The sequence below is a fragment of the Melitaea cinxia genome, chromosome 27, assembly GCF_905220565.1.
Source record: "Melitaea cinxia chromosome 27, ilMelCinx1.1, whole genome shotgun sequence".
NCBI lineage: Eukaryota > Metazoa > Arthropoda > Insecta > Lepidoptera > Nymphalidae > Melitaea > Melitaea cinxia.
In genome coordinates this window covers 1,041,337-1,268,579 of record NC_059420.1, presented here as the reverse complement: position 1 = coordinate 1,268,579, position 227,243 = coordinate 1,041,337, and the positions used below count along the sequence as shown (strand labels likewise).

General features: G+C 39.9%; 12 protein-coding genes and 1 long non-coding RNA gene across 15 annotated transcripts; 7 read left to right on the top strand and 6 right to left on the bottom strand.

Annotated features, from left to right (window-relative positions):
• Positions 1–29,038: 29,038 nt before the first annotated feature.
• On the bottom strand, positions 29,039–42,101 carry LOC123666870 (segment polarity protein dishevelled homolog DVL-3). The gene is made up of 9 exons (XM_045600894.1): positions 41,130–42,101; positions 37,420–37,591; positions 36,885–37,067; positions 36,427–36,572; positions 34,658–34,815; positions 33,632–33,733; positions 32,921–33,003; positions 32,306–32,456; positions 29,039–29,322 (listed from the first exon to the last, which is right to left on the bottom strand). Exons 1-8 carry the CDS (start codon positions 42,012–42,014, stop codon positions 32,308–32,310), a joined length of 1,878 nt encoding a protein of 625 aa, XP_045456850.1. The 5' UTR covers positions 42,015–42,101; the 3' UTR covers positions 29,039–29,322; positions 32,306–32,307.
• Positions 42,102–53,505: 11,404 nt separating this feature from the next.
• On the top strand, positions 53,506–58,161 carry LOC123667209. Its single transcript, XM_045601167.1, has 5 exons — positions 53,506–53,604; positions 53,688–53,776; positions 54,325–54,449; positions 55,701–55,777; positions 57,888–58,161. The coding sequence occupies exons 1-5, from the start codon at positions 53,529–53,531 to the stop codon at positions 58,016–58,018; spliced, it is 498 nt and encodes a 165-aa protein (XP_045457123.1). The 5' UTR covers positions 53,506–53,528; the 3' UTR covers positions 58,019–58,161.
• A 2,384-nt stretch (positions 58,162–60,545) lies between these two features.
• LOC123666860 lies at positions 60,546–61,500 on the top strand. The gene is made up of 2 exons (XM_045600884.1): positions 60,546–60,795; positions 60,916–61,500. Exons 1-2 carry the CDS (start codon positions 60,555–60,557, stop codon positions 61,464–61,466), a joined length of 792 nt encoding a protein of 263 aa, XP_045456840.1. The 5' UTR covers positions 60,546–60,554; the 3' UTR covers positions 61,467–61,500.
• A 1,786-nt stretch (positions 61,501–63,286) lies between these two features.
• Positions 63,287–73,069, bottom strand: LOC123666748 (WD repeat-containing protein 74). Its single transcript, XM_045600801.1, has 8 exons — positions 72,892–73,069; positions 72,338–72,492; positions 68,321–68,543; positions 67,333–67,504; positions 66,787–66,879; positions 65,907–66,099; positions 64,951–65,114; positions 63,287–63,517 (listed from the first exon to the last, which is right to left on the bottom strand). Exons 1-8 carry the CDS (start codon positions 72,953–72,955, stop codon positions 63,307–63,309), a joined length of 1,275 nt encoding a protein of 424 aa, XP_045456757.1. The 5' UTR covers positions 72,956–73,069; the 3' UTR covers positions 63,287–63,306.
• LOC123666749 (aldo-keto reductase family 1 member B1-like) lies at positions 67,258–106,624 on the bottom strand. 3 transcript variants are annotated; one of them, XM_045600803.1, is made up of 9 exons: positions 106,503–106,624; positions 98,799–98,941; positions 96,186–96,327; positions 93,822–94,016; positions 93,171–93,370; positions 90,411–90,566; positions 89,147–89,213; positions 79,149–79,154; positions 67,258–67,286 (listed from the first exon to the last, which is right to left on the bottom strand). In XM_045600803.1, the coding sequence occupies exons 1-7, from the start codon at positions 106,572–106,574 to the stop codon at positions 89,174–89,176; spliced, it is 948 nt and encodes a 315-aa protein (XP_045456759.1). In that variant the 5' UTR covers positions 106,575–106,624; the 3' UTR covers positions 67,258–67,286; positions 79,149–79,154; positions 89,147–89,173. The 3 variants fall into 3 exon arrangements, with proteins under 3 accessions (XP_045456759.1, XP_045456760.1, XP_045456758.1); XM_045600804.1 differs by lacking the exon at positions 79,149–79,154 and having other exon boundaries at positions 67,270–67,288; XM_045600802.1 differs by lacking the exons at positions 67,258–67,286; positions 79,149–79,154 and having other exon boundaries at positions 89,034–89,213.
• Positions 73,610–81,118, top strand: LOC123667254 (zinc finger protein 771-like). Its single transcript, XM_045601211.1, has 7 exons — positions 73,610–73,775; positions 74,848–75,417; positions 76,259–76,348; positions 76,737–76,841; positions 77,862–77,984; positions 78,585–78,707; positions 80,891–81,118. Exons 1-7 carry the CDS (start codon positions 73,656–73,658, stop codon positions 81,083–81,085), a joined length of 1,326 nt encoding a protein of 441 aa, XP_045457167.1. The 5' UTR covers positions 73,610–73,655; the 3' UTR covers positions 81,086–81,118.
• LOC123667253 (extensin-like) lies at positions 81,389–82,911 on the top strand. The gene is made up of 12 exons (XM_045601210.1): positions 81,389–81,432; positions 81,500–81,565; positions 81,633–81,698; positions 81,766–81,831; positions 81,899–81,964; positions 82,032–82,097; positions 82,165–82,230; positions 82,298–82,363; positions 82,431–82,496; positions 82,564–82,629; positions 82,697–82,762; positions 82,830–82,911. Exons 1-12 carry the CDS (start codon positions 81,389–81,391, stop codon positions 82,909–82,911), a joined length of 786 nt encoding a protein of 261 aa, XP_045457166.1.
• Positions 83,808–87,192, top strand: LOC123667251 (basic proline-rich protein-like). The gene is made up of 26 exons (XM_045601209.1): positions 83,808–83,851; positions 83,919–83,984; positions 84,052–84,117; positions 84,185–84,250; positions 84,318–84,383; positions 84,451–84,516; positions 84,584–84,649; positions 84,717–84,782; positions 84,850–84,915; positions 84,983–85,048; positions 85,116–85,181; positions 85,249–85,314; positions 85,382–85,447; positions 85,515–85,580; positions 85,648–85,713; positions 85,781–85,846; positions 85,914–85,979; positions 86,047–86,112; positions 86,180–86,245; positions 86,313–86,378; positions 86,446–86,511; positions 86,579–86,644; positions 86,712–86,777; positions 86,845–86,910; positions 86,978–87,043; positions 87,111–87,192. Exons 1-26 carry the CDS (start codon positions 83,808–83,810, stop codon positions 87,190–87,192), a joined length of 1,710 nt encoding a protein of 569 aa, XP_045457165.1.
• A 10,459-nt stretch (positions 106,625–117,083) lies between the features above and the next one.
• Positions 117,084–118,721, top strand: LOC123667250 (cysteine-rich and transmembrane domain-containing protein B-like). Its single transcript, XM_045601208.1, has 4 exons — positions 117,084–117,212; positions 117,739–117,892; positions 118,221–118,312; positions 118,614–118,721. The coding sequence occupies exons 1-4, from the start codon at positions 117,084–117,086 to the stop codon at positions 118,719–118,721; spliced, it is 483 nt and encodes a 160-aa protein (XP_045457164.1).
• A 13,435-nt stretch (positions 118,722–132,156) lies between these two features.
• On the top strand, positions 132,157–189,288 carry LOC123667249 (transcription elongation regulator 1-like). The gene is made up of 23 exons (XM_045601207.1): positions 132,157–132,347; positions 137,667–138,000; positions 139,077–139,230; positions 141,643–141,825; positions 143,350–143,586; positions 144,228–144,322; positions 144,797–144,926; positions 146,305–146,391; positions 147,098–147,320; positions 147,633–147,791; positions 148,785–148,849; positions 149,327–149,592; positions 154,293–154,411; positions 154,739–154,889; positions 161,009–161,207; positions 161,563–161,669; positions 164,400–164,806; positions 171,368–171,593; positions 173,229–173,351; positions 173,593–173,757; positions 174,737–174,906; positions 188,710–188,842; positions 189,198–189,288. The coding sequence occupies exons 1-22, from the start codon at positions 132,157–132,159 to the stop codon at positions 188,837–188,839; spliced, it is 3,921 nt and encodes a 1,306-aa protein (XP_045457163.1). The 3' UTR covers positions 188,840–188,842; positions 189,198–189,288.
• Positions 189,289–190,759: 1,471 nt separating this feature from the next.
• Positions 190,760–194,187, bottom strand: LOC123666723 (cytoplasmic dynein 2 intermediate chain 2-like). The gene is made up of 4 exons (XM_045600787.1): positions 193,528–194,187; positions 192,556–192,954; positions 191,316–191,497; positions 190,760–190,859 (listed from the first exon to the last, which is right to left on the bottom strand). Exons 1-4 carry the CDS (start codon positions 194,185–194,187, stop codon positions 190,760–190,762), a joined length of 1,341 nt encoding a protein of 446 aa, XP_045456743.1.
• A 10,598-nt stretch (positions 194,188–204,785) lies between these two features.
• LOC123666737 lies at positions 204,786–205,492 on the bottom strand. The gene is made up of 2 exons (XR_006745314.1): positions 205,414–205,492; positions 204,786–205,018 (listed from the first exon to the last, which is right to left on the bottom strand). It is a non-coding gene; the product is annotated as an uncharacterized LOC123666737 (long non-coding RNA).
• Positions 205,493–209,397: 3,905 nt separating this feature from the next.
• LOC123666732 (galectin-4-like) lies at positions 209,398–222,299 on the bottom strand. Its single transcript, XM_045600797.1, has 7 exons — positions 222,273–222,299; positions 219,167–219,255; positions 218,375–218,585; positions 217,514–217,642; positions 213,931–214,003; positions 210,705–210,751; positions 209,398–210,543 (listed from the first exon to the last, which is right to left on the bottom strand). The coding sequence occupies exons 1-6, from the start codon at positions 222,297–222,299 to the stop codon at positions 210,741–210,743; spliced, it is 540 nt and encodes a 179-aa protein (XP_045456753.1). The 3' UTR covers positions 209,398–210,543; positions 210,705–210,740.
• Positions 222,300–227,243: the final 4,944 nt, after the last annotated feature.

Sequence of the window (227,243 nt, the reverse complement as noted above, 5' to 3'; positions counted from 1 at the left end):
TTAATGTAATGAGCAACGTAGACAAAGCCGTGGTATCCTCTAGTTTCTTTTTAGAATAACGAACTTATATATATATTTTTTTAATGTTGATCACGATTTTTGAGTCATATTTGAATCTTTACTGAGTTCGTTTTAAATGTAATGTTGTTATGAAACACGATTTAATGAAATTTATCTTCCGTTCGGTTCTCAACTTTATAATCTTAGTATGAATTAATGTAATAAGCAACGTAGACAAAGCCGTGGTATCCTCTAGTTTCTTTTTAGAATAACGAACTTGTATATATTTTTTTAATGTTGGTCACGATTTTTGAGTCATATTTGAATCTTTACTGAGTTCGTTTTAAATGTAATGGTTGTTATGAAACACGATTTAATGAAATTTATCTTCCGTTCGGTTTTAATGGCTTCTTAGTATTTTTATTTTTTATTCGTTGATGTCAAAATAAAGTTGTGCGAAAGAAATGAAAAATCGATACGTTATGTAAAAAATATGTTGTTGCCATTCGTACACGGTAGAAGTGAAACTTTTGAAAAGTCGTAGGAAGGTAGGCCGTTTAGTGTAACTCATTCTCTCCTATACATTTGTGTTTGTCTCTTTATCGTGACGCATTTCCGTTTCAAATCAAAACGATTCTAAAAATTCACTTCAAAAAGTTTCACTCCAATGTAGCATTAGGTACGAATTTCACCGGAGCAAGTGGTTTATAGAAAAGCCTTAGTTTCAGTAGAATTCTTCCGAGACCATTGACGTATAATGTCCTAGAACCCGAATAATTGTAAATATAATAAAAATAATTACTATATAAAAAAAAACGCAATATGTAGAATAGCCTTGATCAGTGGATTCGCGTTGAGTTTTAGAAATTTTAAGACTAGTTATTAAGGTTTCTAGGATTCTAAAGTTGCGGTGATTATACCGATGTATGTTAAAAAAAAAAACGATATACCTATATGTATGGAATAACAAAAGCACGGGCATTAAAAGCCTGTGGATATATCACTTAAATAAAAATAAAATAAAAAATGTCCGTGAACCGCTGATCATCTTCGAAAACTAGCACGAAATGAATTTACTAATTTATATGCATCCATTCATCGTAAACCCCGATGGATGGAGTAGTTTTTGCTTCATGAGTACAAAAATCATCTTCGCAATCTTCGCATTTATAATATCAGTAGTAAGATGGAAATAGTACAAAAAGGTCGGCGAGAAAAAAGGCGGGTACAACCACAGACGTCACATCCGTTGTGGTTTTTGTCCGTCCTTACATGTGTTATGCATGTGTCCGTAAAAGTTTAACGTCTAAAATGGTATTTAAATTTAAAACAATACACCGACTCATCATCAATGTTCGAATTAAATTCGAATTGTTGGTTATAACTCAAAAATTTCATCAGATCTCCCTCAAAACTCATTTACTTTACTAACTACAAGGCAAGCATCAGCTTTCCAATAAAAAAAAAGAAACATCTAAGTAGGTAAACCTAGTAAAAAGGTATGAGGTAACACACATAAAAAAGTCGAATTGGGAATCCCCTTTTTTAGAGAGACAGCTGATGAATATTTTTTGGGTTGTCTTTAATAATACCTTCGTGTTTAACCGACTTCGACTACGGTGGTATTCTCGTTATACTTACTGGTCGATTTAAATTGTTTGAAAGCTAACACAGTTATGACGCCGCGGTGGCGCAACGGTCATAGCACTGGTTTGTGGGTGTTGCGCTGGCGGTTATTGGTTTGATCCCCGCACATGACAAATATTCGAATTGGCCATACAGACGTTTGCCGTGGCCTGGGTGTTTCTGCAGTCCTTGTGGGTCTTCCCATCGTTTTAGGCTCTGATCCTTCTCCTACATGGGGAAAGAGGCCTATGTCTAGCATACATTACAGCAGATTATTAGCAGATATTACAGGCTGAAGCGTGTCACAGTTATGGGTAAACGTTTTTTTAAATGATATACCCTTGTCGATCCCAAATAACTTTCAAACCAAGGTTCTTATAATAATATAGCAATGATTGCGATCAATTAATCAAACTTAGACGCATCGGACGATCACGGCAAGGTGATCCGTCGGCCTTCGGTGTCATTGTTTCCTGCGCGTGCGCAACGTGCTGTTAGGGTGCGTTCAGATTTGCAGCATTTTATACTCATTTATATATTTTTTTTAAATATAGATGAAGATTAATTTCAATGTACAGATTAAGTAATACTAGCTGTGCCCGCGGTTTCACCCGCGTTATTTTGAGGGAAAAAATATACTAAAATATTTTATAGCCTCATATAAGCCTACCTTGGTAAATAACCTGTGCAACTCAAATGCAATTTTTCAATTCGAACCAGTGATTAATTAGTAGTCAATTAATAATTACTAATATTAGCGCGTTCAAACTCTTTACATTTTTAATATGAGTATCTATACATATATTTGTAAACAGTCGATGTCTTAATATGAGATATTTCGGAGTAACTAAGTATCGTATTATTTACTAGCTGTTCCCACGACTTCGTCCGCGGGGAATAGTGACTTTGGACAGCATTTTTTGTGATATATCTTTTAGTTTATTTTGGATTATAAACACCGTCGTTTGGGTATTTACAAGTTCAATGTGATTCTTTAAATTGACATAACTTTTTTATTTATGAACCGATTGACATGAAACAACAACTAAATTTTAAGCCAAAAATATATAGTGAAAACCACATCTAAATCGGATAAGCCGTTTCTGAGATTAGCGTGCACAAACTCCCAGACTAACAGACAAAAATTCTAACAATCATTGTCTTGAATGCTATTTGCGTTGATAAAGGTCCCAATAATATTTTTTCTCATGTTTTTCTCATGTACAAACAGCGATCCGTTACATTTTTATTATCGCTTCAGCCTGTAATATATCCCATTACTGGGCATAGGCTTCTTTCCCCATGTAGGAGAAGGATCAGAGCTTAACCCACCACGCTGCTCCAATGCGGGTTGGCGGATACATTTTTATTATATGTATTGATAATATTTTATAAATTAAATAATAATAATTACATAGTATAAAACAAAATCGCTTCCCGCTGTCTGTATGCTTAGATCTTTAAAACTTTTTTTCTTAGGTTTTCCTTAGTAAATAGAGAGTGATTCTACCACCGATGTGAGTAAAGCTACCACCGATTCGGAATGTAAATTCTGCAAAGAAGAATAGGCAAATAAATTCCGCAGCTACTCTTTTGAAAATAATATATAAATTATGATTTAGTACAAAATTGGCAATATCTTGCATGAAATACAGCTCATTACATACGTCATACATAATTATATACATAAATCATTATGGAGTTCCAAAAATACGATTTCCAAAAAAATATTTTTTTATTGGGTATAGCTGAGTTTCATGGGTCTTCAAATCTAACTTTAAGTCTACTAATTCCATCCAAAAGTACCATCAAAAGGAAACCAAGAGCTGATGATGGAATCCCAGAGAAATCGAGGGAAACCCTCGAAAATCGTAGTGACGACTAGTGCGTTTGTTAATTTATTTTTTTCGTCCTCTTACGTTGTATTACTTGTCGATGTAATTGAAGTCGGTTTTTTGTTTCGTTAGCTAACAAACACAATTATTCTAGTATATAGTAAAGATATTCACCGTAACATGTACATAAAACACAATTATTTGATGTTGTTTAAAAAGAAAATCTTGTGAAACAAACCTAATGTCGGATATATAAAATTTGACACGCTTTTGTGTCGCGGTCACGCGTCATTTAACATAGGTCTAATTGGTCGACCTAGGTTTTTTGTTTTATCTTTACTACGCAAATATTGCACTTTAAAAAGTAAATAAACGCTTCATAATACGACTCCCACTAGATATTCAATTCCTTGTTGGGAGTCAGAACTTAGCCCACCACGCTGCTCCACTGCGGGTTTGCGCGTATACTCCATAGTAGGAGTAACGATTGCTATCAGCTGTCTGTGATGACAACCGGGTCCGACAGCTTCACGTACTCCCCGAGGGATAGCAATTAGACTCACAAAGACATACACCCGGACTTAAAACAATTTTTTTCTATATATAAACGAATGTTTGTCTGTATGTCCTGAATCGTAAACTATGCATTTGATCATGTAACGATCTTCAGCAGTGCTGTGCATAAGCCCACGAAAGTTTCTGAGTTGGTACGACCAAAAAAATAAAAAAAAAGCGTAGCAACGCGCGCAGGGTATAAAAATATGGCGGCACGAAATTTGGCGGGCTCAGCTTGTCAATACTTAATGTTACAAAGAATATATCTGTGTTTTCGTTTCTTTTGTGGGAGGATAAACTCAAAACAAAAAAACTTGTGATACAATGACTGAGTGACGTAGACTATATTTTGACGGAAGAAAATGGAACAGCTACGATTGTGTTTGCTTGTAAACAAAAAAATCAACTTCAATTACATCGGCATCGTAGACAACGTAATACAACGTAGGGTGATGAAAAAAAAGTGAAGAAAATACGCGTTATTAAAGATTACTCAATAGTAGTCATCTCGACCAAAAAGAGGGACTACATGATAAGCACCAGATTTCGATTATAAAAATAATTATCAAAATCTGTATACCCAGTAAAAAGTTATGCGCTATAATACAACGTAGATTGACGAAAAAATAGTCGAGTAAATACGAATTATTAGATGTAACTTGAAAAGTACATGTCAAATCTCGCTCAAATTTAAATGGGACCTTACGACAAGCACCAGCTTTCGATTAACAAAAGAATCATCAAAATCTGTATACCCAGTAAAAAGTTATGTATTAGCACAGATAAAAATTACACCGTCCAAGTTAACGAAAATGATCGTAAAATAAAAACGAATGAGCCATATTTTTATGGGACCAAATGGCAACTGTTCCACATCGAACGAAAAAAAAAAAAAAGAATTACGTAAATCGTATCAGAAATCTCGGCCTAATCGGTGAACATACTTTAAAAAGAGGTAGGGCACAGCAGAAAATTTCCGGTTCAAAATATGAAGTAGCCCGACTGGGGAAGTACCTCGACCTTACAGAAGATCACAGCTAAATAATACTGCTTTCAAGCAGTGTTGTGTTCCCGTTGGTGAGTAAGATGACCAGAGCTCTTAGGGGGATTTGTGGTAGGTTCAGCAACGCGCTTGCGATGCTTCTGGTGTTACAGACATCTATAGGCTACGGTAATCGCTTACCATCAGGTGAGCCTTACGCTTGTTTGTCGATCTAGTTACATATTTAAAACAAAATATCAATCGAATTTAGAACTTCGTTTGTAATGTCGTTTAAAAATCGTCTAGTCCAAGCAAAGTCGCGAGCGGAAATCTAGTATGTAGACTATAAAAGAACAAAACAATGTTCTATTCCATATTATATTCTAATTACAATAAAAATCGTTATTTCAAACGTTCATATCGGTACAGCGTTGCGTTTCCCGCTGATAACGATTTCGATATTATCACAAATGTGCGTTTAACGGAAATAATTTTTTAAGCGATTCATTAGAAATTTATATGTTTTTGTGACGTAAATGTTGATTAAGATTATGTTGAAACTAGAGCTGTGTCCGCGACGTCGTCCGCGTGGAATTTAACAAAAAATTATTCTTTTTAAATTTTCTAAAATAAAAGTAGCCTAAGTTACTCCTTACTGTATCAGCTATCTGCCAGTGAAAGTCCCATCAAAATCGTTTTATATTTTAGTCGGTATATTCAGATACCGAAGTCTTCTGTCGACTGATCCACCTCTTTCCACCACTCCTACCAATACTGATATATACATTTACAATATCTACTCAACTTTTGCATGGGTGCGTAACAAAAGCAAAAAATTTTAAATTTCAACAAAACATTTATTTTTTTATTTTTTATTTTTCACATTATTATCAAAACAGGAAGTAATATTTTACCTTTAATTTAATGATGTTATGTGTATTGTATAAATTATCAATATAGATCATTTTATTTAAATATTTATTACTATAATGTATTTATTGTGTTTTGGTAATAAATTTATATTCAAATATGATTTCAAATAACATTAATCTATACAGATAAATAAAATTGGAGAGTCTGTTTGTAATATCAAAATAACTGCTTTTTACCAAATGCATATAGATACATTACATGAACACGGTACATATACCAAAATAACATTTTTTACAATTTTTGTCTGTCTGTCTGTCTGTTCCGGCTAATTTCCGAAACGGTCACACCGATTTTGACGGGACTTTCACTGGCAGATAGCTGATGTAGTAAAGAGTAACTTAGGCCGCTTTTATTTTAGAAATTTATTTATTTTATAACTCTGCGAACTGAAGAATAACTTTTTTGTTACAAAACTTTTTTTGTTCAACGCGGACGAAGTCGCGGGCATAGCTAGTAAATAAATAAGTGTAAAAAAGGTCTCCAAAAGTATATCTAAATCTTTATTATGTAAATTATGCATTAATTAATAAAACATAGTTAATTGAAGATACATAAGGGATAACACAGTTCCACTACCACCTTGGAACTTAAAAAGCCGACCGATGGCGGGATAACCATCCAACTACTGGCAATGAAATACACAGGCCGTAGACGGCAAGCAGCGTCTTCGGTGCGACAAAGCCAGTCCTGCGGTCACCAACCCGCCTGCCCAGCGTGGTGACTATGGGTAACACACATGACTTCACACCATTTTTGGTGTGAATTTGTGGAGGTCTATGTCCAGCAGTGGACTGCAATAGGCTGGAATGATGAATTGAAGATACCATTGATTCGGAGTGTAGATTTAATTGAGAAGAATGGGCAAGAAACTGAATAATGGCAAACAAGCGTACGGCTCACCTGATGGTAAGCTATTACCGTAGCTTATAGACGCCCACAATACCAGAAGCATCGCAAGCGCGATGTCGACCCTAACACCAATACCCCCAAGAGCTCTCGTTACCTTACTCACCACAGGAACAGTGCTGCTTGAAAGCAGTATTATTTCGCTGTGATCTTCTGTAAGGTCGAGGTGCTACAATAGACGGTCTGCTCTAGATTTTGAGCAGGAATATCCAGCTGTGCCCTACCTTCATAAACTGTATTAGAACTTAAAGACGGTATCTTTAAAGTAGTTTCACATGTTTTACAAAACGAACGCAATAAAAACATAATCGATAAAATCTCATATTCAAAGAGATCATAAAAACATGAAATAAATTGTTATCGGTACATTTGTTATTTTTATTATCGATAATAAATCGAATCGTTTCATTGTCCTAATCGGACATTAAATCTCTACATCAAAGAAATATGGTGTATTTGATTATTGCCGACTCTGAAAGGCATTTCTTTTTATTGGGGCTGTTATGGGAAATGTATTAACATATACTTTCCTATTGGAAGTGTGTGGTATACCAAATCAGTGCCAGGACGTCAGCTTGGCTGGCTGTAGTAACCGCTAAGACCAATAAACACTGTCATTGTTATGATGAGACGTCATGAGATTACTAACGCTTAAAACCACTAGGCCCCGGCGCTGTATGTTAGGGCTTCTCGCAAGATATGCTCGACCAGTCTTCTACTGATAGGCATCTCAGGCTGGTCCTTTCGATTACTTTCTCTCGTAAAACAAAGTCGGTTCCATGCTGGGGATCCATGTAATCGCTCACACATTAAACCACGAAGCCCCCGAAGCCTACCCTTGTATCCCATCCCGAGAGGTATGACCAGTTTTTCTACTGGCAAAGGAATTGTGCCAGCTGCCCTCACCCACCAGGCCTAGCGTTTTACCATCTCTCTTCCGTAACGCAAAATATTTCCACTATTGAGCAACCCAAACGTTTACCTTCGGATTGCACTATCATCATCCATCATTTAAAAAAAAACTACAAGGAGCCATGCTCGATACAAACTACCTGCGCACTACTCGCTCCCTTAAAACATTGGACGAGTATACCCTGGGTTGGTTTTTATTACCCATGGGAGCGGAAAATTTCCCGCTCAATTCTGTTCCCCTTCGTGCTCCCATATATAAAAATAGACAGGCAGTCGGAGAAAAATATATAGATGCAGTTACAGACTTTATTGGAGCCCTACAAAAGAGAAATAATGCTACTGTAGCGACATCTATCTTGCAAGTTACGAACTCAGAACTGACGTATCCTACATCGCGATATTAAAGTTATCCGAAGATCGAAAATATATACAAGAACCCGACAATAACCGGGGGGCAGTCGCCCACCAGACACAACACCCGTCTAGTTTGAGGATCCTCCCTTTTCATTAGTGGATGAGGAACTTTACAACCTCACCGCTTAATCTTATGCAAAAAAATTTAAATGCAGTTTTTCTTAACATAGACATAGACATAGACATCTTTGCAGATTCATTAAGCCAATTTAAGGGAAAAATAATTAAAATGTTGATGGACTTTGATATATAATTGTAATAGTTTTGTTTTGTTTTTTTCTCTCTCTATTTTTTTATTGTAACAAATGTCATTTTTTCGGTAAATTACACAATTAAGATTTATATCTGATTACAGTAGCGTTCTAAGAATGTTGTGCAAACCTTTAATTTAAGTGCATATTGTACAACTTTTTGGTATTGTTTTAATGTAGAAAGCTTTTTTATGTACTTAGTTGGTATGCCTTTATTAAATAAATAAATAAATAAACCTATTCCTCATTCCCCCAAAACTACTATAACATCATTATTTTATAACTAGCGACCCGCCCCGGCTTCGCACGGGTGCAATGCTGATACTAAATATACTACAGAATGTCCTTATTTATAGTGTGAAGGTAGCTTATGACATGGTTATTAACATAATATGTGGCTTATATGTTGATCCGACTTCTTAATAATATTCGTGCTAAATTTGAAGTAAATCCATGCAGTACTTTTTGAGTTTATCCCGGACATACATACAGACAAAGAAAAATTCCAAAAACCATATTTTTGGCTTCGGTATCGATTGTACGAGTAGATCACACCCAAGTATTCTTTTAAAAAAATATTCAATGTACAGTTTTGACTTTCCTACCATTTTATTATATGTATAGATAGATGAAACAAGTTTTTCTGATATTATCGCGGTTTATCAAATTTTTATAGATACCCGACGTTTCAAAAACTTTACAGCAACCATAGTCACGGGAGTACTGTGCTCTTTGTTTCATTATAATGAGTGAGATTCGAGTAAACATAGGAAAACAAATTTTTTTTTGTTATATCTCAAAGGTTGAAATCTAAAGGCAGCGTTTTAGTAGAGCTCCCAGACGGCTTAATTTATTTCTACCTATCTAACAACGATCGTCATATTTCAATCAATCCCTTTCTTCAAACCTTACCAAATTATACACCTATCCCTTCTTCATGAGTTAGTGTCAGTGTCATGTTAGTGGTTTTTGAATTTATCGCGAATAGACAAACAGACGCGGCGTAAAACGTTTTTTTAATATCACTCACTCACTCACTTCAGCCTAATATAGTCCACTGCTGGACATAGGCCTCCACAAGTCCGCGCCGAAAATGGAGTGAACTCATGTGTTTTGTCCATAGTCACCACGCTGGGCAGGCGGGTTGTTGACCGCAGTACTGGCTTTGTCGCACCGAAGACGCTGCTGCCCGTCTTCGCCCTGTGTATTTCAAACCAACAGTTAGATGGTTATTCCGCCATCAGTCGGTTTTTTTAATATCATCATTACAGCCTATACAGTCCACTGCTGGACATAGGCCTCCACAAGTTTACGCCAAAAATAACGTGAACTCATGTGTGTTGCCCATAGTCACCACGCTGGGCAAGCGGGTTGGTGACCGCAGTACTGGCTTTGTCGCATCGAAGACGCTGCTGCCCGTCTTCGGCCTGTGTATTTCAAAGCCAGCAGTTGGATGGTTATCCCGCCACCGGTCGGCTTTTTAAGTTCCAAGGTGGTAGTGGAACTGTGTTATCCCTTAGTCGCCTCTTACGACACCCACGGAAAGAGAGGGGGTGGCTATATTCTTTAGTACCGTAGCCACACAGTACAGTTTTTTAATATGTAGTCTCGTAATTACTTGTAATTTTATCGTGATATTTATCGATTTTAGTTAATTGAATTATTTTATCATTACAAAATATTTTTATATTTAATGAAATATTGACTGTGCTTCGATAAGTAAAGTAGATAATTAATGGCAGTTTGTAGTTTCCTGTATTTGGTGAACCTGCTTTCTGCTCCACTATGTGGACGCGATTCCCGCCCCAAATCTGGGAGGAATATATGAATTTGTTTATGTATGTTTATCTAGAAGAAGAAAAAACATTTATGTCAGTCGGCCGTTACGTATAATGATGGCATTAATTTGTCTTTTTCTTAGGCCTTTCTATGTTAGAAAGAGACGACCGTCTGTTTATGTTAAACATAATTACTTAATGGTTTGGTTATTAGTGATTCTCGTAATTTTAATGGAAGTGTTAATGTTCATATGTGACAATCTTTTTATCGGCAAAAGACGGATATTTCTAGACGTAAATATAATAATAGTTTTGTTTAAATATAGTTTCGCTATTATATAATAACTGAGGTAGGGCACAGCAGGAATTTCCTGCTCAAAATATGGAGCAGCCCGACTGGGGTAGTACCTCGACCTTACAGAAGATCACAGCTAAATAATACTGTTTTCAAGCAGTATTGTGTTGCTGTTGGTGAGTAAGCTCACCCAGAGCTCCTGGGGGGATTGGGGATTGGGTCGGCAACGCGCTTGCGATGCTTCTGGTGTTGCAGGCGTCTATTAGCTACGGTAATCGCTTACCATCAGGTGAGCCGTACGCTTGTTTGCCGACATAGTGACATTAAAAAAATACCACTATGCTGGCAAACAAGCGTACGGCTCACCTGATGGTAAGCGATTACCGTAGCTTATAGACACCTGCAACACCAGAAGCAACACCAGCAACAACTCGTGCGAGTTTTATTCACAGAAACATGGCAGAAATGCGTTTTTACGTGAAGATTATTTTGCATGGGAATTTAAACAGTGCAGCTTAGACGATAAAGAATAGTATACAATACAATCGATACAGAGTCATCTAGCGGCAAACGCGAGTACTAGGTTGAAATCCCGAATTTCCCATACAAAATGAAGTTGAGATTTATGCCCGTTATTGCGAGACGGATTAAACAAAACTCGCACTAGGTACTCTGGTTACGTTACACAGGAACACAACACTGCTTGAGAGGAGTATTATAAAGATCAATTAAAAAAGCGTCAAGTAAAAACGCATTATTAGATATAACTCAAAAAGTAGTTGTTAGATCTCAAATAAATTTAAATGGGACCAATTGGCACACACCACCTTTCGATTAAAACAAAATTTGTCGAAATCGGTCTACCCGGTCAAAAGTTCTGATGTAACATACATAAAAAAAAAAAAAAAAAAAAAAAAAAAATACAGTCGAATTGAGAACCTCCTCCTTTTTTGGAAGTCGGTTAAAAACGTATAATAATAAACTTCAGCTTAACTAATTTATATATTTTTTGTTACAGATAATAAATACACATCAACGAGGTTCTACTACGTCGACTGAACCGTGGATCATTGGTATTATAAGTTTAAAAAGTAATACATTAATGTTGTTATAATTGTGACACCAGAAATCATAAGGAAACGGTTTGTGTGTCATTCCAACGAATTTATTTAGTAGCTGTTAATGATGACTTAGTGTCATCTCGTACTAATATGTCACCCATAGGGTTACACCGGTTGTGGATAACGCTATCTGTTGGATACGGTATCCAACAGATAAAAGTATATTATATTATTATTATTAAATTATTCTTTAACGCCATCGTTTTCATTTTATTTATGAGATTAGCTAATGTGAATTTAAAAGTTGTAATTTAATAATAGCGAAGAAATAGGTCCTTATGGCCTATTCTACTTCCTGGTGTTAAAATTTATTCGTAACTTATTTGCACGATAAATTTAATCCACAAGCGGTGAAACGGTCTTTTAAAATCTTTTATTTTATGATTTAATAGTGATAATGTCGCAAATATAGTATCAATGGATTAGTAGAATACGGAAGCTGTCAAAATCTAGAGTTATAGTGTTAATCTACTGAATCAAATGTAATGAGATTTGGAGCATGGGGCGCGGTGGATTCCAAAAATGCCCATATATTTTTGCTTTAAATTTTCCATAGTATAAATAGATTTTCATGATAATAGTTGATTGGATTATTTCTGGTTGCGCTACTGGTTGAGTCGCCCGCCATACTTAAAAATTACTTAAAAGTAACTTTTTATTTATAGGTTAAATATTAATTTCATAGATTTTTTCTCCGCTTGCCACAAATTGAATTTAAAAAAGCAATATTTTTTTAATTAGTTTTAATTATTCTATATTTTTTAATGTTAAGGCTCTAAACTCTTGACCGGTTTTTAATGTTAAAAAAAATGTATATTTTTATTTAATTTTGTATAAATTAAGAATACATGCTATATCTAGAAAAATATAATTTCTAAAATCATTGTAGCAGCTCTTGAAGTAAGTCATAATAAAATTAACAGCTCTATACATATCCAAAGAGGGTAAAATAAATTTTAAAAAATGGCAGTTATAGACACTGCTGATAGAAGTGAAAATCTAGAACTTTTAGTATTGAAATTTGAAATTTCATAATGTTCGAAATAAAATTATGTGTATAATGTTACACAGTATATCTTGTTTTTTTGGAATTGTCCTAATTGGTAAACAAACCGCTGTCAATCGTAATTCACGTTTTTTCCGCATTTATCACTCACTTTCACAAAATATTAGCTTACGGACATTTGTAAAACTCCATTTACTATTTATTTCACTAAAAACAAATATCAATTTATCATTTTAAACACATAAAAACTACAAAATACGAATTCCGAGAGTACAGATAACTAATATTTTCGAATATGACATTTCAATATCTTTTTTTATAAGGCAAATAGGGATGTGGTCATAATATTTTTAGAAGTGAATGAGTATAAGTAAATGAACAGCATGAGCGATAAAATAGGCCATGTTCTTTAACTATATTTTAAAATTTCACGAATTATAACTTGTTAAATAATATTACAGTAAAGCGATTTGTTATTTATTTGTATTTTGTTATTAATTGTTTTTTTTTTCTTCTTTTTTTTATGTTGAGCGCACAAAAAAAAATGCTTACAAAATATTGCAAATGTCAATCATTTATGGTAAAGTGTTCATTGTAAAGGTTTTATTTTATATTATGAATATTTCTGAATATCAATTTCATCCTGAACATTTTTAATGCTATCCCATATAATATTAAAGTATACCACATAGCAACGGCATAAACGTTTACTGTAGTTCACAGGAAAAAATTTTGAGACTTTAGGATGAGACTTAAGATTACCCAATGAGAGCTTCGTGGAGTACAATGTTATTAGTCCTTTTTTTAGATGTTAGAGAGAGTGTGCCGCCGGCGCAAGGTTTTTTATTCATAGTAAATACAAATAATGTGACAATAATATTAATAGGGTCGACTTTTTTTAGACACAGGCGGCCCCTTTATTTTGTTGTAAATTTTATTTTTGGTTTTTTTTTTTACCGACCATATCACATAAACGAAATATATAGGGGACTGTCCACTTTGTATGGGGGTTTCGGCCCCGAGTGGACAGTCACTGAGAATAATAATTATATATTAAGTTAGTAGTACTAACAAGTATGAATTAGAAAAATGATATAGTTTTGTATCCAGGTGTTTCATTTTTTGTTTTTTTGTGGATAATTACAAGAAGATTTCTGAAATAAAAAATCATTGTTTTGTTATTTTTGTTTTACTAATCGGATTCGTACGTTAACAGAATGTTATCTAAAAACTAGGCAGGTAGATTTATAAAATCTTGAAACCTTTTTCAGCCCAAAAACCAAATAATTTCATGACATGGCCACAACAACCTACTGTCCGTCGACCAACCATGCAGTTGCAATAATATTTTTTTATGGCTTCTCTGCCTGACCTTTATTGTTTACATATAAAATAAATACAAAATATATTTTCCTACTTATGAATATGCCTACTGTGTATTTTACGTCGCAGTAGTGATGAATTCTCGGTTGACGGAAAACCTTACAGTAGGTTGCTATATCACCATGAAAGCAACATCGAAGTCAAATGAATGTATGAAGCAAAAGTCTGTAGTTTAGGGTTGCCATAATAAATAATATTTTCAATAAACAAATAAATCGATTAAATCGATAATCGAATTTAATATAATTAATTGCTTGCTTTTTATTTAGTCAATAACAATGTTTCTAAAATAGTTTATTTTTCACCAAAGTTAAATGTTTTTTTACTAAATACACTTTTATAGACTTTTTTTAGACTTTTTTCTTATTAATTCGATTTAACAATACTTTTAATCGATTTTAACAAATAATTGATTTAAAAATATTTTAAAATCGATTGTTCGTTAATAATAATTGTTTTTTTAAGACTGGCAACGTGTTGTAATCAAATCACCAACCGAAAATAAACTAGAAGTATATAATTAATGAATTAAAATACTTATTAAATAAACTTTTCATCAGTTTATATTGATAAAACTGCAATTCACGAATAAACATGATTTAATTTATGAAAATTATTGGTATATTTGTTTTTTTGTATGAATTCTGTTCACCTTGGGCCAAAATGGACAGTCCCCTTTGTTGCCTTTTATGCTCGATGCTCGATTAATATTTTTTTTCGTAATTCTGTACCTCTACTAATTCTTAGCAAAAATATTCAATATATTATTAGGTTTTGAAATAATTTTAGCAATATGGTATCATTAAATATTTCGATGTAAAATTAATTTTACTTTGTCTATGGCTTATTGATATTGTTCATTCATTTGCTCTTTGTGTCACTTCACTAAGCTACACTATACTCTAATTGTCTGTGGTCATAAGTACGCCATATTTGTTTACCAATTAGGACAATTCCAAAAAAACAGACCTTACGTCAGCTATCTACAGATATATTGCTATAAGCATGTCGGTGATGCGAATGCACGAGATTTCACCCATCCAAAAAGCGTCCTAACGCGCACCGAACACGACCGCCGATAAAATTTTCCCCAACCAAAAAAGTTTGTTTGAGGGCAATGCCTTATTGTAATTCTTTCGATGAATGTGGTACTGTGACCATCACTGCCGTAAAACTGTTACCATATCAAATTTAAAGCGAGCGACGCCGTGTATCAAGTCTAGTATATCGAAATTAAATATTAGCACTTCAAAAGCACTTGAAATTAAATTTATATTTTTATAAATTATCTTCTTCTAATATATAAAATTCTCGTGTCATGGTGTTAAACATTGAACTCCTCCGAAACGGCTCGACCGATTTTAATAAAATTTTGTGGGCATATCGGGTAGGTCTGAGAATCGGCCAACATCTATTTTTCATACCCCTAAGTTATAAGGGGGGGGGGGGTGGATTAAGCGGGTTAATAACATATATGGCAAAGAAACGTTTGCGGGGTCAGCTAGTTTCTTGATAAAAAGTGAAGCTACCAACGCCATCGATTCGTAATGTGGACTCCGAGAAGAACACGCAAAAACTACATATATCTAATGTCATTGACATTTATATGTCATATTAACATATTAATAATTTTATTAAACTTTTAAACTATTCATTGATTCAAAATAAAAAGTGATTTAAATATATTTCGGACATCAAAAGAATAATAATTGATGTTTCGATTATTGGGTGATGGACGATGATAAAAAAAATCGCTAAAATAATATAATTTATGGTAGTTAACTCCTTGAGATTTAACGATATAAAGCTTGTGGAGTGGAAGCAATATGGGTACTTAAATCGCTTGAAACAGTAACGACTAAAAAAAATAAAAATAAATAACGATTGTGCTTTAGACCACACGACTGAAGTAAAACTTCCTATTTTTAACTCCAATCGCCCTCTCCAACTTCCGTTCGCATCGCCCGATCTCATTTTTCGTAACGCCCTCGTCACGCATTCACCAGCTCACTCCCGAAATCGAGTGTGTGTGTAAACACCAGTCGTTTCGAAGCTGACACATTCCCTTTTATGTTCGTTTTTATGGAACAATAATAGCTTTAAAAGGGCTCGAAATTGTATTTACTTTAAGTTAAGACATCTTTGAATGAATGTACGAATAATGAAACCCAATGTTCTTGTGGCCTAGCATTGTTGGAAATATTTGTACCATGTACGGTACCATATTCTACGGTACTTGTACAATTCTAAATTGTCATGGTACTAGTCTAATTGACTAAAAAAATGTTACATACGATTTGTTTTAAGTTAAAATCTTATTAAAAAAAAAACTATCATTAAAGACTGGTCGACTTGTTCTATACTTATTTTATTTAATCAAAAGTAATATCTACGGGTTACTACCTATGTCACCGCGGACACTAATCGGACTTCAATATTACAAGCTTTGATTCATCATCATCGTCATCATCATCATCATCATCATCTGTTTCTGTAGTAAATTGTAATTAAAATTGTGTTATAGTTAAATCTTTATTATTAGTTATTTTGCTTTCGCTTTTAATTTCGATTGATGGATAGTGATAACAGAACCGTAGACGAAACTGAGGTCGACGGTTCTGCCGTTTTTAAAAATGTTAGTGACCCAGCTAATCTGATATAATATGATAAAAGCGATAACGATTTAAAATGCAGTTTGCAACATCCCACTGCTGGGCAACGCTTCCTCCATGTAACATCTATGTGTATACACATGAAAAAATTACAATCGAATTGAAAATCTTTTTTTGAATTCAGTTAAATCTATCTTGTGCTTAAATGACGATGAGAACAGCTGTTTAGTAGGACTTATCCCGATGAGCAAATCTGGGTATAAAGTAGGACTTATCATAATGAGCAAGTGTAGTTATACCCTTACAGTGTAGGTAGTAATGTGTAGGTAGTCTATTGGCCTATTTTTTTTTTTTTTTTTCGTAAATGACAACTCTATACAATGTTGCCAACTTAAATTTTTATTTTATAAGTTACTTTAGAGATTACTCATTCATATTTTAGTTTGTAAGAAAAAATATATTTTCCTTTAAAAGTATTATTATTTTTTAAATTTATATTTTGCATTTAGTCGTCTGTTTGTGTATTGAATCTGACGGTACTCGAAAATTGTATTTTATTTTTAATAATAAACCTTTTTTTAATAATTATGCAATAATGATCAACAGATTATAAATATTTTATTAATGTAATATTACCAGTGTAAATTATTTGCATGTATATATTAAAATAAATATAAAATTATTCTATTGTTTTATTTCAATTCCAATACGTAATAAAGATTAGAAAGAATTGTGATTGTTTACTAAGTATAATTGATTTCAAAGTTTAATCACAACCAAAAATATCACACTGCTCCGTCCCATGTCAGGGAAATAGCCTTAAGAATGGGGGCCGCTATGAAGAAGGTTAAAACCACTAAACGGCACAAATGTTTGTCACCGATTTCAAATTACATCTTTATGCCGTTTGCCGTCGAAACATTAAACCTTGGAGTAGCAGTGCTAAATTTTTTAAAACGTTTTACTACTCATCTTTGATGTAAACACATTCAAGTACGAATACACTTTCAAAACATTTTTAAATCGTGATTTTACAAAATATCATAATTTTATTTATTTATTTATTGCCATATATATACTAACATTACAGGTTTATTACCTGATGCGATAGCACATTCTAAAATATTTTAAAAAAACAACCGCTAAACATAATATATAATAAAACAAGCAGCCCTTGTGAATTCATTCAGAGTACAACAGAATATGTCCACCTGATCTGACAGCTGATTCACAAGTTAGTGCGCGCGCTAGCATTCGAGGCCGCAGCCTCTCCGCGTAGTGGTCTGACACACTGAAGAATATCCTTCCGAGCATGTCTGGCTGAATTTATCTTGCCACTCATCAGGCGAAACATATATACAGCTAGGGCAATTTTTCTTCTAACCCGCAGTTCGTTATATCCCACCATACCCAGAATAAACAATGTGGGATACTTTTACGGGTAGAATGGGTACATTCCATACTGTTTAAGCTACAAATATGTAGTAGGTAAATTAATTTTGTATCCGTTCCAAAGTGAGGTTGTACTTGATCTCATGCGGTGCCCATACGCCTGCCTGCATTGTTTTCGAAGTGACTGCTTGCTAAAGTATTACACAATGCTTATGTTCTTTGATAAATTAATTATGGCTAAGCCAAGCTATCACCAATTCGGAATGTGGATTCTCCTGAGGCGAAACTCCGCAGTTACTCGTCTAAATAAAAACTCAATTTTCAATTCATGATGAATTTAGACATGCGAATGCGTTAAGCGGTCACGATAATTGCGGAATAGTTGCTTCGAAATTTCATTTATAAACAGGCATAAAGTATTGGCCATATAGATGTTTGTCGTGATATTTGCTGAACCCCGACAAAGCTAGTATATATATATACTAGCTGCTGCCCGCGACGTCGTCTGCGTGAACGCTATACAGTACCAAAAATACCTACGATTATACCTTTTAAAATAACATTCATTTACCCGTTTCTTCTTTACATTTCATATCTACAAAAAAATCTCATAGATGGTGCTGCTTTAAAATTGTCTTGTCTACTTATATTCATTTAATTATGTTTATCGGCGTAAGCCGATAAACATTGTATACACAAATTGTATGAAATTCTTGTGATTAAATTAGTTTAATCTCTACTTAAATTTTAATTTTGTTTCGTGCAACTCGGCGTATGTTTCTTATATTGCGTGATTTTTATAGTATGAAGCTAGCTTATACAGCATGGTTATTAACATAATAACAACAACATTCAAATATGCGTCGTTAGATTACACGTTGTTACAGAATGCGTTATGGAAATAAAGGTTCACTGCTCGTTCCCGGTAGGTGATAGCATGATAATATGTAGCCTATATATTGACCCGACTTCTTAATAATATTCGTGCCAAATTTGAAGTAAAGCCATGCAGTACTTTTTGAGTTTATCCCGGACATACATACAGACAAACAGACAAAAATTCTAAAAACTATATTATAGACTTCGGTATCGATTGTAGATCACACCCCAAGTATTCTTTTAAAAAAATATTCAATGTGCAGTTTTAACTTTCCTACCATTTTATTATATGTATAGATATAGTATTGCCCTAAATATTGTTACAAAGAAAAAAACATTTATTATTTCTTTTATTTCTGGTCACCTGTCGCTGGTGCAGACGTGTCCTGAAGTGTAGACCGCGTGTTGCAAAACGCAGTGTGGGACATCCTCGGGCCCGCTGGGCCGACAATCTAAGTAAAATGCCGGTGGAGGCTAGATGAGGATTGCGGAAAATCCCATGCTCGACAGTGAGCGATCGTGGCAAGCGACAGTCTCCTTCTGTTAGAGGTTATGACGCAGAAGGAGGTCGCGGAACGGGCCAGGGAGAATGACGTCTCCGCTGACCCACTTCGGCGCAGACGTACGGGGGCAAGGAGGAGACGGTTTTCCCACCTCCTCCCCCACTCGTAATAGTGGGGTCGCCGGCCGATAGTCGGGGGACTTCGGCCGCCTGAACGACATGACCCCACATGTTTGAGAGGTGGCCTTGTTGTGAGCGAGGCCATCCCCACCATTATGCCGGGGCCCAGAAGTTTCGCCCGGGCCTACCGCCGAGGCAAGATGGCGAATGCTAGCGCGACCCATTCCGCCCCACCCAGGCGGACGACTACTCACACGTGGTGGTTTTTTAGTCAGTAGGAGTCTGACATAACCCTCTGGCGCCCCCGCGCTGGAGGTTATCCATGACGGATTTTCCCCGGGTAAAAAAAAAAAAAAAGGATTGCAGAAAACCGGGATGTTTGGTGTGAACTTGGGGAGGTCTATGTCTTGACTGCAACAGGCTGAAGTGATGATACATATGTTTTGTGAAATTTGCACATTCACTATCTATCACTAGGTACGTACATACTCACTTTTGAAGATTTTCATTCTAAATTAATTGATAGAATAAAAAGTAATTAATAATAATAATACTTTTATAGTAGGCGAAAGAATTAAGATTCTGAGCAAAAAAGAATCCAAGCGGTCATAATTAAAGAGATATATTAGGTATGTATATAAGTACACAGTTCTAGATTACATTACACTAATCCCCCATATCAAGAATTAATTGATAAAAATAGTTATATTTAAAATCTAACTATTGTTATATTTATTTAAACTTTATATACCAAATTGTAAGCGCACATCGTGTGTTACCCGTGTTTACGTTACTCATCACTACTACGCTTACATCATTTATAGCGTGATCTTTTATAGCCTATTGTATGGCCAAATATAATATATCGACGGGTGCAAAGTAAAAAGAGTTATATACAAAACAGCTATTTTTCAGGAGAGCGCATATTAGGAAAAAGTGCTCCCATTTTGTCAATTTCAAAGCAAATTTTTTGAAATTTTTTTTTACTTTGCACCCGTCGATATGCTTAATTAGGTTACTTTTTGAGAAAAGCGTTTTTGTATACTATTTTGTTACAAATCAGTGTCAAAGAAAACCTATAGATGTTAAATTAAAACTGTTTTTTCTAGTAGCATTGTTTACAGCACAATGTGTAATAATCAGATGATCTAATGCGAAAATAAATGATCTAATCCTAGTCCTCAGAAAATAAGCATTTCCGATATTTTATACTAAACTTTATATTAAAGAGTAAATTTCAATAAGTCATTATTTAGATTTAATGGTTTTCACGGGTGCATTGTCAAATATATCTAGTAATCGTACAATTAATTGAGGTACGGCAAAGATTTAAAGAAGGATAACTCTAAATCTGGATCTCCTGCTCAAAATCTGGATCTCCTGCTCAAAATCTGGATCTCCTGCTCAAAATCTGGATCTCCTGCTCAAAATCTGGATCTCCTGCTCAAAATCTGGATCTCCTGCTCAAAATCTGGATCTCCTGCTCAAAATCTGGAGCAACCCGTACCTGAACCTTACAAAAGGTCACAGCTAAATAACGCTGCTTTCAAGTAGTATGGTAATGTGGTCAGAGATCCTGGGGAAGGTCGCCAATAAAACATTGTATGCATTGCAATGCTTCTGTGGTTGCAGGTGTCCGTCCATAAGCGACGATAACCGCCTACCATTTGGTGAGACATAACACTTATGTCCTGACCTAGTCAAATAGTCAGTATAAAAAAATATCTTGCTAGTTGCTCATTGAGTCCGTCTACTATTTTTTTAATGGAACTAGATTGGCAAACAATCGTACGGTTCACCTGATGATAAGCGATTACCGTAGCTTATAGATGTCTGCAACACCAGAAACACTTCAAGCACGTTGTCGACCCTATTCCCAATCCCCCCCAGGAGCTCTTCTCATTTCTGCTGAACAACAAAATTCATAGTTTGCATAAAATCATTGCAAGCTACGCGTATTAGCATAAAACTATCGTATCTTCCTAGGGATTTTTATTTTAGTATCTTTTTTTATGAAAGTTTACAGCAACAAAGTTCTGGTCACTTTTATAAGTTTCTAGTTAAAATTCATTTATATTTTTTTTTTGTCATTATTGTGCAAAACAACACGTCTTTTCGTTACATAATTAGCTACAAATTCTCATGCAGTTTAATTTTTTTTCTCTGGCAACCTTACGCTGCTAGCCTTATGGAGCCCACCAAGTAAATCTTTATATGTTGACCCGACATCTGTGTCGGGATCCAAATAGCCAAGATCCAATGTGTGTGTGGCTTTATGCTGTTGGACCAAACACTATGTATTTTCCAAAAGTAATCAAATCCACTTTCTGTTAACCCTACTTTTATGATAACATTTAAAAGTAATCTCATTTGTAAAAAGTGTATTTTTTAAATTCGGGATAAACCCTTTTTTATTTGTAATTTACATTGTTAATTTAAATTAGGTTTAGTTAAATTAATTAACTTGGTTTCAATACCCAGTAACAGTATCTGGTAAATTTAGTTAAAAAATATACTTGGATATTACGATTCTTGAAAATTACTTACAATTATAATATTAGTATATAATGGTTTTAGGGAAATAATAAAACAACAAAATAAATTACAAATTGCTATTTGTTTATTAAAAATTACACGTCATAAACATCGCCCATCGTAATTAGCGAAACTAATAACGATTATTATTAATAATATACATAAAAAATACACAACTTAGGCTGCCACTATCACAACAATATTCCCGCCCTTTCAAAACGTCAATGTCGAATATTTTCCAAAAAATGACGGCTTACAAATGATAATAAATGCATTCAGTGTGACCGTATGAGTATTACAAAATAAAATCATTGAAATAATTATCTATTTACAATATAAAATAATAAAATATGTTTTAAAAATACACTATTTCTTAATACAAAATCTAAAAATATTTGTTATAAAGGGCCGAAGTGTCATTATTTAACGAGTATGCAATTCAATAATAAAATATAAATTACAAAGCAATTTATTTAAAATAATATTCTTTAGCTGTTAACCAATTCTCTATAAATTTATGTTCATAATTTTTAGATTATGTATGTTTTTTTTTTATATTCTATATTAGCTGTCAGTCAATTATTTATATATTTATTATTCATAGTTTTGGCGAAGCTTATGATTTTTTTCCAATAAACGTTATTTAAAATTACATACACATTCATTTATATTTTTTAAACTAAGCATTATATACCAAATACACTGGGCAGGCGGGTGGTGCCTGTGGTCACCAACCCGCATAACTAGTGTGGTGACTATGGGCAAAACACATGACTTCAAGCCGCTTTTGGCGCGAACTTGTGGAGGCCTATGTCTAGCAGTGGACTGTATTAGGCTGAAGTGATGATGATGATGCATAATAAAGAACTGGCCGACGTTTATACATGACATATGTTTAGATAACCTGGTGTAGGTTTCATCTTGATACATCGTCTAGAAATTTAGTTATTACTGTATAAACTATTGTAGTCGTAACAATCGTTTTATACATACATATAAGCATAGTTAGTTTTAAATATGTCAAAATTATTATATTTTGAATTGCATACCCCATAATGACAATAAAAAAATCGTTGCAATTCGGGGACTAGAAAATAAAAATAAAGAAATAGATTTTGTATACATACAAATATTAAATATGGCGCTTACAATGATATTAAGAAAAATGTTTACGGTTTTTCTTACCATTTTGTGCTTACAATATATTACTTAAAATAAAGTTAATTTTATATTTAACGTTGGTAGCAATGTATTCAGCAAAATTAAATAAACATATTTTAAATTTTGGTAGTATTGTATATATTAAAAAAAATTAATGACACATTTGATGTTGGTAGCAATGTAATATATATATTTTTTTTATTTCACATTGATGGGCACATGATCGTAGTTATAATTATGTAGACGTTTTGATTATTGAAAATATTTTAGTTTTTTATGCAAAATCTACGGAACCGATTGTGATGAAACTCGGTACGTAGATAGCAGGAGATACAGAATTCCATCTAGAACTTTTTATCCCAATAATCCCACGGGATCAGTGTATTTACATACAAAGTTCTCTCTTTATCTTAAGATATATTTTCAAAATTAATAAAAACGTAAACATAATTATTAAAATCAAATAACAAAATAAGTCTACTGTTAGCATTTTGATATGTTCCAACTAATTATTTATTTTTTAAATAACATAAATACTTTTCATAATCTACAGATAACACTAGGCTGTCGGGCGTAATACCGAGTACTAAAACCGAAAATAAAATCATAAATATTTTTTTATAACTACGTTTTCTTATTTCTAAATACATATTTAATACAATTTTATATTATTACCCTCATACTTTAATTCCGATTCAAATCTACGTATACATTCTTTTTTTTTTTAACGTGTGCCCTGTTTTTTTTTTTTTTTTTGATAAAGCTGCCCACTCATTAATATTTACGGTTTTTTTTTAATTATTTTAAATTATTGCCATATCCAAACAATTTAAATATTATTTTTAATATCACAAAAATAAAATGTTTAAGTTGTAATATAATAAGATTTTATTTTGAAAATTAATATAAAAAAATATGAAAATTATCAAATATCATATATGAAAATCTTCCAAAAGAAATGCTTTCATAAAAATCTAAGAAAATTTTTTTAAAATGAATAGGTTTTCATACTTTAAAAAATGCAAAAATCAGTTCAAAACCAAAACATAAAGGTTAAAGTTAAGGACGTAATCATAACTGCAGCTATAAAATTATGATATGAAAAGGACAATTCTTTACTGACCCCCTGAAGATACATATTGCGGGAGTCGAAATAAATATTGCCCCCACAGGGCGACTTTCCAAACGTTTTTAATCGATTACTATTTGTATGACAAAATATATTCCCGCTAATATTTAAAATCCGACTGTTTGATTCTTTTTTCTGACGTTAATTTGAATTTAAAAAAAAAAAAACTTTATTTTTTAAATCATAGAATAATTAATTTTAATTTTTTATCCGTCACTATTATTTTTTCTTAAATAAGAAAAATAATTTTACATGTTATAAATTATTTTTATCAGACATTACAAGCACTAATTTCAAGAACCACTACACAAAGAGTAATATTGTAAAGAAAATCAAATTGAGTGCAATTTATAAATATTCATTCCTAATTTTCTCACCACAAGCAAGCTATTTGTTTCTTCGAATAATAATCCCTACATAATATAATTACGCCAAACAAAATTAAAAAGGTATAAACACAACCTCAACCTTTTTCGAAATTTACAAAAAAGAAATTAAACTACCGTCAGAAAAAAAAAACATTTCCAAAAATTGTTAAAAATCATACCGTTTCATAAATAACTATAAACTAGAGCACCTACCTAGCTTCCATTATTAGGTTCACTATATTTCACATTAAACACTAAATACCTATTCACATACAAAATATATTGTACAAAGACTAAAAAATATGGCGACGCTAAATAATTACTAATAATATGCGCGATAATCGTGCGATTATCGCAATCGCGATTTCGTCATGTCATTGTTTACTCGACCGCCCGGAAACGTTAGTAATGTATTTTGGTACAATACAGTACATTTTAGTGTACAGTTAGAGCACATTTTGACCGGTTGTGGATAATATTTATCCTGCACATAAGTTACAAATAGATTTTTACTGTCAAAACAGTTAGATGTACAGGTAGGATGGGTCATTAGGACCTGCTTCGCCTCAATTGAGAAACTACAACTTCATTAATTTGTTAATTACATTGAAATAATTTTATTTTCATATGGGAAAAAGTTACCTCAGTAGGGGGTTGACTTTAATTTTTTTTTGTATATTAGTTTCTAAGGTTGCTAGAGCTTAAACCCTCATCTCTAACTCAACTCATACAATTACATTGACCATGTATATCTCATTTCAAGGAAACCTAGGCAGCCGAGAATTTATTCATTTCCTTTAAACATCGTTAAAAAAAATTTAAATAATTAACGGTACACTAAAATAATCTCCATTTACGTAATATTTTGGTTTACTATTGAACCGGCTAATCTTGATTTTAGCAAGTATCAAAACTAATTGAAGTCGTTACACGCTAACTAGAAGTATCAATTTTGGTTAGTTAAGTATCTTGTCAAAATCGGAGTTATCGTTGGGTATATATTCCGTACAGAACAACAAATGGCATGAAAGTCTTAAAATTGTCCAAATTATGGGTGTTTTTTCTAATGTCACATGGGATAGAGTATACACACGGGAGATTATTGGTAACGGTCGAGATTACAGCGTTCATTAAAAAAAATTTAACCAAAAAGATTACATTTCAAACTTCAACGCCACAATGATGCGATAGTGAGGCAATCTTCGACTATGAAGACAAGAAATGGTAGTCGATTGGTGCAGTTTTTGAAAATTTTCAGACAGTAAATATTTTGCTAATGTCATGTTGGGATGAGGGCGCAATAAAGATTGTTCGGTGCACTTGAGAATCCAATGAGAATGGCTTCCAAGTGACAAAAATACCTTCAATTTACATTGACAGCTAATACAACATCTCATCTCTCGTCTCGATCAAATTTTAAATGGGACAACATGACAAGCACTAGCTTTCGATTATAAAATAACCCAACCTCACTAAAATCGGTACACCCCGTAAAAAAATATGGAGGTATTATATATATGATATGAATTGTGATGGAGAAGACATGGAGGAGAGGAGAATGATCAGAAGACAACGAGTTCGCAAAATACCATAAACGAGATTTTTACATACAAAATGTTCTAAAAGGCTATCAGGCTATTCACTAAGATTAACCGGTTAACTTGCTACATACATAAAGAATTTTAGTAAGAGTAATTCTAATTTTGCTCCTGACCCGGTGAACTTTGTACGGCCATATTTATTTTTTTGTATTTATATCGATTTTTATTTTCGTTTCTTGTACCGACAATAATGAAACAATAAGAAATTATCCGATTCGGTGCAGACGTTAAGTTACGCGCGTACATATATTTCGGCTGTTAATTTTTGTTTATATTAATTAGTATAGTTCGCGTCAAGTAAAAAGAACGCTGGCCTTGAAGCTGCGCAGAAGCGATTTATCGGTCTATTTGGTGGTATGGGGTGGCGGGCGGTCGTGTTTATCACGTGTCGCATGCTTGCCGGTGTGCTATTGGTTGGACAGTTCGACGTCAACTCAAAATATTATCGCGCACAAAAGTTTTAAATTACAAAATTCTCCATTTACTATTTATTTCACTAAAAAACAAATATCAATTTATCATTTTAAACACATAAAAACTAGGTATTAAGTACGAATATCGAGAGTACAGATAATTAATATTTTTGAATACGACATTTCAATAAATAAAAAATTTGTTATTTTTTTTGTTTAAAAAAAATTTGTGATTTTGTAAAGTGATAATTATTATACTTATTTAGTCCGAATTATTCGCACTTGTATTTCTAGTATTTTTTAATGTATCTACCAATAACCATACGAAGCCGCGAGTGAAAGCCTAATTAAAAAATAAAACAGTAGTACTTGTGCGCGAGTATACCCATGCGCAAACGCACCCCCTCCAGTTTCTTTCAGCGTTCTTTTTACATGACGCGAACTATACATCATGTAACCATCCCATTCTCAAATTGTACATAATTCTATTAGCAATATTTATTTGTTCTATATATTTTTTATTTTTTATAAATAAACGCTTAACACACAACGGCTCCCCACTAAGATTTACTCCTGTGTCGGGGGTCCGGGAATACATACAATACACAAGCACAAATGCCCAGACCACGGCAAACATCTGTATGGCTAATGCAAATGTTTGCCATGTGCGGGTATCGAACCCGCAACCGCCAGCGCAACAGTCGCAAACCAGTGCGGTCACACCGTTGCACCAACGCGTCGTCATCTAATTTGCATGTATGTCTCAAGAAATTTTCATAAATGTATTTTTTTTAAATGGATCCCTAAAACGGTATTAGGTTCCGTATGGACTAGTACATATATATTATGTTAGCTTTGATTCAAATCAGTACAAAAAAACAGATAAGAGCCAAATGACTATAGAAGTTTGTCAAACCCATTTGACAAACGCGTCATATTCATCAAACAGCTCAGAAATAAATTTGACAAAGCCGATTGATTGAAAATGAAAATGACATTCGCTAATAAGAGACGCTCTCATTTAACAAACACAAAAATCAGACTTCATCGAACACGTAAACGATTTGATAAACATTTGAACAAACAAGTATAGTTTGACAAACGTTTGAAAGGTTTGACAAACTTTTTTATCTTTCATATCGCTTCTAATACCAGAAGGACTTGGGTTTTCGAACGTGATTTATTTCAAAGGAACGTCACTATAAACACTTTGACGTGTATGTACTTTTGTCATATCCAGCAATTTAAAAAAAAATAATCACTGGTAACGAAACTATAGATAATCTATATTCTGTTAGTCATATTTATAATAAGATTACATATTGCCCGACATGATAATTTTTCAGAAGCCATAAAGGGGAGATGGGTGGATTTTTTTTCTACAAACACAAAAAAAAAGTTTCCGTATTCTTATTAACTCAAATATAAAAGGAAAAAACTTGGAAAAGTAGACTTTTCTTTAAAAAGTACAAATCTTGTACGAAAAATACGAAAAAGATTAATGAAAATTAATTTTCAAAAGATTTTAGAGCTATTACGACCTTTGATAAATATTTCAAGCTAAGTTCCTATATTCAAAAAACGACCCGTAATGATAACGAACCGTTCTACTTTGTACACACGTTCATAATTGAACTTTAAGAAAACGGAACAGTTTTTTAAATATATGAAACCAGGTTCTAGCCGACGATAAGGATATTACGTTTACAAATAAATGTAAAAAAAAATCAATATACGATACATATCATGGCACATAAATCCCACCACATTTAAAAACTTAATTATTAAATCGCAAAAATATGTAAAAAACGGATTTAAGGTAATTATAACAATAAAGGTAAGTCCAGACTAGGTCATAATAAAACTTGTGTATATGTTATATAAGATGTTATTGATGTGTAAAACATTTCGTAACTTTGTTACGAAACGTTTTTACTAGATAAGTCGAGTTGCTATATTCAGAAAACAATTCGTTTTGTATCACGAAAAATTAGAACAAATTTTGTTCGATTTTTAAATTTTTTTTTTTTTTTTTATTTAAATATTTTTTAAATATTTTGGTTTTTAAACCGAACAAGACGAAAAATGAATTAGATCTTTTTTAATTAAAAATTAATTAAATTTAAAAATCGAACAACAAATTTTTCCACGATTTCATTTATAATTGAACAATTCGTTATTTACCGATTAATAAGTTAAATTTTTAACTTAATGAGATGTTAATTTGACTGTTTTTTATTTTAAATTTCGAACAAATTTTTTATTTTATTTTGAATCTTCGTATGCAAAACGAATCACGCTATAAACATAAGAACCATGACACACACACTGATTTTTTACTTTACTGTTATTAGATTTTAGAATATTACCGAACAGTAACAAAAAAAAATGGAGTACAAAATTTAATAATTAAATTTTTGATGGAAATGTCTTGCATAACGCCGTCTATCCTATGGTATCCGTTGGTCCACGGTTGAAACCACGGACAGTATGGTCGTGTACGGTGATTCCATTAATAATAATTATTACACAGTGTAATTGTTCATAACACATAATACGTACGAAAAAATCCTATAAATTATTTGGCAGTGGCGGACGCTTCAGAACCTTGTCCTGGAAACGAAAAAAATATAAGTTTAAAATAAGGTAAAACAATTTACAGAAAATTTATTTGTTTTGGATTCACACAATATCGTCAAGTTACTGTAAACTCTCTGGTGTAGTAGTGCGTATACCATGTATACGTCTAAAGCAGTTTTGCGAATTCGATTCCCGCTCGGGATGGATATGTGTGGGTCTCCCACCATGCCTCGGAGAGCACGTTAAGCCGACGGTCCCGGTTGTTATCATACACACTTGATAGCGAGCGTCGTGCGGTGTCGTGTAGTGTGTCGTGTGGTGTGTCGTGTGGTGTGTCGTGTGGTGTGTCGTGTGGTGTGTCGTGTGGTGTGTCGTGTGGTGTGTCGTGTGATGTGTCGTGTGGTGTGGTGTGTCGTGTGGTGTCGTGTCGTGTGTCGTGTGGTGCGGCGTCACGGACCGTTACAGGAACAGCACGGGGCGGTCGGCGGCGCGGTCGGAGCCGCTGGAGTGCGAGTGCGAGCGGTGTCGTGTGGTGTCGTGTCGTGTGTCGTGTGGTGCGGCGTCACGGACCGTTACAGGAACAGCACGGGGCGGTCGGCGGCGCGGTCGGAGCCGCTGGAGTGCGAGTGCGAGCGGTGTCGTGTGGTGTCGTGTCGTGTGTCGTGTGGTGCGGCGTCACGGACCGTTACAGGAACAGCACGGGGCGGTCGGCGGCGCGGTCGGAGCCGCTGGAGTGGGAGTGCGTGCGGTGTCGTGTCGTGTGTCGTGTGGTGCGGCGTCACGGACCGTTACAGGAACAGCACGGGGCGGTCGGCGGCGCGGTCGGAGCCGCTGGAGTGCGAGTGCGAGCGGTGTCGTGTGGTGTCGTGTCGTGTGTCGTGTGGTGCGGCGTCACGGACCGTTACAGGAACAGCACGGGGCGGTCGGCGGCGCGGTCGGAGCCGCTGGAGTGCGGGTGCGAGCGGTGTCGTGTGGTGTCGTGTCGTGTGTCGTGTGGTGCGGCGTCACGGACCGTTACAGGAACAGCACGGGGCGGTCGGCGGCGCGGTCGGAGCCGCTGGAGTGCGAGTGCGAGCGGTGTCGTGTGGTGTCGTGTCGTGTGTCGTGTGGTGCGGCGTCACGGACCGTTACAGGAACAGCACGGGGCGGTCGGCGGCGCGGTCGGAGCCGCTGGAGTGCGAGTGCGAGCGGTGTCGTGTGGTGTCGTGTCGTGTGTCGTGTGGTGCGGCGTCACGGACCGTTACAGGAACAGCACGGGGCGGTCGGCGGCGCGGTCGGAGCCGCTGGAGTGCGAGTGCGAGCGGTGTCGTGTGGTGTCGTGTCGTGTGTCGTGTGGTGCGGCGTCACGGACCGTTACAGGAACAGCACGGGGCGGTCGGCGGCGCGGTCGGAGCCGCTGGAGTGCGAGTGCGAGCGGTGTCGTGTGGTGTGTCGTGTGGTGCGGCGTCACGGACCGTTACAGGAACAGCACGGGGCGGTCGGCGGCGCGGTCGGAGCCGCTGGAGTGCGAGTGCGAGCGGTGTCGTGTGGTGTCGTGTCGTGTGTCGTGTGGTGCGGCGTCACGGACCGTTACAGGAACAGCACGGGGCGGTCGGCGGCGCGGTCGGAGCCGCTGGAGTGCGAGTGCGAGCGGTGTCGTGTGGTGTCGTGTCGTGTGTCGTGTGGTGCGGCGTCACGGACCGTTACAGGAACAGCACGGGGCGGTCGGCGGCGCGGTCGGAGCCGCTGGAGTGCGAGTGCGAGCGGTGTCGTGTGGTGTCGTGTCGTGTGTCGTGTGGTGCGGCGTCACGGACCGTTACAGGAACAGCACGGGGCGGTCGGCGGCGCGGTCGGAGCCGCTGGAGTGCGAGTGCGAGCGGTGTCGTGTCGTGTGTCGTGTGGTGCGGCGTCACGGACCGTTACAGGAACAGCACGGGGCGGTCGGCGGCGCGGTCGGAGCCGCTGGAGTGCGAGTGCGAGCGGTGTCGTGTCGTGTGTCGTGTGGTGCGGCGTCACGGACCGTTACAGGAACAGCACGGGGCGGTCGGCGGCGCGGTCGGAGCCGCTGGAGTGCGAGTGCGAGCGGTGTCGTGTGGTGTCGTGTCGTGTGTCGTGTGGTGCGGCGTCACGGACCGTTACAGGAACAGCACGGGGCGGTCGGCGGCGCGGTCGGAGCCGCTGGAGTGCGAGTGCGAGCGGTGTCGTGTGGTGTCGTGTCGTGTGTCGTGTGGTGCGGCGTCACGGACCGTTACAGGAACAGCACGGGGCGGTCGGCGGCGCGGTCGGAGCCGCTGGAGTGCGAGTGCGAGCGGTGTCGTGTGGTGTCGTGTCGTGTGTCGTGTGGTGCGGCGTCACGGACCGTTACAGGAACAGCACGGGGCGGTCGGCGGCGCGGTCGGAGCCGCTGGAGTGCGAGTGCGAGCGGTGTCGTGTGGTGTCGTGTCGTGTGTCGTGTGGTGCGGCGTCACGGACCGTTACAGGAACAGCACGGGGCGGTCGGCGGCGCGGTCGGAGCCGCTGGAGTGCGAGTGCGAGCGGTGTCGTGTGGTGTCGTGTCGTGTGTCGTGTGGTGCGGCGTCACGGACCGTTACAGGAACAGCACGGGGCGGTCGGCGGCGCGGTCGGAGCCGCTGGAGTGCGAGTGCGAGCGGTGTCGTGTGGTGTCGTGTCGTGTGTCGTGTGGTGCGGCGTCACGGACCGTTACAGGAACAGCACGGGGCGGTCGGCGGCGCGGTCGGAGCCGCTGGAGTGCGAGTGCGAGCGGTGTCGTGTGGTGTCGTGTCGTGTGTCGTGTGGTGCGGCGTCACGGACCGTTACAGGAACAGCACGGGGCGGTCGGCGGCGCGGTCGGAGCCGCTGGAGTGCGAGTGCGAGCGGTGTCGTGTGGTGTCGTGTCGTGTGTCGTGTGGTGCGGCGTCACGGACCGTTACAGGAACAGCACGGGGCGGTCGGCGGCGCGGTCGGAGCCGCTGGAGTGCGAGTGCGAGCGGTGTCGTGTGGTGTCGTGTCGTGTGTCGTGTGGTGCGGCGTCACGGACCGTTACAGGAACAGCACGGGGCGGTCGGCGGCGCGGTCGGAGCCGCTGGAGTGCGAGTGCGAGCGGCGCGTGCCGCCCCCGCCCCCGTCCGCGCCCACACTGGCGCCCGACCCGCTCGAAGTCGACTTCACCTCGTTCTCGCGGGTCGCAGCTACGGACAACGTAAAGTACATATAGAGTACAGTCAAGTGCGAATGGAACTTAAATGAAAAAAAAAACGAGTGCTTTAGACCAAACAACTGAAGTAAAACTTCCTTAGTTTCTACAGTAATATATGAAACGTAACTCTCTCTTTCTTTCTGTCATCACTGACTTATATTTCGCTCTCAACTTCCGTTCGCCTCGCTCGATCACACTTTTCGTAACGCTCTCGCATTCACAAGCTTACTCCCCAAGTCAAGCGTGCGTAAGAAGCTTTACTTTAAAAATCAAAAAACCCGTTACATTTCCAGTGCCCCTAATTCACCACAGGAACACAAAACCGCTTGAGCGCAGTATTATTTAGCTGTGATCTTCTGTCAGGTCAAGGTACTTCCCCAGTCAGGTTGCTCCATATTGTAAGCAAGATGTATCCCCCTCTATGTCAGAGTTACGGTTAAACACTGTCAGACTTACCGACTGGTTCCTTAGCAGTGAGGTGGTCTGATCCGGCGCTGGAGCCGCCACTCCCAGACAGAACGCTCTCCTCTCGATTGTATCTGAAAAAGCATTTAATAAATAACTTTAGTCTAAGATCCGGCATAAGAAATTTACACCCTCGTGTGTTTAATAAAAATGATCCAGTACCAGTAAAGTCCTTTCGTCAATTGTAACAGTGGACAGTGGCTCATTGTACGGTTTATGCAGAACTAACTTACCTTCTAATTATTAATTAATGTTGTCTACACAATTTCCTTAGCCAACCTATCAGATATATGTCGATATTATCTTGTATGCACACTGGATCATTTTCATTAAAAACACGAGGGTATATATATTCCTTATGCCGGATCTTAGACCGTACAGACCACTGGAGTTTCCATTACAATTTTGGTTTCGTAACCCTTAAGGTGAGTCAATGATTTCATACATGTATTTCAATCTTTCAACTAGTGAATTGTATCATTATTTTGGTGTCATGAATGATGTATATTACTTAAGCTGAAACCATTACGGTAACCTGTACCGAATAAGTGGCAGCTTTACTATTCAAAATAATTAAAAGTTTAATTTGTAAAGATAACGGATGTGAAGGTGCTTTTGGGGCCTATTGAATAAGTTTTTTTTTTTATTTTGATTTGATTTTATGCCAAACAAAGATGTCATTGATAGTATTTCTAATCTTACCCATAGATAGTGTGTTCGCTGGTCACACACGAGGAGTACTTGAAGGGTATGGGCTGGTAGCCGTATGAGCCTGCGTAGGGCATGTAGCCCGGGCCCATCATGCTGCAACAGAAAAAGACAATTCAAAGTCAGTAGTGATGGAATGGAGTCTGTGTAATAAAATTTGTGAAGGGTGTACGAACCTTTGTGGCATATCTAGCCGCCGCCATCTTGGTTTTTTTTTTTTAATTTCCGAGCACGATAAAAGTGATATATTTGGATAGAGGACACTTATACAAACAAAAAATGTTATATAACATGGTATCTTAAAGTGTCACGTTTCCGAGATATTTAGAAGTAAAGATTCCCATATGCAATCATTGAAAATCGAGTAATTACGCGTGTACGTGCATTCCATTGTCTTCAAATTTTAGTTTGTACCTACCTATGTACAAAAGGAGGTATCGGTAAACATCTGCAAACTACATACTATGGATATTTAAATAATAAATAAGTAATAAATCAAGATAGCGGCGGCTAGATATGCCAGGCTCCATACAAAAATGTTCGAACCCATTTCAATTCTCAAATAAGATATATTGAAATATAAAGAGGCTTGTAAATTTGTCATTATTATGTCAACTTTTGGATTTCGGTTGTGGTACATTTGTCAATGCCCAGATATACGAAAATGCACGTAATGTTACGTACTTGCGTATAAACCTATGTGAACGTGCTATTGTCTAAGTGAACATTTGTGCGCGCTTGTATAAACATGCGACTGTGTATGAGTCTGTGTGCGTCTGAGTTAGTGTGAATCTGTGTGCGTGTGAGACGTGTAGCCATACAGTTGTGTGTGGGATTGAGCAGTTCAAGCATTGGTGTCAGTTATACAACAATTATTTTTTATTGTGTTGAAATAATGTGCGGAGCTGAGTGTGCTGTTATAAGTGTATGTGTGGGTGATTGCGTATGCACGTCTGGTTGGTATCTGCGTGTGTGTATGTGCCAGTATCTGTGTATGTGTACGTGCGTGTGCTCCCGTACTTGGGGTTGGGCAGCGGCGCGAGCGTGTCGGAGGCGAGGCTGTCCTGGTCGGCGCTGCGCAGGCGCAGGGCGGCGAGGTCGGCGCACAGCTCGCCCGCCACGTAGTAGCACTGCTCGCTGAAGGTTATCTTGTTCACCGTGTGTCGGATGAAGCCAGCCTGGACATTTCGTTTTATTACCACCTGACTGGCCAGATTTTAGACCCGTCTAGGGAACTGTCAATAGCGTGTAATTGACACAATGATTATATTTTCTGAAATTTTCCAATTTTCTTACATTATAAAGAACTTAAAAAATAGTATTTAACAGTCATAGAGTCGAGTTTTGCTCTTAGCGGCATCTTTAGCAATTAATTTATACTAGCAATAATGATGCGAATAATACGAACTAAATAATTTTAATAATTAATTAATTTACAAAAACAAATGCGATAGTAAATTTTTTAGTTGTTGATGCCAGTATAGCAAGCTATAATCTATAAAACGATAAATAATTTATGTGGAGTTATCGTGAGTTTGTTTCTAAAAAGGGAGGCAAACATCCAAACATCCTTAGCCTTAGTGTATGAATTAATTTACATTAAGATCGTGTTTCAAATATAACTGATAAGTACTACCAGCATTTTAATTTCTTTTTTCCACAGACTAGCTTTATTTTTACCACAGACTAGCTGACAAGCCCAAAGGAGATGGATACGATTCCATACATTCTTAGGCCAAAATGTAATGAAATGAAAATGGTATCAATTAATGCATTTAGACTTATTGGTCCCTCGCTGAAAATTATCTATATTTTGGCTATCTGAGAGTGGAGTTATTAGACTTTTTGTAAAAGTGAGGTTATGTTACAATGTCTATTAAAAAAAAAACCCAATCACATGTTTGTTATATTTAGTGAAGAATGTTTGAAAACTCATTACAAATGTTGATTACACTTGAAACCATAAATAAATATCCGGAATCCCAGCTCCGACTAGTGGTCGGGGCTTTTACCGGACATGCCTTGCTTAACAAACACTTACACAATTTAGGTGTTACAGACAGCCCCCTATGCAGAGCATGCATGGAAGCAGAAGAAACAGCCTCACACATCCTGCTGGAATGCGGTAGTGTGGCGAACTACAGGGCGATACACCTCGGGACACCGAGGTCGCTCCGGGAAGTCGTCGGCAACACAAGGGGTCTGCTAGGCTTCCTCAAGGAGCTAGGCTGGCATGAATAAGGCCCCCAGCCAACCACGCAAAATAGGCGCAATGAGACGTCGAGTTGCGGAGAATAGCCCATGAAGAAACAACAGAAATATCAGGAATGGACTTAGAATGCATCGGAAAACAGTAAACACGAAACGAGTGACGGACACAGTATTACTGTCAGTCAGCTGTCAAAGCTATCATTAAAAATATGATTAATTTTAAATCAATACGAAATTGATAATCATTTTGGTTTATCAGATATTAATTGATATTTTCGCTATTAATGTAACTTTATTTAAATGCACCTTATAGTTCACAGGTTTAATTGTGCATCTAAATACCTTGAGTTAATTAACTAGTACAAACATTTTCTTTTTGAATTCTGTAATCGATTATAGTTGAATCGATACCCAAATAATTTGACAAAAACTATCTTTCTCAATTTTCTACGCTTCCAGATTCAGAATTTTTTAAACAATATCTCTACTCATTACATTTTGGCCCAAAAGTCCCCATCTCCTTTGTAGTCCTCAAGAGATTAATTTTAGATAAAGTAAAATAATCAAGTTTTAATTACCTTAAGCATATGCGAAGCGTACTTCCTAGCGTCGCGTCTGTCAGCGATGCCGGCCACGTGCTGGAGTATCCAGTCCACCACATCCGCTCCGATGAAAGCGTTGGGTATCGTTATCTTCAGCCACATGCGGTCGCGTATTTCTAGACCTGGAATATTTATTATTTTTTTAATTAATTAATACTATTAATGTAGCAAACAAGCATAGGGCTCACTCGATGATAAGGGGTCACCGTAATCTATAAACCCTAGCAACACCAGAAACGTCGGAAGGGCGTTGTTAATTTTACCCCTGACCCTCCCCAAGTACTCTCTACCTTACTCAAACAGGAACACAACACTGTTTGAAAGCAGTATTATTTAGCTGTGATCTTCTGTAAAGTCGTGGTACTTCCCCAGATGACGATACTTAAATGAAAAATGTGTTAAAGTAATAGTATTAATGTAATAAATTAGCTCACCCGAATCAGGCCTTAGCATGGCCCTAACAACGAGGGCCATATCCATCCCTACAGACAGCTGGGGCTCCGGTGGCAACGAGCCAGCGTCTGAGGCCCTCTCTGGTATGGAGGCAGCGGGGAGCGTTGATAGGGGCGGTGGAGGGTAGGCATCGCGGAGGGCCTGTGTGTGGGCTACCCAGGCACCTGAAAATTGAAAAAAATATTTTAATTAATTTACTGAAAAAGTTTGTCTTAGCGAATGGAGTTTTCTCCTTATGAATTTTTTTTTTTATATTATACAAGCGTACGGTTCAGCTGATGGTAAGTGGTTACCATAGCTTATAGACGCTTGCAAAACCAAGAGCATCGCAAGCGCGTTGCCGACCCTATCGTCAATCCCCGCAGGAGCTCCGGTCACCTTACTCACCAACAGGAACACAACACAGCTTGAAAGCAGTGTTATTTAGCTGTGATCTTCTGTAAGGTCTGTTATTTATCGATTCCTCAAAGAATATTAATCATATAATAATGACAACTAAAAATCACGAAAACTCACCAGGATCGATAGGTCTGACGGGCTCCGTCCTCGGTATAGTGAAGTAGCCTTTAGGGTTCGGGTCCCAGCACTTTGCCACCACCAGCTTTATCGGTCCAGGCTTCTGGACCACCTCGCGCAATACCCTCACCGCCTCGTCGTTGGTCATGTCCTCAAAGTTAACATCGTTCACCTGGAATATTTTAAAAATCGATTTTTTGATCAATTTGAACATAATAAGGCCTACATTATACTCCAGATTTCGGGCACGATGTTTACTGCTATTTCCCAACTCAAAATCTCTTGAAGGAATATCGTCCTGCAATTTATTGTAGCAAAGCAGTAAGCTGGTAAAACTAAGACAACCCTCTGGTGTTGGTATAAACGGAGGCGGTTGCGGTCTTAATTCTCACTCTGGGTGGATATGGATATATATTTATAGAAATATTTTTTTGATAAATACTCGCTTCAAACTCAACGGCCCCAGTAGCATTTACTCCTGTGTCGGGGGTCCGGAAACAAATACAATACACAAACACAAACGCCCAGACCGCTACAAATATATCGAGTTGGCCAAAACAGTATAGCCATCATCATATTCCTTAAGCGACCTAGGATTCAAGGCTTAGACAGACAGAGTCTAGACCGATCGCTGAGAAAACGGTAAACCAACATTTCCATCCTGGACGAGTTACCGACCCAGTTGGTGTTCGAATCCCTTCTGCCTGCACCATTGACACTCTCCAAGGCGACTCTCGTCGATAAGTAATCACGCGGTCGTCTATTAATCACGCGAGGTTCAAAGGCGGGGAGAAGGGGAGGTCGGAAAAACATCAAGAAATATCACAAAGAGGGAGAGGAGTTACATTGAGATATTACGTGTATTTAGTTTTCGTTGAAGGCGTTATTTCTAAACCAATAAAACAACCAACAACCTTGATGCTCTTGTCTAGAAATTTGTACCACAATGCTTAATTTTTCAAAATTTAATCAGATTATACATGTAAAGACAATATTCCGAGAATTACAATACTGTGCAGAAAAAAATAGGGAGGGGGTGGGGGGGTCGTTTAAAAGTTCACCGAATATTGGGGCCCTCCCTTAGGGGTTAAAAATTTGTTAATAAACATCATGTGATTAATGGATGACCCCGTCATATTATTATATAAATCGCAAAATCAATGTGCCACTCTTACAATAACAATCACCTTCATTTTATTAACAGTGCTAGGGTGTTAATCCAACTAGGTCGGCATCAAGCGTACGGCTCGCCTGATGGTAAGCGATTACCGTAACTTAAAGACATCTGCAACACAATGCAAGCACGTTGCCCACCCTATTCCCAATTCCCTCAGGAGCTCTGGTCACCTTACTCACCAACAGGAACACAACACTGCTTGAAAGCAGTATTATTTAACAATGATCTTCTGTAAGGTCGAGGTACTACCCCAGTCGAGCTGCTCTATATTTTGAGCACACACATATACATATAAGTACATCTACCTATAGATATGTATTTGTATGTATTTCTATGTGCATATTTGAGTATACACGTTTTAGTCACATTTTAAATTTTTGTATTACAATTTGTACACATACATTGACACAATACCATCTCCCCTGACCCTAGGTTGCTTGGAAGAGATCACTTTTCAGCTTATAGCTTTTTTTTTTTTTTTGATATCGCAGGGTAACCCATTTACGGGTGATATCCAGGATGCCCGGGTAGGCATTCCTAGACCGTATGTCGGGTTAGCACTTGGGGGTGCACTACCGACCAAAACCCCTGCGGGAGCCTTCAGCCGCTTTAATTGGAGGGTCCCGGATCTGCAGGCAACAGGATCCTTTCAGCTTATAGCTGCCCTAGCCTATGATTGCCCTTTTTCTCTGTCTATTTTGCTATGTAATATTTCTATTTTTGATGCACAATAATGTGTATTATTATTAAAAATATATCTTTTATACATATTATATAATAACAAATGTGTGTATTTTAAAGACATTAATGTACTCGTAAACAAGACACACCTGCAGTATATTTTCAAGCCCCGCACTAATTATCAAAACAATTACTCTATGATTTATGCACGCTATTATAGGACTGCCTATAGCTATTAAAACATTTACATAACTACTGCTGACCTGGCAAACTACATACTGACATTTTTATTTTGTAAATATATTAATTGTATATATGTATATGGAATAGTCTTGGGTAGCACATGTACGATGTACTAAAAGGTTGCATTACTTAGTAAGGTACAAAATGTAATAGTACCAAACATCAATCGCTATTTGGACCTAATCGGACTAATCGTACACTGTAACAGTACTATAAGCTATCACAGTTCACTGTGATCCGACGAGTTTGTATTGTACGTCTATGGGTTCGAGTATCACACTGTCCGACTGTCCAACTGTCTGAGATGATGTTATTCATACAGCGTTCGTTAGCTCTAAAATGAAACAGAGCTATACAGCAGAACGGTATGAACAAACGAATAATGTTGAATTTGTTAAGACCGTAAGAGTTACATCACATAACGTATTCTATTCATTTCGCGTTTTAATGTCCCCTTTTTAATCAAAGTTTAATGAACATACATAAACAAATTCCTTTTAAGTAAAAGTAATTTTTTTTTTTGTTATAGTTTTTGTTTAGCGTAGGTAAGTAAGAATTGAGAATTTTAGTTATTTAAAAAAACCTTTTATTTTAAATAAACTTTTACGTAAAAGGAATTTGTTTATGTTATATTTATGGAAATCAAATAATGTGTATAATGAGGTTTGTTATTTCACAATCGTATCTTTGGTGCTAGAAGATAAAAAAAATATCAAAAGAATGAAAAAAAAATTACAAAATTTCATTAAAATCTATACAGTAGGTTCGGATATTAGATTGGACAAACATCATGATAAAAGTTTTTTATATAATTATAAATAAATAAATAAAAAAAAATCCTGGTTTAGCTGTGACCCTGGTTTCACCTGCATTTTCAGAAACAAAAGATACTACAATATTATATAAGCTTCCTCAGAAAATGAACAATCCAATACAAAATTAAATTTTTCCATCTGGACCAGTTGTTGCTGAAATTAGCCCATCCAAACAAACAAACGAATTCGTCAGCTTTGTAATATTAGTATAGATATTATATTTATTTTAATTAAAAAATTGTTTGACAATATACTGGGACGTCAATTACTTTAACTTGTTTCCACAAGTTTACCGTTTTAGATTAAATATAAAATTATAAAAATAATATAATACTTGCTATCAACCAACAATGGATTAATATTGTAGCTTAAATAATAATCGGATATTATGTACAATCGAGGAGTGTATGGATAGGTTAGGGTTATTTTTTTTTGTATAACGAAACTGTCGTTAAACGTTGTACTTTTTAAGTTAGATAGGTTAGGGTTATTTTTTTTTTTTTTTTTTTGTTAAACGAAACTCGTTAAACGTTGTACTTCTTAAGTTAGATAGGTTAGGGTTAAATTACACTCCTTGATTGTACATAATTACCTAATAATCTAAAAGAAATTAAATAGAGTCACAGATCTATAAACATTAAACAAACACAGTCGTCTGTTCCTAGGTAGGCAACCGAATCGAACCCACAACCACAGCAGAAAGCTAAAAAGACTAGTCAGTAAAAAACACAATACCAATAAGAATAATTATAAACATTGTCTAACTCTTTAATCTATTAAAATTATAGCCCCACCTGTAAGATCATGTCACCGGGCTCGATACGTCCGTCCAAAGCCACTGCACCACCTTTCATAATACTCCCCACATAGATCCCACCATCCCCACCTTTATTTGACTGTCCCACAATGGATATACCCAGGAAATTGACAGTATCCATGTTCAAAGTCACCGTGATTATGTGCATTGACATCGTCGAGTCAGTAATTGAGGAGTAGGAAGACGTTCGTGACATTACTTGGGGCCTCTTCCGTCGTCTCTGTGGTCTCTTTCTAGAACTTACTTGGAGATGGGACACGCTACTGCACTCTGTGAGCGCTCGGTCAACAGAAGCGTTTGTGTGTCTACCTGTAGTGGTTGTAATTTCTGATTGACTGTCGAACAAGCTTGTAGAGTCCAAATCTGAGCTAAGGACCGACGCTGTTTCGTACTCCAGGCCATGGTTCCCGTATTTCGAATGTCCGTTTATTCTTAGGCCTCTATATTTGTATTTGTCGCACGAAGCCCTGTGACCCGGTCGGGAGCTGATCGTGCTATCCGTGTCAGTGCAGGTTTCCCTTGTGAGTGGCACAGTGGGTGCTCCGTGGATGTTTGGTTTCGTTTTACCAGCGTTACTGTCGGTGCACTGCGAGGCACCATCCGAAGGGTTGGAGCCCTCCGCAGACACTAGCCACGACACTACACGACCGTTAAAACACGGCAAATGAGCGTTATCGTCGACGATCTCCTCTTTAACAACACCGAAATCATCGTCCATCGATTTGAAAAAAAACTTGTAATTTGGTCTGTTCAATTGATTTTTAAAGTCCAACAGAGTCACTTTTTCGGGCGATATCGGTATTTTAACGAGATACGGCGTCTCCTCGTCGTCTATGTAATAAATAACTTTAGTCTCCTCCATTTTAAAACATTTATTATTGAAAACTAACAACACCCTTACGATCTATAAATATCGGCCGCCATCACAAAAATGGCCACAGGATTACTCCGTTCGATGACTATATGCAGCGCCACTGTCAACTAGTTATATGAAATTATCATGCTTTTCCTATTCCTGTTGTACATCAACTAGAGTTTTGGAAATTGGAAGATAAAAGTAATCGTAGATTTTAACGATTAATATTTAACATAACTTGTATATTCTTCATGTTAAGTAATATGTAATTAATTTTTCTTATCATTTTGTCAGTGATAATTTTAATCTATCTTATTAGACAATAATAAATATAAAATACTGAACGTCATAAATCATTAATATTATCAAGATTAACACTTTCTTTAGACATGAATTTAATGATAAATATTACTTAAATGTTTTTAAGCTCTCTAAAAATTACAGATAAGATTTTCTGACTCAACACCGATTTTTATAGATGTAACATCATTAGTGTTATTTTTTAAGATTGGTGGTTGGTGCAAATGAATACAGAGAATAAATCGAAAATGAATAATGAAATTGGAAAAAGAATATAATATAAAAATCTAAAAACATATATAAAAAGGACATATTATCAGCATTGAAATAATTTGGGAACATTGTCACTTGAATTAAATTAATGTTTAACAAAATAAACCGAGGAATATTATTTTACTGGTAACATTATTTTATTTGAATTACTGTCAGTCACGTCAGTTACATCCTTTTACGAATTCAAGCAAAAACCAGTACGTCGAGAGCTTTGAAGTTTGCGAAAGCGCGGGAACTTTGAAGTGAAAAGGCGGTCTTTTTTTTTTCAAAAATATTTTATTAATTTTATAATTCATTCACTGGAGTTTTTTATAAATAAATACTTATAAATTAATCAAGAGATGGGGAGAAGTAAGAAAAGGAAAAAGAAGGAGGAAGGTAACGCTGAGGACGACTCGTTGAGCTCCGACTCCGAGTCCATAAAATCTGTTGAGCTAACAGACGCCGAAAGGTATGCCCCGTTTCGGGTAGCCGATTACGTGCGGCACTACCCTGAGAACGGGGGTAATTTTGACTATATTGTATTCCTGGAGAGTACAGAGGCTGACAAGCCAATCGGAACAAGAGACATGATGACACTCGCTAATAGCATAAAAAAATATAATAAAGGCGTGAAACAACTAAAACGCATTAATAAAAGTAAAGTTGGAGTTATCTTTGATAGACCTGCTTTTGCTAACGCGGTCTTAGGCAACAAAAAATATCTTGATGGGTACAAACTTAAAGCTTCCCTTCCGGCTGCCGCTACAGAGGTCACTGGGGTAATTTCTCATGTGCCTATAGAATTATCCAATAAAGAAATATATTCAGCTCTAACTAGCACGAAAAATATTATATCTATACGTAGATTTATGCGACGTGTAAGAGAAAATGGAGAAATAAAATTAATCCCCACAAAAACAATTTCTATAACCTTTTCCTGTCCCAATTTACCAGATAGTGTGGACCTCAACAGCTGGCGGTTCGAAGTACGGCAGTACATCCCGCCAGTAAAGCAGTGTCTAAAGTGTTTAAGATATGGTCATATTGCAAAATTCTGTAAAAATTCACAAAGATGCAGCATTTGTGGCGAAGGTCACAATTTTAAAGATTGTCAGACTCCTTATACTGCAGCCAGTTGCTGTCACTGCTCTGGCAATCACATTGCCATATCCCCTGCATGCCCTGTTAAAAAAGAAAAAATCCAGCTTAACAGAGATAAATTTCAGAAAAAAAGCTTTGTTGATGTTTTAAACAGCTCTCACTTTCCATCATTAAACAAAACTGATCAGTTCTTATCTCTTTTAAATTCCGAAATAATACTCAAATCTATTACAGAAGCTTTAGTAAAACTTATAACACTAAACAAAAATAATGAAATACCTATCTCTTCCCAAAATATTAAAAATGTCCTGCAAGATACATTAAAAAAGGTTACTAATAAATAATTTGTACTTTATGGATACTTTAAATATTGTGCAATGGAATGCTCAGAGTATTCTACACAATCAACATATTTTTAATTATTTCCTTTTGGACAAAAATATTCACATTGCGTTAATTTGTGAGACTTGGTTAAAGCCTTGTCAAAAATTTAAAATACGTCATTACAATGTAATTCGTCTTGATTCAGGAAACACCCACAATGGCGTAGCCATATTAATACATAGCTCTATTTCTTATTCTAAAATTGATACTTTTTATGATGACTCCATTCAAAATGTTGTTGTTCGTATAAAATACTCTAGCAACAAAGAACTTACTATCATAAGCTTTTACAGTCCAACTAATTGCAATCCTGCTTTTTCTAAATCTAAACTAGACAGGTTAATTAAAAGTTTACCAGAACCAATCTTCCTAGCAGGAGATTTTAATGGCCTAAACTCAGCCTGGGGCTGTTCTACTTCTAATTGTCGAGGCAAAGACATTTTAGAGTCTATCAATAACAATAATTTGGTTATACTTAATGACGGAAGTATGACCACTGTTGGTTCGCACATATGGAGACAGAATGCTCTTGACTTAACCATAGTATCACCTTCATTGGCTCTAGAGTGTGACTGGTCAGTACATGACGATCCCTTAGGCAGCTACCACTTTCCTGTAATCACAAAAATTTTACTTAATAACAATCATTACAATGCCACTCCTATTCCCAATAGTAGCTCACTACCCTGCTTCCCTAACCTGAACAACGTTGATTGGAACATTTATAATTTAAATGTCCAACTATTGCTCACTGAATTTTCTCTTGATACACAAGACCCCCTTCATAACTACACAAAATTTACAGATATTTTACACTCAGCACTGTGGAAATCATCTTCTATTTCTAAGCACTCTTTGGTTAATACAGCTTTATCTTCATGCTCTCCTTCTAACTTAAATAAAAAAAAAAAACTTCTTCCTTGGTGGAATTTCAATTGCACCAAAGCCGTATTAAATAGCAAAAACGCTTATTTGACTTTTAAATCTGATCCCACTGAGGCTAATTACATTAATTTTAAAAGACTACAAGCCACCAAAAAATATATTATCAGAAATGAGAGAAGAAACAGTTGGATAAAACTTTGTGAACAATTTAACAGATCGACTCCTATATCAGTCATTTGGACGTATATGCGAAAATTTAACAAAAGCTATTTTCCACCTTCCCATAACAACTCTGACTATTCTTGGATCTTTGATTTTCTCAAAAAATATACTCCAGATACTGTAGAGCCAGCCTTTAATCTTAATTCTTTCTGCCATATTCTTCCTAATCAAAATTTTATTATAAAATCTTTTACCATTGTCGAATTAAATTCTGCTATTTCATCCAGAAAAGACTCTACACCTGGCCTTGACTACATTTCATATAAAATGCTTAAACACCTGTCTTCTCAATCTAAACTAATTTTATTAAATATCCTGAATCTTCTTTGGGAGCATAATCTTATTCCTATGGATTGGAAGGTTGATTGTTTAGTACCTATCTTAAAACCCAACAAGGACAAGTTTAACTTTGATTCATATAGACCTATAGCATTGACTTCTTGCATGGGAAAAATATTTGAACAACTTTTAAAACAAAGATTGGAACATTTCATAGAGTCTAATCATATTTTACCTTCTAATCAGTTTGGTTTTAGAAGAGGCAGGTCTTCAAGGGAGAGCATTGCTCACTTACATCTTGATATTTATAATGCTATACAATCAAAGCAAGCTCTCGCTGGAGTTTTCTTCGATGTAGTTGGAGCCTTTAATAATGTTAACCATCATATTCTATCCACGGAATTAGCTGCGATTGGTTTACCTGTAAAAGTTATACAATGGATTTTTAATTTTTTGCACAGTAGGAAGGTATTTGTTAAGTATAATAATAGACTTATTGGTCCAAGGCTTTCTCATAAAGGTACATGTCAAGGTAGCATTTTGAGTCCATTGATTTTCACACTTTATATACATAGATTAAACTTAATTCTAGGCTCTCATATATACAATTTACAGTTTGCTGATGATTTGGTAGTCTATTGTTCTAGTAATAATATAACTACCCTAAATCTTAAGTTAAACGAAGCTTTAGTTAAATTAAATTCTTATTTTAATTATCTTGCATTGGACATTAGCTTTGAAAAGTCTAAAGTCATAGTTTTTAATAAAGTAGGGTCTGAAAGAATTAAAATAAACTATAATAATATATCTCTTCTTATCACAAATGAAGTTAAATTTTTAGGTGTTATATTCATGAATAACTTATCATGGAACAAATATGTAGACCACATAGTTGATAGAGCTCTTAAGGCTCTTAATATTTTAAAGTCTCTTGCAAAAACATATTGGGGTTCTGATCCAAAAATCCTTCTTACCCTATATAAATCTCTTGTACGCAGTCATTTTGAATATGGATTTCTATGTTTTTCTGCTAATGACAAGTTGGTTAACAAATTAAATATTATTCAAAATCACAGTCTGAGACTTATCACTGGCGCCATGAAAACAACCCCAATTAATTCGTTACAGGTCGAGTGCAACATTTCCCCTTTACACCTTAGATTTAAATATTTGAAATACTGTTTTTTGCTAAAACTGTTTTCCATTAGTAATCATCCTCTAATTAAAAAGCTTAATTACTTACATAGTAAATATCCTGTAAATGCTCCATTAACTTCTAATAACCCATTTATTCTCTTCGAATATTCATTCATGTTAAATCTAAATAACCAACACAAAATACACAGTTCTAGCAATTGGATGTGTTACGAAAAGGAGTTTGACTGTCTTATTAATCAAATCGATATTATTATTGACCATAAGCTAAAAGAGCGCCAGGAAGTTTACAACCTCATAGCACAATACTCTGATAAGTTCAAACAAGTTTACACAGATGGATCAAAAAATGATATAAATGTTTCCATGGCCTATTATGTACCTCATCTGAAGTTTGGCCAAGGCGTCAGATTGAAAAAGGAGATATCAATATTTACAGCTGAAGCTCTAGCAATTACTGCTGCCCTAGAATTCATTAAAAAACAAACTAATCAATATTGGCTGATCATTACTGACAGTATGAGCGTTCTAAAGGCTTTAGATAATTATCAATTCAGTGCTAATACAAACTTCATCATTTTAGAAATAAGACATCTCCTTTATCAACTATCCAGAAGAAACTACAACATCAAATTATTGTGGACACCTTCACATATAGGAGTAAGGGGAAATGAACATGTGGACTTTCTGGCACGTTCAATTGTTGACAGTGACAGCGGCAGCCCTGTTGATGAGAATGTTGCCGTACCATACACTGATCTATTAGTTGCTATTAAATCAAAAATCCTATCTGATTGGCGTGATCTTTGGCGACAAACCTTGTTAAGAAAAGGATCTTGGTATGCTCAGATAAATCAAGATATTGGAAAAAGTCCTTGGTTTATTAAATCGCATCAACATAGAAGCAGAAAATATTATACAATACTATGCCGCTTGAGATTTGGACATTGCAGATTTAATGCACATTTGAATCGTATGCGTATCATCTCATCGCCCGTTTGCCCACATTGCACCAACAACTCTACACAGTCTTTAGATCACATATTTTTTGAATGCTCCGCTTTTAATCTGGAACGCCTCTTATTTATAGCCAACTTGTTATCAACTTCTGGACCAAAAAATGTCCCGCGCAATACACAAGATTTATTGACTAATTTGGATAACTATACTAGTATATTTGAATTTATTTGCAATACTATCAATGATATTTGAAACAGGATCAGGACCTTCATTCATCGGATGTGAAATTTTATTTTGATATTTCAGGCTTCGGCCTATTACAGACTTGGTTTCGACCTCGCCTATCACTTATAGACAAAGAAGAGTAGACGAAAATATGAAATTTCAGACTTGGTTTCGGCCTTACTCTACCAGTCATCGAATCAGAAGAACAATAAAGTTACTTCAGACTTGGCTCCGGCCTTTTGATATATCAGAACGAAACTTACAAATTCAGACTAGGCTGTATGGATTATAGTCCTTTGCCTTTCCCTATTGGGGATAAATTTTAAAACAACAACAACAACAGTACGTCGAGAAAAAAGCGCGGGAACTTTGAAGTGAAAAGGCGGTCTTTTTTTTTCAAAAATATTTTATTAATTTTATAATTCATTCACTGGAGTTTTTTATAAATAAATACTTATAAATTAATCAAGAGATGGGGAGAAGTAAGAAAAGGAAAAAGAAGGAGGAAGGTAACGCTGAGGACGACTCGTTGAGCTCCGACTCCGAGTCCATAAAATCTGTTGAGCTAACAGACGCCGAAAGGTATGCCCCGTTTCGGGTAGCCGATTACGTGCGGCACTACCCTGAGAACGGGGGTAATTTTGACTATATTGTATTCCTGGAGAGTACAGAGGCTGACAAGCCAATCGGAACAAGAGACATGATGACACTCGCTAATAGCATAAAAAAATATAATAAAGGCGTGAAACAACTAAAACGCATTAATAAAAGTAAAGTTGGAGTTATCTTTGATAGACCTGCTTTTGCTAACGCGGTCTTAGGCAACAAAAAATATCTTGATGGGTACAAACTTAAAGCTTCCCTTCCGGCTGCCGCTACAGAGGTCACTGGGGTAATTTCTCATGTGCCTATAGAATTATCCAATAAAGAAATATATTCAGCTCTAACTAGCACGAAAAATATTATATCTATACGTAGATTTATGCGACGTGTAAGAGAAAATGGAGAAATAAAATTAATCCCCACAAAAACAATTTCTATAACCTTTTCCTGTCCCAATTTACCAGATAGTGTGGACCTCAACAGCTGGCGGTTCGAAGTACGGCAGTACATCCCGCCAGTAAAGCAGTGTCTAAAGTGTTTAAGATATGGTCATATTGCAAAATTCTGTAAAAATTCACAAAGATGCAGCATTTGTGGCGAAGGTCACAATTTTAAAGATTGTCAGACTCCTTATACTGCAGCCAGTTGCTGTCACTGCTCTGGCAATCACATTGCCATATCCCCTGCATGCCCTGTTAAAAAAGAAAAAATCCAGCTTAACAGAGATAAATTTCAGAAAAAAAGCTTTGTTGATGTTTTAAACAGCTCTCACTTTCCATCATTAAACAAAACTGATCAGTTCTTATCTCTTTTAAATTCCGAAATAATACTCAAATCTATTACAGAAGCTTTAGTAAAACTTATAACACTAAACAAAAATAATGAAATACCTATCTCTTCCCAAAATATTAAAAATGTCCTGCAAGATACATTAAAAAAGGTTACTAATAAATAATTTGTACTTTATGGATACTTTAAATATTGTGCAATGGAATGCTCAGAGTATTCTACACAATCAACATATTTTTAATTATTTCCTTTTGGACAAAAATATTCACATTGCGTTAATTTGTGAGACTTGGTTAAAGCCTTGTCAAAAATTTAAGATACGTCATTACAATGTAATTCGTCTTGATTCAGGAAACACCCACAATGGCGTAGCCATATTAATACATAGCTCTATTTCTTATTCTAAAATTGATACTTTTTATGATGACTCCATTCAAAATGTTGTTGTTCGTATAAAATACTCTAGCAACAAAGAACTTACTATCATAAGCTTTTACAGTCCAACTAATTGCAATCCTGCTTTTTCTAAATCTAAACTAGACAGGTTAATTAAAAGTTTACCAGAACCAATCTTCCTAGCAGGAGATTTTAATGGCCTAAACTCAGCCTGGGGCTGTTCTACTTCTAATTGTCGAGGCAAAGACATTTTAGAGTCTATCAATAACAATAATTTGGTTATACTTAATGACGGAAGTATGACCACTGTTGGTTCGCACATATGGAGACAGAATGCTCTTGACTTAACCATAGTATCACCTTCATTGGCTCTAGAGTGTGACTGGTCAGTACATGACGATCCCTTAGGCAGCTACCACTTTCCTGTAATCACAAAAATTTTACTTAATAACAATCATTACAATGCCACTCCTATTCCCAATAGTAGCTCACTACCCTGCTTCCCTAACCTGAACAACGTTGATTGGAACATTTATAATTTAAATGTCCAACTATTGCTCACTGAATTTTCTCTTGATACACAAGACCCCCTTCATAACTACACAAAATTTACAGATATTTTACACTCAGCACTGTGGAAATCATCTTCTATTTCTAAGCACTCTTTGGTTAATACAGCTTTATCTTCATGCTCTCCTTCTAACTTAAATAAAAAAAAAAAACTTCTTCCTTGGTGGAATTTCAATTGCACCAAAGCCGTATTAAATAGCAAAAACGCTTATTTGACTTTTAAATCTGATCCCACTGAGGCTAATTACATTAATTTTAAAAGACTACAAGCCACCAAAAAATATATTATCAGAAATGAGAGAAGAAACAGTTGGATAAAACTTTGTGAACAATTTAACAGATCGACTCCTATATTAGTCATTTGGACGTATATGCGAAAATTTAACAAAAGCTATTCTCCACCTTCCCATAACAACTCTGACTATTCTTGGATCTTTGATTTTCTCAAAAAATATACTCCAGATACTGTAGAGCCAGCCTTTAATCTTAATTCTTTCTGCCATATTCTTCCTAATCAAAATTTTATTATAAAATCTTTTACCATTGTCGAATTAAATTCTGCTATTTCATCCAGAAAAGACTCTACACCTGGCCTTGACTACATTTCATATAAAATGCTTAAACACCTGTCTTCTCAATCTAAACTAATTTTATTAAATATCCTGAATCTTCTTTGGGAGCATAATCTTATTCCTATGGATTGGAAGGTTGATTGTTTAGTACCTATCTTAAAACCCAACAAGGACAAGTTTAACTTTGATTCATATAGACCTATAGCATTGACTTCTTGCATGGGAAAAATATTTGAACAACTTTTAAAACAAAGATTGGAACATTTCATAGAGTCTAATCATATTTTACCTTCTAATCAGTTTGGTTTTAGAAGAGGCAGGTCTTCAAGGGAGAGCATTGCTCACTTACATCTTGATATTTATAATGCTATACAATCAAAGCAAGCTCTCGCTGGAGTTTTCTTCGATGTAGTTGGAGCCTTTAATAATGTTAACCATCATATTCTATCCACGGAATTAGCTGCGATTGGTTTACCTGTAAAAGTTATACAATGGATTTTTAATTTTTTGCACAGTAGGAAGGTATTTGTTAAGTATAATAATAGACTTATTGGTCCAAGGCTTTCTCATAAAGGTACATGTCAAGGTAGCATTTTGAGTCCATTGATTTTCACACTTTATATACATAGATTAAACTTAATTCTAGGCTCTCATATATACAATTTACAGTTTGCTGATGATTTGGTAGTCTATTGTTCTAGTAATAATATAACTACCCTAAATCTTAAGTTAAACGAAGCTTTAGTTAAATTAAATTCTTATTTTAATTATCTTGCATTGGACATTAGCTTTGAAAAGTCTAAAGTCATAGTTTTTAATAAAGTAGGGTCTGAAAGAATTAAAATAAACTATAATAATATATCTCTTCTTACCACAAATGAAGTTAAATTTTTAGGTGTTATATTCATGAATAACTTATCATGGAACAAATATGTAGACCACATAGTTGATAGAGCTCTTAAGGCTCTTAATATTTTAAAGTCTCTTGCAAAAACATATTGGGGTTCTGATCCAAAAATCCTTCTTACCCTATATAAATCTCTTGTACGCAGTCATTTTGAATATGGATTTCTATGTTTTTCTGCTAATGACAAGTTGGTTAACAAATTAAATATTATTCAAAATCACAGCCTGAGACTTATCACTGGCGCCATGAAAACAACCCCAATTAATTCGTTACAGGTCGAGTGCAACATTTCCCCTTTACACCTTAGATTTAAATATTTGAAATACTGTTTTTTGCTAAAACTGTTTTCCATTAGTAATCATCCTCTAATTAAAAAGCTTAATTACTTACATAGTAAATATCCTGTAAATGCTCCATTAACTTCTAATAACCCATTTATTCTCTTCGAATATTCATTCATGTTAAATCTAAATAACCAACACAAAATACACAGTTCTAGCAATTGGATGTGTTACGAAAAGGAGTTTGACTGTCTTATTAATCAAATCGATATTATTATTGACCATAAGCTAAAAGAGCGCCAGGAAGTTTACAACCTCATAGCACAATACTCTGATAAGTTCAAACAAGTTTACACAGATGGATCAAAAAATGATATAAATGTCTCCATGGCCTATTATGTACCTCATCTGAAGTTTGGCCAAGGCGTCAGATTGAAAAAGGAGATATCAATATTTACAGCTGAAGCTCTAGCAATTACTGCTGCCCTAGAATTCATTAAAAAACAAACTAATCAATATTGGCTGATCATTACTGACAGTATGAGCGTTCTAAAGGCTTTAGATAATTATCAATTCAGTGCTAATACAAACTTCATCATTTTAGAAATAAGACATCTCCTTCATCAACTATCCAGAAGAAACTACAACATCAAATTATTGTGGACACCTTCACATATAGGAGTAAGGGGAAATGAACATGTGGACTTTCTGGCACGTTCAATTGTTGACAGTGACAGCGGCAGCCCTGTTGATGAGAATGTTGCCGTACCATACACTGATCTATTAGTTGCTATTAAATCAAAAATCCTATCTGATTGGCGTGATCTTTGGCGACAAACCTTGTTAAGAAAAGGATCTTGGTATGCTCAGATAAATCAAGATATTGGAAAAAGTCCTTGGTTTACTAAATCGCATCAACATAGAAGCAGAAAATATTATACAATACTATGCCGCTTGAGATTTGGACATTGCAGATTTAATGCACATTTGAATCGTATGCGTATCATCTCATCGCCCGTTTGCCCACATTGCACCAACAACTCTACACAGTCTTTAGATCACATATTTTTTGAATGCTCCGCTTTTAATCTGGAACGCCTCTTATTTATAGCCAACTTGTTATCAACTTCTGGACCAAAAAATGTCCCGCGCAATACACAAGATTTATTGACTAATTTGGATAACTATACTAGTATATTTGAATTTATTTGCAATACTATCAATGATATTTGAAACAGGATCAGGACCTTCATTCATCGGATGTGAAATTTTATTTTGATATTTCAGGCTTCGGCCTATTACAGACTTGGTTTCGACCTCGCCTATCACTTATAGACAAAGAAGAGTAGACGAAAATATGAAATTTCAGACTTGGTTTCGGCCTTACTCTACCAGTCATCGAATCAGAAGAACAATAAAGTTACTTCAGACTTGGCTCCGGCCTTTTGATATATCAGAACGAAACTTACAAATTCAGACTAGGCTGTATGGATTATAGTCCTTTGCCTTTCCCTATTGGGGATAAATTTTAAAACAACAACAACCAGTACGTCGAGAAAACTTTTAGAAGTTTTATTTAAAATATAAATAGGAATTAACTGTTTATCGCCATAATACTTTAACAAACATTGAAATTATGACTGTGGATGTAACTGACCCTTGGTACCTGCGACTCAGTGAAGAATTCGACGCGTTCTGTAAAAAAGTCGATGGTAAACAATTTTTTTTAAATATAAATGTTTCATTCGACTATTTTTTGATAAACACAACTGACGAGCATTTTTATATTTTTAAGATAAAATAGACAAACAGCAGCAACAGTTAAAGGCTTGCAAGAAAAGAAATGAACTAGAAAACAAACTCGCACAGGAATTAAAGATTAAAGTGAGTTTATTATTCTTTATATTTTTACTTTAGGGTAAGAAATAGAAAAAAAAAAAAAAAAAAAAACAACTAATGTATTTTTTAATACAATTTTTTTGAAATTAAATATGATTGTATTAATAAATAAAAATTCTTCAGGGTTGCATCAAGCTATCACAATCCACCGCAAAAGCTTGCAACAAATTACCAAATGATGTTTTTTTATATGACTGGGTTGGCAATCAAACATGGTCAACCTAAGACTAATCGGTTACCATTAGTCTAATGAACCCCTGCAACACCAGAAGCATCACAAGTGTATCGCCGACCCTACCCCTACCCCTGACCCTCCTCAGGGACTCCCTACCTTATTCACCTCAGGAACACAACACTTCTTGAGAGTTGTGTTATTTAGCTATGAACTCCTGTAAGATTGAAACTTTCTCAAATCGGCTGGTCCAGATTTTAAACTGTATATTTTCTGCTAAGCCCTAAGTCAATAAAATCATGCTGACCGTCATCCATCTTCAATCTACACCGTTTTTTTATCTTGAATTTAATATTTCCAGGATGAACTAACACAGCAGCTGTCGGAGCTATCTCGTCGGGATAGCGAGTTGGACAGGGTGTGTGCTGCCTTTGAGGCTAGACTCACGATCGCAGACAGTGATCAAAATAGGCTAGACAATGCTAAGTAAGTTTTATCATATACACAGGTTGTCAACGAGCTTAAGGTATTAAGAATATTCTATATATTATGTCTAAATACTGCTCATAAAATAACAATGAACTTTAAAAAAAAATTAAAGAACCCTATGCCAAAAGGAAAAACTAATTTGGGTTCCTTTCAGACCATTAAGGTGTATCATTAAAACTAGCTTAGTGAATCCAAACACACAAAATATGCCTTATATCATTTTGAAAAAAGACATATACTTTTAAACTGCTGAATTGCTTTTTCCCAAACATTACGTTAAAACATAAATATAACCGTAAGAAAAAGTTCAATTAAAATAACCACACTGAAATCAGTCAACTCTGACGTGAGCTACAATGCCGAAGTGAGGTTGGGCACATCAGGAAATATCGTGCTCAAAATCTGGAGGCGCCCGACTGTCCAAGTATCTCGGTCTTATAAAAGTCTCTTCAGCCTGTAATATCCCACTTTTAGGTATAGGCCTCTTTCCCCATGTAAGAGAAGGATCAGAGCTTAATTCGCCAAGCTCCAATGCGGGTTGGCGGATATATTCCATACCATGAGTAACAATCGCTATCAGGTGTACATGATAACAACCGGTACCGACGGCTTAACGTGCTCTCCGAGTCAGTGAAAAGACTCACAAGGACTGCACGAACACCCAGACCACGAAAAACATCTGTATGGCCAATACAAATGTTTGTCATGTGCATGAATCGAACCCACAACCACCAGCGCGATAGCCACTAACCAGTGCTGTGATCATTGCGCTAACGCGTCGTCCAGGGTCGTCTTAAAGAATATCATCACTCATCATCATCATCACTTCAACCTATGGCAGTCCACTGCTGGACATAGGCCTCCCCAAGTTCCCGCCAGACATCCCGGTTTTCCGCAATCCTTATCCAGCCTACACCGGCAATCTTACGTAGATCGTCGGTCCAACGAGCCGGAGGACGTCCCACACTGCGTTTGCCCAGACTATCACAAATAAATAAGAAAATAAAGAATATCACAGCTAAATAATTCTGTTTTCAAGCAGTGTTGTGTTAATGTGGTGAGTAAGGTGACCATAGCGCTAGCGATGAGGCGTCTATAAGCTACGGTAATCACTTACCATCAAGTGCCATCCTAGTTATATAAAAACAAAAAATATATTTAAAAAAATCAATCGAAATTACACTATATACTGCTGAATAGATGCCCCCAAATAATTATGTTAATTAATACATAACATACATGTTTCAGAGAGAGCTATCAACTGGCGAAAGAATTGACAGGAATCAGGCTCGACTTCAGCGCACCACCTAACATCGCTAAAGGATGTATCCTTTTAAATGAAATTACGCTATTAATTTGATGATCATCTGTCTGTGCGTAGCATTAATTTTATATGTATGATGGGCTATGGGATAAAGGTTGTATTATTATTTGGGGCCATCGATAAATTACGTCAAAAGTTAGGGGGGGGGGGGGGTGGTTCAGGTCGACGAAGTGTGACAAGGGGTCCAAAATTTTGTAAGTTCACGTTTTAAAATATAATATCCAATTATTAGTTGAATGGAAATAAAAAAAGGTAACCGATGTTTTAATTTAATATAATTAGTACCCGGGTGACCGAGCTAAGCTCGGTATTTTTAGTAAATCGTGTTTTTTGGAAATCATAAAGTATAAATACGAATTACATATTGATAAAATATGAATAATATTTTTCGATTTTACCGACATAATAATAAAAAATAATAACAGTCTATTTAAATTAAAAATAACGAGTGCAATTAGAAAAAGAAAAAGAAAAAATAATTGATCAGGGACATGTGGATTTGAACCATGATCTTAACGGTTGATCCCGAGCGGCCGATTTCCCACCGAGCTATTTCAACTACATTAACTTATGCGAAATTTACCTTCGTATTCTAACGATATTTTTTTCAATTCCTAAAAACAGGGATAAAACGACATTTCCTGAAAATGAAACCTAGCTAGATAGATTTATCTCCCCCGAAACCCCCTAAATACTAAATTTTATGAAAATCGTTGGAGCCGTTTCCGAGATTCAGATTCTATATATATATATATATATATATATATATATATATATATATATACAAGAATTGCTCGTTTAATAGTATAAGATAATATTATATATTTTTATAATTTTTTAAATTTGTAGTCTTTAGACTATTTGGAAGCTCCTTTTCTATATTTTCAGGACGCGGGCGTAGGTTATACTCGCACTCTTTACAATATTATGTAGGTAGTACTTAAAAAGATTATAACGAAATTGTAACGTCCACCAAACACGTGTCTATCGTGTGGCGGAGGGAGTAACTCAGAGCAGTGCCTAGGACTTGCGACCCAGGTGTAGGTTTAAGGAGGCCCCCTTTGAGATACGTATCAACGCTCACCTTCACTGCTCGAGTTATACGTCCCTCCTAGCCAAATTAATCGTAATAGATAACAATTAATTCGACAATAAATTAGTATGACGGCGCTAGTGTTGACAAATTTATATAGGTATATATTGTTTTTATTTATGAACTAGCTGACCCGGCGAACTTCGTATCGCCTAACACAAACTTTATCGTATGGTATTAAAGTTCAAATTGACTTTTAAGTATTATCACAAATCTTTTGTATGGGAGTATAGAAAAGTGTTGTTTTTAGACTTTTTCAGGAAATTTAAATTTTTTTTTTTGAATGTTTCTCTCCGTAAGAACCATTCTCGTACTTCAAGGAATATTTTAAAAAAAGAATTAGCGAAATCGGTCCAACCGTTCTCGAGTTTTGCGCTTAGCAACACATTCAGCGACTCATTTTTATATTATAGATAAAATAAATAAATAAATAATTAATTCAATAAATTTAGTGAGTAAGAATTTCATAATCAGCCTTTTACAGTCCACAGCCGGACGTAAGCCTCCCCTAGGTATAAGAATTAGAGGTGTGAAATTGCAAAATATGTGTATGGAGGGTCTCATAAATGTTACCATCTGTGACAAGGACAGGGGATGGGTCCAAAAATCGTGAAATTCGTGTGACGCAATTTGTGGATGGCCTCTTTTTACCATTAAATTCCTCTGTATTTATGAGATATTTCTATTGGCAAGTATGAATCCAAAAGTTATAATTTATTAATTGAGGCGATACAGGTCCTAATGGCCTATTCTACCTCCTGCTGTTAAATTCTATTTGTAACTTATTTGCAAGATAAAATTTGCCCACATCCGGTGAGACAGGCTATCAATATGACAGGATGCGAATGCTAGCGCGACCCCATCTCGCCCCTTCCACACGGACGACTGCTCACACGTGGTGGTTTTTTAGTCAGTAGGAGTCTGACATAACCCATCCGTGATGGATTTTCCCACGTAAAAAAAGGTCCTCAATATGATTATTATTGAACGATAAAATATCCTTAACAAATGTACCCAGATGTGAAGAACGAAGCCCGAAAACTTCTATTACCGTTTGAAATGCAAGTAAACAGCGACGCCCTCTGGGAGCTCGTGAAGACAGCGTCCGATCCCTCGTGGCCGGACAAGGAGAACCACGCGCCTAATTAAATATGTATTTAATTATCTTATTATTGAAGTAAAACTTGTTTACGCACGCTGGACTGGGGGAGTACGCTGGTGTATGGGTGACGAGAGCGTTACGAAAAGTGTGATCGGGCGAAGCGAACGGAGCAAGAGAGGTGCGAGCACACATTTTCTTTCTCTCACAGCCAGTTTCGTATATCTAAGACACGGTGCAGGTCTATTGCTATAGAAGTTTTACTTCAGTCGTGTGGTCTAAAGCAACTCGTTTTTTTATTATTATTATTAAATAAAGTATATTTAACTTATCAAAAAGCTTTATCATTTTACAGCAGATACGCTTCAGCCTGTAATATCCCACTACTGGGCATAGGCCTCTTTCCCCATGTAGGAGAAGGATCAGAGCTTAATCCACCACGCTGCTCCAATGCGGGTTGGCGGATATAGCAGATATTCTACCATAATTATATTGGTATTTGTAAAAAAAACTTCTTTCCAGTCTGGGTAACCTTGTGGGTCTCCCCACCGTGTCTCAGAGAGCACGTAAAGGCCGGCGCCCACTGACGGCGTGGCACGGCATGGCACGGCAGGTTGTGCAGAGGCAACCCGCGGCGTGCTGTAACATCCCGCGGCGTGCTGCGGCATCCCGTGGCGTTCCGTGGCATGCCGTGGCATCCTTCTGAAAGCCCAGTCACTCTGGCATCCATCAGTTTTGCTCCGCGCGTGTTCGATTTTGGTTGTGTCGTTATGGTTGACTGGGATTTAGTTTTAATAGCACTTCTAGCTGAAGATGAAGAGAGACAAATAAGAAGTGCTAATTTGACGAAAAGACAATTCTGGGTGCATAATTTATGGAGAACAAGATCTACAAATGGTGAATTCAGCAACTTGTTTAATGATTTGAGATACGACATGCGAAAATTCTATGATTATTACAGAATGGACTATGAAAAATTTGAAAAGTTAAGTCATTTGCTAAAATCGCATATAAAGAAAAACAAAACTAATTTTCGATCGCCTATACCTGTTACCGAGAGATTGTCTGTATGTTTAAGGTAAGTATATATTACATTACAATGATTCATATACCAACGCGTAATACATACAGCTTCCCAGCTAACTTGTTCTAGCTATTATATATTACAATCTAAGTTATGGTATGTGGATAGCTGTTTGTCATTAAGGTAATTGTATAAGGGTATTCTGTGTTCGCGCTCATGGAAGCAAGACATGCGCTCATGAGCGGCAGGTGACACCACGGAGCATTTACTAATATTAAATTAAAAGTCTTGATATATTTAGTAATTATTTATTTTTATAATCAGCTATCTACCACAACTGCTACATGGTGGCACTTGACCATCAATCCAGTTGTGTACCTACAGTACATTATGACAAAAATGAAAGTATTATAAAATTTTATGAATTTTCATAGTCCGCCAATTCACTATTGGAGTTATTGTCATGTATATCATTATTATTATGACGTCTGGATATAGCAGTAGGTATGTATTCTATATGTGTAGCACCATAGTTTGGTTCGGTGTTATATTGTTGTTCGGCCTTACTAAATGAACAAAAATTGTGTAAAGGATTTGATCTTTCGATTATTGTATTATGGGTTCTGGCAACAGAAGTTGGTACGTATTGCTGAGATGAATGTAATTCATTTGAAATATCGAATCCTGAACTTGATGTTGAAGGACGACTTGGCTGCACAACTGAAGTTAACTCCACATTTTCCAAATGCTTTATTTCTGCATCAGTAACAATATGTAAAACATCGCGTTTTATTTCAGCTTGTAATTTTGGTGACAAAGTCTTCGCTGTTGCCGCCATTGCCTGAAAAAATATCTCCATAGGATGTTGTTCCTTTTTTTGGTTTTCAATGTATTTTTTTAATATTTCTGCTGTTGTTTCCGTATGCTGTGCTTCCGATGACATGTATGATCGCTGACGATCATGTCTAACTGGTCTAGAATCTGATGCCTGTGATAAAAACGACATTGGAGATATAGGTGATTGTGCTCCAGGAAAAGGAACAGTTGATGCTGTTTCGGGAGGTTGTGTATTTTCAATATGCTGCGTATCTTCGGAAAGCTGTGTATCTTCGGAAGAAGAGTCTAAATTTGAGAGCTGAGGTCTATCTTGAAAAAACTTTTGCAGAAATTCAAGTTCCTTTTCAAATTTAATTGGTCGTCTCTTTTTGGCAGCGTCACCGCTTTTGTACACCCTGTTTTTTAAGGCTTTTCTATAATTGTTACGAAGGCAGCTCCACGCCTTCTGGCATTCTTCATCTGTAACAAGAATGAAGTATTTCAAATAACACACGCTTTTAAGTCGTTTACTAAAGCCGGGTCCAGACATGTATCATTTGCACGATCCGATCACCGTATTCGTATCCTCGATGCGTATCATGATCGCATATGTATGTATGTAATGATCATGATCATGATCGCATATGTGGACGGGTAATGACGCGTTTACCCGTCCACATATGCGATCATGATACGCGGATACGGTGATCGGATCGTGCAAATAATACATGTCTAGACCCGGCTTAATGATTTTTTTTTTGTTTTGTTACAGGTATTTAATTACAGGAGCTTCTTTTAAGTCTTTAGCTTTTAGCTATCGTATGGGATTCACTACCGTGCGTAATATAGTCCACGAAACCTGTAAAGCAATATTTACTGTATTAAGGTCGACTGCATTGCCGAAACCCACGAGCCAACAATGGCAGTCAATTGCAACCGACTTTGATAAATTTTGGAATTTTCCTAACTGCATTGGGGCAATAGATGGTAAGCATTTCAAGATTAGAGCTCCTAATAACAGTGGAAGTATGTATATCAACTACAAGAAGTTTTTTAGCATCGTTTTATTAGCTGTCGTGGATGCAAAATACAAATTTGTGATTGTAGATGTCGGAGCATATGGTCGAAATAGCGATGGCGGTATACTCCAAAGCTCTAAATTTGGTTCGAAACTACGTAATGGGTTTTTATGCATACCACCGGAAAAGGCTTTACCACATTCAACTCAAAAATTACCCCACGTATTTGTCGCCGATGAAGCCTTTCCACTAACAGAAAATATTATGAGACCATACCCCTCACATCTTTTAAATGATGAAAAAAAAAGGATATTCAATTATCGCTTAAGTAGAGCACGGCGTATTGTAGAAAATGCTTTTGGGATGTTACAAGAAAGATTTGAATTATTTCAAAAAGGTATAAAAGTTCAACCAAAGTACATTAACAACATCATACTAGCAAGCACGTGTTTGCATAACTTTATCATTGATGGTCATTCTATGGAGGCGCTTAGCTCTAATACTAATAATGCAATCGATAGAACCAATGATACAGTGTTCAACAATCTCGAAGGGATGGTTGTAAGAGATTGTTTCACGGAATATTTTTCTAATGTTGGTAACGTGTACTGGCAAAATAAAATTGTTAATAGATGTTAGCTTCTGTTTTTGACAATAAATAAGTAAAAAATAACTTACGGGTTTTATTCATTTCTTCTGCAATTTTCAGCCATGCGTTCCTTTTCATATGTTGATCCATGTAGAAACGGGAGGACACATTGTAGATACACTCATGCGAACGAACCAGATTAATAAGCTTTTCTTCATCCATTTTTCCGTATTTTACGTGAAAGTAATATTATTATATCGCGTACGCACGTGCTAATCACTTTTCATGCGCAGTCAGTGTTGTGAGAGACAGACATAAAATGGCGCGCGCCAGTGTGTTTTCTCCCTCCCTTGCCCCCGCGCACAGACCGGACTGCGCCCCACCGAAATGCTGCACAAGTTTCAACCTTATTTCAACTATCTAGCAATCATAATTCCTCGACCCCAAAGTGACCCACACGTCTCGCGGGATGCAATGGCGCGCCGCGTCATCCCGTGGAATGAAAAAGCAAGACACGTCATGCCGCCGCATTCTGTGGCGTGTCGTGTCATGCCGCAGCATCCTGCGGCACGTTGCGGCATCGTGGTACCAAAATAAAGTAACATAAATTCTAAACTCATTGAAATAAGGTTCAAAATAACTTAATTAGTGTTAAAATCCTTTGCTATGACGCACCGTGCCGTGCCGGCAATGGGCGCCGGCCTTTAAGCAGTCTGTTCCGGTTGCTGTCATAAACACCTGGTAGCGATCGTTACTAATAATATGGAATATATCCGCCAGTTCGCAGTGGAGTTCAGTCATGTGCCCTGTATGAAAATACTAGCTTCTGTCACAACAACTACACACGACGATTAATGTTACGATATATTAGATAGGATTTAAGGTTACGTTTCAGCCTGTAATGTCCCACTACTGGGCATAGGCCTCTTTCCCCATGTAGGAGAAGGATCAGAGCTTAATCCACCACGCTGCTCCAATGCGGGATTTAAGGTTGTTGCTTTGTTATTATGGGCTATACTCTGCTTTATAGCTTATTACTAGCTGACCCCGCAAACGCTGTTTAGCCATATATGTTTTTAAACCCCCACCCCCTTATAACTGAGCTGTATAAAAAATTGATGTTGGCGGATTCTCACACCGACCCGATATGCACACAAGATTTCATATAAAATCAGTCCAGCCGCGTCGGAGGAGTATTGTAACTGTGGCGACATCTATCGCGCGACATACGACTATGTAACTTATAACTGACCTATCCTACATCGCAATATCAAAGTTATCAGAGCGATTAAGTATAATATATACAAGAATCCGACAACAACCTTTGGGGCGTTAGCCCACCAGACAACACCCAACTGGTTGGAGGATCATCCCTTTGCGAGGGTGGATGAAGAACTTTACACTCTGTTCCTCACACCCCCAAATCACTATCATCGTTACACGAGAATTTTGTATATAAGATTTTTCACTGAGTTTTTTGTCACAATCACAATAAAATATAGCCTATGTCACTCCTGAATTGTTTAGCTTTCTATTAGTTAAAGAATTTCGTTATTGGATCAGTATTTGCGAAGATTACCCCCTAAAAAGAAACGAATTTGAAAACTTTCACTTTTTATAATATTAACTAGCTGCCCCGCAAACGTTGTTTTGCCATATATGTTATTAACTTTCTCAACCCCCCTCCCCGTTATCTTAATTGGATGAAAAATAGATGTTGTTCGATTCTCAGACCTACCCAATATGTACACAAAATTTCATGAGAATCGGTCAAGCCGTTTCGGAGGAGTTTAACTACAAACACCGCGACCCGAGAATTTTATATATTAGATATAGATTTAAAAAAAAAAGGTATAATTAAAAAAACTTATTTCATAAACATAATTTATTTTAAGCATTATGAAAAACGCTCTTCGCCTTCTTCTCCCGCTTCTTCTTCTCCATTTTCTTCTTTTGCTTCTCCGTGCTCTTGAGAAGTTTCACGATCTTCTCTTCTGGGTCTTCGTTTTCTATTTCAACGGTGCTGCCCTCTGTGGACGGCTTCATCTTCTTAGCTTCTGTCGCTTCTGCATCTTCTTTACGTTTCTTTCGTGGTTTATCACTGTAATTAAATTTAAAGTTAGTTATAAAAAAAATAAAAAATGATTTCCATATGGGGCCATCCAAATATTACGTCACACGTTAAAGGAGTGTGAAAAGGCGGCCAAAATTTTGTGACATCGCATTTCAAAATATATCCAATTGTTAGTTAAATGACAATAAATACGAGTATAATTTCGAAACTGATGTTTCAATTTAATAATAATACGTCTCATCATCATCATCATTACAGCCTATACAGTCCACTGCTGGACATAGGCCTCCACAAGTTCACGCCAAAAATAACGTGAACTCATGTGTTTTGCCCATAGTCACCACGCTGGGCAGGCGGGTTGGTGACCGCAGGGCTGGCTTTGTCGCACCGAAGACGCTGCTGCCCGTCTTCGGCCTGTGTATTTCAAAGCCAGAAGTTGGATGGTTATCCCGCCTTCGGTCGGTTTCTTAAGTTCCAAGGCGGTTGTGGAACCTTGTTATCCCTTAGTCGCCTCTTACGACACCCACAGGAAGAGAGGGGGTGGCTAAATTCTTTAGTGCCGTAGCCACACAGCACACACAATAATACGTCTAAAAGTGGAATATTTGTGACGTTACACTAGTAGTTAGAGGTCTCATAAATATGACCATCTGTGACACTAGACTTGGGTCTCATAAATATGACCATCTGTGACAAGAACGAAGGAGCGCGCGAGCGGTCAAAAAATCGTGAAATTCGTGTGACGCAAAATATTTTTTTACTTTGCCCATTTTGGTGATTTTTCCGATACTCATAAAAATCAATTTAAGAAAAAAAAAACGTAAACAAAGTTGGGAGTACAGGCTAGTCAATCAGTGAGAATCTTGCGTGTTATTAATATATACGAATATTATAAAGCTGAAGAGTTTGTTTGAACGCACTAATCTCAGGAACTACTACTCCGATTTGAAAAATTCTTTGAGTGTTAGATAGGTCATTTATCGAGGAAGGCTATAGGCTATATGTCATCACGCTAAGACTAATAGAAGCGGAGTATCAATGAAGAATGTTTCAAAATCGAGGTTTTCTTGTTCCTTTTGAGAGGTTCCCCTGCTTGCGTAGTGCGCTGCGTAAACAGTTAAGTCGTGTATGACAGAATTGTTCCTATTCCACGCGGGCAGAAGCTAGTGAGTTATATGAGCAAAAGTTTCTGAGAATGGATGTCTGTTAGTTACACTTTCACGCAAAAACTACTGGATTTTTTTTTCAATGAAACTCGGAATATAGGTAGTTGGCGATCCAGAATAAAACATAGGCCACTTTTTATCCCAGCATTCGCTTGGATTAGGAAATGACGTCGGCTGACCTCATAACTTTATACTAGCTGTAACGATTTTAATGATTCTTTTTGTATTCGTAAACAACACAATTATTATAATTCACGTAAAATATATATTAAAAAAAAACATTCCTTTACTCACCCAACAGTTTCCATATTATCAAAGAGGTCATCCATATCCTCTTCTTTGACCTCGACCTCCTCGACCACCTCGTCCTCTTCCTTGACCTCTGGGTCACCTCTCTTAAGAGGCGTAGAGGTCGCGGTCTGGACTAGCACTCCTGTCAGCTTTGATGTTAAATATTGCTGAAAAACAGAAATTATTATATAAATTAAATATCTGATTTTTGTGATAATTAATTTATAACTCGTTAAAGTCACAGATGGAAGTATTATAGCCTACATTTTTTATCATTTAGAATGTCGACTATCGCAAAACATTAGTACTGTATAATGTGTTTAATAATATACTAAGGGTCTGTTAGACCAGTTTTGGATAACACTTATTTAATGTGTATAGCCTTTTAGTAAAAGCCTATTCGTAACTTAAGTGTAGGATAAACTTCATCCACAACCAGTGACACGAGCCCTAAATAAATCTAATATATAAAATTCTCGTGTCACAATGTTAGTTACAATACTCCTCCGAAACGGCTTGACCGTTTCTCATGAAATTTTGTGTGCATATTGGGTAGCTCTGAGAATCGAACAACGTCTATTTTTCATCCTCCTAAATGTTAAGAGTAGTCCACCCCTAAATTATTTTTATTTAATTTTTATATAAATTATTTTTTTTATTTATTTATTTTGTGATACAACAATAAAAAATACATACAACCCTAAATTTTTAACCCTCTACGATCAACCCCTATTTTTTAATAGTGTTTAGCGGGTCAGCTAGTTAAAATCTAAATTTTTTTTGTCTTTAAACATTTTTAATATCATATCAAAAATCTATCGTTCCAGCGGGAATCGAACCTGCATCTCTGAAAGACCGTTTCAGTCTCTAGCCAATTAAGCTACGGAAGGTTTTTTGTTTTGACTGTATACAGTTTACAGATAAATCTAATTTCAAGAATGTGGATAAAATTCTCTAACCTTGTATATCATCTCCTTGCTATCAGCCCTGTGGACCCTGAGATGCCGGTCGAGGCTAACGCTGACCACTTTACCCCCCACCCCCACAACACTGGTAACCGCACCTACTGCCCCCTTGTATCCCTTGTCCGGTTTTCCTCTCCGAAGGTCTACTTGCTGGAGCTGACCACGACCGAAGCCTACCAGAACGTGACTGAGGAAGAAAATATTATTTTACATACCACTAGGTAAAAAGAGTCCGGCATAGCTGATGGTAAGTGGTAGGGACCGCAACGCAATTGCGATGCTTGTGGTGTTGCAGGCGTCTATAGGCGACGGTAACCACTTACCATCAGGTGAGACGTATGCTTCTTACACTTTACACGAGATTATCTTTTAAGTTGTGTGGCGAGATTATCTATTAAGAATATAGCCACCCCCTCTCTTCCCGTGGGTGTCGTAAGGGGCGACTAAGGGATAACACAGTTCCACTACTGCCTTGGAACTTAAAAAGCCAACCGATGGAGGGATAATTATCCAACTGCTAGCTTTAAAATACACAGGCTGAAGACAGACAGCAGCGTCTTCGGTGCGACAAAGCCAGCCCTGCGGTCACCAACCCGCCTGCCCAGCGTGGTGACTATGGGCAAAAAACATGAATTCACGCCATTTTTGGCGCGAACTTGTGGAGGCCTATGTCCAGCAGTGGACTGTATAGGCTGAAATGCTCACCTCACTCACCACAGGAACACAACACTACATAAGGGCGTGATTTTAATGAATTAATTTAAATAGAGTAAATTTTGTCATCTCCGTTCAACGTAAACTGTAATCTAAGTCTGTGACTTTTTATTAAAATAGGTACATTTGGTTGGTTATATACATTGGAAAGGTAACTCACTGATCATCGAACCCAGGTGCCATGCAAGTCGCAGCCATCGACTCAAACTCCACATTGCACACGGGTCGTCTTTGTGCTCTTGTATCGTACAGTCTAAAATAATATTAGGTGTAAATTAAGTAAAGTAAATAGTAGTAGTGTTGTGATGAAAAAAAAATTATATCACACCAAAACTAGCAATTCCGGGTTCGATTCCGCTTGGGATGGATATTTGTATTTATGTACATATTTTTTCAGGTTGAGTATTCTTGTGGGTTCCGTAGAGTGCCTTGTAGACCACATTAATCTGTCGGTCTCTGTTATTATCATAGAAAACTGATTGTTACTCCGAGTAGGGAATATATCCACCATCCTACAGTGAAGCAGCGTGGTGGATTAAGCTTTGACCCTTCTGCTACATGGAGAAAGGCACATATTTGCCTAGCAGTGTAACAGGCTGAATCGATTAAAAATCAATCTATTGGATGCCGTTATACATCAAATAACTTTACTAGTAACAAGTTTTAAAGACTGCTTATCGACTATTTATCAAGTTTTTAGGCTCACCTGACGTAACCGTGTCTCGAGCAGACAGCCAACAACTCTGGAGCCAAGAATGTGAGATCGGACACCCACACTGGTTTCCTGAGCTGGAGCCAGTCATGTGGCAAGTTCTTAGCTGTAAATATGGGCGCCGGTTCACCAATACGCCACACTTTTAACTCGTTCTCTTCACCACCTGAAACATAACTAACTGAGGTAGGGCACAGTAGGAATTTCCTGCTCAAAATATGGAGCAGCCCAACTGAGGTAGTACCTCGACCTTACAGAAGATCACAGCCAAATAATACAACTTTCAAGCAATGATGTGTCTTGCAGTGGAGTTTGTTAGCCAGAGTTCTTAGAAAGGTATCCATTTAGACTCAGAAACATGAAGGCAATGTTCACAGTAAGAATCTTTTGTCTCGATGCTAGGAAATCCCTTTAAGCACCACGCCGCCAACGACGAAGTGAGTGTCAGGCTACCGACACGTCTGAACATGCCAGACTACCCACTAAAACCCAGCGGTGCCTTCGTCATCATAGTGTGGCACTCGGAATCGCTGACGCGTAAGCCTCCACAGACTACGATAACAGCTTACCATCAGCTTGACCACAAGGAAACTGCCGCCTTTATAGTATATTAGAAAAACAAAACTAAGGTACCCATCATCCAGATATGCACCTAATTTACTCGACCGCTCTGGTGTAATAGTGCGTGTGAAGTGTTAGCGGCGCTTAAACACCGACGGTCGCTGGTCCTATTCCCGCTCGGAATGATATTTGTGTTCATACAAATATTTATTTCTGGTCTGGTTGTTAGTCCTCATGGGTCTCCCCACCGTGCCTCGGAGAGCACGTTAAGCCATCGGTCCCGGTTGTAATCATGTACACCTGATAGCGATCGTTAAGTCGGGAATATATCCGCCAACCGGCATTGGAGCAGCGTGGTGGATTAAGCTCTGATCCTTCTCCTACATGGGATATTACAGGCTGAAGCAAATGTATTACTAACCGGTAGCAAACAGAGTAGTGTCCTGTTCATAAACTTTCATTTTATCCAACTTGCCGCCAGTATTCACAACCACATTCTCCTTCTTGCTCCATATTTGCACTGTGCCACTGGACAGCGCTGCCAGCAGTCGCCTCTTGTGTTTACCGAGACCAACTATATCGCCCGTACCGAAATCGGCTGTGTACGTTTTCGTGAAACCTTGGAGCGTGTTGTAGACTTGAATCTGTGGATTTTATTAAATATGTGTGAAGTATTATAATATTAAAAAAAAAAAAAAAAAAAAGTTTGCTTTAGACCACACGACTGAAGTAAACCTGCTACGCAATAGGCCTGCACTGTCTTAGATATATAAAACGTAACTGGCTGTGAGAGAATAAGAGAAAGAAAATGTGTCCTCTCTCTTGCTCAGTTCGCCTTGCCCGATCACACTTTTCGTAACGCTCTCGTCACGCATTCAGCAGTTTACTCCCCAAGTCAAGCGTACGTAAAGAATATAAGGTTATAATAATCTAGAGATAGAATTTTGATGTAGGCTTCATACAAATAGTGTCAATAACCTATGCCAAACCAGAGATATGTATGTTATCGAAACTGGCCATAAATAATTATAAGCTCATAACTTACGAACAACAATACTAAATAAGAATTATTTCTTTACTGTCTTGTATTGTATTGTATTGTATTGTATTGGGCTCGGTTTTCCGCATTTAGACGCAAAGGTGGTCTATTATGCGTGAAAAGGGGGCTTTCACAGGCTTCTCGGAGCGTCCTTTTTTTAGCCGACTTTAAAAAAGGAGGAGGTTACTCAATTCGACCGTAAATATTTATTTTTATGTATGTTCGGGGATAACTTCGTCGTTTATGAACCGATTTCGATAATTCTTTTTTTGTTGGGAAGGAGATATCCCAAGTGTTGATAAGGAAACTAGGATCTGATGATGGAATCCCAGAGAAATCGAGGGAAACCCTCGAAAATCGTAGTAACGACTGGTTCGTTTGTTAGTTTTTTTCGTTTGCGAGCAAACACAATTATAACATTTCTTTTTATACAAACTTAGCAGGGATAATAATTATAAATAAATATAAATATAAATAAATATTTACACAATACACACACGGTCGTCTGTTCCTAAAGTAAGCAACTTAATGCTTGTGTTATAGGTAACAGCCGACTGGTCTATAGCTACATTTTTTTTTTTTTTTTCGATAAACATACTTATAAATAATACATATATAAATAAGTATTTATATTAGACCCAGACTCGGGGTGGGAATAGAACCCACAACCCTCGGAGCAGAAAGCAGGGTCACTACAAACTGCGCCAACGGGCTAGTCAATCAAAATAACCAATTATCCAATTTGTTGTTGTCATTTAGAAGTTATGCAAGTACATGCATTTCTGTGATTCATTTTTATACAGTTATACACTAGCTGATGTGGCGAACTTCGTACTGCCATATTTTATTTTCGTGAATATAATAATTATCATTACATAGTATAAAACAAAGTCGCTTTCCGCTGTCTGTATGCTTAGATCTTTAAAACTACATGATGGATTTTGATGCGCTTTTCTTGAGTATAGAGTGATTCCAGAGGACGGTTAATATGTATAATACAAGTAGAATATAGTAGAGGAACACTGATAGTTTTTTCAGCCGTACAAAGCCGGGGAGGATCGCTAGTATGTATATATATCTAAATAAAATATAAGTTATATTTTAAGTTGTGAACAAAGTTCTATATCTGTCCAAAATTTCATTAAAATCGGTGTTAGCAGTTTGGATATTAGCACAGAAACATAGTTAACACATAATTCTTATCTATATACTAGCTGAACCAGCAAACATTGTTTTGTCGCTTAACATATTAAAAAATAGGGCTCGGTGGTAGAAGGGTGAAAATTTAAGTTTGTATGTATTTTTAAATGCTTAATCATAATAAAATAAAACCAAAAAATCAATTCCTTAAAATAAAAAAATATTTTGGAGTGGGCCACCCTTATAATTTAGGGGTTTAAAAAATAGTTTACGACCGATTCTCAGAACTACCAAATATGCACAAAAATTTTCTTAAGAATCGGTCAAACCGTTTCCGAGAAGTTTGATAACTAACATTGTGACACGAGAATTTTATATATTAAGAATAGATATATATCTATATACATTAATCCCCCTATATGCATTAAGAATACCGTGTTATAGGGGGGGATTACTGTATAGATTTAGAAGTCAAACACCATACCATTTCATCATCTTCCTGCCCTTATCCCACTTATGTAGGGACGGCACAACATGTTTTCCTCTTCCATTCCTCTCTATTATTCGTCACTCCAGCGCTTACTCCTTTCTTTCTCATATCCTCACTCACACAATCCATCCATCGCTTTTTCGGTCTGCCGATCGCTCTTCGTCCTTCGACATTCATCCCTAACATTCTTTTACCGACATAGCGGTCATCCCTCCTCATTACATGCCCATACCACGCTAACCTATTGTTCCTCATTTTCTCTGTCACGGGTGCTACTTTCAAACTTCCCCTTATATACTCATTTCTAATCCGATCTTTCCTCGTTACTCCACACATCCATCTTAGCATTCTCATCTCGGCTGCGTGCACTCTTCTTTCATCCGTCACTTTTGTTGCCCAACATTCCGATCCATACATTACGACAGGTCTTATGATCGTTTTATAGATTTTCCCCTTAAGTTTAAGGGGCATTCGTGGATCACAAGCTGTTCCAGAGACCTGTCGCCATTTCATCCATCCCGCATTTATTCTATTTTTCACGTCACGGTCTATGTTGCCGTCATTTTGTATTAATGACCCAAGGTAGCGGAAGTCGGAGCAGACTGGTAGGGATACACCATCCAAGGCAATATGGGAAAAACCGGACGAACCGCTGAAATCGCAGAACAAGTGCTCGGTTTTAGACCTACTTATCCTCAATCCCGCGCCCTCCAGTCTTTCCTGCCATTTTCCCAGTCTGCTCTGTACCTCAAGGACATTATCTCCGACAAGAACAACGTCGTCAGCAAACAGCATACACCAGGGTGCTTCCTCCTGTATGTCTGATGTTAGAACATCCATTACCAGGAGGAATAGATACGGGCTTAAAGCCGACCCCTGGTGCAAACTTACAGCCACACTGAACTTGTCAGTTACCCCGGCTTCGGACCGGACGTGGGTGCTAGCTCTATCATACATCGCCTGAACAAGTCGTACATACTTCTCTGGCACTCCTTTCCCTTTCATAGCCCACCACAGAACCTTACGGGGGACCCTATCGTAAGCCTTTTCCAGATCTACGAACACCATATGTAGGTCTTTTTGTGCGAGTCGATATTTTTCGCAGAGTTGGCGGAGTGCAAATATGGCGTCCGTAGTTCCCCGGCCCGGCATAAATCCAAATTGGTTCTGTGTGACCTCACATTCTTCTCTCATTCGTCGCGCTATCACTTTCTCCCATATCTTCATACTATGTGACATGAGCTTTATTCCCCGATAGCTGCTGCAGTCTTGTATGTCACCTTTATTTTTAAAAATGGGCACCAGTGAACTGTAGCACCATTCCTCGGGTATGACCTCTTCTTGCAGCAACTTATTGAAAAATAAAGTCAGCCACTTCCATCCATCCGCCTTCAAAAACTTCCATACTTCCGCTGGTATACCATCTGGCCCAACTGCTTTCCCATTCTTCATACTCTGCACTGCCATCTTCACTTCCTCTATACTTACCTCTTTCACCATTCCTTCATTACTTCGTACATTTTCTAACACTCCGCTCCATTCAATTTCTTCATTCATCAAGTTATTAAAGTATCTCTTCCAGCGTTCTTTTATTTCCTCATCATCCGTCAAAATCTTCCCCGCTTCGTCTTTTATACATTTCATATGGTTTACATCTCTTGCATTCATCTCTCTCTCTCTTGATACACACCTTACCATTTATTAAAGGTTAATTTTTATCAAATAGTCAAATAACAATCTAAGAAAATAATCAATAATTCAACAATTACCTGCTGATTTTTCTTGCCTATTAATATTTCAGTTTGTTCCTCATTCCCCCACACCATAGACGTTATGGCGTCATCTTTCTGTAAACTCTTTATTTCAACTAGATTTTCTATACATTTTTTACTATTTTTTGACACATCTGTGTAGTATTTAATATCTGAAATCCAATAATAAATAATTTTATTTGAATAATAGTGTTTTATGACAGTGGAACAGTTGTTTTATGTGAGATTTATAGAATTATTAATGTATTTAAATGTTAGTAGAGTTATAATTTCTTGTTTATTAGTGAAAAGCAAATTTTGAATTTAAGCAATAATAAACAGACACAAATTTTGCTAAATTAACATAAATATAACCTCGTAATTTAAGAAGTAACACGAACATGAAGAGAAATATTGTCGTGTTTAGAAATTGTTAGTAGAGATATAAATTGATGCCGAAACTAAAGTCAGAAACCTTATACATCTCTATACTTTTGCTTTTCTAGTAGAAGATTGCAATTTTAATAAAAATAAATATACTAAAATGAATTACCATTTTTTATTTTACTTACGTTTAAAAGAACCTATCTTACTAGCTACGAATATATCAAATGTTTTATCCTCTGTGACTACCATTTTGCCGTGCAACAATCACACATCCTTTGAAAACAACTTAGTAATGAAATATACAATAATTGTTAGTTTATACACGTGAAAATCATGTTTTTTTTAGAAAGTCACTTTCGAACAGCTAATGTCAATTTGTCAATGTGTCTTTGACGTCTTAAAAATAATTTTACGCATAGTATTAACTACATATTTTTATGTTTTCAGTATTTTCAGATTATGTTAAGCATTTATTAAAGGTTTAATCGTGTCAATTAAAGATTATAGATTAAAAGATGTTGTGCACAACTTACATTTTGAAGCTCTAAAACTTTTTTATGTTATTGATTATGATACAAGATCCGAAACCATGTCGATCTTCAACGAGCTGATAACAGAATGATTAAAATTCTTGTAAACATTACAAAACAAGATAAAAATATAAAATAAAGACAAGCTGGCCTTTTGTACAAATTGTATTATTTCAAATTACATACAATATTAAAGTTTATGTTGAATTTCTGATCAAAATTTTAATCAAATGCACTTTAGAATTTAGATTACTTAATCAAATCGATCAAATAATACTTGACTTGAACTTGAATCGATTTATCGTGAGTATCGAATATCGAGTCGTATGGTTACTAATATTTACGTCTCGATGACAAATGTCAAAACGGGCCTCTTATATACTCGTTGACGGGTATAATATTTTTAAAAATATTATAGAATGGATTTCAATAATATTTGCAGGACATGCTTATCACGAAATAATCTAAATCCTATATTTACAAATGTAATAAACAATGTAATTAATTTAGATATAATATACGTAGCTACTGGTGTAATGGTGAGTATACAATTTAAAAAAAAAAACTAGTCCTTAATTTTTATTTACATTTGTAGTAAAATACTTTAAGAAATAAATAGTCTTTTTATTTAATTTTTTTGAAATGTAATAGTAGACAACATTCACAATGTTATTAAAAATAATCATTAATATTGCATAGAACTCTTTTTTAAGCGAAAGAAAACATTTATGCGTCTTTACAAAAGTTTAGTGCGCTCACAACTTGAGTATTTATCCTCCATTTGGAACCCATACTACGATACATACAAAAATCGCCTAGAACTTGTACAAAAAAAGTTTTTCCGTATTCTCAACTACCGTATTCATTCCCCAAGGTGCTCTTATAATGAATTATTAGATAGATACAGCATGATTTCTCTTAACGATAGACGTTCGATGGCTGATGCACACCACAACTTCTTGCAGAACTGTATTTTCGAGCTCCAGTTAAACCAACTCGGTCTAAAAACCTTTTCCATACAGAAGTAACTAGAACAAATATAGATCAATGCCACTTTACAGAATGTGTGTCCTACACAATAGTTTATTTAATGAAATAGATATGTTTTCGTGCTCCCAGCATCTTTTTAAAACTAAAGTTAGGAATTTATTTACTTAGATAAATTAGTTACCTTGGTGTTTTCATTAGCTCTAGACTATTAATAGTAATAACTAATCATCATTACTGTCCTTGCTGTAAATCTTATCCCTATGTTCTTAGTGAGACATAGACGGGACAATTTGTATCTATTTTTTCTGTTTTATGCTATGCTGTTATTCTGTAATTGTTTCTGTACCATTCTCCAAATAAATAAATAAATAACTCAATACAAATAATTATTAATTCTTAATTCAAATAATATAATTTTAATTTGTGAAATGACTACTTGGATGAAATAATTATTGATTTTGATTTTTATAAAAAATAAATAAGTTAACTTACTAAATAAATTAATTAATATGAAATGTTTATTAAACTACATACATTTCAGTGGCTCATATTTAGATAAAGCTTCCAAGTTTTGCTTACTGGTTGAGTCAATTATTAACAGATATTCAATTATTTTTACAGATTAAATTAAACGATGGGCTTCCTCAAAACATATGTTCATATTGTATTAAAACCGTTCAACATATATTAGAATTCAGAAAGAAATGCAAAGAGGCTGAAACTGAGCTGATATCAATTAAAAAAGACGACAAAAATTCTCATACAAGTGATTTTGACATACAAACAAAACACAATGACATACAAAGTACAACATTGAAAGATTTCCACAATAAAAATCATAACATAAAAGTAAAGACTGAAAATCAGATAGAAATCAAAATCAAATTAGAAGCAGATGTCAACGATGATGACGACAAACCATTGATATTTCTAAAAGAAAATCCACACAAATCGAACCAAATCAGAGTCACGAATGTATTGTTTGATATTAACGACAACGGTTCTAGAATTACATGCAAGTTGTGTCAAAAAAACTTGTCTAAGCGTAGTTTCAACATGCACATGGCGAGACGCCATCCCGGTGCAGACGACACTAGAATGAAATGTGAATTGTGCGATGATTACATTTTGAAAGACAATTTGAACCGTCATTTAGCAACTATACACGGTACTGATAGTTTTGTGTGCAGAGTAAGTTATTAATTTGATTAATATATCAATTCACCTATACAAATTAATAAAATTGGAGTCTCTGTTTGTAATAATAAAATATCCACTTTTCACTAAATTCATATGTATGTATACACAGTACCTAGATATACCAATATAACATTTCTTATAATTTTTGTCTGTCTGGCTGTTTGTTTGTTCTCTAAATTATTAAAGACTAGCTGCTGACCGCGACGTCGTCTGCGTGAACGCTATACAGCACCAAAAATACCTACGATTATACCTTTTAAAATAACATTCATTTACCTGTTTCTTCTTTACATTTCATATCTACAGAAAATCTCATAGATGGCGCTGCTTTAAAATTATCTTGTCTACTTATATTCATTTACTAATGTTTATGGGCTTAGTTACTTATATTGCGTGATTTTTATAGTGTGAAGCTAGCTTATATAGCATGGTTATTAACATAATAACAACAACATTCAAATATGCGTCGTTAGATTACACGTTGTTACAGAATGCGTTGAGGAAATAAAGGTTCACTGCTCGTTCCCGGTAGGTGATAGCATAATAATATGTAGCCTATATGTTGACCCGACTTCTTAATTGTATTCGTGCCAAGTTTGAAGTAAATCCATGCGGGACTTTTTGAGTTTATCCCGGATATACATACAGACAAACAGACAAAAATTCTAAAAACTATATTTTTGACTTCGGTATCGGTTGTAGACCACACTCCAAGTATTCTTTTTAAAAAATATTCAATGTACAGTTTTGACTTTTCTATAATTTTATTATATGACCAGCAGCCCGGATTGACATTGTTCTGTCAAAAGTTTATTTTCTTTTTTAATTTCAGTATTGTAAAAAGGAGCATAAAAATAAGGAGTCACTCGCTGAGCATGTTACAAACTGTACAGTCAAGAAGAGAAGAAGAAGTTGCAAGTCAGTGAGTATACATTAATTTTCTTATTTTTTTTTAAACGTTAGACATCATATACCTTTTAAGGTTTTTTTTGGTTTAGCTTCACTCGATTCAGCCTGTAATATCCCACTGCTGGGCATAGGCCTCTTTCCACAAGCAGGAGAAGGATCAGAGCTTAATCCACCACGCTGCTCCAATACGGGTTGGTGGATATATTCCGTACTACGAGTAACGATGGCTATCAGGTGTACATGATAACAACCGGGACCGACGGCTTAACGTGCTCTCCGAGGCACTTTTTTTTTACTTTGTATACATTACTGCTTGCTTCTACTGCATGAAGCGGTCCCAAGACAAATAAAGAATGTGTCGGTAAGTATTAAGTAAAATGTGTTTTTTGTTAACATCATAGAGTCGTGAAGTAACGGAGTGTGATGTATGTAATAAAAAGATGCAAAAGGCAAGCCTTAGAATGCACAAAGCGATCAAACACGCCGGCTTGGGGCCCGTTTGCGAGGTAAGTAGACACAACTTTTTTTATGACACGTAATTTCTTTATCAATAAAAGTTTAAGCAAAGTTGTTTTGGTTGTGTGTTAGTTTTTTAAGTTATACTTAACGATACGCGCGCACACCGTAACACAAAACCGATACCCTGAAGCTAGCTAGGCAACGAAGAAGAAGTCAGCAGCGTGAAGTTAGTTAGCCAATGAAGTATAACTTCTTACGAGCGTACATAAGAACATAATTATACACTTCTTTTTTTTTTGAAAGTCAAACAAAGGAAGTCCAAAGAGGCTAGTCTATATAATTTATTAAAATTTCTTAGTAACCGTTTTTTTAACGGTAAATTAAAGGTTTCATAACATTTCGTTGATAAAAAAAAAATACTGAAAAAAAATCATTTAATATTTTAATCTTTATCCTTAAAGCTACACCATGGTAAAGTGCAAAAAAAGTCAAATTTCATTTATGATACGAAAGAAAGTTTGAGAACCGTTGCTCTTTAGTCTTTATGGTTTATTTATACTTTTAGCAATTTAAACATCATAAAAAAAAAAATTAAATGTTTCTCTTTCTTGGTGTACAATAAAAAAGTCTTTATTATTGGGTTGGCAAGAATGTAATTTCGGTTTTTAATGTCAAATGAAATTCGATTTTCTACATACAAAAAAAAATACTTGGATCTGTCAAATGTCCTTTAAATATCTTCCATTCTGTTCGATGACCTTTTTCCACCTTTCTGGTAGCTTAACGATCGGTCATAGAATTTCTCGTGCTCAACAGAAAAAAATTCAACCAATGCAATCAATATAAGATCGCTGTAGACATTAACAAAAGAATGATGCAACGAACGTAGACGTGACGAGAGCGTTACGAAAAGTGTGACCGAGCGAGGTGAACGGAAGTTGAGAGGGAGATATAAGTTAAATGGAGCTAAAGAAGTTTGACTTCAGTCGTGTGATCTAAAGTACACTCGTTTTTTTTACTTGTAAACCTATTCTAATTTTATATCTTAAAATATATTATTACCACAGTACTGCGGCAAACGCTTCGGTAATAAGTTTCGTCTGAATGAACACTATCGCGCTAAGCACGGCCATGAGAAGTTTAAGTGCAGCTACTGTGACTTCCAGAGCGCAGCCGTGTTGGCGATGAGGGTGAGACCAACTGTGTGTTGTACAACACAACAATACAAAACAATGACACAACAATACGACACAACACAACAACACTTACTAACACTTCAGCCCATAGTTCACTGGACTGGACATAGGACTCCCCAAGCTCCCGCCAAATCCTCGATCGATTCAATCTGTAACGTCCCACTGCTGGGTATAGGCCTCTTTTTCCATGTAGAAGTCGGAACTTTGTCTACCACGCTGGTCCTCTGTATATCGGCGATTGTATTCCCTACTATAACTACTATGATAACAATTGGGACTTAACGTGCCCTCCGAGGCACAGTGGGGAGAACCAAAAGAATAGACAACCAGCGGATAACTAAGCGGAACTCGAATCCGCAATCGCTGGTCTGTAACTCACGGTGTTCGGTAACCTCACGGTGCACCAGAGCGATGCCAAGCACCAATCTTTTTTTTTTTTAATTTTAGACTTTAAAACATTATTTGAAACTTTTTCTTTAACAAGTGCGAAGCTACCACCGATTCGGAATGTAGATTCTTCAAGGAACTCAATAGAATGGTCAGGAAGACCCGTATTGATGTTTTTTTATTGTTTTTTTTTAATGGCGGTGTTAGAATCACGAGAGGCGCCACCGAGGCGAGAAGCCGTTCGTGTGTGAGGCGTGCGGCGCCAAGTTCCACGCCGCCTACTTGCTCGCCCAGCACAAACACTCGCACCGCACCGATAAAATCTTCAAAGTATTATTATTATTATTATACCTTCATATTGAGGCACATTTATTTGTAATAACTGATTATTCTCAAAACAAAAAAAAAGTGTGCTTTAGACCACACGATTGAAGTAAAACTTCTGCACAATAGGCCTGCACTGTCTTGGATATACGAAACGTAATTGGCTATGAGAGAAAGAGAGAAAGAAAAAGTTTGCTCGCACCTCTCTTACTTCGTTTGCCTCGGTCGATCACACTTTTCGTAACGCACTCGTGACGCATTCACCAGCTTCCTCCTCAAGTCAAATGTGTTTAAAGAAGTTTTACTTCAAAAACCAATTCAATTTACATCGCCGAGTAATGAAATGGGAACACCGTCAAAGTTGTCCAATTTAAAAATATCCATTATTTAAGATAGCTCAAAAATTACTGTTCACAATCTCGACCTTACAGAAGATCACAGCTAGATAATACTGTTTTCAAGCAGTATTGTGTTCCTGTTGGTGAGTAAGGTGACCAGAGCTCCTGCGGGGATTGCGGATTGGGTCGGCAACGCGTTTGCGATGCTTCTGGTGTTGCAGATGTCTATAAGCTACGGTAATCGCTTACCATCAGGTGAGCCGTACGCTTGTTTGCCCACCTAGTGACATTGAAAAAAAAAATTTATTGATAAATCGAACGTTAGGGCAAGTAACAGCTTTCGAATGTATAGAGCAAGAACCTGAATGGGTCACCCCTTAGACATTTTTATAAAGGTTGAAAGTTCCTCAACGCATGCTCCCAACAAAGGTAGAAGCAATGGCCAAATATGAAGTTTGACTCTTAGTGACTAGGTGGAAAAGTTGGTTCATAGAGCTTAATTTTTTTTTTATATTTTGTTTGAAGTAATAAATTGTCCGATATATGGTATTCTGTGCTGGTACTTCCCTATGTGTTTGTAATTTAACTGAGGTAGGACAGGGCACACTAGGAATTTCCTGATATTCCTTTGTTCCAATCTTCCAGGACTATGCGCATAATGTACTCTGTGTAGGTGTTAAAAAGTAATGGCGATAAGATGCATCCTTGTCGTACACCGGCCTCAGTTTTAAATTACTTGAAAGAGTATCATCCACTTTTACCGCTGCAGTACCGTCTTCATACAGCCTCCCAGAACTATTGGATGTTGCGGTACACCCATTTCTGCTAGTATTGTCCAGAGGTGTGTCCATATGACCGTATCAAATGTTTTGCGAAAGTCCACAAAGCAGATGTAAAGGGTTGTATTGAATTTTCTGGCCTTCTCAATAATCTGACGCAATATGAGAATTCGTTCGCGAGTGCCTCTTCCTTTAACGAGAATGTAGGCCAACAGCCTTGTATTCATTATGTGGAGCATCACCTTACTTACAAGCGATATCAAGGATATGAGTCGGTAGTTGTTGCATTTTTTGGTGGACCCTTTTTTGTGCAGTGGAATAAAAATGTATTTCGACTAGTTGTCGGGCCATATTCCGGTCTCCCATGTTTTACTGCAGATGGTATATAAGACATCTACTCCAGATTCTCCCATCACTTTGAGGACCTCAATTGCGATTTCGTCACAACCTATAGCTTTATTGCATTGAGGTGTTTAGTTGCTGCTCGTACTTCATCATGCATTATGTCGGGTTCACGGTCATGTATATCGTAGGGAGAGTACGTGATGCTTGATGCCAAATTGTTGGAAAATAGTGATTGGCAATATTCCTTCCACACATTCGCTATATTCTTTATCTCCGTAACCGTTGTCCCAGCGGAGTCCTCAATAGCTCACGTCTCAGGCTTAAATTGGTGTGTTATGTATCACACCTTATTATGCAGATCTTTGGTCTGATATTTGTCAGAGTGTTGTTCCAGTTCATCACATATCCTACCCACATGATTATTGCGGTCACGTCGATAAGCAGCTTGTATGATAGCTGACTTAGCATTCAACTCTGTAATGCTAGCACCACTGGCTTTAAGTTTTCGGCTCTCTTCAACCATATGCCAGGTGTCTTCCGTCATCCAATGCTGTCATTTTGGTAAGACGGTTTTCGGCTGTGACTGTGTATTACGTAAGCAGAATTTAAGTAATTTTTAACCGTCTTCCACCCTTGTCAGTGAAAGTCAACAAAACCCTCCTCTCCCACCTATGCTGCCGTAACCATTGGTATATTATATTTAATCTATTCATACCCCCCCCCCCAGTGCCCGCAGTGCCCCGCCGCCTTCAAGGCCGGCAACAGCCTGCGCACGCACCGGCGCGCCTGCCACGGCGCGGCGCGCGTGCGCTGTGCGGTGTGCGCACGCGCCTGCCGCAGCCGGCCCGCCGCCGTGCGCCACATGCGGGCCGTGCACCGCCACCGCGGGCCCGTGCCGCCGCTGCCGTACATCGACACATAACACGGCCTGCCGCAGCTGCTGTATATCGACACATAACACCGCCTGCCGCAGCCGGCCCGCCGCCGTGCGCCACATGCGGGCCGTGCACCGCCACCGCGGGCCCGTGCCGCCGCTGCCGTACATCGACACATAACACGGCCTGCCGCAGCTGCTGTATATCGACACATAACACCGCCTGCCGCAGCCGGCCCGCCGCCGTGCGCCACATGCGGGCCGTGCACCGCCACCGCGGGCCCGTGCCGCCGCTGCCGTACATCGACACATAACACCGCCTGCCGCAGCCGGCCCGCCGCCGTGCGCCACATGCGGGCCGTGCACCGCCACCGCGGGCCCGTGCCGCCGCTGCCGTACATCGACACATAACACGGCCTGCCGCAGCTGCTGTATATCGACACATAACACCGCCTGCCGCAGCCGGCCCGCCGCCGTGCGCCACATGCGGGCCGTGCACCGCCACCGCGGGCCCGTGCCGCCGCTGCCGTACATCGACACATAACACGGCCTGCCGCAGCTGCTGTATATCGACACATAACACCGCCTGCCGCAGCCGGCCCGCCGCCGTGCGCCACATGCGGGCCGTGCACCGCCACCGCGGGCCCGTGCCGCCGCTGCCGTACATCGACACATAACACGGCCTGCCGCAGCTGCTGTATATCGACACATAACACCGCCTGCCGCAGCCGGCCCGCCGCCGTGCGCCACATGCGGGCCGTGCACCGCCACCGCGGGCCCGTGCCGCCGCTGCCGTACATCGACACATAACACGGCCTGCCGCAGCTGCTGTATATCGACACATAACACCGCCTGCCGCAGCCGGCCCGCCGCCGTGCGCCACATGCGGGCCGTGCACCGCCACCGCGGGCCCGTGCCGCCGCTGCCGTACATCGACACATAACACGGCCTGCCGCAGCTGCTGTATATCGACACATAACACCGCCTGCCGCAGCCGGCCCGCCGCCGTGCGCCACATGCGGGCCGTGCACCGCCACCGCGGGCCCGTGCCGCCGCTGCCGTACATCGACACATAACACGGCCTGCCGCAGCTGCTGTATATCGACACATAACACCGCCTGCCGCAGCCGGCCCGCCGCCGTGCGCCACATGCGGGCCGTGCACCGCCACCGCGGGCCCGTGCCGCCGCTGCCGTACATCGACACATAACACGGCCTGCCGCAGCTGCTGTATATCGACACATAACACCGCCTGCCGCAGCCGGCCCGCCGCCGTGCGCCACATGCGGGCCGTGCACCGCCACCGCGGGCCCGTGCCGCCGCTGCCGTACATCGACACATAACACGGCCTGCCGCAGCTGCTGTATATCGACACATAACACCGCCTGCCGCAGCCGGCCCGCCGCCGTGCGCCACATGCGGGCCGTGCACCGCCACCGCGGGCCCGTGCCGCCGCTGCCGTACATCGACACATAACACGGCCTGCCGCAGCTGCTGTATATCGACACATAACACCGCCTGCCGCAGCCGGCCCGCCGCCGTGCGCCACATGCGGGCCGTGCACCGCCACCGCGGGCCCGTGCCGCCGCTGCCGTACATCGACACATAACACGGCCTGCCGCAGCTGCTGTATATCGACACATAACACCGCCTGCCGCAGCCGGCCCGCCGCCGTGCGCCACATGCGGGCCGTGCACCGCCACCGCGGGCCCGTGCCGCCGCTGCCGTACATCGACACATAACACGGCCTGCCGCAGCTGCTGTATATCGACACATAACACCGCCTGCCGCAGCCGGCCCGCCGCCGTGCGCCACATGCGGGCCGTGCACCGCCACCGCGGGCCCGTGCCGCCGCTGCCGTACATCGACACATAACACGGCCTGCCGCAGCCGGCCCGCCGCCGTGCGCCACATGCGGGCCGTGCACCGCCACCGCGGGCCCGTGCCGCCGCTGCCGTACATCGACACATAACACGGCCTGCCGCAGCTGCTGTATATCGACACATAACACCGCCTGCCGCAGCCGGCCCGCCGCCGTGCGCCACATGCGGGCCGTGCACCGCCACCGCGGGCCCGTGCCGCCGCTGCCGTACATCGACACATAACACGGCCTGCCGCAGCTGCTGTATATCGACACATAACACCGCCTGCCGCAGCCGGCCCGCCGCCGTGCGCCACATGCGGGCCGTGCACCGCCACCGCGGGCCCGTGCCGCCGCTGCCGTACATCGACACATAACACGGCCTGCCGCAGCCGGCCCGCCGCCGTGCGCCACATGCGGGCCGTGCACCGCCACCGCGGGCCCGTGCCGCCGCTGCCGTACATCGACACATAACACGGCCTGCCGCAGCTGCTGTATATCGACACATAACACCGCCTGCCGCAGCCGGCCCGCCGCCGTGCGCCACATGCGGGCCGTGCACCGCCACCGCGGGCCCGTGCCGCCGCTGCCGTACATCGACACATAACACGGCCTGCCGCAGCTGCTGTATATCGACACATAACACCGCCTGCCGCAGCCGGCCCGCCGCCGTGCGCCACATGCGGGCCGTGCACCGCCACCGCGGGCCCGTGCCGCCGCTGCCGTACATCGACACATAACACGGCCTGCCGCAGCTGCTGTATATCGACACATAACACCGCCTGCCGCAGCCGGCCCGCCGCCGTGCGCCACATGCGGGCCGTGCACCGCCACCGCGGGCCCGTGCCGCCGCTGCCGTACATCGACACATAACACGGCCTGCCGCAGCCGGCCCGCCGCCGTGCGCCACATGCGGGCCGTGCACCGCCACCGCGGGCCCGTGCCGCCGCTGCCGTACATCGACACATAACACGGCCTGCCGCAGCTGCTGTATATCGACACATAACACCGCCTGCCGCAGCCGGCCCGCCGCCGTGCGCCACATGCGGGCCGTGCACCGCCACCGCGGGCCCGTGCCGCCGCTGCCGTACATCGACACATAACACGGCCTGCCGCAGCTGCTGTATATCGACACATAACACCGCCTGCCGCAGCCGGCCCGCCGCCGTGCGCCACATGCGGGCCGTGCACCGCCACCGCGGGCCCGTGCCGCCGCTGCCGTACATCGACACATAACACGGCCTGCCGCAGCTGCTGTATATCGACACATAACACCGCCTGCCGCAGCCGGCCCGCCGCCGTGCGCCACATGCGGGCCGTGCACCGCCACCGCGGGCCCGTGCCGCCGCTGCCGTACATCGACACATAACACGGCCTGCCGCAGCTGCTGTATATCGACACATAACACCGCCTGCCGCAGCCGGCCCGCCGCCGTGCGCCACATGCGGGCCGTGCACCGCCACCGCGGGCCCGTGCCGCCGCTGCCGTACATCGACACATAACACGGCCTGCCGCAGCTGCTGTATATCGACACATAACACCGCCTGCCGCAGCCGGCCCGCCGCCGTGCGCCACATGCGGGCCGTGCACCGCCACCGCGGGCCCGTGCCGCCGCTGCCGTACATCGACACATAACACGGCCTGCCGCAGCTGCTGTATATCGACACATAACACCGCCTGCCGCAGCCGGCCCGCCGCCGTGCGCCACATGCGGGCCGTGCACCGCCACCGCGGGCCCGTGCCGCCGCTGCCGTACATCGACACATAACACGGCCTGCCGCAGCTGCTGTATATCGACACATAACACCGCCTGCCGCAGCCGGCCCGCCGCCGTGCGCCACATGCGGGCCGTGCACCGCCACCGCGGGCCCGTGCCGCCGCTGCCGTACATCGACACATAACACGGCCTGCCGCAGCTGCTGTATATCGACACATAACACCGCCTGCCGCAGCCGGCCCGCCGCCGTGCGCCACATGCGGGCCGTGCACCGCCACCGCGGGCCCGTGCCGCCGCTGCCGTACATCGACACATAACACGGCCTGCCGCAGCTGCTGTATATCGACACATAACACCGCCTGCCGCAGCCGGCCCGCCGCCGTGCGCCACATGCGGGCCGTGCACCGCCACCGCGGGCCCGTGCCGCCGCTGCCGTACATCGACACATAACACGGCCTGCCGCAGCTGCTGTATATCGACACATAACACCGCCTGCCGCAGCCGGCCCGCCGCCGTGCGCCACATGCGGGCCGTGCACCGCCACCGCGGGCCCGTGCCGCCGCTGCCGTACATCGACACATAACACGGCCTGCCGCAGCTGCTGTATATCGACACATAACACCGCCTGCCGCAGCCGGCCCGCCGCCGTGCGCCACATGCGGGCCGTGCACCGCCACCGCGGGCCCGTGCCGCCGCTGCCGTACATCGACACATAACACGGCCTGCCGCAGCTGCTGTATATCGACACATAACACCGCCTGCCGCAGCCGGCCCGCCGCCGTGCGCCACATGCGGGCCGTGCACCGCCACCGCGGGCCCGTGCCGCCGCTGCCGTACATCGACACATAACACGGCCTGCCGCAGCTGCTGTATATCGACACATAACACCGCCTGCCGCAGCCGGCCCGCCGCCGTGCGCCACATGCGGGCCGTGCACCGCCACCGCGGGCCCGTGCCGCCGCTGCCGTACATCGACACATAACACGGCCTGCCGCAGCTGCTGTATATCGACACATAACACCGCCTGCCGCAGCCGGCCCGCCGCCGTGCGCCACATGCGGGCCGTGCACCGCCACCGCGGGCCCGTGCCGCCGCTGCCGTACATCGACACATAACACGGCCTGCCGCAGCTGCTGTATATCGACACATAACACCGCCTGCCGCAGCCGGCCCGCCGCCGTGCGCCACATGCGGGCCGTGCACCGCCACCGCGGGCCCGTGCCGCCGCTGCCGTACATCGACACATAACACGGCCTGCCGCAGCTGCTGTATATCGACACATAACACCGCCTGCCGCAGCCGGCCCGCCGCCGTGCGCCACATGCGGGCCGTGCACCGCCACCGCGGGCCCGTGCCGCCGCTGCCGTACATCGACACATAACACGGCCTGCCGCAGCTGCTGTATATCGACACATAACACCGCCTGCCGCAGCCGGCCCGCCGCCGTGCGCCACATGCGGGCCGTGCACCGCCACCGCGGGCCCGTGCCGCCGCTGCCGTACATCGACACATAACACGGCCTGCCGCAGCTGCTGTATATCGACACATAACACCGCCTGCCGCAGCCGGCCCGCCGCCGTGCGCCACATGCGGGCCGTGCACCGCCACCGCGGGCCCGTGCCGCCGCTGCCGTACATCGACACATAACACGGCCTGCCGCAGCTGCTGTATATCGACACATAACACCGCCTGCCGCAGCCGGCCCGCCGCCGTGCGCCACATGCGGGCCGTGCACCGCCACCGCGGGCCCGTGCCGCCGCTGCCGTACATCGACACATAACACGGCCTGCCGCAGCTGCTGTATATCGACACATAACACCGCCTGCCGCAGCCGGCCCGCCGCCGTGCGCCACATGCGGGCCGTGCACCGCCACCGCGGGCCCGTGCCGCCGCTGCCGTACATCGACACATAACACGGCCTGCCGCAGCTGCTGTATATCGACACATAACACCGCCTGCCGCAGCCGGCCCGCCGCCGTGCGCCACATGCGGGCCGTGCACCGCCACCGCGGGCCCGTGCCGCCGCTGCCGTACATCGACACATAACACGGCCTGCCGCAGCTGCTGTATATCGACACATAACACCGCCTGCCGCAGCCGGCCCGCCGCCGTGCGCCACATGCGGGCCGTGCACCGCCACCGCGGGCCCGTGCCGCCGCTGCCGTACATCGACACATAACACGGCCTGCCGCAGCTGCTGTATATCGACACATAACACCGCCTGCCGCAGCCGGCCCGCCGCCGTGCGCCACATGCGGGCCGTGCACCGCCACCGCGGGCCCGTGCCGCCGCTGCCGTACATCGACACATAACACGGCCTGCCGCAGCTGCTGTATATCGACACATAACACCGCCTGCCGCAGCCGGCCCGCCGCCGTGCGCCACATGCGGGCCGTGCACCGCCACCGCGGGCCCGTGCCGCCGCTGCCGTACATCGACACATAACACGGCCTGCCGCAGCTGCTGTATATCGACACATAACACCGCCTGCCGCAGCCGGCCCGCCGCCGTGCGCCACATGCGGGCCGTGCACCGCCACCGCGGGCCCGTGCCGCCGCTGCCGTACATCGACACATAACACGGCCTGCCGCAGCTGCTGTATATCGACACATAACACCGCCTGCCGCAGCCGGCCCGCCGCCGTGCGCCACATGCGGGCCGTGCACCGCCACCGCGGGCCCGCTGGCCCTCGCTTGACGCCGCAGCTGGTGTATATCGATACATCACGCATAACACTTCAAAGACTTTTATTTACCTGATGCCACAGCTTATAAATATATTAATATATCACGCATAACACTTCAGTCTTTTATTTACCTCATGCCTATCTCGCCACATACAAACTAGAAAAAACCGACATCCTACACCGCGATATGAAAGTTATCAGAGCGATTGAGTATATATATAAGGACCCGACAACAACAATTGCCTCCAGTAGCCCACCAGACACAACATCCGTCTGGTCGAAGGATCTTCACTTTTCGAAGGCGGGCGAGGACCTTCACACCCTGCTCCTCCCACACACCCCCAAACTGAATCAGAAGTAAATTACATAATCAGAAACTACATCACTATTAACTATTATATAACTATTATATGATAGAAATAACGGGCGTAAATTTTAATTTCATTTTGTATGGGATATTTGGAATAAGGAATGAAGGAATAAGCATTACAATCTGGTTCTCGCGTTTGCCGCTAAATGACTCTGTATCTATTGTATCGTATTCTATTATTTATCGTCTAGGCTGTATTGTTCATACAGAATAATCTTTACGTATAAACGCGTTTCTGTAAACAAAACTCGCACTAGGCACTGTCATGGCCCTGACGCGAGTTTAACATTTTTTACTCATCTTTTTTTTATGTCACAAGGTCGGCAAACAAGCGTACGGCTCACCTGATGGTAAGCGATTACCGTAGCTTATAGACGCCTGCAACACCAGAAGCATCGCAAGCGCGTTGCCGACCCAATCCCCAATCCCCCCAGGAGCTCTGGTCACCTTACTCACTAACAGGAACACAATACTGCTTGAAAACAGTATAAAAATCATCACAAAAAAGTGCCGCTAAAGAAGTTTTCATTTCCAAAATATATATTCTTTTTAACCGACTTCCAAAAAAGGAGAAGGTTCTCAATTCGACTTTATTTTTTTTATGTATGTTACATCAGAACTTTTGACTGGGTGGAGTGATTTCGACAAATTTTCTTATAGTCGAAAGGTGGTGTGTGCCAATTGGTCCCATTTAAATTTATTTGAGATCCAATAACTACTTTTCGAGCTATATCTAATAATGCGTTTTTACTTGACGCTTTTTTCGTCGACCTACGTTGTATTATACCATATAACTTTCTACTGGATGTACCGATTTTGATAATTCTTTTTTTGTTGGAAAGGAGATATCTCAAGTTTAGTACCATAATAAGAAAACCAGGATCTGATGATGGGATCCCAGAGAAATTGATGGAAATTCTTGAAAATCCGCAATAACTTTTTACTGGGTATACCGATTTTGATAATTCTTTTTTTGTTGGAAAGGGGATATCCCTAGTTTGGTACCATGATAAGGAAACCAGGATCTGATGATGGGATCTTAGAGAAATCGAGGGAACTTCTTGAAAATCTGCAATAACTTTTTACTGGGTGTACCGATTTTAATAATTTTTAATTTATTCGAAAGCTGATGTTTGTCATGTGGTCACATATAAATTTTATTGAGATCTGATAACTACTTTTTGAGTAATCTTTGATAACGCGCAGTTACTTGACTATTTTTTCGTCGATCTACGTTGTACTACTCGTCGATGTAATTGAAGTCGGTTTTTTTTCGTTTGCGAGCAAACACAATTATTGTCTTTAATTTAGAAATTAATTAAATTCAAATATTTAATAAGGGAATGTAATAAAACAAAAGATATGTTTTTAAACAATTTTATTTCAATTATACGAATGTTTGACATGTTTTCCTTATCTGTGTACAAAGCTGTGATTATCAGCTAGGAGAAACAAAAGAGAAAAAAAAGTGCGAATTTTTTTTTCACTTAATTCCAGCTTACATTAAAACTCATCGTGGAACGGAAAATCGGGATGATGGTCACTGAAACAAAAATAATAATTACATATATCAATTTAGATCAGGTTCTACGCGAGAAAAAGATCTTAACCCTAATTTTTAAGTTTTAATTTGTGTTAAAATATGAGCTTGATATGATGATTGATCGTTTGTTTGTTTGTTTGTAATACTTTGGTCGAGTTGTATCCATGCTGATAATTCCAAATAAAAAACGATGATTTTTATGGGAAATTATTGTAAATTGGATTGATTCTGGATTTCAGATAGATCTATTTGGATTCAGATAGCCCAGATAATAACGGATAAAAATTATATGAAAATTGTATGAAATTTTTTTAATCCCTGTTTCAAACACACAATAGTTTACAATAACTTCCCATATGTATCTACAAATTATCGTTTTTATTTGGAATTTTCAGCAGGGTGTGCATGAATTGTCCAATGAGCAGAAAAACATGGTCTTAAATTCTAATGAATATCATTCAAGGAGAAAAAGCATGAATTTTAATACGCTGTTCTTTAGTTGCATTCGGGAGTACCTATATATGGTTCCACTCATTATTGTCTCGACTTTTAAAACTTCGAAAACGTGGAGGTTAATTCGGTTGGTATTTTTATGTATGTACACCGATCACGCGGAGATTTCCGATTACGAGAACGAGATCTGATTATGTGATTATTTTTTTGTTCGATGGGGAATAGCTGCTATTTAGTCGCACAAAAATTTGATTGAGTTTGGCTTAGTAGTTTTAATTTTTGTTAACTCAAATGATATAGTTTTTATATGTGAACTTGGATTTTTTTCGTTTTCGAGCAAAATGTTTTTATAAATTACGACATGTAACATATTTACTTATTTATTTCATTAAATAATATAATATTGTTCAATTTTTTTTGATTAACACGGGTTAGACAACTTTGCAGCAGAAAAAAGTCAAAACCAACTACGTCAAATGTCAATACCAACTACGTCAAATTGCGTTTGACACGAGACAGTCAGAAATCATGAATAAGAAGTAGCGGAAGGTTTGATAATGGCAAATGTACTATGTACGAGAATTGCCAATTGAAAAAAAAAAAACAAAAAAAAGTAGCGAAAGCGCATTCGGGTATTCGATGTCACTCACGCATGATAGATTTGATGCTGCATATGCTCACTGGTCGTGGTGATCGCAAATCATGCGATCATTGTTAGTTGATTATTACTATAAATATACTCACTCTCCCATGGAACACAGTCTTCCATTACATTCCAAGCTTCCAATAGTCTTGATATCGTCAACTGTCAGCTGAAAATCGAAGACGTTGAAGTTGTGTATGATTCGACTCTTGGTCACCGATTTAGGGATGACGATGAGGCCGCGATCAATGGCGTATCTGGAATATTCAAAAGTGAAAGTCGACAAGTTAAGCTCTATAGCTTAGTAGTAAGTAGCAACTACTTAACCTCGCTCTCTACTGAAGACTGCTCTGATGTAATGGTGCGTCAGATGTGCAGGCGCCTAAGTACCAGCGGTCGCGGGTTCAATTCCCGCTCGACATGGATATTTATGTTTATACAAATATTCATATCCAGTCTGGTTATCTGCTGCAGTTTGTGCATCTGTATGGTCTATACAAACATTGTGACCCATTACTACTACTGTAAACTGTCGGGGGGGGGTAAATAATATAGGTATAATAATATAATACGTATAATATATATTTATTTAAGTAGGTTGGGGGTTGGCAACGCGCTTGTGATGGTGCTGGCAACACCAGCATCTATAGACTACGGTGGTCGGTGACCATTTACCGTCAGGTATACGGCGCACGTTTGTCTAACGTTGTAGTAGTAAAATAGTGTTTGTTAGCAAACGAAAAAAATTTATTTATTTATTTTATTTACTCTTTATTGTACACCACAATATGCAAATACAAAATAATATTAATACAGACAACTTAAGAATGTGTAGTACAAGAGGCGGTCTTATGCCTAGTTAGCCATTTCTTCCAGACAACCCGAAATAGGATTGAATACTGTTTATTTGAGGATCGGGTAGGTGGTGCAGTTATATTGTAATAAACTTACATATCTACTACTACACATTAATACTTACAAGCAATACATATATATACATTTGATTAATATAATATAATAAACTAATAAATATAACAACAGTATCTCATAGCAGTTACAATCAATTTCGCCATAAATAAAAAAATAAAATAAAAATTAATAAATAAATAAATTTAATTGGAATCGCTCTCAGTATTAAGGTAATGTATTTTAACCAAATTTAAAAAAAAATTAAAAAATAGGCTTCAATTACGTCGACATGTAATATAACGTAGTTAAGTAGACGAAAAAAATTAACAAACGCACTAGTCGCGACAACGATTTTCGAAGGTTACCCTCAATTTCTCTGGGATGTCATCATTCACACATCACCATTGAGATATCTCCTTTCCAACAAAAAAAGAATTATCAAAATCGGATCATAAACGACAAAGTTATTCGCGGACATACATAAATACGTATATATATACTAGCTGACCCCGCAAACGTTCTTTTGCCATATATGTTATTAACCCCTTTAATCCCCCCCCATTATAACTAAGGGGTATGATAAATAAATATTAGCCGATTCTCAGACCTACCCGATATACACACAAAATTTCATAAAAATTGGTCCAGCCGTTTCGGAGGAGTATTTTAACTAACATTGTGACACGAGAATTTGATACCGTATATATATACATATATATATATATATATATATATACGACCGAATTGAGAAACTTCCTCATTTTTTGAAGTCGGTTAGTAAAAAAAGGTACATCTATATTTTATGAAGTCGGCTTAATAATTTATATTTACTGTGAGAAAGTAACCAAATGGTCATTTTTAATTATGCGATAACATTGAAGTTTTTAATGGCATCATAAAACCGTTATAATGAAAAACTTGAAGTAGTGTTGACTGATAGTGGTATCATATTTGTATGTATTGATAGTGTTCATACAATGAGATTATTACGAACTTGAATATTTATTTATTATATTTCGATCCATAAATCCCATCACATATCCCAATTCATATTCAAGAACAGACATTCCATACAAAAACAGATAGCTGAGATTCTTGCCTTTGTGCCTTTGCAATGTTACGATCGCTATTAGGAGTCTACCATGACAATCGGGATTTACGTTACGAGAGTTTTACGTTATGTCTAAAGCAAGGTACACCGGAAACAAATAGTTCGCTTCAGCCTGTAATATCTCATTGCTTAGGCCTCTTTCCATGTGTAGGAGAAGGATCAAAGCTTAATCCACCACGCTGCTCCAATGCCGGTTGGCGGATATATTCCCTACTATGAGTAACGATCGCTATCACGTGTACATGATAACAACCGGGACCGACGGCTTAACGTGCTCTCCGAGGCACGGCGGGGAGACCCACAATGACTGCACAAACACCCAGATCACGGCAAACATCTGTATGGCCAATACAAATGTTTGTGAATAAAACCACAACGCGTCATATACAACAGATGTTTGTACAAACAAAAATATCTGCCCCAAGTGGGAATCGAAACCATTTTGGGTGTTACACGCACCACTATACCGTTAAGGTTGTCAACAGCCAGCATTAACATCATTAGATTCTTATTAATCTATAATATAAAAATGAGTCGCTGAATGTGTTGCTAAGCGCAAAACTCGAGAACGGTTGGACCGATTTCGTTAATTCTTTTTTTAAAATATTCCTTGAAGTACGAGGATGGTTCTTACGGAGAGAAAAATTCTAAAAAAAAAAAAAATTTATATTTCCTGAAAAAGTCTAAAAACAACACTTTTCTATACTCCCATACAAAAGATTTGTGATAATACTTAAAAGTCAATTTGAACTTTAATACCATACGATAAAGTTTGCGTTAGGCGATACGAAGTTCGCCGGGTTAGCTAGTAATTTCATAAAAATAAAAAATGTAACTGTACCTGATGAGAATTTGCGCTGGAGTCTTATTGTATTTTTCAGCTATGGTCTTCAGCAGGGGGTCCTCGAGCAGCTGAGGGTCGCCCGGCTTTGCCCAGGGTCTGTCAGGAGAACCGAGGGGGGAGTATGCGGTGACCGTGATACCCAGGGAACGAGCGTAGTCGATCAGCTTCTCTTGGTTCAAGTAGGGGTGTACTTCGATCTGAAGATTTTATTTAAAAAGTAACAGAGGAGTACATTAATAAATATAAAATTGTCTTTTTTTTGTGTAAAAAGCGTATGCGCTTTAGATATTCATTTTAATTATATGATGTAAAGGATATATCATACATATTAATACGCTAAGGCTAAAATTATATATCATTTTATTGATAATTGCGTGCTCTAGCGGCATCCACAATTAAAAATTTATCATAGCTTTTGTTTTTGTAAATTAATTAATCGACGGCTTTAATTTTGAAACAACGTCATCATGATTGACGGTCGGTAAATTTTCTGTTCAATTTCAAATCGACTCACGTATAAATACTTTTTTGTAATTATGTAAAGTGATAATTATTATACTTATTTGGTGCGAATTATTAATTATTATTAGCTTATTAATAATATATGATGTAGTGATATACTTATATTTTATGTGTCAATAAACTGACCTGTAAAGAGGCAGGCTTTATCCTCGCGATTTCCATCACTCTGTCGATCTGCTTCTTATTAAAGTTAGACAAGCCGATGCTCTTGCTAAGGCCGAGGTCAACGAGCTTCTCCATAGCCTTCCACGTATCTACATAGTCCACGGCAGACGGTATCGCCTTACTTTCACTATCAACTGGAAAAAGTTCACTTCCTTCCTGTGAAGGATAATAGTTAATTTAAATTAAAAAAAAAAAAAAAAAAAAAAAACAGCTTTATAACATTCGAGTAGATTTAATAAGATTTTTATTTATTTTTTAACTGACTTCAAATTTTTTTTATGTATGTTCGGGGATAACTTCGTCGTTTATGAACCGATTTTAATAATTATTTTTTTGTTGGAAAGGAGATATTCCAAGGGTGGTTCCAAGGGTGGTGATAAGGAATCCAGGATCTGATTATAGAATTCTCATTTTTGAAGTCGGTTAAAAAAATTGGCTGTCTATAAAGTTGGTTTACGGACGATAACGCTCGGACGCATTGGCCAATCGAGTGGAAGAGAGATAGATGCTGCGCAAGCGTACAATGAGCGTAACGCGACACTGAGTCATGCTTTATCGTGCATTCAGCCGGCGCGGCGTTCATCGATTTATTAAACGTTGTCACGATAAAAACTGTCTTTGAACATTGTCGAAATTTGAAAGTTCAACACAATAGGTCCATCCATTTTCAGTATGATCAATACATGTTAATAATTCAAATAATGCATCAGTATTGATTATTATGAAGGTTGGTTTCGAAGCCTGTAATAACTTCGACCTTGATTTTCTATCGGTTACTGTAATGTCAACAATGGATTACGATCAATGGTGTATTTTGTGTACATACTGAAATATTATTGATTAGTTGGTACTAGAAATACTTTCTGTCTTTTTTATATTGATAATATTTTATACTAGCTGTTGTCGCGACTTCGTCCGCGTGGAATTTAACAAAAAACTTATTGTTATAAAATAAAATTTCTAAAACAAAAGTAACCTAAGTTACTCCTTATTACATCAGCTATCTGCTAGTGAAATTCCCGCCAAAATCAGTCCAGCCGTTTCAGAGATTAGCCGGAACAAACAGAACAGACAGACAGACATGTACCGTGTATACATCCATATGCATTTAGTAAACAGTTATTCCAATTTTATTTATTTGTATAGATGCAGAAAAGAAAACATCAAAATAAGTTTAACAGAAAATACACAATCACGTAACGCTTTTAATCGACTTAAAAAAGGAGACTAGGTTCTCGATTCCGCTGTACTGGATGTACCGATTTTGATGATTCTTTTTTTTATACGAAAGTTGCTTTATTTTAATTTGAGCGAGCTCTGAAGAGTTTGTCAGTTACCCTTAATAATGTTTGATTGACTATTTTTTCAACTTTCTACGTTAATTAGACTAGCCCGTTGGCGCAGTTTGTAGTGGCCCTGCTTTCTATTCCGCGGGTTGCTGGTTCGATTTCCACCTGACCTATGGATATCTATCAAAACAAATTAGTTATATCGGTCGGCTGTTACACAAGTATTAAGTTGCTTACTTTAGGAACAGGCGATCGTGTTAAAAAAATCTCTTTTAATGTACTTAATTGCTGTACTTAATTACTTTACTGCTAATTTACTTTACTGCTAATTTACTTAATTACTTTACTGCTAATTTGCTTTACTTACTACTAATATAGCCACTCCCTCTCTTCCCGTAGGTATCGTAAGAGGCGACTAAGGGATAACACAGTTCCACTACCACCTTGAAACTTAAAAGCCGACCGATGGCGGGATAACTATCCACCTGCTGACTTTGAAATACACAGGTCGAGAACGGGCAGCAGCGTTTTCGGTTTGACAAAGCCAGCCCTGCGCTCACCATCCCGCCTGCCCAGTGTGGTGACTATGGGCAAAACACATGAGTTCACGCTATTTTTGGCGTGAACATGTGGAGGCCTACGTTCAGCAGTGGACTGCGATAGGCTGAAGTGATGTACTTAATTGAAGTCGGGTTTTCTAAGTTATACTTACTTTTTGGCGCGTTAGGGGAACATTATGAGTGTAAAATTTTACCATGCGTGCGCACACAGTCGTGAAAAAACCGACACCCTGAAGTTAGCTAGTCAACGATAAAAAAGTTAGAAACGTGAAGTTAGCTACCCAATGACGTATAACTTTTTACGTATTAGAATAAATATATTTGGCTGCTATTCTTTATTCAACAGATTAGTTGAACATCTCAACAATACTGCTAATCGACCCCCCCCCACAACTTTAGTGTGTCTCATTTATATTACCTACCCTCTACTGGGCCACATGTCACGCACACAACTATACTATTTCGTCCGTCGTTACCTTGTAAGCTTGTGGCCAATGAATCAGATACAAGTCGACGTAGTTCACGCCGAGGTCGCTCAGTGTGGTCCTCAGCGCACCCTCCACGAGATCGGGGCGATGGTGGGTGCACCATAACTTGGAGGTGATGAAAATGTCTTCCCTGGGAAACGGTATTCAGACAATTTTTTTATAACACTAGAAAGCAAACAAGCGTACTATCCGCATAATGGCAAGACGCTGCTACGACTTAAATAAATTTGGACCAGCAACATCAGAACACTGCTCTGTCCATATTTGGGCATCCTCAGGTATGGGCTCAGCTTTGGGCATTCTTATGAAAAAAGTTTCATAAGCCATCATAAGCACAAAACATGGACAAATCTAGACCAAATTCTCATACCATGTCATGAGAGGCTATGAGATTTATGAGAATTTGGTCTGTGAAATGAAAGGTTGTTCATGTTGTATGAGGTTTAGTAGGTGGATTTTTTAATAGGGTAATACTATACATTTCTAAGCTAAATACAATGAAATTGTCAAATAGAAGCAGACAGTTTGGGCACATGATTAATAATAATAATAATAATAATGCTTTATTTATAAAAATACTAGCTGTGCCCGCGGCTTCGCCCGCGTTTAAATCAGTGAGTCAAAAAGTTTTCCCGGCAAACTTGCCACGATGTCCTTAGATGACGAGGTGGCTTCTTCCGGACCGGGACAGATATAATATCATAAATAACGGTTCGTTATTTTAAACAGGTTTGTTATTTTTGTTGGCGTCCTGTCGTGTTGGCGCATTGGCGCGTTAGCACGTTGGCGCATTGGCGTGTTGGCGTGTTGGCGTGTTGGCGTATTGGCACATTGGCGTGTTGGCGTGTTGGCGTGTTGGCGCATTGGCGTATTGGCGTATTGGCGTGTTGGCGTGTTGGCGTATTGGCACATTGGCGTGTTGGTGCATTGGCGTATTGGCATGTTGGCGTATTGGCGTATTGGCGTGTTGACATGTTGGCATGTTGGAGTGTTGGCATGTTGGCGTGTTGGAGTTTTGGCATGTTGGCGTGTTGGCGTATTGGCGTGTTTAAGTTAAGCGGACAATAAAAAAAATGTCGATGTTTCCGATTTTAGTAATATTCCAATATGCAATGAATCAAAACTAATGAATGAAAACTATTGCTAACGTGCGTCAGATGTAGCCCGGACGATGACCACTGACTACTGCGCTCAGTCAGGCGTTATACACATTATATAATTTATATGTAGAAAGCCGGTAGCGATAACTCTAGAAGAAGTCTCTTCCAGCTAATCTGCGGTAGTTGTTTTATTTATTTTTTATTTTTTATTTTATTACTGGACTTTTATTTGGACAAAATATCTGTGTTGTTACGGCAATAAAATATATAGCCGCCCCCTATCTTCCCGTGGGTATCGTAAGAGGCGACTAAGAGATAACACAGTTCCGCTACCACCTTGGAACTTAAAAAGCCGACCGGTGGCGGGATAACCATCCAACTGCTGTCAAACGCCCTTAGCAGTGGAATATCAAAAAATCCGTTCTTAGCGGACGTTTTCTAACTATAATCTACCTCCCTGCTAAATTTCATCTTTGTCCATCCTGGATGGATGGACCATCCAGAGGTTTTTGAGTTCTCGTGATGAGTGAGTCAGTGACCTTTCTCTTTTATATATATAGATTACGATGCATTATTTAGACTCCTTTTCACCATCTATAGAGCATACATTTTAAATTTCGTCTCTTACTTTAAAAACATAGGCCTTTCATACAAACTTCCGACCCCCGTTTTATCTTTTACGTCCTATACAAAACCTACTTGCCAAATTTCAAGTTTATAGCTGTTATAGTATCGGATATTTCGTGATGAGTGGGTCAACCTACCATCCCCCGTTTTAGCCCCAAAAGGGAGTTGATTTCTAAAGATACATTATTTGGACACCTTCTCACCATCTATAGAGCATACATTTTAAATTTCAAGTCTCTTACTTCAAAAACATAGGACTTTCATACAAACTTCCAACCCCCGTTTTATCCCCTTAGGGGTCGAGTTTCGTAAAATCAGTTCTTAGCAAATGTCTACGCCCTATATGGAACCTACCTGCCAAATTTCAAGTTTATAGCTGTTATAGTTTCGGAGGTTTCGTGATGAGTGGGTCAACCTACCATCCCCCGTTTAAACCCCAAAAGGGAGTTGATTTCTAAAGATATATTATTTGGACACCTTTCCATCATCTATAGAGCTCACATTTTAAATTTCAAGTCTCTTACTTCAAAAACATAGGACTTTCATACAAACTTCCAACCCCCGTTTTACGCCCTTAGGGGTCGAGTTTCGTAAAATCCGTTCTTAGCGGATGCCTACGTCTTATAAGGAGCCTACCTGCCAAATTTCAAGTTTGTAGGTGTTATAGTTTCAGAGATTTCGTGATGAGTGAGTGACCTTTCGCTTTTATATATATTATTATATTATAGATTTACATATACAGTAATGAGTTCCCTGGTTCTTGTGATAGGCAAGTCCTGTGCCACAAGGAACCAGCGTGCTCTTCCATTATTGATTTCCAAAGCAAACTTTACACAAGAAATATACAGGATAACTGGTAGGAACAACTATTTACCTTTTAACAACTCCTTCGGCGAATTTCTCTTTCAATGCGAGGCCAACTTCTTTCTCATTGCCGTAAATATGAGCGCAGTCGAGGTGACGATAGCCGGCGTCAATAGCATCTTTCACCGCTTGGGTAACTTCACCGGGTTTCGACTGTAAAGATAGATAATATTAAGGAATGAATTAAAAAATGCTTCATAATAACAGACTTTAGTAGTGAGAGATTTTATATCAGATGGTTCCGTTCATACAAAATTATTTAAAATATTTTTATTATATGATATAACTAAAAAAATTATAATTTTCGCAATTTTTTCTTTATCTGTGCTATAAGACGTTGTTTCGTACTAAATTTCAAGATTCTGAGTTCACAGGAAGTATCCTGTAGGTTTTGATTTCCTTGCGAGTGTCGAAAATTTGCAGCATAAGTGGCTGTATCTTTTGATTGCGTTGGCTTAGGAGTTCGATTTTTTCACAGCTCCAAGGGACAGTAGACAGTTCGGGCACAGCTAGTTTATAGATATATTGTGATGTGTCATGTGATCCCATTTTTTTTTTATGTCACTAGGTCGGTAAACAAGCGTACGGCTCACCTGATGGTAAGCGATTACCGTAGCTTATAGACATCTGCAACACCAGAAGCATCGCAAGCGCGTTGCCGACCCAATCTCCAGTCCCCCCAGGAGCTCTGGTCACGTTACTCACCAACAGGAACACAATACTGCTTGAAAACAGTATTATTTTGCTGTGATCTTCTGTAAGGTCGAGGTACCCCAGTCGGGCTGCTCCATATTTTGAGCAGGAAATTCCTGCTGTGCCCTACCTCAGTTGATTTGAAAATGATTGAATGAATGATTTAGAGTTTTCCTTAATAATTCATTTTTAACTGACTACTATTGAACTATGTTGTTATTACTTGTCAATTGAAGTAGATTTTTTTTGTTTGTGAGCATAGGTAATTAATAATTCACAATTGTGGTAAACAATTTTTTTTACGGCTCACCTGATGGTAAGCGGTTACCGTAGCCTATCGACATCAGAAGTCATCGTTTGCCTGCAACACCAGAAGCATCGCGAGCGACCCTCCCCAGGAGCCCTGGCTACCTTCCTTCTTTAGTTGCATAATTGTTGTACAAAATATCATATAGTTTTATTGATTTTGTCATCGCACTAAATGCAATTTTTTATAATTAGTTTTTATTTTATTATATAACTAGCTTTGCCCGCGACTTCATTCGCGTGGAATTTAACAATAAATTTATTATCCAGTTCGCAGAGTTATAAAATAAATAAATTTCTAAAATAAAAGTAACCTAAGTTACTCCTTATTACATCAGCTATCTGACAGTTAGAGTCCCGTCAAAATAGGTCCAGCCGTTTCAGAGATTACCCGGAATAAACAGACAGACAGACAACAATTGTAAAAAATGTTATTTTGTTATATGTACCGTGTATACATATCTACACATGAATTTGGTTAAAAGCGATTATTTTAATATTACAAACAGATACTCCAATTTTATTTATTTGGATAGATATATGTATAACAGAACCCGACTAATGTTATGTACGCGAAAGTTTTGATATACTTGACTTTGGGGAGTAAGCTGGTGAATGCGTGACGAGAGCGTTATGAAAAGTGTGATCGGGCGATGCGAACGAAGTTGAGAAAAAAAACCGACTTCAATTACATCGACGAGTAAATACAACGTAGATCGACGAAAAAATAGTCAAGTAACTACGCGTTATTAAAGATTACTCAAAAATTAGTTATCAAATCTCGATAAAATTTATATGTGACCACACGATAAAAATCAGCTTTCGATTAAATTAAAAATTATCAAAATCGATACACCCAGTAAAAAGTTATAGCGGATTTTCGAGAGTTTCCCTCGATTTCTCTGGGATCCCATCATCATATCCTGGTTTCGTTATCATGGTACTAAACTAGGGATATCTCCTTTCCAACAAAAAAGAATTATCAAAATCGGTACATCCAGTAGAAAGTTATGCGTTATAATACAACGTAGGTCGACGAAAAAAGCGTCAAGTAAAAACGCATTATTAGATATAACTCGAAAAGTAGTTGTTAGATCTCAAATAAATTTAAATGGGACTAAATGACACACACCACCTTTCGATTAAATAAAATATTTGTCGAAATCGGTCCAACCGGTCAAAAGTTCTGATGTAACATACATAAAAAAAATAAAGTCGAATTGAGAACCTCCTCCTTTTTTGGAAGTCGGTTAAAAAGAGATGTAAGTTGATGGAGCTAAAGTAGTTTTACTTCAGTCGTTTAGTATAAAGCATACTCGTTTATTTACGTTTATTACTTCTGAACTTTTTACTGGTTGTACCAAACATTTTTTTTTTTTTTTTGAATATCATATCAAAAATTGACCGCTCCAGCGGGATTCGAACCCGCGTCTTCGACATACCGTGTCGACGCTCTAGCCAATTAAGCTATGGAACGATATACTCGCTAGAGCGAAACTTTTGATATGATGATTTTTACTTTCGGTTTAAGCGAACCGTGGCGCCGTCTATAGTGAGTTCTTTACAGAGACTCGTAACTATTCAAAGTTTCATATTACAATGAAAATCTTTGACAGGAGACGACACCATGCTATTTTTAATATGTACGATTTTTATTTTTGTGTTACCCACAATTAGGAATTCTAAACATTTTTGAATATCATATCAAAAATTGACCGCTCCAACCGCTCGCTGGTTGTACCAATTTTGATGACTCTTGTTTTAATCAAAACATGATTTATGTTTGTAGTTCCATTTAAATTTGGTTGAGATCTGATTTATATTTTGTGAGTAATAGTATTTGATAATGCATATTACGCGTCTACCTATGTTATATTACTTATCGATATAATTGAAGTCGGTTTTCTTTCGTTTGCGGGCATTACTTCATATCAAATTATTATCCCGGATTCCCGCGAAATCCAGATTTACGCGGGAAAACCCGTGCTTACAGCGCCTTCTAAACACATGGTTACAACTGCGATCGCCAACCCGCCTGGCAAGCGTGGCGATTACGTCAAATCCCCTAAATTGCAGACACCAAGCGCCCAGATAGATTAAATTTAAAAAAAAAATCAACAATTTTTGCGAGCATATCTATTTCTCTATACTTAAACGCGCTAATCTCAGGAAATACTGGTTCGAATTTTTCCTTAAACTAACGTGGGTGAAACAGCTACACAGCTAGTTTTCTTATTGACGTGACAACGTCTAATGAATCGATGAACGCCGGCGACATGCACGAAAAAGGATGTTAAAGTTATCCATCGTCCGTAAACAAACTTTACAGACATCCGATTTTTTTTTAATACAACTAGATCGGCAAACTAGCGTACAGATCATCTGATGGTAAGTAATTACTGTAGCTTATAGGCGTCTGCCACACCAGAAGCATTACAACCGCGTTGCCGACCTTACTCTCAATCCCCCCCAGGAGCCCTGTTCACCTTACTCACCAACAGGAACACAACACTGCTTGAAAACAATATTATTTAGCTAGTGCACAAACATACACTAAAAATTGTCCGAGTCATACGGAAGGACGGTCGCTGAAGTATTAATAGAATGATATTGACAATAACACTGCACACTGCCAGTATATTTAACGCCAGACTAAACTAGACATCTAACGGTATTATATGTTATTTAACCGAGTTCAAAAAAAGGAGGAGGTTACTCAATTCGACCGTATATATATATATATATATATATATTTTAATGTATGTTCCGGGATAACTCCGTCGTTTATGAACTGATTCTGATAATTCTTTTTTTGTTGGAAATGAGATATCCCTAGTTTGGTACCACGATAAGGAAACCAGGATCTAATGATGGGATCCCAGAGAAATCGAGGGAAACTCTCGAAAATCCACATATCTTTTTACTGGGTGAACCGATTTTGATAATTTTTAATTTAATCGAATGTTTATCATGTGGTCACATTTAAATTTCATCGAGATCTGATTACAACTTTTTGAGTAATCTTTGATAACGCGTATTTACTTGACTATTTTTTCGTCTACCTACGTTGTATTACTTGTCGATATAATTGATGTCGGTTTTCGTTCGTTTTTCTTCGCAAACGCAAAATACAACATCCACGGCTTCATGCATCTTTTTTGCATATCGGCGTGTTTCTATTTTTTTTTTTTGAAGTTATTCTTACTTCTTTTGGCCCGTTAGGGACGAATTATGAGAGTTTACGATGCGCGCGCACACCGTCACGAAAAAACCCGACACCCTGAAGTTAGTCAACGAAGAAGTTAGCAACGTGAAATCAGCTAGCCAATGAAGTATAACTTCTTAGTGCGTACATAAGTACACGGACTTTTTTTTAATTTACTCCTTATGAGGCATGTGGTATGAAAATAAATCGGGAATGAAATCGTGTGAAATGACTAAACAGCAACGATGTTAAGAGTCATGCTTTACAGCGCTGTTAGCTATAGGATTAAGATCTAGGTATAACAATATATCAGCATTTACTGTACCGACACGGACAGCAAGCGTCAGTGTATGTTAATTTTAAAGTTTTAGGAGAGATTTAGAGACATTCATCATTACAGCCTATACAGTCCACTGCTGGACATAGGCCTCCACAAGTTTACGCCAAAAATAGCGTGAACTCATGTGTTTTGCCCATAGTCACCACGCTGGGCAGGCGGGTTGGTGACCGCAGGGCTGGCTTTGTCGCACCGAAGACGCTGCTGCCCGTCTTCGGCCTGTGTATTTCAAAGCCAGCAGTTGGATGGTTATCCCGCCATCGGTCGGCTTTTTAAGTTCTAAGGTAGTAGCGGAACTGTGTTATCCCTTAGTCGCCTCTTACGACACCCACGGGAAGAGAGGGGGTGGCTATATTCTTTAGTACCGTAGCCACACAGTACAGTTAGAGACATTATGACTTGAAATATTTTCAGAAAAAAAGAACGAAGGAAACACATTTGTTCGGGGGATATCACACAAATCAACATACAAAGATAAATAATAAATACAATTCAATAAAAAAATATGTGTGTTTGTTGTAATTGTCACTCACGACAGAAGTGAAACTTCTCAAAAGTAGTCTTCGTGTGATTTTTTTCGCGGAGTATATAAAATACAGTGTAATGTACATTTTCGTTATACCAGGTTCAACCACGATCTAAATAAAATTCCACTTTAAAAAAAACGAAGTAAAAAACGACAAATAATAAAAACACAAAAACATCATAAAAAATTTAAAATCTAAAATTTCCAATTAGTCATAAAAAATTTAGTAAACAAGACGTGTCAGTAATCATACACATAAAAATTCCGTCTGCAACTGAATGTTATGTTTATTATTGGAAACTTTTATGTTCATTGAAAAATGAAACTTCCACGCCTCCATGATGGCTGTGCTTTACTCTTTTGAAAAAAAAATCGTGTGGTATCTTGAGACACCAGATAGGAATGAAGATCCTTATCATAAAATATTAATTTCAAGTTCTATTCGAGGTGTAAAGAAAATAATTCGGGTATACATTTTTTATTATGATCTTTTATCGATAAAAATAAAAATAAGCTCCTTTACAATATTATCTTAATATATTTATTTTATTTACAATGATTTATAATATATAATAATAATAGCAAACTGCAATAATACTCGTAATAACAGTCATTACGTAGACTATACATTAGACACCGTATAACCATCATACATACACTATATAATAAAATCTTACGCTTTTTTTTTAATGTTACGAACGTTTTCTGCCGGCTGGGGTACCCCTCCGCAACGCCCTATAAGGAACTTCGTTCAAAATTCGGGTAGCGCTTTTGATAAAATCAAAATCAAAAACAGCTTTATTCAAATAGGCCCCAAGAGCACTTTCGAATCGTCATTTTATGTTATATAATTAAAACTTTATAAATAAATTATTATTTTTTAAAAGTAATAAAACTACCACTAAATCGGAATGTAGATTCTGCAGAGAAGAATCGGCAAGAAACTCCGCAGTTACTCTTTTGAAAAATAATATATAAACTGTGTTTTAGTTCAAAATTAGTAATACGTTGCATAAAATACAGCGTCACTAAGTCCACATATTTTTATCGACTATGTAATCCTGCACCGAATAATACGCCTCATCTATTAATTTTTTTTCAAAATAAAAATTCCAAAATTGTTTACGTTTATATACGTATGTATTAGCTGTTTCAATTTTTAATTGTGTTACAAATTTACAATACAGTATAATCTTATATATAAAATTCTTGTGTCTCAATGTTAGTTACCATACTCGTTCGAAACGACTGGACCGATTTTTTATTAAATTTTGTGTGCATATCGTGTAGATCTGAGAATCGGCCAACATTTATTTTTCATAACCCTAAGTTATAAAGGAGTGGTATTAAGGGGATTAATAATATATATGGCAAAACAACGTTTACGGGTCAGCTAGTTATAAAATAACAGTAGAAAACTAACACAACTTCGTATTGAAAGAACTTAAAACCTTAACATTTGATTTCTTAAAACTGTGTTACATCGTTGAGTGATACAACATAGTCGAAAATATAATTAAGTAAATACGCTTTTTTAGGGACAACTCAAAAACTAAGTCGCCACATCACGATCTTTATTAGAACGAAGTTCCTTACGGCAGGCTGGACAATTGGCTGGGCGACCGAACTAAGAAAAATGTGAGACTAAAACCGTAAGAAAAATACATAACGGAAGTGACGTAATATCAGTCACACGACTGTATAATATGACGTTTGTAAAACTAAAATATTACTAGCAAACTTTTTTTAAATTATTTATGTAATTTTATACTCTCAACAAAAATAAATAGACGTTTTTTTATATCACTTAATAGTTTGAATTATTATTGTTATTATTATTATTATTTTCTTTGATTTATTTCATTTTACGGTATTTGTTATTTTCTAAAATACTAAATTTCCTAAATACTTTTATGTACTTAATTAAAAACCATCAAAATTAAAAAAAATCAATAACGAAAATATATATAAAATTCAACATTATTTTTTTTCAAATATCGTAAAATGAATTTAAGAATTTTTTTTTGTTATATAATTACCAGTTTAATGTATAAATTAATTAAATTTACAATATTATTTCCTTCATGTGAAATATTATTATAAAATTATGTCTCTTATTAGCAACTTATAATATAATAATAATAATTAGATAAATAACATTAAACTAAAAAACCTTAAGTATATATATATATATATATATATACATATATATATATTTTTTTTTTCAAATTATGTTGCTTGGTGTCCCATGTATAAGCCCAAAACTGCCCTGCTAAAAGTTCCAGATAGATCCAAATAAAAAACGATGATTGATGGTAAGTTATTGACAATAACTTACCATCAATCATCGTTTTTTATTGTAAATAAACTATTGTGTTTGGAACAGGGATTCCGAATACTTCATTCAAATGTGATACGTTAAAATACAATTTTATTGGGCATTATCCGATCCAGATAGATCTATCAGGATCCCCAATGGAACTTAACATTTTATATCGGAGTTTTTCCACAGGGCGACAAGCCCGAGATTTCTAAAATAAAAATAAATATCATCAAAATCTGTACACCTAGCTCAAGTTAAAACGTACACATTCGAATTGAGAATCTTCTTTTTTGAAGTCGGTTAAAATATACAATATAATCTCACCTTCCAAGTCCCGAGTCCTATGACTGGGCACGTGTGTCCGTTGTTGAACACTATCTGAGGAACATTAGCCATCGCGAAGTTGTTAACGGTTGCACTGTCAATATTACACTGAGCGAACTGTGAGTACTGTGACCTTCTCACTCGTTTTATTAACGATACGGGTTAAGGTTTAGTTTCTATAATGCGATAAGATTAAAATAACCTTCCTATTTTATTATGTGCCGCACTGTAATACTCTTTTCACGGCAAGACCACGTTTCGTTCATTTTTGAAGCTATAATTATTTGGGTCGTTAGGGAAAAATGATGAGAGTAAATTTTTACGATGCGCGCGCACACCGTTACAAAAAAACCGACACCTTGAAGTTAGCTAGTCAACAAAAAAGAAGTTAGCAACGTGAAGAAAGCTAGCAAATGATTGCAAAAAGCGTGGGGTGCTTGATATATAAAATGTAGCAATTATTCTACTTGCAACTATCTATGCGGAGAGTTATATGTACATATAATAAAATGGTAGGAAAGTCAAAACTGTACATTGAATATTTTTTTTAAACAATGCTTGTGGTGTGATTTACAATCGATACCGAAGCCAAAAATATAGTTTTTAGAATTTTTATCTGTTTGTCTGTATGTATGTCCGGGATAAACTCAAAAAGTACGCATGGAGTTACTTCAAATTTGGCACGAATATTATTAAAAAGTCGGGTCAACATATAGGCTACATATTATCACGCTATCACCTACGGGGAACGAGCAGTGAACCTTTATTTGTTCAATGCATTCTGTAACAACGTGTAATCTAAAGACGCATATTCGAATGTTGTTCTAACCTAACCTAACCTAACCATGCTATAAGCTAGCTTCATACTATCAAAAAAGACATTTTTTAGTATATTTAGTATCAGCATTGCAGCCGTGCGAAGCCGGGGCGGGTCGCTAATAAAAACATATACCTAAAAGTAAAAAGTTATGAAAATATAAAAAAATGCACTCTACGTTTTTTACTCTGAATTGAATTATTCTCTTAATAACTTAAATTTTATTATAATTTTATTTTGAAGTAATTAATTACGATTGATTGTTCAATCTTCTACTAATGTAATATAAACTCTTTGTTATTGAAAATTATTTTTTACTTTTTAGTTCGATTAGCTATAAAAGTATGTTTTTTTTTTAGTTTTTTAAAACTATAATTTATTTTTTTTGTTTCTCAACCTAATAGAGGTATAATTATATACAAGTGGTATATACAACACAACAATTAAACAGTCTTACTACGGTGCCACTGATACCATAAAAAATGAGTGAATGAACAATACACATTTTATACAGTATATTTAATGTTTCGTAAATATATATTGATTTCGAAAACACATAACAAATAAAACTTTTAGAACAAAATATTATATACATTAAACATTTCCTCAGACAGTTGCGTCGCAATAACGAAACTCAAGTTTAAATTATTTATTTAACGATAGTGGAAACTTTGCAAATTAATAACGACCTTGATTGTCAAATGACGAAGCGCGGAAGTAGCCGTAGTAGATTTTTAAGAAGTTGATTGACAAAATATTCTAGACTTACATATAGGTCTTGTATACCACGGTTCAGCCTGTAAGATCCCACTGCTGGGCATAGACCTCTTTCTCCATGTAGGAGAACGATTGGAAGGGTCTTGTATATATGTAACTTACATATCTACTTATGTATTATAGCAATTTTTTAACCTGCTACCCCCATCTATGTGTGGTGAGGTTTTAGGCTATCTCCTCATACCCAAAAATCTATACGAATATTATAAAGCTGAAGAGTTTGTTTGTTTGCTTAAACGCGCTAATCTCAGGAACTACTGGTCCGATTTGGAAAATTCTTTCAGTGTTAGATAGCCCATTTATCGAGAAATGCTATAGGCTATATATCATCACTCTAAGATCAATAGGAGCTGAGCACCAATGAAGAATGTTTTAAAATCGAGATTTTTTTCTTTTGAGAGTTTCCGCTGCGTGCGCTGCGTAAAATCATCTAAGTACTTAAAAAAGAATTGTTCCTATTCTCGCGGGCAGAAGCTGTCACATATATTTTTGTAAAGTAAATTAAAAATTTCAGAATATTGTGTTTAAATAACAGGCATAATCTGATTTAATTTGAATAAATTAAACATCGTGATACAAATTCTAGCTAAGCATCAAGTTTGAAGGATGTTTGTTTATTGTTTTTTTTTTTTTTTGTTAAAAAATTGCGCATTCAACGAATAATAAATACACGTCATCTATACATATAATAAAATGATAGGAAAGTTAAAACTGCACATTGAATATTTTTCTAAAGAATACTTGGGGTGTGATCTACAATCGATACCGAAGCCAAATATATAGTTTTTAGTATTTTGGTCTGTTTGTCTGTATGGTCTGTGTGTCTGTTTGGTCCGGGATAAACATAAAAAGTACCGCATGGATTTACTTCAAATTTGGCACGAATATTATTAAGAAGTCGGGTCAACATATAGGCTACATATTATCATGCTATCACCTACCGGGAACGAGCAGTGAACCTTTATTTCCTCAACGCATTCTGTAACAACGTGCAATCTAACGACGCATATTTGAATGTTGTTGTTATTATGTTAATAAGCATGCTATATAAGCTAGCTTCACACTATAAAAATCACGCAATGTAAGTAACTAAGCCGATAAACACAATTAAATGAATATAAGTAGACAAGACAATTTTAAAGCAGCGCCATCTATGAGATGTTTCTGTAGATATGAAATGTAAAGAAGAAACGGGTAAATGAATGTTATTTTAAAAGGTATAATCGTAGGTATTTTTAGTGCTGTATAGCGTTCACGCTGACGACGTCGCGACCTTTACTAAAAAAAACCGCATCGAAATCCGTTGCGTAGTTTTAAAGATCTAATCATACATAGGGACAGACAGCGGGAAGAAACTGTTTTTACCCGATGCAAGACTTGCATGAGAAGGGTTATGTGTTTCGCGTCTCTTATCTATCTTGTATGTATGTAATCATTATCATCATTACAGCCTATAAAGTCCACTGCTGGACATAGGCCTCCACAAGTTTACGCCAAAAATAACGTGAACTCATGTGTTTTGCCCATAGTCACCACGCTGGGCAGGCGGGTTGGTGACCGCAGTACTGGCTTTGTCGCACCGAAGACGCTGCTGCCCGTCTTCGGCCTGAGTATTTCAAAGCCAGCAGTTGGATGGTTATCCCGCCATCGGTCGGCTTTTTAAGTTCCAAGGTGGTTGTGGAACCTTGTTATCCCTTAGTCGCCTCTTACGACACCCACGGGAAGAGAGGGGGTGGCTAAATTCTTTAGTGCCGTAGCCACACAGCATATGTATGTAATATACTTTATTATCTCATGTCTCCAGAACTGCTGAACGGATTTACATAATTGAGGTATCGTTCGATTTGTATTAGTAGCCCAAGTATTCTTAGATAGGTGACGTTAAAAAAAATTAAACATGGAAGCTGTGTGAAGCCATTGTAGCTAACGAAACAATTTTTTTTTTCGATTGATATGTGTATCAAATTAAAGGGCTTAATTCAAGGATTTCAAAAAGGTATATAATGATTATTCTTACCGTAATACTAATAAAAAAAATACAATAAGAAAGTTTAAATTATAATCATGATATACCTTTATAAAATCCTTGTATGGTGCCCTTCAATTTGATACCCATATTGTAGTATTCGAGAAAAAAATTTTTTTTTCATTAATTGCAATGGTTTCGCGTAGCCGCCATGTTTGATGTTTTTTTAATGTCACCTATCTAAGAACACTTGGGCAGCTAAGACGAACCTAACGATACCTCAATTATGATACCTTAATTAAATCCGTTCAGTGGTTCTGGAAATATGAGGTAGTAAAGAATATTACATAGAAGCATACATACATACATACATACAAGATACGCGCGAAAAACATAACCCTTCCTTGGCAGTCGGGTAAAAATGTGGATGCATGAAATTGAAGGATAAGTTAAATCATTCTCTCTTTGTGCGTGTCTCCGACTGCAGGTTATGTACGATGTTGCATAAAACTTCGAAGAACTACCGTATTGATGTTTTTAAGTGTTTCTAAGATGTTCTTCACGCAGGCAGGTTTTTTTGTTGTTTTTTTATATATCTACTATGTAGTGAAATACTCACACGGTCGTTTTGTTTCTATAATTAACAATTCAATGCACTTGTTTCAGGAAGCAACGGATATTTTTTTATAAGTATACAAATACAAATAAATGTTTACATTACATCCAGACTCAAGGCGGAAATCGAAACAACTCTCGGAGCAGAAAGCAGGGTCACAACAAAGTGCGTCAACTTTCTGGTCGAGTAAATAATAAATATTGTGAAATGACGAATCAAGTGCTCTTGAATACTTTTAACCGACTTCCAAAAAAGGAGGAGGTTCTCAATTCGACTGTATTTTTTTTACGTATGTTACTTCAGAACTTTTGACTGGGCGGACCGATTTCGATAATTTTTTTTAAATCGAAAGGTGGTGTGTATCGTTTGGTCCCACTTAAATTTATTTGAGATCTAACAGCAACTTATCGAGTTATATCGAATAATGCGTTTTTACTTGACTATTTTCTCGTCAATCTACGTGGTATTATACCGCATAACTTTTTACTGGGTGTAACGATTTTGATGATTTTTAATTTAATCGAAAGCTGATGTTTATCATGTGGTCATATTTAAATTTCATCGAGATCTGATAACAACTTTTTGAGTAATCTTTGATAACGCGTATTTACTTCACTATATTTTCGTCTCCCTACGTTGTATTACTTGTCGATGTAGTTGAAGTCGGTTTTTTTCGTTTGCGAGCAAACACAATTATATAAAATAATTTTGATTTTGATTGTGTTGCTTATTCTTGTATTTGATTGTTCTGCACTTTTGATGGCCAAATGCTAAAGAACTTTAGCTTAGAAGAGTCAATTATTCAGTAACATATTCAGTTTCGCAGTGATGACATTTTCAGGTGACTTAAAAAAATGGAGCAGATTCAAAATTAGACTGTATTTTCTTGTTGTACTTCTTTACGCACGTTTGACTTGGGGAGTAAGCTGGTGAATGTATGACGATTGCGTTACGAAAAGTGTGATTGGGCGAGAACGGAGCAAGAGAGAGAGGGGCGAGCACACATTTTCTTTATTTCTCTCTAATCCAAATACGCTTCGTATATCTAAGACACAGTGCAGGACTATTGTGCAGAAAGTTTACTTCATTCATGTGGTCTAAAGCGCACTCGTTTTTTTTTAATGTGTTACTTGAAAGAAAGAAAGAAAGAAAAATATTTTATTGTTCACAATAAAAAGATCAAAAAAATACAAATACGATTTCACAGATATTACGAACAATACAGGCAGCCACTCAGCATTTGCCACACCATTGCAACAATGGTGAGACGCTGATTTTCAGTGACTCCTCATTGTCATTCGCTTGGAGCGACATCGCTGACAGCACTCAACCAAACACACACTCACACAAATTGTAGCTCACTTAAAACTTAACCGACACCAACATACACCAACAGTACCCAGCACATATCAGTAAAAAATAAACATCCGCGGCTGCCACACACCACCTACACTCACAAGAAGAGAGCATACTACATACTTCATAACTCATTACAGCATTTACCGACTTTGACGATTCTCTTTCTATTTGACAGCTGATCCTTGTCATGTAATATCATTTAAATTTGAGCGAAATAATAACAATAGTTTATTAAACATTATAGATATTTACAATTCACAACTTAAGAACTAAATATTTACAGATAGTTTTGGTATAAATCATGTTCGCGTGGAATCGTGCCAAGAATGCTGGCAGCATTTCCCCGTTGAATTGCTATGCCGATTATCTGGGCAAAAAATGCACCAGCCCTCTTGTCACCAGTGGAGGCAATAAGGCGAGTAGTTATCTCATTTAAAAAATTTTTTAGCACTGCTACTCCAAGGTCCAAGTGTTTCGACTGCAAACGGCGCAAAGATGTAATTTGGAATTAATGACGAATATTTGTGCCGTTTAGTCGTTTCAGCTTTTATAGAATCAAGAATCAATTAGAATCATGGTAGATATACACTATTATTTTGTTGTTGTTAAGTTTTCAAATGAACCTCATTCATCTCACAGCTTGTGTTAAGTAATAATTAGATGGCTAATTGGAACTGAATTCATGGTCTCAATTAATGCGCAATGGAAAATAACAATTACACAGTGGATTTAATGAAAATTCTTTTTGTTAAGATTCTTTATTGTATTTATCTACTAGCTTTGCCTGCGACTTCGTCCGCGTAGAATTTAACAAAAAAGTTATTGTTCAGTTCGCAATTCAATTATTTATTATTCAATTATAAAATAAATAAATTTCTTAAATAAAAGTAGCCTAAGTTACTCCTTATCACATCAACTATCTGCCAGTGAAAGTTCTGTCAAAATCGGTCCAGCCGTTTCAGAGATTAGTCGGACCAAATAGACAGACAAAAATTGTAAAAAATATTATTTTGCTACATGTACCGTGTATACATCATATTCATTTTTTAAAAAGCAGTTATTTTAGGATTATAGACTCCAATTTTATTTATTTCTGACACCCACGGGAAGAGAGGGGATGGCTATACTCTTACTGCTGTAACCACACAGCATATCTATAAGAGATCGAAATTCCGTTAGATTGCAATTTTTGATATCTATGATGATTTCATATTCAGTTCTAAGCGACCGTGGCGCCGTCTATAGTGATTTCTTTACAGAAACCCGTAACTATTCAAAGTTTCATATTACAATGGTAATCTTTGACAGAAGACGACATTTATAATTCGTACGATTTTAACCTTAAAACCGAAAAAAAAATCATCATATCAAAAATTTCGATCTAACGGATACATCGTTCCATAGCTTAATTGGCTAGAGTACACGGACAGTCGGAGATGCAGGTTCGATCCCCGCCGGAGCGGTCGAATTTTTATATGATATTAAAAAATGTTTAAAGAGCCCTATATCCAGCAGTAGGATATTACAGGCTGAAGCGAGCGAGCGAGTGAAATTGCGCCCAGTACCTTGAAATTTGTAATTGATTGACATGTCACACGTAATGTCACACATCCTTCTGTGTTTGTAGAGGGTATAAAGTCACATAAAATATTTGGACGTGTGACATTTTAATCTAAAAGCCAAAACATGAATTTGGATGAATTGAGTGATCATTCTGCTCCCTGTATCGGACAGAGGTAGACATCGCTTAGATTTGCATGCTAGCGAGACCCCATCTCGTCCCACTTTGGCGGGGGTCTGCTCACACGTGAATGGTTTTTATTCAGTAAGGGTCTGACTTCCCTCCGATGTCCCCTCGCCGGAGGGTGTCCATGAGGATTTTCACCACGTTAAAAAAAAGGTTAGTTCGTAGGATTTAGTTTAAGTTATACTTTCATACAGTTTCCTCGCCGGAGGGTGTTCATGAGGATTTTCACCACGTTAAAAAAAATGTTAGCTCGTAGGATTTAGTTTAAGTTATACTTTCAATGAAATCCTTAAAACTGAGGGTGATTTTATCTTAAACGGCTGGACATTCGACGGAGTTACGTGGAAGTTAAAACACCCAAAAGGGGTACTACCTCTGCACAAAGTCTCATCCCAATATCAGTTTCCGTCTTCATGTACTCCCGTTGTTAGCTTACCTACTATTTTTTATCTGTTTTAAATATCAAATATAAGTGACTTCAGAAATGTCACGCTAATTAAATTACAATTTTGCTTATTTACAATTGTAATTTTAATTCATTGTTTGAATAATAGATAAAATAATGAAAATATAAAACAACTTCTGAATATTTGAAGGTTTGAATGGGAAATCTGGTTAGAATATAAATATTGAGTTATATTTTATCATTAGTATCTTAGAGAGGATCACTGTCAAATAATACTGCTTTCAAGCAGTGTTGTGTTCCTGGGAGTAAGGTAACCGGAGCTCCTGGGGGGATTGGGAATAGGGTCGGCAACGCGCTTGCGATGCTTCTGGTGTCTCAGGCGTCTATGAGCTACAGCAATCGCTTACTTTCAGGTGAGCTGTACGCTTGTTTGCCGACCAATTTTTAGATATATAAAAAAATACTGGGTAAGGCTTTAGATTAAGAACAGTCGAATTATCTAAGCTCAAAATTTGACCGTTTATCGACATAATTTCGTTACAAAAAAAAACCCTAACCTATCTAACTTCAAAATGACGGTTCTTAATCTAAAGCCTAGCCAAATTCTGTGGTGGGTAAGAAAGCCAGAGATCCTAAGGTTATGCTGTGTTAATTTACCGCTTATCATCAGGTGAACTATACGCTACTTTGTCACCCTGTTGTGGTATCATCTGCCTGAGCCGTAGCATAATATATATCAATTCAGTTTAGTGCTTGACACTTAAGGCTGGTAAACGCACTTGTGGATACTTATTATTGGCTGATTAGTGAGATGTGCCATCGGTGGCCACGTCACACTGGATTATGCCTAAATGCTAGAAGAATTGTGCTCGATGTTCATTAATTGATCTGTAGGCACTTTCCGTTACCCTCAAGTAAAAAAGATATCCCGCCCAGAAATTTTCCTGCACTTTTTCTTTGACTCTTGACTACATGTGACATATAGAGGCCTTTTCACCAGTATCCGTAAGATATCTAACAGATAAAAGTTTGTAACCTATTATTGAAGTAAATTTTTTTAGAATCTAAGATTTTAAATTAACATGGTTATTTTCATTTCTTAAATTATTGAAAACGTTCAATATTTCGAAATTATCTACGAATGTCGAAATAATGTCTATGATCTACGTAAGATTGCCGGTGGAGACTGGATGGGGATTGCTGAAAACCGGGATGTCTAGCGCGACCTTGGGACCTATGTCGAGCAGTGGAGTGGACTGCAATAGGCTGAACTGACTGACTGACTACGAATGTCTTGTTCGCGAGACTGAACTATCTCTGAACGTGAACAAGACATTCGTCGATAATGACAATAAATATCGATCTCCGAAAAATTGAAATATAAAAAATGGTAAAAATCCAGTTTTAAATAATTTTAGTTCTTAAGAGTCGTTGTGATTTGAAACTCGTTGAAACGGAAATGCGTCACGATAAAGAAGCAAACACATAAATGGAGAGATTCGGAGAGAATGAATGAATATGTACAATACACTGTATTTTATATTCTCCGTGAAAAACATCTCTCGAAGACTACTTTTCAGAAGTTTTACTTCTGCCGTGTGAGAATTGCACACACTCACACACACACATTTTATTTTATTTTCACCGTCGAATTTCAATTTATTTATGGAATATTTTTATTCGCGATTGTGAATCTAAAATTGTATTTGTATTACAATAAAAAATTTTTTCCAATTTTATCGCAGTTAAGTTTTTTTAAAGTTCCGACGTTTCGGATACTTTAAAGCAACGATGGTCACGGGAGGACTGTAGTTGTAGTTATGATATTAATTGAGCTGAAACAGGCATATAGACGTTACAGTTAGCCAACGTCTGGGCCCTTGTGATTTTGTATCTAAATCGCCTCATTAGTAAATCCTAAGGGGCAGTTGAACGTGAGATATCTATTTATTTTGACGTGACCTTTGTCAATATATAATGATAATTATGACCTTAAACGGATACCGCTCGATAACTCGATTCGATCGATCGACACGAGGAGCAGACCCCACCTTCACACCTCTTTTATTGATTTTCTTAACAAACAAAACTGTAAATACAAAACGTTATAGTTGGAGCAGTGGTGACACCAACTATACTAGCGTTGGCGAGTTCTGACATTGCACAAGAAAAATATTTGTATATGTAGGTATGCCATACAACAATATACAAATCTTTGTCATGATCACGTATGACGGTTTTATGTGCTATCGAACCCCAGATATTCACAGCCTACAGAAGACTTTTTAGTGTGGAGTGTTCATTTATTTGTTAATTTACAATGTTGTTCTGATTTAAATGCTAAATCTAGATTCATCATCATCATCAATATCATCATTATAGCCTATCGTAGTCCACTGCTGGACATAGGCCTCCACAAGCTCGCTTCGAAATTGGTGTGAAGTCATGTGTGTTGCCCATAGTCACCACGCTGGGCAGGCGGGTTGGTGACCGTAACGCTGGTTTTGTCGCACCGAAGACGCTGCTGCCCGTCTTCGGCCTGTGTATTTCAAAGCCAGCCGTTTGGTGGTTATCCCTTCATCGGTCGGCTTTTTAAGTTCCAAGGTGGTAGTGAAACTGTGTTATCCCTTAGTCGCCTCTTACGACACCCACGGGAAGAGAGGGGGTGACTATATTATTTACTGCCGTAACCACACAGCAGATCAGAAATCTAGATTAGGCGTTTGTTTAATTTGACATACAACGTCACTTAAAAAGCCAAGAAACCTTAAAAGAAGGTATGAGAGAAAGTTGATATTTATAATTATAGCCAAGCAGCCAAGGTCGCCGTCACTTCCGTCAAGAAACAGGTTCTTGGGGGGGTCAAGGTGGTCCATTTGGAGGTCAGAATCCAATGAACACCGGTGGTTTCCAAGGTAGTACATACCCCAATCCGGGCCCTGGGCAAGGTTACCAAGGTCCACCAATAGCCAATGTATCTCCACCGCCATATGGACAGCCAGGTCATGGCATGCCTGGGCAGGTACCTTCATTTGATCATCATGAAATAGTTATAGTATTGTAGGTGTGGTCGGCCGTTTTAGTATAGTGGGAACTTCCGCTTTGCCAGTCATGCAGGAATCGCAAATAGAATGTATTTTATGCTGTACCAAAATATAAAAATAAATGAAATGTTAAAGTATTTAGCACTCATAAAATATCTATATCACATATATCTGTGTCCATAAAACGTTGAAATACGCTATAGAAAAGAAATTTCATAATAAAATGGACAAATGTAGACCAAATTCTCATACCGAGTTATGAGAGGTTATGAGATCTATGACAATTTGGTCTTCATTTGACCATCTTTTCATGAGGTTTATAAGATTTTTTCCACAAGGTAGGTACAGTTGGTAAGGTAGGTCAGCGCTCAATATCCGTGCCGATAACTACAATATATACATATATATTATGTACTATAAATAATATATAACTTTTCTTATCCTAAACCCTTACAATGCTTATTTCTGACTTAGTTGTTTTATTTTCATTCGTACTGTTTTTAGACTTACCCTTCTGGATACTCTCAAAGCTATCCACAAAATTATCCAGGCCATGGCTACCATCAGGGACAAGGATATCCTCCACCGGGCTACCCTCCTCAAGGCTATCCTGGACAGAGCTATCCACCTCAAAGTTATCCTGGACAGGGCTATCCTGGTAATTAACGAATTCATTGAGTAATATGCGTATTCACTGAGTGATACGAGTACATAACAAGAATGGAGCAGTCCCTCTGGAGAAGTACCTCAATCGTACCCAGAGTACCTAGAGTACCTAGAGTCAGAGCTCTTCGGAGGGTAAGAGGTGGGGCCGACAACGCACACGATCGATGGTTCTGGTTTTGTAAGTTAATAAAATTTGGAGTGCTTATAATGGATCATACCACATCATTGGTCTGTAATAAATTTTTTAAATAATGTTTTTGATGTTCGTTAAACATTAGGCAATATAAATGTTTTCGGTTAATTTCATTTTTTGTTTCTAGGGCAAGGACAGGCAGCGCCGCGTGTTGGTGAAATGGCTACTTGTGCTGCGTGCACAGCGTGCCTCACATGTCTGTTCTGTTCGTGCTGTCAGGTTGTTTTGACTTTTTAATTTACATAAGTTTTCTTAGAGTTATTTTCAAGATATAAGTTTTCTATTAATGGCTTTATACCCTTAGGGCAATCTTTGATAATATTAGAGATTTAAAAATTAATCATCGCGCTGCTACATTGTATAAGCAAGTTATTTTACTCTTTGCTGCTACACTAGTTCCGGGGAATAAACCGATGTTTGACACTTGTTGGGACAGATAATAAATCGCTAATCTATTTTAATAGACAATCATAGACTAATGACAAAAGAAAATACACGAAAATAATCATTTTCATTTTAGGGTTTAATGGGAGCAGCAATGGGTCAAGGGATGGACCATGAAGGTGAAGACGAAGGTCCAGCGGGATCTGCGAACGTTTCGCCACCAGCTCAACACGATGATTTATAATAATGAGTAACTGGATGAAGATTAATACCAATAATCTATGGGAGATGGTCCCGCAGCCTGAATTAAATACAGTCTAAAATATGGGTCATGTTTATCTAGCGACAAACGATACAGATTAAATATATTTTTAAGCTTTGAAGGTTACTATCGACTCTTTTAATTACCTGAGGACTTATTGCGATTATTGTTATATAATATATTTCGAGCTTCGATTTAGATGACATTGTGAGTGTACACAATATCGTGAGATACAAAATGACAATCGTGGCATGAAATAGTGTTAATACAGATCAATAATTAAGAAATCATAGTGTGGTATTTTCTCAAAATTTCCTATAGTATCAATTCTTCTAACTCTTCAATTTTACAAAATGAACAAAGCGGTTTCTCGTTACTGAATTTCTACTGGTTACTACACATTTAGATATATTTAAAATTGTTGTTTATAAGCATTGGTCACAGAAAATATTTCGAGTTTGATTTGTATATATCTGACGACGCGCTAGCGCAACGGTCCCAGTGCTGATTGGTCGTTGTTCCGCTGGCGGTTGCGGGTTCGATCGCCGCACACGGTATGCATTTGTATTGGCCATACAGATGTTTGCCGTGGTCTTGTGTGTGTTCATGTATTATGTGTATTTCCGTACCTACGACGCAGAAAAAAATCTTAGTAGGTGCCGTTGACTCTATGGCATTGATTTGTTTATTTATTTATATTTTTCTAATAAATGGTGTTCATATTAAATATAAATTATACTAGCTGCCGATAAAGTTTATCAGATACATTATTTACTGATATACTTCTTCTTAAGGTGCCGTCTCCTTGCGAAGGTTGGCAATCATTGGGGCGATTTCAACTTTTGAGACCGCTGCTCTAAAAAGTGATCTTGTACTCTTCCCGAACCACTGGCGCAAGTTCTTTAGCCACGATATCCTTCTGCGGCCAGGCCTCCTTCTGCCTGCTACTTTCCCCTGAATGATAAGTTGAAGGAGTTTATATTTTTTGGTGTTGCGCATCACGTGTCCAAAATATTCCAATTTCCTCCTCTTTATGGTTGTAAGTATCTCTGTGGCCTTCCCCATTCGTTGTAGCACGGTGGTGTTTCGTACGCGGTCCCTCCAAGATACTACAAGGGATTTATACCTCTAGAATGTAGAGAGAAGTTCTTATCGTCTGTTTCGTTTCAATTAATAATACATTTATAAATAAATATATATATTATTATATTTTTATTTTATTTTATTTATTACACCCACACTCAAGCGGGAAAGTTATTGTAAACTATTGTGTGTGAAACAGGGATTCCAATATTTTCATACAATTTTTATCTGGGCTATCTAGATCCAGATAGATCTATCTGGAATATTCCATACAAATCATCGTTTTTTATTTGGAATTTTCAGCAGGGCCCACAACCCCGGGAGCAGAAAGCAGGGTTACTACAAACTGCGCCAACAGGCTAGTCAAAATTGCTATAACTAACCATGGAACTCTATATTATTTCTGACAAATCTCTATTCGTAATTGTTAATTTTCAAATTGTAGTTTAGTAAATGAGGCGAAACAGGTCTTAATATCCTATTCTACCTTCTGATGTTAAAGCCTATCAGTAACTTATCTGCAGGATAACGTTTATTAATCACTGGTGTAATAGAAAAAAAATCTAAAACTTTTATCAGTTAGATGACGTTAATAAGCCAAATCTAAACAATCAGAAATTTTATTGACAACAGGTGAATTTAGCCCCGTGTAAAATATTTCAGTATTTAATTATTAATAATATTTATGAATTATTGAATATTATTTTATAATATTTCTCAAATCTCAATATTTCCATAGGAAATTTCAGAAATCCGGTTCGTTCTGTGCGAGCAGGTGATTTTAAAAATAGGGACTTCAAGGAAGTTAAAAAATAAATAGTTGACGTTGCTGTTATTGAATTCACGTTCATGATCATCATTCCAGCCTATTGCAGTCCACTGCTGGACATAGGCCTCCACAAACTCGCGCCAAAAATGCGTGCACTCATGTGTGTTGCCCATAGTCACCACGCTGCGCAGGCGGGTTGGTGACCGCAGGGCTGGCTTTGTCGCACCTAAAACGCTGCTGTCTGTCTTTGGCCTGTGTGTTTCAAAGCCAGCGGTTAGATGGTAATCCCGCCATCGGTCGGCTTCTTAAGTTCCAAGGTGGTAGTGGAACCTTATTATCCCTTAGTCGCCTCTTACAACACCCACGGGAAGAGAGGGGGTGGCTATATTCTTTGGTGCCGTAGCCACACAGCACATTTACGTATAAAGATTACGTATAATTCAACGTTACGAGTGACCATATTTTAAACTGTCTGACAAAATATAACGGCAATTCTGTTTATTAGGGAACATTACATTTGCTGTTAAAATAATGCTGTATCGAATATTTCTTATTTATTTATATCAATATTTTTGTTATTTGTAAAAGATGAAAATGATTAAAAATAAAATAAAAATGAATGTTGCTAAGCGCATAACTCGAGAATGGCTCGACCTTCGATCCTTAAGGCCCACGGATTTTTTTTTTTAATTTTTACTATTAACTTTTGACAGAACGAAGGCTACCCGGGCAGCTAGCTAAAAATAAATATAACCTGTATTTTTAGTCTATTGTAATATACTTTTTTATGTAATTATGACAAAAACTTATAAGCAAATATTTTAAAAATATAATAATTATAAATACTAATTGGAATTATTATTTCATATAAGACCTACAGACATATTTACCTTAACACGAATAATTGTGTTTGCTCGCAAACGAATAAAAAACCGACTTCAATTACATCGACAAGTAATACAATGTAGATCGACGAAAAAATAGTCAAGCAACTACGCGTTATCAAAGATTACTTAAAAAGTAGTTATCAGATCTCGATAAAATTTATATGTGACCACATGATAAACATCAGCTTTCGATTAAATTGAAAATTATCAAAATCGGTACACCCAGTAAAAAGTTATTGCGGATTTTCGAGAGTTTTCCTCGATTTCTCTGAGATTCCATCATCAGATCCTGGTTACCTTATCATGGTACCAAACTAGGGATATCTCCTTTCCAACAAAAAAAGAATTATCAAAATCGGTACATCCAGTAGAAAGTTATGCGGTATAATACAGCGTAGGTCGACGAAAAAAGCGTCAAGTAAAAACGCATTATTAGATATAACTCGAAAAGTAGTTGTTAGATCTCAAATAAATTTAAATGGGACCAATCGGCACACACCACCTTTCGATTAAAACAAAATTTGTCGAAATCGGTCTACCCGGTCAAAAGTTCTGATGTAACATACATAAAAAAAAATACAGTCGAATTGAGAACCTCCTCCTTTTTTGGAAGTCGGTTAAAAATCGTCTTATTCTATTAGATATGTATAGAGTATTTATAGAGAGAGATATATAGTGTATATATAGAGTTTTTGATTTAAGTGGATTTTTAAAGAACTTTTTAAAAGTTACTTTTAGCCCCGACGCAAAAAGAGAGGGGTGTTATAAGGTCTATCTGTGTATCTGTGTCTATTTTTTTTTGTGTCGGGGGGTTTTAAAATTATTAATTTAACTTTTTTATGTAGTAACATTTTTGGAAATATCTGGCCTGCTATTGTTTCTAAACGACTATTATTATGAAATTGAAAAGTTTTTTGTTTGTTTGTTTAACTTTAAACGCGCTAATCACAGAAGCTACTTGTTCGAAATGAAACATTCTACTTGTGTTGGATAGCCTATTTACCGATGAAGGCTGTAGACTACCTGTAAATTATTCTTTTTACAGAGCTCTTGTTGCGTGCGCCCGAATTGATAACTTTTAAACATTTCCAAAAAATAAGTCCGCGACAGAATGTCTGTCTGTCTTTTATGCTTAATTCATTATAACCTTTTTTATTGTTATCAAGTTAGTTCCAAAATAATGCATTACTTACGAAGGTGGTTTTATTGACAGAGATATTTATTTGGATAAAGATGTATATGGTATTTGTCTATACTAATATTATAAAGCTGAAGAGTCTGTTTGTTTGAACGCGCTAATCTCAGAAACTACTGGTCCGACTTAAAAAATTATTTCTATGTTAAATAGCCCATTTATCGAGGAAGGCTATAGGCTATATATCATCACGCTAAGATCAATGTGAGCGGAGCACTAATAAGGAATATTTCAAAATCGGGTTTTTTTTTTCAAGTAACTGTTCAACGCGGACGAAGTCGTGGCCAGTGGCTAGTATCACATAAGTCTCTATCCAAATAAATACGTTATTCATCACAAGTTTTTCTTTTTGAACAAATTGTTATCGACGTCATTTGATTACAATGAACATCTTAGAAGATATCATAGTTTTAAAATAACTCTACAACGAATTAATGATCACAAAAAATTTAAATCTGATTTTATTGCATTATTATTAGTCAGGTACACGAATGACACAAATGAAATATACTTCATCAACAAGGCAATTTTATGAAGATAAACTTTTGTTTTTTATAGCATTTAATTTTGATTTTGGACGCATTATTTAGGAGATTTAAAATCAATACCACGTCGCGTTAGCGCAACGGTCACAGCACTGGTTTGTGGCCGTTGCGTTGGCGGTTGCGGGTTCGATCTCCGCACATGACAAACATTCGTATTGGCCGTACAAATGATTGCCGTGGTCTGGTTCATTTATATTACAGCTGACCTAGCCACGCGTTGCTGTGGCTCAGTAATTACAATTTATTAAAATATATGTTAATTCTATATTCAAACGAGCCATCTGTAATCTAGAAATAGAAATACGGTGCCTTCTACCGGATATTTATTTATTTATTTATTTATTACTTCTTGCATAAATATAGTCAAACACTTTTACGCAGTAAAAAAAAAAAGAAAAAACAGCAGTACAGAAATAAAATAAAATAAAAAGTAGTTACAATGAAAACATGCAAAGGCGGTCTTATTGCTTTAAGCAATCTCTTCCAGACAACCCTGGGTAAAAGGAGATTATTAGTAACAAAGTGTGGGATTGTGCAAAAGTAAATAAATATAAATAGAATTATAAATACATAAAAGCATATATACACATAAGCATATCTGTGTAACTTAGATGCCAAACCGCCATCTATTAGGATTTTTTAGAACTAGCCGATAAATACACTTTAAATTCGTATAATAAACATTTAATTTGCAGTAACAAATATTGAGATAAATAATTGAGCTAAGAACTACCCTATCTCCCAAGTTGGACCAAATTACAGATGCTTACAAAATTTGATAAAATTTGGTTCAGTAGTTTCGGAGTTTATCGTAAACATACATTGTGACACGAAATTTTATATATAATATATATAGATTTAGTATAGTCAAAAATCATAAAAACCTTAGTAAATGGGGTAATACACGTACGTACTTAAAGAACTTGCTTTTTAAGATTGCGGCTCGACGTCGGTGACACACGTGAAGCTTACTCATTCTGTATTGCGATGTCGTCGACAGAAGAAGCTTTGTGTTATTTTGGAATTGTATTGTATTACATTTTAAAAACCAAAAAAAAGACGAAATTCGGAAATAATTCATTCTGATTAACTTTACAATCAAAAGTAACAAAAATTTAAAATTTAAATTTAAATACTACAAACGCTGCGCGTCCACGGACTGGCGAAAGATAATTTTATTTTTTGCTCGCAAATGAAAAAAAAAAACCGACTTCAATTACATCGACCAGTAACATCAAATCCGTAGGTAAACGAAAAAACAGTCAAGTAAATACGCATTAACCATAACCATAAACAACATAACCCAAAAACTACTTAATAGATCGCAATTATATTTAAATGGAACTACACGACACACACCACCTTTTGATTAAAACAAAAGTCATAGAAATCGGTCTATCCAGTCAAAAGTTCTGAGGTTCTAAATGGATTTGAGAACCTCGTCTTTTTTTGGAAGTCGGTTAAAAATGGCGGCTCGCGGCTCGCAGTGCTGTCACACGTACGAGCGGAGGCGGGCTACGAGCAAAATTTCAAACTTGTCGGCTTGCCAACAAACTTAGTCGGAGGTTTTAAAGTACGCGTACTTAGGGTGGCACACTGGCGAAAAAGTCGTCGAGCCTCAAGTTCGCGAACTTACTCGTACGTCTATCACACCCTTAATACAAGTGGTTGGCACTTTTTAATATTATTTGACCAAAAAGATTTTATTTCTTTTTTTTTTTAATTAATTAACCTCCTTACTGTGATAGAATTGAAAAGAAGAAGACTAAAATATTCAAATTCAGATTTATTCACAACAGCAATTGTTCCGGCAAGACTCACCACACCATCTACCATGGCCAAAATTTTCAAGTAAACAAAATAAATAACAAAATTTTACAAGTAAAAATCAACACCCAAAACAATTATTAATAATCGCAACTACAATGGCGCTCGTATTGAGGAAAGCTGTATTACCAAAAAACGTATCTCTGTTAAAATGTATCAAGGGACGACCATTGGCAACTACCAGTAATAAAAAAAATACACCACCGCTATGTAAGTATTTCTAAACATTATTTCTGAAAATTTAAAAAATAATGATACGACTTGTTTTTGTGTAGAAATTTCAAAGCATTTATACCGATTTTTAAATAAACGATTATTGTCGAATGCTTTATTAGGATAATGATAATTTAGATTGATTCATAGGCATTTTATCGGTTTTTTTGTTACATGTTACAACTAATTTATATTTAAATTTATATTAAAAAAAAATGTTATATCATTTAGAACTTCTATTCAACGCATTTTGTCCGATTGCTTATACACATGTATATTAAAAAAGTAATGTTAGCATCAGACAACTCAAAATCTCATCATATTGATCAAAAGTGTCAATTAGATTATTACCAATCAGTTGCTTTTAATTTTTACTTATGATCTCTTGCATTTTTAATTGCAGCTGTGCTATTAAGAATTGAATACTAAATACAAGTACTTTAATATTAAAATTTAACCATAGAAACTTATTTTATACTTGATAAAAAATCGTTAAGAATCAAAAAGTTATTGACTAAAACTCGACAAGTTAAGGCAAAAAAAAAGCCAATAAAATATTAAGTTTTTTTGCTAAGTTTTATGTCATAATAAATATTCGACCTTACGGATTGTCGCTGGTGTCGCGTTGTGTTATTTCGGAGAACGGTGGCCGCTGCCGAAGGACCTCCATATATAATACTCGACCCGACCTTCGTTCTTCGAATAGCACTGATCGCCACCAGCTCAACACCGCCGAGTATTATATGTATGGATGTTCTTTGCAGTGGCTCACCGTACCGCGGCGTTCAGCTCCACCGAGGCGCGGCTACCCTGCTGTGGTGACTATTTTTCTCAAAGACGCTTCTATGCTGAGAAAAAGGGTGGAGTGAACAATGAAAAGCAAGGTGCCTGCCCATGTGGACCATGCGGGCCCTGCTGTCCGCCCCCTTGTGGGCCGTGTCGCTGCCCCTGTCCGCCCTGTGGACCCTGTGGACCTTGTGGACCTTGCGGGCCCTGCTGTCCGCCCCCTTGTGGGCCGTGTGGACCGTGTGGTCCATGTCGCTGCCCTTGTCCACCATGTGGTCCTTGCGGGCCATGTGGACCCTGCCCTTGCCCTTGCCCACCCAAATGCCCCCCGCCAAAGAAATGCGAAGCTGGTTTTTGCCCAATGTGTGGTGGACAGCCCTTAGCAGCGTCAATGGCAGCAACTGCTGCATCAGCAGCACCAACACCTGAAGCTCAGAGCCATCAAGGGCTATCTTCAAGAGTTGATTTAAAAGAGAAGAAACCCCGCATGATACCAAACGCTATAAAGATAACACCATGATATTTTGAATGGCTTTTTTATACTTTTAGTTATCCAAATAAATGTTTGAAATTCAGTTACGCCCTGTTCTTTTAATCATCTAATTATTTCAATTCGTACCGAGATATATTATTTTTATAATCTAATATAAAATATCTTATCAATACAAATAAATAAAAGTGGAGCGTCTGTTTGTGATATTAAAAAACCCGCTTTTTACTAGGTATTAGTATAATTTAAAGCTATTTTACAATATTTTAACAAAATAACTTAATTTTAAAAAATATACTCCGTATATACTCTATACAAATAAATATACCAAGAAACCCGCTTTTTACTAAATGCATGTGGATGTATATACAGTACATATACCAAAATAACATTTTGTGTCTGTTTATCTGTCTGTTTGGTCCGGCTAATCTCTGAAACGGCTGGACGGATTTTGACGGGACTTTCACTGGCATATAGCTGATGTAATAGAGGGTAATTTAGGCTACTTTTATTTTAGACATTTTTTATAATTCTTCGAACTGAACAATAGCTTTTTTATTAAATTCTACGCGAACGAAGTCGCGGCTACAATCAGTATAATATAAATTTTTTTATTAATAACTAATTAGCAGGTTCTTAAAAGTTACAGTAGTTTACTCGGGCTTTTCTTTATATTATTGTTTTCATCTTCTTTATGCATGATTGCAGTAATTAATTTTGTACGTTTTCTATATAAATCTATTGTTCACAACAACTTGTATTTTTATTTTAGTATTAAATAGCTTTTCGGGGAGTTAGTTTATTAACGTCGGTCAAAAACGATGGTTCAATATATATTTTATTAAATAAATTTTTGACAGATTTTATTTAATAAAACTCGAACTACAGCTGTAAATATTGCCAACTTCGGTAACATATTATTGCATTGAACTCAATAAAATAAAATTAATGTTATGAGATACTTTATATATATATATACTATGGAAAAGATCTTATAGAAAAAGATACACCATGTACAATGTACATACATTTTTCAGTCGCCGCTGTGTCAAGAAGCTGCTTAAGAAGGTCATACTCCACGGTAATAAAGACAACTAGGTCAGTTTTCCACTTGCAACGCAGCAAACGAAGGAGTGACTGTTTATGGCGTTGTGGATGTAGGAAAAAAAGTGATTGCACATGTCTGCCACCACCATGCAATACACCCCCTCGCTGTATCCAATACATGACTGGCTACTATTATTACCCATATGGAACATGGTTCTGTGGTCCATACCACGTGGCTGGGAGTTGTCCAGTTGGCGCTAAAGGTCCATGCCCATGTCCCAAATGTTGTGTTGGATGTGTTTGTCCTGCTCTAGATTCAGAGAAAACTAAAGCAGACATGCCAATTGAAAAATGTACATTAAAAGCGGATACATTCCCTGCAGTACTACATTGTCAAACAATGTCTAAATCACAAGAAAAAGAAGAACGAAAATCAGATAAAAATGAGACGGATTGTAAGTTCGAACAGAAGAGTATGCCCCCAGTTCTATCTTCTAAGTTGCTATAGGAGCTAGAATACAAAGTTCATATACTGTATCCCAATCTAAGCCAGATTCTAACTCATAAAATACAACTAAATTCCATGGTATCAGATGGTTTTACTACAGTTATGAAAGTATAGCTAATGCATTCCATCAAGCTAAATTCAAAACAGTAAGTGCTTAAAAAAGACTCTTGTAAGATGAAATGAATTAAAACTTTTTTAGAGAACATTTAAAGGCCCTAATAAGTACCGGATTTTTAATCGAATACCAACTTCAATGTTCTATTTTAAGTCTTTAATGATTTTTTTAACTAATTACTTAACAAGTAATGTTTTAATTTCATAAAATGTTTAAAAGAAAATGTATAAAGTAAAAATATTCAATCGTTTTATTTATTTAGCTTCCTTATTAATATTTAGTAGGTACTAACATAAAATAACGGCTAGTTTGTTGTACTTTTCCAATTAGATGAAAAATCTCATATTTCAATTAATAGTTCCTGTAAAGTAAGAGTTGAAACAGTCGAATTGCATCTATTCGAGATTATATATTACTGTTATAACCTATAGACGTCCCAAAGTTAGACAATTACTGTTTCAAATAGAGAAGAGTCACACAATATTGCACCAAATCACAGTAGTTTTAGCCTTTAATTCTGAACCCGTGACTATCTGGTATTGATTTAGGTGTGTGGCAAAAATTTGTGCCATCATTCTAAAAATTATCCTCAGAAACAAAGAAACCACTAGGACAAAATCAAAAGTACAAAATAAAAGAAGAAATAAACGCTTTACATTCAATGACCCCTCGTAAGATTTTCTACTGTGTCAGGGATGCGGAAATACACACAGTACACAAACACAAACGTCATGACCACGACAAACATTTATGTAGCTGATACGAATTTCTGTCGTGAGCGGGCATCGAGTACGCGACTGCTGCACCAACGCGTCAATAAAATACTAAATTAGAATATATTACATTCGGTATAGTTTTATAATAATTAATGATTATACAACAATGCTTTCAGTGCACAATGCAATGAAGAGAAGTCTGACTAAGCGTATACAGAAATCAACAGCTTCACCGACGTCGAAAACTAAAGACATGAAACTTCAAAGAGAAGCTATCAAGTTCAATCATAAAATTTCCAAAAGCATATCCTGCCCCAGCCTTAATTCAAGAACAGTTGAAAAGAATTTCGTTTTACGACAAACTTCATCAGCATTTGTTTTCAGAGAGTGCAAATCACTCTTTCAGAAATGCAGAACACTTACGAATTGCATGGAAATTAATTTAATTCAAATAAGAGCTGCTTCTACCAGCGCAGCAGAAAAAACTGCAAGTGCAGTTAAAAATATGGGCAGTGTCTGTGCTTGTCCATCACCAAATTGTTGCCTTCCTCCACCTTGTAATACGCCTGCTAAGTGCATTCAATACATGACAGGTTATTATTACTACCCATATGGCACTTGGTTTTGCGGTCCATACCACGTGTCTACAGGTTCATGTCCGTGTTCGGGCCCAGTGAAACCAGGTGGACCCTGTCCAGGAGACCTGTGTGCTCCAGTATGCTGTAAACCACTTAGCTGCTGTGGGGTTTGTGGCGTGGGTGGTCCATTTCATCAAAATAATACCAACAACGCTTATAACCCTTGGCATTTTAATTCCGCCAATATGTACAGCTCTTATAATACATATACAACGAATCCGTATATGGATTATAATTCTTATAATCACTATAACTCATATACGCCATATGGGTACTATAATTCATATGATGTGACGCCACCAAGTTTTGGGCCATGTTTTAACGTCCCCATAACTCCTATCCCAGTCACTCATCCGATGACATCCGAATCCATTCAAACGAATACTGAAAGATCTCCAGCAAAAAGTTCAATAAGCTGGCCTTTATCTAAAGCTAATATTAATCAAGATACAAAAATGTCTTCATCTAAAAATGCTATCAGCAACACACCCTGTGCTAAAAATCTCACACCAAAGCCATTACGTTCCTCTCCACCTTCAAGCTATTACTCAAAATCGAATCTATCTAAAACAAATCCCTATACAAAGCCAAGAATCAATGCGCGCACTTTACAATCATCAAATTCAATTGGAATCTGTTATTTTTCAACTAATTGTATAAAGAATTATGTTAGTAAAGGCGAAAGGCTATTAACGAATCCAGTAAATAAAAATCAATCAAGTTATTATAGAAAGAAAAGTTTAAACGATAACGGAGTCAAGAATAAATCTTTTAATTATTGGAGTCTTCTAAATAATGAAAATGACGTGAAAAGACATCCTTGACTTAAAGCTATTCAAAGAAAAAGTAAGATACATAAGCTTTGGTTCCATAATAAAAATTAACAACATATAACCAGGAAAATTTATATTTCTTCACATAGATCATTTTCAATACAATGTAAACGATAAAATAAGTGAAAAAAAATAAAAATTAATAAAAAAATATAATCATTTATTTTATATGCAACAACCGACTTCAATTACATCGACAAGTAATAAAACGTAAGTAAAAATTAATAAGCGTACTAGTCGTCACTACGATTTTTGAGGGTTCCCCTCGACTTCTCTGGGATCCCATCATCAGATCCTGGTTTCATTATCATGGTATATATATATTATGTATGTTCAGGAATAACTTCGTCGTTTATGAACCGATTTTGATAATTTTTTTTTTTTTTGGAAAGGAGATATCCCAATGGTGGGGTATATATAAATATCTTTTTTGAAGTCGGTTATTAAAACACCATTAAAATTAATATTAAGTACAAGAAGTCATTAAAATGTTCGGCATTATTTGTTGTTTGTACTTATTATGCACTCGGAATATCGAATTTTACAGATTAGATTAAACATTTGAATCGCTGAAAACCTATTGTATTGAAAAGATATCATTGTTTCATCGTCATTACATAGATAAAAACAAAGTCACTCCCCGCTGCCTGTATGCTTAGATCTTTACAACTACGTAACGGATTTTGATGCGGTTTTCTTTAGTAAGTAAAGCGATATCAGAGGAAGCTTTATAAATATAATACATGCATAATGTAGTGGAGGAACATTGATAGTTTTTGCAACCGTACGAAGCCGGGACGGGTCGCTAGTTACATAGTATAAAACAAAGTCGTTTCCCACTGTCTGTATACTTAGATCTTTTAAACTACGTGGCGGACTGATGCGGCTTTCTTTAATAAATAGAGTGATTTAAAAGGAAAGTTTATATGTATACAACATGCATAATATAGAACACACTTATAGTTTGAACACACGTATAGAGGTATATGATGTGATGCTGTAAATAAATATTTTTTTTTTTTACGTTTACATTGCAAATATTTTTATTTTATTTTATATTTAGTATCAGCATTACACCCGTTCGAAGCAGGGATGGGTCGCTAGTCATCATTCATCATCATTAGAGCCTATACAGTCCACTGCTGGACATAGGCCTCCACAAGTTTACGCCAAAAATAACGTGAACTCATGGGTCGCTAGTATTTTTATCAAATATATATTTAGATACTAGCTAAAATAAATGACTTTACATGTTTAACGTAATTCTTTAACTGGCATTACTTTTTTATATATGAACCGATTGACATGAAACAAACACTACATGTTAAGCTTGCCACAATATAGTAAAAACTGTGATTAGCGTGTACAAACGCACAGAGAAACAGACAAACAGACAAAAATTCTGACAATCATTGTTTTAGGTGCTATTTGCCCTGATAAAAGTCTCAATAATATATTTTTTCATATATCTTAAATGTACAGACAGCGACCCGTTACATTTTTATTATATGTATTGAAGATATACGTAAAAATCCAAAGTTGTTATTTAGCGAAATACAAAAACCGAGTTTTAAAAATCGATTTTCATGATATGTATGTATTATAGTGGAATCACTAGCGAAGCTACCGGCCGCCATTTTGGGAACTATGTTGATTCCGCCATTGCAAAATGTGGTCGGTGTGTTTGCCAAAGAACTTATAATTTAGGCTTGATTTAGGCATGCGGACATAACTTTTTGTGAATATACAGTGTTAGTTATTAAAAATGGAAGACGACTATATGAATGCGCAAGACTCGGGTATGAACGATGTTATGAATCGCGGTAGTGAAGGAAATGATACTATAAGTGATGCTTCCAAAGACTTTCCTGATTCCACTGGATATGAGGACAGTTTTGATGATGAAGACGGTGGAAACAGCTTCCGAGGCGGTCGCGGCGGCCGCGGAAACTTTAGGTGAGATTTTAATTCATATATGTCGCGAAAATTACATGCTAACAAATTTCGCTTCCGTCTTGATATTATGGCACTAAATGATAACTTAAAACTTAACTATATTCTTATATATTTTGTTTAAACTTAATTTAACTTGATGTTCAAACTTAAAAATTAATTATTCTCATATGTAGATGTAGATACAGTTATTAATCTTTGAGTACTTACAGTTTTTATAATCAATAACCGCGTCATTTATTGATCAATCAAATCGCCATCGAATTATAATTTCAACTACAAATTTCTTTCTAAATTTTTTTAATAAGTAACGATAAGAAATAAAATTTAATGATAAGAAGAGTAATATGTTGGTTGGTTGGTTTAAAATGTTCATTATAATTATTTATACAGTTGATATGTGTTTTGTCAAGGCTATTTGTAATGTGTGACTTATGTGTAATTTGAATGTGTATATAATTATATATGTATGCTTATTTCAATGATATTAAATATAATTTTCTTCTAAAAGGTTTTGTATGTTGAAAGGATATAAGTATAGATTAGTGCCCGGCGGTTTCATCTGCGTTAAATTGACGAAATAATGTACAAAATATTATATAGCCTAGAGCCTTCCTCAATATATGGACTATACGATACAAAAAATAATTTTTCAATTTGAACCAGTTGTCCCTTTAATTAGCACATTCTAACAAACAAATAAAATCTTCAGCTTTATAATATTAGTATGATTTTTTTTTATCGCTTCAACCTGTAATATTCCCCATGTATGAGAAGGATTAGTGCTTAATCCACTATGTTACTCCATTGCGGGTTGGCAGATATATTGCCTACTATGAGTAACAATCACTATCAGGTGTACATGATAAAAATTGGGACCGATGGCTTAACATACTGTCTGAGGCACGGTGGAGAGACCCACAAGGACTAACAACCAGACCGGAAATAAACATTTGTGTAAACACAAATATCCACTCAGAGCGGGAATCGAACCTGCGACCATCGGTGTTTAGGTACCGCCGACACGGCAAACGCACCTTTACACCAGAGCGGTTGTGTTGTATCAACTCTACAATTATATGTATCATAGCAACAAATGATTAGTGATTGATATTATGGGCGTTTTTGATCTGTTGTGGATCACTCTGTTTGACAGAGCACAGCATCCAATCGATACTAGTTAATGATATATTATTCTTTTTTCAACATCGAATCATATTTATAACAAATCATGTCATAATGGCTTATGTTACTGCCTGCTGTTAAAGTCGTTAAATTCGTAACTTATTTACAAGATAAATAAAATAGGCTCTATTTCTATAAAACCTTTTGGCAAATCGCTTAAGATTAAATATCTAAAACCAGGTTTCCGTGTTCAATATCATCATCATTACAGCCTATACAGTCCACTGCTGGACATAGGCCTCCACAAGTTTACGCCAAAAATAACGTGAACTCATGTGTTTTGCCCATAGTCACCACGCTGGGCAGGCGGGTTGGTGACCGCAGTACTGGCTTTGTCGCACCGAAGACGCTGCTGCGCGTCTTCGGCCTTTGTATTTCAAAGCCAGCAGTTGAATGGTTATCCCGCCATCGGTCGGCTTCTTAAGTTCCAAGGTGGTTGTGGAACCTTGTTATCCCTTAGTCGCCTCTTACGACACCCACGGGAAGAGAGGGGGTGGCTAAATTCTTTAGTGCCGTAGCCACACAGCATATCCGTGTTCAATAATCATTTATTAATTAATTATGATATTATTGAGCTTGTTGCTTTTGTATGAGCCTAGTATTACGGACGGGCCTATTGTCGTAGTTAGCACGCTTTTTGTTTCAAGAATTATGTGTTCGATTCTCATCTAGAGTCGATGTGTAATATTTATATATGTATACTAGCTGACTCTGCAAAGGTTATCTTGCCACTAAACACTATTTAAAAATAGGGGTTGGTGGTAAAAGGGTGAAAATTTAGGGTTGTATGTATTTTCAATGTCAAATCATAATAAAATAAAAAATAAATAATTTATCTAAAAATTAAAAAAAAATTTAGGGGTGGACTAAGCTTAGCATTTATGGGGGATGAAAAATAGATGTTGTTCGATTCTCAGACCTACCCAATATGCACACAAAATTTCATGACAATCGGTCTGTCATTAATTTACCTACCGTAGGAACGAACTAAGTACAGGTACATAATTATACTACACACATAAAGGATATGAGTTACTATGTACAAATGCGTCTTCGGTGCGACAAAGCCAGCCCTGCGGTCACCAACCCGCCTGCCCAGCGTGGTGACTATGGGCAACACACATGAGTTCACACCATTTTTGGTGTGAACTTGTGGAGGGCTATGTCCATCAGTGGACTGTAATAGGTTCAAGTGAGTGAGTGAGTGATGTACAAATGATAAATGCTTTGCGAAAACTTAAGACTTTGTATATTTTTGTAAATACAAAAGTGTCCCATCAAATTATTAATGCCAAGCCAGTATATATGGTCACTGACCAACCATAGACGAAAGTTGCTGGAAGAGATTGCTTTTTAGCAATTAGGCTGCCTTTTGTACATATTTCTACTGTTTATTGTTAATTTTTTTTTTCTTGGTGTACAATAGTGTTGTTATTATTAAAAAAAAAAAGGTGAGGTTAAAAGAAAATGCATGATAAGAAGTAGATTAATTAAAATTCCTTTTATTTGCTGTAACTTTTCATTTAATTTCAATATTAACACTACTTCAATAATAGCTTGCGGAGGTTTTGGCTAAATCTGATTCTTATTAAAATCTAAATTATCAATACTTAAATTCGATATAGGGTAGGGTGAATACCCCACCTTGCCCCATCGTGGGTATGACTACCTGACTAATCTCTGTGAGGCTTAGCTTCTAGATGTCACTGATGGATTTGATCAGGGAAAGATCTTTAAAATAGTTTGTTTTTTATTATTATGACAGCATATTGGTGTAGCAGTTGTTGTTGCATTGGTAAGTTCAATTCCCGCTTGTTGCAAATATTTTTATAGACAACAGATTTTTACTATGGTCTGGATGTCTGTGCTATTGGAGTGTGTTTGTTTGACTTCCGACGAAGGAGTACATCCTGGTATCCTGTTGTGTGTGAAGCGTTTATAATAATATATTTTTTTTACTATAGTGTAATAAAATCCGTCCTCCTGATGGTACGAAATAACCGTAGCCTATGGATGCTTACTACGTCAGAACATAAGAGCATTGCCTTCCTATAAGTTTTCAACTTTAATTGTACTTACAGTTTTATAGTATATCAATTACAAATAAATTCTCACTTATGATTAATATGTTCTAAATAAGACAAATGTTGAAAATCCACACTGAAAAGGGCTTGTTTCACGAGTTGTTGATAAAAACTATCGTATAAATATGTTACGATTAAACTAGGAGGAGGCTAACAGCAGGAGCTAGAATAAGCCATTAGAATTTGTTTTACCTCAATTAATAGAGTACAACTTTTAGATACATATTTACAAAGAGAAATGTCTCATAAATACAGTGGAATTTGATGGTGAAAAAGAAACACATAAAAACTTTTATCTGTTGGATATCATCATCCTTCAAATAGCGTTATCCACTACTGGTGAAATAGGCCCTAAACAGTGCCATATGATTATGTATATAAAATATTAGAAAGTAGTAATTGCGGAGTTCCTTGCCAATTCTTTTCTGCAGAATCTACATTCCGAATCAGTGGTGGCATCACATAAATTTATTAATTTACTAAAACTAAAAAAATATATTAAATAAAAATAAAAAGTCTCTTATTTCTGATTTTCTGCATAAAATTAATTTACAAATTTTGGTAAAAAAACATTATGCTGTTGGCAAAAACGGAAACAATTTATCAATTAATCAAAAGTACCTATTTATGCACCAGAACCCTCTGAGGTGAATGATTGCCATATGATTCTATCTTGAGCCTTCCAAACTCAGTTAGGCCCTACTATTTCCACTACATCATCTGCCCAGCGTGCTAGTGGCCAACCTCTCCTGCTTTTGCTCTCTAGACCTTTCCATGGGATGACCACCTGTCATCCTCTAGTCTGGCAACGTTTTTTTTTTTTTTTTTTGATATCGCAGGGTAACCCATTTACAGGTGATATCCAGGATGCCCGGGTAGGCATTCCTAGACCGTATGTCGGCTTAGCACTTGGGGGTGCACTACCGACCAAAACCCCTGCGGTAGCCTTCAGCCGCTTTAATTGGAGGGTCCCGGATCTGCAGGCAACAGGATCCCTCCAGCGACAGGCTAGCCTCGGCGAAAAGACCAGACTTCTCCTCCATGGGAAGTCTGGCGACGTGGCCAGCCCATTTCCATTTAAGTTTCTGGGCCTGGCAATTTATTAAAACTAATATAATATTGATATGTAAAATAATGTTTCAGTAGTGCTATTGTAGGCTTCTGGGATAAAGTAATTTTAAAATTTTTGTCTAATAAGATCACTCTTAGTGATATAAAAAATAATAATAACACCTCATCCTCAATGCTTAATAAGACCGCTTTGCCATTTAGTTATGTCATAATATTATTGTTTTCCTTCATGTATATTTGTAAATGGGCAATTAAGTATTAAATAAATAAACAAAAACTTAAAATAGTAAGCTAAGTTCTTCTAATTTATGAGTTCCTGATATCTTATTGTTAAAAAAATAGTATTAATTATATAATGTTAATGGTCTATTATTTATTATTGATATAGACATGGACATAGATATTAATCTATTGGCTCATACTTGGATAACTTCGTACATTGTACAGGTCGCAAAAAGAACATAGTTTGGTTCAGTATAAAAATACAAATAAATATAATGTAAAAGCTTATAGTACTCATGGAGGTAGGGTACAGCAGGAAATGTCGTGCTCATAATCAGCCCGACTGGGGAAGTACCTCGACATGACAGAAGAACACAGCTAACTACTGCTCTCAAGCACTATTGTTTTCTAGTGTTGAGTAAGGTGGTCAGAACTTCTAGGGCGGGACGAGGGTAGGGTCGGCAACGCGTTTGTGATGCTGTCTATAAGCTACAGTAATCGCTTACCATCGGGTGATCCATAAGCTTGTTTCCGACATACTCGACATAGTTATACAAACTTGCAATTTGTAAATGCAAAATCCTTTGTAGCATTTTATTATACATGCGAACACCATAACCTAAAAAAGAGTAATATTACAAAGTTAGATATTTATCTAACTTAGATAGATAAGGTACAAAACAAGTACAGAAAACATCCAGACAAACCTCAAATTAATCAATTAATGTCTAAAATTACGTTATTTGTTTTCTTTCAATAGAGGGCGCGGTCGTGGACCACCTCCAGGCTGGATGAACGGTCCACCACCTCCGATGCGCTTCCGAGGCAGAGGCTATGGACCAGGTGGGCCCCCCATGAGGGGACGAGGCTTTTTCAGAGGACGCGGTGGGCCACGCTTCGGCCCAAACAATGGACCGAACTTTGATAACAATTGGGGCCCGATGGGGCCCCCTCCTCCCGGTATGATGGGCGGCCCACCTCCCTTCGGCCCACCCCCGGGTATGATGCCTCCTGGGGGTCCGATGGGGCCACCTCCGAATATGATGGGGCAGCCACCTCCATTTGGACCTCCGGGAATGCCACCACCGAATATGGTAAGTGTCTTAAGGTTTATTTGTAATCTTTTTTTTTTATAATTTCTATTAGATTTATATCGAAACTTTATATTTTTGAAATATTTGGTTTTGCGCTGTTTTGTGTTTGCTTTTCTGTTTCTTTGGGGGTTGCGGGTTCGACCGCACATGGCAAACATTTGTATTGGTCAGACAGATGTTTGTCGTGGTCTGGGCATTTGTGCTCGTGTATTGTGTATTTCCGGACCTGTGACAAAGGAGAAAATCTTAGTGAGGGCCATTAAGTGTGTCTGGCATTCAGCCTGTAACGTCCCACAGCTGGGCTGCTGGGCATAGGCCTCTTTCTCCATATAAGAGAAGATCCTTCTCCTTCGTTAAGTGTCAGTCGTTCATTGTTATTATTAACTTTAAACATTGATATAAAAGTTGACTTTTTCAACGTACACTTAAATGCAGAAATATGATGGTACCTATCTCTCGTACTAAGCCACCGCACTCTGGTACTGTGCTTCGATTTTACGTAAACACTAGTACTACGTTGCCTACTCCAGGAACAGACGACCCTGTCTCTATGTTAAACGTATTTATTTAAATACTGGCTGTGCCTGCGAACTCTTCCGGAAATTTAACAAAAAAGTTATTTTTTAGTTCGCAAAGTTATAAAATAAATAAATTTCTAAAAAAAAAGTAGTTTAAGTTACTCCTTACTATATCAACTATCTGCCAGTGAAAATTCCGTCAAAATCGATCCAGCCGTTTCCGAGATTAGCCGGAAACAGACAGGCAGACAGACAAAATTTTAAAAAATGTCATTTTAGTACAAGCGCCGTGTTATACATTCATATGTATTTAGTAAAGAGCGGTTATTTTAATATTACAAGCAGACACTCCAATTTTATTTATTTGTCTAGACTAGATGTGCTTTGCGGTTTCACCTTCGCTTCACTTTTCTCGGGAAATAGACTAGCAAACAAAAACGATTTTTTTTTTTAATTCTAAGCAGTTCCTGAGTTTACCCCGTTTAAACAAAAAAAAAAAAATCAGCTTTATAATATTAGTATAGATAATTAAAATACATAAATAAATTGTTCCACCAGCCTGCCCCAGAGCTGTGGGTGGAGACGAAGTCAGACGAGGGCAAGTCGTACTACTACCACGCTCGGACCCGTGAGACTACGTGGACCCGGCCCCAGGAGGGGCCCACGTGCAAGGTCATCACACAGGCCGAGATGGAGTCCATGGCTGTTACAGGTATTTTTCTGATATTTTATAGTTTATCGGGGAAAACCCTCCCATTGATTAGGTTAAAAGTTGCAGTGCGCGTCTAGGGTGTTTTTAATTGGGGTATTTCACGGGAAGTTTAAAATAACTTAACAGCTAGGTCGGCTCACCTGATGTTTTGCGGTTACCGTAGCCTATAGACGCCTGGAAAACCAGAAGCATCGCAAGCGCGTTGCCGACCCTACCCCTGATCGCCCCAGGAGTCTGGTCACCTTATTACAACACTGCTTGAAAGTAGTATTATATAGCTGTGATCTTCTTGTTGTCATCATCATCATTACAGCCTGTACAATCCACTGCTGGACATAGGCCTCCACAAGTTTACGCCAAAAATAACGTGAACTCATGTGTTTTGCCCATAGTCACCATGCTGGGCAGGCGGGTTGTTGACCGTTCTTCTTGTTGTGCTAGAAGTATATTCTGGCTTACCAGTGAATATTAAGACCAGTCATCATCATCATTTCAGCCTATCGCAGTCCACTGCTGGACATAGGCCTCCACAAGTTCGTGCCAAAAATGGCGCGAACCCATGTGTTTTTATGTGTTAAGACCAGTGCTAAAATAAACGAAATCTTTTAGATCTATAGTACACATTACACCCTAACTAATAATAAGGTTGTTGTTTTAACAAGTTGTTTATTATTAGTTAGGTGTTCAAAATCTAAAGCAGATCCTCTGGGGAAGTATTCTAAACTTACCGAAGATCACAGCTATACAATATTCCTGTCGAGTAGTGCTTTTCCTGTGACTCACCACACGAAGCTAAACTGAGTAAAGTGACCAGAGGTCCTGGGGAGGGTCAGAGGTAACGTTACCAAAGTGCTTGAGATGGTCTTGTGTCTCAGGTGTCTATAGGCACCAGTAATCGCTTATGAGGCGGACAGTTAGCAGAAAAAAATTAAGTTCATTTAAAAAAAATAGTAATAATAGGGAATAAACTTTCGAGAAACACTACGTCTACGTAAAAATTAATTTATGAGCTAATACCGGCGTAATATATAAATCAGTGATGAAACGGATAGCAGTTTGGCCGGATACCGGATACCGGATATTCGGCCAACCATGTGGCCGAATAGCCGAATATCCGGCGGAACTTAGCTGTTTGGTTTATCGCACACACTCGCCTTTCTTCCCGTGGGGGTCGTAAAAGGCGACCGAGGGATAAACCTGGCTCAAAATCATCAGGGTCCTGGAGAAGGAAAACTTCATTTGAAACCCGGAATGGGGTCTCCGTCAAGCATTCGTGGCATAGCTCTAAAATGCGAAAGACTCCTGCAGCCGAACTGGCTCAACGCGTATCGACTTGTCGTTCCTGTGGGTCTAGCCAGTGAGGTCGAGAGGGTGGCGCAGAGCTTAGGCAACTCTGCGTTTTTCTGAAGAGTGTCCTAGGCGACACAGTGTCTTTCTGACACTGTCTTAATCGTCTGCAATAGACGGACTAAGGCCGATGATGATGATACTGAATTACTATCAGTAGATAGTTACCGGATATCCGTTTCATCTCTAATACTAGTAATACCAGTTTCATTGTAATTTTATCATGAATATTAATTATTTAATATGAATAATTAAACGTGCGTTTGCGATATATTGATCTATCCATATGAATGAAAATAAATCGTCGATCTGTCAGTGTGTACCATGTGCATAATTTCGTTCGTTTATTGTCAAAGCGAGGTTTATACAATATTAGCCGACATGGCGAACTTCGTACCGCTTTATATTTTTCATTTTTAAATATAATAATTACATTTAGCAAAATAAAATACAGCCTATCTTTTAATTTGGACTAAACGGGACACGGTGTGCAAATTTCATTAAAATCTGTTAAGTAGTTTAGGAGTCCATTACGGACAAACAACGTGACGCGTAATTTATATATATTAAGATAAAAGAGAAAAAACCTAGTATATTATCGTCACGAAAAATATGGCGGTACGAACTTCTGCGGGCAAGATAATTTATTATTTAGATTAGTATTTTATTATTAATTATTGCATATGTGTCATATACACACGCATATTGATATTGAATTTAATTCACAAGCATAACCGCGCGACACCCGTTGTATACGTCTAAGCGAAATATTTGTCGCGTACCCTCCATTTTACTATTTTTATTAATAAGTTAGTCGATGCTTGCCATCTGACGCGTTTACGGATTAATTATTACAACAATCTTTGTATTATTTATTTATATTAAATATATGATATTTTATTGTTGTTTTTTTCACCCCTATTTTGATTTCTTGGTTTCTAAGTGTCTTCTGTTTTTTGAAATTAAAATATTTAATTGTTGAAGTCTTTTATTAATATCCAGCTCAACCGTTTTTACATGTAAGTGATACTTTTATGATTTTTATATGTTTGTTTTTATGATCAGGTCAAATGCCAGGTATGCCGGGTCAGTCGATGCCGATGAATGGACCGATGGGGGGTCCACCGATGGGCGGCCCTCCCATGGGCATGATGAACGGTATGATGGGGATGATGCCTCCAGGAGTCGGTCCGGCGCCTGGGGCAGTTCCGCCCTTCATGACACAACCTCCGCCTTGGGTCAAAGATAGTGAGTTTTTAAAATTTTTGCTAAAATAGTAGTTTATATAAAAAATATTGTTAATTTCGTTCACTTTTTGATCATCAATCGGGTTGGCAAATGATTTCCTTATGATAACAATCGGGACAAACAAAATTACATGCAGGCAATATACATTGCAGGGATACACAAGACATATACTCAACCAGAAACATTTTATAAAAAATAAGATCTACCCTCAGGGAATTGCAACTTTTGAAGTAACACTTTAGAAACGTTGTCATTTGATACTCGTTAAAGACGGGCAGCAGCGTCTTCGGTGCGACAAAGCCAGCCCTGCGGTCACCAACCCGCCTGCCCTGCGTGGTGACTATGGGTGACACACACGAGTTCACGCATTTTTGGCGCGAACTTGTGGAGGCCTATGTCCAGCACTGGACTGCAATAGGCTGGAATGATGATGATGATGATGATGATTATGACGACGATTCGTTAAAGCGTAAATGCGTTACGATAAACAAAGAAACGCGTAAATGTATAGGAGAGAATGGATACATTACACTGTATTTTATAATCTCGGTGATAAATTCTCTCGTAGGTCACTTTTCAGAAGTTTCACTGCTACCGTCTTTGAATTGCACACACATTTTTTTTTATTGATGTAGGGGAAAAGCTGGAAACATCGCGCTTTATTTTTTCTGGAGCAGTTCGATCGGGGAAGGGGGTTGATCTTACAGATGATTAGTGTCAAATAAAATTGTTCCCAAGTAGTCTTTGTTTCTGTGGTGAGTTAGGTAGCCAAATTTCCTGGGAATGCACTGTGTTGATAAGGGCGGAGGGGTAGTGAACGTCCATACACTACAGTAACTGCTCACCATTAGACAGACTACTACAAGAGTCTAAGGCTATTTTGCCATCATACTGCCGTGTTTAGGTTAAAAGCCAGTCAACAATAACGAGATCTGAGAAAATTTAGTTAAAAAATATTTTATTTATTTAATTAGTTAGACTTGGAATTGTTATTATTATTATTTTTAATTGATTTTATTGAATTGTTGAAATTAATTGTTAAATTTAATGTTATTTGTATACGAAAATCTGTAGATAGAGGTAGAATTTGTGATCAACTTAAGTAACGCAGTGTGTTTACTGTAATGTTTAAATTTAAGTTTCTTTTATGCATAAATAAATAAATAAATATTTTGGATTTGTTTAAACTAAATAAATTGCATTATAATAATTAAATAGGTCAAATGATATATTTTACTATGTTGTAATCAAAAAAGAACTGAAATCGTGTTGTTACTGCTTTTTACCTAAGCACAACAACATTGACTTAATTATTATTAGTGAGAAGACCGCTGTTGAATTTTTCTTTTAAGTTATTATTTTTTTCATTTTTGTTATGTAAATTCAAATAAAGTATTCAATAAATAAAGTGAACCCTTGAATTCTTACACCAAAGCAGTCGTTTTAGACTAATTAAAGCTATAATAAAGTTGATAAAATATAATTATATAGGTATGCTTAAATTTATTAACACATATATTCCAGACAACAATCAGATGTCGACACCGAAGTCTCAGGACAAGCAGGAGAGCTCGCCGGAGGACGAGGCGCCGCCGGGAGACGCGGCACCGCAGGGGGGCGGGGCGGGCGGCGCGGGGGGGCCGGGCCAGCCGGGGGCGGGGCCGGGGGCGGGCGGCGCGTGGGGCGGCTGGGGCTGGGCGCCGCCCCTGGTGGCGCAGCCGCCGGGCCTGGCCGCCGCCGCGGCCGCCGTGCCCGATAAGGGTGAGCGAGTCACTAAATGTCTTTATTCACGTAGGCTGTAATTATATGAACCTGTCGTTATTGGCACTGGTGTTGAGTGGCTGTCCTTGAACATTAATTTACATTTAATGTTAACATTTTGTTATTTTCTGTTCAACTTTCCTACGCGATGCGCAAAGTGATTTCCACTCAGAGTTGATTGCTTAACATCCTTGTTGATTCAAGTTCAAATCAAGAATTCTGCTGAGAAGAATGGGCATTTAAACCTCGGCAAATTATAATTTTTGAGTCATTCCTCAGTGGTGGATGGTTTTGTACAAGAATTTATCTGAATCAACTGGGTATTTAGGAGTCAGAAGGAAGAGTTGTGGTTGTATCCACTGTTCTTTTATTAATGAGTAGCAAATATAAAAGAAAGGCTAAAGAATATGTTATTACTAGCCCGGAAGTGGTTTGGCTTTGATGTCCAAAAAGTTGTTTTTATCAAATAAGTAGGTATTAAAAGTTAAATTTTCATTATTTTAAAATTCCTGGAAAACCGGGATGTTTGGCACGGACTTGGAGAGGCTTGTGTCCAGCAGTGGACTGTGGCTGAAATGATGATGATGTACATAATATTATGAAATTGTCCTAGTCTTTAGCAGTGTGTACTTTTTTTATAGGAGCAGCTACACAGCTACCTCAGATGGGTGCTCCGATGGCTGCCAGCGAAGCCCCCAGCGAGCAACCTGCAGCACCTGTTAAGAAAGAGGAATCGGTAGGCTGACTTAAATTTAGAATAAAGTTATATGAATTTAATGATAGTTAAGTTTCTGATTTTAACTATATTTATGAGATGTCCATTTGCATATATTAATCTCAGAGTTGTAGTTTATGAAATGAGCAGATCCTGATAGCCTATTCTACATCCCGCTGTTAAAATCTCTCTGCAACTTGTGTGCTGGATAAACATTATCCACAAATGCTGATACTGGAAAAGATTTTTGCTTTGTGAAAGTGTGACGACAAATTATTTTTTAATACAGTTGCTCAAAAAGTGGCGTATTGCAGGAACAGACAGCCAACAATGACAGCCTTTCCACACTTGTAATGAAATATACTATGCCCCCAAACCCTTAATGGGTGATTTTAACAATGAATTTTAAAGAGTGTAACCTCGAGGCCCGTACCTGGACAGACCCTCGGGCCTGTCAGGAGGACTTACACACATAATGAATTAACTCTCTGCCAGGCGGCGGCCCTGCAGGCGCGCGCGGCAGAGTGGAGCACGCACCGCGCCCCCGACGGCCGGCCCTACTACTACCACGCCGCCTCGCAGACCAGCGTCTGGGAGAAGCCGCCGCCGCTGCGCGAGCTCGAGGGTGCGTGAGTTCCCCCCCCCCACTGGGGGAGGTATCCGTTTTTATCACTATTACAAAGGAATGAGGCCCCCAGCCTACCACGCAAAATAGGCGCACTAAGACGTCGAGTTGCGGAGAATAGCCTGTGGAAAATCAATCAATCACTATTACAAAGGTGGCAAAGAAACCGTCCGCCCGACCTGGCCCGGTAAGCGGTTACGGTAGCCTACAGACACCTGCAATCCAGCCTGTGGGTGAAACTGCCGCCGCTGGGAGGTAGACTCTGCTTTAATATTACAAAGGTTGCAAACAAACGTACGGTCCGCACGATGGTAAGCAGATACCGTAGCCTATGGAGACGTCTAACGCCAAGAACATAACAAGCCTATCAACGAGAGCCAGTCCCATGGAGCCCTGGCTTACCTTACTATCAGGAACACAACACTGTTTGTGAGTAGTATTATTTCGTCAAGTACGTACTCCAATCGGGCTGCTCCAGATTTTGAGCCAGTTATTTCCTGGTGTGCCTCACCTAAGTAATTCGTTCTTGTTAATAGACTGTCACCTTCTTGTCAAAAGAGATTCTACTATTAATAGGTTACAATAAAACATATCTGTATTTATCTTGTTAACCGACTTCCAAAAAAGGAGGAGGTTCTCAATTCGACTGTATTTTTTTTTTTTTTTGTATGTATGTTACATCAGATCTTTTGACCGGGTGGACCGATTTCGACAAATATTTTTTTAATCGAAAGGTGGTGTGTGTCAAGTAGTCCCATTTAAATTTATTTGAGATCTAACGACTACTTTTCGAGTTATATCTAATAATGCGTTTATACTTGACGCTTTTTTCGTCGACCTACGTTGTATTATACCACATAACTTTTTACTGGATGTACCGATTTTGATAATTTTTAATTTAATCAAAAGCTGATGTTTATTATATGGTCACATTTAAATTTCATCGAGATCTGATAACTACTTTTTGAGTAATCTTTGATAACGCGTAGTTACTTGACTATTTTTTCGTCGATCTACGTTGTATTACTTGTCGATGTAATTGAAGTCGGTTTTTTTTCGTTTGTCTGCAAACAAAATTATCATATTTAGTATTTTATGTTGTTACGAGTAATAGTAAACTTTGATAGGTGATTGTCAGTCTCATAAAGTGTATGTAACAGTGATTTAAATGTTTGACTTATATTGTTATACACTTATTGTACTATTGTTTCATGAAATAAAATGTATTAAAAAAATACTGTTAAATTTGTCGTGGTCATGGCAATTTTATTCCTGGTGATTTAACTTAAAAACTGGCGCATGTTTAATCGTTATATGTAAATTCGCTGGCGACAGCTGATATTTGAATGAAATTAATGAAAATTATGTCTAATTACAGAGCTACAGGCTAAGATGGCGATTGAGAAAGGCGACAAAGCGGACAAGAAAATAGAGAGAATCGATGTAGATGACAGTAAAATTGAAGGTACTGCTGTTTATTTATAATTTATCATTCTTATTTGTGTACACCCACCTGATGCTGATAATTTTTGTACTTGACAATTAAATAATATTAAAATTCTTTGTGTGAACTGATGAGATATTGTGACATGTTGTGATAACCTATAAGAAATGTTAATATCCTATTATTAGTGTATATTGTGGAAAGCCATAGGATAACCATCCTTTAACTATATGTGTCCTGCGGTTTTGCCCGCAATAATTTGAGAAAGAAACATACTAAAATATTATATAGACTGACACACACACAAACACACAACACAAAAATCATTTTTCAGTTCGAACCTTTAGTTCCTGGTATTAGTGCGTTTATACAAACAAACAAACGCTGATGTGTGCTGTGTGGCTACGGCACTAAAGAATTTAGCCACCCCCTCTCTTCCCGTGGGTGTCGTAAAAGGCGACTAAGGGATAACAAGGTTCCACAACCATCTTGGAACTTAAGAAGCCGACCGATGGCGGCATAATCATCCAACTGCTGACTTTGAAATACACAGACCGAAGACGGGCAGCAGCGTCTTCGGTGCGACAAAGCCAGTACTGCGGTCACCAACCCGCCTGCCCAGCGTGGTGACTATGGGCAAAACACATGAGTTTAAGTTATTTTTGGCGTAAACTTGTGGAGGCCTATGTCCAGCAGTGGACTATATAGGCTGTAATGTAATGATGTGTATCAAAAATTCCAGTTATAGATGTTGAGGCTCACGCGGAGGCTGCGGCGGCGGCCGAGGCGGCTGAGCGGGAGAGAGCGGAGAACGAGAGGGCCGAACTTGAAAGGAGGGAGAGAGAGAAAGTGGAAAAAGAGCGGGCGGAGAAGGAGAGAGCGGAGAAAGAGAAGGCCAAGACGGACAAGAGCAGACCGGTGTCCAGTACGCCTATCTCGGGCACGCCTTGGTGAGTACTGTTACGACTTGTCGTTCTTGACGTTTACAAAAAAAAATGTACAGCACAATGTATCTATCCCTAGTGCCTATCCTTATATTTGTAGTAAATAGCAGACATAGGCTCACCTGATGGCAAACGGTTACCGTCGCATATAGACGCCTGCAACACCAGAAGCGTCACAAGCGCGTCGCCGACCCTACCTCCCACTCCCCCCCAGCAGCTCTGGTCACCTTACTCACCACAAGAACAGCACTGCTAGAAAGCAGTGTTGAGGATGCCAAGGGCTCAAGCACGTACTTGTAAAGAGCGCTTGTGCGGCAGGTGCGTGGTGTGGACGGGCGACGGGCGCGTGTTCTTCTACAACCCGACGGCGCGCCTGTCCGTGTGGGAGCGGCCGCCGCAGCTGGCGGGCCGCGCCGACGTCGACCACGCCGTGTCGCAGCCGCCGCACGCGCCCGTGAGTACTGCGCCTACCGCACTGTCACACCTACCGCACTGTCACACCTACCGCACTGTCACACCTACCGCACTGTCACACCTACCGTACACTGTCACACCTACCGCGCACTGTCACACCTACCGCACAGTGTCATACACACCGCGCACTGTCACACCCACCGCGCACTGTCACACCCACCGCGCACTGTCACACCCACCGCGCACTGTCACACCCACCGCGCACTGTCACACCCACCGCGCACTGTCACACCCACCGCGCACTGTCACACTTATCGCACACTATTACATCCACCGCGCACTGTCACACCCACCGCGCACTGTCACACCCACCGCGCACTGTCACACCCACCGCGCACTGTCACACCCACCGCGCACTGTCACACCCACCGCGCACTGTCACACCCACCGCGCACTATCACACCCACCGCGCACTGTCACACCCACCGCGCACTGTCACACCCACCGCGCACTGTCACACCCACCGCGCACTGTCACACCCACCGCGCACTGTCACACCCACCGCGCACTGTCACACCCACCGCGCACTGTCACACCCACCGCGCACTGTCACACCCACCGCGCACTGTCACACCCACCGCGCACTGTCACACCCACCGCGCACTGTCACACCCACCGCGCACTATCACACCCACCGCGCACTGTCACACCCACCGCGCACTATCACACCCACCGCGCACTGTCACACCCACCGCGCACTATCACACCCACCGCGCACTGTCACACCCACCGCGCACTATCACACCCACCGCGCACTGTTATACACCTACTGTATACACGCACTTATAGTACATTTACACACCCACTGTACACTCACACATCCACCATACATACACAACTACTGCACTCTCACATATGATGTCAATACCTCGAGCCTGGATGCAGATTCCGTTGACCGTCTAAGTCGTACGCTGTAAAGGAAAAATTAAATTATTTACAGAACAAAGAGAAGGCAGCGACGACGCCGTCTAAGAACGCGAACGGTGAATTGAAGAGAAACGCTGAATCTGAATCCTCGGACTCCGACGCAGAGCCCGCTAAGAAGGCCAAGGCTGAAGAAAGTTAGTATTTTATAAAATTGTATAAAAGACTTCCTACTGTAAAGTGGACCAGGCAAGGTCTTGCATAATTTTCTGAAACATTCAATTTTTTTTTTTATATCACAGAGAAGGTAAACAAGTGGTGTAAGGTATGCGAATATTGTAAGCTATAGACGCTTACAAAATTAGGCGCTGTGCAAACGTGTTGCCGATCTTAAATCCTTACCCTTTTCTCATAGCTTTGATTAATATTATCAATATGAGGACGCAACACTACTCGAGAGTGCTGTTATTCGAATGTGAATATTTCATGCTGAGCTCACTTCGATAAATTCTATTAGTTTTTATGAATTAAAACTTATTTTACACACGCTCGACTCGGGGAGTAAGCTGGTAAATGCTCGACGAGAGCGTTACGAAAAGTGTGATCGGGCGACGCGACCGGAAGTCGAGAGGGTGTCGAGTCGTGTGGTCTAAAGTTTTGTCTTCCCCTGACAGCGTCCGGCTCCCCGCCCACGGCGACGGCGGCGGCGGGCGCGCGGCGGCGCGGGCTGCAGATCGACGCGGGCGCCGAGGCGGCCAAGGAGGCGGAGTCGCGCGCGGCGCTGGAGCGCGCCGTCGTGCCCTTCGAGCAGCGCGTGCGCGCCTTCCTGCAGCTGCTGCACGAGAGCGACGTCAGCGCCTTCTCGCCCTGGGAGAAGGAGCTGCACAAGATCGTGTTCGACAGCCGCTACCTGCTGCTGGACTCCAAGGAGCGCAAGCAGGTCGGCGATCGTTTTAACACACTTCCCGCAGCTGCTGCACGAGAGCGACGTCAGCGCCTTCTCGCCCTGGGAGAAGGAGCTGCACAAGATCGTGTTCGACAGCCGCTACCTGCTGCTGGACTCCAAGGAGCGCAAGCAGGTCGGCGATCGTTTTAACACACTTCCCGCAGCTGCTGCACGAGAGCGACGTCAGCGCCTTCTCGCCCTGGGAGAAGGAGCTGCACAAGATCGTGTTCGACAGCCGCTACCTGCTGCTGGACTCCAAGGAGCGCAAGCAGGTCGGCGATCGTTTTAACACACTTCCCGCAGCTGCTGCACGAGAGCGACGTCAGCGCCTTCTCGCCCTGGGAGAAGGAGCTGCACAAGATCGTGTTCGACAGCCGCTACCTGCTGCTGGACTCCAAGGAGCGCAAGCAGGTCGGCGATCGTTTTAACACACTTCCCGCAGCTGCTGCACGAGAGCGACGTCAGCGCCTTCTCGCCCTGGGAGAAGGAGCTGCACAAGATCGTGTTCGACAGCCGCTACCTGCTGCTGGACTCCAAGGAGCGCAAGCAGGTCGGCGATCGTTTTAACACACTTCCCGCAGCTGCTGCACGAGAGCGACGTCAGCGCCTTCTCGCCCTGGGAGAAGGAGCTGCACAAGATCGTGTTCGACAGCCGCTACCTGCTGCTGGACTCCAAGGAGCGCAAGCAGGTCGGCGATCGTTTTAACACACTTCCCGCAGCTGCTGCACGAGAGCGACGTCAGCGCCTTCTCGCCCTGGGAGAAGGAGCTGCACAAGATCGTGTTCGACAGCCGCTACCTGCTGCTGGACTCCAAGGAGCGCAAGCAGGTCGGCGATCGTTTTAACACACTTCCCGCAGCTGCTGCACGAGAGCGACGTCAGCGCCTTCTCGCCCTGGGAGAAGGAGCTGCACAAGATCGTGTTCGACAGCCGCTACCTGCTGCTGGACTCCAAGGAGCGCAAGCAGGTCGGCGATCGTTTTAACACACTTCCCGCAGCTGCTGCACGAGAGCGACGTCAGCGCCTTCTCGCCCTGGGAGAAGGAGCTGCACAAGATCGTGTTCGACAGCCGCTACCTGCTGCTGGACTCCAAGGAGCGCAAGCAGGTCGGCGATCGTTTTAACACACTTCCCGCAGCTGCTGCACGAGAGCGACGTCAGCGCCTTCTCGCCCTGGGAGAAGGAGCTGCACAAGATCGTGTTCGACAGCCGCTACCTGCTGCTGGACTCCAAGGAGCGCAAGCAGGTCGGCGATCGTTTTAACACACTTCCCGCAGCTGCTGCACGAGAGCGACGTCAGCGCCTTCTCGCCCTGGGAGAAGGAGCTGCACAAGATCGTGTTCGACAGCCGCTACCTGCTGCTGGACTCCAAGGAGCGCAAGCAGGTCGGCGATCGTTTTAACACACTTCCCGCAGCTGCTGCACGAGAGCGACGTCAGCGCCTTCTCGCCCTGGGAGAAGGAGCTGCACAAGATCGTGTTCGACAGCCGCTACCTGCTGCTGGACTCCAAGGAGCGCAAGCAGGTCGGCGATCGTTTTAACACACTTCCCGCAGCTGCTGCACGAGAGCGACGTCAGCGCCTTCTCGCCCTGGGAGAAGGAGCTGCACAAGATCGTGTTCGACAGCCGCTACCTGCTGCTGGACTCCAAGGAGCGCAAGCAGGTCGGCGATCGTTTTAACACACTTCCCGCAGCTGCTGCACGAGAGCGACGTCAGCGCCTTCTCGCCCTGGGAGAAGGAGCTGCACAAGATCGTGTTCGACAGCCGCTACCTGCTGCTGGACTCCAAGGAGCGCAAGCAGGTCGGCGATCGTTTTAACACACTTCCCGCAGCTGCTGCACGAGAGCGACGTCAGCGCCTTCTCGCCCTGGGAGAAGGAGCTGCACAAGATCGTGTTCGACAGCCGCTACCTGCTGCTGGACTCCAAGGAGCGCAAGCAGGTCGGCGATCGTTTTAACACACTTCCCGCAGCTGCTGCACGAGAGCGACGTCAGCGCCTTCTCGCCCTGGGAGAAGGAGCTGCACAAGATCGTGTTCGACAGCCGCTACCTGCTGCTGGACTCCAAGGAGCGCAAGCAGGTCGGCGATCGTTTTAACACACTTCCCGCAGCTGCTGCACGAGAGCGACGTCAGCGCCTTCTCGCCCTGGGAGAAGGAGCTGCACAAGATCGTGTTCGACAGCCGCTACCTGCTGCTGGACTCCAAGGAGCGCAAGCAGGTCGGCGATCGTTTTAACACACTTCCCGCAGCTGCTGCACGAGAGCGACGTCAGCGCCTTCTCGCCCTGGGAGAAGGAGCTGCACAAGATCGTGTTCGACAGCCGCTACCTGCTGCTGGACTCCAAGGAGCGCAAGCAGGTCGGCGATCGTTTTAACACACTTCCCGCAGCTGCTGCACGAGAGCGACGTCAGCGCCTTCTCGCCCTGGGAGAAGGAGCTGCACAAGATCGTGTTCGACAGCCGCTACCTGCTGCTGGACTCCAAGGAGCGCAAGCAGGTCGGCGATCGTTTTAACACACTTCCCGCAGCTGCTGCACGAGAGCGACGTCAGCGCCTTCTCGCCCTGGGAGAAGGAGCTGCACAAGATCGTGTTCGACAGCCGCTACCTGCTGCTGGACTCCAAGGAGCGCAAGCAGGTCGGCGATCGTTTTAACACACTTCCCGCAGCTGCTGCACGAGAGCGACGTCAGCGCCTTCTCGCCCTGGGAGAAGGAGCTGCACAAGATCGTGTTCGACAGCCGCTACCTGCTGCTGGACTCCAAGGAGCGCAAGCAGGTCGGCGATCGTTTTAACACACTTCCCGCAGCTGCTGCACGAGAGCGACGTCAGCGCCTTCTCGCCCTGGGAGAAGGAGCTGCACAAGATCGTATTCGACAGCCGCTACCTGCTGCTGGACTCCAAGGAGCGCAAGCAGGTCGGCGATCGTTTTAACACACTTCCCGCAGCTGCTGCACGAGAGCGACGTCAGCGCCTTCTCGCCCTGGGAGAAGGAGCTGCACAAGATCGTGTTCGACAGCCGCTACCTGCTGCTGGACTCCAAGGAGCGCAAGCAGGTCGGCGATCGTTTTAACACACTTCCCGCAGCTGCTGCACGAGAGCGACGTCAGCGCCTTCTCGCCCTGGGAGAAGGAGCTGCACAAGATCGTGTTCGACAGCCGCTACCTGCTGCTGGACTCCAAGGAGCGCAAGCAGGTCGGCGATCGTTTTAACACACTTCCCGCAGCTGCTGCACGAGAGCGACGTCAGCGCCTTCTCGCCCTGGGAGAAGGAGCTGCACAAGATCGTGTTCGACAGCCGCTACCTGCTGCTGGACTCCAAGGAGCGCAAGCAGGTCGGCGATCGTTTTAACACACTTCCCGCAGCTGCTGCACGAGAGCGACGTCAGCGCCTTCTCGCCCTGGGAGAAGGAGCTGCACAAGATCGTGTTCGACAGCCGCTACCTGCTGCTGGACTCCAAGGAGCGCAAGCAGGTCGGCGATCGTTTTAACACACTTCCCGCAGCTGCTGCACGAGAGCGACGTCAGCGCCTTCTCGCCCTGGGAGAAGGAGCTGCACAAGATCGTATTCGACAGCCGCTACCTGCTGCTGGACTCCAAGGAGCGCAAGCAGGTCGGCGATCGTTTTAACACACTTCCCGCAGCTGCTGCACGAGAGCGACGTCAGCGCCTTCTCGCCCTGGGAGAAGGAGCTGCACAAGATCGTGTTCGACAGCCGCTACCTGCTGCTGGACTCCAAGGAGCGCAAGCAGGTCGGCGATCGTTTTAACACACTTCCCGCAGCTGCTGCACGAGAGCGACGTCAGCGCCTTCTCGCCCTGGGAGAAGGAGCTGCACAAGATCGTGTTCGACAGCCGCTACCTGCTGCTGGACTCCAAGGAGCGCAAGCAGGTCGCACTTCCACTACGAGCTCTCGCGACTCCACCGCATACATTTTCTTAATGGTTCATCATTACAGCCTATACAGTCAACTGTTAGACGTAGGCGTCCACAAGTTTACGCCAAGAAGTAACGTGAACTCATGTATTTTGCCCATAGTCACCACACTGGGCAGGCGGGTTGGTAACCGCAGGGGGCTGGCTTTGTCGCACCGAAGATGCTGCTGCCCGTCTTCGGCCTGTGTATTTGAAGCCAGCAGTTTGATGGTTATCCCGTCAACGGTCGGCTTTTTAAATTCCAAGGTGGTAGCGGAACTGTTTTATCCCTTAGTCGCCTCTTACGACACCCACGGGAAGAGAGGGGGTGGCTATATTCTTTACTAGTACCGTAGCCATACAGTATGGTTCTTTCTAGTAGTTTCTTTGCGGTTGTTCACGAATAACTTTGTCTTTTATGAACTAGTTTGAATGATTTTTTTTGTGTTGCTGTGTTGTTGAAAGGAGATATCCCAAACGTGGTCTAAAGAAACTAGTATCCGATGATGGCATCCCAGAGAAATCGAGGGGCACCTTCGAAAATCGTAGAGGACTAGTGCGTTCGTTAATTTTTTCAGTCTACTATCGTTGCATTACTTGTCGATGTAATTGAAGTCGGGTTTTTTTCGTTTGCTAACAAACAATTATCCAAACAAACTTTGGTAGAGAAATGAAATAGAAAGTGTGGAATAAAAAAAGCTATAATCATAATAATTTCTCGTTCTACTTCCCTATATGTCCTTCTTTCTTGTGGTCCTTCATTACAAATTTAGTTTTGATTACAGGTATTCGACAAGTACGTCCGTGAACGAGCTGAGGAAGAACGAAAGGAAAAGAAGAACAGACTGCAGCAGAAGAAACAGGCCTTCAGGCAGCTCATGGAGGAAGCCAAGCTGCACTCTAAGTGAGTGACGAATTACATTTAGAAGTGTAAAAAAAAAAAGAAACATTTTTTTTAACGATTTATTTTCACAACATTTTATCAACACGTTTGTACATCTTTGTCGCTCTTACTAGAATACCAATATACCAAAGACCTTACGACTCCGTGACAGACTAAAAAATCCCACTCCAAGACCAAAAACCACTTTTAGACTTCTAGACCAATCACCCCTCTTTAAGACCAATCACCCACTCCCAGACTAAAATACCTTCATCCAAACCCAATTCTCAGACTAGTAGTACACTTTTTCCACTACTTGTATACATCTAATAAAAACTTTGCCCCCAGGTCATCGTTCATGGACTTCTCGAGCAAGTACAGCCGAGATGAGCGTTTCAAAAATATTGAGAAGATGAGAGACCGGGAGACATACTTCAATGATTACATCGCCGAAGTCCGCAAGAAGGAGAAGGAGGAAAAGGAGAGGAAGCGGGAACAGGTGAGTGGGGGTGGGGTGTGTGGCTGGGGGGGAGTGTGTGTGAGGGTAGTTACGTCTCGGCGCGTGTCCGTGTTTGTGTGTGTAGTTGTGAATAAAAGTTAAGTTTGTTCAACAATCTCATTATAGAAAAAATTTCATTTATATCTCCATCAAAAAGTCTATCAACTTAACAAATTTCATAGTAAATTTACTTAACAAATTTCAAGTACACTTTTGTTTTAATTATATTATAATAAGTGATATATATATATATATATATATATATATATATATATATATATATATATATATATATATATATAACATTAAGCTTTGTTTAAAATGCTGTACGTACAGTATACTGTGTACATATATGATAACAAGCTGGTGCACACACGCGTCGAGACAATTTGACATAATGTATAAATTATTAAGTTTCACTCGAATGTAATATTGAGCATACGTCGTAAATAATGGTAATTTAATTACTAAAATTCAGAACAACAAATATTTGAAGGCTTTTGTATTGAAGATTTTGTAGAAAATGTACTAGGCAAGTGTCTAGGAAGAGTCATGGCTCCCTAGACTTATCCATAAGGCCAGGCTGCAATGACATGTTGGTCTATTCTCTATTTCTCTCTCTGTAAATCAAAAAACTCTCTTATATATGCAGAGCTCAAAATAAGCAAAGGTACATGATTGAATAATTGCTTCAATAAAGCTTTTTAATGATTGCTTAAAACATAAATAGGAAGTTGTGTTCGTTTGTTTGCACTTGTATATTTTGAAACTAATGATATATTTATTGAGAGTTTGATCAAAATCGATTTTCTATTAATGTGAACGAAAGCGAATAATTGAATCGATAATGGCAATCAATGTATTACCTATATAACTAACTTTTAAAGATTTTTTTTTTTCGTAACGGTGGTATGCAAAGATTTGAAATATATATAAATGTGTAACTTATAGGCATAATATTGTGTTTGTTGAGTTCGATTCTCGACAAAAATAAAAATTTATATAGTAATAATTCTGTCATGTCAATTAAAATTTGGCGAAATTATCACGCTTTGCGAATTATCGAAACAACAATTTGACTGTTAGAATAATGATTCTTTTACATAGATTTGAAAATATATACTTTTCATGTCTATTTTCGATATGACCTTATTTTTATTATAATTATTATGAAAAAATATAGAAGAATAATTATTATTTTGTACTTTCTAGAACCTAAAGAATCTTTACTATATTGTTAAAGGTCGTATCGAAAATACATTTTTTGCAAGATTTAAATAATGCTTTGCGTTATGAAATCACGTACAATTTTTATTTCAATAGATCCTTTCGTATATTTTATTAAATGCTATAGTTTGATAAGTATTTTCTCTCTTATGTAGCTCGTAACTCTCCATTTTAAATGAATATTATTAAATTTTCATAACGCACAGTACAAAACAATTATATTTTTGACGAGTGTTGATAATTTTTCACTTTCTATCAAGCGACTGTGTTTCGTGATTATGCCGTTTAAGAAACGATTAATTCAAACATACACGAACGCTCTAAAAACGTAAAAAATGACGCTCCGAAGCGTTTCCCGTTGTGAAACGACGAGATTTGACGAATCGTTAAAGAGTTTGTACAGTATGAATATAATACATGTGTATGAGAGTAACGGCAAAGTCACGCAAACGCGTGTCACAGCGCGAGGCGAGCGGGGCCGGCGGCAGGGGGCGGCGGCGCGGGACGGCCGGGGTGCGCACTTGACGGTCGGGGTAGGCGGGGCCAGGCGCGGCACTGATGAGCCAAGTCGGGGCACTAATGAGCCAAGTCGGGGCACTAATGAGCCAAGTCGAGGCAGAAATGAGCCAAGTCGAGGCACTAATGAGCCAAGTCGAGGCACAAATGAGCCAAGTCGAGGCAGAAATGAGCCATGTCGAGGCACTAATGAGCCAAGTCGAAGCATTGATGAGCCGGGTCGTGTCGATAATGAGTCGTGGATTACTGATCATTTAGGTGAATTGCGTGAAATATTTACATGAGATGCACTATAGTCTCGTTTATTCAAAATTTAGTTTATTTTGATATTCATGTGAATCAGTAAGTTTTAGTTAAAGGTTTAATTTGAATAAAGTTTTGAAAAATAAACTAAAAAACATAAATTGGACAAGATTCTTGTTATTATTTTATTTTGTTTGGTAAATATTGAAATGTCAAGTATGAAAAATATTAAGCTATATGCAGAAAAAAAAGTTTATTATGAAATAAAATAATTATTTCAACAAATTTTCCATTATTATAAATTTTTCTTCTTGATTTGAATTGACGAGACTTTCTATTTAACACTTTTTTAAAATCTCGAAGTATCGAAGCGCCTCGATAAATCGCTATCCTATGATATATAAAATAAATACAATATATCCATGAAATACTAGTTAAATATTTAAAATCAACTATTTTGACTTGAACTTTAAATAGTAGTTTTTTTTTTTTTTTTTTTTTTTAATTTTACGCGTTAAAATCTTCGATATCGTACCACTATTTTACTTTTAATATATTTTTATATTTTAGTATACGGTAATAAATAATGATAAATCGTCAAGTGGACACCCCGGCGCACAAGACACGACATAAGGTTAGAAAAAAAAATAATTTTAAGCAAATAAAAAAATAAATAAAAATAGAAAGTATACAATATACCTAACATATCACCATCTTTCATCGGTGAGTAACTTACTAGTTATTATATGAAAATTATTATTATATAAAAAATAGTAAGAAAATAAGTAAATCCCCCTTTAAATCAGATTTGCATGTTGAGCAGTGTTGCCGTACGGTATACCTTGGTGATGGGTTGCCATGTAAAACGAAAGAAATGTAAATATTATTTTTTTTTTAATGTCGAGTAGTCGATGAAAAGAGATTCGTTATCTAGATCCCCTCACTAATTATTTGTTTTTCAGGTTTTTTTTTTTGATTTTTTTTTTCTTCGATTGGCAAAGAATTTTTTTTTTTTCTATCACAGCTCTTAAATTATTGAACCGTATTAAATATTTAATTTACTTTTATTAATATATTAATGTAATTAATTAAATATTATATATATTATTTCAATATGATATTAATATAAATATGAGAATTCTTTGTGGAATCGAGACATTTAATAGGAGCACAAAAATATTAAAATGATTGTAGAAGTATAATTATAGAGAGTTTTAGTAAAATTATATAAATTCAGATTAAATTTAGTAATCAGTTTGTAAACAGTAAATTTTATAATTAAATTGAATATTTAAAGATATCCTTTAAATACGAAGTTACATGTAAAAGTCAAAGAGATTACGGCAAAAGCAGTCTTACGGGTCGAAATAAATAATACTAAGTTAATATTTATAACATACACACATATTTGTCACTCTTCATGGGTAACAGTCGGCTGATCTACACACTAATAACTTATAAATAAATACTATATAAATAATATGTCTTAGACTCGGGGTAGGAATCGAACCCACACTAACTGCGCCAATTACTCAGTCATCTATAGTAAACTGGCGAGGGTATTGAAAAAAATAGTTAACATGTATACACAGTCATACAAACTTTAAAATATAGTAAATTCGTTTTAATTGTATTACCTTTGCTGTTTTCTACTTACTGGTCAAGACTCTTTTCATATAGAAAGATTAGAGCCTAATATGCCACACTGTTCCATTACGAATTGGTGAATACAGATGATTCAGAAGTCCTTCCTAGATGTAGAGATATCTTCACGAAGTTTTCATCTATCGTTCAGATCGATAATAATAATTTTAATAAACAATATTGTCGCCTTAAATTTTGCTGTATTAACACGGAATCGAACCTCCGAATTTTCAGCTGAGCTAAATATGTAACGGTGTCAACGAATGCTTAAATTTTTATAAAACCAGTCTACTTCTGATGTGGTCTACATCTTGTGGTAAGCGGTTACCGTAGCCTATGTGTGCAACACCAGAAGCATGCAAGCGCGTTGCTGATCCTTACCCCCCAATTCCCCCAGGAGCTCTGGTCACTTTAGCTCACCACAGGAACACAACATTGCTTGGAAACATTTCACAATTGACGTACTTTTTCAATGGGAATTTACTATATTATTTGTAGTTATATAAGTAAAATGATGAAAACAAATTATATGAAATAATGTAACTCCTAACTTTACACTAAAAATATTCAGTGTGTTAAATTTGTGTAGCGAGTCTGGAAATACACGTGTGTAAAAATGTAAAATGTTTGTCTTGAGAGGATATCGAATCCACGACCGCTAGAATAAGAAATAGTCGCTGTGAGCTTTGAGCCAAGTTATTTGATATAAAATTTGGATGTAATATATTCTGATACCCGTAAAACCCGTAAGGCTGATTACTGCTTGCACCATAAAATACGATAGCTTTAAGAGAATCAAAATAAAAATGGAGGTTCGATTTTGTGTTCGTGCTATCGTGGTTATCGAAGGATATGTTATTATTGTGTATACTATCAATAATAATTTCTATTTATTCATAAAGATAGAATGAATTCAAGTAAAAAGTCTAACAACAGTGTATTTTTTACAATTTTTTTATTTTTCAAAGTTTAAAGCTTGATGAAATTAAAGATTAAAGTTTTAGAATATTATATTAAATTTAACGTTGAGTTTTTTAATATTAAAATTAGCATGTATTTATATTTAGAAAAAGATGCTTAAGTATCCTTCAATAACCGTGGAATAATGCAAATTTAAATACTTTGCAAGTTATAAAATTTTGCAAATATTGATTCATCAGTATTTATGAAAGTTAATACACGACGATACGTTAATATTTGTATTTATTTATTTATTCTTAATGTTCACCAAAATACAGACACATATAAAGAAAGATACAATACAAGATCTACAAAGGTGAACTTATCGCTAAATAGCGATTTCTTCCAGATAACCTTTGGGTACTGGACACGATACAGTAGCAGCGTATTGTATTATCAAATAAATATTTAATTGACAGTAGTTGTAAATATTGAAGGTTATGTACATAAAATAAGAGGCTAAGTTCTGCATGCATGCATGCTTTCAGCCTGTAACATCCCACTGCTGGGCATAGGCCTCTCTTCGTGTAGGAGAAGGATTGGTAATTGTATTGCTCGGCGGATATGTGCCCTACCATGTAACGATGACTATCAGGTATTTATGATAACAACCGGGACCGACGGCTTAACGTGATCCAAGGCACGGTGGAGAGATCCACAAGGACAGACATCAAAACCGGAACGAAATATTTGTACCAATACAAGTTAATACAATTTTTAGTTTGATCTCAGTTAATAGAATTTTGAAAAGCTCATCTCTCTCTTACTCAATGAAATAGGATACCTTGTACTGGGAAATTAGAAGTATGTACGTACACCCAAACGATCCAACTCTGTGTTATGAATAAAACAGCGAATTTGCTACCATTGTACTAACGTGTCGATAAAAGAACAATGCCAAGAAAGTTTCAAATATAAATTACTGATCTTAAGAGTTGCAAAAAAATTGCAAATCAAAAAAATATAGGATACAGTGTATATCCAGAGATTTGTACATCCAAAGGCCCCTAGAAAATCGAACCGATAGCTTTTGCTACCATTTTTCTGCTGTCAATAAAAGAAATTTTAGTAAATCTTAGCATCGATAAGTTTTAAATCTAAATGACTGATCTTAGAGTCAACTTGCAAAACGCTCGCCTCCATTTTTATTTCAATACTAATGAAAATTTCTCTTTCAGGAACTAATATGATTTTCACTCCACAGCATATATATAACTTTTAAATAATCTTTTCAGCTTCTAATGCATAATTTATTTTTCAGGAGTTGCGGCAAATCAGAGCGCTTATGAGGGAACCGCGTGCGGTTTGCTTGATTGTTTTGAGGGTCTTTGCTATGCGAATTAAGAGGAGTAATGAGGGAATAGTTTGAGACAATATCTTTTTCATTAAAAATTAAGTTATACCTTTTGTGTTTGGAAGATAATGTGTTTGGAAATGAATACCCTTCAGGCAAACAATCAAGTCGCACGCCCCCACACCCACACGCACCAACCGAGACTCGTAACTAACTCGAAATCCCCTTTTTATAGGCCAAGACCGACTTCATAGCGCTACTCAAAGATAAGGCGGTGGACAGGCACGCACGATGGATCGACGTTAAGAAAAAAATCGATTCGGACTCGCGTTACAAGGCCGTCGAGAGTAGTTCGTTGAGGGAGGACTACTTCAGGGAGTACTGTAAGATGGTTAAAGAAGAGAGGAAGAAGGAGAAAGATGGAAAGGAAAAAGGTTAGGTTTTTTTTAAAGATCTCGATGAAAGTTATATTCTAACGATTAAAACCTATCTGAATAATAAATAGCAATAATTTACTTGTATTATATTAATAATTTCAAATATTGATTTTGTTAAGCTAAATGCAAAATATTAAGGAACGTATTTATAACTTAGACAATAATATTCACACTAAAATGGTTTCACTAACGATTTATTATTATTAATATCGTATTAAAATCGTTACGTTGTTTAAAATAATTTTGTATCCATGATCTAATGTGGCAAGTAATAATTGACAGATTACATCATACGTGCCTATCCGTAGTAAGCACCTAGTTAATTAATTAATTTATTTTTAATATTTACTAGAACGCGATCGAAGTAATAAAAAAGAGAAAAAGGACAAAGAACGTGACAAGGATAAAGAGAAGGAGAAGGACAGCAAGAAGGAGAAGAAAAAAGAGAAAGCTGGTGACGTAAGTACATAGTATAAGTCACATTGGAAGTCTACAAAAACTGCCACGGTTGATTATCCAAAATACGTTACATAAAAAGACACTTGCTTGCTAATAGTTTTGTAAAAGTCCGTATTTTGACAATGCTGTTTTGTAGAATCTTTGTCAAAGTAATCATTATCATCATCATCATTACAGCCTATACAGTCCACTGCTGGACATAGGCCTCCACAAGTTTACGCCAAAAATAACGTGAACTCATGTGTTTTGCCCATAGTCACCACGCTGGGCAGGCGGGTTGGTGACCGCAGTACTGGCTTTGTCGCACCGAAGACGCTGCTGCCCGTCTTCGGCCTGTGTATTTCAAAGCCAGCAGTTGGATGGTTATCCCGCCATCGGTCGGCTTCTTAAGTTCCAAGGTGGTTGTGGAACCTTGTTATCCCTTAGTCGCCTCTTACGACACCCACGGGAAGAGAGGGGGTGGCTAAATTCTTTAGTGCCGTAGCCACACAGCACTATTAATTAAGTAATAACTTTGCAGAATTTGGTAAGATATAGTTCTGCATTGAATCAAATGAAAAAGAAAAGCTATCGAAATAAAACTTTTATTTTTATTTTACACTAATAAAGTGTTCCGAAAGCAATATTCTGAGTACTTTAACCAGAACTGCAAAGTCGATGTGTTTTATTTGCAACATTCCACAAATATTGCAAGAACATGTCATCGATTCTGTGATTTGGTTTTATGGTTACCGATTGAATCTTAACTGAGGTAGGGCACAGCAGGAATTTCCTGCTCAAAATATGCCCGACTGGGGTAGTACCTCGACCTTACAGAAGACCACAGCGAAATAATACTGTTCTCAAGCAGTATTTTGTTCCTGTTGGTGAGTAAGGTGACCAGAGCTCCTGGGGGGATTGGGGATTGGGTCGGCAACGCGCTTGCGATGCTTCTGGTGTTGCAGGCGTCTATAAGCTACGGTAATCGCTTACCATCAGGTGAGCCGTACGCTTGTTTGCCGACCTAGGGACATTGTCGGGTTGTATAATTAATCTATATGCATTGATCTTCAAGGTTTCACATTTTCCTCCTAAAAAGCTAATCTGCGACGGACATAGTACACTGCTAAATAATGAAAAAAAATGCCCAAGAATTTTTGTAACATTTCGACTCTATACGTAAAAATAATTTCTTATTTTTGTTTTACTATACGTTGCATGCAAGACTATTGGAAATATCGTTATTTAACGTGAAAAGCGTATGTTGAGACGTAACATAACATTATACCACTGTAGTTATATAAATATACAAGTCGGGTACAAGAGAGTGGCATTAAAATAATCAACATATACTACATAACATTTATAAGTATACTATTTACAGAAAAAAAAAACAGTCAAACAGAAGCAGGCAAAATTTAGGTATGCAACTAACTAAACTTGAAATAATGCATCTATTTTGTCTGATTTTTTTTGTATATAGCTTAGTAATATTATGATGTACATGTAGTTAACTTAACGCCATTGTCGCATGCTAGCGTTCCACTGATACAAAATTACTTCGTAAAAGTACACATATTTGAGTGTTTAGAATTCAATTTTCCACGTCTCGATATACATTGCCTCGGTCAGGTTTATAGAAGCGAGTCTCAAGTGACTCGTCACCGACAGTGCTGAAGCCGTCGATTGCGAAGTAAATCGGCGTGTCTTCCGTTCCATTACGTTTCAGGCGACTGTCATAATCTGCGGGGGTCGTTGCCCCGCGTGAAAAAAGTTATTACAAAAACAAAAAAAAAAGAATTAAAAAAAATAAGTGTGTGGTTTTGCAGTGCGTTTTGTTTTATTGTTTATTTTATCTGTGGCGAGACAAACGGAGCTACGGTGAGCAGTTAAACATTAGGGAACCTACATCGGACATCCCGCAGAATTATGACAGGCGTAGGGTGTGGGCACATCTAACCGTTCCTCTGATTATTTTATTTCATATTGAGATATACCAAATAAGCTTAAAACATGTTTGTCTTAAACTTGTTTGGCAGAACTAACATATATTTTTGTTTCCAATGAGCCACTGTTGAGTTAGATGTGGCCATAACCTAAGAGCGCCTCTTTAAATGCATTTTGCGATTTTTAGAATTGTTATAAGTATTATATTTATGTATGTATGATAGTTACATATACGATTATTAAGTCAGTTGCGGTGAGACTTAGTTTTGGTAGTAGCTTATATACTAATAATTTTACATGTACGATTATTAAGTCAGTTGCGGAAAGACTTGGTTTTGGTAGTAGCTTATATACTAGTAATTTTTTAGTAATTGCTAGTGAAGTTTCTTTTAACATAAATTCTGAATTTTAATAAAGTTTCATTTGCAATATTTATGAACTTTACAAAATTTTGTATTCTGTCTTTCAAATTTTGCAAAAGTCACGGACAATTGCAAATTGGATTTTGCGTCCGTTCAACCAACTGCTTTATTATTATTATTTTCATAATGTAACAATTACAAACAGTTACACTAGAGTTATTTATATAAGTAAATTTTATTTGTATCATTAAATACTGCAAATGTAATATTTATTTATTGATGAAGCGATGATTTGAAATTATTTATTGCATATATCAGACGATTTTTTAAGTTCATAATATTAATATAATGTCCGATGCAGGTTCGCTTTTCTATTATTTTAGTAATAATTGATTATATATATGAAATAACTTTATAAAAACCCGCTTCCTTTGTCTCGCAGAAGCAAACAGAACCGACGGAAGATGAGACGAAACAACCTACCCCCCCACCCGACCAGTGGGCAGAGATACTCGGTATACCTGGGGAGGAGGAATCGAAGGGCTCTAAACCAACGAAAGCCTCAAAAGAAAAGTCCTCAGACAAGAAAGACGAGTCCTCAGAAGCGGATACGAAATCCGTATCCCCGTCGCCGGAAAAGGAAATCCGGTCCCCGAAACAGTTGAGGTCGTCGAAAAAAGAACAACCGACCCCTGAAAAGAAATCGCCCATCAAGTCGCCGCCTAAAAAACGCAAACAAGACTTCAAGTCGCCCGAGCCGCAGCCGGAGAAGAAGGGCAAGAAAGCGGATAAGGCGGAGAAAACGGAAAAAACGGACAAGAGAAAACGGAAGAAGTCTGAGAAAGAATAGTGTTTGCTGTACGTGTTCTGTAAACGCTGATCGCTAGAACAGCGCAGGTTACTGTGCAACCGGGACAATTACTGTTAGGTTTTTATTTCAACAAGGGCAATTATTTTGAACGAACTTAATAGCTAATATTATTTCCCGCGCGTCTTCACTCGCGTAATTTGTAAGCTATAAATATATATGCGATTGAGATTCGTTCAAGGTGGTTGTCATTTCCCAATACAATGTTTTATTTGTTCACAAAAACGAGGGTAGTTGGATAAATTCGTCTACATGTGTTAACTTTTGTATTGAAGATTATTTTTAAAGTTTCTACTATTTTTAGTAAATTACGTGACATTTTAGATATTTTTTTTTTTAGTTTTCTGATAAATTTATCACTATTATTTTAAATTTTTATGGAATAATTGAAATATTGGTTTTATAGCAATTCCAATAAAAAGAAATGTCAAATAGTAACAATTTGTCAATTAATATTTTTAGTTTTGACCTTTTTCAACCCAGGGGAAATCCTTTATAGATACCCACGGACCGGGGAGCCGTGGGTTATATGGGACTCTTTTTAGTTTTGACCTGTTATTAATAAAGTTATTAGCCTTTAAATGGCTTGTAATATCTTCTATAATATAAAAATGAGTCGCTAAATGTGTTGCTAAGCGCAAAACTCGAGAACGGTTGGACCGATTTCGCTAATTCTTTTTTTAAAATATTCCTTGAAGTACGAGGATGGTTCTTACGGAGAGAAAAATTCTAAAAAAAAAAAAATTAAATTTCCTGATAAAGTCTAAAAACAACACTTTTCTATACTCCCATACAAAAGATTTGTGATAATACTTTAAAGTCAATTTGAACTTTAATACTATAGGATAAAGTTTGTGTTAGGCGATACGAAGTTCGCCGGGTCAGCTAGTTTATTATAAATTTCAAAGTTACTCAACATTATGTATACGAATAGGATCTAACTACCCGCAGAAAACGAGAAAACGTTCCTTGCGAATTGAAATTACGCGATTCCACCAAAATATATACAGATGTAAAAATGTTCCTCTTTTTGTTGAACTCGAATAACAGCTAATAGTATATATATTAATATATTAAGATGTGTACGTTTGTACGTCGGTAATTTCAAAACGCAAGGAATTTTCGTTTTAAGAATTGCGTTATCGAGGAAACGAATGTTGACAATCGAAGTTCTCTAAACGATTGTATAGTTAACGAAGATGTACATATGTGGAAATATTTAGTTCACAATGTTTAGGTATATGTAATGTACAAAATCGATATGAAAATTCTTGATAATTTTCTATTTTTTTTTTTTTATACGGTAACAAAATTTTTTCTCAACGTGTGCAATCAAGTGTTAAAAGTAAAGTGAAGCTGTATGATAATTTATATAAGGTATCATTGTGTCACATATACATTGTATGTCGGTTTTGTTTGTATATAATACGAATAAAATAATTGTGGTGTTAAGGAGTTAAATACGTGTATTTTTAAATGTCTATTGATAAATGTAAAATCTGAATCTATATGTGGGGATATGTTGAGTAAAACATCTTTTGAATCGGCTTGAGTTGACGCTCGATGAAACTAAAATTCGTCACGATGCAGAAACAAACGCATAAATGTATAGGAGCGAACGAGATAGAATATGTTACGCAGTATTTTATATTATCGGTTCAAAAGATCTCTCGTAGGCTACTTTTCAGAAAATTCACATCCGCCGTGTGTCAATTGTGCACACACTTTCTTATTCTGAGATATGAAGAATCGTGTACTAGAAATAATGTAATAATCCGTAGTCGATATGATTTTTTTTAGATATTACCAACTGTGATAAAAGGCTTTGGATATCATATTTGACATGCGTTGGATCATTTCTCGCTGCTTGGAAACCAGAACTATTATTAGACAGTACTATGATAACTAACTACTAATGGCTGTCGTTTTTGTAGCAATTTCTAAGAAAAATATACCATAATTGTTAAAATTATACGTGTTTTTGTAACAGCACAATAATGAATAGTCACAAATGCACTGATAAATGATTACGTGTAAAAACGAATAGAGTCGATTGTCGACATTCGCGAACATTATAATAGTATATGGTCACTCGGACATTGTAAATATTGACAAAAATAACAATAAACGTGTAAATTTATTTAGTTAATGAATTAGATTTAATATTTTATATGTATTGAATATAGTTAACAAATATAGTGTTATGTTTCATTATTCTATTTTAAATGACGCTCCCGTTTACCTGAACCTTAAAACAAAAGTTTTTTTACATACATACAAATTCTATATAATTTACTTAGTGTTTAGCCGAGGCCCTATGTACTATAATTTGAGTATACGGGGGATGGAGTTGAAGTGTGGTGATTAGGATACAAACGATATGTATAAAATGAAACCACATACACTACAGACCATTTATAAGGTATATACTGAACATCAGTCAAGCAAGCAGTAGTTTAAACTCGAGATAGGTTTACAACCGAATTTGAAACGCTGCTCTTGACTGATGTATGTATCATTACATCATTACAGTCTATACAGTCCACTGCTGGACATAGGCCTCCACAAGTTTGCGCCAAAAATAACGTGAACTCATGTGTTTTGCCCATAGTCACCACGCCGGGCAGTCGGGTTGGTGACCGTGATGTATGTATGTAGCGTAGTAATCGCTTGTAGTATTTTGAGGTTTAATTGAATGCATATCGCTTGTATACATATGTGTATATTTATTGAAATTCGTTAAAACTTGTATTGATTGGTTTCAATGACTAAGATTGACAAAATCTTGTATTATGTTAATTTTAAGACATGTATACTTCTTTTATATATATAAATAGGGCCTCTCGCTGATCAAAATGCCGGTATTAAATTGCTAGTGTAAAAATTTTAATATCGTCATCGTATGTAGAACGAATGTAGACGGGAGTGTAGATTTTAAGTACCGATAATAACTTATAAAATAGTGAAATGTGGCGTTTTTTTTACTTAAACTAGCCAAAATGAAACTTAACTTTAAATATAGTTATATGAGCAGTAATAGATGTCTGTCTATAAACGGTGTTACAAATAAATGTCCCCTAATAAATCAACTAATTTCTAATATGGCAATTTTATCTATTTAATTTGCAATATTCCGACATTCACAATGAAGCTATATACGATTCTGAAGGTAACTTCAACAGTGGTTACATAACGAAATTTAAACTTTGTAACAAAATTTACTAGATGCTCCCACTGAGTATTGGAATCAATTTAATTCATGTTAAACGAAGCCTAATACAATTTAACAGATTTAAAGTTATTTAAAGAGATTCTTTAATTGTTATTTTTTTTTTTTTAATTTAAATGTTTATATTTCTTTAAAATGGTTTTATGTTTGACAGCCTATTACAAGAGTATTGATTTTCAAGTGTTGTCATATATGTAAGTGTTGTCTTGGCTGGATTTGAAAATAAGTTACTACTCTTAAGATCTGTTAAATTAAAATGTTTAGATTTTTATTTTACAATGTTGACATAATTACCGTTAATGTCAAAGTGTTACGGAACTTAATATTTATGTAAGGTTGTCAATGTCGGAATATTGCAAATTAATTCCGTCTTTTCCGCCATTTTTGTGTCGGTCACAGATTGTAAATACATATACTCATGTCACACCACGGAGCACAACTATTGTGCTATTATTACTTTTTTTAACAGTTTAAAATGTAAATATTACATTTATTTTTTATTACTTAATCTTTAGTTTAAAATAAGTTGTTAGTGACATGTGGAATGATTGTGGTGTATTAAATACGTTGTATTATTTATGTGTTTTATTTATGCTGTGAACCTCCCGCGACGTTTTGACGCAAAACACAAGGTTTGTAGTTTAATTATTTTTTTCTTTTTTTTTGTGACAGATTGAATTCATAATAAAAAAAAAAAACTATTCAGTTCAAATAAGTCGAGATATATTCTTTACTAGTAGTCGCCCTTTTGTCAAAGACTATACTCATATAATAATAAAAAAGAGTATATAATATTCGTGTGTATGTCAAATACATGTAGTGTTTTTTTTTTTTAATTTATTGATTTAATGTATTTTGTATGCATATGTAATTTTAAAAAAATATTAGCATTTTGCACGCCTCCGTCTGCACAATTTTCGTCAAAAAGGTACAAAGTTTGCTTCACGTATTAATATATAAATTATAAAGAGTAAGTTTCAAAGCATTAGAAGAGGTGTTATATAAGCAGTACCTCAACCTTACAGAAAATCACAGCTGAATAGTATTGCTTTCAATCAGTGATGTGTTCCTGTGGTGAGTAAGTTAAGAGAGCTCATATCTCCGCCAGCTACTATAGTAGATGGTGCAAGTAAATGAAAAGTTGCGGTAAATAAAAAGGCTAAGCTTTAGACTAGGAAAAGCCGAATTATAGGGTTTTTGGAGGTGCGGGGCGGAGGGTGTAGGTGAAGCTATGCAAGGTAACACTGCCACACTTCGAAACCCCATGGTTATGGAGATATCCATGGTTAAAGTTTTGAGGTTAAAAGCATTTCGCAGCTTTCACACATTATTTTCACAAGCGTTTTTTTTTTACATTTCACACGCTATTTTCACAGTTCACAAGTTATTTTCACGTTTCATAAGTTATTTTCAAACAGGAGTACGTAAAAACAATCAAGATCAACAAACGATACAACTTACGTTACTCATTCTCCGTTCCGTAGTTTTCACATGTTATTTTCACATTTCGCACATGATTTTAACATTTCACACGTTAATTTAACGTTTTCACACGGTTTTTTAACAAACGATACAACTGATGTTTAACAACTGAGAGATAGATGTTTTAATAAAAAATGACAAGCCACTTATCGTTTCGCTCCAAAGCAATGTAAGCATAAATTAATTGTTTTTGTTTAAATAACTATAAAGGCAAAGGTCTAAGACCACACAGCCTTGTTTCATATTATATTTTTTACTTAAATATATTTTATTTTTATTTATTTACTGTTATATACGAAAAACACTCAATATTTTAGTTCATTTTATATGACAATAAATAAATAAAAAAAATATAGTGAAGTTAAAAACATGACTTGAATAAAAAAAATTACCCTAATCTATCTGAGTTCAGAAAGGGCCGTTTATAGGCGTAATTCCGTTACAAAAAAAAAAACCCTAACCTATCTAATTTAAAAATTACATCGTTTATAGACATAGTTTAGCGTTAGACATAGGTAGCGTTCACCCCCCCCCCCACGTTCCCAAAATTCAGTTTTTCCTAATCTAAAGCTTTACCAATAAAAATAATTTAATTGTCTACTAATTATCGAGTTTTACATTTATTTTTGCCCCAACTTTATAAAATTCAGAGTACGCTCATGTGTCCTCGCGGAGTATCATTAATTAGGTATAATCTACAGTTCTTATAATATGATTATGGCTCTCGCTCTTCCTGCAAGACTGCAATAAGATATTGGTCGTAATATATACGGCGTTTATTTTTTGTACACTTGATACATTCATTACACACTTATAGTATAGAAGGAAACAGTTGTATTCTTGTGACATTCCTAATTTGTCACTTGGAAATCGAACTTGCTCGTCCTAAGTTCTTACTTTGACCAAAACTTACAATACGATGTCCTGGTCTTGTGTAACGGTTAGATCGAAGAAGTGTGCCAAAATTTATAAGCCTAGCAAGTTTTTTCTTTTTTTTCATAGAACTATGCCAGCATACAAGCGTACGGCTCACCAGTTAGTAAGCGATTACCGTAGCTTATAGATCCCTGCAAAACTAGAATCATCGCAAGTACGTTGCTGTCCCTATCCCCAATCTACCCTAAAAGCTCTGGTCACCTTGCTCACAGGGACACAACACTGCTTGAAAGCAGTATTATTTAGCTGCGATCTTCTGTAAGGTCGAGGTACTACCCCAGTCGGGCTGCTCCAAATTTTATGTAGGATATTTGCTGCTTTGCCCTACCTCAGTTAGTTCTGTTACTTGTTCTTTTCAGTAGTTCTTTCAAGTAGCTTTAAAATTTACGTTTAAAAGATTTGGATTATGTTGTCCATCATGATGGCGAAGCAATTCTCGAATCCACGAATAACATAATAAAGATGAAAGGGTTAAACGTCTGTCCAGATTTATCTGACGCGTCTAAAATCTACTGCCAACTATAACTATTAGCTATCGGTTTGCTTGAGAAAAATCTGTGTCTAGAAAGAAAGTGCGTTGAAATGAATAAAACGGAAGAAGTTTCGGTTGACCTTTTATGAGACTGTGAATTCCTGTTCACAGTTTCATAATAGATTCAGGTCCGCTTTAGAGCATCTCTGAGAACTTAAGAGCTGGTAAACGAAGCGGCGTAATGCGTATGTAAGTGCCAAATATTTATAAAATCATAATTTTATCTCTTTTGGCTTTTCTGCCTATAGACAATAAAGTATTTGGGAATAAGGTTTCACGGACTTACAAGTTATAAAAACTGAGAAACGTGTTGCAAGGAACGAAAATTTTTAATGCATAGATTTTGTTCCCTGAAACTATAAGCTCAGTCAAAAACGAGGTATTCGCTCCTCAGGAGCCAGCGGCCTCAGCATCCTCGGCCTCAGAGGCGGAGGGCTCGGAGGCGGAGAGCGCGGCGGCGCGGGAGCGGGAGGCGCGCGCGGCCGCCTCCATCAAGGAGAGAGAGCGGCAGGTGCAGCGCGCGCTCGCCACCAGCCTGCGCGACCGCGACAAGGAGCGCGAGTACCACAAGCGGGACGAGGCCGTGCAGGTAACTAGCTGCGCCCCTGTCACACTGTGTCACACTTGGTCCATCAAGGAGAGAGAGCGGCAGGTGCAGCGCGCGCTCGCCACCAGCCTGCGCGACCGCGACAAGGAGCGCGAGTACCACAAGCGGGACGAGGCCGTGCAGGTAACTAGCTGCGCCCCTGTCACACTGTGTCACACTTGGTCCATCAAGGAGAGAGAGCGGCAGGTGCAGCGCGCGCTCGCCACCAGCCTGCGCGACCGCGACAAGGAGCGCGAGTACCACAAGCGGGACGAGGCCGTGCAGGTAACTAGCTGCGCCCCTGTCACACTGTGTCACACTTGGTCCATCGAGGAGAGAGAGCGGCAGGTGCAGCGCGCGCTCGCCACCAGCCTGCGCGACCGCGACAAGGAGCGCGAGTACCACAAGCGGGACGAGGCCGTGCAGGTAACTAGCTGCGCCCCTGTCACACTGTGTCACACTTGGTCCATCAAGGAGAGAGAGCGGCAGGTGCAGCGCGCGCTCGCCACCAGCCTGCGCGACCGCGACAAGGAGCGCGAGTACCACAAGCGGGACGAGGCCGTGCAGGTAACTAGCTGCGCCCCTGTCACACTGTGTCACACTTGGTCCATCAAGGAGAGAGAGCGGCAGGTGCAGCGCGCGCTCGCCACCAGCCTGCGCGACCGCGACAAGGAGCGCGAGTACCACAAGCGGGACGAGGCCGTGCAGGTAACTAGCTGCGCCCCTGTCACACTGTGTCACACTTGGTCCATCAAGGAGAGAGAGCGGCAGGTGCAGCGCGCGCTCGCCACCAGCCTGCGCGACCGCGACAAGGAGCGCGAGTACCACAAGCGGGACGAGGCCGTGCAGGTAACTAGCTGCGCCCCTGTCACACTGTGTCACACTTGGTCCATCAAGGAGAGAGAGCGGCAGGTGCAGCGCGCGCTCGCCACCAGCCTGCGCGACCGCGACAAGGAGCGCGAGTACCACAAGCGGGACGAGGCCGTGCAGGTAACTAGCTGCGCCCCTGTCACACTGTGTCACACTTGGTCCATCAAGGAGAGAGAGCGGCAGGTGCAGCGCGCGCTCGCCACCAGCCTGCGCGACCGCGACAAGGAGCGCGAGTACCACAAGCGGGACGAGGCCGTGCAGGTAACTAGCTGCGCCCCTGTCACACTGTGTCACACTTGGTCCATCAAGGAGAGAGAGCGGCAGGTGCAGCGCGCGCTCGCCACCAGCCTGCGCGACCGCGACAAGGAGCGCGAGTACCACAAGCGGGACGAGGCCGTGCAGGTAACTAGCTGCGCCCCTGTCACACTGTGTCACACTTGGTCCATCAAGGAGAGAGAGCGGCAGGTGCAGCGCGCGCTCGCCACCAGCCTGCGCGACCGCGACAAGGAGCGCGAGTACCACAAGCGGGACGAGGCCGTGCAGGTAACTAGCTGCCCCCCCCCCCCCATGTCACACCCTGTCACACTCGGTCCATCGAGGAGCAGCAGTGGGGCACATACGAGCAACACCATAAGCACTGCTATTTAGCGTTATATGACGATTTATCTGACTTGGCTTTTTAAATTTTCAACATTACCTTTAAAGAAAGATTTGTCCAGAAGATCGAAAGATCCATAAAAATGTGCTTGAATTTAACAATTGTTTTAGCATTTCAATGCATTGTTGGCTGACCTCGTGCGGAACCCAGACCTGACGTGGCGCGAAGCCAAGAAACAACTGAAAAAGGACCACAGGTACAATCTTGCCGAGGAACTCACGAAAGATGACAAGGTTGGTCTACGAACGAAATAAATTTGATTCAATGGTAATCGGTAAAAATTCCTGTTCTCAAAACTTTTAATCCGTTTATAGTCCATTTTTGCTTTAAGATAAATATTCTCTATTTAAAGCTAATGAAATTTCATAATGCAGAATAATTTTGTTACCGTCGACTTTAAAATGCTGTTACTGTTATTCTAAAATCTACCATTAAACCCGCGTCAACTAATTCCACGACCGTTTTCGTCGGCAGGAGCGGCTATTCAGCCAGCACACGAGCGCGCTCGGCAACAAGCGACGCGACAAGCTTCGTGCGTTACTCGCCGAGCTGTCTGTCGGGTGCACGGCGCACTGGCGCGACGTCAAGAAGCAACTCGCTGAACTGGGCACCGCGCCCACTTACAGAAACGCGACGCAGGTATGACGCTACACATCTACTAACGAGATCTTTACTTTGCTAATCTGGTGGTAGGTCGTATTAGTAAATGAATAGGTAATTTAGTAGTGGGGTTTATTAGGTAGTCTAGCAAATGAGGTTGTAAGTAAGTAGATTATTTATAACTAGCTATTCCCGCGTGGAATTTAATAAAAAAAAGTTATCGTTGAGTTCGCAGAGTTATAAAATAAATAAATTTCTAAAATAAAAGTAACCCATGTTACTTGTTATTATATTAGCTATCTACCAGTGAAAATCCTATCAAAATCAGCCCAGGCGTTTCAAAGATTAGCTGGATCAAACAGATAGACAGACGTAGAAAAACTTTAAAAAATGTTATTTTGGTATATATACGTCCATATGCATTTAGTGAAGAGCGATTATTTTAATATTGCAAACAGACACTCCAATTTTATTTATTTGTATAGATTATTAGGTAATAAGCAGGTAGGCATTTAGTTGTGAAGTTAGAAGTAGTAAAGTTATTTACTAGTGAGTTCATAAGTTTACGGGTTATTTAGTAGGTGGGTTATTTATGATATCATATGATTGTGTTTTAAGTATCTAGGTTATTAAGTAGTGAAGATAGTATTAGTAGTGAGATTATTTAAGTAAGGATATTGTAAGTTGACATGACATTTTGTAGTGAGTTATGAGTAGTTAGGTTATATAGTAATACGGTCATGAATGAGCTTTTTAGTAGTGCAGGTATTGAGTTATGACGGTACATATAGGAAACTCATTTAATAGTAAATACGGTCATGAATGAGCTTTTTAGTAGTGCAGGTATTGAGTTATGACGGTACATATAGGAAACTCATTTAATAGTAAAGTTTCAGAGATGTGAGCTATGTAAATCATATCTTTCTGATCGTAGCCACAGTTTAGTGTTCAAATGACATTATTACGACCTTATCCAGTTCAAACCTAGCCGCAGTATGATGACGCCCCCCCCCCCCAGATGGAGCGCGAGTTCCGCGACTACCAGCGCGACCGCCAGAACGCGGCGAAGTCCGCGCTGCGCCAGCTGCTGCAGGAGACGCGCGCGCTCACGCACCGCTCGCTGGCCGCCGTGCGGGACTCGCCCGCCGGCCTGGCCGCCGTGCGGGACTCGCTGAAGCACGACGCCAGGTGAGGGCCGGGGCCGGCCGTGTTTGTATAGCGCTCACGCACCGCTCGCTGGCCGCCGTGCGGGACTCGCCCGCCGGCCTGGCCGCCGTGCGGGACTCGCTGAAGCACGACGCCAGGTGAGGGCCGGGGCCGGCCGTGTTTGTATAGCGCTCACGCACCGCTCGCTGGCCGCCGTGCGGGACTCGCTGAAGCACGACGCCAGGTGAGGGCCGGGGCCGGCCGTGTTTGTATAGCGCTCACGCACCGCTCGCTGGCCGCCGTGCGGGACTCGCTGAAGCACGACGCCAGGTGAGGGCCGGGGCCGGCCGTGTTTGTATAGCGCTCACGCACCGCTCGCTGGCCGCCGTGCGGGACTCGCTGAAGCACGACGCCAGGTGAGGGCCGGGGCCGGCCGTGTTTGTATAGCGCTCACGCACCGCTCGCTGGCCGCCGTGCGGGACTCGCTGAAGCACGACGCCAGGTGAGGGCCGGGGCCGGCCGTGTTTGTATAGCGCTCACGCACCGCTCGCTGGCCGCCGTGCGGGACTCGCCCGCCGGCCTGGCCGCCGTGCGGGACTCGCTGAAGCACGACGCCAGGTGAGGGCCGGGGCCGGCCGTGTTTGTATAGCGCTCACGCACCGCTCGCTGGCCGCCGTGCGGGACTCGCTGAAGCACGACGCCAGGTGAGGGCCGGGGCCGGCCGTGTTTGTATAGCGCTCACGCACCGCTCGCTGGCCGCCGTGCGGGACTCGCCCGCCGGCCTGGCCGCCGTGCGGGACTCGCTGAAGCACGACGCCAGGTGAGGGCCGGGGCCGGCCGTGTTTGTATAGCGCTCACGCACCGCTCGCTGGCCGCCGTGCGGGACTCGCTGAAGCACGACGCCAGGTGAGGGCCGGGGCCGGCCGTGTTTGTATAGCGCTCACGCACCGCTCGCTGGCCGCCGTGCGGGACTCGCTGAAGCACGACGCCAGGTGAGGGCCGGGGCCGGCCGTGTTTGTATAGCGCTCACGCACCGCTCGCTGGCCGCCGTGCGGGACTCGCTGAAGCACGACGCCAGGTGAGGGCCGGGGCCGGCCGTGTTTGTATAGCGCTCACGCACCGCTCGCTGGCCGCCGTGCGGGACTCGCTGAAGCACGACGCCAGGTGAGGGCCGGGGCCGGCCGTGTTTGTATAGCGCTCACGCACCGCTCGCTGGCCGCCGTGCGGGACTCGCCCGCCGGCCTGGCCGCCGTGCGGGACTCGCTGAAGCACGACGCCAGGTGAGGGCCGGGGCCGGCCGTGTTTGTATAGCGCTCACGCACCGCTCGCTGGCCGCCGTGCGGGACTCGCTGAAGCACGACGCCAGGTGAGGGCCGGGGCCGGCCGTGTTTGTATAGCGCTCACGCACCGCTCGCTGGCCGCCGTGCGGGACTCGCTGAAGCACGACGCCAGGTGAGGGCCGGGGCCGGCCGTGTTTGTATAGCGCTCACGCACCGCTCGCTGGCCGCCGTGCGGGACTCGCTGAAGCACGACGCCAGGTGAGGGCCGGGGCCGGCCGTGTTTGTATAGCGCTCACGCACCGCTCGCTGGCCGCCGTGCGGGACTCGCCCGCCGGCCTGGCCGCCGTGCGGGACTCGCTGAAGCACGACGCCAGGTGAGGGCCGGGGCCGGCCGTGTTTGTATAGCGCTCACGCACCGCTCGCTGGCCGCCGTGCGGGACTCGCCCGCCGGCCTGGCCGCCGTGCGGGACTCGCTGAAGCACGACGCCAGGTGAGGGCCGGGGCCGGCCGTGTTTGTATAGCGCTCACGCACCGCTCGCTGGCCGCCGTGCGGGACTCGCTGAAGCACGACGCCAGGTGAGGGCCGGGGCCGGCCGTGTTTGTATAGCGCTCACGCACCGCTCGCTGGCCGCCGTGCGGGACTCGCTGAAGCACGACGCCAGGTGAGGGCCGGGGCCGGCCGTGTTTGTATAGCGCTCACGCACCGCTCGCTGGCCGCCGTGCGGGACTCGCCCGCCGGCCTGGCCGCCGTGCGGGACTCGCTGAAGCACGACGCCAGGTGAGGGCCGGGGCCGGCCGTGTTTGTATAGCGCTCACGCACCGCTCGCTGGCCGCCGTGCGGGACTCGCTGAAGCACGACGCCAGGTGAGGGCCGGGGCCGGCCGTGTTTGTATAGCGCTCACGCACCGCTCGCTGGCCGCCGTGCGGGACTCGCTGAAGCACGACGCCAGGTGAGGGCCGGGGCCGGCCGTGTTTGTATAGCGCTCACGCACCGCTCGCTGGCCGCCGTGCGGGACTCGCTGAAGCACGACGCCAGGTGAGGGCCGGGGCCGGCCGTGTTTGTATAGCGCTCACGCACCGCTCGCTGGCCGCCGTGCGGGACTCGCCCGCCGGCCTGGCCGCCGTGCGGGACTCGCTGAAGCACGACGCCAGGTGAGGGCCGGGGCCGGCCGTGTTTGTATAGCGCTCACGCACCGCTCGCTGGCCGCCGTGCGGGACTCGCTGAAGCACGACGCCAGGTGAGGGCCGGGGCCGGCCGTGTTTGTATAGCGCTCACGCACCGCTCGCTGGCCGCCGTGCGGGACTCGCTGAAGCACGACGCCAGGTGAGGGCCGGGGCCGGCCGTGTTTGTATAGCGCTCACGCACCGCTCGCTGGCCGCCGTGCGGGACTCGCCCGGCGGGCTGGCCGCCGTGCGGGACTCGCTGAAGCACGACGCCAGGTGAGGGCCGGGGCCGGCCGTGTTTGTATAGCGCTCACGCACCGCTCGCTGGCCGCCGTGCGGGACTCGCCCGCCGGCCTGGCCGCCGTGCGGGACTCGCTGAAGCACGACGCCAGGTGAGGGCCGGGGCCGGCCGTGTTTGTATAGCGCTCACGCACCGCTCGCTGGCCGCCGTGCGGGACTCGCCCGCCGGCCTGGCCGCCGTGCGGGACTCGCTGAAGCACGACGCCAGGTGAGGGCCGGGGCCGGCCGTGTTTGTATAGCGCTCACGCACCGCTCGCTGGCCGCCGTGCGGGACTCGCCCGCCGGCCTGGCCGCCGTGCGGGACTCGCTGAAGCACGACGCCAGGTGAGGGCCGGGGCCGGCCGTGTTTGTATAGCGCTCACGCACCGCTCGCTGGCCGCCGTGCGGGACTCGCCCGCCGGCCTGGCCGCCGTGCGGGACTCGCTGAAGCACGACGCCAGGTGAGGGCCGGGGCCGGCCGTGTTTGTATAGCGCTCACGCACCGCTCGCTGGCCGCCGTGCGGGACTCGCTGAAGCACGACGCCAGGTGAGGGCCGGGGCCGGCCGTGTTTGTATAGCGCTCACGCACCGCTCGCTGGCCGCCGTGCGGGACTCGCTGAAGCACGACGCCAGGTGAGGGCCGGGGCCGGCCGTGTTTGTATAGCGCTCACGCACCGCTCGCTGGCCGCCGTGCGGGACTCGCTGAAGCACGACGCCAGGTGAGGGCCGGGGCCGGCCGTGTTTGTATAGCGCTCACGCACCGCTCGCTGGCCGCCGTGCGGGACTCGCTGAAGCACGACGCCAGGTGAGGGCCGGGGCCGGCCGTGTTTGTATAGCGCTCACGCACCGCTCGCTGGCCGCCGTGCGGGACTCGCTGAAGCACGACGCCAGGTGAGGGCCGGGGCCGGCCGTGTTTGTATAGCGCTCACGCACCGCTCGCTGGCCGCCGTGCGGGACTCGCTGAAGCACGACGCCAGGTGAGGGCCGGGGCCGGCCGTGTTTGTATAGCGCTCACGCACCGCTCGCTGGCCGCCGTGCGGGACTCGCTGAAGCACGACGCCAGGTGAGGGCCGGGGCCGGCCGTGTTTGTATAGCGCTCACGCACCGCTCGCTGGCCGCCGTGCGGGACTCGCTGAAGCACGACGCCAGGTGAGGGCCGGGGCCGGCCGTGTTTGTATAGCGCTCACGCACCGCTCGCTGGCCGCCGTGCGGGACTCGCCCGCCGGCCTGGCCGCCGTGCGGGACTCGCTGAAGCACGACGCCAGGTGAGGGCCGGGGCCGGCCGTGTTTGTATAGCGCTCACGCACCGCTCGCTGGCCGCCGTGCGGGACTCGCTGAAGCACGACGCCAGGTGAGGGCCGGGGCCGGCCGTGTTTGTATAGCGCTCACGCACCGCTCGCTGGCCGCCGTGCGGGACTCGCCCGCCGGCCTGGCCGCCGTGCGGGACTCGCTGAAGCACGACGCCAGGTGAGGGCCGGGGCCGGCCGTGTTTGTATAGCGCTCACGCACCGCTCGCTGGCCGCCGTGCGGGACTCGCTGAAGCACGACGCCAGGTGAGGGCCGGGGCCGGCCGTGTTTGTATAGCGCTCACGCACCGCTCGCTGGCCGCCGTGCGGGACTCGCCCGCCGGCCTGGCCGCCGTGCGGGACTCGCTGAAGCACGACGCCAGGTGAGGGCCGGGGCCGGCCGTGTTTGTATAGCGCTCACGCACCGCTCGCTGGCCGCCGTGCGGGACTCGCCCGCCGGCCTGGCCGCCGTGCGGGACTCGCTGAAGCACGACGCCAGGTGAGGGCCGGGGCCGGCCGTGTTTGTATAGCGCTCACGCACCGCTCGCTGGCCGCCGTGCGGGACTCGCTGAAGCACGACGCCAGGTGAGGGCCGGGGCCGGCCGTGTTTGTATAGCGCTCACGCACCGCTCGCTGGCCGCCGTGCGGGACTCGCCCGCCGGCCTGGCCGCCGTGCGGGACTCGCTGAAGCACGACGCCAGGTGAGGGCCGGGGCCGGCCGTGTTTGTATAGCGCTCACGCACCGCTCGCTGGCCGCCGTGCGGGACTCGCCCGCCGGCCTGGCCGCCGTGCGGGACTCGCTGAAGCACGACGCCAGGTGAGGGCCGGGGCCGGCCGTGTTTGTATAGCGCTCACGCACCGCTCGCTGGCCGCCGTGCGGGACTCGCCCGCCGGCCTGGCCGCCGTGCGGGACTCGCTGAAGCACGACGCCAGGTGAGGGCCGGGGCCGGCCGTGTTTGTATAGCGCTCACGCACCGCTCGCTGGCCGCCGTGCGGGACTCGCCCGCCGGCCTGGCCGCCGTGCGGGACTCGCTGAAGCACGACGCCAGGTGAGGGCCGGGGCCGGCCGTGTTTGTATAGCGCTCACGCACCGCTCGCTGGCCGCCGTGCGGGACTCGCTGAAGCACGACGCCAGGTGAGGGCCGGGGCCGGCCGTGTTTGTATAGCGCTCACGCACCGCTCGCTGGCCGCCGTGCGGGACTCGCTGAAGCACGACGCCAGGTGAGGGCCGGGGCCGGCCGTGTTTGTATAGCGCTCACGCACCGCTCGCTGGCCGCCGTGCGGGACTCGCTGAAGCACGACGCCAGGTGAGGGCCGGGGCCGGCCGTGTTTGTATAGCGCTCACGCACCGCTCGCTGGCCGCCGTGCGGGACTCGCCCGCCGGCCTGGCCGCCGTGCGGGACTCGCTGAAGCACGACGCCAGGTGAGGGCCGGGGCCGGCCGTGTTTGTATAGCGCTCACGCACCGCTCGCTGGCCGCCGTGCGGGACTCGCTGAAGCACGACGCCAGGTGAGGGCCGGGGCCGGCCGTGTTTGTATAGCGCTCACGCACCGCTCGCTGGCCGCCGTGCGGGACTCGCTGAAGCACGACGCCAGGTGAGGGCCGGGGCCGGCCGTGTTTGTATAGCGCTCACGCACCGCTCGCTGGCCGCCGTGCGGGACTCGCCCGCCGGCCTGGCCGCCGTGCGGGACTCGCTGAAGCACGACGCCAGGTGAGGGCCGGGGCCGGCCGTGTTTGTATAGCGCTCACGCACCGCTCGCTGGCCGCCGTGCGGGACTCGCTGAAGCACGACGCCAGGTGAGGGCCGGGGCCGGCCGTGTTTGTATAGCGCTCACGCACCGCTCGCTGGCCGCCGTGCGGGACTCGCTGAAGCACGACGCCAGGTGAGGGCCGGGGCCGGCCGTGTTTGTATAGCGCTCACGCACCGCTCGCTGGCCGCCGTGCGGGACTCGCCCGCCGGCCTGGCCGCCGTGCGGGACTCGCTGAAGCACGACGCCAGGTGAGGGCCGGGGCCGGCCGTGTTTGTATAGCGCTCACGCACCGCTCGCTGGCCGCCGTGCGGGACTCGCTGAAGCACGACGCCAGGTGAGGGCCGGGGCCGGCCGTGTTTGTATAGCGCTCACGCACCGCTCGCTGGCCGCCGTGCGGGACTCGCTGAAGCACGACGCCAGGTGAGGGCCGGGGCCGGCCGTGTTTGTATAGCGCTCACGCACCGCTCGCTGGCCGCCGTGCGGGACTCGCTGAAGCACGACGCCAGGTGAGGGCCGGGGCCGGCCGTGTTTGTATAGCGCTCACGCACCGCTCGCTGGCCGCCGTGCGGGACTCGCTGAAGCACGACGCCAGGTGAGGGCCGGGGCCGGCCGTGTTTGTATAGCGCTCACGCACCGCTCGCTGGCCGCCGTGCGGGACTCGCTGAAGCACGACGCCAGGTGAGGGCCGGGGCCGGCCGTGTTTGTATAGCGCTCACGCACCGCTCGCTGGCCGCCGTGCGGGACTCGCTGAAGCACGACGCCAGGTGAGGGCCGGGGCCGGCCGTGTTTGTATAGCGCTCACGCACCGCTCGCTGGCCGCCGTGCGGGACTCGCCCGCCGGCCTGGCCGCCGTGCGGGACTCGCTGAAGCACGACGCCAGGTGAGGGCCGGGGCCGGCCGTGTTTGTATAGCGCTCACGCACCGCTCGCTGGCCGCCGTGCGGGACTCGCTGAAGCACGACGCCAGGTGAGGGCCGGGGCCGGCCGTGTTTGTATAGCGCTCACGCACCGCTCGCTGGCCGCCGTGCGGGACTCGCTGAAGCACGACGCCAGGTGAGGGCCGGGGCCGGCCGTGTTTGTATAGCGCTCACGCACCGCTCGCTGGCCGCCGTGCGGGACTCGCCCGCCGGCCTGGCCGCCGTGCGGGACTCGCTGAAGCACGACGCCAGGTGAGGGCCGGGGCCGGCCGTGTTTGTATAGCGCTCACGCACCGCTCGCTGGCCGCCGTGCGGGACTCGCTGAAGCACGACGCCAGGTGAGGGCCGGGGCCGGCCGTGTTTGTATAGCGCTCACGCACCGCTCGCTGGCCGCCGTGCGGGACTCGCTGAAGCACGACGCCAGGTGAGGGCCGGGGCCGGCCGTGTTTGTATAGCGCTCACGCACCGCTCGCTGGCCGCCGTGCGGGACTCGCTGAAGCACGACGCCAGGTGAGGGCCGGGGCCGGCCGTGTTTGTATAGCGCTCACGCACCGCTCGCTGGCCGCCGTGCGGGACTCGCTGAAGCACGACGCCAGGTGAGGGCCGGGGCCGGCCGTGTTTGTATAGCGCTCACGCACCGCTCGCTGGCCGCCGTGCGGGACTCGCTGAAGCACGACGCCAGGTGAGGGCCGGGGCCGGCCGTGTTTGTATAGCGCTCACGCACCGCTCGCTGGCCGCCGTGCGGGACTCGCTGAAGCACGACGCCAGGTGAGGGCCGGGGCCGGCCGTGTTTGTATAGCGCTCACGCACCGCTCGCTGGCCGCCGTGCGGGACTCGCCCGCCGGCCTGGCCGCCGTGCGGGACTCGCTGAAGCACGACGCCAGGTGAGGGCCGGGGCCGGCCGTGTTTGTATAGCGCTCACGCACCGCTCGCTGGCCGCCGTGCGGGACTCGCCCGCCGGCCTGGCCGCCGTGCGGGACTCGCTGAAGCACGACGCCAGGTGAGGGCCGGGGCCGGCCGTGTTTGTATAGCGCTCACGCACCGCTCGCTGGCCGCCGTGCGGGACTCGCTGAAGCACGACGCCAGGTGAGGGCCGGGGCCGGCCGTGTTTGTATAGCGCTCACGCACCGCTCGCTGGCCGCCGTGCGGGACTCGCTGAAGCACGACGCCAGGTGAGGGCCGGGGCCGGCCGTGTTTGTATAGCGCTCACGCACCGCTCGCTGGCCGCCGTGCGGGACTCGCTGAAGCACGACGCCAGGTGAGGGCCGGGGCCGGCCGTGTTTGTATAGCGCTCACGCACCGCTCGCTGGCCGCCGTGCGGGACTCGCCCGCCGGCCTGGCCGCCGTGCGGGACTCGCTGAAGCACGACGCCAGGTGAGGGCCGGGGCCGGCCGTGTTTGTATAGCGCTCACGCACCGCTCGCTGGCCGCCGTGCGGGACTCGCTGAAGCACGACGCCAGGTGAGGGCCGGGGCCGGCCGTGTTTGTATAGCGCTCACGCACCGCTCGCTGGCCGCCGTGCGGGACTCGCTGAAGCACGACGCCAGGTGAGGGCCGGGGCCGGCCGTGTTTGTATAGCGCTCACGCACCGCTCGCTGGCCGCCGTGCGGGACTCGCCCGCCGGCCTGGCCGCCGTGCGGGACTCGCTGAAGCACGACGCCAGGTGAGGGCCGGGGCCGGCCGTGTTTGTATAGCGCTCACGCACCGCTCGCTGGCCGCCGTGCGGGACTCGCTGAAGCACGACGCCAGGTGAGGGCCGGGGCCGGCCGTGTTTGTATAGCGCTCACGCACCGCTCGCTGGCCGCCGTGCGGGACTCGCTGAAGCACGACGCCAGGTGAGGGCCGGGGCCGGCCGTGTTTGTATAGCGCTCACGCACCGCTCGCTGGCCGCCGTGCGGGACTCGCTGAAGCACGACGCCAGGTGAGGGCCGGGGCCGGCCGTGTTTGTATAGCGCTCACGCACCGCTCGCTGGCCGCCGTGCGGGACTCGCTGAAGCACGACGCCAGGTGAGGGCCGGGGCCGGCCGTGTTTGTATAGCGCTCACGCACCGCTCGCTGGCCGCCGTGCGGACTCGCTGAAGCACGACGCCAGGTGAGGGCCGGGGCCGGCCGTGTTTGTATAGCGCTCACGCACCGCTCGCTGGCCGCCGTGCGGGACTCGCCCGCCGGCCTGGCCGCCGTGCGGGACTCGCTGAAGCACGACGCCAGGTGAGGGCCGGGGCCGGCCGTGTTTGTATAGCGCTCACGCACCGCTCGCTGGCCGCCGTGCGGGACTCGCTGAAGCACGACGCCAGGTGAGGGCCGGGGCCGGCCGTGTTTGTATAGCGCTCACGCACCGCTCGCTGGCCGCCGTGCGGGACTCGCTGAAGCACGACGCCAGGTGAGGGCCGGGGCCGGCCGTGTTTGTATAGCGCTCACGCACCGCTCGCTGGCCGCCGTGCGGGACTCGCTGAAGCACGACGCCAGGTGAGGGCCGGGGCCGGCCGTGTTTGTATAGCGCTCACGCACCGCTCGCTGGCCGCCGTGCGGGACTCGCCCGCCGGCCTGGCCGCCGTGCGGGACTCGCTGAAGCACGACGCCAGGTGAGGGCCGGGGCCGCCGTGTTTGTATAGCGCTCACGCACCGCTCGCTGGCCGCCGTGCGGGACTCGCTGAAGCACGACGCCAGGTGAGGGCCGGGGGCCGGCCGTGTTTGTATAGCGCTCACGCACCGCTCGCTGGCCGCCGTGCGGGACTCGCTGAAGCACGACGCCAGGTGAGGGCCGGGGCCGGCCGTGTTTGTATAGCGCTCACGCACCGCTCGCTGGCCGCCGTGCGGACTCGCCCGCCGGCCTGGCCGCCGTGCGGGACTCGCTGAAGCACGACGCCAGGTGAGGGCCGGGGCCGGCCGTGTTTGTATAGCGCTCACGCACCGCTCGCTGGCCGCCGTGCGGGACTCGCTGAAGCACGACGCCAGGTGAGGGCCGGGGCCGGCCGTGTTTGTATAGCGCTCACGCACCGCTCGCTGGCCGCCGTGCGGGACTCGCTGAAGCACGACGCCAGGTGAGGGCCGGGGCCGGCCGTGTTTGTATAGCGCTCACGCACCGCTCGCTGGCCGCCGTGCGGGACTCGCTGAAGCACGACGCCAGGTGAGGGCCGGGGCCGGCCGTGTTTGTATAGCGCTCACGCACCGCTCGCTGGCCGCCGTGCGGGACTCGCTGAAGCACGACGCCAGGTGAGGGCCGGGGCCGGCCGTGTTGTATAGCGCTCACGCACCGCTCGCTGGCCGCCGTGCGGGACTCGCTGAAGCACGACGCCAGGTGAGGGCCGGGGCCGGCCGTGTTTGTATAGCGCTCACGCACCGCTCGCTGGCCGCCGTGCGGACTCGCCCGCCGGCCTGGCCGCCGTGCGGGACTCGCTGAAGCACGACGCCAGGTGAGGGCCGGGGCCGGCCGTGTTTGTATAGCGCTCACGCACCGCTCGCTGGCCGCCGTGCGGGACTCGCTGAAGCACGACGCCAGGTGAGGGCCGGGGCCGGCCGTGTTTGTATAGCGCTCACGCACCGCTCGCTGGCCGCCGTGCGGGACTCGCTGAAGCACGACGCCAGGTGAGGGCCGGGGCCGGCCGTGTTTGTATAGCGCTCACGCACCGCTCGCTGGCCGCCGTGCGTGCGGGACTCGCCCGCCGGCCTGGCCGCCGTGCGGGACTCGCTGAAGCACGACGCCAGGTGAGGGCCGGGGCCGGCCGTGTTTGTATAGCGCTCACGCACCGCTCGCTGGCCGCCGTGCGGGACTCGCTGAAGCACGACGCCAGGTGAGGGCCGGGGCCGGCCGTGTTTGTATAGCGCTCACGCACCGCTCGCTGGCCGCCGTGCGGGACTCGCTGAAGCACGACGCCAGGTGAGGGCCGGGGCCGGCCGTGTTTGTATAGCGCTCACGCACCGCTCGCTGGCCGCCGTGCGGGACTCGCTGAAGCACGACGCCAGGTGAGGGCCGGGGCCGGCCGTGTTTGTATAGCGCTCACGCACCGCTCGCTGGCCGCCGTGCGGGACTCGCTGAAGCACGACGCCAGGTGAGGGCCGGGGCCGGCCGTGTTTGTATAGCGCTCACGCACCGCTCGCTGGCCGCCGTGCGGGACTCGCTGAAGCACGACGCCAGGTGAGGGCCGGGGCCGGCCGTGTTTGTATAGCGCTCACGCACCGCTCGCTGGCCGCCGTGCGGGACTCGCTGAAGCACGACGCCAGGTGAGGGCCGGGGCCGGCCGTGTTTGTATAGCGCTCACGCACCGCTCGCTGGCCGCCGTGCGGGACTCGCCCGCCGGCCTGGCCGCCGTGCGGGACTCGCTGAAGCACGACGCCAGGTGAGGGCCGGGGCCGGCCGTGTTTGTATAGCGCTCACGCACCGCTCGCTGGCCGCCGTGCGGGACTCGCTGAAGCACGACGCCAGGTGAGGGCCGGGGCCGGCCGTGTTTGTATAGCGCTCACGCACCGCTCGCTGGCCGCCGTGCGGGACTCGCTGAAGCACGACGCCAGGTGAGGGCCGGGGCCGGCCGTGTTTGTATAGCGCTCACGCACCGCTCGCTGGCCGCCGTGCGGGACTCGCCCGCCGGCCTGGCCGCCGTGCGGGACTCGCTGAAGCACGACGCCAGGTGAGGGCCGGGGCCGGCCGTGTTTGTATAGCGCTCACGCACCGCTCGCTGGCCGCCGTGCGGGACTCGCTGAAGCACGACGCCAGGTGAGGGCCGGGGCCGGCCGTGTTTGTATAGCGCTCACGCACCGCTCGCTGGCCGCCGTGCGGGACTCGCTGAAGCACGACGCCAGGTGAGGGCCGGGGCCGGCCGTGTTTGTATAGCGCTCACGCACCGCTCGCTGGCCGCCGTGCGGGACTCGCCCGCCGGCCTGGCCGCCGTGCGGGACTCGCTGAAGCACGACGCCAGGTGAGGGCCGGGGCCGGCCGTGTTTGTATAGCGCTCACGCACCGCTCGCTGGCCGCCGTGCGGGACTCGCTGAAGCACGACGCCAGGTGAGGGCCGGGGCCGGCCGTGTTTGTATAGCGCTCACGCACCGCTCGCTGGCCGCCGTGCGGGACTCGCTGAAGCACGACGCCAGGTGAGGGCCGGGGCCGGCCGTGTTTGTATAGCGCTCACGCACCGCTCGCTGGCCGCCGTGCGGGACTCGCCCGCCGGCCTGGCCGCCGTGCGGGACTCGCTGAAGCACGACGCCAGGTGAGGGCCGGGGCCGGCCGTGTTTGTATAGCGCTCACGCACCGCTCGCTGGCCGCCGTGCGGGACTCGCTGAAGCACGACGCCAGGTGAGGGCCGGGGCCGGCCGTGTTTGTATAGCGCTCACGCACCGCTCGCTGGCCGCCGTGCGGGACTCGCTGAAGCACGACGCCAGGTGAGGGCCGGGGCCGGCCGTGTTTGTATAGCGCTCACGCACCGCTCGCTGGCCGCCGTGCGGGACTCGCTGAAGCACGACGCCAGGTGAGGGCCGGGGCCGGCCGTGTTTGTATAGCGCTCACGCACCGCTCGCTGGCCGCCGTGCGGGACTCGCTGAAGCACGACGCCAGGTGAGGGCCGGGGCCGGCCGTGTTTGTATAGCGCTCACGCACCGCTCGCTGGCCGCCGTGCGGGACTCGCTGAAGCACGACGCCAGGTGAGGGCCGGGGCCGGCCGTGTTTGTATAGCGCTCACGCACCGCTCGCTGGCCGCCGTGCGGGACTCGCCCGCCGGCCTGGCCGCCGTGCGGGACTCGCTGAAGCACGACGCCAGGTGAGGGCCGGGGCCGGCCGTGTTTGTATAGCGCTCACGCACCGCTCGCTGGCCGCCGTGCGGGACTCGCCCGCCGGCCTGGCCGCCGTGCGGGACTCGCTGAAGCACGACGCCAGGTGAGGGCCGGGGCCGGCCGTGTTTGTATAGCGCTCACGCACCGCTCGCTGGCCGCCGTGCGGGACTCGCTGAAGCACGACGCCAGGTGAGGGCCGGGGCCGGCCGTGTTTGTATAGCGCTCACGCACCGCTCGCTCAAACACGACGCTGGATGCAGTGACACAGCGAGCTTACCTCGCGCCCGGGGCAAAATACCTTTTTAGCCACCTACCTAACCTAACCTACCTATTTTAAAACCATAGCCGAGAGCGAAGCCGCATGTAATTGCCAATAAACTCCAAAACTACTGAACCGATTTCAATCAAATTTCACATGTACCCGTAATTTGGTCTAACTTACTGGATAGGATAGTTATCATCTCAATTATTCGCTTATGTCGTGAATGTAAACGAATAAAATCTATCAATTAATTATTTCTTAAGCAAGTGTTTATTTACTGTTTAGTTTTATGAAGTTCTCATAGATGGCGGTGTACGTTGATTCATCGATAAAGTTCTTCAATATTGTCTGACATCTAGGTTGCAAATACACCCAATAGATGGCGCTGCGTTCTGTTTCTTGAATGTAAATTCTATTACTTTATTTCACGTAATATTTATGTTCACGATATAATCGTATTATTTTAATGATTTGTGACTGATATTTTTATAATTATACTACGTATTATGTTACAATATTATTACCATTAATAACAAAAAAAAAATTGTACTATTTTTGTTAGAGAGTTATTAAAGTCTCGAAAAGATAAGAAAAATAAAATCTACATTTAATAAATTATAGTTAAAAAAAAAACTAAAAAAACACGCTTTTGAAACTAATTAAACTAAAAATTTAAAAATAAAACTGGAGTACTCAATTGAAAAATTCATACTGTTGTACAAAGAGCGTGGGGGGCTTGATTTTCATTGCTGTAAATATTTTAACGATAGTTTAGTATACCCGTAGTAATTATAATAAGCACCCCACGCATTTTGTACAACAATATGAATTTTTCAATTGAGTACTCGAGTATTATTTTCAATTTAGCTAATTCGATTTTACCGGAGGGGATTTATTTACTCAGTTGCGATTAGAGAAATAAAATATGACAGAACGGAGTTCGCCGGGTCAGCTAGTTCCCTATATTTTATTTGGCAGCCGATTGATAAAAATATATATTTAATACTTGTAAATAATACATAACATAAATAATACTTCAAAACTCAAAGTCGAATCACTGCCAATTTCGCCAACGTTCTGGTCATCTTATTATAGATTAATGGAAAATTGTCAACATTGCCAATCTCAATTCCAATTTTCTTCATCAGGTACACGGCACTAGACCACATCCCTGAGGAGCGGGAGCAGATCATCACCAGCTACCTGGAGGAGCTGGAGAAGAAGGGCCCCCCGCCACCCCCCACGGCCACGGAGCCTTCGCGAAGGGCGAAGCAATGACAGGTGATTATAAACTCCACAGCCTACCGCTTTACCACTTTGCACCTTGTGGGCAACAGTCACACCATAGCATGTAATATTTATATTAGGTTTAAATAAGGTTAAAATTACAAAAAAAAAAATCTTAACTTCTACTAATATAATAAACGCGAGTTTGTATGTATGGATGTATGGATGTTGTTCCTCTTTCACGCAAGAATGTTTCAAAATCAGGTTAGTTTTTCCTTTTGAGAAGCTTCCGCTGCGTGCTCTTTGTAAATAGTAAAAGTTTCGCAAAAATCATGTCTGACAGAATCGTTCCTATTCCAAGTCGCAAGCAGAAGTTAGTATGTTATAAATTATTATTTTTTTGTTTCAGTACGACAACAATGGGAAGAGTAACAAGCAGCGGTTCGTGTCTGTGAATAATTTAGGTTAATTTGTAATAAAAATAATAAAATGACTTATAATATTGACCTTTTATTTATTAACTAAACCCCTCCCAAAACATTAGTGTTAATTATCATGAATAATAGACTTAATCAAACACGTCTAAGTATAAGTCAACGCGCTTGTAAAGCACCTTTTTAGAAATACTAAAAACATTTAAAATTATATAATACTCTATAGTAAAACAGGAGGTGATTTGCAAAACTAATCATGTCCACATTTCGACAATTTCATTTAGAACAATATCAATACATATAATAAAAATGTAACCGATCGCTGTCTGTACGTTGAAGATATATGAGAAAAATTATTATTGGGACCTTTATCAACTTAAATAGCACCCGAAACAATGATTGTTAGAATTTTTGTCCGTTTTATCTGGGAGTTTGTGCACGCTAATCTCAGAAACGGCTTATCCGATTTAGATGTGGTTCACTTTCACTAATATATTTTGGTAAGCTTCACTTCATTTAGTGTTTGTTTCACGTGAATCGGTTCCTAAAAAAAAGTTATGCCAATTGAAAGAATCACGTTGAACAGGTAAATACCCAAACGACGGTGTTTATAATCCAAAATAAACCAAAAGATATATCAAAAAATGCCGTCCAAAGCCACTATTCCACGCGGACGGAGTCAACGTTTTACACTCAACGGTTAACACAACACACAAGCACAAACGCCCAGACCGCGCCAAACATCTGTATGGCCAATAATAATGTTTCCAGGAAGATAAAAAGCGCAACAGCCTTCTGTAGGCTATTTTTTTAAAATAGGGGCAAAATTATTCTTTAGAAATTAATATTATATTAAATTCGCTTTTGAATGAAATTAAATTGGTTCCAATCTCAGTGGAAAAAGAAAAAAATTTCAAAATTTTAAACCCTTAACCTATAATCACTTTTGAAAACGAACTAGCGAAATGAAATAAAATTGGTTCCAATCTCTATGTAGGAAAGAAAAAAATTCAAAATTTTTTACCCCTAACCTACAATCACTTGAAAACGAACTAGCGAAATGTGAACGAAAATACGCCATATATTTTGATAATAATTTATAAGTACGGTCGGCCAAGAAAGCGGTGTACCAGTTTTGATTTCTGGTCATCGAAAATTACAACAAGGTTCGTTATTGAAAGATATTACTGAAAGAGATATAATAATGACGTAAACCTAATTGATAAGTATTCATATGTCATTATTATACATGACATTTTAAATTATTAGGTATAATAATATCGTTACCAATAATCAGATAAAGAGGGCAATAGAAGTTGTGAGATCGATCTGCAAGCGAAACTAATCTTTATCATCTATGAATCTTCAACGGCATTCAATCACTTTCTTGGCCGACGGTACGAATGGAAATGATCAATTTTGAAAAATCCCTCCAGAAATATTTTTAAACTAAAATTATATTCCTAAAGTTCTTAAATCACAGCGAATAGCTTAAAAGCGAAATATTTTGACATTTTTAAAAAAAACTAAATAACACTTAAAAGTCTAAATCATCGTCCGAGAGTTTGATGCGTCGCGTTGGCAACTCCCAAATCTTAACGTTGCCGTCGCTGTCTCCTGCGGCGATACGACTTGACCTGAAAATTTAAAAAAACTTTATTGAAGTACACCAGGAAATTTCCTGCTCCAAATATGGAGCAGCCCGACTGCGAAGTCCCTTCTACCTTACAGAAGATCACAGCTAAATAATACTGCTTTCAAGCAGTGTTGTGTTCCTGTTGGTGAGTAAGGTGACGAAAGCTCCTGGGGGGATTGGGAATAGGGTCGGCAACGCGCTTGCGATGCTTCTGGTGTTGCAGGCGTCTATAAGCTACGGTGATCGCTTATTATCAGGCGAGCCGTACGCTTGTTTGTCAACCTCGTTGTATAAAAAAAACCCCGGTTCTTTCCACTCTATTTCTTTTTCAATTGACTATTAATTATAATTAATATATCTAATACAAAGTAAATTATCATACATAATATATTGCGTTGTTAAAATTGCATTAACTTGTTGTGGACGATAGATTAATCAATCAATATTAAAAAATCACCCAAACTGATTGACGGTGACGCAAGTTATGTCCCCGCAGCCGGTCAAACCGCAGACGGGCACGGCGCGACCGCTGTTCACGTTGTACACGCGCAGGGAGCTCTCGCGCCCCGCCAGCCCCAACACCACGCACGGTGGTGACAGCCAGCTCATACACGACACCGGGATGTCGAGGCAGACGATCTGGCAGTAGCAATAACTGTCTTTTTTTAAACTGTCTTTTTTGTACATAAAGAAAAAGTCATCATCATTTCAGCCTATACAGTCCACTGCTGGACATAGGCCTCCATAAGTTTACGTCAAAAATAACGTGAACTCGTGTGTTTTGCCCATAGTTACCACGCTGGGCAGGCGGGTTGGTGACCGCAGTACTGGCTTTGTCGCACCAAAGACGCTGCTGCCCGTCTTCGGCCTGTGTATTTCAAAGCCAAAAAAATTGGATGGTTATCCCGCCATCGGTCGGCTTCTTAAGTTCCAAGATGGTTGTGGAAGCTTGTTATCCCTTAGTCGCCTCTTACGACACCCACGAGAAGAGAGGGGGTACATTCTTTAGTGCCGTAGCCACACAGCACAAAAAAGAAAAAGTGACCTGGTGAAAATATTTTTTTGAAAAAATAAATCAGTTTCTTAGCTCTTTTCTGGGAAAGCTTAGCTCTTTTTTGTGATTATCTTTATAACTCTGTAAAACTCGGTAAATTTAAAAGTAATTAATAGGAAATAAGTATAAGAAGCGGACTCATCGCAAATGTGATCTCTACAATACTTAAATAAAGCTTTTGTATAAACGAAACCTTACCGCCGAACGATCTGACAGCCGTTTTTTTTTTTTTTTTTAAGAAGAGGAAAAGAAATCGTTTTAAGGTTTAAATGTCTAACGTAAGCTAGTACTTAGAAACAATTAGGTACCTATTAGAAATCACATTTATATTTTTTAATTTTATTTTGTGAATTCTAATAAATAAAAATTAGAAATGAATTTTTTTTAAATCGATTTTGGCAAAAAATATATCGGATCGAAATTGCCGTGTCAGCTAGTTTTAGATGAATAATAATAATAAAAAAATATATCGGAAAACTTATTTTAAAACTATCACTATTTAGGCTATAGGTATAAGGCTGTTCGACTCCTAACTGCGTTCCTTCGAATGGAGGGTTTTGTATAAATTATTATTATTATCTATAGATCACGAACGAAATAATAATTTATATTCCCGTATATATCTATTACTACTTATACTAACCTTCAAAGGACTCCCCTGATTAATATCGTAGACCCTCAGCTCAGAATCCATGGAAATCGACACGAAAATACCAGGTCTCTGAACACTGAAAGTCAAATCAAGCACACAAGTGGCGTGACCCTCCAAAACATCATACACCGGGTCCACCGCCTCCTTATCCCCCTTTATTTTACACAGAAATATCTTCCCAGTCTTTGTCCCCACCACGAACACGTTATCGGGAACCTTCTCATCAGCTGGTCGGAGGGGGTAGCTAGCGATGAAATCGAAGCAGGTTATATCTGGCGCTAAGTTCTGATCACCGTTGATGTTGTAGCAAACTATATTTTCGAAGACTTTCTGGTCAGCGTTGACTTGCCAAGCGTTGAGGGTACCATCGCAACCGGCGGAAAATAACACCTAATGGAGTGAAGCGAGACTGACGTTTTAAGATTTTTTTTTAGTCAACGGAAGAGTAGGTTGTGGTATTATTTACAATAGTCACTCGATTATAGTCTAATTATCTATACAAATAAATAAAATTGGAGTGTCTGTTTGTAATATTAAAATAACGCTTTTTACTAAATGCATATGGCTGTTAACACGGTGCATATAATAATATTTTCTACAATTTTTGTCTGTCTGTCTGTCTGTTTGTTCCGGCTAATCTCTGAAACGGCTGGACCGATTTTTACAGAACTTTCACTGGCAGATAGCTGATGTAATAAGGAATAACTTAGGTTACTTTTATTTTTGGATCTTATTTACTTTATAACTCAGCGAACTGAAAAATAATCTTTTTGCTAAATTCCACGCTGACGAACTCGCGGGCTCAGCTAGTTTTAATAAAAATCTAGACGTATTCCTTTGTTTGATGTTACTCGTAAGTCTATGTTATATTATAAAGATTTTATTTGAAAGCAATAGCTACTCGAGTACTAAGTAGGCGAAGGTTAACTTGAAATAAAATAAAAATTTGACGAACAAGTTTACCTGATCAGCAGCTCCTCGTCGTTTTCCCTTATAAGTTATTTGCATCAATAAGAACGTATTAGCGAGCGGCGCGTCCGCCCATTGCAGGGCCGACACTCGCCTGGAACCGTGACATCCTGACGGAGAAGCCAGCTGGGTGCCTTCATCTAAACTTCCATTCCTCAAGTTACAGAGCACTATTTCACCAGACGTGGTACCATACGCTAACAAAGCTGCCACCGTTGGGTGGAACTTCAGAACACTGACGCAGTCTTGTTCTGTAATTTCCATAGCTGGCACAAATCGTTCCTCGCTCCGCTTCAACATGAAAACTTTAATCAGTCCAGAGTTTTGACACCATGTTTCGTGCTGCATCGCTCCGATGGACACAGCGAGGGAGTTACCAGCACTGCTCCATGTCACTCCCAAGATCGACGTGTCGTGGTCTCCGCACCCTATGCCGTGCTTTAATTTAATCTCTTGGAAAAGCTTCGCGGTTATGACATCTTCTTCGTCAGAATCGGAAGAATCATTCAGGAATTCCCTATCGTTCTGTTCCAGCTGCTCCATCATGGCTGGAGCCACTCTTCTAAGGAATTCGTTCAAACCTAAGGGGATTTCTGGTTCTTCATTGGAGTTGATGTCTCCTGGTTTAACCACACAGCTTTCGTCCTTCGACATCGTCGTTTGAGTTTCAATGCCTTGTTCGCTAAACTCTGTGGTCTGCGCCGAGTTGCTGACGAGAGAGCTTTTGTCTTGTATGACGCAATCGAAGCCGACGGCCTCGCTATCATAACCGCTTAGACCAGACATTTTCAAATTTCCGGTAAATTTTTGCTGTGAGCGTCCGTGTTTTGTTTTGTATTACGTTGCCATGGAGATCGTTCGTGAAGGGCGTCGTTGCCAGAATTTTTTTTTCAATTAAGGTTGACTACTCACATATGACGTCCTCCGGCCCGTTGGACTGACGATCTACGTAAGATTGCCGGTGTAGGCTGGATGAGGATTGCGGAAATCCGGGATGTCTGGTGCAAACTTGGGGAGGCCTATGTCCAGCAGTGGACTGCGATAGGCTGAACTGACTGACTCACGTATATTGTTACGAGTTACGCATACTTATTACTATATTCGATTGAATAAATAAATAAAAACGAGTTTATGCTTTGGACCACACAACTAAAGTAAAATTTACGAAACGTAATTTACTCTTTCTATCTTCAGTTACTTATATCTCCCTCTCAACATCCGTTCGCCTCGCCCGATCACACTTTTTGTAACGCTCTCGTAACGCATTCACCAGCTTACTCCACAAGCAAAGCGTGCTTAAAGAATTTTTACTTAAAATATAACTTTTTCAATAACTATGCAATACGATATTACATCTGCTGGTTTTTTTTGTGGCGCCTGATATGAATTTATTAAAAACTTTTTTTAGCATTAACGGCTTAAAGATATACATATAATGTGTACTATATATTAAAATTACACATTAGTTATGATTTTCAAGCAATTTTAATATTATAATATCACGTGCTGTCATACCCAGAGTGGGGCAAGGACAAAGGTGGGCATTTGCCCCAACCTGACACAAAGCTCATACATTTTAGATTTCAATGAAGAATTTATAGGTTAGATAGCCAAAACCTTCGATACCTATTATTGTGTAAAAAAGGATTTTAATTTTCTACTACTTGTCAGGTTTTTAAGTTGTCTTGCTCCACGTTTACAAAATTCTGAATACGCCCCTGTGTTGTCATTGTACAGATACAAATCTCGCATTATATGATCCGCATTAGAATAGTAACTGGCTTACAGCTGCCGTCACGCCGTCGATGTCCGTTAATGATAAAAGTAAAAGCGACATATGCAAATGTTTGTCCTGGTCTGGGTGCGTGTTTATTTAAATACTAGCGACCCGCCCCGGCTTCGCACGGGTGCAATTCTGATACTAAATATACTACAGAATGTCTTTATTTATAGTGTGATGCTAGCTTATAGCATGGTTATCAACATAATAACAACAACATTCAAATATGCGTCGTTAGATTACACGTTGTGACAGAATGCGTTGAAGAAATAAAGGTTCACTGCTCGTTCCCCGTAGGTGATAGCGTGATAATATGTATCCTATATGTTGACCTGACTTCTTAATAATATTCGTGCCAAATTTGAAGTAAATCCATGCAGCACTTTTTGAGTTTATCCCGGACATACATACCGACAAACCGACAAAAATTCTAAAAGCTATATTTTTGGCTTCGGTGTCGATTGTAGATCACACCCCAAGTATTCTTTAAAAAAAAAATATTCAATGTACAGTTTTGAATTTCCTACCATTTTATTATATGTATAGATATTTACGGATACCGTTGCAGGACTTCATCCTATTGATAGCAGTTGAATGTGAGGCGTAAAACCATAGCAAAATGTTGACTTTAAATAACATTTTAATCGGTAAACAAATAATAAAAATGATAGTATGACCTGGCCTGCCTTTCAAAATATCAGCATTCGTTACAATAATACCTAATGTTTTTTTTTTATATAACTAGGTCAGCAAACGGCATACGGCTCACATGATGGTAAGCGATTATCGTAGCTTATAGACGCCTGCAACACCAGAAGCATCGAAAGCGCGTTGCCGACCCAATCACCTCCAGGAGCTCTGGCCACTTTACTCACCAACAGTAACACAACACTGCTTGAAATCCGTATTATTTAGCTGTGACCTTCTGTAAGGTCGAGGTACTTCCCCAGTCGGAAGGCTCCACATTTTGAGCAGGAGATTCCTGATGTGCCCTACCTCAGTTGCTTGCTTATATTATGTTTATATATTGTTGTTTTTTGTTGTTTCTTTATGAACCTATATATTACTGTGGCAAATTTGTATTAATTAAATTTTGCATTATAATTAACTGATTTATTTGACATACAAGGATACTGCTATCCTAATGGCAACAAAGACTAGCTGCCATCACGCTAAGTTGTGGGAAATTGTCAAAACTCTCACAGGCCTCCCCTACTATTTAACCGACTTCCAAAAAAGGAGGAGATTCTCAATTCGACTGTATTTTTTTTATGTATCTGACATCAGAACTTTTAACTGGGTGGACCGATTTCGACAAAAAAATTTTAACCGAAAGGTGGTGTGTGTCATTTGGTCCCATTTAAATTTTTTTTGAGATCGAACAACTACTTTTCGAGTTATACCTAATAATGCGTTTTTACTTGACGCATTTTTCATCGACCTACGTTGTATTATACCGCATAACTTTCTACTGGATGTACTGATTTTGATAATTCTTTTTTTGTTGGAAAGGAGATATCACTAGTTTGATACCATAATAAGGAAACCAGGATTTGGTGATGGGATCCTAGAGAAATCGAGGGAAACTCTCGGAAATCCGCATAACTTTTTACTGGGTGTACCGATTTTGATAATTTTTAATTTAGTCGAAAGCTGGTGTTTATCATGTGGTCACATTTAAATTTCATTGGGATTTGATTACAACTTTTGGAGTACTCTTTGATATTGCGTATTTACTTGACTATTTTTTCGTCTACCTACGTTGTATTACTTGTCGATGTAATTAAAGTCGGGTTTTTTTCGTTTGCCAGCAAACACAATTATTTATACATGCGTTTTGTTAGAGTACTCTTTGAATTATGTAGGTAAGTGTAGTAAATCAAAAATACTCAAACAAAAAATATATATAATAAATTTCTTATATAAATAAATTTATATTTAATCAAAGATAAATGATAATTTTCTTTATCAATAAATTGTCCTTTAGTATGTTTATTACAAAAAGGTAATAATTACTGTACAAAATTTCTTGCCAAAATATTTAATCATCATCATCATCATTTCAGCCTATTGCAGTCCACTGCTGGACATAGGCCTCCACAAATTCACGCCATAAATGGCGTGAACTCATGTGTGTTGCCCATAGTCACCACGCTGGGCAGGTTGGTGAACGCAGGGCTAGTTTTGTCGCACCGAAGACGCTGCTGCCCGTCTTCGGCCCGTGTATTTCAAAGCGAGCAATTGGATGATTATCCCGCCATCGGTCGGCTTTATAAGTTCCGAGGTGGCAGTGGAATTGTTTTATCCCTTAGTCGCCTCTTACGACACCCATGGAAAGAGAGGGGTGTTTAATGTCGTAGCCACACAGCTAATATTTAATAGGATTGTCTGTCTTCATACATATAATTCATATGTACGATTTGGTTAAAATTTCGAGTGTACATTTCAATTGATGGTTTGAAAACACAATTGGAGCCGATAGGTGACTCTGCTATCGTATGTCAGCGACTGAATGCGGTAGCTGCTATTCCGGATAGGACTTCTGGTGGATCCGCTTATTTATAATATTCGGGGAATAAATAAAACAACACAATAAATTCAACGTTTCTTATATTTTAATTACAATCAACACGACACGTACGTCAAACGTGTAGCGGGTGTGTGTGTGACCAGTGATGTGACCAAACGTGAAAGTGTGACGTGAAATACGTGGGAAATATGCAGACATACAAAATACAGTAAAAACTCGATTAACCAACCGGCTTCAGTTATGAAATGTTTGTACTATTCTGTTGACCACCTTACTATTTCATGGTTTTGTGACTCTTTTTTAACTGTTTTTTCCTCTATTAGCTTCATTGAATTCATCAAACACTATTCCAAGGTTCTTGTAATACCTAACTTCCCCCTTCTTCTTTCTGATTTAACGGTAACACAGAACGTCTAAATTTTTGTTTTGTAGCATAGATCTTTATCAATAATTATAATTAAAATAACTATAATATAATAAATATAATTTCGATCCTTCCTCCTTTAAGGGCAGTGCTGAATGTCTAGATTTTTTTCTAGAATTGCTCCTTATTGACCGACAATATCCAACAATGTATAGGTTAATTGTGAATTTAATTTTTAAATGAAATGTTAATGATTATTGTGAAATTAAATGTTAATCATAGAAATCATGAATTTACTTTCAAAACATTAAAAACTTACTTTATGTCCATTATAGATAACAAAACTTTATAATAACATTTCCGATTATTATAATAGCAATACAATACAAATAAAACGAAATGAATTAAAAAAAAACCGTATAACCATCTTCGCAAATAATAATAAACGAATCAAAAGACGCCATCTATCGATCGATCGATGGCGTTATAAGAAAACATCGTCTATCGAACCCCATTGGGGAAAACGTTTTCTTAGTACTTTATCTTTCCAATAGATGGCGTTACGAGAAACGTAACGAGATCATTCGTTCAGTAGATTTGACTCCTCATATTTTTTTTCATACCGGAGGCCATAAATGAAAATCAATTTTTATGGAGTAATATCCAAATATAATACTAATATATAATATATAATAATACTAAAATATGTAATTAACTGAGGTAGGGCACAGCAGGAATATCCTGCTCAAAATATGGAGCAGCCCGACTGGGGTAGTACCTCGACCTTACAGAAGATAACAGCTAAATAATACTGTTTTCAAGCAGTATTGTGTTCCTGTTGGTGAGTAAGGTGACCAGAGCTCCTGGGGGGATTGGGGATTGGGTCGGCAACGCGCTTGCGATGCTTCTGGTGTTGCAGGCGTCTATAAGCTACGGTAATCGCTTACCATCAGGTGAGCTGTACGCTTGTTTGCCGACCTAGTGACATAAATATATATAATAATAAATATATATATATAATACTAAGATCGATATAGAATAAGCTTATTAATGACGATTAGTAGTAATGAATCAGTTGAATTAATCGAGTCTCAACTGTAATATTTAATATTACATTCTGAAAAATAGTAATATCAAGGTCTTACTTACTTTTAAAATATAAAACTTAAAAAAAAAGATAAATATTCAAACTATGTATGTCTCAGTCATATGAAATAATATGGCGTGATTCCTTTAGGGCCTGTTTATCCAGTTGTAGGTAAAGTTTATCCAGCAAATAAGTCACGATTAAACTTAACAGCCGTAGGTAGAATAGGCTATTAATTAATATGGTTAAATTCGATGGTAAAGAATAATATATCGTAAAGTCCTATCTGTTAGATACCGTCGTCTGTCAAATATCACTATCCACAACCGTTGAAACAGCCCCTTAGAAATAAAGATGTCATGATTAGGACCTACACTTTCTACATTCTAATATTTTAAACGTTGTCAGTACAAGAATTACTGATACAGAGGAATGTTTCATTGTAGTGTCATAAATGAAATTGCTAAAACTGACGCGTATTATCGCCGTCAATATAATATAATAATAACAAGTTTGTCGCCCCCGAACTTTCGGCCGACCTCTTTAAACGAAGTTCCTTATAGCGCGGTACACGCACTGAGCGGGATGGAAGCGAGGTCGATAAAGCGTAGGTAACAAGACCTTTTCTCGACTCTCTCTAAAATTATAATAAATAAAATAAAATTCATACAGATTTTTATGTTATTAATTTGATTCATCATCTTTTATCATTATTTATTTATCATTGTTTCATTTTTAATTTTATTTATTTATTCCATGGACAGCTTTGGCGTTTTCACATAACTGTACTTCTTATATTAAATCATTATATAGAAATAAATATATTTTATTAGAAAATTTTCAATTTAACTCTGTTGACTTGATAATTTACAATATAAATCAGACTGTTCAGCAAACGTCTGACCAGAAAGGAACTTCGTTCTACCGGGGTCCATAGACCCGCCGTTTTTTTAGGCCGCCTGTTCCGCATATTTTTTATATAATTCTCGATGAAACTAATGATACACATTATATTCCAGCTGACCACTTTTTAGGCCCATTCCATAAATACAACATTTTTTTTTACATCCCTAGTACGATTTTCGGCTTGCGCCGCCCCTGACAGAATGCCATCCCGGGCCATGACTCTTTTGGCCCTGGGGTAAATAGGCTCAAGTCAAAACCAGGTTCCTTATTTATTTGTAAATATATCAAAATGTATGAGACATACAACAGGACATTTTCGTACTTATTTAACTAGATTTTAAACATTTTTAATTATAATATCGGCCATTTTGAATTATATATAGCTGCCTCTTGTGCCGTTAACAATAAAATAAAACTTATAAATAACAAATAAAATATGGCTATTACACTGGAAATTACTTTTCCCAGGCCCTGTTTCACCATTTGTGTATAATGTTTATCCTGCACATAAGTTACGAATAGACAGCAATCCGTCAAGTAGTGTTATTCATAAGCAGTGAAACAGGACCTTGGACACGAAAAACAATATGGCAAGAAGGTTGCCACTATTTTCTAATGATTTTTACATTTATATATATATTATTTTTTTATTAGTAGAAAATATCTATAAAAGCTAATATTTTTAATAAAAACTTTAAAATCGATATTTTTATAACAATTAAAATTAAAATACAAGAAAATACATAAATAATTTTTCCGTGAGATCTTTATAATATTCGAGTCCTGACGTGACAAGTTTTAAGCAAACATTATTAAACAACGAAAGAAAAAAAAATATTAACATATAAATACAATTTTCTACATGTATATATATATAGACACCTAAGGCATATTTTAAAGGCCTTCTTGCGTATTATTATAATTTTAGAAAATGGGCGTTTCACATAACGGCGCTGACAGACTTGATAACAATCGCGTAACGAATATTCACGCGAATGAAGGGTTTGTTTGAGGGCGCTAATCTCAGAAACTACTCCCAATTGATATATTATTTTTGTACTGTATAGTCCATTCACCGATAAGGCTTATCTAATATATAAAATTCTCGTGTCGCGGTGTTTGTAGTTATACTCCTCCGAAACGACTTGACCGATTCTCATGAAATTTTGTGTGCATATTGGGTAGGTCTGAGAATCGAACAACATCTATTTTTCAACCCCTTAAATGTTAAGGGTAGTCCACCCCTAATATTTTTTTTAATTTTAAGATAAATTATTTATTCTTTATTTTATGATGATTTGGCGTTGAAAAATACATACAACAATAAATTATCAAGTCTATCCGCACCATACTCAAACAACGTTTACATACACTGCCCTTCTTCTAATCTTAATTATTTTTATCTAATTAAATGTAATAAATGACATTTACAATTTGTTTTGAGATGATTACCAGGTGTGTTTATTTCTGCAAAACGAAATAATATATATGGTGTATAAAAACGAAAGGCATTAAATTAAATCACATACACTACAGACCAATACTAAACTACTGCTGCTACTGCTGCACAGACGGAAATATCCTGCTCATAATCTGGAGCAGCCTTACAGAAGATCATAGCTAAAGAATACTGCTTTCTAGCAGTGCTGTGTTCCTGTTGGTGAGTAAGGCGACCAGAGCTCCTGGTGGGAATTGGTGGCATCAAATAATATAGCCACCTCCTCTCTTCCCGTGGGTGTCGTAAGAGGCGACTAAGGGATAATACAGTTTCAATGCTACCTTGAAACTTAAAAAGCCGACCGATGGCGGGATATCCATCCAACTGCTGGCTTTGAAATACACAGGCCAAAGACGGGCAGCAGCGTCTTCAGTGCGACAAAGCCAGCCCTGCGGTCACCAACCCGCCTGCCCAGCGTGGTGACTATGGGCAAAACACATGAGTTCACGCCATTTTTGGCGTGAACTTGTGGAGGTCAATGTCCAGTAGTGGACTGCGAAAGGCTGCTGTGATGATGATGATGTGATGTACGTAGTGTACGCGGTTCAATTTAATACCTATGTATATAATAAATAAATGATACATGCGCAATAGTTGATGACGTTTTAACGAGAAATTGGTAATTTTTTTGACAGTTACCCGTTAGAAAGAGACAAAAAATGTATTTACTTCAAAAACACGCTTCAAAGAAATTAAATGACCTTCTCGTGCATTGTATAAAGTTGGTCGTTTTAATGCGATTATTGTGCTTTGATTTATTATAAACGAGTTGAACTTTATTTTTTATATATACATCGTGTCATTATACTGGCGTCCTTCCATTGAACTGTGATATCGGAATCGGTATTACAACCCAAATATAAAACTCACTTGCCCTATCGCTTGAATATATCCAAATAAAATTAAGTCAATGTATATAGATGTATACATGGTACATATACCGAAATAACATTTTTTTTTGTTCAATTTTAGTCTGCCTGTCTGACTGTCTGTTTGTTCCGACTAATCAATTTTACTGTCACTTTGGACTTTCACTGTCAGATAGCTGATATAATAAGGAGTAACTTGGCTACTTTGATTTTAGAAATTTATCTATTTTGTAACTCTGCGAACTGATTTTTTTTTAATTCCACTCGGACGAAGTTGCGAGCAAAGCTAGTAAAAATAATAAAACTAATTATTAAATATTTATTATTTATAAAACTACCGTCGCGTGTACGTTAGTGCCGTGTCAATGACCTAATCACATGAGTTTCACAATTAAGACGGTTATTTACCTATAGCCCATTTTCTCACGTCATTTTTTTTTTTTAATTTGTAGATTGTAGTGTTACGTAGTAATTAGCTGTTCTTACTACTGCTTTATTATTATTTTTCATATATATATATATATATATATATATATATATATATATCGAGGGGTGAAAGGCAGAACGGTTTAAGCGACATTTTGTGAACTTTACAGGAGAGCCATTCAAAGTTTAAAATTTCAGAAAAAAAATCCTCAAAAAAAAACTATTGTAGCTATTCTATGGGAGAAATTTTTAAATAAAGAAAGTTAAAAATTTCTAACTTTTTGTGATATCAATAAATTAATTAGAGCTACAGATAAGAAAATAATGGTCGCTTAATACAAAAGCGGTTTTAAAAAGGTAACGGCAAAACGGTTTAAGTGACAATCATATCGTTTCTTCGTAGCTGCCAAATAAGTTTAAGCGCATTATCTGAAACTATTTAATGTAAGGCAAAAAGTTTTATGCGACATAGTATATAAATATTAACTGCAAGCTATTTGAGTTATCTTACACCTGCGATAATTTTGACTGAAAGGAAAAATAGTTCAACTGACCCTTACCCTAAAATATTAAATGTTTTATATCTCAATTTTTGTCATCAATATTTAAAATTGGTAGTTAAACCTAAGTTGAAAAGGAGATTTGTGTCATTTGTATACACCTTAAGTCCTATTTGGGGTTTTTAAAAATAAATAACATTCTCTTATTTACCCTGTTTTTATTGAGTTTTATTACAATAATTAAATCAGTCTTATAGGAACTATGAATAATTATCAAACAATAATCATTATCAAACAACCTCTATGAACAGAGTTCTAATAAAAATGGTAGATTAAAAATGTTTTAAACGACGTCTGTAGATATATAAAGGAAAGGAAAAATTGTTTGAAGCGTCACTCTGGGTGGAAATCAGTTGCAGGCTAAATAGTTTAATCGACATTCCTCATACAATTTGGATGCAGACAAAATGTTTGAAGCGAAGTCACACCGTGTAAGTAATGGCAGGCAAAATGTTTTAAGCGCCATCACACGGTATAATCAGTGGCAGGCTAAATGTTTGAACCAACATTGGACTGTAAATTTGGGTTAGTAAAAATAGCTTATATCAAGGGTGGGTATAAAGATGTTAGGTTTAAGTCCGTCATCGAAAAAAAATATATAAATTAATGTCGGATAATACACTGGCCCTTAGAATTGAACCCTAAAATAGCTTTGTCTCAAGCGCCAAAAAAGTGCTCCGATTTAGATGCTACTTGGCTCAATCGACGCAGAAAAATGCGCTGATTCTGAATATATACATATCTCAATATCACCCAAAATGTCGCTTGAACCTTTTTGCCTTTCACCCCTCGATATATATATATATATATATATATATATATATATATATATATATATATATATATATATATATATATATATATATATTAAGATATATATATCTTAATATATATAAATCTCGTGTCACAATGTTTGTCCTCAATGGACTCCTAAACTACTTAACCGATTTTAGTCAAATTTGCACACCGTGTGCAGTTTGATCCAACTTAAAAGATAGGCTATATTTTATTTTGATATATTATGTTATTATTATATTTCAGAAAAAAATAAGGTGATACGAAGTTCGCCAGGTCAGCTAGTATATATATATATATATATATATATACACACACACCTCCTACATAAAGGGAAAAAAGCCTACGCCCAGTAGTGGGATATTACAGGCTGAAGCGAGCGAAATATATATATATATATATATATATATGGCCCTAAATGGAAGGACGCCAGTTTACTAACATGTTGTATATTAGACATTTAAATGATCACAATATGTTTAGCAACAAATTTTTAAAATACATTTACACCGATAAACAATATTGATATATATTTCACATTATTTCTTTTAAGTTATTTTTCATATACTCTAATTAAGTTGATATATATAAATTTATCTTTATTAAGGCGTTATTCCATCCAGTCGTCTCCTCCGAAGCTGTCGGCATCAGCAAATGACGATGTATGCACCTACAAAATTTAAATAAATTATTAAAATAAAAAAAGTGTATGTATCAGCTCCGACACGCGAGTGGGGTTGTCACGATACTTGAAACATGAAATGTCTTATTTAATGATACAGTGAATACTAGTACACTCTTTTATAATATTTTTAACTGAGGTAGGGCACAATATATGGAGCAACCCGACTGGGGAAGTACCTCGACCTTACAGAAGATCACAGCTAAATAATACTGTTTTCAAGCAGTGTTGTGTTCTTATAGTGAGTAAGGTGACCAGATCTCCTGGGGGGAATAGGGGATAGAGTCGGCAACGCGCTTGCGATGCTTCTGGTGTTGCAGGCGTCTATAAGTTACGACGTTTGACGACCTAGTTGTATAAACAAAAATTACAACTGTACTCACCTCAGTTGTGGGGCTGTCGCTACTGAACCCACCGCCCAACGCGTAACCCGCCAAGCCCCCTGCCGCTAGTGCGCCCACACCCAGCCCCACCGCTGCCCCAGTGCCGAGCCCACGACGCTGGTCACCTTGCACGTATTGTGTTGCGTAGCCTTGTGGTTGCTATATTTTATATAAAAAATTACGAGGCATATATATATATATATATATATATATATATATATATACGGTCCACGGTCGCTTAGACCGAATATAAAATCATGATATCAAAAATTTCGATCTAGCGAGCACATCGTTCCATAGCTTAATTGGCTAGAGCACCACGGTCAGTCGGAGATGCAGGTTCGATCCCCGCTGGAGCGATCGATTTTTGATATGATATTAAAAAATGTTTAGAATTTCCTAATGTGTGGGTAACACAAAAATAAAAATAGGTCCTCGTGGGTCACCCCACCGTGCCTCGGAGAGCACGTTAAGCTATCGGTCCCGGTTGTTATCATAAATACCTGATAGCGGTACTCATAGTAGGATAATATATCCGCCAACCATATGGTGGACTAAGCTCCGATCTTCCTCCTATTTAAAGGAGGAGGCGTACCATCAGTTGGATGTAGACTGAATCAATCATAATAATTGTTTTTGCTCGCAAACGAAAAACCCGACTTCAATTACATCGACAAGTAATACAACGTAAGTAGATGAAAAAATTTACAAATGCACTATTCACTGTGATTTTCGAGGGTTTCCCTCGATTTCTCTGGGACTCCATCATCAGATCCTTTCTAGGTTTTCTTATCATGGTACCACACTTGGGATATATCCTTTCCAACAAAAAAGAATTATCAAAATCGGTTCATAAACGACGAAGTTATCCCCAAACATACATAAAAATATATATATACCGTCGAATTGAGTAACCTCCTCCTTTTTTGAAGTCGGTTAAAAATAAAAATAAATCACTAAATGGCGTTAATTAAGCGCTAAATTCGAGAACAGCTGGACTAATTCTACCCATGTTTTTATAGGTTTTCTAATAAATTTGTACAAGAAATAACCTCTTCGATTTCTCCGAAGAAGTTATTTCTTCTACACAACACTACAAACAACAACAACGCTAACTTAAATGCACGCGAATGTTGTAAATAAAACGGCGTGGTTGTGTTAATCACTAATTCCAGGGATGTGGCTTCGATTCCTGCCTGAGTATGAGTTGTAATAATTGTATTTATTTATACACTAGCTGCCCGGACAGACTTCGCTCTGTCAAAAGTTAGCAGTATTTTTTTTTTTTTTTTAGTATTAATACCTTCTGTGGGTCTTGAGGAATATACAAAAAAAAACAAATTAGCCGATTTGGTCGAGCCATTTTCGAGTTATGCCGTTAGCAACATACGTTTATATTTATATATAGATATATATTGTTTCTATCTATATTTGTCAAAAAAATATATTTAGCTGTATCAGTCGGGTGTTAGCTATAACACAAGCATTAAGTTGTTTGCCGAGAGACAACCGTATTGGTACGTTAAATAAAAAAAAATTATATAAATTTAAAATTTCAAAAACCACTTGTATTTTTAAAATGACACTCACCGCACCACCAACGAAACCTGAAAGAAATTCGTAATAAATGAAAATTATGAAATTATTCAATGCACACGTCCTCAAACTTTTCCACAACAACCACCGAGAACTACCCCCACGAACTTTGTATCGAAACATCGTATCGAAATCAAAATCTGTTCCAAAATAATATTTTACAGCAATGTTATTACTACGAATTTATTACGAAGTTCCTACTAACTACTAACAGATCAGAATAGAACAGAATAGAACAGAACAGAATAGAACAGAACAGAATAGAATAGAACAGAATAGAACAGAACAGAATAGAATAGAACAGAATAGAACAGAACAGATCAGAACAGAACAGAATAGATTAGAGCAGAACAGAATAGAATAGAACAGAACCGAACAGAATAGAATAAGAATAGAATAGAACAGAACAGAATAGAATAGAACAGAACAGAACAGAACAGAATAGAACAGAATAGAACAGAACAGAACAGAATAGAACAGAACAGATCAGAACAGAACAGAATAGAACAGAACAGATCAGAACAGAACAGAATAAAACAGAACAGAATAGAATAGAACAGAACAGAATAGAACAGAACAGAATAGATTGGAGCAGAACAGAATAGAACAGAACAGAATAGATTGGAGCAGAACAGAATAGATTAGAGCAGAACAGAATAGATTAGAGCAGAACAGAATAGAATAGAACAGAACCGAACAGAATAGAATAAAAATAGAATAGAACAGATCAGGATAGAATAGTATAGAACAGAACAGAACAGTATAGAACAGAACACAATAGAACAGAACAGAATAGAATATAACAGAACCGAACAGATCAGAATAGAATAGATTAGAACAGAATAGAATTAAATAGTATAAAAGAGAACAGAACAGAATAGAATAAGAATAGAACAGAACCGAACAGAATAGAATAAGAATAGAACAGAACAGAATACAATAGATTAGAACAGAACAGAATAGAATAAAACACAACCGAACAGAATAGAATAAGAATAGAATAGAACAAATCAGGATAGAATAGTATAGAACAGAACAGAATAGAACAGAACAGAATAGAACAGAACAGAATAGAACAGAACACAATAGAATAGATTAGAACAATAGAATAGAACAGAACAGAACAGAATAGAATAGAATAAACAGAACAGAATAGACTGTTTTACGAATACTGTTTTACGTTAGAATGTTTCACGTGCTATCACTTTTCCCTTCCGCAGATGATCCGCGTATGCAGATGATCTGCAAATATACCGACACTGCGGGATGACTGAGTTGGATGAGGCTGTTGGAATTTTAAATGATGACCTTGCTGCTGTTCAGGCCTGGGCTAAATCTTTTGGTCTGCTAGTAAATCCTGCTAAGTCACAAGCCATCATTATTGGCAGCAGTCGGTTAAGAAGCAGACTTGACTGGGAATTTTTACCTAAAATCTGTTACTCTGGGGTCCCAATCCCTTACTCTGATAAATTTAGAATTTTACTATTGCCAGATAATCAACAAATACGGCTTCATATTTATCATGACCTTTCGAGATAAAATCGATTATACCTACTTATTGTATAATATTCATATTACAAAAAATGTAATTTCTTAAATATTTAATTTTAAAATGGTTATACCATATTGGTTACACAACCAATTTAAAAGACTTAATAATAGGTTGTCGATTCTCTTTCAAGTATCTCGTCTACCTCTCTTATGAATCATAAAGTGATGTATGTAGCTTACGACCATCGTTGGCAATCAGTTTTTCTATATTTTCTTTAATTAAAGAACTTCAACATAATTTTAAAGACCACAGAAATAGAACGCATTTTCTTTTACGCTAATTCTTAACTTTAAGAAAATTTAAAATATAAGAAAAATACTTCCATACTTATAAAATAACATGTCTCGACTGGCTGATCTATTATTCACAGTACCTATTATCTGTAACTTCTACGAACAGGAAAGATAAAACTTAGCTGGGTAGTCAATTTTATTATGTAACTATTCATTTGTTTTTAGACATTTCACTTAGTAGATGAAAAGAATATAACAATCAAGATTTAGAGATTTTTCTTTTTGAATTACTATAGAGATACATTCGCACTATATTGACAAACAAGTATACAGTTCTCCAGAGGGTAAACGGTCATCGTCTATCGACGCTTGCAACACCAAGACCCAGTGACCCCGCTGTCACAGCATCCCCAACAGCTCTGGGCTACCTTACTCACACAGGAACATAATGTTATTTGAGAGCAGTGTTACTTAGCTGTAATTATGTATCTTCTGTATATCCTTCTACGAGAGTAAATTAGCGGTTCATTCTTTACTTATTTAGAAAAAAACTAAGAAATATATAATTGTTTGGGAATGGATACATAAAAAAGAAAAACACAATTTTAATTTGTAATATTTTTAATAACCACCATATCGATAGTAAATCGAATATAACGAAATGCAACATTTGATTACAATGACAATATTAATAATTTAATATGAAATAAATTACATACAACAGCGCGGAAGTGGCTTCATAAGAGTTTCTTTACATTCGTGCAAAACGTAGTTACATACATTCGATGTATGCTACGTAAGCCTGTTTCATCGGTTCCTGATTTAGTTTACCTCAAATTTTAGTTAGTGATAGCCTTTATCAGTACTAAGCAAAACTAACCTCACTTACACTAATAAACAACATGTTTTGAAACTGATAATTAAAAAAAATATATAAGATACGAATATCAGTAATTTCTTTATTAGATTGTGTAAACGAAAACAAATTTATATCCGCTGGATATCATTACAGCTATTATTGTAAGATAGTTTTATCAGTAACCGGTGACACAGTTCCTGGACGTGATAATCTGTCAGATTGCGACCCCACTAACTGTCACTGTCAAAATATGAGTACAAATGTCTGACATCCGTCGCAAATTATGACAATAGTGTGTCTTCAGTCGCATCTCTTATACTAAGAAATTTAAAAATGGTTAAAAAATATTTCAATGATTAACCACTCCAGCACAATACCTACATAAAGCGCGTGCATAGAATCAAGACAGATCTAAGCTTACTATAGCTGCTTTCAAAAAATCACTTTTGTAACTTACTGCGCGACTCATTTTATACAAAAAAGAAAAGATATCTCCAATATATCCGATTCTTCATACAAAAGCAAAATGTTAATGTATTTCTAGTTATAATATAATATTTTATACACGATTTTTAACAAACACAATTAATTAAATTTATATAAATTTTTTTAAAGACATTAAGCATGTGACATAAGACCAATTATTAAAAAACCTAAGAAAAAATTAGGAAGAATGAGGTGCAAAAACTCTTAGGACAGTGATTTTCAAACCTTATACCGCAGCAATTTAAAAAAGTATCCGTTAATTCCTATTTAAGTCAATTTCTCCGTCTGTTACTAAATTGCAATCTAATGCTAAATTTTTAAAAAGAAGGCCACGTACAAAAACTTTGAGAATCACTGTCTTAAAAAATAAATCTTTGTTTCATTTCACGACGTTTACAAACCACCTGAAAGAAAAAAAAAAAAAATAATTAGAAATATAGAAAGTAAAATACTACCAATAATGCATTTATTAAGAACTCTATAAATCCATATTTAAAAAAAATTATATATAAGGAACTTTTAAAGTTGATATAAAATAAAAATAAACAAAATTTTTAATACCTACACGAGCACCTGTATCGACCGCTAATTAATTTAGCCCTCAGTAGAAGCCTGCGGAACAGAATTAAAACAAAAAAATAAAAATAAAAATGTTGCCAGAGCGAAAAAATATAAATAAACATGCAACCTTCAACCAAAATTTACTACTAAATGTTAATATTGTTAGTTTTATATACTCTACTTAATAACACAAATGTTGACAAATAATGACAACACTGACTAAGCGAATGTACTAAATCAATAAATCAATGAACACCGAAGGCGTGAACGAAAAAGGATGACTCATTGTAGTGTTACGCTCCTTATCCCGTTACGATCAGTGATAGTATATGGAATATAGATAGACGATTGGCCTATACGTCCGAGGAGGTTTTGTTATGACGTTATCCTTTTTAACTATCGTCCGTAAACCAACTTTACAGACAAGCAATTTTTTTGTACACAAAAACATACCAAAATTCTTATATACATGTAAATAAATAAATAAAATAATCGCCCTAACCGCTAACGGTAGCGGTTTTGACTCTTGCTCGGCGTAAATTTATTCGAGAGGTGATGATACATTTGTAGAAATGGTAACAAATATTTAGTTGTATCCAAATATACCTACTAGCGACATCTACGCTACAGTACGTAAACTAAACGATTGTATTTTATAAATATCTGATACCTATCGTTATTACCAGGGAATTATAAACCAACCCACAGTGGAGCAACGTGGTGGATGAAGGCCTAACCCTTCTCTTATGTGGAATTTGAGCTTTTGCCCAGCTGTGGGACGTACAGACTGTTTCAGTTAAGTTCGATAACCTTTTTCACAGAATGCAATTAATCATTTCTCCCTATACAATCTATATCGTTATTGATACAGCCTAACACATTCAAATTACACTATTACGTTAGACGACTCGAAGTGTCAAATCGAGGTGCCATTAACCTTATCCAACCAAATCAATACAACCCAGAACATTTCATTAAAATATATACCCGTAGATTCAGCCTGTAACAATTCACTGCTAGTCATAAGTCTCTTTCTCCATGTAGAGGATCGGACCTTAATCCACCACGCTGCTCTACTTTGGGTCGGCGGATCTAATTACAACAATACATATAAATAATAAACCAACACCGAACCAAAGGTAATAAAAAGAAAACCAAAGGACCACTACAAATACCATTTATTCAAAGAAATAAAAAAATAATCACAACTTACCTTAAGAGAATCGTAATACCCTCTCAAACTTTAAACACTGTTATTTGCAAATACAGTTATTTCAAAATATGCAGTTAACTTTAAATTTAATATTATTAATGAAAAAAAAAACACAATTTAAGCTATGATTTGTTTTTTTGATCACGTTTCAAATGTTTTCGAAGCCTACTTGAATAAGGACATAATAACTGAAGAAGAGAAAATATGGAGCAACCCGACTGAGGAAATATCTGGACCTGGATCACAACGATTATCTACGTAAGATTGCCGGTGTAGGCTGGATGAGCATTACGGAAAACCGGGATGTCTGGCGCGAACTTGGGGAGGCCTATGTCTAGCAGTGGACTGCAGTAAGCTGAGCTGACTGACTGACTGACTGACTGACAGATCACAGCTAAATAATACTGCTCTCAAGCAGTGCGTAGAGTTGGAGGTAGAGACGATAACGCGCTTGCGATCTTGTAGTATTACAGACGCCTATAAGCTACGGTAATCGCTTAGGTGAGCCATACGCTTGTTTGCCTACCAAGTTATATATTTAAAAAAAAATCTTATTAATTCAAATTGCAGTAAATACCCTGATGACGATTGCTAATGTTATCATGTTACCAAAACGTATCTAATTTATGTATAAATAGTTGTTTTTATCATATATATTTTTTAATTATCCAATATATTAATATAATAGAAAGACGTTTGGACACTTCAGTAAAATTTGATAGTTTAACATATTAAAATAATCGTTATATTTTTATTAATTACCGTTTATCGTAAGGGAATTTTACTTTCATTTATTATTATAGTGGGGGTGTTTGAAATTTATTTGATCGGGGGGGGTGACTGTGAAAAGTTTGAGGACCGTTGTCTTAAATATAATACAATATTTACAAAAGATATACTTATATATATTATATAGATTCTTTCTCCCAACCTCAGATATTAATATTAATCATGCAAATAATTCCAAGAAGCAAGCCGGAGCCGATGTTGTATCTACATATCTACATTAGTTCATTAGTAATATTTGTGTAGTGATTGTGTTTTCACATAAAACATTTTGTATCATTAATTTTACCCGACTGCACAAATAGGGATAGTATTTGAATGTATGTTTCAAACTATGCCACGAAATGTATATTTAATTTATATCTATTAGCTAGCGAATTAGGTTTATTTGTCACTCAGATCTCTCGTGACATATCGTGATATAAAATAGCCTAATTTTTTTGATTTTGCAATTTTATCAGTAATTTGAATTAGGAAATTCAGACCAATTCCCCAAATTATTTATATTACTAAAGACATGATAATATATTTTGGATTAATTTTATTTATTTAACATTATAAACAATCAATGAAAGTGTGTGTGTGTGTGTGTGCCCGTGCGTGTGCGTGTGTGCCCGTGCGTGTGCGTCTGCGTGTGCGTGTGTGTGTGTGTGTGTGTCTTTTACACACTCCAGAAGTGGAACTTCTGAAAAGTAGCCTATGAGAGAATTTTTCACCGGGGATATAAAATACTGTGTAATATATTCTATCTCATTTGTGTGTTTGTCTTTATCGTGATGCATTTTCGTTTCATCGAGTTTCAAATCACGATTCTAAAGAAATTTCACTTCAAAATTAAAAATAAAATATGCGTCTCTTTAATCATACACATAAACCAAAACTATCATATAAACATAAGCCTATATTATTACTAGCTGACCCCGCAAACGTTGTTTTCCCATATTAACCCCCTTATCCCCCCCCTTATAAATGAGGGGGGATAAAAAATAGATGTTGTTCGATTCTCAGACCTACCCAATATGCACACAAAATTTCATGAGAATCGGTCAAGCCGTTTCAGAGGAGTTTAACTACAAACACCGCGACACGAGAATGTTATATATTAGATTATTAATTTGCATCCTGTGTATACATATGTTAGAGTTGTCAAAACACACCACTACACAAATCTTAATTAGTCAGCCCTTACGAATGAATTACAGGTGATTTTGATATTAAACGTTAGAAATACCTTGCGGGGCTCCATAGGGTGGGGCTCCGTAGGCCGGCGGGGCTCCGTACGCGCCGTATTGTGGAGGCTCCGACTGAATAAGAAATCACATTATTAGAATTGATTATTGACACAACTGTAAAACAGATGACTCGGTCACTGACTCAACACTGAAACTACATTGGTTCGTAAAATTATTTATATATACAGGGTGTCCCAGAAAGAATAGATAACCCTGAAGCGCCTAATAGTACGGCTATCAAGCGCTCTAATAAAAATACACAAAACAAAAAATTCCAAGTGGTGCCAAAAATATGAGGTTTTTAAAAAAAATACATATTTATTGACCTTACTCTACTTTCATGTACACCACGGCCGCAAATTAATGAAATTTGTTGTGTTTTTGGTGTTATCTTTTTCCTCATAGACTATACTATTAGAAATGCAGTAAAGAGTATGAGTATCTATTGTACTTTTTCGGAAAAAAAAATATCAACTTCAATTTTTAGCATAAAATTTGATAAAAAATAATTTTGACAAAGTTTGAGAGCCTTTCGTGAAAAAAAAAGTATGAAGACCTAAGCGGCCAACTATTTCAAAAATATGCGCAGTTAATACAGATTACAAAATGGTATAATACATGATTTTATTTAACGTTAAGATGCAAAAAGAGTAAACTCGACTGAAGAAAGAAAAAAATAATGTTGTCTTAAATTGTTAAAATAAAAGCGTTAAGTTGTACATAAATCAATCTTTATTTTATAAAAGGTGTTCGAATTGTCTGCCACCGACTCTGATACAAGCTCGACATCTTCTAATAAATGCTCTTCTAAGAAGTCGTGCGTAGCGCCGTTCAGTTATTATTGAAGCGGCTTCCTGCACACGACATCGTAATTCCTCCAAACTTGAAATAGGCTTGAAGTACACCTGTTCTTTTAGACAGCCCCAGTAAAAAAAATCTAGTGGATTTAAGTCCGGGGATCGCGGAGGCCACAAAATGGGACCCAAACGACCAATCCATCTATTTGGATACGTGGCATTTAAATACACACGGACGTTTGCAGCATAATGTGCAGGACAACCATCATTTTGTAGCCAGTGGGATTGTCTCACTTCCTCAGGCACGTCTTCCCTTTTTTTTTTATGTCACTAGGTCGGCAAACAAGCGTACGGCTCACCTGATGGTAAGCGATCACCGTAGCTTATAGACGCCTGCAATACCAGAAGCATCGCAAGCGCGTTACCGACCCAATCCCCAATCCCTCCAGGAGCTCTGGTCACCTTACTCACCAACAGGAACACAATACTGCTTGAAAATAGTATTATTTTGCTGTGATCTTCTGTAAGGTCGAGGTACTACCCCAGTCGGGCTGCTCCATATTTTGAGCAGGAAATTCCTGCTGTGCCCTACCTCAGTTAATCCTTCCTACCTTACCTTCCTTCAGGCGTCGTCTTTTTACTGGGGCTGTCTAAAAGAACAGGTGTACTTCAAGCCTATTTCAAGTTTGGAGGAATTACGATGTCGTGTGCAGGAAGCCGCTTCAATAATAACTGAACGGCGCTACGCACGACTTCTTAGAAGAGCATTTATTAGAAGATGTCGAGCTTGTATCAGAGTCGGTGGCAGACAATTCGAACACCTTTTATAAAATAAAGATTGATTTATGTACAACTTAACGCTTTTATTTTAACAATTTAAGACAACATTATTTTTTTCTTTCTTCAGTCGAGTTTACTCTTTTTGCATCTTAACGTTAAATAAAATCATGTATTATACCATTTTGTAATCTGTATTAACTGCGCATATTTTTGAAATAGTTGGCCGCTTAGGTCTTCATACTTTTTTTTTTCACGAAAGGCTCTCAAAATTTGTCAAAATTATTTTCTTATCAAATTTTATGCTAAAAATTGAAGTTGATATTTTTTTTTCCGAAAAAGTACAATAGATACTCATACTCTTTACTGCATTTCTAATAGTATAGTCTATGAGGAAAAAGATAACACCAAAAACACAACAAATTTCATTAATTTGCGGCCGTGGTGTACATGAAAGTAGAGTAAGGTCAATAAATATGTATTTTTTTTTAAAAACCTCATATTTTTGGCACCACTTGGAATTTTTTGTTTTGTGTATTTTTATTAGAGCGCTTGATAGCCGTACTATTAGGCGCTTCAGGGTTATCCATTCTTTCTGGGACACCCTGTATATATATATATTGATATAGCTAACAGGTATCAATGATGATAGCCTGTACCGACGGCTTAGTAGAGCACGGTCTACGAGGCAAAGTGGGGAGATACACAAGTACAGACATTTAAACCAGGAGAAAATATTTGTACAAACAAAAATATCCATCCGGAGCGGAAATCGAACCCACAAGCAATTAGTGTTTTAGGTGACTTCTCGCACAACCACAGCAGGCCGATTGTTATACTTTGAAAATTCTTTTTTTGTTGGAAAGGAGATATCCTAAGTGTGGTACCATGATAAGGAAACCAGGATCTGATGATGGGATCCCAGATACGCATAACTTTTTACTGGGTGTACCGATTTTGATGATTTTTAATTTAATCAAAAGCCGATGTTTATCATGTGGTCACATTTAAATTTCATCGAGATCTGATTACAACTTTTGAAGTAATCTTTGATAATGCGTATTTACTTGACTATTTTTTCGTCTACCTACGTTGTATTACTTGTCGATGTATAGTTCGCGTCATGTAAAAAGAACGCTGGCCTTGAAGCTGCGCAGAAGCGATTTATCGGTCTATTTGGTGGTACGGGGTAGGGGGACGGGAGTGTTTATCACTGTCGCATGCTTGCCGGTGTGCTATTGGTTGACAGCGGTTGACAGTTCGACGTCGACTCAAATTATTATCGCGCACAAAAGTTTTAAATTACAAAATTCTCCATTTACTATTTATTTCACTAAAAAACAATTATCAATTTATCATTTTAAACACATAAAAACTATTAAGATACGAATATCGAGAGTACAGACAATTATTATTTTTAAATACGACATTTCAATAACTAAAAAAATTTGTTATTGCTTTTGTTTAAAAAAAATTTGTGATTTTGTAAAGTGATAATTATTATACTTATTTAGTCCGAATTATTCGCACTTGTATTTCTAGTATTTTTTAATGTACCTACCAATAACCATTATACGAAGCCGCGAGTGAAAGCCTAATTAAAAAATAAAACAGTAGTACTTGTGCGCGAGTATACCCATGCGCAAACGCACCCCCTCCAGTTTCTTTCAGCGTTCTTTTTACATGACGCGAACTATAATTGAAGTCGGTTTTTTTTTCGTTTGGCGGCAAACACAATTAATCTTTATTTTATTTTTTTAATTCTTTATTTTTTTAGGGACTTTTGTCTACACAGACATGCCAGCCCCATCATATCCTAATTCTCACTATGTCTAGGAAATGGAGAATGAATCATTGATGATGTAAGATCATATTAATTATTCTTTATCGTGACGCATTTTCGTTTCATCGAGTTTTAAATCAAAACAATTCTAAAGAAGTTACACTTCTTTTAATATTGTATTTAACGTTTTATAGAAGTCGGTTAGTTCCAAGGTATATCCCTCACCATGTAGGGCTGCTCGCCCTCGAAGCCTATGAACTGCATCATGACGTCCCCGTCTATCGTGAGGTGGGTGATGCGCTGGAAGGGCACACGGTGAGCGAACTCGCAGAAGTGGACTCCGTTCAGGGCCACCTGGGGAAAAAACGATAAATTTGTACACTAAGCCTCAGCTGGTAATATCCCACTGCTGGGCCTTTTTTCCTCATGTAGGAGAAGTATCTGAGCTTAATCCACCACGCTGCTCCATTGCGAGTTGGCAAACATATTCTCTACTATGAGTAACAATATGGGACCGATGGTTTAACTTGCTCTCCGAGGCAAGGTGGGGAGTCCCACAAAGACTGCACAAACACTCAGGCCACGGCAAACATCTGTATGGCCAATACAAATGTTTGTCATGTGCGGGGATCGAGCCCGCAACCGCCAGCGCAACAGCCACAAACCAGTGTTGTGACCGTTGCGCCAACGCGTCGTTATAAATATGTGCATCTATCAATAAACTGGGCATTTGGGGTACAGAAGGAAATATCCTACACAAAATTGGAAGCGACCCGTCTGTGGACTTCCACAAATTCGAAAAAACGAGTACTTACTCGACCTTACAGAAAATCACAGCTAAATAGCGTCGCCTTCAAGCAACGTTGTGTTCCTGTGATGGTTAAGGTGACCAGAGCTGTTGGGGAGAATTGGGGATAGGGTCGGCAACGCACTTGCGATGCTTCTGGTATTGCAGGCGTCTATAAGCTATGGTAATCGCTTACCATCGGATGAGCCGTAAGCTTATTTGCCGATCTAGTTGTATAAAAAATGTAGCTGATTTGAGAACCTCCTCTTGTTTTCAAGTCCGTTAAAAAACGTACGCACCTTGAACGACTGAGGGTCACACAGCACTAGGGCTTCGAAGGGCTGGCCCCTCACCAGCGGCATGCCTCCGCTGGTCTCCTCCACGTTTCCCCAATTCATGGCAGTCAGGTGGTTACGGACCACGCACATCTCCACGAAGCGAAAGTTGATGTGGAAGGCGATGTCGTCACGGGGGTCCGTGTTGGGACCGCATTGAAAGTTTATGGCGAACCTGGAAAATTAAATCATTGTTAGGCGACAAAAAACCAACTTCGATTACATCTACAAGACGTCGATAGGTGATAAACATAATGGTCAATTAAATGTACGCGTCATTGGAGATAACTCAAAAAGCGCTCATCAGACCACGATCACACGATTCAAATGGTACCGTTAGTCTGTCGGGGATGTTTTGTCTTCAATTAAAATATATTTGAAATAATTGGCATCGGTACACTATGCCACACAAGCTCTACAATAAACATTTTGTTGATAGGAACCAAAACAATTGTCTTTAGAACTTTTGTCTGTGTGTATCTTTGGTGCCGTATTACGATGCTATTACAGCACGCATTATTAGTATGAGGTAAGGCACAGCACGAAATATCCTCCTCGAAATTTTGGGAGCAGTCCAATTGAGAAAGTACCTCAATTTTACAGAAGATCACAGCTTAGTAATACTGATTTTAAGTGGCGTTGTGTTCCTGTGGTAAGGTGACCAGAGCTCCTGGGATTGGGGGCTCCTGGATAGGGCTGTCAAGGCTACGGTAATCGCAAACTCGTTGTATAAAAAAATTAACTGCCGTCACTAACCTTTGAGCACCTGGCGGTACATTCCCCTGGAAACGCACCATACGGCCGGGGAACATGCCCCCTGGGATCGGGTGTACGCATGGTACGACCTGCAATACAAAATAATTTCGAATTTAAATACAGAAATCAAAAACTTATTCAAGTTGGCTTGAATGCAGTTTCAAATAGTAGTTTACGCTAATTTGATAGTGGTCGGTTTAGGGCCTGTTTTACAAGTTGTGCCTTTCCTGTGCATCTTTACTAATATTATAAAGAGGGAATATTTGATTATTTGTTTGCTTGCATCGAATAGGCTCCGAAACTACTGAACCGATTTGAAAAATTCTTTCACTGTTGGGGAACTATACTATCCGCGGGTGACATGTTTTACATATACCTAACTGAGGTAGGGTACAGCAGGAATTTCCTTCTCAAAATATGGAGCAACCTCGACCTTACAGAAGATCACAGCAAAATAATACTGTTTTCAAGCAGTATTGTGTTCCTGTTGGTGAGTAAGGTGACCAGAGCTCCTGGGGATTGGGGATTGGGTCGGTAACGCGCTTGCGATGCTTCTGGTGTTGCAGGTGTCTATAAGCTATGGTGATCGCTTACCATCAGGTGAGCCGTACGCTTGTTTGCCCACCTAGTGACATAAAAAAAAAATACCTAAAATTTTCGTTTGACGACGCGTCGGCGCAACGGTCACAGCACCGGTTTGTGGCTGTTGCGGGTTCGATCCCCGCACATGACAAACATTTATATTGGCCATACATATGTTTACCGTGGTCTGGGTGTTTGTGGAATCTTTGAGAATCTCCGACGGTCCCGGTTGTTATCATGGACACCCAATAGCGATCGTTACTCATAGTAGGGAATATATCTGCCAACCCGCATTGGATTAAGCTCTGATCCTTCTCCTACATGAAGAAAGTGGCAGGATACATAGACAGTATGCAAAGGCGGTGTTACAGCTTTAACCAATCATTTTAAGACAACACCGGGTAAAATGAGACTATTAAAAATCAAGTGCGGGATAGTCTAAATGTAATCTTTTATGCTTCAGATACCGTCATGTGTCATATGTAAATAATAGCATTAACGGCAACCGCTGATTAAATTACTTTGTCAACTTATCTATACTAATATTATAAAGCTGAAGAGTTTGGTTGTTTGTTTATTTGAACGCGCTAATCTAAGAAACTACTGGTCCGATTTGGAAAATTCTTTCAGTGTTAGATAGCCTATTTACCGAAGAAGACTATAGGCTATATATCATCACACTAAGACCGATAGGAGCGGAGCACTAAAAAAAATGTTTCATAATCGGGGTTTTCCTTTTCCTTTTGAGAGCTTCCGTTGCGTGCGTTGCGTAAACAGTTAAAGTTTCGCAAAAATCATGTATGACAGAATTGTTCCTATTCAATGCGAATGAAGTCGCGGGAGGAAACTAGTCTACAAATACGACCCACAATTAATCACATTATCAGCGCCTATTTACAACTTTGTAAAAGAAAAAGTGAAACTGTTAACACACTTTAATGACATATTAATTGTTAATGATAATTTTAATCAACTGAAGAAACTTGAATGCTATTTTTAACCAACTTAACAAACAATAGGTTTCGCTTATTTTCCTAGTAAATAATAATATATTGTTTAAAGTATCAATATTTACTTTTAATCCTATTTTATTTTAATGATATTTTTAGGGTTCCCTGAGGGTAAAAACGGGACCGTATTACTAAGACTTCGCTGTCTGTCTGTCCATGCGTCCGTCTATCTGTCACCAAGCTGTATTTCAAGACCCGAAATAGTTAGACAGTCGAAATTTTCGCAAATTATGTATTTCTTTTGCCGCTATAACAAAAAATTCAAAAAAAAGAGACATTTTTTTGCCTATTTTTGCTTGATATCATTAAACGGTAACAGGTAGGCACTTGAAATATTCACAAAACACTTAATTATATATTTAATTCCCTAAATATTATAACAGTCGCTTTTTGCTGTCTGTCCCTATTTATGCTTAGACCTTTAAGACTACGCAAACGGATTTTAAAGCAGTTTTTTAAGCATTTATTGTTTTCTATTTTCCTTAAATGTATTTTATTGTGACTTTATTATTTAATTTACAGAGCAGCAGCATGTAGTAACTGTCTTAAAGAAGTACAATAATTATTGCTTTGTAATAACACTTTATTGTACACCAAGAAGAAGAAAAAAAAAAAGAGTAACATTAACCAGTAGAAATACGTAAAAAATGGCGGCATTATCGCTAAAAAGTAATTTCTTCCCAGCAACCTAGGGTAAAGGAGATGATATATTGATGGTGCAGGTGTACAGTTTCATCTATTTAAAAATATATAATTAAGGCTTTAGATTAAGAACCGTCAACTTATCTAAGCTCAAAATTTATTGTTTCGTCGTTCGTCAAAATCGTTTATCGGCATAATTTCATTACAAAAAAAATAACTCTAACCTATCTACTTCAAAATGCGGTTCTAAATCTAAAGACTAGCCAAATATGTATATAGAAAATAATGTTTACCTTAATTGTGTATCAAAACATTTATTTCATGTTTTCTATATTACATTGTTATTATATTTTCTATATAATAATAATGATTGGTTATTTTTAGACTTATTTAACAACAAACCATTGAAAATATATTTAAAACGTTTCCAATTCAGTCTATAGATAATTCTATGAATAAAGTTTTAGGTCATCAATATTTTTACACACATTAAATTACATATTCTAACTGGGTAGCAACTAAACAAGATGTATGTGCATACCTAATGAGTAGCTAACTCACTTGGTTTTTTACAGAGATATTTTATATGTATTTAGGAGGAAAATAGCATTTAGGTAAAACTGTGACGTAAAATTGCGACATATAGACGCTTTGAAAACTATTAACACGACCTTTTTTGTTAGATTGTTTCTCTGAAACGTATGTTCTAAAATTAGAGATAATTGTACGATAGAAGTCTATTTACTCAGTAAATTACAACAAAGAATGACTGATATCGAAGCGATGCCCTTGGAAACGCCAAAGACGTCGCTATAGTTTACCTATGTGCGTTATATTCATTTAAAATGCACAAAAATTCAAAGTCTACTTACCGGGTTATAAATTGGCGGTGCGGCCATTTTTACACAGTGTTTACTTTGGAAATGTTAATAATAAATTAAATATTTCGATGGCTTTACGCAGGTATCGTAAAATATAAACTTATTTTCGCTGGTTACGCCTTAATCACAAGTAAAATATAGTTTTCAATTGATTATTACAAAGAATGCGTCATACGTCATATGACGGCAACTGAAAAAACATTGCATCAAATTTTATTAAATGTTGCTATTACAAAAATGCTTTACGTCTTATTAGAAATATTTTTTTACAATTATTTTATCTAATAAGATAAAATATTTAATATTTTGATGTTATTATGGACGAGGTAAACTATGCATAAGTCATTTTATTTTGTTGAATCGAATGTGATTTATTATTAAAAAAATTAATATCATAACATTAAAAGACTCGATAACATACCAATTATACAAAAAACGAAAACGTATATATTACAAATGGCAACTAAAATGCGATATTTATATTTTTCGATTCTCTTTTTTGGCGGGAAGATAAACGAGCCTTTTTTAAATCGTCATGTAAAGTTTATTTTAAGAGTATTTCATTGTAAATTTAATAGTTAAATAATAAAAATGAAAGGAGAAAGCGATGGAGATGAGGAGAAGAGATTGGTGAAGTCCATATACAGTAAAGAATTACGACTCCAATTATTGATTAGTATAAGTCATACATTAAAAACGTATACATATACAAGACAATGTCCCGATAATAGCTCAAATGGGGATTTTGTAGTTTATGTAGAACATCTAGATAAGGAAACAAAACTTGGTAATATGAATCCCTTGAAACTCTCCAAATATTTCAGAAATATCAAGGGGGTTCAAGAGCGAGCAAGAATTAATGCAAATAAAATTAAAATATCTTTTATACAATTGGACTCAAAACTTCAGTGAAATTCCCATTTGACCTTGAATGGTAGACTCAGCTCCGCAGCATTCGCAGTTAGAAAAGTACGACAACAGACCGACGTTGCAACTATGCTTAATATATTTTACTTATTTCCATAGTGTTATGTCTTACGGCCTGTTGATGCGGGGTAATGCTGCAGATATTGAGACTATATTTATCTTGCAAAAAAGGGCTATTCGCGGCATTTACGATCTTGGAGTACGACTCTCCCTACGGGATGTTTTCTAAAAGGTAGACATATTAACAATTGCGCCGCAATATATTTATAACAATATTATGTATATTCACCAGAATATTCATTGTTTTAAAATAAATAGTAATAATCGCATTGTAAACACGAGAAGGAATAACAAAATTGTAACGCCAATTTTTCGACTGCGCAAAGAAAACGTCTCCTGGGTTAAGGTATTCGCATGTATATTAAAATTCCACAAACAAATTCGGAATTGTCTCAACATAAATTTAAGGTTTTTATTTAAAAAAAAAATCGATACTTAGATAAAGTTTATTTTTCGGTACAGGATAACATAGTTGATAAAGATGTGTGGACTTAGTGACGCTGTATTTCATGCAACATGTTACTAATTTTGTACTAAAACACAGTTTATATATTATTGTTCAAAAGAGTAACTGCAGAGTTTCTTGCCGATTCTTCTCAGCAGAATCTTAATTCCAAATCGGTGGTCGCTTTACTTTTACAAAAAAAAATAATTTATTTTTAGTTTTAATTTGTAAAATGACTATTCGAAACGATTACGTGGTTTTTTTACCCTCTATTAACCCAAAAAAATGGTCGTTCTCGGCACGGAGTCGAAGAAGTTGCGAAATCGCTTACGCATCCGCTGCCTTATCCTTGCTTCCCCCAGTTTTTTGCAGAGCTTGTCTTTGGGGGCAAGTATAAATTTGCTTCGGTCGAGACCATAACTTCAACATAATTTTGAAGACCGCTGAAATAGTACCTACTTACGAATTTTCTGTTTCGCTAATTCTTAGCTTTAAGAAGTTTTAAAATATATTAACTTCCATACTTATAAAATAACATGTCTCGACTGACTGGTCTATTATATGCAGTATTATCTATAACTTCTATGGACAGAAAAGATAAAACTTAGTTACTCAACTAAGTTTTATCTATAAACTAGCGGCCCGCTCCGGCTTCGTGCGGATATAAAATATATAAAATATATGTCATTCACTGAAAAAATGATTAAAATCGATCCAGTAGTTTTGATTTATTCATTACTGCCCGTGGCACGCACGCGTTAACTTTAGAGTAAAACAATTCTTCTTTTCCTAAACCATGAAAATTTCTTGTTATCTTTTGAATATCTAAATTCATACACTACATTTTTATTTATTTACTTTTTATACTATACTTATAGGCACGCTCCCGCCGCCCCGGCCGGCCGGAACCGCCGCAAACGCTACGTCCCGCAATTTTTAAATCTGTAATATCTTCGAAAATATTCATTCAAATTATATGCTGTAAAGGGCCTTAGAGATCTATATTATTTAAATCAACAATGTATTAAGTGGTTACATGCGTTATGTGCCGGTCTTACTTCTAATCAATTGATCACCTTAAACTCCACCGAGGCTATCGACTGGAAGTGTAGAACTTGCGCGGAAGGTACTAAATCCAGACGTCTGTCATGTATCATGCCTGATCTCGAGGATGAAGGTGACGATAATACCGACCCAGAGTTTCTTATCCCAGACAACAATATAACGCAGCAAATATTACGGGAAATAAGGAATGAAATCAAGGGCATTGTTCAGTTTGAATTGCAACGTTCGCTTAAGTACTACTCTGACAAGATTGACGACTATGAGGAGCGCATGAAATTATATGAAACCAGGATCAAAACGGTCGAAAATCAATATGGTGATTTGAAAAATAATCTCAAAAACATGTCCTTAAAATATGACGTCCTTGAGGGGAAGTGCAACCAATTAGAGCAAGCACAACTATCCCAACAGCTGGAAGTCTGCGGAGTCAAGGAAGCGGAACGGGAAGATACGATGGAAATAATAAAGAGAGTGGCATCTAAAATTAACACTGACATCTCCGACGTCATCAAAGCATATAGGAAGAGGGTACCAGCCCACAAGCGTACTGAATCGAAAAGGATTGAATCACCACCCAACCCCATTACTGTTATTCTGAGGAACGGTGTGCGTAGTGCTTGGCTGGAAGCGAGTAAAAAGGTAAAATTCTCAGCTCGTGATATAGGGGCGGAAGGTGAACAAAATCTATACCTACGCGAGTCTTTAACACCGGCCACTGCATATCTCCTTTGGAAGACAAAAGAAGAACTAAAGGTACGTCATGGCTTTAAATATGTATGGTGCAAGAATGGAACTGTCCTAGCGAGGAAATCCGAAAATGAGAAAATCATTTCTTTTCACTCTTTACAACAGCTGGATGTGCTTACTCGTAAACTAGAACAATTAAATTAAATTAGTTATATTTTAATATTTGTACTATTAATATGTATTTCCTTTTGTTTAAAAAAAAATGGATGACTCAAATTGTGACTCGAAAGAATTAACTTGTATTAACTTTAACGATTTTACAAATCAATTACCGAATTACGGCAAACCGCTATTGTTATTTCATGTAAACATAAGATCTACCCTCAAAAACTTTGCTGAACTCGAATACATATTATTAAATTCCGATAAAACCATTCATTTGTTGATATTAACTGAAGCTAATATAAAAGAAGACTGTGTTATTATGTACGAACTCCCAGACTATTCAATGTACTACGAACTTAGGCAATACAGGAAAGGTGGAGGTTTATTATTTTATGTTCACAATTCATTATCCTTCATTAGACATAGTGCTTCCTGTAAATACTTCGAATGTATTACTGGGGAGTTAATTCTAGACTTTAGTTATAAATTAGGAGTTTGTGCAGTCTATAGACCACCGGATTATAGTAAAGAAGGATTTATTAATGAACTTTTATCCCTTGTCTCAAAATATAACCCAAAAAATAATTATGTTATTATTGGCGATATAAACTTAGACATTAAAAAATATAGCCCTATTACAAATCTTTACTTAAACTCCCTATCCGAATTAGGCTTTTACTCGGGTATAAATCAATATACACGAATAGAAAAACGCACGGACATAATTTGTAAATCTTGTGTTGATCATGTTTTTATTAGAAATGTCACTAATTGTGAAATATATACCGGCGTTGTAAAAATCGTTCTAGCCGATCACTGCATAACTTGTTGTGCGATCTTCGACGCGCGGCTCGGTACCGATGATTCACGCCTGCCTCAGCTGTTTACGAGAATAAATAATAACAATCTGCGAAGCAGGTATAAGCAGTGTTGACTGGAGCGAACCGCTTAGTTATAGTGACCCTAACGATATTTATAATTTTATTTACAAAGAATTTAGGAATGCATATGAAATGAGTAAATATTGTGTAGAATATAAAAGCAAAAGAAACACTTGTAAATGGGCAAACAAAAAGTTAAAGTATATGTGTAAAAAACGGGACGAACTTTATAATATTTGGCGTGCGGATGAAAATAATACTGTAAAGAGATTATTATATAATTCGTATAGAAACAAAACAAACAAGTATACTCAGTTCATAAAAAATCATAAAATTAAGAATGATATTTGTAAAAACTTTAAAAATCAACGAGAAATTTGGAAAATAGTTAATAATCTTACCGGAAAAATTGTTAAATGTATTGATGATGTAATTATTAAACATTTTAAGCAGGATCCGCTTAGTCTATCTAATAATTTTGCGACCGAATTTAACAATAATGTGAAAAGTATATGTATTGATTGTAATTTGAAAATGTTAAATTCAAACTCGTATGAAATAATACCAGAAACTTCAATCAGACTACAGCGAGCACGTGAAAAGGATGTTAAACGTATAATTTTGCTTATAAGTGACAGAAAAAGTCCAGGTTATGACGGAATTAGGGCAAGCGATATAAAATATACCTCCTCACATCTAGTACCAGTCATTACTCACCTCATAAACCAATGT

Bases quoted from the DNA above. Each gene is read 5' to 3' on its own strand.
- LOC123667249 (XM_045601207.1), top strand. From the start codon at position 132,157: ATGGAAGACGACTATATGAATGCGCAAGACTCGGGTATGAACGATGTT. The intron at 147,792-148,784 runs GTCACACCTACC...TGAATTGAAGAG, and splicing joins AGTACTGCGCCTACCGCACT to AAACGCTGAATCTGAATCCT. The intron at 148,850-149,326 runs GTTAGTATTTTA...TTCCCCTGACAG, and splicing joins GAAGGCCAAGGCTGAAGAAA to CGTCCGGCTCCCCGCCCACG.
- LOC123667209 (XM_045601167.1), top strand. From the start codon at position 53,529: ATGACTGTGGATGTAACTGACCCTTGGTACCTGCGACTCAGTGAAGAA. The intron at 53,605-53,687 runs GTAAACAATTTT...TATATTTTTAAG, and splicing joins GTTCTGTAAAAAAGTCGATG to ATAAAATAGACAAACAGCAG. The intron at 53,777-54,324 runs GTGAGTTTATTA...TAATATTTCCAG, and splicing joins CACAGGAATTAAAGATTAAA to GATGAACTAACACAGCAGCT.
- LOC123667251 (XM_045601209.1), top strand. From the start codon at position 83,808: ATGCGGGCCGTGCACCGCCACCGCGGGCCCGTGCCGCCGCTGCC. The intron at 85,448-85,514 runs GTACATCGACAC...CGCCTGCCGCAG, and splicing joins GGGCCCGTGCCGCCGCTGCC to CCGGCCCGCCGCCGTGCGCC. The intron at 86,113-86,179 runs GTACATCGACAC...CGCCTGCCGCAG, and splicing joins GGGCCCGTGCCGCCGCTGCC to CCGGCCCGCCGCCGTGCGCC.
- LOC123666748 (XM_045600801.1), bottom strand. From the start codon at position 72,955: ATGGTAGTCACAGAGGATAAAACATTTGATATATTCGTAGCTAGTAAG. The intron at 68,544-72,337 runs GTAATTGTTGAA...TAAAATCCACAG, and splicing joins TAGGCAAGAAAAATCAGCAG to ATTCAAGTCTACAACACGCT. The intron at 66,100-66,786 runs GTGAGTTACCTT...TTTCTTCCTCAG, and splicing joins GCACCTGGGTTCGATGATCA to TCACGTTCTGGTAGGCTTCG.
- LOC123666860 (XM_045600884.1), top strand. From the start codon at position 60,555: ATGATTTTTTTTTTGTTTTGTTACAGGTATTTAATTACAGGAGCTTCT. The intron at 60,796-60,915 runs GTAAGCATTTCA...TTGTGATTGTAG, and splicing joins CTGCATTGGGGCAATAGATG to ATGTCGGAGCATATGGTCGA.
- LOC123667253 (XM_045601210.1), top strand. From the start codon at position 81,389: ATGCGGGCCGTGCACCGCCACCGCGGGCCCGTGCCGCCGCTGCC. The intron at 81,433-81,499 runs GTACATCGACAC...CGCCTGCCGCAG, and splicing joins GGGCCCGTGCCGCCGCTGCC to CCGGCCCGCCGCCGTGCGCC. The intron at 81,832-81,898 runs GTACATCGACAC...CGCCTGCCGCAG, and splicing joins GGGCCCGTGCCGCCGCTGCC to CCGGCCCGCCGCCGTGCGCC.
- LOC123667250 (XM_045601208.1), top strand. From the start codon at position 117,084: ATGAACACCGGTGGTTTCCAAGGTAGTACATACCCCAATCCGGGCCCT. The intron at 117,213-117,738 runs GTACCTTCATTT...TACTGTTTTTAG, and splicing joins GTCATGGCATGCCTGGGCAG to ACTTACCCTTCTGGATACTC. The intron at 118,313-118,613 runs GTTGTTTTGACT...TTTTCATTTTAG, and splicing joins TGTTCTGTTCGTGCTGTCAG to GGTTTAATGGGAGCAGCAAT.
- LOC123667254 (XM_045601211.1), top strand. From the start codon at position 73,656: ATGGATTTCAATAATATTTGCAGGACATGCTTATCACGAAATAATCTA. The intron at 75,418-76,258 runs GTAAGTTATTAA...TTTTAATTTCAG, and splicing joins CTGATAGTTTTGTGTGCAGA to TATTGTAAAAAGGAGCATAA. The intron at 76,842-77,861 runs GTAAGTAGACAC...TTATTACCACAG, and splicing joins GCTTGGGGCCCGTTTGCGAG to TACTGCGGCAAACGCTTCGG.
- LOC123666749 (XM_045600803.1), bottom strand. From the start codon at position 106,574: ATGGCTAATGTTCCTCAGATAGTGTTCAACAACGGACACACGTGCCCA. The intron at 98,942-106,502 runs GTGAGATTATAT...CTATCTTTACAG, and splicing joins TAGGACTCGGGACTTGGAAG to TCGAAACCCGGTGAAGTTAC. The intron at 89,214-90,410 runs GTGAGTATATTT...TTTTTGTTTCAG, and splicing joins AGACTGTGTTCCATGGGAGA to TGACCATCATCCCGATTTTC.
- LOC123666870 (XM_045600894.1), bottom strand. From the start codon at position 42,014: ATGGAGGAGACTAAAGTTATTTATTACATAGACGACGAGGAGACGCCG. The intron at 36,573-36,884 runs GTGAGCTAATTT...TAAATATTCCAG, and splicing joins CATGCTAAGGCCTGATTCGG to GTCTAGAAATACGCGACCGC. The intron at 34,816-36,426 runs GTAATTAAAACT...CGAAATGTCCAG, and splicing joins ACGCTTCGCATATGCTTAAG to GCTGGCTTCATCCGACACAC.
- LOC123666732 (XM_045600797.1), bottom strand. From the start codon at position 222,299: ATGGCCGCACCGCCAATTTATAACCCG. The intron at 219,256-222,272 runs GTAAGTAGACTT...TTTGTATTGCAG, and splicing joins CACCGCCAATTTATAACCCG to GTCGTACCATGCGTACACCC. The intron at 217,643-218,374 runs GTGCGTACGTTT...TTTTTTCCCCAG, and splicing joins GTGACCCTCAGTCGTTCAAG to GTGGCCCTGAACGGAGTCCA.
- LOC123666723 (XM_045600787.1), bottom strand. From the start codon at position 194,187: ATGTCGAAGGACGAAAGCTGTGTGGTTAAACCAGGAGACATCAACTCC. The intron at 191,498-192,555 runs GTTAGTATAAGT...TGCTACTGCCAG, and splicing joins ATCAGGGGAGTCCTTTGAAG to ATCGTCTGCCTCGACATCCC. The intron at 190,860-191,315 runs GTGATTTTTTAA...TTAAATTTTCAG, and splicing joins GTCACCGTCAATCAGTTTGG to GTCAAGTCGTATCGCCGCAG.